Here is a 237,479-nt window from a genome sequence, read left to right as displayed (position 1 = left end):
ATTCACTTGGAATAGTGTAGTGTACTCCTTAGGGATGTTGATAAATGATTTGTAATTCTTAACACACATGTGTGCATCAAATTTTATGTTAGGCCGAAAAACTCCCATTCTCATCAATTTTTGATATATGTTAGAGGCTTCTATGCACAACCGCAAGATGTCATCCGAATCCCTATGATAAAGTCATCCACTAAGCAGTTGAAAAGGACTGCTTTGCTCGATCAAGCATCTGTCATCTAACTTTTCTTGGTCTATCGCCAATTGTCCTATAGACAGAAGTGGAATTATATTTTCACTCCATCTAGGTATCATTTCCAGGTTAAAGAGATACCGATCTGGCAAATCATATTCAACTCCATCATGGTTCTCTCCTTTTAGTAGCCTAGAAAGGTGATCAGTTCATTGATGAGTTGTACCCTTTTTTACCACGACTGTGAAATAAAATATGAGTAAGATGGTAAACTATCTCACTATTTGGTCCGTGTTGCATGGCTTGTTGACTAGATACAACAGTGCTTGGTGATCCACAAAGAAAATGAATTGGTCGTCTTCTAGGAAATAATGCCAAAATTTCTTCACAGCATAAACCATTTCCTTTCATTATTTGTGTGATTTTGTTCGGCACTGTTTGGTTGGTGACTAGCATAGTATATCAAAAAGTCCATAGTTCTTTCACCGAGTTTTGCCAGGACACATCCAATAGCAAAAGCAACGGCATCTACATGAACATGAAAGATTTGGTCCAATTTGGTGCTTTGAGGATTGGTGTTGATACTAATGCTTGCATCAACTTTTGAAATGATTCCTCACAATATTTTGTCCAATCAAAGGTTACAATCAGACTATAGAGAGGCTTAGCAATGATTGCGTACATGTAGATAAATTTTTTATAGTATTCATAATGTCCCATGAATGGTTGAAATTCCTTGATTTTTTCCAAACATGGCATTCCCACAATCACCTAAATTTTGTCCACATCTATGGATATTCCATTCACGGACACAGTACGACCCAAAATCTTGCCATGTCTAACCATGAACACACATTTTTTTGGATTCAGGCAGATCGGATAGGTGCGACATTTTTCTAAATACTTTTTTAAGATGTTTTATATGGTCTTCGCATAACATTGAGTACACACATAAGCCATCCACATAGATTTCTAAACATATACGTAGGTACTCTGTGAAAGTATGAGCTACGAGTCTTTGGAAGGTGACTGGTGCATTTGTTAGCTCAAAGGGCATCACTCAAAATGCTCCATTTAGTCGCAAAGGCTGTTTTATGCTAATCTTCCCATTTAATTGCCAACTGATTATAACTTGAAAATCCGTCTAAAAAGCTGTATGCGCGCTTTCCCACCACTCTTTCCAAGACATGATCAGTAATAGGAAGAACATAATTGTCGTGGATAGTAGTTGCATTCACTTTTTTGATATTGTCACACACTTTCAACTTGCCATTCTTCTTAGGTACCACTACAATTGGGAATACCCAATCCGTGGGCTCAATTCCATAAACAAATGTCTCATTGTAAGTGTAAGGGTGTTGTCTACTTGGCTTAGCATCAGGCTTCAAAGGGATTGTACGCTGACATATGGTAAGGTCAATCCCCTTCAAGTCCTTATAAGACCATGCGAATACGTCCTTATACTCCTTGAGCGTCTGAATCAATAACTCTTCTTTGTTCGATGATAGATCCGTAGCAATGTAAGCTGGTTTAGGCTCTTCATTTGATTGTGCTTGATCAATCTTTTTAGCATCCTCAGGTCCATCATGGGTCCATCATAAGACTTTCTTGTCTCAACCTTCTCCCTCATTGTTTATTCAACGATGATTTTGTGGTCTTGAATAGTGTACTTCTTGTAATGAGAAGGTACACTTATTCCATCCTTTCCTGACTCTTCCCCATTTTCATTGTCACTCTCCATTTTTGTTGTCCAAACGTCTTTCATTGTCCGTTTCAATTCACTGTATTTATTTTTTCGCTCAACCTTTGTCCATTTAGGTTTACTAGCAGCATCCATTGTCTTTGATACGTCTTTTGGGGGTTTAGTTGGCTGTCTTTTTCTTGGTTTCAATTTGTTTGGATGAGAAGGGGTATGTCAATTTTTACTTTGTCTTTTATGCAGTCAAGGGCTTCCACTACTCCCAAGTATGACTGTTTCACTTTTATATATGGCATAGGATTGTTTCTCATTCCCTTTTTCGTGCGTTTGTTCCTTTAATATTCTTATCTTCACGGTTTCTAATCCAGTTTCTAATTTAGAAAATCAAAGAACTTCTCCAATTTTGTATCTAAATCATTATCACGACATTCTGATTTCTCATGATCTACACTAAGTTCTTCATATCCTTGAGTATTAAGGGTGTCATAGTAACATTCATCACTTGATTCCCTATTTTGCTTCAGTATTTGGCTTGAATCAATTTCCATGGTGAGATCTCATACAGAAATCTCATCCCATATAAAGAAACATTGTACTTCAGCCTCCAATTCTCGTACTTCACCAATCTTGATTGTTTCTTGGTTATATGTGTCTAGATTCACTCTATCATGTGGAAGGGAGAACCAAGTCCAGGCCATTTTCACCACAAAACTTGGTAGGCGTGATCTCATTGACACACATCTAAGGTGGCCAAAATCTGAGTCCACTCCAATGGTTCCATTTTTTCTTCAGGAAAAGGCTCAGATATATAGTCAGGATCTTCAAAAATTCTTGCCTGCTTGCCTCCATCCCTGATAGGACTATCACAGTCTGAGGCTCCACACATCCACAAGTGAGCTTTAAAGTTCAACTATGCAGGTACTTGAGACTCTGTTGCAGGTGTTGAGTTGAAATCCTCCACAGGTGTTCTTCGTACATCTTTGTAGCTATGGTCACTTAAGTTTATACATGAGTGGTCTGCATGTGGTGCAAGTAGATATAAGCATAACCCCAATCTTGAACCATCTTTATTTGGTGCATGAACGGCCTTCCTAGAATAACATCATAGCTATTCTTAGTACCAAAATCTACTATAGCAAACATATGTTCATACTCGATTCCGTAAGACGTCATCACCACATGTTCTAAGATACCAATAGGTTTTGCAATATAGCCATCAACTAGCTACAGTTCCATCCAAGTTTTTCTTACGGTAAGTTTTTCCCATTTCTCCCAAATCAATTTTGTAGCAATGGCAACCCCAGATCCATTATCCAAGGATTGCAATGGTTTCTACTCCCTGATGTTCTATGGACAATGTGGTATTCCCTTCTTCTCCTTTGAAATAAGCACCAACCTTGTTTATGGAAATTGGCTTTGCATTCCTTTTGGGTTGGTTCCACTCCTCCATTTCATGGTCTAAAGTTTCAATTGGATTTTTTATTTCCATTTTCTCAAGACATTTTCCAACATCCTTCCACGTATGTAGTCTGATTATTAGCAGCTAGCCACAATTAGCGTGCATCTCATTGGTGTTGACATACGTTCTCGCAACCCTTGAGAATCTATGATTGGTTTGAAAGTCCCCCGTTGTGACGATAGGACCGCAACATCCGATTTTCCCTTAAGGGCCTCAATAGGGAGGCAATTCCTTTAAGGTTTCCTCTAGACTCTCTTTTGATTTATATGTACCTTGATCGCCGTACATAGAGTGTCAAGGTCAACTTTAGCAGGTGGGTGATGTCCTCCCGTCTTTATTCTTCTTTCTTGTCTTTCTAACCATCTTCCACAGTTCTTTTGGTCAACTATCTTTGACCTCTAGCACATTAGGTGATATATGGTAAGCAAAGTTAACCGTAGTGCTCTCTGCCACTTGATTTGTCACGTCCTTCTGACATGTGTCTACCCGTTCCTTTTTTGGGTAGTGTTTTGGCTCCTTTCATCCATCTCATTTGTTGGTTGTTTCCTTTTGGTTTTTATTTACAATTGAAATTTTAGGGTCTCATTCTTGTTCTCTTACTTCTTTCATTTCATTAAGGTCCTTCATGTTTACATATGGTTGGGGAACTATCCTCTTTTGAAGGGGAATAACCGGTGGAGGCTTCATACGAGTTTGAGCAGTGTCAATCAACTTTTTTGCACATCTCCAGCCGGAGCTTTTCCCATTCAGCATAAGGAAAAGTTAGCCACCTATGTTCCATTGTCTGGAGATTGTCCAGGCTTGCTTTGTATGCCTTCAAATTGCTTTAATGGCTTGAGTTTCCTATCAACTGGCATCGAACCTCCAAAACTAACTTGATTTGGTGTGGTTTCAATTAAGTCTAACGTATTTCCCTAGTACAACACTAGAGTTGGGGTTTGTTGGTTGTTGTGATTGCTCTTGAGATTAGGATAGCTCAGCCGTATAATAGGCTTTAACTTCTTATGGTATTGGGATCTCACTCTATCTCATGTGGCTTTTCTAATTGATTTTGCACTAATAGATTTGTGGGAGTCGTTGCCTTCCTTTTTGCTTGTTGTTTTCTATTTTGCCTATGCTCTTGTCACCACTTTCAATGGTATTTTCATCTTTGAGTTTGATCCACTGGAAGATGGTAAAAGCTCCACAATGCTCATCGTCCCCTTTTCACCTTTATCTGGGTTCTACGGACAATCTGGGTATAGGTGTTTAATCCCGCACTATCCACAATATCCTCCATCACTTGCCTTCACTTGAGGAGTATTGACTATAGTATTTTGATAATCCTCAAGGAAGTCTCTAGCCCAATGGTCTCCACCGCACTTGAAACAAGGTCTCTATTGTTTAGTTTGTTGGGCATATGTTCTTTGAGGATATGACTTTGGTCTAGATTCACCCCGGTTAGCTATGAACATCAATGTTTCTTGATTTAGAGTAAACCCTTCACTCTGATTTAAGTTGCCCTTTATCAACTCTGAAGCTCTAGAGGATGAGACAACACCTTCTTGATCATAAGATTCCATGACCCTTGATGGATAAGGATCACTCTGATGACAGTGTTCTTGGTGTTCTTCCTTGTGATACATCTATACTGGTACTAAAGAACTCTCCTGTGGGTAGTCATCTGGATACATATACCTCACTGTTGCATGATCTTCTCCCAGTAGTGGAGGTTGATTACCTAACATAGGTCTCGGCCTCTTCACTCCTGGTTGTGGGTTTACTGGTCCTAAGACATATCTCGATGGTGGAAATGATGGCCTATGTGGTTGATACTGAGGGTTTATTAGCGTGTTTTGCTGCATGATCTTCTCCCGATAGTGATGGTTGATGACCTAACACTGGTCTTGGGCTCTCCTCTCCCGGTTGTGGGTTTACTGAACCTGAGACATATCTCAATGGTGGCAGTGTTGTCCTATGCGGTTGATATTGGCATGTTTTGCTGGTATTGAGGGTTAGAGTGATATTTTCTTTTCCTAACTTGCCCTTGATTGTAGTAGCATACCTTGGTGGCATGATTCGTCCACTTATTCTCTATGGCACCCCACTTTTGCTTAGGATATGGCTGCAACACCATAATGCACTGTGGTGTCGGATGATCTCCTCTATAGATTAAGCATCGCCTCAATGGAGATAATCTATGATTCTGAATCACCAATTTTGTCCCATTCTCCTGATAAGTTTCTTCGCAAGCTCTTTGGTGTTCATGGGTGTTTGTTGTTCTGACAGCGTTTTAGTCGTGCTTGGTCCATTGGTTGTAGATCAAGAATTTGTTGAATTCACATCTGCATCTTGCGACACTTCTCCATAACTTTGGCAATTTTCCACTAAGTAGACGGCTTCCTTCATGACCTCCTCCATCATCATACACTTTTTTAAGTGCAAACTCTTCTTGAGGTGTTCGTTCTTGAGCCCTTTTATGAATGGTACTACTTGACGATCCTCCTGAGGTTTCTCACGTAGTGGACACCTCTCAATGTATTTCTTAAATGGAAAAGTGGCCTCTCGAACTTTCTCACCCCCTTTCTAGAATGAATCTGCGACACAGTATTGTGTTTGATTCCTCTCATGGAAACTCCTCTACAAAATCCTATAGCCATGCTTCTATATTCCCATCGTCTTCCTTTTTTAAAGGCTAGAACCAAGTAAGAGCGGTGCTTTTGAAGGTCAATCCAAAACCTTCAAATTGGATGTGGAAATTCGTGACATATTCAAATCTCAATACTTGTTTGAAAGATGCTGAATGTGCATGGGGATCACTTGATCCATTGTATTTCAAAGCCATGCATTTCACAACTTGGCACGGGACGCATGGGCCTTGGCTCATTGACACATCTCACCATTCCCAAAGCTCCTGCAAAAGCTTCCTCATATGGAGATGTGTCAATCTTGAAGTAGCTCTCGGTCCTTCCCTCATAGGTATATCTAGCCTTTCTCTTTCAGTAAGGTGTGGAATGGATGACCCTATAACGGTCATGTAGCCACCTCTTATACGCCATGGTTCTAACAAGCGACCCCTTCTCATCCACAAATATGAAACTTGTGGGTTGCCTAATCCTATCTAAAGAGTACTTTCTACATGGGGTGGAATCTCAGTGACTCGGTCCATAAAACTTACCTCCTTTTCAATGGGCTTTTTGAAGTCCATTTGGTTTGAGTAGATAATAGAAAACGGTTCTCCCCAACATGAAAGCTTTCCATTACCATATACGCATACATGTACTCGTGTCCCTTACTATCCACCAAAGTAGATCAATTTTTCATTTCAAACTGGTAGACATACATGTGCATTTGTTTGACGTCGGTAAGTTCCATAGGACTCACGTCTTCCCTGATGTAATAGTTTTACCCATCCTTGGTCATTAACTTGTACAATATCACCGTAGGATCATCTACAAGCACTCGTTCCAATTCTTTCATGGATACGAATCTAGATCTTGGGTCATTCTCCAGTGGAGGTCTTTCGATTTCTTTGTAAACTTTATCTTTGGTTCTAGTCATTCCCATAGCGTGAACAAGCTCAGGATTATCAGTACTAAGATAGGCAACCCCTCTCTCATCAATACGTTGATCTTCATAGTCAATAGCCTCAACTTGCTCTCAAAAAGATTTCCAAAGTCCTCTTGAACATAGCACTTATGATGGATGTCTACATAGATTCTGGCTCCCTTACCATTAGTGTAATGGTAGTATAGTTGTTTAGTCGATGGAATTTTTGGTTTTTGTGATGTGCCCTCTTCTTTTCTCTCACTATGGTAGCTCATTTCTAATGCTTTCTCAGACATAAGAACAATGAAGGCTGGCTCATAAGAAGTGTCAGAGACCACTTCTTCTTGCACAATTGCTAAGGGTTCTAGGCTTGCTTAGTTGACACTCTCTCCATAGATCCCCTACTTACTTGGTCTCTCGGCAGTTTAGCACCTGACTGATACCAAGCTCTTGAACTCAAGAACATGATTTAGTGATTTCAAACCTTACTTGTTATCTAGAGTTCTTTAGATCCTTCAAAACTTCTCTCAACTCCAACTCTTCTCATGCACCAATCTCCCTTCCTGTACAAGGCTCAGTAAAAACTTGAACACAGATGGAGTTAAGACAAGCTAGCTACTTTAGACAATTACAAGACTTCATGCACAACTTCAATGATCTTCAGACCTAGCAATGCTCTATAGGTCTCACTTTAGAGGATGGAACCAAAATTGGTTTAAAAATTTGATCTTAACACTTTGACTTAACACTTTGAGGGAAAGAATCGTGATTTTTTCCTGACTAAGTTCATTTGAGGTTTTTTTCCCCTCCAACTGTCTCAGAGACTTACTACCCAATCCAAACAACTTACTCTTGCAAGAATTTCAAAGTCTTGACTCTTTTGATGGTCTCAAGGGTCTTTTGACCTTCCTTTAGTCTGCCTTCCAAATGAACATTGATTTAATCTCATGCATAAGAGTGTAATTTCAGTTTTGACTATATGAATGTGTTCCCTACCTTGAGGACTTTCTTTGGTACAAATATTGGCTCTTCAAACTTGAGATAGCTAAGGTCTGAGGGGAAAATCATGATATTCCCCCTCCTTATGTGAAAAAATGTCAAATTGCACTTTCAACCCTATGAGTGTGATTCACACCTTAAAACAATCTTCTGGTATCAAGCTCAGCTTTTCTATTGGAAGTTGAGGGAAAAATCATGATTTTTCCTTAGACTTCTGCTTTTTATCACTTTTTCAAGCTTTGGGAAATTAAAGAGTGTTCTACCCCTCTTCAAGAGTATATGTGCCCATTTTCACCTCAATTGAGCATGTGAGATGACCACAGGCTCAATTTCAACACTTTTTTTGGACTAAGGGTCAATTTCTGGATCTACACTCACTTGTGATGCCCCAATCCTCTTTTGGACCTTGGAGAATTCTAAGCTCTAGGTCTGAAGTGGGAGGAGAAATCGCATTTAATCCTAGGAGATCTCCCAGAATGCACTTTTATCCCTTTCCCCAAGTAGAAAGTCTTTGAAAACCTCTTTTAGTCCCTTTTATCAGCATGTCTCTTGTTTTGGCCTTGTAGGGAGGTACCAACAAGTAGTTAGCCTTCTTCACAACCTCCTGTTTGGCTCTTTCTCACTTTCTATTGGTCTATTTTCATTAAACTTTCACTCATGTACTTCAACACATTAGTCAATAACACTGATGAAGTATCATGCACAAACTTGTCCTTTTGCTTCACCTGTAGTATACAATCGTGATTTTCTCTCACAGATGCTAATTAAGGGCATTTTAAGAATTTTGGTTAGGGCTGAGCATTCACACACTCTTGTTCGTGCAAATCATACTCAGAATCACCTACTTTTTTGGGTGCACTATCCCTCTTTGAGCTTACACTGCTTTTGCACTAGATCCTTTCAGTGACGTGCAAATCTAATTAGATACTGAGAGCACTTGTCAGACTTATCTACTTACCCTATTCCTAAAGCAAAAGAAATCAAATGAAAATAAGTTTGAGATGCTTGACAAACGACTCCTTAAATAATTTTTTTTCCTATTTTCTTGCATTTTTCTCGCCTGGTGCAAGTTTTACCACTCTATCCGTCAGTGAAGCCTTGCACGAAGCTCCAAAGCTATCTAAAACACTTATCCTAATTTTCAACACTTTTGCAATGAGATTTTCACCACAATCACACAAAACAAAGACCACAAAAACCATGATCTACTCTCCTAAACTATCTAGCCCAAAGGTCTACTTAAGGCAACTCTGTCGGATTCGACTATGTTCACTCTAGATGAGGTACTCGAATCATCGATTCTATACTTCAATCCCCTCACTTAATCGCATGAAAATCCTCAAGAAAATCAACTCCAACTGACCCCATAAAAGGCTGATCTGCTATACTAACCTATCTAACCCGAAGGTCGGATTAAAGCAACTCTGTCAGATTCAACTATGTTCACTCTAGATTAGGTACTCAAATCATTGATTCTATACTTCAATCCCCTCACTTAACCGCATGCAAATACTCAAGAAAATCAGCTCCAACTAACCCCAAACTTAATAGGAGTCTCCTTGAGACTACATAGGACAAAACAAGGTTGTCAGATTTGCAATACGACACAGGGAGAAAACCACAATTTTCTCCTAGCAGCTAGATGCATATCGACTTTTAAGATTTCACATGTGCCTATTGGAATCTAATGTAATTGACAGAATCTCAAAATGACCCTCGGATAGAGAGAAATGTCACTTGGAAGATCGTAAAAGCTGATACTTGATTTTATTGTGATGCTTGCAATGTAGGTATCTGCACATAGGGCTTGAAGCAACAAACACAATGGTGCCCTCGAGATTTCGATACGACAATTGTGCGGTGCAATGCGAGAGATTAAAATTCACAACAGAGAAGAGAAGACACACGGTGTACAAAGAAAGACTTATCCGCTCATTCATAATAATGATTGTGTACAAAAAACCTTACAATGTTGCCTTTTATACCCTAGCTCCGGGTTTTATGGTGCAGAAGATTGATTTCATCAAAAATTACATTTTGGGCTTCAAAATTACATATGGGTGACAGATACGAGTTTTGGAAGAGATGTCACTATAAATCGGAATTATGGCTACAATTACAAGAGAGATGAAATGAATTGTGAAACAAAATGGAATCCTTATTGGAATCTTCCAACAATGGTATGCTATTATTTATGCATGCAAGCCCTCTGTGCTCCCAGATTCATTAGTGGTATCAGAGCTTTGGAGATGCTCTTCTCAACACACACGTGATGGAGAGATGCGTATACAAAGATAAGTGTAAATTGTGATTTGAATTTGCATGATTTTGTTGAAGAAATTGCTTATGTTTTACTTTATTATCATGTATATTCACTATTCAAGCCTTAATTGCATATCTTGCTAGGGAGATTTGGATAATTTTCATCTTCGGTGGGATTGAAACCCACATCTTCCACCCTAGGATGGAGTGGAGCACTGCTAGTTATGCTACAAAGATCCAAGAGCAAGGAGGGATGATAGTCATGAAAAGGCTTGCATACAACGGGAAAATCATGCATCAAACAAGAGGCAAAACACAAAAGCCGATTGCATAACCAAAGAGATTCACAAACAAATCTTGGCAGCAAAGTTTGGCAACAATCACTCCATGAAGTCCGGATGCTATGGAAAAGATGTAGTTACTGATTGGCCGATATGGTGTGGTGCAAGAATGACAATACACGAAGCACAATGATACTAAATCACACAAGAGATAAGTGCTTCACCTTCCTAATCATTGCTTGTCGTATTTTGATTGTCCTTACAAAGCATATTAGGCATAGGATTAGTAGGTCTGATGTCCCTGCTACGAAGTCATAACTCCTCGAATTCGTCTAGAGACCATGCCTATTAATATTAGAGGCACACTTAGTGCTGATAGTGCTATTAGGAACTGGTATTGACGAAGACGGCTAAGAGATGAATGGCCAAGAGAACATAGAGAGCATGAACTTCCAATACAGAAGAGGCTTTTGGTAGCAATGTCATGCATAGTAAGGGAGAGATTAGAGATAGTGCATACATAATCTTGTGTGAGCAAAGAAGTAACAATTGGTTTAACACAAGTTATAGCTTTTCGAAGAAAAAATGTGACACCAACCAATCGCGAACCACCGGCACTGTGGGAAATTCCCACAATAAAACAACAAATAAATAACCAGTAATAATGCTCAAATTTTATTTTTGGTCACGAGCCAGTGTCTGCAAATGCGCATGCTACCTCACGACCGCCCCTAACTCGACCACCCTTAGTTTGAGGGGCCACGCTTTCAATGGGCACCGCCATGCAACCGACCTCCGACTGCAGACCCTATCCTAAGCAACAACCTATTGTTAGCATCAATCTTTTTTAGTCGACTTGCAATGCCAACCATTGTTGGAACATGCATGCCAAGTAGCTCCAGCTCCCTCAAAGCCATCCTTCCACTTGGGTAGATCCACCCACGATGGCGGCTACAACTACCATCAAGGACGCCTCTCAAAAAAATATTTCGACCAATGGCGGCTGCACCTTTTGCTTGTTTACCATGCAACCTTACACGCCCAACCACCAACATACACCCCCACACTTGCTCGCACATGCGGTGACCTCAACTGCCAACTCTCACCCACCTCTTAGCGAAAAACTCTCAACCACCCCTTTTGCGACCAACTATCACCCACCCCTTGAGCTTGCATGGCTAAGACCGAAGCTGCATACCCTACAAATCTTCCTCTCTCTCTCTCTCTCTCTCTCTCTACATCCACTTATTTGCATTTGCACAGTCCACTAAACTCCCAACCACACATGCATAGGAGCAAGCGATACCTCTCTTCCCTCACTCCTCCTCGTCTCCTCTTTAACGGCCTACCCATGCATCCTTTGAGATGGGCTTCAACAATCACACACCTCACACAACAACTCATCGACTTAAACAAGCTCTCTCTCTCTCTCTCTCTCTCTCTCTCTCTCTCTCTCTCTCTCTCTCTCTCTCTCTCTCCCCCCCCCCCCCCACCCCTCTTCGTGCAAAACAATTTTTATCCCTCTATCTCTCTATATAGCCCAGTCACCTAACCGTTCTCCTTTGCTTGCTCCCTACACACCGTCCCTCGCCATCTCTCCTTTGAACTTTTCTAAATTTTCACAACAACGCTGTCAATTGAAAAATTAAAGCACAAGCTTTTTCTTTCTTCCCTATAATTTTCCCCATCCACTATCCTCTCCTCACACACCCATAGGCCCTCATCCACATTCTTAGCGTACAAGCCATTCGCATAATCTCGAGCCTTGGCAAAGAAAGAAATATTGAAGACTTGCCCAAGCATGAAACAAACAGTTGTTCTAAGACGGAGGAGTTGATTCCATCTGGAGGAAAAGCGAGAAGCTTTGTTGGATAGCTGCAAAAGCTACAAAAAAGGTGCCAATATCCCATCTGAAATGTTTCAAAGCCCATTGTCATACCATTAAAGGAGGTCTAATATCGTGTTATGTTACTTGACGTGCTGAGAGCAAAAGCTGACCATCATGCGGCCAATTGTCGACACAAATACTTGCAAAGAATACTGCTAGCCATGCCCTTGTTGCTTACAACATGATCCGTAGGGAGTATGTGTGCTGGTTACGATAATCTCATCTCTCTATGTCTACGTCTCTCTATCCTGGCAACCTCGCTCGAAAAAAACTTTACTCTCATAACTTGTCATGGCACTACAAGATATCCAAACCTCTATTTTACAAGACTATGCTCTTGGTAACGATATTGGGGCGTCCAAGTCTTGCGTAATTTTTTTGATGGCTATAAAACTATTGATTATTTGCACGCTTGGCATGCATACGTGGAAGGACAACCTGAATTTCACAGTGTACCCAATTTTGGTACCCCCTGTCCAGGCAACATCAAACGGGTCAAAGAAAAACTTTGTACCATAGAAATTCGTATTATCAACAAAATCCTTTACATTAACGCCTTCAACTTATTGCGATCACCTACAATAGAAACCACCCGTGCTTGTAAGGTACTTATTTCAAATAAAGAATGGGGCTATTTTCCATTATTATGTTTAGAGTTGGGACAGGATCATTAAAACAATGTCTGTTATTCTTTTCATTCTGTCCCATGCGACTGCTTTTCACAAAGTGTTTGCGAAACTTTTCTGTAACTATCCCCACCAAAAAGTCATAATATATGATAACTGTCATAAACCACATATATCCTTTGACTTTCGAGACATGTGCATTGGGACCGATGGAATTATCAATCCCCATATTTCTCTAAACACCTCATGAAGCCAAAGCAGAAGTACATGAACACGGTCACATATTATCCACCAACCTCACTTTACTCGATCACTGGCACGACGCCCATAAACCCTACTTTTCCCACTTATATACGCCCCTTGGCTTCCTGAAGCACCTCAAGACACTTGCCCTAAAGGGAAGACCATGATCTTGATTGCTACATGCTACACGTGGGAGGCAGATACCATAGTATTCGGTGAAAAAAAACCTATGTAAATATTTTGAACCATTTTTATAGTTTCCTTATTGTTTTTTTTGTTTAATAACAAAGGAATGAATTTTCATTTTTTTGTATATCCTCTCAGTGTTTATCTCTGTGATACTACTCTTAAATCTTTCAACTCTCTCTCACCTCGACATTTTTTGCATCGTCTAGACACCTGCAAAACGTGTATTTATTTCTTTTTCTCTCAATAAGTTGTTTTAAGTTCTCATTGCTATTTGTTTAGTTTCCCTCATTAACCTGTCCATTGTTGTTCATTGTATTGTTTTTAGAGGTGAAATTTAATTGTGGTACTATATCTCTAACAGACTAGCCTCCTTCTTCCATTCTAAAAGTACAAAACACACAGTCAACTTTAATACGTTGCTCCTCAATGGATTATCCACTATCTCTTCTGTGAACATCAAGTATTTTTTTGCTTTTATTACCAACCCAATACCAATCTAACTCCAAATATCTATGGATTAAAAGATTTACTAATTACTCTATGTAGACACATCTAAAAGGTCACTATTGGCCGATTCTTTTATAAAGTCACTTAGCACACTGACGTAATACTATCCTAATAATATTTTATACGATCTTGCTATGAATTTATGGCTTTGCCTCTTACAACATCTCTTTTTATATAAAAATCTCCCAATTTAATAAAAGCTCATCTAATCTATTTTCTTGTTGGTTACTCTCTCTGCATATATACCTAAAAGGCCGTAACCTAAGCAGTTTTGTAATAAAGAAGAATATCGTCAGACATTTTTAAAAGACAAAGCTCTTTTACTTACCTGCATTATCTTATGAGCTATGGAATTAACCATCTCTTACATCGTGACTTGTACTTGCACTGAATGAAATTACTCATGAGATGAATAATTATTAAGCTATAAAGCTATTCACACGACCTCAGGTGATTTGGAATGATCGACAATGTTTTGTACGTACTTCACTATTCCAACATTCACCAAGATGGTGTCACAAATAGGTAGTAAACGTTTTGTTTTTTTTTATGTTCAGTTTAGTCCATTGTTCACGTGCACATAGATTCGTTGATTTAGGTAGTGTGTAAATGCTCATCTTGGTATAAATTCATCGATTTATGGAACACCCAATTAACAGTGCAGATTCGTCAATTTAAGTAGCATCAATTGTGCAGATTTGTCGATTTAGGTAGCACACCGACAAAACAACACATTCACTAGCTTAAACAATACCAATGAAGATTCATCGATTTAGGCAGCACAAAGTGTTGATTTGCCGATTTAAGCAGCACGCCTGATTGGTGACGATTTTGCCAATTTAAACAACACCGACTACAAAATCATGCTGTAATGGCTAACCCCACCATTGCCCCTAGTATGATTTTTTAATGTGTGTGTGTGTGTATATATTTCATGAAAGTGATTTTTATTTGGACTTGTATTTGAATTTGGTATATGATGATTTTCTGTCACCACAGTGTTTATGGAATTGAACTTGAAATTTGTGACGATTGATTATTGAAGGATAATTATGACCAATGATATCCAGATCCATGAGGATATGACATATACTGTTTATTTTTGTGTGGTATGAGACACTAGAATATGCAGTATATGGATGACGGTAGTAGACATAAGCAAATTTGTTTTTTAACTTTATGAGTTTTTATACATGATACTTCTAACACATGATTTTAAGCATTGTTTTGACAAGTGACTTGCAAATTTCTTAACTTAGCAACTAAGGACATTTGCTTTCCTAATGGAGAGTATGTAATTAAAATTGATTATTATTTATTTATTGCAATCGACATGTGGCAAAAGCATAAGTGAACTATGGACCATGCGAAAGGATAGCACATGTATGGATAATTATTATTTAAGTGCTCTTAATGAGTTATGGTCACTTTATGTTCATGTAGATAGTTTGTAATCACTTTGAGCATTCAAGAAATCTATAAATAGATATGTGCAATAGAAAAATGCTCACTCTCACATGTGAAGAGATTGCATCCAGTGCTCTGTGTCATTCTTCTCTTTTGTCACGTCTCTTCTCTCTGTGCCTGTGTAGCACTCCGTTCTAAGAGGTGCACTTTGCATGGGTTATTTTGTGCTTTGCCTCGCTCTCAGTCCCTCTCTTATCGTATTTAGCTTTGATTATGTGCAAGGATGGTTCATCACTTATGCAAATTTGTTGATTTTGTCATTAGTGATTTGTTTTTACTTTATACATGCAAACCTTCTGTGCTCCCGGTTGCTTCATTGGCCCTTAGTGATTGGATTGTCGGACAAAAGTGAGCAATATTACTACACCAACATTCATTTTGTCCGAGTGTCACATTGTGATGTTCTGGTTTGAACACGGTAGTAGCAAACTGCAGCTACTATACTCCCGGGTCCAGTCCCGCTCTTTTTTAAAGTGCAACAGTAAGCTCTCGCTCTCTCTCTCTCTCTCTCTCTCTCACACACACACACACACACACACACACACACACACACACACACACACACACATATATGCACACATTGCCAACCTCTGGAGCTCGCCCAATTTTGTTTTCATCAGTTGGGTAATCTACCACCGATCCATCTATGGGAGTGGAGAACTATCATGTGGTGGAGCTCGTCGGTGAAGGATCCTTTGGGAAAGTATACAAAGGAAGGCGGAAGTACACAGGCCAGGTGCGCATTGAACCCTCGTATATTGTGTAAGGGCATGCTGATGCAAGTCATTTGGGCCCTCTGTATCTTACACAGAATTTATCTTTCTGAGGAATATGCAGACCGTCGCCTTGAAATTTATTCTAAAGCATGGCAAGAGTGACAAGGACATAGAGAACTTGCGCCAAGAGATTGAGGTCGTAAATTTGAGAACTAGTAATTTTCTGGACGTTCCTTATCATGGCAAAAAATACACTGCTTATCTATCCTTTTTATCAGATTCTTCGAAATCTAAAGCATGAGAACATAATTGAAATGCTGGATGCTTTTGAAAGTCCTCAAGAATTCTGTGTTGTAACAGAGTTTGCCCAGGTATGAGAGAGAGAGAGAGAGAGAGAGAGAGAGAGAGAGAGAGAGACCTTTTTATGTCTATTCGAGGCCGAAGGCAGCCTATGAGCCAAATCAAATATACGTGGGTGTGTGCCCTCCATGTATCGAGAAAGGACAAATGTACAAAGTAACAAAACGTGGTTTTGTGGTAGGGGATGATTCATGGGAGGCTAGGATACAAGATGCATGGTATCTGGGGGGGAGGGGGCTCTATCTCTAGGTGGCATGGGTGCACATCTACATGCTTAGGGAAGTTGGGTGGGTGTGGTGTGAGGATTGCGTGCATGATTGTGTTTGGGTATGCTAGCATATGAGTAAATCTCTCTTGGATTGCCTAGTGGTGGCAAGTTCGAATCTCCTGGATTTGTATGCGATAAGAGTCTTGGAGCTCTGCATCATAGAGCTCGGGGGCATCTCCAAGCTTTGACCGTCTCAACTTGTTGTAGGGTGACCTGTCATTGTGTCTCTGTGGCGGATGGTGGTAAGGTGGTGATCCTTTGGAAGATGTTTGTAAGTTGTGCTTGTCTGTCACCCTTTGGTGCCACTATAGGTGCCAACAATGTCCCCCTATGTCTATGTATCTCCTTTTGAAATGGCCAAATTGGCATTGATCTCTAGATTCCATGATCTCATGTTCTTTGGGTATCCAACTGAAACATATCTTGTGGCATAAGTCTAGTGACCTCCCTCGGTATCAAAGAGAGGGTGCATCTAGAGAATACTGAAAGCTTGTCCATAGAGAAACCATGCAGCTTAAACCATGATGCCATGTGTGCATACCAGCATGATGTATCTATGTGTGTTGTCAAGTGCCGTTAGGATTGTAGAGCGAGCCGAGCGTAACGATCTCGTGGGAGCTCCCATAAGCCATAGTTACCCAGAACGGGAAATTGGAACGGGGAACGACAACATGCCTGAAATGCCATTCCCTGTTTTGGATCGTCACGTTTGAAACACGGAACGGGGATTCGGAACGGGAAATTGGGGAACGGCGACCTGAAAATGGCCATTCCCTGTTACTATGCCATAAGCTGTGTATGAATGCCACTGATCTCGTAAGATCCTCCATCACTAGAGGAGGGGCAGCTCTTCTCGGATGATCGCTTGAGAAACCGAGGCCTTAGCCGTGATCGTCCTGGAGATCATGGAGATAATTGGCCTCTCCATGTCTCACCACCCTTCTGTAAGTCCATGCTCACGACTATAATGATCTACTAAGGGTCCCCATATTTGCCCTCCTTATAGCGTAGCTGAGGCAACGAGAATATCATAAAGCCATAACTGGTGTGAGGCTCTTGGAACTGAACCTACAAACACAAACTCTCCAACCCTCCCAAAGCTGTGTATGCTTTAGTCACTCCAGTCTTTATTGCTCTTCTCATGGAGAAAATCGAGCCACTAAGACCCAACTATACATATCCGTATACTCCACTCGGTCCTGTCCATAAGTAAAATTGGTGCTGATCGCGTGACCCATTGTGATGTAGTATTGAATACCATAACCTTGATCTTTCCAAGGTTAATAGACACACCAATATCCTGCACAAATGTGTGTAAAGCATCAAGATGTCGCTACATCCTCTTAGGTGAATCTGAAATAAGCACAATATCATCTGCATACAACAATGGGGGTATCCATGTCCCTGCTGAGTGCTCCTTGTCACCCTCCCTCGCTATGTAGTCTGAAGCCTCATCCACATACATGCCAAAAAGAGTGGGGTATAGTGGGCACCCTTGTTTCACCCCAATGGTAGAGTAAATAATCTCTGACATCCCTTGGGACATATGTAGTCGTCCTGTGACTGTCTTGTACAAGGCAGTGCTTCCTCACACGAGCTCTATAGGCACTCCCAACTCTTGCAGTCTGCACATCAATATGCCTCTCGGAGTTGTATCACAAGCTTTGTGCAAATCCACAAAGCTACAACCAATCCCTCCCATGAAATCTGCCCTCCTCAAGGATGGCTCGTAGTGTGAGAATGTGATCTAGGATAGAGAAGCCCCTCTTGAAACCAGCGTGGCTTGGCGCTTAGATGCTCCCTCTCTTTGCCCATTTTCTCATCTCATGCTCAATGATGGATGCATATAATTTGGCTAGTGTGTTCCCAATCATGATATTGCAGTAATTCCTAGGCAAATAGGGTCCCTAGATTTGAAAATAGGTACAATCGTAGACATGCTTCAAGTATAGGAAACCCTCACATAGCTCTATTATACATCAATGCAAGAAGGTGAGCCAAGAGATCCTTCGCATGTATAAAATACTAAGCTACCGAGCCATCATGATCATATGCTTTCCCAGTCTTCATCCTATCAATAGCCTTCTTTACCATCTCCGTAGTAAAGAAATCGCATCTGGGTGGGTGGATTTGGCAATGACTACTGGTCTGGGGCCATGTAGAGAGAAGTATCATACTCGCCCCATATGCTTGTAGATGTAATAGCTGGTACTAGGGAGTGCTCACAAAACAATTTCCAAGCCCCACCTGAGTCCTGGCTCAAGGATATCTGATATAAATCTCTCTCCAGTTGAGCTAGATAAGCTCTCTTCTTTTGTCGCTCAAGGCGTCGAAAGGCAATCTGTGACTGTCAATGAGTAATGACGCCCTTGAGCACCTCCCTTGTTGGCAAGCTTAGTAGTCTTTGCCTCTTGTAATGTAACTCCTCTCTTGGTGGTAAGAGAGGGTGCTGGAGGAGTTGTATGAAAGAAGTGGGTGAGCTGGGATTGTTTTCCTTCAGTAGAGGTGATAGGTGATTGGATGAGTGCCTCTTTGTGTCTCTGGATCTCAAGTATGAAGCGTCCATGTTGTCCTCTGTCTCTCGAGTCTTGACTCCATCATCTCGTTGTGTGTGGGCTGTCTTGTGAACATAGTGGTGTATCAGCTCTGTATGGTCTCATAAGCTAGGCTTCTACATACATAATGCTATTATACCCCGTTTGTGCTAGAGATGGTAGGTGATTGGAGGAGTACCTCTCTGTGTCTCAAGTATGAAGGTCCAAGTTGTCTTTGGTCTTTCGACACCATCTATCTGAGTGTAGGCTGTCATGTGAACAAGTGGTGCCTTGACTCCATATGCTTTCATAAGCTATGCATCTATAAATATAATGCTCTCACCCTTTGTCACATGCGCACTTCACTTGCACCACGTGGACACGCTTCTGCCATAGTCTAGCATGAGTCTTAGCTTAGGACTGAGCTTGGCACCTTTGTCAGCCTCTAGCAGGACGTGCATGTCCAGGCTAGTCACACTTGCATACCCTCTCTTGCACAAGAACAATCATTTTATCATGCAGGCATTTTACCGCGTGAACCACCTCTTATAAGTCATTTTATTTAAAGTGACTTTTGGAATTCTTTTTGTAAGTTTGTTGGAAAAGTAGGTAGGGCAAATTGCTAAAGATCTATAAAAGAAACCCACTGGGCACTCAAGAGAAGCAGAAGAAGCAGGGACACAAGGAGGCAGGCACCCAGCAGGCAAACAACACCTCAGTAGGAGCCCTAGCGTTTTCTCAAGAAGAAGAAGACCAAGATCAGCCTGGAGCCCTAGCGGCTCTTTAAACTTTTTACTTACGGAAGAGAGGGCCTTCCGCTATTCTTAGAGAGAGAGTGAGTGCAATGACCAAAACAAAGTGAGTGCTACTGTGACTGAAAGTGTTGAGAGAGAGAGAAAGAAAGAGAAGATATGACACCAGATGGGGTCCCAAACCCCCCTCCAAGGGCCCCCCTCTCTATTGCTAGAGAGGTATTTGCTTTAGATTGCACAAATCTGGTACAATGGTCTAGATGCAGTGGACTTGCCGACGATGTCGACGACTATGATGGAGACGACGAGGACGGGCTGAAATGCAAAAATGCTAAGGCTGATCTGGCTGAAAACTGAGGACTGATCTGAGGCTGAATATTGAGACTGTGTTGGTGAGGACGACGGTGACGATGACTCGACGACGATGCTTCTAAAATGCTGATCTGGTGAATTGGAAAACGCTGGCTGAATTCAGCGATATGGTGGGAATCTGTTACAGAAGGATGAGATCTGCGAGGCTAAGGGGTGATCAACAGGTGCAGAGGGCTGAAACCTGAAAATGCTGGCCCGGTTTGCTGGTCTGGAATGCTGAAAACTGAAAACATTAAGGCTGATCTACAAATTGCAAAAACGCCAAGTGCTGGAGGCTGAAAACACTGGTGGTTTTCCTGCCGGTACTGCTGAGTCGAGACACTGCAAGTTCGAGAAATTCTTCCGCTGCCTTTTGTGCTGGTTCATGGCGTCCCCCTTCTCCTTATATAGTTGCCCTAAGTAAAAAGTAATACTTAAAGAAAGCCCACAATTCATTATTCCGCACATAGTCTGGGTCATCAGTATGGAGCAAATCCTGACAGGCTTGAATGGTGGCATCTTTGGAAAGTTGGGAGTAAGTGCGGATGGTCGGCTTCAAAGACGGAAAGGTGGTCATTCCCAATGCATGAACAATCCGCGTAGCGGTAAGGTTTCGGCCCCGCACTTTGGGAAAACGGTTCATAAGTTCGTGAACAGTGGGTAAATTTGCAGCCGCTAATGCAATCAAACCTAGTTGATCCTTGGAAAGAATATCCTTGAGAGAAGGATAGGGTAGCTGTAGGTGAAAATTCAAAGTGAACTCTGCCTGACTCTTGGAGTTAGCAACCTGCTGATTGCATGACGTAACACTTGAGATTCTCCCTTTCTTATGCCTTGGGTTCTACTTCTTGAGTACTGGAAGGCCTTGACTGTGAGCTGGAAGTTGAATCAACCATGTGAGAGGTACTCTGTAACTTTCATCACTGGCATCACTGGAAGTCATCTTGGTAACACCATGTCTGCTTTGATTAGATTCTACCTCCCCTTCAAAACTACTTTGTCTGGCTCTACGAGTAGGCTTTTTTTGCAAAGCTTCCCGCCGCATTTGCCTCCTAATGCCTGCCATATTACCTCAGTAATCAACTCTTTGATGCACGCTAAAAAGTTACACTCAGCAAATTGCTAGCAAACTTTATACTGATCTATAACCCACAGGAGCTTACATACAGGTTCCAATCACCACAATAACATACATACATAATCTTTCAGATCTTGACGAGCATCATATAACACCCTGTTTAGAGAACACCCCCTCTGTCTGTGTGCAGATAACACTAATGTGCAGACTGCAAGTAAGGTAGACCTGTCTGATGTTGAACTGTCTGCAGAAAAGTCGGAAGGCTGGTGGTGCGATAGCTGAGAAGGAGTGGGGAGTGCGACGAGGATGTGTGGGTAGGGGCGTAATTGAAGAGGATAGGGGTGAGGGGGTTACTGGGCAGATAGGGGCAAGTGCATGTAGAGAGGGGCTGTAGGGACGAGGGGAGTTAGAGAGGGGTGAGAGTTAGGTATGTAGGGGTGAGGGTTAGGTAGGGAGGGAAGAGGGGTAGATAGGTAGGGGCAAAAGTAGGTAGAGAGGGGCGAGGGGGTGGAGAGGGATGAGGATTAGGTAGGTAAAGGCGAGGGTTAGGTAGAGAGGGACGAGGGGAGGTAGAGAGGGTCGAGGGAGTGGGTAAGGGCGAGAATAGGTAGAGAGGGGTGAGGGGGTGGGTATGTAGAGCGAGAGCAGGTAGAGAGGTGAGGGAGTGGATGCAAGTAGAGAGGGAAAAAAAACGCAAGTCTGGAGCTCAATGAGATTGAAGATCGAATACCCAGAGAGTTGCTGCAACTATTAAGCGATTAACAGTAGTGTGCGAATTGAGAGAGGATGCCTACTATTAGAGTGACCAAGGACATCGAACACACATTAATAGCGATGGGAAGAAGCATAAGGCAAACCTCAGTGATGGGAAGAAGATTGGAAAGAGAATTTAAGTAGGAAATCCGCCAGGATGAACACGGAAAGGGGTTTTTTTAACACAAAGACCATGGCGAAGGGACACTGCAAAAGTGATACCAATGAGGAATGTGAAGTGGAAGATCCGTGAGAAAGATACCCAATCAGAGAACCAATTGTGTGAACCAATTGACAATACAACAAGGTATGGAAACATTGTTCCAAATACAAGAAGTTGTAGGGCAGAACAGAGCACATTGGGTTACGGTTGGAAAGAAATGAAGTTAAGGGGAGGAATTGTTGGGACAGAGATGGACACATGAGAGGCTGATGGGTTGGCAAGGGAAACATGCTCTGGGTGAGGTTAAATGAATGAAGAGAAGGGGAATGCTGAGAGGATGCGGATACCGAAACTGAAACTGATTAGAACATCTATCGTGACTATGAGGGATAAAAGTATTTGACTCTTGAGCCATTTACAAGCGACAAGGGAACACCGTCCAAAGTGACTAATTGTATTGCTCCTTGTGGTAAAATCTCTTGTACTCTGTACGGCTCTTGCTAGGTTGGGACCAACTTCTTTGCCTTTTTTTGATATCTTGCCTGATATAGCAGCACAAGCGAGCCTAATACTATTTGAGGTTTGCGAAGATGACGAACATGCCATGCTTTGCAAAGAAGTTTCTTTGCTTGCAAAGCTTGGGAAGCGAATCTGCGGCTCTCATCCAACAGGGAGAGATGAGAGACATAGAAGAGCCCATACCCCAATCAGCACGCAGACTGCCAACACGAGGAGATCTTGAGTTGAATTCAAATGGAGCTATGGCTTCCAAGCCGAAGGCTAGTTGAAATGGTGTGTGATTGGTTGTGGCTTTGAAAAAAGTCCGGTATGCTCAGAGGGTGCCGTGGATAGCTTGAGTCCATGACGTCGGATGGAGATGACATGCTTTCTGTAGAAGGGCGATAAGAACCTTGTTCGTGCTTTCGGCCTGCCCATTGGCTCTAGGGTAATTTGCGATGAAAAATCTTGTAATTGGCCAGCAAAGTTGAAATCAGCTCATTAACAAAGTGACTGCCCCGATCACTGGTGTTATCCAGGGGACACCCAAACCTCCACAATATATTTTCATACACAAACTTTGCTACAATATTGCTAGTGCAATCAATTGTGGCCAAAACCTCTGTCACTTGGTTGCATAATTTGTAGCCACAAGCAGATACTTTGGATTTCCTGGTTGAGCCGGGGAAGTAATTGGACCCACAAAGTCTAAACCCCATCTCTCAAAGGGTAACCATGCCATAGAGACTTGCAGAGGATGGTTGGAGTGCTTACTTGGTTTCGGTGCACAACACTGACAAACATCACAAACTTTGACATGAGCAATTGCATTCCGAAATACATAGGGCCACCATAGACCACTCTGTAGAATCTTATGGGCAGTGATGTCACCAGAATAATGGCCTCCATTGGGACCATTGTGGACATTCTCAAGAATATGCTCAACTTCATGGGGTGAGACACACCGTCTTAGAACACCATCTGGCCCCGACTTGTAGAGTTGGCCTCCAATCAGAGTGAATGGTCTAGACTTCAATAGCAATTTTCTCTTCTGCAATGGAGATGCATTCTCTGGGTACAGGCGAGTGGATAGTAAATGCAAAACATCGCCATACGATTCTGAAGTTGTATCCACCTTAAAGAGACTGCTATTTGGAAAGTCGTCCGCAATCCTTGTAGCTTCTTTTTTTTTTCCTGAGAAAAAGATCCTTCTATTAGTTAATGAAACTACCCATAGGGCTACAACCACCTCTACAAGAGAGGGCTACAACAATCATGATGGGGAGACTCTCCCGATGAAAAAACAACATATGTACAATGAGGCTAAATCAAGAGATGGGAGGAGGGAAAAGCCACACAGGTGGGTGGTAGTGCCATCTGAGCACACCTTGGACCGTGGTGAAAAAAGACCCAAAACGCCAGAGTCAAAGGAAAGCCTCTTTGCGCTCCCGCATGCGGTCGGAGCTGCCATGGAGTCTCTAAAATTGTCCTCTGAGAGTATGGATCAGCTCTAGCCAAAGATCCCGAACAGTCTCTGCTGGTGGTATAGGGCGAGCCTCGAAGATGCGGAAGCAGCGGGCTCGCCATATGAACCAGAGTGTTAGGCCGCTGATGAGCTCCCAACACTCCTCTCTCTCCCTGCACCACTCCTGTGGAGCAAGCTCTGTAGTAGCATGCTGGAGTGTAGGTCGACCCCCTTGCATCACTATCATCCTGGTGGTGGAGGATAGCTTAAATTGAAGTGCCGGGCCTGTGAGAGTGGACCAAGCAGCTGCCCCCCAAGTGTACTGCCGAGCTGTAGAAAGAGCTTGCATCAGTCGAAGAACACGAAGCCACACCTGTTGTGCCAAAGGACAGTCCCAAAGATATTGACACTGACTCTCCACAAGGTGGTCACAAGCTGTACATGTAGCCGAGAGAGCCAGCTCCCAACTGCTGTAGCTCGGTGTGCAACCAGCCACTGGAACAAAGTGACTCGCCTTGGCTGTCTGGAGTCCCACAACCTCTCCCAAAAAGCTGCCAAGAACTCAATTGTGAGACCCTCCTCCTGCCAATGAGGTGCAACAGCAAGACGAGCCTCTCTCTGTGTTGCCAATATGTGACGTCTCAGTCGAACAATGTACTGAAAGAAAGGGACACCTGGATGGTCTGCTGAGGAGAAAGGGTCCCTCCAAAGCCACTCTCCAGGATCCCACTGTACTCGTGCCAGTGGACAACTCTCCCAAGCCCATAGTCTCCAGTGGCGAGTTTCAAGAGCTCTTGGGTCAGGATCTATGACACAAGTCCTCCCACAGATGCCCACCACTCGGATCCTCTGAAAACAACACTCCGCTACCTGTGGGGCCTCTACTGCAACTCGGTGTAAGCGTCCCTCACCCTGTAGCTCGAAAAACAGGGAGGGTGTAGTCTTTGAGCAAGCCCGAACTGAGATGAGAACCTCCAGTCGCGTGAAGGCCCCCATCCATCTAGGCACTGCTGACTCCAGCGGTGTGAGCCACTCAGGTGGTGTACTGCCTCTGAGATGTCCTGGCACATGCTCTGCACCCCTCTCATGCCCTGTAGTTGAATGCCCTGAAGTGAAAACTGTAGCCAGTCACCTAAAGTGCGTGTTGGACCCTCTGCCATGGGACCCCAGGAAACATGAGGCCGACTACCAACCATGTGGCCTCTCTGGGTGCCAACCATGGGGTTCCAAACAAGGGGCTGTCTCAGGCGCTCCTCCGTGCAAGTAGGCTGACGTTGCTCCAAGCCTCTCCGCAGCTCCTCCCAGGATCGTAGCAGACTCACAGCGAAGCGGTCCTTCAGTCTCTTGCTCAAGCCAACTCTACGCATCTCTGTGAAAATCCATGTAGTCAAGGGTCGCCAGGGGCCTCCAGTCTGAGGCACCCTAACACTAAGCCATTGAAGCAAGAACACTCCAAGGCTCCTCTCTTGGAAGAAGTCCTCTGACGATAAACTTCCCAAGAAGGGCTTTGCTCTGCTGTGTTGGGTCTATGATCCCCAATCCTCCCTAAGAACAAGGAAGAATGATGACCTGCCATGCCACTTTGGCCCGGGCTATCTGAGTGTCACGCCCTGACCAAAGGAAGTTCTTGATCAGCCTCTCTACCTAGTTGATACAAGAACTTGAAAAGATCTAACAAGAAGTGATGTACCACATAGTAGTCAACAACACCTGGTTGGCCACTACAACTCTGCCTGCCAGAGAAAGTCGTGCGGAACTCCAATGTAACAACTTCCTCCCAATAGACAGGAGGAGGGGAGCAATCTGCTGCTCGGGAGACAAGTTCAAACCAACTTGATAGACAAGTATAATGCTCTCTAGAAGTGGCCGAATCCTCCAACTCAGAGCCTTGGCAAGAATTTTGTAGGCTGAGTTGAGGATGGTGATGGGGCGCCACTCTCGAATCTCATCCAAGGAGCCACCCTCCTTGGGAATGAGGTAAATCAAGCCCTCGCTCATGCTGTCAAGCATCTCTCTTGTGTGCAGGATGAACTGAAAAGCACTGCAGAGATCTGTGCCAAGCAAGTCCTAGTACTCCAAGAAAAAGCTGGGAGTCAAGCCATCCTCACCTGGACAGCTACCATGGGGGAGTGCTCTAAGAGTCGTGTGTAGCTCCTCTAGCTGAAGAGGAAGCTCAAGCCTCTTGCGCATCTCCTCATTCACAAGACAAGGCATCTGTTTCCACACCTGCTCTTTGCATGCATCCTGACGCTCTGACTGAGGCTTTGCAGATTGTAGATCACGATAGAAGTCAGTAGCAATTGCACGCATGTCTTCTGGCTCTAAAGCAACTGAGCCGTCGGGCCTCCTCAACTGGTTGACCTTGGCATGCGTATGGCGGAGTTCCACTGTCTCAAAGAAAGCGCCTGTCACTTTGTCACCCACCTGGGTCCACTGAGATGCCTGTGGATAGAAAGCAAACTCATGGCGCCTCTCCTCTGTGTTGACGATCTCCTGGCGAGCTTGATGTAACTGCTCCTCCAACCAAGGATTGTTCGAATGCTTCTCCTGCATCCGCTGTAAGGAAGCCCCGTTGGAGATGTTGCTCCTCCTCTCTGGCTGCAGCCAGGTGAGCCGAAGACTCCTGAAGGAAGAAACGACTAAGTTGAGTAAGTCCCGAGGCCACTCTGTCAGTAGGAGAATCTTGCATGTCTAAGCTCTCTATCCAAAGAGCCTCCACTCGCTCTCTGAGCACAGAGTCCATCAAGACCCTCACTGGGATGCGTAGCATCGTGCTCCCAGAATGCCAACCGTCCCACTCAAGTCACAGAAGTGGTCACTAGTGTAGAAGCGATCTATCCAAGATAGATTCACGCCTCCCACTCTGCGGTTCGAACGAGAGAAGTCTGGGGGCATCACAAAGCTAGAATGCTGCCACACATCTGAAACCCGCAGAGTCATACAAAATCTCTCCCAAGCTGCCAGCTCAACTCCATGCACAGTAGTATGGCTACCACCAATCGTGTTAGAGGGGTCCTCCAACATGTTGAAGTCACCCCCTATGCACCATTACTCTGCCTGGCAGAGACTCAACAATCTGAGACCAAAACTCTGCACGTGCACTCGCCCCATTGGGCGCATAGATGTTTAGGAAGCCCACGAGACAACCATGAACCTGCATAGTGATCCACTGAGCTCTGCTTGGCACAATAATCCCTCTGTTCACAATGGCCTGCTGCAAAGAATCCGCAAAAGTCATACATACCTTGCCCTGGATGCCTCCAGATCCAACTGCAGTCGACCAAAAGTCTCATATCGTCCATACAAAAGCTGACCACAACGTCTAATGCGGCTCACACAGATGATGCTCCTGTAGCATAAGAGGGTCAATCTTGATTCTTTTCTCCCACAAGGCACCGCTGAAGCTCCTGACGCACTGACGCTGAAACTGGGGCCCACCTAATCCCTGTACATTCCATGAGACGATCCTCATGGGGAGCGAGAGAGAACTGATGCTGCCGCAGCAGCTAACCGTGCTATCTTCAAGGCAGGCTTGGATGGGGAGTAATCCGCATCTCCGAGCGTCCTCGAGATAGGCGTGACTGTAAAGAGTGTCTAGCCCAAGCCAAGTAGACCGAGTCGTGCGTAAAGCAACCTCCTCTGTCCAGGAGTCCTCATGTATGTGTACATAGCATGGCGGGCTCTGCGTGTCAGCAAAAAAGTGAACCACAATGTGTCTACATCCTGCTGCGTTTGGAGGTGTCACAACAAACTTGGCCAATGGCCACAGGGTCTGAAGCAAGTCTGTAACCCCTAGGTATCCCATGTGATGAGAGAACTCTAGGGCCCGTGTCTGCAACCACTCCAACACTGAGTCTATAGTGCACTCAGCTTGGTCCCTGCCGCATAGGGGAAAAGAGAAGCCAACCGCTGAGTCCAAGGCCTCTATCCCCCTAGCTGCAAGGAACAATACCTGAACTCTGAAGCAGGTTGCCTCAAGGTTTGGTGAGGGGTCGTTGAGAAAACGTGTAAAGTCGTAGGCAAAGAAATCCCAATGACGACGAATGTCGAAGCTCGTCAGACCACGAGGAACTGTTGCAAAGGGAGACGTCTGCACCAGAAGAGGGGGTAGCAAGAAAGGTTGTCCCTCTCTCGCCAAGCGACTCGTGGCAAAGGCGCTGCCAAGAGATCTCCTAGCAGTCGAGTAAGGCCTTGCTCCTCCCTAGGACGGCTGCGGGACTGGAGCGGGAGGAGGTGAGAGAGCAGGGGGGGAAGGGGGGGGGCGAGGGGGATCGGCAAAGGTAGGAGGGCGGGATGGAGAGGCAGAGGGAGAAGAAGGAGGTAGGGGGGCGGAAGAGGGGGGGAGCTCGGGGGGAGGAGGGGTTGTCGAGGGTGAGGCTGAGGTGGAGGTTGGAGCAGGGACCTCGTCCTGCTGAAGAGGGTCGAAACGGTTCCCCGTGGGAACCCACTGCCGTTGGGCAGAAGCCTAAGGACCACTTTGAGTGCCAGGCTAGCGCGGTGGACCCTGCCGACGTCGACCACAAACTTGCTGCCAGCTCTCCTCCGCTTGAGCCCTTGGCTCGGAGGGTGGCGTTGCTTGCGTACTCTGTGACTCTGCCTGCTCTGCTGCTGCTGGCCAGCCCTTGAGGGCTGGTACTGGGGGGCTTGTGGTGCAGGTAAAGGTCTCCTCCGTGGACAGGCCTTCGCAAGATGGCATCTATCGACAAATGAAACACTGATTCGGGAGACCTGAATACTCCACGCTCTGGCGGAACCAACCCCCACTCACCCGAGGAAGTAGGATGACCTCTGGGAGAGTGTGGGTGTCCCTAAGCAAAACCCGTATTGAGGGAATGCCAGCCGCCTTGGCAGCTACTGGGGCTGTCGTGCGAGGTGTCTCCAGGACAATTCCAATCTCTGAGCCTATCCTGCACAAAAGTGGTAGGTACTCTCTCCGCAAAACAAGGAAACAGACGGAGATGGAGAGGTCTGCCTCCTCTACGAGAACATCTGAGGCTGGGTCAAAACCATGTCTCCATTGTCGAAAGTGGGCTCGAACTGCTTGGATGGTCAAGGGGCTCATCGCGATGACCTTGGACGCCATCTCGGAAGTCTCAAACTCTATCTGATAGTAGCCGCGTCCGAGGAACTGAACATCCAAGATCTTGCCCATCTCCGCGAGAAGACGGGCCTGGAGAAGATCACGCAGCTCTCCTCTGTTGGGTCTGGTGCCGAGAATCTTGCAGATGACGGAAGTCGCTTGAAGGCATTCCACTATGGCTAGGCTCGCTTGCTCTTTCGGAGTAAGAGCAAGTTGAATGGTGGGCTTAGTGGGGTCGGGCGAGCGGACTTCATCAGAGTCCCTCTGTGGCGGAGCTTGAGCCTCCATCTGTGTCTGCTGTTGTGGCGGAAAAGGAGTGGAAGAAGAAGTTCCGCTGCAAAAAATCCCGACTAGCATTGTCAAGAAACCAGAACTATCAGAGCAAGTTGAAAGAAGCCTTCAGGGAGAGGATGGCAGAGAATCGAAATGAGGAGGGGGGGGGGAAGGCTTGGCGGGCTGGAAACGGCAGAGGGCAGCGGGCAGTGGGGCAAGGCGGGCGCAGTTGGGTGGGCTTGCAGCGCGAGGGCTGGGGAGGGAGCGCAAGCGATGGCGAGAGGGGGGCGATAGAGCAGGCGAGGAGGGACGTGCGGGAGCACTAGCGAGCCTTTCGAAAAGTTCTATCCTTGTAGCTTCTTCTCCTGTTTCAATGCGAGAGAGGCGGCTTATTAAACAAATAGCACAGGGCATGGTGATCAATAATAATTGTGAAGTGGACTCCTAATAAATAGTGATGAAATTTTTGTAGAGCATATACAATAGCCAAACCTTCCCTTTTTGTCATGCTATAGTTGCGCTCTGCTTAGTGAGTAGTCGACTTACATAGTGAACGGGCCTCCTTGCAGGTTGAGTCAGCACATAGACATTTGATGGGTAGCCGTATGCACATGAAAAGTGAGAGACCAATTAGGGGCAACTAGAATAGGTGCTTCATTTAGGCGTTTTTTTGAGGTATGTAAATGCTTCAGCCTCTGGCTTTGACCATTTGAAGGGTACAATAGCACTAGTGAGGCGGGTCAATGGTTGAGCCACTTGTGCATACATACGGATGAACTTGCGATGATAGCTCGTGTTTCCTACCAATCTCTGAACCCCTTTGGGATTGATGGGAGGAGGCAACTTCATGATGGCTACTATCTTCTCTGGGTCAGGCGTTAAACCTTTAGTAGACATCACATGGCCTAAAAGTGTACCTTCAGTGACAAAAATGGCATTTGTTCAGATTGAGCTTCAAACGTGTCTCCTTGTAAGCTGCAGCGGAATGAATGTTGTATTTTCTCAAGATTAGTGATCTATATTGCTCAAGGTTCCTTTTAGTTCTTAGGGAAGGAGAGAGCCTTCCGTCTTATGGAGAGTGCTATGATCACGAATAAAATGAGTGGATATTGTGCGTGCAAGTGAATGAGACTGAGAGAAGGAGAGAAAAGAGATACGACACCCGAGAGGTTGTAAAACCCTCCTCCGAAGGCCCCACACTCGTCGGCGAGAGTGGCCTAACTTTGATTGCACAAAGGTGTACAATGATGATGCATGGACTGATGCAAATGGTGGCTATGTCGATGACGACGACGATGACTTTAGGGCTAAATTTTGTCCTCTTCTTTCTGCTGTCCACAAGGGGGGAATTGCTGATTTTCTGGGTGATCTTGGGGGTGCTTCACATGGCTGAAAATCCTTGGTTTTGGCAAGGGACTTAGGGCTGATAGAAAACGCTGATCAAGCACTGCTTTGGCTGCGTTTTTGTTGCTGTGATCGTATGCTGAAAACGCTGATGAATTGCAAGTTAAGGCTGCGTTTTATGGGTTGAATACCTGCTGGTAAAACGCTGTCAAAGGCTGCGTTTTTGAAGCGCTGAAGGGCTGATGTAAATGCTGGTTTTTGCTAAGGGTTTGCGATCCAAAAAACGTTGGGCTTTGGGCTGCCTGAAGGGGGAAAAACGCCAGGGGTAGGAGCTTGATGGCGATGGCTGTTGTGAGGAAAACGCCAAGGGGAGAGGGAGGCTTGATGGCGATGGGAGGTGGCCTCACCAAGATGGCTTTGGGAGGGTCTTGCTGAGAGAGGGAGGGAACACCTGTTGCTTGGTAGCTTGCTGTGCTCCTTGGTCATCTGCCCTATTGTGCTAACTTGGGTTTGCTTATATATTAACTTACCTAATTTGCCCTACTGAGTATCCAACAAAAGTCACTTAATAAATAAGTGAAAAATGTTAAAAATAGGGAAAAATAGGATAAATTCACTTGAAAAATCCCCAAACTAACTCTGATGGAATCTGATGGAAATGCTTATGCTTATGCAGTGTGCAACCAGAGGATATGCATCTATACTGAGTAACTGGGCATGCACGGTCTACGAATAGACTCACAAAAGTGCTAGATCACTTCTAATCTAAACCGACTGGACTTGACGGAAACCCTGTTATGGTGTAGCTTGTCCACGGACACATAGGGTTGGATGTGTCACGTGACATCCCCTCCTTTTTAAAGTGAGGTACTGGTACCGAGCTGCATGCCTTCCTTGTAGTCTGCCAACAACTCTGGATAATCCTTGAAGAACTCTTCGTCTACCCACACCGCTTCATGGGTTCCTCGATCTTTGAACTTCAGAAAATATTGTCCTACTTGTTTCTTCGAACCATGGCGAAACCGATGCAACAAGACTTGCTCCGGCTCCATGACTTGGTGGTAAGTTAGTCACAAAATCCATAGAGATATCTTGAAAAGCTCCCTCGGGAATAGGCAGCGGAAGCAAGAGGCCTTATTGCTTACCCCGAAGAGCTTTTACTTTTTGACATATGTGTCACTGTGTGACATAACGAAACACATCTTTCCGCATTTTAGGCCAATAAAAAAAACGTTCAATCTTTTCCAATGTGGTGTTCATACCCCTGTGCCCACCTGTGAGAGAATCATGTGTATCATGCAATACGGTTGGCCTAAGAGAGGGCAACACACATAGACGTTGACGAAAAATAACAATCCATCACGAATGAGATAGTTGCTGGACCCTTGGGAAGCAAGAGCCTGCAACCAATACTTACGAAACTCTGAATCTGCATACTGATTCTTCATGCTGTCAAAAGACTCACCCTGTATAGAAAATGTGGTTCTTGACTCAAGAGCCAAAATCTGGTTTTTACGACTCAACACATCTGCAACAGGGTTAGCTTTTCCAGGCACATACTCAATGAAACCACCAAATTGCTCAAAAAATTGTGACCACCGTGCTTAGCGATCACTCCAATGTGCACTAGGTATAGACTGGAGCCACTTGAGGGCTTGATGATCTGTGCGCACTGTAAAGTCTCTACCATACAAAAAATGCTTCCAATGCTTGAGAGAGTGAATGACAGACAAAAGTTCTTTATCATAAACTGAATAATTCTTTTTCTGACTATTGAGCTTCCGGCTAAGGAAAGCTACAGGACGACCATGCTGCTGGAGCACAGCGTCTATGGAGACATTGCTCGCATCCGTCCATACCTCAAAGGGATCATCCCAAGAGGCAAGGATAAGACACGGTGCTTCTGTCACTGCAACCTTGAGTGATGCGAAAGCCTCAATGGCTCCCTCGGGCAAGTCTAGGCGTTGACGGCGAGTCTTGACCCCTTTCAAAACATCAACCATAGGTGCAGCAATGCGTGCAAAATTCTCTCTGTGTGAACTATATGCTTGACATAAACCAAGAAAAGAACGCATATCATATGCAGTTTTGGGCAAATCCCAATTACGAACCTATTCCACCTTCGCGGGGTCTAGCTTGACGCCTTCTGCAGAAATGATATAACCGAGATAAGTAACTTCAGTAAGAAAAAATTCCGACTTCTTAGTTGCAATGTACAACTGATACTCATCCAAACGAGCTAGTACCCTTTCAACATCTCTTTCAAGTTGTTCCCACGATGCAAAAAAAATGAGGATATCATCTAAAAGATGAATACACATACACCTACCATATCGCCGAAACGACCTACCATGAGACGATTGAACGTACCCACGGCTCCTGTCAATACAAAAGGCATAACAATATATTCCCATTGCCCTCGCTCGATGCGAAAAGTGGTCTTGAAAATGTCGCCTTTGAATACCCGTACCTGATGGTATCCACTTTTGAGATCGACCTTGCTGAAAACCTTTGCTCCATTGAGCCTATCGAGGATATACTCAATGCGAGGCATCGGAAACTTGTTCTTGACGGTCATCTTGTTTAATGCCCTGTAATCAACACACAAACGAGACGAACCATCCTTCTTGCGAAGGAACAAAATAGGAGCAGCAAAAGGACTTACACTAGGACGTATGAATCCTCTAGCCACCAACTCCGTGAGTTGTCGCTCTAACTCTTCCTCTTGTGACTTGTTCAAATGGTAGGGAGCCTTACTGACAGACTGTGCTCGCTCCGTAAGCTCGATGCGATGGTCCTCCGGCCGCTCCGGTGGGAGACGAGGTGGAAGATCATCTTGTAAAAAGAGATGTTTAAACTTCGTAAACAACGCCGATACTTACCTGGAGCCTGAATGCTCTGGGAACTGGAGTAGCATAGATGAATGCCGCTTGTGCTCCTCGTCGTAATTCATGCTTTACTTGCACATGCGATATGAGAGGCAAAGAATGCAAGCCCTCCTCAGCACGAATGATGAGGGGGAATCAGTTTTGGCATGTAAAGTGAGAGTGTTAGCCTCCCAATCAATGAGAGGGTTTAGTTCACGAAACCATTTAATGCCTAAAATCATATCACATCTTGAGAGAGGAGACACAAGAAATTTCCTACGAAAAGAAGCTTGCTGAATGGTAATCATCACATCAAGGCGCTCCTTCGTGATGAGAGAGTCCATACCGGGAGCGAAGCCAAAAACCTCGAGAGGAGATTTCTGACTAACCTCTAGGCGGGCTCTCTCAACAAGAGGGGGACTAATCACATCATGCATACTGCCTGGATCAAACAATATGATAAAACGTTGTCCTTTTACATGACCATAACACTTCATGAGAGATTCATCAATGTGTGTGTCAGACTCGTGAGAAGATGTAGGTCGTGTGGTGACAGAGTTTGTGGTAGCTGTGGGTGCCTTTGGTTCTTTAGGTGGGACTGTCTTAGGATAGGCTTTTTTAATGTGACCCTTGACGTGACATTGAAAACATCTACCTTCTTTAGCATAAATCACTTGTTCTTCAGCCATGATGTATCCTCCGATAATTCCTTGGGAAGCTTTTTCATCAGGGGTTAGCTTAGGTTTTGCAGGTCCTTTAGCTTTACCCTTAGATTCATTGTTAGAGTTCTTTTCCAAGGAATTAGAGGAAGAAGGGTTAGAAGAATTACCATTTTTACCGTTCTTACCATTGGTGTTCTGAGAATTCTGACATGTCCCTTGAGAAGACTTGTTCTCCTTAGGCTTTCCCTTGTTGTGCTTCATCTCTTGGGCGAGAACGATTGCTACCGCCTTGTTGAGATCCGCGGGGTCAAAGACTTCAACATCAAACTTGATGTATTCGTCTAACCCAAAGAGAAAAGCCTCTTTGCGCTCATGATCTGATTTGCGTAATTGAGTGCCTAGTTGCAAAACACGGTTAGAAAAGGACATGACTGGCATACCATGTTGTTTGGATTGCGCCAATCATCTTTCAATCGTGCGAGATACTGAGGTGGCATAAACCGCGCCTTCAGCTTCTCTTGGAAATCAGCCCAACTAAAAGAGAGGGGCGTGAAATCGTCGGTTGCCTCTAGGTGCGCGGCTAGCTGTGCCTCTTGCCATGCGTTGTATCAATTGATGGCATCACTGGCAAGGTACATAGCTGCCGTCAAAACTTTGCTATTTCCTGTTTTCTTAGTTGTCGCAAAATAAGCATTAAATTCATGCAACCAAGAATGAATCACCGTAGCATCCATCTTACCATCATACTTACTGAAAGTCAACTTTTCGGTGACTGGGTTGTTGGAATCCGCATCGTGGCTTGCACCACTTGAGGAACTCCCACGATCTTTGGGTGGTTCGGTCTTCGAGGCTAGCACTTGGGAAATAAATTCTTGAGTGCGTATCTCCCTTTGAGCTTCACGCTCGGCCTCCCTTTCCACTTTTCGTTCATTTCGTTCATCGCGCTCGCGTTCGAAAGCAAGGCGATTGGCTTCTTATTGTGCCAACGTAACTCATTTCGCTTCTATGGTAAGGCGAGTCGCTTCTTGTTGTTGTAGTGCGTTTCTTTCATTTCGTTCCATCGTAAGGCGAGTCGTTTCTTGTTGTGCCAACATCATGTCCATCATCGACTTGACCATCATCTCCATAGGAGTTAGAACAACTTGTGGTGTAGATGGCGAAGGGGGAGGGTTGGAAAAATCTCCTGGTGGGGAAAATCCTTGGTCGCCTCTCTCATGCTCATCACCTGTATGTGAAGTATCCATTCCGCTTCGGGTGACGACCATGCACTAGGATCTTTGGTTCTTAAGTTCACGAGGAACTTGGTTCTTGAGGGTCTTGAGGTTCTTGAGGTTTTCTTTTGCTTGTAAATCGCGTTGGAGAAGGATCTTCTCTTCACCCGAGTTCTACTCCTTTCTGCGGGCGCACCCCTTCGCGGCCTTGCGCTCACACCAAGGTTGCTTTTTCCCACCTCACGTTGATTGGCCTGCCGCTAAGTGCACGGTCCGCTCTCAATGAGTGAAAAGAGACACAAGGGGAGGCTGGACAAGCCCTTCTTTCTTGGGATTCCTGTCACTCTTCAACAAAACACGATTAGGAATCGACACGCCCAAGCGAACTTGGGTTCGTGCGACCGCAACAAGCAAAAAAAATTCTTGTGGTTCTTTGTGGTTCCTCCCTTGAGTAGTACAGAACACTTCCAAATCTCTGATACCAATGTAAGGTGCAGTGGAATGAATGTTGTATTTTCTCAAGATTAGTGATCTATATTACTCAAGGTTCCTTTTAGTTCTTAGGGAAGGAGAGAGCCTTCCGTCTTATAGAGAGTGCTATGATCACGAACAAAATGAGTGGATATTGTGTGTGCAGTGAATGAGACTGAGAGAAGGAGAGAAAAGAGATACGACACCCGAGAGGTTGTCAAACCCTCCTCCGAAGGCCCCACTCTCGTCGGCGAGAGTGGCCTAACTTTGATTGCACAAAGGTGTACAATGATGATGCATGGACTGATGCAAATGGGGGCTATGTCGATGACGACGATGATGACTTTAGGGCTGAATTTTGTCCTCTTCTTTCTGCTGTCCACAAGGGGGGAATTGCTGATTTTCTGGGTGATCTTGGGGGTGCTTCACATGGCTGAAAATCCTTGGTTTTGGCAAGGGACTTAGGGCTGATAGAAAACGCTGATCAAGCACTGCTTTGGCTGCGTTTCTGTTGCTGTGATCGTATGCTGAAAACGCTGATGAATTGCAAGTTAAGGCTGCGTTTTATGGGTTGAATACCTGCTGGTAAAACGCTGTCAAAGGCTGCGTTTTTGAAGGGCTGAAGGGCTGATGTAAATGCTGGTTTTTGCTAAGGGTTTGCGATCCAAAAAGGCTGGGCTTTGGGCTGCCTGAAGGGGGAAAAACGCCAGGGGTAGGAGCTTGATGGCGATGGCTGTTGTGAGGAAAACGCCAAGGGGAGAGGGAGGCTTGATGGCGATGGGAGGTGGCCTCACCAAGATGGCTTGAGGAGGGTCTTGCTGAGAGGGAGGGAACACCTGTTGCTTGGTAGCTTGCTGTGCTCCTTGGTCATCTGCCCTATTGTGCTAACTTGGGTTTGCTTATATATTAACTTACCTAATTTGCCCTACTGAGTACCCAACAAAAGTCACTTAATAAATAAGTGAAAAATGTTAAAAATAGGGAAAAATAGGATAAATTCACTTGAAGAATCCCCAAACTAACTCTGATGGAATCTAATGGAAATGCTTATGCTTATGCAGTGTGCAACCAGAGGATATGCATCTATACTGAGTAACTGGGCATGCACGGTCTACGAATAGACTCACCAAAGTGCCAGATCACCTCTAATCTAAACCGATTGGACTTGACGGAAATCTTGTTATGGTGTATCTTGTCCACGGACACATAGGGTTGGATGTGTTACGTGACACTCCTTGCACGTGAGGAAGATGGCAGAGAGCTGAGGAGGTGCTCCTCTAGATTCTGCACTGGGATTGAACATTGAGCACCCGAGGAGGTTGAAAAATTGTCCATGAATATGTGAAGATGATCCGTGAGTAAAGGACAGAAGATGAGATATATTGTGCAATTGAAAGAAGGTGGAGCATTTTTCAGCTCAAAAGACATCTTGGTGTAAATGAAAATACCCAAGGGAGTCACAAAAGCCGTTTGATCTGATCACCCGGATGGATGCCCAATTGATTGTAGTCACTGAACTCATTCATGAAACTGTAAAGTACATTCTTTGCCAGATTTTCGAGCATACACTCAGTGAAGGGTGTGGGGAAACCATCTAGGATGGTTACCTTGTTCAGAGCGCGGTAGTGGACGCACACGCGGATTTTATTGGATTGCTTTTTAGGTGCTATGACCATGGGTAATAGCCACTCAGGGTGCTCCACTGGTACAATGATCCCTGCTTCTTGCATTTCTTGTAGCTCTTTCTTGACAACTTCTGCGTACTTAGTGTTGAGCTTGTAAGCTCGGACTGGCTTAGCCCCTTCAACTAGAGGGATAGTATGGACACCCAATTTTGGTGGGATTCCTTCCAAATCTTTGTAGCATCACGCAAAAACATCTTTAAAGGAGTGCATAAAAGAAACGACCTGATCGAGTAGCGCGAGATGCTCCCATAACCAAGCGGCAAATAGGATGTGTTGAGGGTCGTCAGGGTTGCCTCGGTTGACTTCATTGACCGGGTGAAGAGGTGTAATTGGTGAGGGCGCATCAAAAGATGAAGATTGAGCCGCCTCTTGGAGATTTGAGACATAATGGACTGGTATCTAATCAATGTGACAATCAACATTCTCTTGTTGTAACCATCCTAGTGGAAGCTCCTCGAAGGGTAAGTCCTTAGACTCAGCAGAGAGCTTTTGTGTGGTCGGGGAGTCGGACACAGAGGAGGCTAAGGTTAGAGGTGAGACATTGATGAACTCTTGCAAGGGAGATTTCTTCCCCCTTCTATGATGGGTTATAGGTTCACCAAGTGTAGCGTAGATAGTGTGTCGTGCTCTCTACAGTGGGTGCTCCTCAGTGCAATGTGCGCGACAATCTCACTCAAAACAGACTGAAAACAGGAAACAAAAGACAACTACTGAGCTCGCAGAGACACAACAACAATAGTAGACCACAACAAATGACTCGACTATCTCAAAGAACTGATCAGACTCTGGCGTGGCAGCACACTCAGCTCCAGTCTAGGACTCTCAGGTAGAATGGGGTGTCGAGGCTCAGATGTGCAGCGATGGTGAATAAGTGCTCTGTGTATAGACTCACACTCTCGACGACGATGCTGGGCCATATGTCAAAGAAGATGACGATCCTGACCCAACAGCTACTACTCACATGTACAATCATAAAGAGCCACCAACGGCTCATAAATGTCCAGTCAGCTAAGTCTATCTCCAAACTGAGTGGTGGTGGTCTACAGCAAAGAGATAAGCTTAGTTTGATTCCATCGCATCTTTATCTTCTTTAACCATAGTGATAGGAAAATGACCTGGTCCATGCTTGCAGTTGCAGATGAACCTTGCCACACTTTTTGCAACAACACTCTTCTCAAAGAGAGGGATGACCATAAGCCCGAGTAACACCGCAAATAGGGTTAAGCTCCATCATGATGGCAGAACGAAAAAGCCCTCACAGCAACAACAGGATGGCAACCAAGTGAATGCTTGAGAGCTAGTTGATCATGCGGGGTGGGCGGGGAAAAACTTGCGGGGTGGGGGTGGGGGGGGGGGGGGGGGGGGGGGGGACTTGCTGAGGCTGAGAGGGGTGGGGAGGGCTAGATAGGGGCGAGTGGTGGAAGGGGATGGGTAGGGGCGAGGGGAAGAGAGGGGGTGGGTAGGGGCGAGGGTAAGAGAGGGTAGGGACGAGAGGGGGTGGGTAGGGTCGAGGGCAAGGGAGGGGGTCGGTAGGGGCGAGGGTAAGAGAGGAGGTGGGTAGGGGTGAGTTGGGAGGGGTGGGTAAGGGCGGGGGGTAAGTATGGGGGACGAGGGAGAGAGAACGGGGGCAAGGGGTAAATAGAGGGAGAGGGTGAGTGGGCAGGGGGTAGTGAGGGAAGATGACACTGCAGCAGATACATATGATGGTCAGGGACATCATCAAACTTGAAAACAATATTGTTTTTGTTGTATCCTGTCTTAACGAAGCTTCGTGAAGGGAGTTCGCTAGACACAGAGGAGAGCTTTGTTCTGGTTGGAGAAGCAGATGGTGTTGATGATGAAGAGTTCACCTTTCTGCTTCTATGCTTCTTCAAAGGCTCAAGTGGCTCATTAAGTTTAGTAACTATGGAAACATTTGAAGAGGGTGTACCTTCAGGCAAAGAGTGAATAGAGACTCCATAACAAGGCATAGACTTGGTAGCATCCAACCACTCCAACAGATCCTCGTCTGACTCGTCAGGTGGAGTAGGCTGTTCCAATTCAAGGTTGGTTGCTAGGGACAAAGAACCATGTTGCACGATGGAATCCATGCCTCCTTCTAGGCGAATGGGTTGCATCGGAGAGCCAGGAGTATGTATCCACATGGCGTCGTTTCCCCAATCATGAACTGCTTTAGTGTGTCGCAGCCATGTTCTACCGATGAGCAAGGGAAATCCGCCCTCCACTTATGGAAGACGAATCACAACAAAATCCAAAGTAAAAGTGAAATCTTGTACCTGTAGAGGCACCTTTTCCACTATGCCCACAGGGTATACTGTTCTTTGGTCGGTCAATGTTATTGTGAAGGGAGCAGGTTGAGTAGGTTGCAAGCCTAAAGCCATCATAGTGAACTCAGGCATCATATTGATGCCAAATCCACCATCCACAATTACTTCTGAAAATTGCTGCCCCTAGACGGACACTGTCAGGCGAGGGCTTCTATAATCCGTGAGAGGAGCAGCGGGATTGGATATCATATAGGACTCTGATGGTTGCACTGGGAGGTGCCCGCCACTAGGACTTGCTCCAGGGTAAAGTGATTGAATAACAACAAGGGTGTCACTTCTAAAACTTGCATCTAGCCGTAGCATGTCATAGAGGGACACTTGTTGGAAGGTATTCTTCAAGATTGTCTCTGCTGTAAGCTTTTCTTTTTCTACCTGTTGTTCCTCAGGTACCTTGATCTTCTGTAGATCTGAAACTGCTTCCAAGAAAGCTTCATCAAGATCGGAGAGCAAAGATTTGGATTCCTTCATGGCATTGCGGTATGGCTTGTTAACAACTGAAGGCATGGTATCCACTGGTGTGAGAATGTGTGGGGGAGTTGAACTTGCTGGAATGCTAAGACCGAGAGCGGCTCTTTGGGCCTGGGTGAGGACGCCAAATGGCTCCTCAACCAACTGCGGCGGCTTATTTTGAGGGGTAACCACGTGGGTAGAAGTGGGCGGCTGAGAAACGGTGCTAACTGCTATCAAATTGAGCTTGGGAAAGGCAAACTCATTCTGGCTTTGACTTGGGTTCGAAGCCATGGATGCACGAATTTTAGGGCAATCCTTACTGTAGTGATCCTTCGTTTCGGGGCAGTGACGGCAGGGAGGGGACCCTTTCGGCAGAGGGCATTTGCTTTGGTAATGACCATATTCCCCGCATTTGTAACACAAAATGGGCCAATTCAATGGGCGAGTAGAAGGGCGAGGTGGTCCTTGCTCCTGGTGCATGGAGTTGGAGGTGGAGGCATAGAAGTTTCGAGGTGACGAGGGAGCATGGGTATGATAAAAGCTTTGAGACGGAAAAGTACTTGGCATACCTTGCATAGGAGGGGCTGTCAGCAAAGGTGGCATATGGTGTGGATGGCCACAGGGAGAAACCATGTTGGATGCAGGTGCTGGCCCTTGTTGAAGAGTAGGACCAAGACTTTGCTGTATTTGTTGCAATCCCTTGAGGTAGTAACAATCTTTGTCCTCATGTCCAGATTTTTCAAAGAAGTGGCAGTAAACCCGAAGGGGGCATTCTTGTGGAGGGTGCCCTGGAGAGCGGCATAAGCTACACCAAACCGTAGCCTTAGTCTCTTGCTGACACTTGAGCTCTTCTAGCTTGCGCTTGATCTGTTCCAATGCCTCGTGATGTGGAGGCTTCTCCTGTCTAAGAGAGAAGGACCTCTCCTCTTGAAGAGCTTGCTGCAACTTTAGGGCTTCCAGTTCCCCGCGTAACGAAGTTAATGGATCAGCAGGACTTTTTGAAAACACAGAGGGGGTCTCTATGTGAGGGGAGTTGTTGAACAGCTTCCTAGCCCCCTCTATCCTAGTAGCAGCTGCGATGAACTCCTCCAAAGTGGCGTCGGGTCAGAGACTCTCTCGGAGTTTTTGCTGAGAAGTTTTGGGAAGCGCCTTCTCTACCCACTTCTTAACCATAAATTCACCGGGTTGTTGGGGAAGCTTGGCAACCAGAGACTTGGTTTTCGTCATAAGTTTTGCAAACGTCTCCTCTGGCTGGAGCACCATGTTGACCAACTCATCCAAAACCTTCTCCTGATAGTCACCTGGCCTGAATGCTGCACAGAATTGTTGTCTTAAGGCTGCCCAAGTTGCAAAATGGTTCTTTGCAAACTGGCTATACCATTTGTCTGCTAAGCCATCCAAGGTAGATGGAAAGAGTACCAAATAAGCATCCTCTCTATTAAGACCACGACCTTTACAGAGAGATACAAACCTCCTTGCATGGTCGTCAGCATCTTCTGAAGAGAGTCCTTTGAAGGTGGGGAACTTGATGTTCACCTTGGCCAAAACACTTGCCAAAGCTTCCATGGCCCCTTGCTGAGCCTGTTGCTCAATAGCCTGCTGTAGCAGAATAGGAGAGGGCTTTACTGGAGAAGGTGATCTGGAAGATGTGGAACCGAATGAAGGAATGGGTGATGTATGTTGAGGTATGGGGGATGAGGTTGATGGACTTCTACTAGGTACCAAAAGTCGTCTTCTGTTATAGTACTTCAGAGGGCTCAGTAGTGCGCTTTGATGCTCGACTTGTATGTGTCATGCAGTGACCACCAATACAACCAAGCTTTGGGCAAGAAAACCTTGAATTGGCTGAAGACTGGTCTAGACTCTACTAGACCAGGTTGGACCAGGGACGAGGAGGACTAGACCAGGGGCGAGGACTGGTTGGACCAGGGCGAGAGGAGGACTAGACCAGGGACGAGGACTGGTTGGACCAGGGCGAGAGATGACTAGGGCGAGGGAGGACTAGACCAGTTGGACCAGGCGAGAGGAGAACAATGCAAGGCAAGGTAGGCGAAGCTAGATAGACCCAACTAGCTTCAAGATTTGTTCCTCACAGAGTGAGGTTCCAGTTGAGGTCCCACCGTGATCGCCAAAATGAGAGCACCTGTAGCGCAGATAGTGTGTCGTGCTCTCTACAGTGGGTGCTCCTTAGTGCAATGTGCGTGACAATCTCACTCAAAACAGACTGAAAATAGGAAACAAAAGACAACTACTGAGCTCGCAGAGACACAACAGCAACAATAGACCACAACAAATGACTCGACTATCTCAAAGAACTGATACAGACTCTGGCGTGGCAACACACTCAGCTCCAGCCCAAGACTCTCAGGTACAATGGGGTGTCGAGGCTCAGATGTGCAGGGATGGTGAATAAGTGCTCTGTGTATAGACTCACACTCTCGACGACGATGCTGGACCATATGTCAAAGAAGATGATGATCCTAACCCAACAGCTACTACTCACATGTACAATCATAAAGAGCCACCAACGGCTCATAAATGTCTAGTCAGCTAAGTCTATCTCCAAACTGAGTGGTGGTGGTGACCTGGCCAAGATGTCCACTAGACCACCGTCGGTACTCTGCCACGTGTCACTCCCCAGCCCAGAGGGTCCGTCGAGTGTGAATCAGACCAAGTGTAACCAATTGTCCAACTGTCTGTCCTGTGAAGTGACACTGTAGCCCTGCTACACCAAGGCCGATGGCTTCCATCAAGGGGGCAACAAAAGTATGATCCTTAGCGACTGTCACACTTGCTTCTAAATGATGTGGCTCATTGGTCTGAGTTGGAGGAGCAAGGGAAGAGGGTGTATCCTCAGGCAAGGGTTGAATAGAGACCACATAGCATGGTAACGATGTGGTAGCCGCTAACCATTGCAGTAGATCTTCCTCGGACTCGTGAGGTGGGGTAGGTTTCTCTAGGTCGGGGTTTGACTCCACTAACAAAGAACTATGATGAACTACTGGATGAATGTCTCCTTCGAGTCAAATTGGTTTCATCAGGGAGCTAGGAGTATGTATCCACACGGCGTCATTTTCCCAATCATGAAGTGCTTTAGTGTGGCGCAACCATGGTCTACTGACGGGCAAAGGAAATCCTCCCTCGACTTGGGGGAGACGAACCACAACAAAATCCAAGCTAAAGGTGAAGTCTTGTACTTGCAGAGGCACCTTGTCCACTATGTCCATTGGGTAGATTGTCCTCTAGTAGGCCAATGTAACTGTGAAGGGAGCAGGGCGGGTAGGCTGCAAACCTAAAGTCAACATAGTGAACTCTTGCATCATTGATGCGAGATTCACCATCGACTATGACATCGGAGAATTGGCGCCCAAGAATAGATACAGTGAGACGAGGACTCTTGTAATTGGTGAGGAGAGCGACAGGATAGGAAATCATGTAGGACTTTGAGGGTTGTACGGGACTAGGCCTTGCACCCGGGTACAGAGACTGAATGACTGTAAGGGTGTCACTTCTTAGATTTGCATCAAGCCGGAGCATGTCATAAAGTGACACTTGTTGAAAGGTGTTCTTCAAAATGGCTTCTGCTGTAGGTTTGGCTCCTTTGATTTGTTGCAAGTCAGCCACTGCTTCCAAGAAAGCCCCATCAATATCAGATAGCATGGAGGTTGGTCGGCTCTTAGCACCAATGAATTGCTCGCCAGTTGGGCCAGGTAGACTAGGTTGTGGAAGTAGAGATGGACGAGGTGGACCTTTTGGAAGGCTGAGACCAAAAGTTGCTCTTTGTGCCCGAGTGAGGACGTCAGCAAGCTCCTCCACTTGCTGTGGCTTATCCTTAGGGGTAACCACATGAGTAGCAGGGGACGGCTTGAGGGATGGTGCTTACTGCTATTAGGTTGAGATTCGGAAATATGAAGTCTTGTTGGTTCGAACTTGGGCCTGAAGACATGGATTCCCTTTTCTTATGACAGTTCTTACTGTAGTGGTCCTTAGCCTCAGGGCAATGACGGCAAGGAGGAGACCCTTCAGGTAAAGCACATTTGCTTTGGTAATGCCCCTATTCTCCGCATTTGTAGCATAAAATGGGCCAATTGGATGGACGAAATGGGGGATGAGGTGGTCTCTGCTCCTGCTGCATGGAGGTGGAGGTTGAAGTCTAGAAGCTCTGAGGGGTCGAGGGAGCATTGGCATGATAAAAACTTTGAGATGGAAAAGTGCTTGGCATGTAGTGTGAATGGCCATACAGGGAAACCATTGTGGATGTAGGTGCTAACCCTTGTTGGAGAGTAGGACCGGGACTTTGTTGTATTTGTCGCAATCCCTTTAGGTAGTAGCAATTCTTTTCCTCATGTCTAGACTTTTCACAGAAGTGGCAATAAGCCCGAAGGGGGCATTCCTGTGGAGGGTTCCTTGGAGAGCGGCATGAGCTACACCAGACCATGCCCCAGTCTCCTGCTGAGACCTGAGCTCCTCTAGCTCGCGCTTGATCTAGGCCAAAGCCTCGTGATGTGGAGGCTTCTCCTGTCAAAGAGAGAAGGATCTCTCTTTCTCAAGAGCTCATTGTAACTTCAGTGCTTCTAGTTCCCTGCGTAAAGAAGTCAAGGGGTTAGATGGACTTTCCAAGAGTATAGAGGTAGTCTCTACTTGAGGAGAGTCGTTGAACAGCTTCCTTGCCCCCTCTATCCTTGTAGCAGCAACAACAAACTCCTCCAGAGTGGCTTTAGGTGTGAGACTCTCTTTGAGCTTTTGTTGAGAAGTCTTAGGAAGAGCCTTCTCTACCTACTTCTTGACCATAAATTCACCTACTTGCTGGGGAAGCTTGGTGGCCAAAGACTTTGTTATGGTCATGAGTTCTGCAAAAGTCTCATTGGGCTGGAGCATCATGTTGGCCAACTCATCCAAAACTTTCTCATGGAAGTCCCCTCATCTAAAAGCTTCACAAAACTGCTTTCGTAAGGTGGCCCAAGTCGTAAAGTGGTTCTCTGCAAAACTGACTGTACCATTTATCTGCTAAGCCATCCAAGGTGGATGGGAAGATTACTAGGTAGGCGTCATCTCGGTTGAGGCCACGACCCCTATAGAGGGAAACAAATCTCCGAGCATGGTCGTCGGGATTCTTTGTGGAGAGACCTTTGAAAGTCGGAAACTTGATGTTCACCTTAGCCAAAACGCTTGTGAGCTCCTCCATGGCCGTCTGCACAGGAGCTTGTTGCTCAAGAGCTTGCTGTAACATAGTGGGCGAGAACTTTACTGTGGAAGGTGACCCAGGAGGTGTAGAACTGGTTGAGGGAATGGAGGTAGCCACGTGGGAAGGTAGGGGTAATGGGGTTGGTGGACTTCTTGTGGTAGTACTTCAAAGGACTTAGAAGTGGGATTTGTTGCTCTTTTGATTGCCTTGTATGTGTCATGCAGTAACCAGAAGCCCACCCAAGCTTTGGGCACGACGACCTTTAACTTACTGAACACTGGTCCAGACTCCACTAGACCAGGGCGAGTGACTAGACCACTTGGCTATACCTGGACGAGAGGCGACTAGAGCAAGACGAGAGACTAGACAAGCAGGTCGAGGACTAAGCAAGTCGAGGGGATGCTAGATGAGAGAAGCTGAAGCAGGCCCAGACCAGTCGAAACCAAGAGACTAGTACAGGAGAGCTTAAACCAGGTAGCTCCTCGACTCGACTTTCGACGAAGTGAGACTTCAATTGAGGTCCCACCGGGCGTGCTAAAAATGAGAACACTTGTAGTAGAGATAATGTGTCGTGCTCTCTACAGTGGGTGCTCCTCAATGCAATGTGCGTGAAATCTCACTCCAAGAGAGTGAAAACATTGAAAAACAGGGCAAACACAGAGATTGGTCAATAGAACGTGAACAACATGGGACTCGACTAACTCAAATGAACTAGAACAGACTCCGGCATGGCAGCACACACAATTCCATGCCCAAAACTCACGGTGCAATGGGGGTGTCGAGGCTCAAACGTGTAGGGATGGTGCAGAGTGCTGTGCATGAACTCAAGGTCGCTAGACTCAAGACGCTCAACCATACAAAGTAGATCATGATGATAATGACTATAAACAGCTACGGATATATACAATCATAGAGAGCCACCAACGGCTCACAAAATATCCAATCTAGCTAATTCTATCTCCAAATTGTGGTGGTGGTGATCTTGCCCCATGTCGGCTAGACTACCACTCGTATCCCTGCCATGTGTCACTGCCCAGGCGAAAGTCCGTCCAGTGTGAACTCCAGCCCAAATGTAACTAACTATCTGTCCCGTGCACGTGACACTGTAGCCTTGCTATAACTGTCGTTGCAATTGCCCCTTCCGTTTTTCTCGCTTCTCACCCATCCCCCGCAGCTTGCATTTCCCACACATAGGCCTCTCTTTGCCTTTGTTTGATCACAAAAAAATGGCATCCCCAACAAATTCTCCCTTTCCCAAAATTTTTCACAATCGAACAGACATACTGGTTGGGTTGTTCGATAAACCCTTTGTGGTAGCCTCCTTAATGGTCGTAGCAAACCTTTTGTACTTTGGTCTGAAAGGTGGAGCAGATTGATGTGCTAGGGAACCAATGAGATTGCACATAGCCTTGCGTTCCGGCTTGTGGGCCTCTGTTTCAACCTTCAATTGTTGCTCCTCCTCCTCTGTCTCTCAAGCGTTGTTCCACCTTCGCCGCCTCTGCAACCAATTGCTTGTGTTGAATGCTCCTCACACTCAGTGGCCTCTTGATGCTCTTGTTGGCGCGTCTCCTCTTGCTGCATCATCATGTCCAATGTCCATCATCATCCTTGTTGCATCCATGTGAGTGGGTGGAATGAGAGGTGGAGAAACTAAGAAGAGTGAACGGTAATAGGAGGATCATTTGCTATAGAGATATCACATTCTCGATGTTGGAGATATCCATGTGCCTAGTGGTCACCACCATGCAAGGATTCCTCCATTTGTGAAAGAGTGGTGTAACAGACTTTGCTCCAAGGCACTATCTACCAATGCCCAGTAAAAAGGCTTTGCTTCTTCTATGCCCAAGGTGCACAGTCCTACATGCAATGCCAAGCTTGTTGCTCCAAGAGTGGGAGCATTCTTCCTCGAGATATTTTGGAAGTACACTCTCAAACATGATAATTTTTTTTTGAGGATTAGATTATTAGTGCAAATTAAAAGCTTCGAAATCAAAGTTAGATGCAACGGAATTGAGAGATTAGACAAAAATGAGCAATGGTACAATTAAAATCTTGTTGTTTAATCTTGCATTAGTGACTTAGCGTTATTGGTGGTTTCTTTTTCAACGTTAATACAAAAGTAGACGGAGAGATAGATCTCTCAATGTAGCTATGCAACAAAAATATTTTGTAACCAATCTAGGGATGCCATATGAGCCATGCTCTTAGAATTTAGGTGTCATGATTTATGTATACAGATTGTGTATGTTTTCACTCTTATTAGAGGATGCACATTCTATAGGCAATGAAAATATAACTTCTAGGACAACTCCCCTTTTTCTGGTAGATTTCCATGGGATTGTAGCTATGCCAAGAAGAAACCAAATACATACATAAATTTTTGGTTGGTTGATGGCAATTCCTTTAAGGTCTTTTTCCTTTGATTGCTTTCTTGTGTTGATCTGATGCTACAAATCCTTGTGCTCTTATGTGCCATCAATTTTGCCTTAGTTTTATCTTTTCCTTGGTTTTCAGTTGATGTATTTCTTGCATATCTTATTGTTAAGTGTTTCATAAATATATTTAATGATTAGAGGCCCCGAAAATGTTGAACTTCTGCGTTTTTGTTATCATGAAGCACAACAAATTGTAGAACTACATTTATATGCAGGGTGAGCTTTTTGAGATTCTTGAGGACGACAAACATCTTCCAGAGGCCCAAGTTCAAGCTATTGCCAAGCAACTTGTAAGTAGCAATCAAAAACACTGGGTTCTCATTAGAGTATTAAAGTTCAGCATATGTAAGCTTGTCGTTGTTTGAATTTTGAAGTGAGTGTGTTTAAACCTATCTTAGTGAATAGTCAGAATAAATATGAGTTTTTTTGTTCATTAAATGGTTTTAGAGAATACACATCTAAAATGTTTGAACTTAAGCATGCATTTTATTACTGGCTCAAGTAACTAAAATATGGAGTCCCTTCCGTTAGTTAATTTCGATGATCTTCATTCCTTTTTGTAGACAATGCTTTGTGATGTAATTCTTCCTGTGAAGATTCTTTTCTGTCATGTAAATTTACTGTTCTTTATTGAGTGAATCACTGCCTTTTTCGTGAAAGCTTTGGACAATTGCATCGGATCATGTGCTTTGAAGATCAAAGCTGCCTTGTGCTCTTTTGATTGGAGCTAAGGTGTCATAGAGAGATTCTCTAGAAGGGCAAGAGAGAAGTGTGTCCGGTGATGCTAACACAAAGAGCCATCACAGACTATTTCAGTGCCAATATTGCAGCTCTGTCTGCCTCTACTTCCTCATCCGTTGACCTACACCATCAGGGACACCGTTTGAGAGGAGTAACACTGGATATGGCCATGGCCATCTGTATAGAGAGACGTTCACGACCACAGGACCTCACTTACAGCTTCCTCACCGTTAGCGACTAATGCATGATGACTCAGTGGTCTCTCCTTCTTGAGGCAACCCTAATGGAGCACTACGCTGAGCAAAGATCACTCCTATGACTTGCACCAGTTGTAGCCCACAGCTGTAGAGTTTTTTAAGAGGCTTTTCGTTTCTAACCTAGCTAGGGATTTAGCTAGGATTGTGGTTCATTTGTTGTAACATTTTACAGTGAAAGATACTATGATGGTTGATGGTGATTCGGTTGTACTTCATTCTGGTCTCATGGGCCATTTGGCCTTTAAGAGACGTTTATGTATCTTTAATCTTTCTTCTTTCCTTTCATGTAAATTGACTGGTGTTTAGTTATTCAGAGCTCTTCTTAGAACCTTGGTGTACATCCTATCGATGGCAAGATGAGGAATAGTCAGCCTAAATGGGAGTAAGCACTGTCTCTACAGTTTTGATCTCTTATTTCTACTCTCTTCCATTGATACTTGTATCCTCTCGCAATGGAAAAAGGTGAGACGTTTGGAGTGCGACACTGATGGAGGATAAAACTGAGAGCATGTAGAAAGAATGGCTCAAACTTGATCTCACGATTATATGGTCCTGTCAGAAAGTCAGGAGCAGCTTTGACTGAACCTTGGTAGTTGAGTTGAATGACAGACCATTGCATCCTGCATGACAAACTCCCACCACCTGGGTGCTCAGATTCTGGTGTGATAAATTTCTCTGCCGGGCTTTGGTGGGTTATACATGCAAATCCTTTACAGCAGATGCAAGGAGCCTTGATTCCAGTGAGAAGTTGCTTTGCGCTTGAAGCCTCAAAGAATTGCTGTAATTGGGATTTCTTGCTGTTTTTAACGATGTCTGCTTTCTCCCATTATCCTCTTCTGCCTTAGTTTTTGGATTTCATTGTAACAATCAATGTTGAGAGATTGTTTTTTGTGCCATCTCACTTTCTTTCGCCTCTATTTATTTCAATGTAAACAGCCTCCTCCTTAAAAAGATTAACTGAGCAAGTTCAAGTTTTTGAAGTCTTCAATCATGCAAGGTGTTTGCGTTGTTTGCTGAGACATTTTGTATGCTCAGGTAAGGGCTTTGCATTACTTACACTCTCATCGAATCATACATCGTGACATGAAACCACAAAACATACTTATTGGGGCAGGGGGCATTGTCAAGGTTCGTTTTTTGTCCTAGCCTTGTAAAGCTTTTTCTTTTACCATATTAGGTGAGTTGTAATTCGATGATAACTTTTGGAATCTGCTACAGCTTTGTGATTTTGGATTTGCAAGGGCAATGTCTTGCAACACGATGGTTCTTCGGTCCATCAAAGGCACAACTTACCATTCCATATGCTTTGTAGCAGCTAAAATGCATCAGTTTTTTCAAGCTGCCTCTTATGTTAGTATGGCAATAAGGTAGAGGCTTTTTTATGTGTGATCATGAGCAGGGACTCCTTTGTACATGGCACCTGAGCTGGTTAGGGAACAGCCATACAATCATACAGCTGATCTATGGTCATTAGGTGTGATATTGTAAGTCCAAGCTTGATCAAAGCTTCTGAAGTGCTTGGTTTGTCTCTGTTGAATCAGTTGTGCTAGAGAATATTAATTGTGTGTTCGCCCTGACAGGTATGAGCTCTATGTTGGTCAGCCTCCTTTTTACACCAACTCTGTCTACACCTTAATAAGGCACATTGTGAAGGTATTTAAAGCTTATTGTGGGTCAGTAAAATTATATTAGAGAGTGTGCTTTGGGTGAGGATACTGCAAGAGCAGTGTAAATTGGTTGCTGGACGAAGACATCTCAGTAAACAAAAGTCAAAGTGATTGGCCCACTGTGAGTGAGCTTGTGTGACAGCATACTACTATTTGCAGTCAATTGACATTTATGTCTTGCTTTACAGAGGATGGAGTGCAAGGTGAGTTCCATGAGAGGTGGAAAGGGAGGAGTAAAGTAACATTAGCATCGCTTCATCTTTTGACCTCCACAAGAGCTTTTGGGCTAGGTGCCTACAGATAAGGCCCCTAGGCTCCACGATTTACATACACAGAGATAGAATAAGACTGCTTGGTGCCCCAAGTGGCTGGTGACTCAAAGAGCCGTATCCTTGTACTCCCTCGGTGTGCAATTAAACTAAGACCAAGGGGGCGGGCGGGCGGGCGGGGCGGGATTATTTGGTGCTGGTTCAAGGCCATTGAATCTCTCTAAGCAATAGTGCTCTAACTCCATGTGCTGTATCGCTTGCTTAATCATCTTTGTCAAGCTCAATTTATTGGAAGTTTTTATTGAAGCTTGCAGTTGTTGTAAAGCTAGAGAGGCAAAATTTGTGATGCATGTTCTCACCATTGTTAGACAGATAGAAGGTTTTTATAGTGGCATCAGAGCCATAAATATTTGCTGGAAGTAGAGAGAGAGATAGAGACACTCACACATGAGAGACCTGATGTAGATAATGGCAGCCTCTACCTCTTATACAGTGCACCATACCTGTCAGCAATACCTTAATTCTTCAATGTGGGATTTGTCATAGATGACCACTGCTTGGGCCCCATCTTCTTGTACACACACTATTCACTCATATAAATACCATTAGGCTATGATAGAGAGGGTTTCCACTCCTAGAAGAGCGTAAACTAGCCAACAATTTTCTTGTCCTTAGCAAGTTGATGTACAATCCTAACATGTAATATGACGAAGATTACAAAAAGCTAAAAAAAATTGGTTTTTTGCTCAAGATTTGAGCAAAGGAGGAGAAGAAAATAATTTGGGATTTGGGATACTCAGGCAAAGAAGATGATGATGAATTCGAGACGCAAGCAGATGATGAGAGAATGTAACGGTACGGAGACCAAAATTGACTAGCATTGTCTCATAAAAGGCAAATTACCTTGCAAGCAGTACAGCATTGTACAAATGTGGTGGAAGACAAAGCTGAGCTTCTCATTGATCTCTACTTTGACCAACTAAAATCAGGGCTTCAACAAAAGTAGGATTTTTGCAGTAAATTTGAAGCTTGTGTTGATCAATTCTTTTGGATACAATCTCAACGCTTTTAAACTTGGCATTAATTTAAAAAGAGAAACTACTGTTCACTCTTCCAGAATTGTAGCATTGCTATAAAATAAACCTCTTTGATCTTTGAAGCATCACAATTCTTGGAAATTGGTTTAGGAGTTTTATAAACAATCTTCTGTCATATCGCATTTTTCTGATTTTCTTGTGTGAGTATCCTGTCTATCATATCATATTTTTCATAACTTAACGCACTGTAAGTACCCTGTATCATACCATAATATGAGACCATTAAGAAAGTTATTATGTAATGTCTTGATAGGATTGGCAGGTTGTTATTGATTGGCTTTTTGGTTATCAGGATCCGGTGAAGTATCCTGACAGCATGAGCCAAAACTTTAAAAGCTTTTTAAAAGGTCTTCTAAACAAGGTGCAAATCTCTGGTATTCTGAACCTTGTAAATGAAACTTGGGTACATCCAATTAGACAAAGCTAATGGAATTTGTTGCATTATGACACTTTTTTGAGAATTTGTCCTTCTATACAGGTGTCTCAGAACAGGCTGACATGGCCTCATTTACTAGAACATCCTTTTGTGAGGGAAAATGTAGAAGAGCTTGAAGCCAGGGTAATAAAAAAGAATCAGTACAAAGTGGGAAAACTGTGTTAAGGACTATACTAAGATGGGACCTTTTTTGTGAAACTCGTGTGGTAAGCGCAGGAAGCAAGAGCAAGAACAGATGCAGCTAGGGGTTGTGATGCAGCATGGAGAGGAGAGGTGAACATTACTTTGTCTTCTCCTGCTTCAAATCGGACTGATCCTCAGTTGTCTGGAAGTCCAGCTGGTACATTCCCTTCTGTTTGTACCAGGAGTGAGTCGGTTGTCTTGCTCCTTGTTCATGATACTCTACAATGCAGGGAGGACAAGGTCAAGAGATATTGGTAACAAAGGAGTGGAAAGTCCAGCATCCATTGATCAATGTGCATCCACTCCACGGCCTACAGTTGATAATCTCCAACCTCTAAGCACAAGCAATGCTGGGTGTGAGGAGACATTTGGGCATGCAATAGAAGCACAACCCACGTCTAAGTCTGGTGATTTTCTTTAGATTTTGATTGTTCTTTTGTTATGTAGATCAATTGAGCTTTTGAATTACAATATTTTGACTGTCTCATCTTCTATTCAAGCAGACACTCTCATTCTAGAGAAAATTGAGACCACGTCACGGACATCAAAAGGAGCCCAAGCGATTGGTCAAGACCGAGGGGCAGTAGCACATATTTTACATCCTCTTCGCAATTTTAATGTGAAAGGCACTGCTGCACTTTCCAAGTACAGTCTTTTCAAGTTTGTTGTAGAGCAGGTGAGGCTTTTTAGGTTTTGGGCTTGTTCTCAAACTTTCTTGATTCCTGCAGTGAGCAAGCTGATGTAAGTGGGAGTCAGGCGTTGCGCATATTGTCCAACTTGCTTGCAGCTGGTGCCCTCACTGCAAAGACTGTGGTCGATGATGTTTTACCTTCTGTTTTAGGGCTCATTCGGGCAACCCTAGGAGCAAGTGCAGCCCAGCATGTTAGCCTCCTTATCAAGGTAATGTTTTTGTACCTACAAAGAATGACCACTTCACTTCCATAAGCATTTATAGGAATTCTCTCAGCTTATTCCTCTCAGTGCAATTTTTCAAAGTTTCTGAGAATTTTTCTTGTTCAGGGGTTTGGTGTCTTGAAAAAGCTCATTGAAGTTGGTTCTTCAAAGGTTGAAAGCAACTACTCTCATCACAGTGTGGCCCTGCTTCGGCTATATCCTCAAGTAAATTTGGTTTTTTTCAAAATTTTCCCATCCCTTAGCTTCTTGAAGGGAAGCGAAGGCTCCATTCACACAGGAAAAAGGGGGTAGTTTCCATTGTATAATGCCAGTACAAAAGCTATTTTAATTGTATGTTTGGATTATCAAGATCTAGAACATTCACTGAACAAAAGATGCTATAATTTGAGCTTCTCAATCATCTGGAAGGGAGCGTTGCCAAAACATTAAGTTTACGAACTCTGAAAGAAACATTTTGATCTTACTGAGAAACATTTTGGCCTTAAAATATGTTACGATCTTGGAGCAAGTGGGTAGGTCGCCAAATCACCAAAGGAAAGATGAGGTTGGATAAACTATATTTCCTATTGTTGCAAATGATTTGACATTAGAGGGTTTCATGCCCTCTATCATATGACATACACCATCAAGCTGAAAGTAAACAACATAAAGTGTATCATGTGCAGGTAAGGTCTTTGCCATGTCATGGTATGTCCAAGATGACGTTTACATGGTTCAGGCTCATCAATTCTCATCGAATGCTTCAAGGCACTTTTGGAATTTGAGGTCACCAGCTCTGGCACTGTTCCCCTAATGTCTCTTCGCATAACTGATCACATTTTGTGATAAGGGAAGTCATATAGAGATTAAAATTTCCAATTAGGAGTAGAGCTATTTATCTCACGCATAAGGCATGGGTTAGGCCAAATGAGGTTTTTCTAATGGATACTAGCATCTTTATGTTCATTTACATGAGAGAATTGGCAACCACTTTGTCCAAAAATGATTTTGCTGAGAGTGTCCTGCAGGTGTTCACAACAGGAACACTATGTACTCAACTTATCTCAATGGTATGTAGCAGCCGATGCAATTGCCCAATTTATAGGGATGTGCGACTCTCTCCCAATTTGTGATGAGGATCTCCTGGATCTGGCTCTATTTCCGACAATGATGTCTTGTCTTAATAGTTGTCAGCATGCTGCGCTTGTGGAAGGGAGACAATGGAACAACAAAGAGCTGATCAATACCAATGATGCAGCTATAAAAGTACACCAAGCAACTGGGATGCAAAATGAAGATATGGATGAGGAAAACATATGACGACCTTGATGGTGGATACATGATAGACATGGTCGTGCAGACATATGCCTTGCTTGACAGAATATCTTGGTTGTGCCATCCGAGCTGACTTCTCTTTAGCATGGCATTTGGTGCATTGTGGTTATAAGCGGGGGAAACTGTAAAAGTTTCATCTTTCGTCTTGTGGTGGCTCTGGCATCTTTTAGGAGTAGATTAGGGAGCCATAACATAGTGTGAGCAGAGAGCAACTCGGTCATTTGAATATGAGCAAGAGAAGGATTGTTAGCCAAGTGTATTAATCTGCTACAAGTATCCTTTGCCTGTTTAACCTGTTCCCTTAATTATGACAAGTAATACTTGCCATAATCTTGGATAACACATTGAACACGCATAACAAAACGAAACCAGGCATCTGAGAGGTCAAAGGCGGGATGATATCCACAATCATAGTGTAAAAAAGCTCATGTTTGAGGTAAGCATTATTGACATGCAACAGTCTCTTCTTGGGTAGGGAGTCATTGATAGAAAAGGAGCCAAAATGGAGTTTCAAGCTTGCAAGAAAATAATCCGAGCGACACATAGCAGAATGAATCCTTATCTCACATACAAAGCTATCATACTGTTGCATGTGAAAAAGATACCAGTGATCCAGTCGAGCGCGATACATAGATCCAGCATTATATTGAAAAGTGAATCTTGGATCATCCGCGTGCAAAAGGGCCCACAAATCCAACCCATGACATGTCAACATAAATTGATCCCAAGATTGTCGTTCCATATGAAGCATGTGAAAGTGCCCAGTAGTATTATCCACAAGGTTTGGTGCATTATTAAAATCCCCACAGAGAAATGCATTAGAACACCAACAATATGATGAAACGGTACTCCACAACCGCACCCTATCAATAGAAGCTGTGTATGCATATAATCTGCCAAATTTGAAGACTTTCCCATTAACAATACATTGGATGACCATCATCTCTCAGTTGGGTCATTGAAGGACAAAGTCGGGAAGAGCTTATGTCGAGCAAGAGTAAGCACTCCAGAATAGGCAGTTGATCTTGCATAGGCTATCCAATAGCCCACAAAGTAAGAAGTCTATCCGGCAAATTGATGTTGATTATGTTCTTGAAGAACCACTATGTCCGATTTACATGTATGTACATAGCGCCAGGTAAGCCGTCACTTGTTGTGATTGCATAACCCACGCACATTATAGGAGATGCAATTCAAAGAACTATACATACTACATGGTATATACACTGGGCGAGGAAACAGGAAGAAAGAGGGACTCAAGTACCAGTGCCCATCGACACATCTTCCTCAGTTGCAGGCACATGAGGAGATGCATAGTGGTCTCGTACGGTCCCGTACGTTTTGTACACGTATGATGATGTGCGGTATTAAACGAACAAAAAACAATTAAGATGTACGACGATGTTACGTACATTCAAAATAAAAAAACAAATAATTCTTAAGTCTAAGGTGTAGGTCCTTGGGTTTAAACTGTACACTTAAAGAACTTGACATTTGTACAAATTACAAGTTACAATACTACAATGTAAAGAGTCAAGCTTCAAGAGAATGAGCATTACATAAGCCAAAATGATAAGTAGAGAATTAAGATGATACAAAAAAGTGGGGGGACCAAGGAGTACTAAAAAAGTGGCACACCAAAATGGAGAGACTAAAGACTAAGGTTTAAAGTAACAAGTCTAAGAGTTTCTGTCACAAGTTCTCTAATCATCTTCCTCATCTTCCTCTTGCGATCTATGCTCATCAACATCATCCTCTTCCTCCCAAGAGTCGATTCTCGAAGGATGACGACTCATAATCTCCATCACTAATGAGATTGCTTTCATCATCATACTCTGGCTCTCTAGGCTGCATAATGGTAGACCTAGTATTAGGAACATCCTCCATAGGGATGGCCTCCACACAAGAGCCACTTTCGGAGCCTCGCCGCACATAGGTCCTAGGAGCCTCCATGGGGGTTATTGATGCTCTGCCTCTACCACGTCCACCACCATGGGGAGTGGAAGCCCTTGCACCTCTACCTCTTGTAGCCGATATAACTCCATGGATGATGACCTCTTGCATGATCGTGTGTGAGAAACCCGGCGACCAATCTCCTCGAGCTCCAAGTAGAGCTCACGAAATATCATTTGCTCCCTTGGGTCTTGCTCTTTGTTGACATTATTTAGAGTGTCAATCGTGAGCGTGAGCTTATCCACGTTGATCTATTTGACATTTACAACATTGGACAATGAAAACATAATTAGTATATCCAAACTTTTAAAGACTAGAGTTTAGAAACAGGAGTAGATTATGGAGTTTAGAGTGGTGACTTGTGATTGTACCTATCGAGCCATAGGCATGTCATGCATAGAGTGCAATATGCGTAAATTGGAGCGACAATAGATAAGTCGCTCTAATTGCTTCGTTGAGAGCTTGTTTCGGATTTTGGTGTGGATGAGAGAGTGTGCAGACCAATTCCGCTCACATGCTCCCGATGAGCAATCCTATAACACATCAAGAGAGGCATAAGTTATAAGAGACTAGAGTTGAAGGCATATGCTAGAAGATTAAGCACAAGTTATAAAAGTTTAAGGCTTGCCACTTACTTGACCAAAAACCCTCAAAGCAAGTCTTTTGAGAGTAGGCAATTGATAGCCAAAGCTCTTCCACCAAAATAGAGGCTTCACCAAGGATTCCCGCTTCCAACACAAGTTGGAAGTAAATGCGGTGCTTCGTTGGTCGCCATAGTTGATTACCTCTTGGAGAAATGCTCCAAATGTCCTCTTCTTTTAGCACCTTAGAGAGGTAATTGTTGCGCTCTCAATAAGCTCTTGACCTGTACACACACACACTTCTTTTTAATAGTAATATCCTTTGATTTACTAATGGGAAACCTCAAAACTAGGAAAACCAATGCGGTAAATAAAAAACAGTCAAAGTAGAGCTCATAGTGAAGAGGGAGAGCTCATCCAAATCCCTAGCAAATTTAAGAGATTGGCGAAGGGAAGTTTTGAAGCGGAAAACACAATCCACGTGAACCTGTTGGAACACGAGATAATTACATGCTTTCCAAATTGTCCAAAGCACCCAGAATCTAACCCAATTGAAAAAATATGCATATGGCCAAAGCAATAGCAGAAGCACTCCAAAAATCCAAAATATTGGCCAAACTGTATCGCAGGAAAACGATTGCGAAGACATGTAGAGATGTAATCCAAAACCATTGCTTGTTAGAACAAAACCACAATAAATGCGGAATATTCTCATTACCAGCACCACAACGAATGCATCTCGAGGAGACCATTGCTCTCGAGGGAAGAAATTTACCAGTTGGGAGAACCTCATTAATACATCTCCACATGAACAATCGCTCTTTCGAGGGAAGTACCACAACTTCATAACTTTGTTGTGCCACCATGTAGTACCTTTATCCATATGCCATACCTTATTGCAGTGTTCCTCTAGCCAAAGAGATGATTGCAAATGGCAATATACCTTTTTTGCAGTTAAAGAGAGGATCAAGGATCTTGCATAATGCCAATCACAAAGTCGATCCTCCACGACAAGCGACGGGATGGGAGATCTAGAATCAACTCAACCCAGCTGCCAATCCAAAGAGATGGAGAACATGCATAATTTGTTGTACATCATCATAATGCTTCCGAGGTGTGAACAATGAATCATCCGCATAAGCTTGACCAATAAAATGCTTTCCAGATGGCATTGTTAGGCCATGCAAGTCTCCAGCTGAGGTTAAGGACTCTATATGCATAAACAAAGGATGAGAAGCAATAACACAAAGCAAAGCACTGAGAGGACATCCGTGTCTGACAGAACGACCTAGAGACCAAGGATCAGTAATGTATTCATTAAGCAAACCAGCGGATGTGCTATGAGCATATAAGAAATACACCACCTGCGCAAGTTTAGGCCCAAATCCAAGCTTTTGCATTACCTTAGCGATGTAGTCCCAAAGGACCAAGTCAAAAGCTTTTTCTATGTCAACCTGCACAAAGCAGCACATCCTGCTTGGTGTACTTTGCATATTCCATACCAAGAATGACATTTGCTAGATTATCAGTAATTTGGCTTCGTCAAATAAACCATATTGAGATTGATGAATGCCTGAATACAGGTAGTCTTTGATATGGTTAACAAGCATCTTGGCCATTAACTTATAGACAACAGGCATGAGAGTGATTGGTCGCCAATGGGAGAACTCCTCACATAGAACGTGTTTCGGCAAAAATTTAAGAAGGCCCTCTTTCCAAGAGGATGGCATTTGCTGTTGTTCCCATGCCCTATTCACCATAAATAGCAACGGATCCTTGAGATGATCTTAGAATGAAATGAAAAACTCAACACTTAGTCCATCCCAACCCGGGGATTTCCCACGGCCCAAATGCGTCAGTGAAAGGAACCTCAAGCTCTTGTGCTTGCTGCGGTGAAAGGATCGGATTTACATGCGATAGAAACAAAAAACGTGCATGCCGTGCTTCTTGTGAAAGACGAGTAGGAGCCGCAAAAATAGTCCCATAATGTGTCACCAAAGCTTTAGCAAGCTCCTACATGGAAGAAGTCCACTCCCCATATGGAAGTTATAATGCATAGCTCTTTAAAGTGCATTTCATACAATGTGTGTGTGCATATTTGTCACATGAAACCTTTCGCAATATGATTGTGGATACCATCTCGCCTCTTTTGTTCCAGATGTATGGTCATATTGACACTGCTTGGTACCATTTTGTTTGCGAGTTCAACATGTCATTCAAGAGTACGGAAAAATCTATATGTCACGGTAGTGAAGGCAAGTGCAGCTGGCTAAAAAGTACATGTCAGACATTAATGCAATTGGCCAATCATTCTCAGCTCTCTGAAGCTTAGCTAGCTGAATTATTTTCAGCTCAAAATATATTGCGTCTCGATGATCTCTCTCACACACACTTTTTTTTTTGTAAATCTGCTTTGATTAATTTACAAGTGGGAAACCTCATAGCGAGGAAAACCCACGAAAAAGATCAAACAATGGGAAACCTCAAGGCGAGGAAAACCCATAGAAAGTATTACAAACTATAACTTAGAAACAGTCAAAATAGAGCTGGTAATGGAGCTCGTCCAAGTCATAGGCAACTTGAAGAGACTGTCTAAGAGATATCTTGAAGAAAGAAACATATTCCACTTGAATCTGCTAAAACATGAGGGAATTCCGTGCTCTCCACATTGTCCACAGTACCCAGAACCTAACCCAGCTAAAAAGGTATGCATACGGCTGAAGCAAATGCGGAACCACTCCAAAGATCCAAAAAAATTTACCAAATTGTAAGCCACGAAAACACGAGCAAAGAGCTAAAGAGATGCTATCCACAAACTTGTCGCGTACGAGAACAAGACCACAGTAGATGTGGAATATTCTCAATGCCTGCTCCACAGCGAACGCAGCGCCAAGAGGCCAATCTCCTAGAGCACAATAATTTGCCATTAGGAAGAGCCCCAACAATACATCTCCACATAAACAGTCTCTCCTTGAGAGGTAGCTTGGCATGCCAGATTTTCATAAGTTACTCCGCCATCAAGTAACACTCTTATTCATATTCCATACCTTGTTACAATGTTCTTGGATCCAGGAAGATGACTGCAAGTGACAGTACACTTTCTTTGCAGATATCGAACCAATTGAAGAACCAGCATAGAGCCAATTGCAAATTCTATTGTCTTCAACTAGCGGCGGGATGGGAGATATAGAATCGACCAACTCCTTAATGGTGTCCCACATGCGCCTGTAGTGTGACCCAAGTCTAAAGGTAAGAGCAGCCTGTCTGAACGAGAGCACCCGTCCTTCAGTGTCTATCACATTTGCTATCCTGTCAATACCTTTGTGGGAGAGAAAGTAAGCTTGTCTAGTAGAGCGTTGAACAAGAGTTTGAGCAAAAACTTTGCTCCAATGCAACTTTCCAATCAAAGTGAATTTCCACAGGCGTCATCTCTACCATTCCACAACAATTCCTTCGTTACCAACTTACAATCTTCCACTAGACTGGAAGCAAAGAGACATCCCGGAATTGTAGCCTAAACTTTACCAAAAACCACATCCCGATACGACGGCTGCCAATGGCCGAAGGTCGGCATGGAAACCGCATGAGAGCACAAAAACGCAAGCATCTGCGTCCAAGGCTGTTTTTGCTCAGCTAGCATAAGAACAAAGTAGCCTTTCTTGCTGTAACATGAGAACACAGCTGAAGGATATTCAAACCACCACAACGTTTTGGAGTACAAAGCTTATCCATCGCAAGAAATCACAAGCCTTTTTTGTGAGAGAAAGTGGACTAGAAATGCTCCAGAATCCGAGACATGAAATCTTGACGACGACGGGGTTGCCAATGCAATAAAGGCAAGAAAAATTGCATGTATGCCACCAAAATAGAGTGCACTATTCTGAGTCTTACATGGAGCGGCCATGTAGACAATTTCCAATAATGCAATTTAGACCTCAGTTTATTCTCAACCCATTGCAACAACTTCGCATTGTTAACCGACCAGGCCAACGGATAACCAAGGTGCCTTACAATTTGATCAAGCTTCAGTCTCTCGCCTGGCCATAACATAGCATGCCAATCCATTTGGTGCAAGGGCAACAATTTGGATTTTCGGAAATTCACTGGCAGACCTATCGCTAGCCCATAAATACCTAGTGCTTCCACGACACAACGAACATCCTCAGGTTGATTTCTAGGCCATATACAAACATATCATATTGCGGAGTGCCCAATACATACCAACGATCCAATCGTGCTCTATATCCAGAGTGAGCATTATGAGTAAATGTATAACCCCGCTTTGAAGAGTGCGTGCTGGCCCATAGATCCAAGACATCCGTATCATTGACCATGGCATCCTAAGAAGAACATTCAAAGCTCAACATATGCGAATGACTAGTTGTGTTGTCCGTGTTTGCAGGTGCATTAGTAAAATCCCCGCAGCAATAAGCATGTGAACGCAAGGGGTATTTAACCAACTCTTGCCACAGATGACTTCTTTGTGCCGAGGCAATATAAGCATAAATACCAGCAAATTCGAGAATATTCCCTTGGAAAAGACATTGAACCACCATCCAATGCCCCGCCGGATCATTATGAGCTAAAACCGATTGCAGTTCATGACGCACCATCATCGAAACACTTGAGAAAGCACCACTACCAGCGTAAGCAATCCAGAATCCCGCATAATACAAAGATTGCCCTACAAAATCATGCTGAATATGCTCTTGTAAACCACTATATTTGCTTTATTTGTATGTACATAGTAACTTCCACTTGTCATGGTTGCACAGTCCACGCACATTATACGTAAAGCATCTAAGAGGAGAATGCATCTGTATAGTATTTACAAGGGAAGCATGAAGCACTATTCCCAAGTGGTATTGCCCATGGGCACATTCGCTTCCATACTAACAATCAATAATGTGGACTCCATATGCATTCCTTGGTGGGCATCCTGATGCAGAGGCAACGCCCTAGATGTTGACCCAAGTAGAGCATCTTTATATGAGTGTAGCACTGTGTCCCATGCTTCAACTAGCGACTTGTGATCATGAGATATAGATGTAGAAGGTCCACCACTTCTTGCATCCAAAGTAGGCACATAATTTCTTGAAACAGGCGAAACACGAGGCTTAGCTGGCTTCTTTGGAGTTTGCCAAGCATCAGTAGAATCCGACATTTTGGCTTTACCTTTGGTATCCGCCTGTGCAACAGGTGTAGCAGGGCTACAATGTCCTTCACGGTACAGTGTCTTTCACAGGACAGGTCTAGTCTAGTTCACACTGGACGGACACTGGACGGACCCTCTGGGCTGGGGAGTGACACGTGGCAGGGTACCGACGGTGGTCTAGTGGACCTTGTGGCCAGGTCACCACATGGCTGACATTTATGAGGCGTTGGTGGCTCTTTATGGTGGTACATATGAGTAGTAGCGGTTGCTTATTCGATTATCTTCTTCACCTCTGATCTTGTACGTAGTTGTCTAGAGTGAGTCTATTCACAGAGCACGTCTTCACAATCCCGACACATCTGAGCCTCGACATCCCCATTGTACCTATGAGTCCTGGGCTGGAGCTGAGTGTGCTGCCATGCCAGAGTCTGTATCAGTCTTTGAGATAGTCGAGTCATATGTTCTGGTCTACTGTTGTGTCTTTGTGAGCTCTGTTGATGTCTATTGTTTCCTTTCTGTTCAGTCTGTTTTAGTGAGATTGTCACGCACATTGCATTGAGGACCACCCACTGTAGAGAGCACCACACATTATCCATGCTACAGGTGCTCTCATTTTGGCGATCACGGTGGGACCTCACATGAAGTCTCACTCTCTGTGGAGATACAACTCGTGAAGCTAGTTCGTTGTTACCGAGCTTCGCCCCTTTGCTTGCATTTGGGTTGCTAGTCTATTGGTCTGGTCCTCTCTCGCCCTGGTCCAACCAGTCCTCGTCGTCGTCTCTGGTCCTCGTCTCTCGTCTTGGTCTATTCTCTGGTCTTGGTCTAGTCCCTAGTCTCTGGTCCTCGTCTCTGGCCTTGGTCTATTCCCTAGTCCTGGTCCAGTCCTTCTCGCCTTGGTACAGTTCTCCTCGTCTTGGTCCAGCTAGGTGATCTAGTCATTGGTGGTCCTGGACCAGGTGGTCTGGTCATTATCCTCACTTGTCCTAGTCTAGACCTTTGTTGTTCAGCCCACAATTAAGGGCCCTTTTTTGCCAAAGTTGGTTGGATTGGTGGTCACTGCATGACTCATACAAGGCGGTCAGTCGAGCGTCAAAGCGCACTACTGAGCCCTCTGAAGTACTATCACAGAAGACGACCTTTGACACCTTGTAGAAGTCCATCAACCTCATCACCTATACCTACACGTACGACATCACCCATTCCTTCATCCGGTTCCTCATCTTCTCGATCACCTTCTCTAGTAAAGCTCTCTCCTATTCTGCTACAGCAGGCTATTGTGCAACAGGCTACACAAGGGGCCATGGAGCCATTAGCTAGTGTTTTGGCCAAGGTAAATATCAAGTTCCCTACCTTCAAAGGACTCTCTTCAAAAGATGTTGACGACCATGCAAGAAGGTTTGTCTCTCTTTGTAGGGGTCGTGGTTTGAACAGAGAAGATGCTTATTTGGTACTATTTCCATCCACCTTTGATGGCTTAGCAGATAAATGGTACAGCCAGTTTGCAGAGAACCATTTTGCAACTTGGGCAGCCTTAAGACAGCAGTCCTGTGCAACTTTCAGACCAGGTGACTACCAGGAGAAGGTGCTGGATGAGTTGGCCAACATGGTGCTCAAGCCAGAGGAGACCTTTTGCAGAGCTTATGACTAAAACTAAGTCGCTAGTGGCCAAGCTCCCCCAACAACCCGGTGAATTCATGGTTAAAAAGTGGGTGGAGAAGGTGCTTCCCAAAACTTCTCAGCAAAAACTCCGAGAGAGTCTCCGACCCAACGCCACTCTTGAGGAGTTCATTGCAGCTGCTACTAGGATAGAGGGGCTAGGAAGCTGTTCAGCAACTCCTTTTCCATAGAGACTCCCTCTGTGTTTTCGAAAAGTAGTCCTGCTGATCCATTGACTTCTTTGCGCAGAGAACTTGAAGCCCTAAAGTTACAAAGAGCTCTTCAAGAGGAGAAAGCAATATCCCTCCGACAAGAGAAGCCCCCACATCACGACGCTTTGGATCAAATGAAGAGAGAGCTAGAAGAGCTTAGGTCTCAGCAGGAGACTAAGGCTATGGTATGGTGCAGCTCATGTCACTCTCCAGGACACCCTCCACAGGACTGTCCCCTTCGGGTTTACTGCCACTTCTGCGAAAAGTTAGGGCATGAAGACAAGGATTGCTACTACCTCAAGGGGTTGCGACAAATATAGCAAAGTCTTGGTCCTAGTTTTCAACAAGGGCAAGCACCTACATCCAACATGGTCTCTCCATGTGGCCATCCACACCACATGCCACCTTTATTGTCAGCTCCTCCAATGCAAGGTATGCAGAGCACTTTTCCCTCTCAGAGCTTTTATCACACCCATGCTCCCTTCTCACCTCACAGCTTCTATGCCTCCACCTCCAACTCCATGGAGCAAGGACCACCTCGTCCTTCGACTCGTCCATTGCATCGGCCCATTTTGTGCTACAGATGCGGGGAATATGGTCATTACCAAAGCAAATGCCCTTTGCCCGAAGGGTCCCCTCCCTGCCGTCATTGCCCTGATATGAAGGATCACTACAGTAAGGAGTGCCCTAAAATTCGTGCATCCACGGCTTCGAACCCAAGTCAAAGCCAGACTGAATTTGCCTTTCCCAAGCTCAATTTGATAGTAGTTAGCATTGTTTCTCAGCCGCCTCCTTCTACCCATGTGGTTACCCCTAAAAATAAGCCGCCGCAGTTGGCAAAGGAGCTATCGGGCGTCCTCACCCGGGCCCAGAGAGCCGCTCTCGGTCTTAGCATTCCAACAAGTTCAACTCCCCCACACAGTCTCACACTAGTGGATACCCTGCCTGCAGCTGTTAACAAGCCATCCCCTAGTGCCATGAAAGAATCCACATCTTTGCTCTCCGATATTGATGAAGCTTTCTTGGAAGCAGTTTCCGATCTACAAAAGATCAAGGTACCCGAAAAACAACTGGTAGAACAGGACAAGCTTACAATAGAGTCAGTCTTGAAGAACACCTTCCAACAAGTGTCCCTCTATGACATGTTGCGACTAGATGCAAAGTTTAGTAGTGACACCCTTGCTGTTATTCAATCACTTTATCCTGGAGCAAGTCCTAGTGGCGGGCACCTCCCAGTGCGACCATCAGAGTCCTATATGATATCCAATCTCGTTGCTCCACTCACTGATTATAGAAGCCCTCGCCTGACAGTGTCCGTTTTGGGTCGGCAATTCTCATGAGTGATAGTGGATGGTGGATCTGGCATCAACCTGATGCCCGAGCTCACTATGTTAGCTCTAGGTCTACAGCCTACTCGCCCTGCTCCATTCACAGTTACATTGGCCGACCAACGGACGGTCTACCCAATGGGCATAGTGGACAATGTGCCTCTGCAGGTACAAGACTTTACTTTTAACTTGGATTTTGTTGTGGTTCATCTTTCCCAGATTGAGGGCGGATTTCCTTTGCTCATTGGAAGACCATGGCTGCGACACACTAAAGCTCTTCATGATTGGGGAAACGACGCAATGTGGATACAAACTTCTGGCTCCCCGATGCAACCCATCCTCTTAGAAGGAGGTATGGATCCAGTGGTGCAGCAAGTTTCTTTGTCAATGGAAACCAACCCTGAACAAAAAGAGCCTACTACACCTGATGCGTCTGACGAAGATCTGTTGGAGTGGTTGGAGGCTACCAAATCTATGCCTTGTTATGGAGTCTCTATTCACTCTTTGCATAGAGGTACACCTTCTTCCAATGTTTCCACAGTAACTAAACCCAATGAGCCACCTGAGCCAGCTCAAAGTTTGACTGTCATAGAAGTTACCCTGGATGCGCCCTTGGCCTTGGTGGAAGTCTTTGAATTTGGTGAGCCTATGGAGGATCATAGAAGCGGGCAGAAATCTCCTCCGAGAACAAAGCTCCCTTCACAGAGCTCGTCCTGCCTAATGAATTCCATTCTCATGATAGTTGTCTTGCTCATGGTGGCTGCGCTCTGTAGCATCTCCTCTTTCAACCAGTGGTACATGGAATTCATCTACAGCCCTAGTCCCCCTCACACCTCCTCGCCCTTGCCCTCCCCCTACTCGCCCTCTCCCTACCTCCTTTGCCCTCGCCCCCTCCCTAGGCCTCGCCCTCTCCCTACCTCCCTTGCCCTCGCCCTCGCCCTCCCCATACCTACCCCCTCGCCCTCGCCCTCACCTACCCCTAGCCCTCTCCCTACCTTCCTCGCCCTCGCTCTCCCCCTCCCACCTACCTACCCCCTCGCCCTAGCCCCCCTACCAACCCCTCGCCCTAGCCCCCCTACCTACCCCCTCGCCCTCGCCCTCCCCCTCCCACCTACCTACCCCCTCACCCTAGCCCCCCTACCTACCCCCTCGCCCTCGCCCTCCCCCTCCCACCTACTTACCCCCTCGCCCTAGCCCCCCTACCTACCCCTCGCCCTCCCCCTCCCACCATCCTACCCCCTCGCCCTAGCCCCCTACCTACCCCCTCGCCCTAGCCCTCCTACCTACCCCCTCGCCCTAGCCCTCGCCCTCCCCCTCCCACCTACCTACCCCCTCACCCTCGCCCTCCTACCTACCCCTCGCCCTCTCCCTATCTCCCTCGCCCTCGCCCTCCCCCTACCTACCCCTCGCCCTCCCCCCTACCTACCTACCTACCTACCTCGGATTTCAAGCATTCACTTGGGTACTACCTACCCACCCCTCGGCTTTCAAGCATTCACCTGCGCTCCTTGTGGCTCTTAAGCATCCCGTTGTTGTTAATGCTTTTTGTTCTGCCATTAAGATAGAGCTTAACCTCACCTGCGTTATTACTCGAGCTTCTGATCATCAGTCTTTTCATCAATTTCATCTGCAAGTGAGGACCATGTCATTTTCTTCTCACTATGGTTATGGAGGATAAAGATGCGCTGGATCCAAACCGAGCATATCTCTTTGCTGAGGAGCCAAGCTGTCTGTTTTGCCGATTGGGATTCTTGGACTATGCAATCATATTGGGTTCTTGCCTATTAAAAGGCTTAAGGCGTTGCAAGCAGGGCACTGTTTTACTCCACTTTTGAGGCATGTAAGGTCATGGTTGGGCCTAGCACCTGCTTCAAGAAATGTACGGATGTAGTACCTAGTGGTTTTCTTTCACAGTTTTTTTCAGTATTCCTCTCACCGAGACGGTGAGCGGTCTTGTGGCGGGCAACCTGTAGTAGGGCTACAGTGTCCTTCACGGTACAGTGTCTTTCACTGGACAGGTCTAGGTTGGTTCACATTGGACGGACCCTTTGGGTTGGGGAGTGACACGTGGCAGGGTACCGATAGTGGTCTAGTGGACCTCGTGGCTAGGTCACCACATGGCTGACATTTCTGAGCCGTTGGTGGCTCTTTATGGTGGTACATATGAGTAGTAGCGGTTGGTTATTCGATTATCTTCTTCACCTCTGATTTTGTACGTAGTCGTCTAGAGTGAGTCTATTCACAGAGCACGTCTTCACAATCCCGACACATCTGAGCCTCGACACCCCCATTGTACCCGTGAGTCCTAGGCTGGAGCTGAGTGTGCTGCTACGCCAGAGTTTGTATCAGTCTTTGAGATAGTCGCGTTATATGTTCTGGTAGACTGTTGTGTCTTTGTGAGCTCTGTTGATGTCTATTGTTTCCTTTCTGTTCAGTCTGTTTGAGTGAGATTGTCACGCATATTGCACTGAGGACCACCCACTGTAGAGAGCACGACACATTATCCGCGCTACAGCGGGATGCACATTAGGCATGCTTTTATTTTGATATTTCCTTTGTTTGGCCTGCATGGTTCCATTAGCATTCGCCATCTTTGGTCTCACAAACGAAGAGGAGGGAGAGGCAACATGGTTTCCAGATACAGGAATAGCAAAGGGTGGTAGTTTCAGCAGAGATTCCTGACATTCAGACTGCATATGGCCAAATTTTCCACAACTGAAACATGCACCTGCAAATTTTCCCCATTCGAGTTTAAACGGCCTTTTGCCTACCATTGGATCACCGGAGTCAACTGTTATCTCGGACGGCATCGGCTTATCCGTATCCCACAACACAAAATCTATTGGAATTTGGAAAGGGTATCCAAATTTGGGGGGTATATCACTTTGCCCAACTGAGTAGCCAGCAGAGGCAAGAAATGCTTCCAAGTTCGTGGAAATCCAACTATTTCCACCCAGACTGGACACCTATGTCGAATCAAGCTCTGATAGTCTTTAGTCAGCGCCCATGGCAATACAAGTGTCATTTGCATATTGAAAAACAAAGGCGACATTTTCAATAATTGCGAGCGAGCTTCCATGTCTGCCAGTAACACCTCATAAAAACCACAGGCACCAAAATACACTCCTCGGACGGCTTGTCTTTTCAACAGGAAATCAACCCATTGACCTACGTCTTGTGCCGAGGGCATCTTGCCTGGGAAAAACAAAATAACCGCATTCAATGCATACTGTGCCACCGGATCCATAAGCTGTTGAACCGGAATAACCACTTCAGTAGCTGGTTCCCAAGCATTCCGAGCATCAACAAAATCCTTGGACAAACATTCTTTGATGATATTCGCAACATCCATCGAGGAAAGATCCACCTGCTTCCTACGCTTATATACAGCTTCTTCTTCCATATCCAATCAAGACTGCACTCTCTAGAACACACATCGGACTAGCACCCACTTTATATATTGTTTTTTTTTTTTTTGACTATCTAGGAAAGACTTTGCTGAACACACCGACAAAAGAAACCTCGTACTGAGAGAATATACACAGATACACCAACGGCCGCTCACACCAGAACTTGACAGAATGGCCGCGTGTAGGTGAAAACTGTCTTCAACCACCGGCGCACTCAGAAAGGCCTGCGCAGTGTTGGAGTTACACATGGCAGAGTCGCGCGATAAACAACACACACACACACACACACACACACACACACACACACACACACACACACATCGAATTGACACAGTTGACATAAGGCAGCAGATTGCATAGAGGTTGCACCTCGTGCAGGGTTCTGACAGCAGGTAATGGCAGGTTCCCACAGCTCTCGCCTGCTACAGTCAAGTGCAGTCACTGGCACGTAGGCAGAGGACAGTCAGGGCAGAGCTCCATAGGACTGGGGACGCGCACGCAGGAGAGGAGCGACCACAGATGCTCGCGCGACGAAGAGCTGGCAAAAAGAACGCACGGCAGAGCAGAGCGATGGAAGGACTTCTCTCGCGTCACACACACACCTTGGGTAGAAAACACACACGCACTCACACACACACACACACACACACACACACACACACACACAAAAAGATACAATCAAGAACAACCAAGAAACACACACACTCGCACTCTCTCTCACACACACGTTAAAAGATACACACACTTTTTTTCATAAATCTGATTTGATTAATTTACAAGTGGGAAACCTCAAGGCTTGGAAAAACCACCAAAAAGATCACAAAGAGAAGAACACAACTGTGTTTTGCGATTTAAAATCGCTAAAAGAAAACATAAAAGAGTTGCAAGATTTCCAGGTATAACACACACACACACACACACACACACACACACACACACACACACACACACACACACACACACACACACACACACTTTTTTTGTAAATCTGCTTTGATTAATTACAAGTGGGAAACCTCAAAGCGAGGAAAACCCACGAAAAGAAAGGGATATAAAAAACGAAGCACTATGAGGCTTCGAAGGCTAGAAACAGTCAAAGTAAATCCTGTAGGTATCAAGAGTGATGTCTCCAGCGTCATAGGCAAAATGCAGCGCTTGACCAAGAGATAATTTGAAATAGGAAAGGGATCAACATAAGTGATTTGGAACATTAAGGAGTTCCTATGGTGCCAGATGGCCCACAGTCCAAAATCTGGCCCAGCTAAAGAACACTGCAAACTGAGATTGCGGTGATTGGAGCACCCCAAAAAGCCAAAAGCGTGTGTGAAAAGAGCCGGAAGGAAAACAAAGCCGAAGAGTAGTCAACACTTGTTGAATGAAGGCTCTGGAGTGACGACAACGCCATAGTAAGTGTGGCACAGTCTCCTCAGCCTCAAGGCATCTGAAAGGCGCAATATGCCGAGCATGTAACACACTGCTGACAGGTAGAGCTCCCACCAAGAAGCGCCACAAGAAAACACGTTCCTTGACAGGCAGATGACTCGACCAAATGCGAGACAATGTGTGTTGCCACCACAAGGATGACTCAGAAAGCGACCACAGCTGATTACCCTGATGCACAATCCATACATTAGACTGAAGGATGGCATAGACATTGCTAGCTGAGATGCAGTCCAATCTAGTAGTAGCCAGATTCCAGTCAGAGAAGCGAGAGTCCACATCCAAAGGAGGTATGGGTGAATGAGCAGCAAGCATCCTTTGAATCTCCTGCCAGAGAAGAGAATAGTGAAGACTCAACCCAAAGCGGGACATTGCATCAGCGAACGAAAGAACATAACCCGAGTCATCAGCCACCTAATGCACCCGACAGATTCCTTTTTGGGAAAGAAAATACGCTTGGCGAGGAGACAGTTGAACCAAAGTCGAAGCGAAAGCCTTGGTCCAATACAGACTCTCTAAGCGAAGAGAGTGCAAAGGATTGTCGACCATTCCAAGCCAAATGCAAGTGACAACCTTCCAATCAACAATCAGAGAAGAAGTAAAGGGACATCCAGGAATATGTCCTTCAAGCTTCCCAAAAACAACATCCCAATAAGTCGGTTTCCAATGGCCAAAAGATGGGTGACAATGTGCGCACACAAATGTGTGATCATGAGGGCTCAAGGTTGCTGTTGCTCCACCAAAACTGGCAACAACATACCTTTCCGAGCCAGAAGATGACGTCGCAAGTCCAAAATATTTAACCCTCCAAGCCGCTTGGGAGAACACAGCTTGTCCATAGATAGAAGCCGAAGACCCTTCTTGCTAGAGGAGGTCCGCCAAAAATGCTCGAAAATATTGGACAGGAGGGATTGCAAACGCAACCGAGGCTTGGATAACAAAGGTAAGTAAAACTGCACATAAGCCACAAGGATGCATTGGACAATCGTGAGACGCACATGAAGTGGTCACGTGGACAATTTCCAATAATTCAACTTGGAATGCAGACGTTGGAGCACCTGCACCCAATCCAGTTTTTGCATAGCCGATACATTCCAACCCAGCGGATAACCCAAATGGCGAACTAGAATGTGGAGGAACAATCTCCCCAGGCAACAATATCTTATGCCAGTCACACTCTTTCAGAGGCAGTAGCTTGGATTTGCAAAAGTTAACTTTGAGACCTGCTACCAATCCAAACAGGTGAAGAGTATGCATAATTTGCTGTACATCGTCATAGTTTTTGCGAGCAAAGAGTCATCTGCATAAGCCTGACCAGCAAACTGCTGTCCCGAAGGTACATCAGGCCATGTAGCCTACCAATAGAAGTCAAGGAATCCAAATACATAAACAAGGGATGAGTAGCAATCGCATAAAGCAAAGCACTCAGAGGGCAGCCCCATAGAAACAGGGGACGGGGGGACGCGGCCCATTTATGCGGGGACGGGATGGGGGACGCCTGGACGAAAACGGGGACGTCTTTTTGGGACGTGGGCACGTCCCTCACAGGGGACGGGTGGCGGGACGGGTCCCGGGACCCGGGTCCCCGATGACACCGCCGGATGGGACGCGGGCAGGGGGCTGGTTGCTTGGGCGGGAGCTCTTTCTACTTAAGAGTACCCAAGCCTCAAGGCTCATACCCAAGCCTCAAGGCCACTTCCTTGAAGTTCCCATTGCCCAAGCCTTGCAAGACTCAAGTGCCAAGAGCCAAGTTTGAAGTTGCCCTCCGACTCCCCGAGGCTCTGCCCTTGAGTGGCGAGTCTCTTGATTCTCGAGTCTCTTTCTCCTCTCTCTCTCTCTCTCTCTCTCTCTCTCTCTCTCTCTCTCATCTCCCCTCCTCTCCAAGTCGAAGGCTTGAGCCTTGAATCCTACCCCTTTGTCCTTCTCTTCAAGATTTCTCTAATATCTATGTACATCATTATGTTTTGCCCTTTGGCTAGGATGTTGATGCTTGATCACCACACCAATGGTGTACCGTGTTGCGCACTCCGCACGCTCTTTGTTATATTTTGGTATTATTGTAATATGAGTGCGCACTCCGCACGCCCTTTGTTATATTTTGGTATTATTGTAATATGAGTGCAAAACACACTTTTTCTTTGCAATCTTGTGCTCTTAGTGTTCACTGTTGTCTCAATATTAAATTTGCAAAGAACTAGTGTTTATTAAAGCGCGTCCCCTGTTTTGCCATGTCCCCCGTCCCTTGGACCCGCCACGTCCCCAAGACCCGTCCCCGTCCCCATGTGACTATGGACAGCCCTGCCTTACCGATCGTCCCCAAGGCCAAGATTCTGTGAGAGATCCATCCAGCACGCCTGCAGAAGTGTTGTGTGCATACAAGCAAAGCACGACATGGGATAGCCTAGGCCCAAAGCCCAAGTGTTGCATGGTATCTGCAATATAATCCCAAAGAACTGTATCAAATACCTTTTCAATGTCGACCTTCATGACCAAGACATCCTGTCGAGTGTATTTTGCATATTCCATTCCAATGATGGCATTTGTGAGGTTATCAGTAATTTGACGTCGTGGAATGAAGCCGTATTGAGATTGATGCAAGCCTTTATGCAAAAAGCACTTGAGTCGGTTAGTAAGCATTTTTGCCATTAATTTATATACCGCAGGCATGAGTGTAATAGGCCGACAATGAGAGAATTCTTCACACAATGCATGCTTAGGTATTAGCTTGAGCAAACCTTCTTTCCAAGAGGATGGCAATTCCTCCTGTTCCCAAGCTGTATTCATCATGAACAACAGAGGCAGCTTCAAATAATCCTAGAAAGACAAGAAAAATTCCACAGAGAGACCATCCCAACCAGGAGCTCTCCATTGACCCAAATCAAGTAAGCTGGCACATAATTCCGACTCAATGAAAACAACTTCCAAGTCTTGAGCCTGCCGCATCGAAAGAACGAGAGCAACATGCGATAGAAACATGCGGCGCGCTTGGCGAGCTTCTCTCGTGGGAGAAGAAGGGGCCTCAAAAATCTTGCCATAACGAGTGTAGGGCTAGTGCCAACTCTCAGAAAGTGGAGGTCCACTTCCCTGACGGTAATTTAACTCTCCGTATAGCTTGAGACTGCTTGGAGATGCAAATGCTGGAAGAATTGTTTAGAAGCACATCCTTTATCTGCAAAAGTCTGTTGACGAGCTCGAGTCTACCATTTGGCCAATTTCCTCTCATCATTGTACTGTGACATAGCGTGAGCAAAAAGCAACTCAGTCATTTGAGTGGCAGTAAGAGAAGAATGATTAGCCAAGTACATTAATTTGCTACAAGCATCCCTTGCCTGATTAACCTGTTCCCTTAATTGTGACAAATAATCCCTGCCATAATTCTGGATAACACATTCAACAACAGAACAAAGCGGAACTAGGCTATGTCCATATCAACATACATCTGGGCGATCAAAGGCGGAATGACATCCACAATCATAGCGCGAAAAGGCTCATGCTTGAGATAAGCAGTATTGACATGCAAAAGTCTCTTCTTGGGTAGGCGGTCATCGACATCAAAAGCGCCAAAACTAAGTTTCAAGCATACGGGAAAATGATCCGAGAGACACATAGCATAATCAATCCTCATCTCGCATACAAAGTCATCATACTGTTGCATGTGAAAACGATACCAACGATCCAGCCGAGCGCGATACATAGATTGAGCATTATGCTGAAAAGTGACTCCTGATCAGCCGCATGCAAAAAGGACCACAAATCAAGCCCATTACAGGTCGACATAAATTGGTCCCATGATTGCCGTTCCATATGAAGCACGTGAGAATGGCCTGTAGTATTATCCGCAAGGTTTGGTGCATTATTAAAATCCCCGCAGAGAAAGGCATTGGAACGCCAACAATAAGAGGAGATATCACTTTACAATCGTGCCCTATCTGCAGAAGTTGTGTATGCATATAATCCTCCAACTTCGAAAACTTTCCCATTAACAATACATTGGACGATCATCCATCTCCCAGCCGGGTCATTGAAAACCAAGGTCGGAAAGAGTTCACGTCGAACAAGTATAAGCACTCCAAAATAGCCAGCTAATCGTGCATAAGCTATCCAATAACCCGCAAAGTAAGAAGTATGTCTTGCAAATTGATGTTGGTTATGCTCTTGAAGAACCACAATGTCTGCTTTACATGCATGTACATAGTGCCAGGTAAGCCACTACTTGTCGTGATTGCATAACCCACGCACATTATAGGAAATGCAATTCAAAGAACTATGCATTCTATATGGTATATACGGTGGGCGAGGAAATGGGAAAAAAGGGGGGGAGAAAACTCAAGTACCAGTGCCCATCGACACATCCTCCCCAACTGTAGGTACTTGAGGAGGTGGGTCAAGACCTGGATCCAGATGATTGAAAATAAAGGCACCTTGCGATGAAGAGGCTTCTCCTGTAACAACTTCCTTGTAAGAGCGAACCACCTTGTCCCAAGTTTCAGCCAAAGAAGTGTTGTCATTACAAGGGAGTTTTTTTTGAACAACATTCTTCAAAGGGGGCACATAGTTACGAGAAGATGCCGGAATACGGGCTGTAGCAGCTTTAGCGGGTTTCTTGGGCACCAACCAAGTTTGAGAGGTCGAAACATGTTCTTTTCCCTTGTCTTTAATATTTGGAGAAGCAGAAAGTGCAGACAATTGTAATTGTTTCTCTTTGCCTTTATTCACCCCAGCTGTCGGGGAGGAGGTTGAAGCACCTTTGGTTTGAATCTCAAAAGATTTCGGAGGTGATCGAGGTTGAGGAGTAGGGACAGTCGAAGGAGGTGGTTGCAGATTTGGTTTCGGACATTCGGATTGCATATGGTCAAATTTGCCATAGCGGAAGTAAGAATTTCCAAACCTACCTCATTTAAGCTTGAATGGACGCTTTCCAACCACTGCATCCCCAGAATCGATCGAAATACCTGCTAGTGTGGGGATATCTGTGTCCCACAGAATACAAAAACGGTTAGTGTTTGCGTCCAGCTTAGGAGGGCAAATGACTTTGCCCAGCTGAGCAGCCAACAAAGGAAGAAAGTGACACCAAGTGCCAGGAAAGTCGACGACCTCAACCCAGACGAGACACTTGTGACGAATGAGACTCTGATAGTCCTTGGTGAGAGCCCAAGGCAGTACATGAGTCATCTGGGTATTGAAAAAAAGAGGAGACATTTCAAGCAGAGCATCCCGAGCATCCATGTCGGCCAACAAGACTTCATAGAACCCTTGCGCGCCAAAGTAAACCCCTCGGATTGCTTGCCGTTTGAGTAGGAAATCAACCCATTGGCCTACATCCTGAGCCGTAGGCATTCTACCCTGGAAAAAAAGAATCACTGCATTAAGAGCATATTGAGCAACAGGATCCATAAGCTCCTGTATAGGGATGCGCACTTCCATGACAGGAGCGGATCCTTCCCAGGCTTGACGTGCATCCTCGAAGTCCTCATGCAAACTTTCTTTGATAAGGCTTAAAGCATCCATATCCGAAGATACCATGGCTTCCCGACGCTTGTATATACACTAATCAAGCGTATCCATGTGAAGGTCACACACACACACACACACACGCACTCTTTTTTTTGGGGTTTTTTATATTTGCTGTTGACACACGAGGCTCTGGTTGTACAGAAACACTCACACCTCTCTCGCACACACAAAACGACAGGAGGACTGCGTGGAGGCGAAATCAAACTTCAACCACTGGTGCGCTATGAAGGGCCTGCACAGGGTAGACGTTGTACAGAACAGAGTTGCACGACAGACGAGTGGTTGAAGGATTTACCACACCCAAATCCCCCACGCGTGCACACACAGACACACACACACACACCCACATGACACCCACACACCCACACGCTCGCAAGGAGCTGTCAATAGATGTTGAAACACCAACGTTGCTGACGAGGGCTTGCGCGCGCGCACACACACAGACACACACTCTCTTGTAAATCTATTTGATTAATTTACTAGTGGGAAACCTCAAAGTGAGGAAAACCCACCGAAAGGGTAATGTACAAGGGGAAGAACACAGAACTACTCAGGTGTACAGAGTAGCTAGAAACATTCATAGGAAAGCCGATGTATCTCTGCGGTGATATCACCAACTTCCAAAGCAAACCGTAACGATTGCCTAAGGGAAAGCTTGAAGAGTGGGAACGGGTCTGCATGAATACGATGAAACATGTAAGCATTACGCTGACTCCATAGGGTCCAATAAGCCCAGTATCTAACCCACATAAAGAAGACCACAAAACGCTCTAGTGTCGGTGAGAAAATGCCAAATACCTAGAACCGTTTGTGAAAAACAAGCCTAGGAAAGCAGAGCCGCATATACATGGTGAAGGAAGTCTCTAGTAATGTAGCAATCCCACAGCAAGTGGCAAATGTCCTCTTCTGCAGTGGAGCAACGGACGCAAGAGGAGGGGCGAATATGACGCGCCCTAAGAAAAGTGCCAACAGGAAGCACTCCAAGCAAACAACGCCAAAGAAACAGTCGCTCCTCTCTCTCTCTCTCTCTCTCTCTCTCTCTCTCTCACACACACACACACACACACACACACACACACACACACGCACGCACGCGTCTGCATACATAGGAATATTAGCTTTTCAGTTGGGTGTGATTTCAGAAGTCATCATGACAATATAAATTACAAGGATTGCAGTCTTTAGGGGAATTCGTAGATATGACTGTATGTGACAGTCTGAAGCAATGAAGAGGCACTGCAATCCCTATGGATCCCAGGCTCTGTTTGAAGACTGTGGGTAATTACAGAAACTGCAGCTGGCATAAGGGCAGCAGTGTTAGAACTCATGAATTGGTAGCATTGAAAACTAGAGTAAAATTTACTTGCTGCAGTAAGATGTCATTTCTATGAATATAGCCTGCATTTACATTGTTATTTTGATTGCTTTGACTAGTTTTTGAATAGAGGCAGTGAGAAAATGTCAATGTTTTCAATGTGATAGGTGATATCTTACAAGCATGACTCTTCTGGCCGGGTGCTATACGAGGCAACAGCTTGTGTAACTCTACTACTGACTCGCCTTGCATTAGGTCTAGCAAAGCTCATCTCAACTGGAGCACACAGGAATGATGAAGCTGCTAGCCAAGAAGGAAATATCATGTCTCAAATTGTTGGTCAAGCCAAATCGCTAGACACAATGGAGCAGTTGTGTCTATGCCTTACCATAGCTGGGTCAAATATTGGTTCTGGTGCAGGTTCTTCTGCTCCTGTTGCTGCAGAAGCCTGCAAAGCTATCTGGGGACTAATCAGTGCACTCAATGTAATTTCCACAAGAGGTCAGAAGCAAAATTTCCCTCTGGCACAGATACGAGCAAATAGAGAAGTAAAGCCAGATGGAATGGAAAGTATGGAGTCTAGGACAGAGAGTGCAATCAAGCCACAAATTGAGCAAGTTGCAGAAGCCCTAATGAAGTCAAGAGACATTCAGGTTGCAGTTTGCTACGCCCTTTTGCATGGATCTGAGTCTGGACTCTCATCAGTTATCCAGGTTCAATCTCTTGCCTTATTTTTTTTATAAAGTAAATGTCTACTCCGAAGGTGCATTTCTTGTAATGATTTTGGCAGGCCTTTTGATAATCTTATATGACTATTGTTTCACAGATTTTATTGCGTTGCTGTCAGATGTCTCCTCGTGTTTGTGATGTATTGTCTGGAATCTCTCAATATGATTTTGCCAGCTTTGCTAATGGTGGGGTTGATGGAACAGCTGTAGCAGCTATATTCAGATTAGTGCTACTTTGTTCAAACGCGGCAGCTGCTAAAGAGACAGGTTCTCAAACTGCAACAGATTCTGAAAGCACAGCAAAAAGTTCCTCTTTTGAAAATCTTGCTACTCAGTCCTGCTTGTTGCTCTCAGCAATAGCTCAGGGCCTAAGAATACTTGGCAGACATGGTGCTTCATGCATGCTAACTAGCTTGCAGCCCAAGCAGCATGATCGGCTTGTGGCCATGGCACACCTTGCAGCTCCTGAAAGAGTTGTATCCGAAATAACATCAGTGCAACTTGGTGCAGCAGCTACCCTTGCTTTAGCATCCATCTTGCTTCTTGAACGCACTCCCACAAATGTGCCTGCCGTTTGTTCGATTGCAGAAGCACCCTCAAACTTTATTCCTCAAATCTCTGGGATTCGCAGTCTAATATTGCCATCTGATTCTGAGATCAATGAGTTAAAGCCTGGGTTAAAGACACAGGATGGAATGCTGACTAGCTGGCATGGTTTTCAAGATGGATATGTTGGAGCCTTAAAACTATGGATCAATTGGGGTGGCATATTGTCTATAGAACAAGCATGCTCTTCAAATATTCCCCAGGTTTTAATACTTCTACTAGCTGGAGGGCATGACACTACCAGAAAACATGGACCCCAATTGTCTGCAATAGGACTATCACCTGGAGGGGTACTATGGGCTCTGTCTGTTCTTCATTCTTGTTTGCCGGGTGGGGCTTTCAGAGAGGTCCTGTTTACCAAAGAATCACTTAATGTGGTACTGAGCTTAATGGGTGAACCTCATCTTGCTTGCCTTCGAGTTTGGGAAGGGTTTGGTGGTGGAATGACAGGTGTACGAGAGACCGTTAATCTGATTGTTGACATCTTAGAATTTCCCTTTGCTGCAACACAGCATTCTTCGAATTCACCTTTAACATCATCTTCTCTTATACATAGTGTAGCACCAGGGACCAATTCCATTCTATCAAGGAAGGGCTTTGAAAATGGGGAAATGGTGAAGGCAATTGCAACAGAACTACCGCATTATTTACAAATACTACAAGAGGTAATCGATCACTTTAATCAGAATGTGCACCACGTGACATGCAGAGTTAAAAAAGTCTCAATCTTGCGGGTAGCTAGCTGCACTCGCATTGCACCAATAATCTTGTGAGCACTGTTAATGTTGTGCAAATACATTGGACCTCACTTCATGAAGATGTGCCTGAATTCGTGTTTATATTGTTCTTCTCACCATGGCCATATCATCCAAGGAACTTAGTGAGTCTGGTTTTACAGGTGTACGTTATTGGGCCACTTGTAGATTGTTTGAAGCTGCTTGATATCAAGGACTTTTTCAAACCTGTGTCTCTGATCGTGAGACTAGTTCAGAATTCGAAAAACTTTGCTGATGGATCACTAAAACAAGGATTTTTGTCCTCTGCTCTACTAGCCAAAATGTTAAATAAGGACAGTCCCAAGGAAGTGGTTTTGGATGTGCTAATTATTGTCTCAGATCTGGCCAGACTGTCCAAGGTATTTCATCTGAATCATCTGTGGCATACAATGTTTCATACAAAAAATCCCTGAAGTTTTGAGAGGGGACTTGAATGTTCAATTTGGTGAAAAGTCTCAAAAAGTCAGTTATTTATGGTCTATCATCCATAATTGACTCATGCCTCTTGATGGATTCACACTCAAAGAGATTAATTAGTTTTCTTGTGACAACCGCTATTTGTAATTGTTAATAGGCAACAATGTTGAAAGGAGTTTTACCATAAGCGGATTTTCAGCCTTGTTCTCTGAGGTGGTCAGTATTGATATGGAGGTCCACTCAATGTCTTGAATGCCACCAAACTTCCATTCGGGCCTCAGCTGATGGTGTGCAAGTTGCTGGAAGATGTGGAACTATCTTGTATCAGGTGAAATCGACCACTCGTAACCATTGAAGAATAGAAGTTAGTGTAATGGGGAGGCAACTGAGCCAAAAGCTGAATGGCCATGTCATTCGGACTGATCTTCTTGCCGATACGAACCATCTCCCGCTGGAGCTCTTGCATCTTGTTGATACGGTCCCTCGAGGATGTCTGCGTGGCATCCAAGCTCCACAATTGCCCCTCCAATGCAATGCTGAATCTCCAGTAGATAGAGTCCAATATATCTCTGATCTTGGTGTCTCATAACTTTAGATAGAGGCTCCAAAACCCTCTCTAAAGAGGCAATGAAAGTGGCCATGTATCTCATAGTATGCTGTATAATGGCATATATAGTGGAGCTCTGTCTTTGACTCTCTCTGATATAATTGGAATTTGACACAACCTACCCTTAGCTGAGATAACTCCAAATTGGCCAGTCTCAATCTCCAACTTGTGAGATGATGTCCAAATCTGTCCAATATTGTCCAATAGAACATCGTAAGCGGTCTGACAAGTGAGTGCCCATGTAGGCAAGCCTAGATAAGAACCCATCCTATGTGAGTTGGAGTATATTCTTTCTGTATGTAGTAATCTTCGTGCCCAACTCCTATATAGGCTGTATTCATGTCCTCTGGGTATCCAAGTGAAACAGATCTTGTCATATAAGTCTAGTGACCTCCCTCAGTGTCATAGAGAGAGAAGTTGCATCTAGAGAATATTGAAAGGGGGGGAGCTTGCCCATAGAGAAACCATGTAGCTAGATCATGCTACCATCGATGCATACCAACATGATGTATCTCCCAGTGTTGTCAAGTGCCGTGAGGACTCCAAAGCCAACCGAGCATAAGGATCTCGTGGGAGCTCCCATAAGTTGTGTATGAATGTCACTAATCTCGTAAGTGCGTCCAGAGGAGGGGCAGCCAGATTTTCTCAGATGGTCGTATGCGGAACCGAGGCCTTAGCGTTGATCATCGTGGAGATCATGGAGATAAGTGGCCTCTCCATGTCTTGCCACCCATCTGTACATCCATGCTGACGACTATGATAATCTGCCGAGGGTCCCCATATCTGCACTGCATATAGCATAGCTGAGGCAACGAGAGTATCAAAAAGCCATTGCTTGGTGTAAAGCTCTTGGAACTGAACCTATGAACACATCCTCTTCAAACCACCCAAGGTAATTGTACATATCTGTATACTCCACTTTGTCCTGTCTACAAGTAAAACTTGGTGCTAATCGCTTGACCTATTGTGGTGTAGTACTTCCCAAGGTTAATATACGTACAGTAACATTGAGTTAACCTCTTAGTTAATCTCTCTCTTTAATCATTATAATTCCATAATGAATGCTACATTGCTGAATCCACCCGAACTTTACAGCTAGTATCTACTATCATCAACCTCTCTTTGCCATAATAATCGTCCATGGGCCACTACCCTCATGAAGTGATTAGGATTAATTAAGAGCTCAATTAGTCTCATTAGTTTGTGTGTTCATTTCATTTCTGCATAATAACCGAGGGTTTTAAAACTTTCGCATTTGCTCTTGCATGGTTACAATTGATCCAATCAATATATGTGTGCGCGTAGCGAGCATTTTGGTGTCGATTTTGGCATGCTTTGCAACTCCAATTGATTTGGTTCAAAGCCTCAAATTATTACATTATGTGTGTGTGGAGTAAGTACTCATCAAGAGCCTTCCATAGGGCCTCTAACTTTTGCATTCCAAGATCGGGAGTCCTCTCAACACCATTGCTCACTTTGTACTAATTAAGGGGTGTCTGTGAATTCTTTGTGTGTAAAGCATTGCTAAAGCTGAGAACGTCTTGCCCGTATGGAGACACCTAACTTATGGTGTGTGAATCAAAAGAGGAGTTGACTCCTTGGTGGCATTGTTGGTTTTTTCATGTGTGAAAGCAACCCTTAAATAGAGGTTTAAATAATAAATTCCCTTTTAAAAAAAAAAGACTTGGAGGGGAGGCCTCAAGCCATAGGGAGGCCAATTCAAAGGTGCCCAATCATGTTGGATAGCACCTGAGACTTGCGACTGTCGACTCCGACCACTAGTGTCCTACTGCTCACGTCCTACCCACGATGCCCTATTGCTCTGGTGAAGCGATCGAACAATCTTGCTGCCCTGACCTGCCCTCGGACTTCAAGGGGTCCTCAATCTAGCTCATAGAGTACCAGTTCCGGACGCCTCCACACTTCTTGGATGCCCAAAGAACCCTACGGCAGCAGTCCTGCGGCAATACATACAAAAGGCTTAAAACTAGCACTAATTCTTCTTTGGAGGTTCTTCCCACTTGCAGCTAGAAGTAGAAAAACGCTCTTCCAGAGGGGTTTTCCACATATGTAGCAAAGCAACACCTCCTCGAAGATTCCAAAACAAAGATTTCAAGGGACTTCAAAAGCTTCCATCAAATTAAAGCTCAAGAGTCATCACTAGAGCCAACATTTTGCGCGTGTACCTTAATGAACACCTGTTTATACACCACACCCTACTTTGTGCACCAAAACCAAGTAATGTATGCCAAATTTGGTTTATACTTTGATCACTATGAATGTCAATTGGCATTATGCACATTTAATAAGATTTGTAAAGGGAATAGATATCATCCTTGGACATACCAAGTGATAGGACCTTCCCTCACTCATTTGATGGAGCACCTTGGATTTTTCTCTCATGGTACTTTGTTCAAGGCGAATATTACCTACGTTACACCACATGTGATTAAGTCACCAAACTCGTAGATAACCAACAAGATGAAACACCAACCATGGGCGAACAAACAACAACAATCAATAACAATCAAGCACATGGCGACAACCAACAATGACAAAACTCTACAGATTTGTGTGGAGGTCGTCATGATGTGTTTTTGAGGAATGATGCGAGCCACCTTGAAGACTTTGAGAAGCGTTTTTGGGTTCAATAAAGCATGCTTGTACAAAGTGTACAAAGGTAGTGTGTGCAAGCTGTGTCTATGCATGCGGGCCAGTTGTGCAGGGTACATAACGTTGTAGCTTTTGTACATAAAGGTGTCAAGACTTCAAGGAGTGAGTGACTACACTTAAAGTATGAAGAGAATTGAAGTTTTTCTCAGCTTTCGGTCGTGAGTGAGGTGGGAGTTCACAAGAAGCTCCATGTTGATGTAGCCTGCGATGAAGGGTCGGGGTTTTTCTTTGGCGATGCTCCTTTATTGTACATATGCAAAGGGCAAGGGGGTTTCCTCCAAGTTTTCCATCACTTTTTCTGAGCGTTTTTGTTGAACTTTGTGAGTTCTCAAATTATGCTTGATTTGAATGGGTTTTCGTCAAGCTATGTGTATATATGGGAGCGCCTGTGGAGTCTCTACTAGCACATGGAAGGGCGTTTGAAAAGCAGTGAAGGCCTTGGTTTTATTGGCAAAATTGCAGAAACTTTCATGGGTTTTTCTCACTTTTTTTTCTTTGATTTTATCGATCTCTTAGTGCAACCCAGTATAATGGAAGTTCTAACGGTGTAGAGGGAAGCTAGCCGGCGGCAAAGAAAGCACGTGTGTGGGCATGGCTGTGGCAGATCTGGAAGAGGTGGCTGCCCCGAGATTGTGTAGAGAGATGATGCATATTGATCCCATACGCCCGTAAAAGTGATCACTGGTGGGGGAGACATGGAAGAGTCGCCATGCCTCGCCTGAGTCCTGGCTTAAAAATACCTGGTATAAATCCTGCTCTAGCTGAGCTACAAACGCCCTCTTCATTCGTCGTACCAAATGCCGAAAAGCAATCCGTGATTGCCTATGAGTAATGACTCTTAGAAGTACCTCCCTCTGAAGTCGGGCTCTGGTCTCTCTGCACTCCTCATCATACCAGCTATTTTGGGGTGTGCTCCCAAAATGTCCTCGTTGCCCAGGCTCAGTGTGTGGGTATGCCTCTGTTGCTACATCCTGTAGTGTCTCTGTCAATATATAAGTGAGCTCCCCTAAAGGTCTCCTCGGATCTTCTATGTATAAACGTCTGTAGATACCATCTATGTAGACAGAATCAGTCTTTGAAGTAAAAGTGTATTGGGTATGTGTAGGTGCCTGTCGAGTTGTGCTGAACTGGAATGAGACGGTAAACATTGTTAGCATGCTAACAACCAGGAAACGAGTGCCTCTATAGCCTTGCACGAGCCACACCATTGGAAAGAAGAACTACTGCACTGCCGAAACCACCTGTAAAGATTTATGAAGAACCCTTCTAGCGTGAAGCATACTTGGAATTAGGAGAAACCAAGGACATAAAGACGTAGTTCGTCTCAAGTAGATGTCCGTAGAGTATCCATAGGCTAAAAAATACAAAAAAAAAAAGAGAGATATGGCTATTTGAAGTTGGGGGTGTCCTATCTTATGCTAAAAAATGAGCTCCGTAGAGCATCCATAGGCTAAAAACAAATAAAAGATGAGAGAGATATGGCCATTTGAAGTTGGGGGTGTCCTCTCTTATGCTAAAAAATGAGCTCTCTGGAAAGTTTGGAGGTGTTACAGAGAATTGCAGCTATAAAATGGGGCCTCTTTTTATCTTTTATCCCAAGAGATCTTTTCTCTCTCCTCAACCGACAAGGCTCTCTTGCAAGGCTCCATTTAATTGGTTCATTTTTGGCCTCATTTGGGTAGGAAATGGGGCAGCCAATGAATTTTGAGCCAAGGAAAGGGGTGGGAGTTAGTGTCCAGTGGACCAAAAAATGGGACATGCACCTGGGCAGTTGGTGTGAAGTAAAAAATGCGCCCCCTTCTTCCCCAAGAGTCCACGAGTCCCCATAGCCAAGCTCCTCCCAAGCTCCTCTCAAGTGATACAACCCAAATGGACTCCCAACTTGCCCTATATACCCTTTGCTTTGAGCCCACTTTCCCCTATGTGGGATTATTCCATTGTCAACTGGCACCTTCCCCACACTCTTCAATTTTCTCCTTTCCCGACAGAAAATTCTCAGCCCAATCTCCTTTCAGGACCAACTTCCCAAGAGCATGGTGCATTGCTCTAGCCACTGAATGCGACGCCGTAAAGCACGACTTGGAGCCCATTACTTCGGCTATATCCAGAAATTTGAAATGTTGAGTTGGCCCAGTTGTCGCATGCATCTGCAACCACTTTTAAGTCGGGACCACCCACTTCGGACGCATATATCTCATCATGTACAATTCTGATTCACGAGCTATAAAGCACGGCTGAAAATACTTATTGAAAACTATCTTTTGGGGACTCAACTCACCCAAAACTCTAGTAACCAAGCCCAACAAAACCAAACCTTTGTACATGATTTTTTACATGATCACTCCCAAGACTCGAAGCATTATGTACACATATATACATGGGGCTAGTTAGCAAGCTTTTTGGCACGATCTAATGGTTTTATGCTCATCCAAAAAATGCCAACCCCCTTGCTTGCTTGATCATTCATGACAAGCAGAGGTTTCTAAGGTGAACAACTGTTGTAGCTCATTCCCAGAGACCTCATTTACATCCTTGGATATCTTCGCATTTTCTTCTTCCATTGATAGCATCTCGTCTGTCACAATTGTCATCAAACGTGCCAGATATTTCTTCAACCTGTAACCATTAACACGGTATTTATGCTGTGCACCACCCAAATCTGCCAACTGAAATGTCCCATTGTCAAACTTTTTCACAACAGTAAAAGGACCTTCCCACTTAATTTGAAACTTTGTCTGAAAGGTATTGTCCAACTTACTATTATATCGTAACACAAGATCACCCTTTTCAATTCCCTTATCCTTCACACATTCATTAGTCTTTATTTGAGCTTTCTTTGACACTTCCTCATAATAGCTCAAAGCCAAAACTCTGTCCAACTGCAAACGTTGCAAATCCAATAACCTTTTCTGCCAAGTATCTCTTTGCTCTTCATTTCCCAATGACAACAATTTAAGTGTAGGAATCTCCACTTCAATGGGCAATGATGCTTCCTTGCCATAAACCAAGTGGTAAGGAGAAAATCCTGTGCTCGTTTTGATAGCAGTTCTATAGGCCCATAATGCACAAGGCAACTCTGAATCCCAAGTTTTTCCATATGTTTGGGTCATCTTTGTCAAGATTCTCACCAATTCTCCATTGAACCTTTCATTGAGACCATTGCATTGTGGATAATAAAGAGAAATGTACCTGTGGTGTATATTGAGCTTTTCGCACAGGAAATCAAGCAGCTCTTCTCTAAATCCCGGTCCTCTATCAGAAGTAGTTCTAATGGCACACCAAATTTGCAGCATATACGTTCATATACAAACTTTCCCATTTCCTTACTGGTAATCTGTTTGACAGCTTTAGTTTCTGCCAAACGTGACAAATAATCCACTGTTGTCAAGATGTAAGCATTCCTTTTACTAGTCATGGGTAAGGGTCCAATCAAGACCCCATTTTTCAAACACATGAAAAGCTAGAATTGTCTTTCGTAATTCAGGCTTCAAAATTCTCTTTCCCATTTTCTGACAGGATAAACAAGATTTGCACCAATGGTTAACATCCCGCTGAATACTTGGCCACACATAGCCTTCTTGCAAAATCTTATGTAACATGATCTCCATGGCAAAATGGCCTCCACAAGATCTCTCAAGATTTTCTTCCAAGATCTTATAAATTTCTTCTTTCCAGGGCACATGACGCAATACTAAATCACTTCCCTTCATGTAAAGCACAGCGTCAAGCATACTCCCAATACTTGCTTCACAATCAACAAGGCATCTCCTTTGATTTGTAGGCATCTAATTCCCAAGTGTAAACAGATGTGCAAGCCACCCTCAAGAGTCATGTACTTTGCTTCATTGTTACTTTTTGCATCAAGTTTTAGCCCTTGTTTCCTTACAAGATTTCCTTGTGCATCATAAATCCTCTCGAAGGAGCATCATGACTTCTTCAATAAGAGCCATCAAAATATAACAAGGAAGCATTGGATATGGCAAGAGGTTCCACCTTCTTCCTTTGCACCACATGTTTCTTAATCAAAACAGGAGTCTCTATAAGTAAGTAAATCTGTCAAGGTAGTCCGAGTTCTCTCTTCCACTAAAAAGGTGAACTGAAACTCCTGCAGTTCAATAACCCATTTCATCACTGTCTTTGATATATTTGAGTTATTAAACAGCTGAGGAAACAATGAATAACTGGTGAGAAAAGTGAAGACTTTTTTAACAGGTAATGTCTAAATCGTCTGCAAGCATAAACCATACTGGTCATCACCAATTCAATTTTTGAGTAATCTCTTTCATGAGGAGTCCTCACCTTGCTAGTATAATGAACAGGTTTCATATTTTGCGATTCCCTCTTTGCAACAACATAGCCCCAATGGCATCATCTCCCACTGATGGGTTAACATAAAACTCCTTTTCCCATTCATGAGCTTGCATAATAGATAGTGTACTCAAAACTTCTTTGACTCTGTCAAAAACATCTCACAGTCATGTGTCCATGCCAATGGATCATTCTTAACCGCTTGCTGTAGTGGATATAATAATTGTGATGCCAAAGGTATGAATCGAGACATATATTTAACCTTTTGTATGAAAGTGGCCAACTGTCTTGTATCCTTTGGAGATGACAGTAGTAACAAAGCTTCCACTTTCTTTGGATCTGCTTCAATCCCATTTTCTGAAATCACATGTCCAAGAAGCTTCACTCTTTGGTTGAACCAAATGACACTTCTTAGGGTTCAACTGACCCCCGCATTCATCATATCTTGCAAAAGTCATTTCAAGCTTCTGAACATGTTCTTTCCTTGAACTGTATACACAAAAAATCATCTATGAACCCTTTGAAAAACTTCTCAAGGAACAGGGTAAGGACCCAATCCACTTTTCTTTCAAAAGCTCCAGGTCCATTTGTCAACACAAAAGGTAGGCAACAAAAATAGAAACAACCCCATGGAGTGATAAAAGTAGTTTTTTTTTTCAGTCTTCAGGAGCAAGGATAAGTTGGAAATACCCTGAATAACCATCAAATCCAGCCCCTGCATTCAAAAGTTGATCAATAAAAGGTAAGGGATGAAACCGGCCCGTGGGGCGGCAGGCTTTCGCTTTCATTCGAAATTCTTTACTTTAGACACACACAGAGAGCACTTTAGAAAGGTAACCTGCGACGGGAATTAACACTTATGCACACACACGGCTCGGAAGCTAGAATGCTCTGAGCAGACACCTACAACTTATAGGTCCCAAAATTTGCGTCCCTTTCGGTATTTCTTTATACTTTAAGAGGATAGATTACAAAGAAGAGTCCCGGGAATTCTTTACCTGTATCCAGCTAGATACCACCTGTTTTGGCAAAATTTTTGGCAGCATAACAGTCCCAAAACTTGCCCGAAACCAATTCCCTTGCTAGAACTCATTTCCACTGGCATAAACCCTCTGATTTTTGCCCAAAAATACTAAATTCAGCTCGCTGTATTTATTGGTTTTTGCCCTGTTTTCAGTCCTAAATAGGCCTTGACTTGTCCTCTAAGAGTGGGGCACTGTTCCCAATGCTTCTGGCATCCATATGGCTGCAAAACAGTCCAAAAACAGCGCATAACCAACGCTGAAAATGCACCTATAAGGTGAGGTTATCACCCTCACCGTGCCTGCTTTTGGAGTAGCAATTAGCTACTCTTGTTCCTGGTCAGAGAGGCTCTTGCCTCATCAAAAACGCATATGACCACACAGCTGTACATACGTCAAATGAAAAGCCCTTTTGTGGGGCATCACATTACTACACGTAGAGAGCAGTGTAAGGTGTTCAGGACATAACTTCTTGCACTACACTACACATGAGAGGGAAAGCTTGCACACAATAGCTCTTAACTTGTGACAGGTTCTCAATGAAGCATCTCCCCAGGATAAATCGAGCGTCCCCTCTTCTGCGCTTGATCTGTAATGCATCTGTGAACAAATAGATGCAAAAGGGGAAGAGTTCCATGGCTGTCAAAACCTGCGTATCGTTGAAAACGCAGCAAAACAGCCCTGTAAACACGCATTTGATGCCTTCCAATGTTGAAAATGAGCTCCTTGGTCTTAGGTAAAGTCATGGGAAGCTAAAAAATGCAGAGAAATGGCTGAAAATCAGAGTTAACAGCCTCCAAAACTGCTCCAAAAAGTCAGTTACGAGTTCTGTTCTCCTAGACTTGGTAAATTGGCCAAAAAGTGACACTTGGCATCCATGCATGCATTTTCTCCGCATTGGGCTTCTCGCTTAAAAATTTCTGAACTGGTGCATGAGTTGACTTTGCAGCAGAGTAATAAAATGTTTCCCTTGTCATTTTGAAGCTAATGACGTGAAAACATTTCGTGGCCCAAAATAGCAGTTCCCTAAATTTTAGGAAATGCTTCCATTGGACTCATTGGTCATTTGACTATCTTTCACCACTGGGACCACGTCCAAAAATGCAATGTAGCCTAATTCTCGGGTGATTTTCTCTGGGTGGCCCACCTTGGCACTGTTCCTTGATTGAGTCAATTTCCTAGTATCCACCAACTTATTAAGTGCGGCGAGGGGACCTAAATGACTTTGAAATGAGCTTGGACACTCTTTTACTATTGGAATTCCAGTGCCGACCAACTTCCCATCTGCAAGTGAAACTACTGTTTCACACTGGCCATACAATGTCCGACCATTTGCAACTTCAAAAAGAGGGTCCCAAAAATTAAACAAAAATCATCAGAAAGAAACCAACAACTCAAGTTAGCAATTGTCACGTCCTTGTGACAAGGGATAAGGATCTTTCTTGGTCACTGCATTTAATGGCTTATAATAAATGTAAACTCTCCAACGCCAATCTTTCTTTGGAGTGACCACTACAGGGCTCACCCATTCAGCATTATCAACTGGCACAATGAACCGTGCATCTAAAAGTTTATCCACTTCTTCCTTTAAAGCATTCATTTGATCCTTACCTATCCTTCTTAATTTCTCTCTTATTGGCTTTGCCCCTTCAACTAGTTCAATCTTCACAGGATCTCCAACAATATCCCTTATTTCTTGATATGAAGTGATGAAAAGATTTGGAAACCTGTCCAACATTGTTAAGTACTCCCTTCTTTCTCCTTGTGTCAAATCAGTACTCAACATGTTTTGAATTAACCCCTTCTTCACTGGCAATTCTTGTTTAGGTTGCATCAACTCTTCAAGCTGTTTTGAACGGCTTGAAGCATTTATATCCCCTGACACTTGCAATACTTCACTAATTTCTCTCTTCTCCACGTCCAACAACAAGAATGACACTTCACCCTCATCACTGGAACTAGAAGTAGTGCTACTTTCTGAATCTTCAGAACTCTCTTCAGTGGTAACTTCGGATTCATCATTTTTACTCACATCTTCTAGTACCAAAGGTTGCTTGGTAGTCATATCAATCATCCTTTTTTGACCCTTCTTGCCATACACATAGATTGTGCCCTTACCCCAATCTTGCACAGCACCAACATCTCTCAACTAAGGTCGTTCCAAAATGAGGAAAAGATCCCAGGTCAACTAGCATAATATGAAAGTTTACTATAACCTTCACGTTAAAGACTTCAACTTCAAAATTCTTAATGAGTCCCAAACACTTCACTTTGACATGGTTTACTAGTCGAATCCTGAACCCACAGCTTCCGCATGTAATGAGACCCAGTCTCTCGACACATGACTGTGTGATCACACAAACTTGAGCACCTCCATCAATGTAGGCCTCTCCCATGCCTAAACCTTTGTGCCAAGCGTTCACCACAGGACAAATGTCGGGTAACTCTTCCAAAGCCAGCACCTCGACTTGTCTATGCTTCAGCTCTTTCTTTGGATTCACTAATGACTTCCACTGCCTCTTAAGTTTGGGCACCATATTCATCAAGTGTCTAAAAGTACAATCTACTTTCCTCCCAATCAGGTCTTCCTTTAAACTGTAAGCTGTTTGACCTTCTCTCAAAGGTAAATTTGCTACTTCAAACCGTCTACGAGGTCTTCTCTTTCTCTTAACTTTCACATTGTCACCCTGTTTCTCTTTCCCTTTCTTCTTACTGGGGCCTGGAGCAGCATAGTCTTCTCTCTCTCTTTTGCCTACGGACATCATATCTGCTTTTCTTTCAACCCGCACAATACCCACATGATCACCAGAAGTTGAGGTCCGATTTTCCTGTTCTATACTTTGATCTCCCCGTGTATCCAATGCATAATCATTAGCCTTGTTAGGAATCTGTAGAGGAAGTAGAAACATATCACCTCCCATCCTTATTGGCCTTGGACAATGAGTGCTGATATGACCAAGTTCACCAAAATTATAACAGGTCGGGATGAACCTCCTTTGTGGCTCAAAGACACCTTGTCCATGACCCACATTAGCATTAGGCTGAGCTTCATATGGCTAGGCTATTCCTGTACCACGACCACGACCACCTCCAAGAATACTGAGCCGTAATTCCTGCATCATGGTCATCATGTCTTGCATATTTCGCTGTAACTGTTCAGTGTTCGCAACCTTTTGAGCAGGTTGGGCTTCCGTCTCTGCCTGATTTTTCTCATTTTGGCCACCATTACCTTGCACATGGACCGCTTTCGCTTACTCATTGAGTCTTTGAGCTTTCCATTCTTTCTCCCTACCGATAGTGACTGCTTCCTCGAAGGTAGCGGGCCTTTTCAACTCAACTTTGAACTTCAGACTTCCCTTTAGGTTTGCCACAAAACAGTCCTTTAACATGGCTGGAGGGATTTCATTTTCCAAAGCTCGGGTCCATTTATCGCATAAACGGGTAAATTGCATGACAAAATCATCAACACTTTGATTAGCCTTCTGAGTGTACCCCAAAATTTCATGCCAAACTTCATCAGGTACTTCAATGCTCTTGTATTGTGCCAGAAAAGCCTACTTCACACGATTGGCAAGGACCACCTCGTCCTTCGACTCGCCCATTGAATCGGCTCATTTTGTGCTATAAATGCGGGTAATATGGTCATTACCAAAGCAAATGCCATCTGCCTGAAGGGTCCCCTTCCTGTCATCATTGCCCTGAAACGAAGGATCACTACAGTAAGGATTGCCCTAAACTTCGTGCATCCACGGCTTCGAACCCAAGTCAAAGCCATAATGAGTTTACCTTTCCCAAGTTCAATCCGATAGCAATTAACACTATTCCTTAGCCGCCCCCTTCTACCCACGTGGTTACCCCTCAAAATAAGCTGCAGTTGGTAGAGGAGCCTTCGGGTGTCCTCACTCGGGCCCAGAGCCGCTCTCGGTCTTAGCATTCCAACAAGTTCAACTCCCCTCAGAATTCTCACAACAGTGGATACCCTGCCTTCAGCTGTTGACAAGCCATCCCCCAGTGCCAAGAAAGAATCCAAATCTTTGCTCTCCGATTATGATGAAGCTTTCATGGAGGCAGTTTCCAATCTACAGAAGATCAAGGTACCAGAGAAACCACTGGTAGAAAAAGAAAAGCTTACAGCATAGACAATCTTGAAGAACACCTTCCAACAAGTGTCCCTCTATGACATGCTACGAATAGATGCGAGTTTTAGAAGTGACACCCTTGCTGATATTCAGTCACTTTACCCCGGAGCAAGTCCTAGTGGCGGGCACCTCCCAGTGCGACCATTAGAGTCCTATATGATATACCATCCCGCTGCTCCCCTCACTGATTATAGAAGCCCTCGTCTCACCGTGTTTGTATAGGGGCAGCAATTCTCAGGAGTGATAGTGGATGGTGGATCTGGCATCAACCTGATGCCCGAGTTCACTATGTTAGCTCTAGGTCTACAGCCTACTCGCCTTGCTCCCTTTACAGTTACATTGGCCGACCAGCGGACAGTATCCACTCCCTCCCTACTCGCCCTTACCCACCCCCTACTTGCCCCTACCCACCCCCTCTCTCTCCCTCGTCCCTACCCACCATTTTTTCCCCTCGTCCCTACCTAGTTCCCCCTCGCTCCTACTCACCCACCTTCCCCCCTCTCGCCTCTATCTAGCCCCCCTCGTCCCCTGCCCACCTGGCCTACCCCTCGCCCCCTACCCACTCACACTCGCCCCCCACCTACCCCTACCTACCCCTCGTCCTCCTACCCACCTCTCGCCCCCCTACCCACCCTTCACCCCCTGCCCACTCATCCTCGTCCCCTACCCACCCCTCGCCCTCTCACCCTCGTCCCCCTACCCACCCCTCGCCCCCTGCCCACTCATCCTCGTCCCCTACCCACCCCTCGCCCCCCGCCCTCTCACCCTCGTCCCCCTATCCACCCCTCGCCCCGTGTCCCCCCCCCCCCCCCCCCCCCCCCCCCCCCACCCCTCGCCTCCTGCCCAGTCACCCTCCCTACCCACCCCTCGCCCCCTTATCCACTCCTCATCTCTCTCCCCTCGCCTATTCACTCCCTAGACCCCTCAACCCTTCCCTCAAGCTCTAGTTTTGCAGCTACTACAGGTGCAGTTAACCCTCCAGTGTTAGACGCAACTGCTAGAGTGCATTCTAGTCAAAGTTTGAGCATTGCCTTGAAGAAAACCAAAAATTTTCACTAAGTTTCATTGCAACCAAGATCCACGCTTCGATATAAAAACGGTCATTGCTTTATTGGTACCTTCCTCCTAGGAACTCAAAATCTTCTCCAAACATCACTTCCTTCAATCAGAGTATACTGCGTTTTTTTTGGTGTTTTACTGTTCTCTCTAGTTTCACTATTCTATCTCACCGGGACGGTGAGTGGTCTCGTGGCGGGCAACCTGTAGCAGCGCTACAATATCACTGGCATGGGACAAGCAGTTAGTTGCAGTTGGGCTTGAGTTCACACCAGACGGACTCTCGCCTCTGCAGTGACACATGGCAAGTGTTACGGTGGTGGTCCAGTGGACACCGTGGCCAGATCACCACCACCTCAGTTATGAGATAGGGTTAGCTCGATTGGGATATCTGCCAGCTGTTGGTGACTCTTAGGAGATACATATGAGTGGTTGGTTCGAGTCGTCGAGACGCATCATCATATTCTTCATATATGGTCTAGCGTCGTCGTCTAGAGCTGAGAGTCTATACACACAGCACGTCTACACCATCCCTGCACATCTGAGCCTCGACACCCCCATTGTACCCGTGAGTTCTGGGCTGGAGTTGAGTGTGCAGCCACGCTAGAGTCTGTATTGGTTCTTTGGAGACAGTGGAGTCCATATGTTCTGGTCTGCTCTCGTGTCTTTGTGTTGATTTGTTGTTTCTTGTGTTTTCATGCTGTTTGAGTGAGATGTCACGCACATTGCACAGAAGAGCACCCACTGTAGAGAGCACGCCACACTATCCACGCTACAACGTTAAGTCATCTTTGACTTTAGAAAGTTTCTCTGCTCTCACAAAACCTGGCGATAATGTGCTCTCTCGAATCCTTCGCCTAAATGTCCCTTTTGATTTAGGCCGGGTTTCATAAATATCGTCATCCTCGAGGTAAGCTGATTGGTCCATCCTCAGGCACCTCATGTGAGGCTTCGCATAAAGTACTGAATAGTTCATCGCTATGGAATTGCTTGAAATTGAGAAGATATGCTGTAGGTGCTGAGGTATTGTTGTCTTAGAGAGAGAGAGAGAGAGAGAGAGAGAGAGAGAGAGAGAGAGAGAGAGTGAGAGAGAGAGATGAAATGAAATGAAATGTTATATTAACGTCTTCAAAAGGCCAAAATGACCTATGAGACCAGAAAGTTACAATGCGGTGTATCTGATACAAGGTCAGATTAACAAAATAAATTAAACTAGGATAACAAAATATAAATATAAATACTGCGGGATCCTAAACTAAGCAGTACAATGTGAAGACAATATGGGAGGGGAGTAGAGATCCATCTTCATCTGCACTCTGGACGACGAAAGAGTATGGCTTGAATCTTTTTCCATAGCCTCCTTCGAAATTGTGTAGCTCCTCTCCTCCCTCGGGGTCGTCTAGATCTCCCTAGCTCCAAAGCTCGGTCTATGAGAATGCCAGTAGTGCGGGTAGACCTCTCCACCGTCGCTGGTTGCTCCTCTGTCTGTTCTTCTGGGTGTATAGTATCTAGTGTAAAGAAATATGTGATCTGTCTCTGCGGATGTCTCTCTTCACCTCTCCTCAGTAAAGTTTCTCTATACTTGTGTAACTCAAGTTTTGATCCTCATAACTCATGACCCTAGATAGAGAGAGAGAGAGAGAGAGAGAGAGAGAGAGAGAGAGAGAGAGAGAGAGAGAGAGAGAGAGAGAGAGAGAGAGAGAGAGAGAGAGAGAGAGAGAGAAATGAAATGAAATGAAATGTTATATTAACGTCTTCAAAAGGCCAGAATGACCTATGAGACCAAACTGATACAAAAGTGGTGAATCTGTTACAATGTCTGGGTACCTTAGTACTAAAGTACTAAGTGTGAAAAGTGTGAAAGTAAATGTGAAAAAACTAAATACAAAGTATTAAATAAACTTCTTAGGAGCATTCTGGGTGTCTGGCTCGAATGCTTCTAATCCTTTGTTGTAGTCTCCAGTGAAGTGTGCTTCTGCATCTTGGTCGTGGTCGTCTCGATTTCCTAAGCTCAATCACCTTGTCAATTAGGGTGCCTTTGGTATGAATGTGGGTACTCCTTTGTGTTGGCTGCTGGCCTCTTGCTTCCCTTTCCACTCTTGCTTCTCTCTATCCGAAGAAATCTGTGATCTGCCTCTGAGGCTGTAGTGCTCTTTGTCTTCTCATTAGATTATCCCTGTGCCAATGTAGTTCCAGTAGGTACAAGCCTAAGCATCTTTGATCTTGGTATTGCATGATTCTATCTAGAGGTCCAAAGCCTTCTTTAAAGAGGCAATGAAAACGCCCACGTATCTCATAGTATACTGTGCAGTGGCATATATAGTGTAATTCTGTCTCCGGCTCCATTCCGCATAACTTGCAAATTCTGCTCTCAGGTGGGATTTCCCTAAATCTGCCAAATTCAATTTCCAACTGGTGTGAGGATGTACGAATTTGACCAATAGCACATCTCAAACCATGAGATAGGTGGGTATCCATGTAGCTCGGGCGAACCACAAATCCATCTTCAAATAGCTGTAGGAAGTTTTCTTTGTAGTCGGCCATCTTCGTGCCCAATTCTTGTGTAGGGTCTACCCATGTCCTCTTAGTATCCAACTGTATAAGATCCTGTCGGATGATTTTATTAATCTCCGTTCGTGTAATTGCCAGTGATGGAGCCTCAAGAGAGTATTGGAAGGGGGGTAATCTTTCCATACTGAACCTGTGTCTCTAAAACCACTAGGACAGTTGCGCATACCAGCATGATGTATCACCTTTCATTGCCAATTGTCGAGAGGTAGAAAGCCATCTTTGTGCCAGGCACACGCATAGGTTGTATCCATGTCCTCCTAGTATCTAACTGAATCAAGTCTGTCTGATGAGTTGAGTGATCTCGGTCCGTGTGAGAGATAAGGAGGGTGTGTCCAACGAATATTGGAAAGGGGGTAATCTATCCATGTCAAAACCATGCAGCTTGAACCAAGCTGTCATCTGTGCATACCAACAAGAGGTGTCTCCCTGTGAAGCAAGCTGTCGAGAAGACTCCAAAGCTAGATGGGCATATCTGTCTCTGGGGAGATCCTAGATCTTGTGTAAGAAAAAAACCAAGTGACGTTGCATCCCCTCCGGAGAGTCGGAGATCAACACAATATCATCAGCATAAAACAATAGTGGAATCCATGTCCCTGCCAGCTCTGCACCTCTATCACCACATCTCTCAATATAGTCAGAAACCTCATCCATATACATACCCAATAAAGTAGAAGAGAGGGGGCAGCCTTGCTTCACCCCAATAGTGGAGTGAACCAGTGTAGATAGACCCTATGAGGTGTGTACATGCCCCACTACTGACCTGTATGATGCCATGATCCCCCAAATGAGCTGTGAGGGTACTCCCATCTGCTGTAGTCTGCGCATCAGTCTAGCTCTGGGTATTGTGTCAAATGCTTTGTGGAAGTCCACAAAGCTACAATAGATCCGTCTCCCGTACCATGTCTGGGTACAAAAGAACTAGAACAAAGATACTACTACTAGAATCCATCCTAATTCTCCTTCTGGATGTCGAGAGAGTATGGCTCGAATCCTCTGCTGGAGTCTCCGTCGATGCTGTGTAGTCCCTCTTCTCAATCGTGGCCGTCTGGATCTCCGTAGCTCCAATGCTGGTCGATGAGAGTGCCGGTAGTGGTTGAATGAATGTGGGCCGAGCTTTGCAATGATGGCTACTCCTCTGGCTGTCCCATATCTAGTGAAAAGAAATCTGTAATCTGTCTTTGGGAATGTCTCTCTCTATCTCTCCCCAGTAAAGTGTCTATATCTGTGTAACTCAAGTAGATATAGCCCAAGACATCTCTGATCCTCATAACTCATGACCCTAGAGAAAGGACAGAAACCTTCTTTGAATAAGCAGTGGAAACGGCCCCGTATCTCATAGTACATTGTGCAATGACATATGTAATGTAGCTCTATCTCTGGCTCTAGCTGGCATAAGCGGCATATCCTGTTGTTTGCTGGTATCCCTCTAAATCTACTAGTCTCAATCTCCAGCTGATGTGAGGATGTGCTGATGTGAGGATGTGCGTATCTGACCAATGGCACACCGCAAACCATGAGACATGTGTGTCCATGTAGTTGGGTTGAATCACAAACCCATCTCATGTGAGGTGGAGAAGATGCTCTCTATAGAAAGCCATCTTCGTGCCAACTCCTGTGGCGGCTCTATCCATGTCCTCTTGATATCCAGTTGGATTAGGTCCTGACAAATGAGTCTTGTAATCTCCACCTGAGAGAGAGAGAGAGAGAGAGAGAGAGAGAGAGAGAGAGAGAGAGAGAGAGAGAGAGAGAGAGAGAGAGAGAGAGATGAAATGAAATGTTATATTAACGTCTTCAAAAGGCCAGAATGACCTATGAGACCAAACTGATACAAAAGTGGTGAATCTGTTACAATGTCTGGGTACCTTAGTACTAAAGTACTAAGTGTGAAAAGTGTGAAAGTGTGAAAATAAATGTGAAAAACTAAATACAAAGTATTAAATAAACTTCTTAGGAGCATTCTGGGTGTCTGGCTCGAATGCTTCTAATCCTTTGTTGTAGTCTCCTCCGGTGAAGTGTGCTTCTGTATCTCGGTCGTGGTCGTCTCGATTTCCTAAGCTCAATCACCTTGTCAATTAGGGTGCCTTTGGTATGAATGTGGGTACTCCTTTGTGTTGGCTGCTGGCCTCTTGCTTCTCCTTCCACTCCTGCTTCTCTCGATCCGAAGAAATCTGTGATCTGCCTCTGATGCTGTAGTGTCTTCTCATTAGATTATCCCTGTGCCGATGTAGTTCCAGTAGGTACAAGCCTAAGCATCTTTGATCTTGGTATTGCATGACTCTATCTAGAGGTCCAAAGCCTTCTTTAAATAGGCAATGGAAACGCCCACGTATCTCATAGTATACGGTGCAATGGCATATGTAGTGTAATTCTATCTCCGGCTCCATTCCGGATAACTTGCAAATTCTGCTCTCAGGTGGGATTCCCCTAAATCTGCCAAATTCAATTTCCAACTTGTGTGAGGATGTACGAATTTGACCAATAGCACATCTCAAACCATGAGACAGGTGGGTATCCATGTAGCTCGGGCGAACCACAAATCCATCTTCAAATAGCTGTAGGAAGTTTTCTTTGTAGTCGGCCATCTTCGTGCCCAATTCTTGTGTAGGGTCTACCCATGTCCTCTTAGTATCCAACTGTATAAGATCCTGTCGGATGATTTTATTAATCTCCGTTCGTGTAATTGCCAGTGATGGAGCCTCAACAGAGTATTGGAAGGGGGGTAATCTTTCCATACTGAACCCGTGTCTCTGAAACCACGAGGACAGTTGCGCATACCAGCATGATGTATCCCCTTTCATTGCTAATTGTAGAGAGGATTCGAGGGCCAGTCTAGTATATCGGCAATTATTTGTATCCCACAAACCATGTATAAAGGACACTGATCTGGTAAGAGCTTCAATTTCTATCGGAGGGGCAGCTATTTCCGCTCGGGTAATCGCGTGTGGTACGGAGGCCTTGGCTCTAATCATTCGGGAAATCATAGATACCAAAGGTCTTTCCATTGACTTCCAATTATCCTGATCCACAGATGGTCCCCAAATCTGGACCCCATAAAGCATAGCCGAAGCCACCACAGTATCAAAGAGCCAAAGTTTTGTTCGTGGTTCTTGAAACTGCACTTGTGAACACATCCTCTCTAACCCTCCCAAGGCCGCAGAGGCTCTGGATAATCTAGCATCCGCTGCTTTCTTAAGAGTAAACTTCGGTCCTGCAAATACCATACCAAGGTATGTGTATGCATCTGTGTACTCTACTGTATCCTGGCCATATGCAAATGTAGGTGCCGATCTCCTAACCCACTGCGGTGTGGTGTTAAACACCATAACTTTGGTTTTACCCAAGTTCACCGACAGTCCACTGTCCTCCGCGAATTTATGTAATGCATCTAGCCTCTGCATTCCATCTGGTGATTCTGCTATCAATACAATATTGTCTGCATACACCAACAAAGGTATCCATGACCCTGCAAGTTGAGCACCTCTGTCACCCTGTCTATCAATGTAATCTGATACCTCATCTATGTACATACCAAATAAAGTAGGGGACAGTGGGCATCCCTGCTTTACTCCAACGGTGGAATGAAGAATGTCGAAATCCCCTTCTGGAGTACGTACATAACCAGTTACTGACCCGTATAAGGCCATGATCCCCAAATGATCTCTTTGGGGACCCCTAACTCTTGCATCCTGGGCATCAATCTTGTCCTTGGTACTGTATCAAAAGCTTTCCGAAAATCCACAAAGCAACAATACATCCTTCTCCCGTTTGCTCTTCCTTCCTCAATAATGGCTCTGAGCGTAAGAATATGATCTAAAGTGTAATAAACCCTCTTGAATCCAGCTTGTCCTGTTGCCCTTATGCCCTCATTCTCTGCCCATCTACTCAATTTTTGTTCAAGAATGGATGCGTACAGTCGGGTCAATGTGTGAACTACCATAATGGTACGGTAGTTCCCGGGTATCATAGGATCCCCGGACTTGAAAATAGGTACGAAAGTAGATAATTTCCAAGATTCAGGTAATCCTTCACACATGACCCGATTAAACAGACGAGCAAGGACTTCTGAAAGTAGATCCCTGGGATGGATCAGATGTTCTGCTACTAAACCATCATGATCATATGCTCTTCTCGTCTTCATCTTGTCAATGGCTTTTTTCACCATTTCCGTAGTAAAGAAAGTACTAGTAGCAGGGCATGGCTCTAGCGGATCTGGTAATGGAGGCTATCCAGATACCATATATATAATGATGTTACATATTGACCCCAAATCTGAGGAGAAGTAATCGTCGGAGGCGGTGAGTGCTTGTGAAATAAGCGCCAGGCCTCATGTGAGTCTTGACTCAAGAAGAGCTGATATAAATCCTTCTCCAGTTTGGCTAGAAATGCCCTTTTCTTGCGACGTACTATACGCTGAAGAGCAATCCGAGACTGCTTATATGTGATGATCCCAAGTGTTATCTCTTTCTGGACTTGTGTTCTCGTCTCTCTGCATTCCTCGTCATACCAACTATTTTGAGGCATGTTCCCAGATCCTCTCTTTTGATCAGGTTGAGTATGTGGGTATGCCTCTTGTGCTGCTCCATGTAGTATTTCTGTTAACTGAGAAGTAATCTCCTCTACAGTATATATTGGCTCGGCTGCCCACATCCTATTATAGATCTTTTCCACATAGACTGAATCAGTCTCTGGCGTGAAAGTATATCTTGCTTGTGTCTTCTTCCTTTGTACGTGAGAGGCATTGTGTCTTGTTCCTTCCCAACCGGTCTGGGTCCCACCTTAAAGTCCTCGATACTAGAAATAAAGCTGGGTGAAGTCATGACATAATCCACTGTACTGGCCCCATGCCTGTGCGGGAAGCATTTGAATCCCCGAGATAAAGGGAAATTCTCTAGACCATTAAGTTTGGCCAAACCATGTATAGTTGCCATCTCCATGAGATGTCTCCCATATTCAATGTGTTCTTTATCCTGTGAGTTTCTGGTAAGCCCCCTCTGTGATAAATCCACTTCTCTGAGCATTTCCTCAGAAGTATCATAGAATACTGCTTGAGAGTTGGCCGTTCTGGCATTAAAGTCTCCTAAGCGAACGATGTCTCCATCTCTAGAGAACTCCCATATGTCATTATTCAATATGGAGAAAGGGGACTGTCCTTTAGGTGAGGAGTAGATTGATGTACTTGGAGGGAAGTAGCATATAGCGATATATAGAAATCTACCTGTCTCGGCTCTCATTCTCACCCACATATACCTTGCTTGCTCATCTTTCCTGATAATCTGTAGTAGTGGTTTCAGCTCCTCTTTAAATAAGACTGCTACTCCTCTTGAACCCCGGCTACCCCGTAGAGATCTCTTGTCTGGTCGACCAGCTGTTTCCCATAAATAACCCTTCACATGTGGCATACGTTGTCCCGGTATCTGATGTGTCTCTGAGTAGAAAACTATGTCTCTGTCCCTAAAGCTGTCTTCAAAGGCACCTACATCTAGCCTATATGATCCATTACAATTCCACGTCGCTATCCGGAGCGTCGCCCCATAGGTCTCGCACCGTCATGCTGAGCACTTTTCCAGAACCACTACTTTCCCTCCTCTATAAAAGGCGATTTTCTCCTTTTCTCTTGTTGCCCTGATCTCTGGCATCAACTCTTGCATGTGTGCCACTTGTGCCAATGTAAGATCATCTCCCAGGAAAATACCGGTTTTCTTAAGAGTTGGCCTCTTCTTTAGAAATTCTTTCCTTGTTTCTATATTCGGGAAGCGGAGAATAAGTGCCCTATCCTTTACGTTTCCCTTCTCATCGATTCCTTTCTTGCCCACTCTCCATGCACTTGTGTGAGTAGGCTCTGTGATGCCCATGGGTTGTAGCGGTTCCTTCACTTCTTCATCTACATTCTCTTTGTCTTTGACTCTTGTGACCCGCACATGTAGAGCCCGATTCTTCCTTTTCTGCTCTTCCTCAATGGTCATATTAATAATGGTAGAGAGAGAGAGAGAGAGAGAGAGAGAGAGAGAGAGAGAGAGAGAGAGAGAGAGAGAGAGAGAGAGAGAGAGAGAGAGATGGTGAAATGAAATGTTTTACTAAACGTCTTCAAAAGGCCAAAATGACCTATGAGACCAAATTGAATAGAATACAACGTCTAAACTAATACAATTGGTGGATCTAATACTTTGTTTGGGTACAAAATAAAAATGAAGTAAAGTAAAAACTAAAACGATTGTCCTCAAAGAGTTGGTCTAACGGTAAGGCTTTGGCTTCTCGACCTATGGGTTGTGGGTCCAAATCCCTCGTTGGGTCCCCTCTAGAGGAAAAGCTTGTGCTCACCTGGTGTCCACGTTCCTAGGGCCCTTGCCCTTCAGCATTCGAGTGCATCCTCCACCTAGGGTGGGTCACCCGAGGAGGAGGTTCCTAGCTGTTTGTTACGAGTTCTCTCCACCATTCCCAACACGTGGTGCATCAATTAGGTGGCTATGGTGATATCTACGCATGGCTCTTGCCTGATGGTACGCGGCCCTTGCCTGACCATGTGTCATGGCTAATATTTGGAAGAGAAAAGCACCTCCCCTGTAGGCTCTCTAGGAGTGTTGTTAAAAAAAAGAAAAAACTAAAATGATGATCATGATCAGTGGACAAGGATGCTAGGCATTGGGCATTGTCCCAGAATGTATTGCATCGGTCTTTGAAGAGCATCATTGATGTCCGCCTCTGTAAATAGTCGTACTGGACGTCTCCCATGTCGTGCTAGAATAGTTCTGTGGAGCCTCCGTCAATGTCGTGGTGGCCCTCGTAGATGTGGATGTCTAGCTCTCCCGAGCTTAATGGCTCTGTCCAATAATATACCTCATGTATAGGTGGGCTATGAAGTCTGCTATGAAGCTTGCTCATCTAACTGCCAAGTCTCTTCTCTAAAGAAGTCAGTTATCTCCCTCTGTGAATGTCTCCCATTGCCTGATCTCCTCAAGGGACTCTCCCTGTGTCTGCGCAACTATAGCAAAAACAACCCGAGGCATCTCTGATCCTCCTATCTCATGACTCTAGCCAGTGGTCGAAAGCCTTTTCTGAATAGACAATTTGAAAAGAGAGAGAGAGAGAGAGAGAGAGAGAGAGAGAGAGAGAGAGAGAGAGAGAGAGAGAGAGAGAGAGAGAGAGAGAGAGAGAGAGAGAGCGCACATTGGCAGGGTTGTATGCATCCATCCTCGAGCATCAATTAAGTAGATGGGTAGAGAGAGAGGGTGTACGGGCAACAGGACAGGCATGTTTCAGGAGAGGTTCCTCTACTGTTGATCATATTTTGACACTTAGAATATGATCAAGAGTAGGGGAGGAGACCATTAATGAGGAGGGGAGATCACATGAGAGACGGTTCTATTGTTGCCTTGTGGATTTCCTCCAAGCCTTCGATACAGTGCCCAGAGCTAGATTGATGTGTAGTTTGCAAAAGATGGGGGTACCCAAAGAGTTGATTTGGGGGATCAAAGCTCTATACAAGTCAGTAGTGGGGCATGTACGCACTCCAGAGGGTATTTCTGATTTTGTTCACTCCACTATTGGGGTGGAACTCGGTTGTCCGCTATCTCCTACACTATTTGACATGTATGTGGATCAGGTTGCTGACTACATTGAGAGGGATGGTGATAGAGGAGCACGGTTGGCAGGGATCTAGATCCCACTATTGCTATATGCTGATGATATTGTGTTGATTTCCGACTCCCCGAAGGGGATGCAACGTCATTTAGATGCTTTGTACACATTTGCCCACGATAGTGGATTATCTGTTAATTTGGGGGAAGCCAAGGTCATGGTGTTTAACACCACACCACACTAGGTCAGGAGGTCAGCACCTACTTTTACATATGGCCAGGAGACGGTGGAGTATACAGATACACCTACCTTGGGGTAGTCTTCAATGGACCGGCGTTTTCATTGAGGAGAGCAGTAGAGACTAGATTGCCGAGAGCTTATGCAGCCTTGGGAGGATTGGAGAAGATATATTCGCAGGTTCAGTTTCAGGAACCCGAACAAAGCTGTGGTTTTTTGACACTCTAGTGGCTTCAGCTATGCTTTATCGGGTTCAGATTTGGACACCCTCAGTGGACCACCATGGAAAATGTGGTAGCACTGATGTATGGAGATGTATGGGGAGGCCTGTAATCTCTATGATCTCTCAGCTGATTTGGGCTAAGGTCTCAGTGCCACATGAGATTATTCGAGCCGAGCTAGCTGCCCCCCCTCACGTAGTGGAGGCCCTTACCAGATCAGTTTCCTTCATGCATAATTTATGGGACCTCCCCGGAGACAGATATGCTCAGCTAGACCTTGAGAGAGTCCAATTATACCAAAGTATATTAGTAGATAAAGCAAGTGAGCTCGGGACAGCTAGACGCCCACGTCTTTGAGGGCTACGATGACATCGACGAAGGCTCCATCAGAGGATCACACGATATGGGAGATGCCCATGGGAGACGCCACTACAACTATTTATAGAGGCGGATATTGATGAAGCTCTTCAAAGACCGATGCAATACTTTCTCGGACAACGCCTCGATGCCGGGCATTAATGATGATTTCAGTCTGACAATTTTAGTCTTTCACTTTGCTTCATTTTTATTTTTGTACCTAGACATTGGATTAGATCCACAAGGTTGTAAGAGTTTGGTCTCATAGGTCATTTTGGCATTTTCTAGACGTTTAATATACCATTTCGTTTCATTTCATTTCATCTCTTTGGCATTAGCTCTTGCATGTGTGCTACCTGTGTTAGAGTGAGGTGATCACCCAAAAATATCCCAGTTTGCTTGATTTAGAAGCGCTTCAGCAATGCCGCCATGTCCTCAACCGGTTAGTCAGAGAGAGAGAGAGAGAGAGAGAGAGAGAGAGAGAGAGAGAGAGAGAGAGAGAGAGAGAGAGAGAGAGAGAGAGATAGTCTCTTTATTTTCTAAGGCTTGAGAAGCTATTCCAGCGATCCCAAGGTTCACGAATGAATGGCACGTTGATGGAGAGTGTTGCTAAATGGACTATCTTCTTATTTTCTTATTTTCTCGAGTAATTTCTTTGAAATTAGGATACTTAAATATATGCACTTGGACCGAAAGATTAGGAACTGTGGATCTATTGGAATTATTAAAATCCATCGGGAATGGAAAACATCATATGATGGGTGACATTAAGCATCGCAAAGGGGTTTTTGAAACCAGCCCGTAGGGCGGTGGACTTTGGCTTCCACCCGAAACTTTACTTATAGCTTTAACACACAGAGAAACCTTGCAGAAGGAACCTGTTTAACGGGAATTAACACTTCAAAGCGCACATGGCTCGGAAGCTAGAATGTTCCGAGCAGACGCCGAGAACCTATAGGCCCAAAAATTGGCGCCCCTTTCGGTATTTCTTTATTCCTTTAGAGGGTAAAGTTACAAAACTGGAGTCCTGTGGATCTTCACTTGTATCCAACTAGATTACATCTGTTCTCGCAAAATTTCGGCAGTATAACGGTCCCAAAATTCGCCTTGAACAAATCCCCCTATTGCAACTCGCTTTCAAAGACATAAACCCTCTGTGTTCAGCCCAAAAACAGCAATTACAGCTCGCTGTTTTTACTGGTTTTTACCCTGTTTTCAGCCTTACAGAGTCCCGGAACTGTTCTCTAACAGTGGGACACTGTTTCCAATGCTTCTGCCATCCATACGACTGCAAAACAGTCCAAAAAGAGCACATAACCTGTCACGAGCATATCTAACCCTATGTGTACGTGGACAAGATACTTCATGACAAGGTTTCAATCCAGTTCACTTAGCTTAGCTTAGGAAGTGTTTTGGCACTTTTGTGAGTCTGTTTGTAGACCATGCATTTCCAGGCACTTAGAGTAGATGCATATCCTCTGGTTGTACACAGCATGATCATCAGATACCATCAGAATCCATTAGGAGCATTTTACAGTGCAGAAAACCTATTTTCCCTATTTTAGCCATTTTTCACTTATTATTAATAAGTGACTTTGTTGGGAAACTGGGTAGGGCAATTTGACCAAGAACCTAGCTCTAGCACTTACTGACAGAAGAGGAAGCAGTCCACAGCTGTAGTGCACCTTCTCAGCAAGACGGCAAGAGGACCTAGCGTTTTCAAGCCACTAAGACCAGCCAACGTTTTTCCATCAAGTGCAGATCAGCCCAATGTTTTTCCACTTGCAGATCAGCCTGGCGACAACAGATCCACTAGCGTTTTTGCAGCAGGACCTCAACATAGCCTAGCATTTTTGCATCAGAAATTCAGCCTAGCATTTTGTAGATTCCCAGCGATAAACCTCTTTTCTGCTTCATCATTTTCAGTTTTCAGCGTATAGATTCCGTACCGCAACCCCCAAACCTCGCAAATCTTACCTTTCCGCAGCAGATCCTCGCCGCACGGTCAGATCAGCCAGCTTTTGCAGATTCAGCCCAAAAAACGCAGATTTCAGCATCTGGGTTTTCAGCACGTCGTCGTCGCATCGTCGTCATCGCCGTCGTCACCAACATAGAGTCAGAATTCAGTAGATACAAGATTTGCAGATTTTAGCCCTTAGTATTTTCAGATTTTAGCCCGTCTTGTCGTTGTCCTCATCGTCGTCGATATCGTCGGCAAGTCCATTGCATTGTAGAGATTTGTGCAATCAATAGTAGATTGCTCTCGCCATAGAGAGTGGGGCCTTCGGAGGAGGGTTTGACAACATTTTGGTGTCGTATTCTTCTCTCTCTATCTCTCAGTCTCAGCACCTTCATTCACAGTGTTTACCACTTTGTGTGATCACTTGCACTCTCACTAAAGGAACGGAAGGCTCTCCCTTCCGTAAGTAAAAGGAATCCCTGAGCACAGTTTGGAGCACTCATCTTGAGCAAAGTTCAACATTCACATCCGCTGCACCTTACATAACCATCGCTAAAATGCACCTGTAAGGCGAGGTTATCACTCTCATTGGTGCCTGCTTTTGGAGTAGTAGTTAGCTACTCCCGTTCTTGCTCAAACAAGCTCTTGCCTCTTCACAGAAGCATAAGACCACACAACTGTACATAGGTTAAATAAAGAGCCCTCTTGTGGGACATCACGTTATTGCACATATGAGAGAGAGCAGTGTAGAGTGTGTAGGAAATCACTTCTTGCACTACAATGTACATGAGAGGGAAAGCTTGCAGACGATAGCTCTTAACCTGTGACAGGTTCTCAATGAAGCATCCCCCCAGCATAAATCGAGCGCCCCCTCTTCTGCGCTTGACTTGTAATGCATCTATGAACAAATAGATGCAAAAGAGGAAGAGTTCCATGGTTGCCAAAACCTCTGTATCATTGAAAACGTAGCAAAACAGCCCTGTAAACACGCATCTGATGCCTTCCAATGCTGAAAATGAGCTCCTTCATCTTACGTAAAGTCATAAGAAGCTCAGAAATGCAGAGAAATGGTTGAAAATTAGAGTTATCAGCCTTCAAAACTGCTCCAAAAAGTCAGTTACGAGTTTTGTTCTCCTAGACTTTGTAAATTGGCCAAAAAGTGCCACTTGGCACTCATGCATGCAATTTCTCTGCATTGGGCTTCCTGCTTAAAAATCTTTCAACTGGTGCATCGATTGACTTTGGAGTAGCGTAATAAGATGTTCCCTTGTCATTCTAAAGCTAATGACGCGAATAGATTTTGTTGCCCAATATAGCAGCTCCCTAAATTTTAGGAAATGCTTCCATTGGACTCTCATTGGTCATCTGATCATCTTTCACCACTGGGACCACGTCCAAAAATGCAATGTAGCCCAGTTCTTGGGTGATTTTCTTTGGGTGACCCCACCTTGTCACTCTGTCTCTATGGAGTTAATTTCCTAGTATCCACCAACTTATTTAAGTGCGGTGAGGGGACCTAGATGACTTTGAACTGAGCCTAGACACCCTTTTACTACTGGAATTCCAATGCAGACGAACTTCCCGTCTGCGGGTAGAACTACTGTTTCACACTAGCCATACAATGTCCGACTATTTGCAACTTCAAAAAGAGGGTCCCAAAAATTAAACAAAAATCATCGAAAAGAAACCAATAACTTGAGCTAGCAATTGCCACTTCCTTGTGACATACCGCCCTCTTAAAATCGCAAACGTCCTCAATTGCGTGCCATATATACATGCCATAGATGATTTAGTGTGGTAAGCATCCTTTTATCATCGCATGTATACGCTAGAAAACTGTCAAAACATGTGTACAAATGACTAACTGAGACCTTCATACTTTTGTCAAACAATGTACAGTGCTATTGCACTGAATCCATGAGTACATTTGATGTGCTAGTTCTATCATTACCCCTCCTTTGCAGACGTTGGGTTGGGGCTTACGTAGGCTGTCACCCAAAGGCCTCAAGGTAAAGCTACAATACATTTGGTGACTTTGACAATTCATGCTCTTCCATCCACTTTGCATCCATAGGTGGATAGTTCTTGAACTTCACCACATAGCATCTTGCAACCTCTCCCTTAACTTTTACGTGTGCAAAAGGCTCTTGTCTCTGCAAACAAGCATAATTACGCAACACTGTAGCATACTACCCTCGACCAAGTAAGCTCAAATTTGATGATTTACCAATGCGTCAAAGAATCCAAGCAATTGCCTCAGAGAATCGGCGAGTAGCGTGCCACCTAGCAGACCCACATCACTCCCGCAAGAGATCTAGTGGTGAGTCTACCAGCGTGAGACCTCTCCCTATCTCTCTGTTCATACTTGCAAACCCTAAAAAAGCAGCAAAAAATCAGTCCTAATTTGACCACTTTTTTGTTGGAATTAGGGCTGCAGAGAAACGCACACAGCTTTGAGAAGACGAAGGAAGCTCAAGGCACACGATAGAGAGTGTATTACTTAGTGTGCAATGGAAAGATAGATAGCCCTAGAGTGATGAGCGCATATACAATGCACGGGGGAAAAAACCTCCTAAAGAGGAAAAAAACGCCCCGGTGGTCCTAGTGTGTTCACACACATCACTACCACATGTATATGGTAACAAATCCCCCCTGGAGTGATGCGGTGAACGAGAGCTGGCACATGAGTAAAGGGAAGTGCCATGCCCGGAGGACATGATTAGTCCACAAAGGGGAGTAAGCCCAAAGCTTTGCGGAAAGCTTCGAGCTTCTCACGAGACAATGCCTTTGTGAAAAGATCTGCAAGGTTGTCCTGTGCTGGCACATAAGCCAAGCTGATCTCTCCTGCTTAGAGCCTCTCCCTGACATAGTGGTAATGCATCTCAATGTGCTTCATGAAGAACCGGGTTCCTCACAACTGCCAATGCGCTCTGACTGTCAGTGTAGATAGTGTTGGCAGTGTTTGTCCAACACCCAAATCAGCCATAAGGCGTCTGAGCCATACATACTCAACCGTAGCTGTGAAGACTGCCCTGTGCTCATACTCACAACTCGAAGTGGCCACAATAGGTTGCTTCTTGCTCAACCGTTATATACATGAACTGCCAAGCATGAAACAAAACCACTTGCGGACACTCGCGTGTCAAAACAACCAACCCGATTCGAGTCCGAAAAAGCATGTAAGTCTGGCGGCAATGATCCCCCCTTGGGATAAAACAAGCCAAGATGTAAAGTGCCACTAAGGTAGCGGAAAATCCTCTTGATAGCATGCCAATGCTTAGACCCTGTAGGGGCTATGCATAAATTTGATGACTTGTGAGACTGCAAACTGAATATCTGGCCTCGTGTTGCATACATAAATGAGACATCCAACAACAGTTTGGTAAAGAGTGACATCTACAGGATCACCAGCATCATGAAGACTCAATTTCAAACTTGTTTCCATGGGAGTGGCAATAGGTTTGCAATCCTCAAGTCCAAACTTACATAGCAATGTCTCTATGTAGCTTTTTTGACACAAGGCAATACCATCATCACATTGCTGAAACTGTATACCCAAGTAATGATGCAACAACCCCAAATCTTTCATCTTGGAAGTAGCATTCAAATCAGCCAGCAATATGTCTCTCATTTGGTCCAGTGATCATCAAATCATCTACATAAAGAACCACAATGAGAAGTACATCACCCTCACGCTTTACATACAATGTGCTTTCTGTTGGACTGTTACGAAAGCCTTGTTTGACCAGATGAGTGTCAGCTTTCTCATACCAAGCACGAGGAGATTGCTTCAATCCATACAAAGCCTTCTTACATCTGCACACTTTGTCCTCTTGACACATTTTGTGAATTCTGTGCTTCATCAAAAGAGAGAGGTTCCTCAACATCATGTAAGCTAGACACAGCCAAAGCATAACAATCTGATGCATAAGATGCATGGCGAGAGCCTGAACGAGTACCACTAGACAAAGGTGTATCCAATTTACTGTCACGCAATGTATGCACCAACCATTTTGGCATATCTCTATCCTGCTCATTTTCAGCCCTTTCCTCATCAAGTACATCATGTATATCTGCATCAGTAATAGGCTGATCTGTAACATTTTCGGAAACCCCCATAGACTGTATATTTGCCTCATTGGAATTTACATTGGAACTTCCACCACTGAGAAGAGGCAACAAAGTGTCATAAATGTCCTGTGAGCTTATATTACTGTCTCTAGTACATGACAGCAAGGGTTGAACAGAATCTTCCATAAACACTACATCCCGTGAAACCAAAATACGCTTTGTTTGCGGATGATACAACCTGTAGCCTTTGCTTTCAGCACTATAACCAACAAAAATACATTTGACAGCCTTATCATCCAATTTTTGCGTTGCACTTGTGGCACTAAGCCATAAGCCAAACAACCAAAAATACGGATGTTCTCAATAGATGGCTTTCTATCATGCCATGCTTCTGGAGTCATAGACTGCAACGCTTTCGTAGGACACCTGTTGAGTACATAAGTGGCACACATGACAGCCTCGAGCCAAAACGAATGTGGTAAAGCTTGAATCTTGACCATACATCTTGCCATTTCCGTAAGAGACCTATTTTTCCTCTCAGCAACATCATTTTGCTGAGGCGTATACTGCACTGTACATTGGTGTTTTATCGCACGACTAGCCAGAAATGCATTATTTTCATGATCAGAACGGAGGGTGCCCATAGTACATTTCGATACATTTTCAGCCATAGCCAGAAATTGTTTGAAGCACATAAAATTTTGTCCACACTTGTCATACAAAGTGAGCTTATACAGCTCACGGCACAAAAGCCCAGATGCAACAATTTCATCACTAAAACTAAGATCATGAATTGTACATCTATCATCCATAAATTTGACTACAAGTCCAAGTCTAGTAAGTGCAGATACAGACAAAAGATTCTTCTTGATCCCAGGTACATAAAGTGCATCAACAAGTGTGAAAGAACTGCCATTTGCAGCAGTAAGCACAATCTTTCCAACTCCCTGAATTGGATAAGAGGCATTGTTGGCACAAGTCACTGAATTCCCATGAGGGACAGACTCGAGAGAGGTGAACAATTCACGATGTGAGGTAATGTGCTTTGTAGCACCACTGTCGAAATACCACACATGTGAATCTGTAGCAACTGACATGTATGCATCATGAACAACAGGATTGTAAGTGCACTCGGCACTAAAAGCCCATTCTGCATCAACATTAGCATCACAGTCTCCTTTCACAGAAGACTCAACAATGGCTGCATTTGTAGTGGAACCAGCATATGCAGTGGAACCACCCTCTTTCTTCTTAGCCTCTTTGGCCTTCAACCTAGGACACTGCTTGATCAAGTGATTATTTGCTTTACAGTAATAGCAACGTATCTTCTTTTTGCCCTTATCAACAGAATTTCCAGACGAATTGTTGCCAGCAGAAGCATTAGGAACAGAATTTTTGCCACTCGCGGCAGAACCATAAGAAGTGGCTGCATTGCTGTTACCACCCTTTCTTTGAGAAGCAATAAAAGCCTGTTCAACTGTACACTGCCTAGTCCTGTTTTTTCTGGAAAGTGACTCTTGCAACAACAATGTGCATAATGCATCAAACTTGACAACTTCAGGATTTCCTTTGGTCATAAGTCTCCAAGTACTAGCAAAAGTCTGGTAAGAATCTGGTAAGGCATCAAAAACAGTCTGCACAAGGGAACTGTTTGAAATGACTTTACCTACATAAATAAGTTGCTCATTGATATCCTTGACACTAGCAAGGAAAGTGTCCATATCATCTTCCTCATGCATAATCTTTGATTCCAGCTCTTTACGCAGCAAAGCAATTTTAGCCTAGTCCTGTTTGAAATGACTTCACCTGCCTAGTCCTGTTTTTTTTGGAAAGTGACTCTTGCAACAACAATGTGCATAATGCATCAAACTTGACAACTTCAGGATTTCCTTGGTCATAAGTCTCCAAGTACTAGCAAAAGTCTGGTATGAATCTGGTAAGGTATCAAGAACAGTCTGCACAAGGGAACTGTTTGAAATGACTTCACCTACAGAAATAAGTTGCTCATTGATATCCTTGACACCAGCAAGGAAAGTGTCCATATCATCTTCCTCATGCATAATCTTTGATTCTAGCTCTTTACGCAGCAAAGCAATTTTAGCCTCATTGCGGCTTGCATAAAGACATACTAGAATATCTCAAGCCTGTTTTGCAGATTTTGTTGAACGAATGTGAGTAACAATGGTGCGCTTCACAGACAATGCAATCAATGCATGAGCCTGCACATCCTTTACATCCCAACGAGCTTGTTCTGTCGTAGGCAAAACAACTCTAATAGCAACAAGACTTGCAACATCCTCAACATCGCCTACATCCTCAGAACCAAGATGTACATCAATGCCTTGCACAATGTTCTATACGCCCTTTGACACAAGAATGTGTTGCATCATATAAGCCCACATAGGGTAATTGTCCCTATCCAACTTGTCCTCAGCAGCAAACATCTTGAACACATCTGTGTTGTTGTCAGCCATGGTAAATGCTGCACCTGATGTGAAATTTTCTCGAAAATAGGAGAAACGAAACAGAAACAACACGTGCTATATAGCACAAACCGTAGAAGATTGTAAGGCACCTGTTATGTAGAAAACGACACTGACAGAAATTCTGCACAAAATGACGAAATAGCCTGTGCAGTACTGCCTGTAGTGGAAACGGAGGCCGAAACGAGCCCGAATAAAAAATCTGAGCAGATTGAGCTGTGTGAGCTCACCCAAAATTTTAGTCGACCTGCGCACGCTCGCCAAAGCTCACTGAAATCGGAGAAAGTGAGCGGGCGTGTGCTAGAGATGCTGGCGACTAAGCCAGGGAGGACGCAACCTGCTCTGATACCAATTGTTGAAATTAGGGTTGCAGAGAAACACACACAGCTTGGAGAAGATGAAGAAAGCTCAAGACACACAATAGAGAGTGTATTACTTAGTGTGCAATGGAAAGATAGATAGCCCTAGAGTGATGGGCGTATATACAATGCACGGGGGAAAAAACCTCCTAAAGAGGGGAAAAATGCCCCGGCGGTCCTAGTGTGTTCATACACATCACTACCACATGTATATGGTGACATTTTTGGCAGGGCGAACGCTGAAAAGGTTATTTAGGAACATAGGGAATTTCCTGTCCGTCCTGTGAAGAGGAACCCTCTTTCCTGTTGTTATCCGTCCTGTCAGCCATAGTGTATTCCAAGTTCCTATACTCTGTGTCTTCACCAAACCAACCGAGGCTCACTTCTGGAGGGAAAAGTGATTTTATCCCGACAACAAAACCATGAAACCGGCCCGTACGGCGGTGGACTTTGGCTTTCACCTGAAACTTTACTTATAGCTTTAACACACAGAGAAACCTTGCAGAGACTGTTCCTAATGCTTCTGGCATTCTGCCATTCATACGATTGCAAAACAATCCAAAAACAAAACATCTAGCGCTGAAAATGCATCTGTAAGGTGAGGTTGTCACCCTAACCGGTGCTTGCTTTTGGAGTAGTAGTTAGCTACTCCTGTTCCTGCTCAAAGAGGCTCTTGCCTCAACACAGAAGCATAAGACCACATGATTGTACATATGTCAAATGAAGAGCCCTCTTGTGGGGCATCACGTTACTGCATGTAGGGGAGAGAGCAGTGTAGAGTGTGCAGGACATCACTTCTTGCACTCCATTGTACATGAGAGGGAAAAGCTTGCACACAATAGCTGTTAGACTGTGACAGGTTCTCAATAAAGCATCCCCCCAACATAAATCGAGCGCCTCCTCTTCTGCGCTTGACCTGTAATGCATCTGTGAACAAATAGATACAAAAGAGGAAGAGTTCCATGGGTGCCAAAACCTGCGTATCGTCTAAAATGCAACAAAACAGCCTTGTAAACACGCATCTGATGCCTTCCAATGTTGAAAATGAGCTCCTTCGTCCTAGGTAAAGTCATAAGAAGCTCAGAAATGCAGAGAAATGACTGAAAATCAGAGTGATCAGCCTCCAAAACTGCTCCAAAAACTCAGTTACGAGTTCTGTTCTCCCAGATTTGGTAAATTAGCCAAAAAGTGCCGCTTGGCACTCATGCATGCAATTTTCCCGCATTGGGCTTCCCGCTTAAAAATCTTTCAAGTGGTGCATCAGTTGACCTTGCAGCAGCGTGATTAAATATTCCCCTTGTCATTCTGAAGCTAATGACGCGAATAGATATCGTGGTCCAATATAGCAGTTTCCAAAAGGCTTTGGACAAAATCAAGAAGCCGCAAGGAACGGATGCGGATGGGCATCAGGAAAATCCTGCTAATGGAAGTAACCTGCAGGGGGATGGTGCGGAAAAAGGTGCTGAAACGCACAAGGCATCTCCGGATCAGGACAAACGGTTTTCTAAGAGCAAGGGCCAAGAAAAAGAACTTTCTCTGCCTAACAAAAGCAAGGATGTCTCTATCTCTTCTTCATTATACTCTCCTGACTATACTACTATATCTACTCATACAATATCTAAATCTTCTCCCAAGAAGAAAACTCCCACCTCTCTACATACTATACTAAAGAGAAGCCCGAGTTCAAGAGGGATAACCGCAAACGTCACCGCAAGATGCGGATTTTCAAATCCGGTGACAAGGATGTGAAGTTTGATAACTACACAGGACGGAGAGATATCTCCAAGGCACTGCCTTTCATCAGGCAGTTTGAAGTTGCTTTTGCCAACGGAAACTTCATTGAATAATCCAAGTTGCACCATGTTGGGATGCATCTCAAGGAGACTGCAAGTAACTGGTGGCTAGCCAGAATTTTGGAAGGTACTCAAGCCAGAACTTGGGCTCAATTCAAAGCTGAATTCTATGAACAATTTCTTCCACCTTATTTCGAGAAGGGCATTCGGAACGAATGGGATTGGCTCGCCTAGAAGGAACAAGAGAAAGTCACGGCTTATGTTGACAAGTTTTGGTTGGTTCTTTTGAAAGTTACGCCATTTATGAAGATTTCCGACAAGGAAAAGATGCAAAAGTTTTAAGCAGGTCTTAAACCACCGCTTCGGAAGAGCATGAAGGTGTACTCACACGACACCCTTCAACGGACGATGGAGTTAGCAATCATTGCCGAGGATTTACATTCCACTGCTACCCCTAAACGGATGGAACATAGCACATACCGTGCAAGGCAAAGAGCGGTTTATGATGACCATGGCAACCAAGGCAAAAAGCGTTCCCCAGAGGACCCGGATCAGCCTAAGAAGTGAGAGGGTAGCGGAAAACAGCTTAAGTATCTCACGCCGAATCAAGTACAAATCTTCAAAGAACGAGGAAGGTGCTTCTACTGTGGTGAAAAAGGCATATGAAGCCCGATTGCCCTGTTCGGCAGCAACGATAGGAACAAGCATCTTCGAAGAAGGAACAATCGAAGAAAGAACCTGTTCCATCGAGCTTGAATTCCATTCCTGATCTGGAAGGGAATACAGAAACCGAGAAAGGGAAGCGCGAGCTGCTTAAAGGCTGGGGATTTGTGAATAACTAGCGGGTGTTGATCCTCGACGACCCTGGATCGACGAACAACTTCACCTCACTAGAAACTGTAAATTGCTTGGTCCTTACATCGACTCAGCTTGGAACTCCGGTCACTTGTGGATCGGCATTCGAGGGGTTGACCACCAATGCAACTCCTGTGCAAGGACAATTCAATCTTCGGATTGGTGAATACAAGGACCGCGAATGCTTTTTGATGGCACCTATCGATGGATGTGATATCATCTTGGGTATGCCATGGCATTACCATATGCAACCGGTCCCAGATTATGTACAAAGACTCTCGCTTTTGAGCATGAGGGCAAGAACATTAAAATTTTTGCTGATGCAGGGGACTCGCTATTCCTTATTGTAAGCCATATCACCATTAAGAAGGAAATAAAGAAGTGCGTTTCTTCTTACTTGATTTTCGCACGTGAAAGAGATAAAACTAATGAGGGTTCGCTCTCTAGTTTGGAAATTAAATGTTTTCAATTTCTTGAAAAGTATAAAGATTGTTTCACGGATACTCTACCAAACAAGCTACCTCCGGAACGTCCGAAAGATCATCACATTGATCTCATACCAGGTAGCTCTTCCCCAAACCTACCCCCTTATTGGGTTAGTCTTGCTCATCAAGAGGAAATTTTGAAGCTAGTCAACGAGCTTCTGGAAAAATGTCTAGTACGACCAAGTACTTGGTCTTACAGTTCTCTAGTTCTATTGGTGCTGAAGAAAGACGGCATGTTTTGAATGTGCATAGATTATCGATCTCTAAACAAGATTACTATCAAGAATCGCTTTCCGACACCCCGGATTGATGATATTCTCGATAAGTTGCAGGGAGCAAGCATCTTTAGTCGCATTGACTTAAAAAGCGGGTATCACCAGATACGCATAGCCCCTGAGGCTGTCCATAAGACTGCCTTTCGCACAACTTTGGGACTTTATGAATTTTTGGTAATGCTGTTTGGCTTGACCAATGCTCTTGCCACATTCAATCAAATGATGGATCGAATTTTCAGCCCACACCGAGCTTTCACAGGAGTGTTCTTTGATGACATACTCGTCTTTTGAAAGACCGAGGAGAAACATCGGAAGCACTTGGACATAGTGTTTCAGGAATTGCGAAAGCATAAATTACATGTGAATGCAAAGAAGAGCGAGTTCTTCCTCACTGAGATACACTATCGTGGCCATATAGTCTCACACAACCAAGTGAAAATGGATCCCGCAAAGATCCAAGTAGTGCAAGATTGGCCAACCCCCACTACGGTACATGCTGTACGAAGTTTTTTGGAATTGTGTTCTTATTATCGGAGGTTTATTCAAAGCTTTGCTCAAGTAGCAGGACCACTTCATGACGTAACAAGGAAAAAGATCCCTTTTTAGGTGGGGATCAAGACAACAAGGACCAAGGTACCTTTGATAGGCTAAAGTACCTATTAAGCCATGGACCTATTTTGATAGTGCCAGACTTAAGGAAACCATTTGAGGTTCACTGCGATTTCTCAGGTGATTGCATCAATGCAGTGCTTAACCAAGAAGCTCATGCAGTGGCTTATGAAAGTAGACGACTTAAGAATGCAGAATTGCATGCCTCGATCTACGAGAAGGAACTTATGGCTGTGATCCACGCCTTGTCTACTTGGATGCATTATCTTCTAGGAGCGGGTTTTGTGATCAAAACCGATCACTAGAGTTTGCGGTATTTTCCTACACAACTGAAATTATCTGAGAAGCAAATGAGAAGGGCCAACTTTGTGTCCATGTTTCACTTCCAAATCCTCCATACGGCTGGGAGTAAGAATGTGGTTGTAGACGCATTGTCTAGACGGCCTAGGGTGAATTGAGTTACTTCTGTGTATCACTAAGAACTGGAATCACTTCCAGAGTTGTATCTGAATGATCTAAACTTCTACTCCATTTGGAATAAGTTACAGAACGGAGAGGATGAATATCCCTATTCTATTCGGGATGGTTACCTCTATAACCACCAAGCAATTTGCGTGGCAGAACCATTGAGAAAGAAAATTATAGAAGAAGCACATGCTTCACCTTATGCGGGTCATCGGGGAATTCTCCTTGCGACCTTAGCATTGAAAAGATATTTCTTTTTGCCAAGCCTTAAAGCAGACAATGATCAATATGTCAGGGAATGCTTGGTTTGCCAAAAGGTAAAGTATGATCGGCATAAGACGACTTGGTTACTCCAACCTTTACCTGTGCCTGATCAACCCTGGGAGAGTATTGCCATGAATTTTATTATGGATCTCCCAAAGACTCAAACTAGAAATGATGCGATCTGGACCATCGTGGATAGATTTAGCAAGCAAGCTCACTTTATTCCAGTCAAGAAAATAATCAAAGCAGATCGTATGGCTAGAACTTTTCTAGCACAGATTTTTAAGCATCATGGGTTGCCTAAGTCTATTGTGAGTGATTGAGATGCTCGCATGATAGGCAATTTTTGGCGTGCCTTGTTTGATAACCTTGGCACGAAATTGAATTTTTCTTCTGCATATCATGCTCAAACGGATGGGCAGATTGAGATCGCTAATTCTACAGTATTGGATATGCTGAAATCTTATGTGTCAAAAAGACAGTTTGACTAAGAGAAGTATTTGTCCCTTGTTGAGTACGCATATAAAAATACCGTAGTACACTGTGCAATGACATATGTAATGTAACTCTGTCTCTGGCTCTATCTAGCATAAGCGGCATAACCTACTGTCTGTCGGTATCCCTCTGAATCTACCAGTCTCAATGTCGAGCTGATGTGAGGATGTGCGTATCTGACTAATGGCACAATGCAAACCATGAGACATATGTGTGTCCATGTCGCTGGATCGAATCACAAACCCATCTCTTGTGAGGTGGAGAAGATGCTCTCTGTAGAAAGCCATCTTCGTGCTCAACTCCTGAGGCGGATCTATCCATGTACTCTTGGTGTCCAGCTGGATCAGGTCCTGACGAATGAGTCTAGTAATCTCCACCCGTGTAAGAGACAGTGATGGTGCCTGAAGAGAGTACTGGAAAGGGGGCAGCTTGTCCATGGTGAAGCCATGCATCTGAAACCATGATGTCATCTGTGCGTACCAGCTGAATTTTCCCCCTTGTATTGCTAACTGTCTGGAAGACTCAAGGGCTAGTCTAGCATATCTGTCTCTAGTAATATCCCTTAGGCTGTGCACAAAGGAGAGTGTTCTGGTAAACGCCTCAATCTCCATAGGGGAGGTAGCTAGCTCTGCTCGAATGATAGCGTGATGTGCGGAGGCCTTGGCTCTAATTAGTCGAGAGATCATAGATACCAAGGGCCTCTCCATACGTCTCTAGCCATCCTGGCCTACAGAAGGTCCCATACCTGAACCCCATACATCATAGCTGAGGCAATTAAAGTATCAAAGAGCCACAACTTTGTCCGAGGTTCCTGGAACTGAACCTGCGAACACATCCTCTCCAAGTCTCCCAAGGCCGCATAAGCTCTAGTCAATCTAGTCTCTGGTGCTCTCACCAAAGAAAACCTCGGCCCAATGAAGACTCCCCCAAGGTACGTGTATGCATCTATATACTCCACAGTATCCTGACCATATGTGAAAGTAGGTGTTGATCTCTTGATCCACTGTGGTGTGGTGTTAAACACCATAACCTTGGTTTTACCAAGGTTCACAGACAATCCACTATCCTCTGCAAAACTGTGTAATGCATCCAAATGTCGTTGCATACCTCTGGTGAATCCGATATCAATACATATCATCAGCATATAACAATAATGGGATCCATGTCCCTGCCAGCTGAGCACCTCTATCGCCCTCTCTATCAATGTATTTAGACACCTCATCAACATACATACCAAAAAGAGTAGGAGACAATGGGCAACCTTGTTTCACCACAATAGTGGAGTGAACTAAGTCTGATAGCCCTTGCAGGGTGCATACATGTCCCATCACTGATCCGTATAAAGCCATAATCCCCCAAATCAACACTATGGGTACCCCCATCTCTTGCAGTCTGTGCATCAATCGAGCTCTCGGTACCATGTCAAATGTTTTGTAGAAATCCACAAAGCTACAATAAATCCATCTCCCATGTGACCTACCCTCCTCAATGATGGCTCTGAGTGTCAAAATATGATCAAGAGTGGAGAAACCTCTCCTGAAACCCTCACCCTCTGCCCAATTACTCAACTGCTGCTCAAGAATGGATGCATACAACCGTGCCAATGTGTGTCCAACCATAATAGTGCAATAAATTCCAGGCTCTACAGGATCCCATGCCTTGAAGATAGGCACAATAGTAGACAACCTCCAGGTCTCAGGTAATCCCTCACACATGACCCAATTGAACAACAATGCAAGAACCTCTGCGAGCATGTCCCTAGCATGTATAAAGTGCTTTGCTACTAGACCATCATGATCATATCCCCTCCCGGTCCTCAACCTGTAAATGGTTCTCTTTACCATCTCAGTGATAAAGAAGGTGCTCGTAGGTGGGCATGGCTCTGTAGGATCGGGAAGGGGTAACGATGTCGCATACTGGCTCCACACATCAGGAGAAGTAATCACTATGGGAGGGGAGTGCTCATAAAAGAGTCGCCATGCCTCTCCCGAGTCTCTACTCAAGAACAACTGATACAAGTCTCGCTCCAGCTGGGCCAGGTAAGATCGTTTCTTCTGTCGCACAAGGCGTCGAAAAACAATCCTAGAGTGTCTGTAAGAGATGACTCCTAAAAGAAGATCCCTCCGAAGCTGGGATCTCATCTCTCTGCACTCCTCATCATACCAACTATTCTGAGGCATGCTCCCAGAATGTCACCTCCGATCCGGCTGAGTTTGTGTGTATGGCTCTGATGTTACACTATGCAGTGTATCAGTCAATAAAGTGGTACACTCGTCCACTGAGAGGCATGGGCCAACTGTGCATAGACGATCCCAGATCTCCTCTAGATAAACCAAATCTGTCTCTGGCGTAAATGTATAACGGGTATGTGACCTGCTTCTTGACGTCTGTGCTGTAGTATATTGAAATGAGACGGACAGTGTCAAGAGAGCATGATCCATTGCTACTCCCACTGGTCTAGCTTCCACTGTGAAATCTTGAATACAAGGAATAAAGCTCGGTTGTGTCATAACATAGTCTACTGTACTGGCCTTGTGTTTGTGTGGAAAGCATGTGAAACCTGTTGCTCCGGGAAATCGCCGTAAGCCATTAAGTATGGCTAACCCATGTGTAGTCGTCATCTCCGTGAGGTATCTCCCATACTCTGTTTGCTCTCTGTCATGTGAGCATATGTCAAGCCCTAACTCACCCACATCCAACTCTAAGCATCTCATCTGAAGTGTCATAGAAGACTGTTTGAGAGTTGCCTGTTCGAGCATTGAAGTCTCCTAGAAGGATGATATCACCATCCCTAGAAAACTCCAATATATCATTGTCTAGTATAGAGAAGGGTGTCTGCCCTCTGGATGCAGCATATACTGACGTACTGGGGGGAAGTAACATATGGCAATGCATAGAAATCGACCTGTGTGAGCTGTCAACCTCACCCACATGTATCTAGCATGATCATCTCTCCGTACAATATGTAGTAGTGGCTGTAACTCCTCCCAAATAGCACTGCTACTCCTCTTGAACCTCTTCTCCCATGTTCAGATCTCGTGACTGTCGTGTGGGTTGTCTCCCATCTGTACCCTGCCACATGTGGCATCAGCTGTCCAGGGGCTTGGTGAATCTCCGAGAGGAATACAGTGTCCCTATCTCTGAAACTGTCCTCAAAGGCACCAATGCCCAATCTCAGAGACCCATTACAATTCCAAGTAGCCATCTTCATTGTGGTCCCATAGGTCTCACACCATCATGTAGAGCGCCAATCTACAATCACTAGGTGACCATCTTTTTAAAAGGCTATTTTCCCCTTGTCTCTTGCGGCCCTAATCTCTGGCATGACTTCCTGCATATGGGCAAGCTGTGAAAGGTTAAGGTCGTCGCCAAGAAAGAAACCAGTCTTCTTGAGGGTGGGCCTCCTTTTCAAGAACTCCTCCTTCGCCTCAATAGAGGGGAAGCGCAAAATGAGAGCCCTCTCTTTCGATGTATCCCCCATGCCTCCATTTTTCTTGCCAACTCTCCATGCTCTTGCATGTGTCGCTTCATCTATCCCCATTATTACCATGAGCTCCTTCACTTCTTCGTCGACTTGAAAGTTGATCCCTGTCTTTAAGGCCGGTGACTCTCACATGTAAAGCCCTTGTACGCCTTCGTTGTTCCTCTTCAGGTGTCATGTTGATGATGGTGGGAGTGGAGGTTGATACCTCTTTTTCTTTGCCCTTCTTGGTGACCGCAATCCACTTCTCCGCCTTATCCACTTTCTTCTGGATTTTGGTGATCACCTCTATCCATGAAGATGTTTTAGCTTCTTGCTGCTTCTCTTCTTCCTTGAAGGCTTGCATTTGTTCTTTGATTACCTTAAGTTCTTCCATCACTGAGGGTTGGATTTCTCTCTCTTCAAATCCACCATTGGCTCTTACTTCGGCTAGCTCTTTCTTAAGGGCTTAAGGGGGGGAGGGGGTGGGGGTGAGGCTGGGGGCGCGCGATGGTTGGAGGCTGGCTTGGGTTCATGCGAAGAGGTACGCGAGAGAGAGAGAAATGAAAAGAAATGATATATTAACGTCTACAAAGGGCCAAAATGACCTATGAGACCAAACTGATTACAATGGTGAGTCTAGTACCAAGTCTGGGTACAAACAAAGAAAACTACAAACTAGAAACTGAGATAGGAGTGCTGAGAGAGAGAGAGAGAGAGAGAGAGAGAGAGAGAGAGAGAGAGAGAGAGAGAGAGAGAGAGAGAGAGAGAGAGAGAGAGAGAGAGAGAGAGAGAGAGAGATGAAATGAAATGAAATGTTATATTAACGTCTTCAAAAGGCTAGAGTGACCTATGAGACCAAACTGATACTAAAGTGGTGAGTCTGTTACAATGTCTGAAAAGTGTGAAAATGTGAAAATAAATGCGAAAAACTAAATACAAAGTATTAGATAAACTTCTTAGGAGCATTCTGGGTGTCTGGCTAGAATGCTTCTAATCCTTTGTTGTAGTCTCCTCCGGTGAAGAGAGAGAGAGAGAGAGAGAGAGAGAGAGAGAGAGAGAGAGAGAGATATGAAATGAAATGTTATATTAATGACTTCAAAAGGCCAAAGTCACCTATGAGACCAAAAAGTTACAATGTGGTGGATCTGATACAAAGTCGGAGTAACAAGATGACAAAATGACAGAATGACAAAATAAAATACTATGGAATCCTAAACTGCTAGGTGTAAATTAAGTAGCTAAGCATCTAGCTGGGATAGCTAGACCACAAGAGATCTAGCATCGGTCGTTGGTGGATCTCATCAATCTCCTCCATGGTCAGTAGTCTCACCGGGCGTCGTGCATGTCGAGCCAAAGTGATCCGAATCCTCTGATGCAGCCTCCGTCGATGCTGTGTAGTCCTCTGCAGTTGTGGGCGTCTGGATCTCCCCAGCTCAGTCGCTCGGGTCGATCAGTGTGCCTCTGGTGTGAGGCGACGAGCTCTGTTGTGGTAGTAACTCCTCCGGGTGTCCAGTGGCAGCTCTAAAGAAGTCTGCGATTTGTCTCTGAGACTGGCTAGCCTCTCCTCTCATCAGGCTCTCTCTATGTCTGCGCAGCTCGAGCAAAAACAAACCCGGCATCTCTGATCCTCGTACCGCATGACTCTGGAGAATGGTCCAAAGGCGTCTCTGAACAAGCAATGGAAGCGGCCTCGTATCTCGTAGTAGACGGGGCAGTGGTATGTGTAGTGCAACTCTGTCTCAGGCTCGATGTCACACAGGGGGCAGGTCCTGGCCTCTGCTTGTACTCCGTTGTATCTCCCAGTCTCGATCCGCAGCTAGTGTGAAGATGTGCGTATCTGGCCAATAGCACATCGTATCCCATGAGGCAAGTGGGTGTCCATGTATCTGGGCCTCGTCACAAAACCATCCTCCGTAAGCTGGAGGAGATGCTCTCTGTAGAAAGCCATCTTCGTGCCCAGCTCCTGTGCTGGCTGTATCCATGTCCTCCTAGTGTAAGTCTTGGCGGATGAGCCTGTTGATCTCGGATTGTGTAAGAGTCGGAGAGGGTGCATCTAGTGAGTATGGGAAGGGAGACAATCTGTCTATGCTGAACCCATGCGCTTGAAACCATGATGTCCTCTCCCCATACCAGCATGCTGTATCTCCCTGCATGGCTAACTGTCGAGAGGACTCAAGTGCAAGGCGGGCATATCTGTGTTTGGGAAGTTCCCACATGCGGTGTATGAAGGAGACAGATCTGGTGAGCGCCTCAACCACTAGTGGGGGGGCAGCTAGCTCTGCTCGTACAATAGCACGAGAGAGAGAGAGAAATGAAATGTTATATTAACATCGTCAAAAGGCCAAAATGACCTATGAGACCAAACTGTTACAAAATTGTGAATCTGATACCATGTCTGGGTACAAAAAGACTAGAACAAAAATAATACTACTACTAGAATCCATTCTCATCTGCACTGTGGATGTCGAGAGAGTATGGCTTGAATCCTTTGCTGTAGTCTTCGTTGATGCTGTGTAGCCCCTCTCCTCAATCGTGGACGTCTGGATCTCCGTAGCTCTCGATGAGATTGTTGGTAGTGGTCGAATGAGTGTGGGCCGAGCTCTGCAGTGATGGCTGCTCCTCTGGCTGTCCCATATCTAGTGAAAAGTAATCTATAATCCATCTCTGGGATTGTCTCTCTCTAGCTCTCCCTAGTAAAGTGTCTCTATATCCGTGTAACTCAAGTAGATATAGCCCAAGGCATCTCTGATCCTCATAACTCATGACCCTAGAGAAAGGTCTGAAACCCTCTCTGAATAAGCAGTGGAAACGATCCCGAATCTCATAGTACACTGTGCAATGACATATGTAATGTAGCTCTGTCTCTGGCTCTAGCTGGCATATCTTGTTGTCTGCTGGTATCCCTTTGAATCTATCAGTCTCCAGCTGATGTGAGGATGTGCGTATCTGACCAATGACACACCGCAAACCATGAGACATATGTGTATCCGTGTAGCCGGGTCGAATCAGAAACCCATATGCTGTGAGGTGGAGAAGATGCTCTCTGTAGAAAGCCATCTTCGTGTCCAACTCCTGTGGCGACTCTATCCATGTCCTTTTGGTATCCAGCTGGATTGGGTTCTGACGAATGAGTCTAGTAGTCTCCACCAGTGTAAGAGATATCGAGGGTGTTTGAAGAGAGTACTGGAAAGGGGGCAGCCTGTCCATGGTGAAGCCATGCATCTGAAACCATGTTGTCATCTGTGCATACCAGCTTGAAGTGTCCCCCTGAAGAGCTAACTGTCTAGAAGACTCAAGGGCTCGTCTAGCATATTTGTCTCTAGTAGTATCCCATAAGCTGTAAACAAAGGAGACTGATCTGGTAAGCCTTGGCTTTAATCAGTCGAGATCATAGATACCAAGGGCCTCTCCATATGTCTCCAACCATCTCGGGCTACAAAACTTTTGTCCCCATATCTGCACCGCATACAACATAGTTGAGGCTACTAAAGTATCAAAGAGCCATCACTTTGTTCAAGGTTCCTGGAACTGAACTTGCGAACACATACTCTCCAAGCCTCGCAAGGCCGCATAAGCTCTAGTCAGTCTAGTCTCTGTTGCTCTCCCGAAAGAAAACCTCGGCCCAGTGAAGACAACCCCAAGGTAAGTGTATCCATCTGTATACTCTACAATCTTCTGACCATATGTGAAAGTCGGTGCTGATTTCCTAATCGACTGTGGTGTGGTGTGGTGTTAAACACCATAACCTTGGTTTTACCAAGGTTTACAGACAATCCACTATCCTTTGCAAAACTGTGTAATGCATCCAACTATCGCTGCATACCCTCTGGTGAGTTAGAGATCAACACAATATCATCAGCATATAACAACAATGGGATCCACATCGTTGCCAACTAAGCACCTCTATCACCCTTTCTGTCAATGTAATCAGACATCTCATCAACATACATACCAAATAGAGTAGGAGACAATGGGCAACCCTGTTTCACCCAATGGTGGAGTGAACTAAATCAGATATCCCCTCCAAGGTGCGTACATGTCCCATCACTAATCTGTATAGAGCCATAATCCCCCAAATCAACACTATGGGCACCCCCATCTCTTGCAGTCCGTGCATCAAACGAGCTCTTGGTACCATGTCAAATGCTTTGCAGAAAGCCACAAAGCTACAATAAATCCGTCTCCCATGTGACCTGCCCTCCTCAATGATGGCTCTAAGTGTCAGAATATGATCGAGAGTGGAGAACCCCCCCGAAACTGGCTTGGCCCTTTGCTCGTACACCCTCACCCTCTGCCCAATTACTCAACTGCTGCTCAAGAATGGATGCATACCACCGTGCCAATGTGTGCCCAACCATAATAGTGCGGTAATTCCCAGGCTCTGTAGGATCACCTGCCTTGAAGATAGGCACAATAGTAGACAACCTCTAAGTCTCAGGTAACCCCTCACACATGGCACGATTGAACAACATTGCAAGAACCTCTACTAGCATATCTCTAGCATGTATAAAGTGTTGTGCTACTAGACCATCATGATCATATGCCTTGTTGGTCCTCATCCTGTCAATGGCTCTCTTTACCATCTCAGTGGTAAAGAAGGTGCTGGTAGGTGGGCATGGCTCTGTAGGATCTGGAAGGGGGTCCTATCCAGGAACTGTATATAACAATGTCGCATATTGGCCCCACACATCAGGAGAAGTAATTACTGAGGGGAGGGGAGTGCTCATGAAGGAATCGCCATGCCTCTCCTCAGTCTCTACTCAAGAACAACTGATACAAGTCTCGCTCCATCTGGGCCAAATAAGCTCGCTTTCCGTCGCACAAGGCGCCGGGAAGCAATCCGAGACTGTCTGTAAATGATGACTCCTAAAAGAAGATCTCTCTGGAGCTGGGCTCTCATCTTTGTGCACTCCTCATCATACCAATATTCTGGGGCATGCTTCTAGAATGTCGCCTTTGATACTGCACTATGAAGTGTCTTAGTCAATAAAGTGGTGCACTCCTCCGCTGAGCGGTCAAGACTAGCAATGCATAGATGGCTATAGATCTTCTTTGTATAAACCGAGTCAGTCTCTGGTGTAAATGTATAACGGGTATGTGACCTGCATCCTGATGTTTGGATTGTACTATATTGAAATGAAACAGACAATGTCAAAAGAGCATGATCCACTGCTACATGCACTGGTTTGGCTCCCACTATGAAATCTTGAATACAAGGAATAAAGCTCGGTTGTGCCATAACATAGTCCACTGTACTGGCCCCGTGTTTGTGTGGAAAGCATGTGAAACCGGCTGCTCCAAGAAATCGTTGTAAGCCATTAAGTATGGCTAACCCATGTGTGGTCGTCATCTCCATGAGGTATCTCCCATACTCCGTGTGCTCTCTGTCATGTGAGCATTTGTCAAGCCCCAACTCACCCACATCCAACTCTCTAAGCATCTCATCTGAAGTGTCGTAGAAGACTGTCTGAGAGTTGTCCATTTGGGCATTGAAGTCTCCTAGGAGGATGATGTCACCAACCCTAGAAAACTCCCATATATCATCTAGTATAGATAAAGGCGACTGTCCTCTGGGTGCAACATATACTGACGTACTGGGGGGAAGTAACATATGGCAATGTATAGAAATCGGCTTGTGTCAGCTCTCAGCCTCACCCACATGTATCTAGCATGATCATCTCTCTGTACAATATGTAGTAGTGGTTGTAACTCCTCCCTAAATAGCATTGCTGCTCCTCTTGAACCTCTACTCCCATGCTTAGATCTCGCGACTGTCCTGTGGGCTGTCTCCCATCTGTACCCCACCACATGTGGCATCAACTGTCCAGGGGCCTGATGAGTCTCTGCGAAGAAAACAATGTCTCTCTCTCTCTGAAACTGTCCTCAAAGGCACCAACGTCCAACCTCATAGATCCATTACAATTTCAAGTAGCCATCTTCAGTGTGGTCCCATAGGTCTCACACCGTCATGTAGAGTGCCGCTCTACAATCACCACCCGACCATCTCTGTAAAAGGCCCGTCTTTCCCTTCTCCCTTGCCGTCGTAATCTCTGGCATTACCTCTCTCATATGCGCATCACCGAGGAAAATACCTGTCTTCTTGAGAGTAGGCCTCTTTTTCAGGAATTTCCTCTTCTCTTCCAAGGAGGGGAAGCGTAGTATGAGAGCTCTCTCTTTTGAAGATTCTCTTGGGCCACCACTCTTCTTGCCCACTCTCCATGTCTTTGTGTGTGATGGCTTGTCGATGTGAGGATTGTGACCTCTTTTTCCACATTGTTTATGTCCTTGAGGCCGGTTACCCTCACATGTAGAGCCCGCATCCTCCTCCTTTGTTCCTCTTCGAGGATCATGTTAATAAGAGTGGGTGTACAAGGAGCTTCCTTACGTTTCCCATTCTTGGTGACCTCAATCCTTTTTTTGGGCTCTTCTACTTTCTTTTGTGTTGCGGAGATGACCGCAGCCCATGAATTCTTTTCCTCATCTTCCTTGATAACCCATATTTCTTCTCTCATGGTATTCAATTCTTCCATCATGGATGACTGAATTTCGCCTTTTTCGAGCCGCCCACTTTTTGCTGCAAGAAGTTTACCTTGGAGAGTTCGGATTGTGGTTTCTTTTGTGTTGTGGAGATGACCGCGGCCCATGACTTCTTTGCCTCATCTTCCTTGATAACCCGTATTTCTTCTCTCATGGTATTCAATTCTTCCATCATGGATGGTTGAATTTCGCCTTCTTCGAGCCGCCCACTTTTTGCTGCAAGAAGTTCACCTTGGAGAGTTCGGATTGTGGCTTCTTGTGAAGCCGCTTACTCTTTGACGCGAGAAATCCTTTTGCATAGATTTTTCTTCTCCTCTTTCCATTCCTCCATCTTTTGAAGAAAGGTTGCCTCCATCTCTTTCTTCCACTCCTTCACTTCGACTTTAAGTGTTGATATCCGCTTGTTGGTAATCGAGAACTTCATGTTGAGAGGGAGGCGGGCTATAGCCACTGGAGAGGCCATGTGAAAGGGGGTCAATGGGTAGCCCAATGGAGGGAGACCGTGAGAGAGAGAAAGACTAAAACAATAAAAAAAATACAAGAAACTCTAAAAAATAGCAAGAAACGCTTGTGAAACCCTTAAAAACAGACAAAATCAGCTTCAAAACTTTAAAAACAGCAAAATACATATTTGAAATCCTAAAAAACAGTAAAAAACAGTGGCGAAACCATAAACGGAAAAAAACAGTAAGAAATAGTGAGACGAAACCCTAAAAAACAGCAAAAAACAGTGGCGAAACTCTCCGTGTTGTGAGAGAGAGAGAGAGAGAGAGAGAGAGAGAGAGAGAGAGAGAGCTCTGATAAATTGCAGGAATTCTATGGGCCTATTGCTGAGGCAAATATTCTAGACTTCATGAAATTTTTGCTGAATCATCCAGATGCAAATGTTAGGTCAAAGTCATGCAATGCACTTGGTAACATGTGTCGGCATACTCCTTTCTTTTACAAAGAGATGGTAAGCATTAGGGTTCTTTTTGTAAAGAACTTTTCATTTTCATGAGGAACACCTATCTAAGTTATGAAAACGGCTAGGATACCGTATGAAAGCCTCTGTTTGCTATATACAGTACTTCTGATAGGAGGGAATTCCTTAGCTTTGGCATAAATCTAAGTTTTCTGAAAAGTTGCCCTTGGAATTCAAGGCCGAGAAATGGTTTTTTGCGCTCTTCTCGAATGGTGGGTGGTCCGAGATGTAGTGTACTGATTGACACACTAATGCTGGAAAGTTGCAAACTCATCCAAAGGCTTCAAGTGTTGAATTTGCCTGGACAGCCCCAAATAAAAAAAAGATGTTGCCTTCATGGTGGTTTTGCCACTACACAGTGTGACTGTCCAACAAAGTCCTATGCTCAGTGATGCTAACTTTGTTCAAGATAAATTTGTGATACCTTGGCTTCTATGTGCAGGTCAAACATGATATTGTGAACATGCTTATTGATAGATGTGCAGATCCAGACAGGCGAACGAGAAAGTTTGCATGTTTTGCGGTGAGTCAAGTTTCCAATTTTTCATTTCTTAGCAAACTCCGAGAAAATATGCTGTTAAATCTGTTCACTAGTGATACAGATTAGGTTTAGTTTTGCAAGTACAAGCGTCTGTTTGCAGGTATGCTTGTCTTGTGAGGTCTATCTTACGCTCTGGTTTCCTAGGAGAAACCCTCCCATATTCTTCTTGCCATTAAATTGGACATTTCTGGTAGCTCCTTTCACACCTTCACCCATTCATTGTTCTGTAATGTTTGTGTCAATAGAAGAGTTATCCTACGTCCATACATGCCCTTCTTGCTCCTCAAATTTTTCAACATCTAACTTATATTAGGGTTACAATCACTGTCGTGGAAGTATCAACCGGCGTTATCAATTTGCATGGATCGATTTGCATTATTGATTTGGAGGACAGCTTCTTTGAAGTCTCCAAAGCCTCATCAGGGGATTATCTATAACTAAATTTGCTGGACGTTATGCCATATCCTTTGGGGAAATGGAGAGGAAGAACTGCTCTACTGCAGGCCTTTGTGTTACTCCAATCACCATATCCTTATGCCATATCCTTTCTGAAACTTCTTTACACATCTTTGAAGTTCGCCGTTATGTACGAACACTAGAAACCCTAAACCAATAAGGAAATTTCTGAAATTTGCTGGACGTTATGCCATATCCTTTCTGAAACTTCTTTACACATCTTTGAAGTTCGCCGTTATGTACGGACAGTAGAAACCCTAAACCAATAAGGAAAATTCCTTTGAGACTCCAAAGATGTACTGCCTACTGTGGATTCCTCGATTGTGGGTGGAGTTGTCAGTAATGTTAAGACAACAGAGGATTTACGAGGGAATGGGACTCTGATTCTCAGTTCTGTTTGTTGACCAACACATGGATTCTCTGACTCGTCCGTATTCTCTGCAGGTTGGAAATGCTGCATACCATAGTGATTACTTATATGAGCATTTAAAACGATGCATCCCTCATCTCACAAATCTCTTGTTGGGTGATGAGGAGGAAAAAACCAAGGCAAATGCGGCTGGAGCATTGAGCAATCTTGTCCGTAATTCGAGTAGACTGTGTGAGGACATCATATCCAAAGGGGCAATACAGGTACAAGTTGTATGAGTAACTGCATGTCTCTTGCTCAAACTTGGTTTACATCCCCAAAAATCAGTGGAAGATGAATAAATCTGTTTGATGCTTTTCAGGCACTTCTTCAAGTTATTACCGATTACTCAAATGCGGCATTGGGCTCTACAGCGCGGAGCGAGGCTAGCAATGATTCTCCTCTGAAAATTGCATTGTTCTCTTTGGGCAACATGTGCATTCATGCCCCATGTCGGCAATATCTACGAACACCAGAGCTTTTTCAAACTCTGATGAGGCTTCAGCAAGAATCCCCAGATCCAACCATTATCAAATATATTAGCAGAATCATAAGCAAGTTTCCTGAAGCGTCAATGCAAAGAGGATAGTGGGATTCTTATCATAGGGCGAGTTTGAGGGTGATTGCCTCTTGCACTCAGTCTTAACCATAAATCGTGGTATTTTCGCTGCCCTTCAGCTCTCTCAATGAAGGGCAAGCAGTCTTTGTAAATTCAATGAACTTCAAGGATAGCCTACTCTGTAAGGGAGCAAGATCAAAGCTATTATGGTGCAATGTCATTTGCCCTTGTGTCCACCTCCAGTAGAGCTTCTCACTTTCTGAATGCACTAAGGCTAACATCTCATGCTTCTTGCCTAATGAACTGGTATGAGCTGATCTAGCATGTTTGCCATAAACACAATGTTCAGATAGCTTTAAAAATTAACAAGGGTGGGCAAGAGGGGAATAACCTCAGGCCGATGCCTACCTTTAAAGTACTGTTATGCACTTGGAAGGTAACATCTGTTGAAGTAGAGGATTTATGATGTACACCTTGGGCAACATCAGATGCATATGCAATGAAAATAAAGCTGTGCACATTGAAGAGTTGATGTAAGGTCCAATTAGGATGAAAGGTGATGTAAGGATCCAAGGGGAAAGGATGTGTCCACACGAGTGTTAGGGAAAAAACATTTTGCAAACTTTACATAATTCCCACTTGTCATATCTGCAAAAGAAAGCTTTCAGAATATGAGCTATTTTTTTGTATTTTTAGTTTTCTTGAAATCTAGGTGGGATTTTTTCTTTTACTCTTGCTCTGAATAGGCATTTTTGAATTTCAAAGCGGCACATTTGTAAGTTTCCTTGGCTCTCTTCCACACAGATGAAGCAAGAGGAATGCAGATTTTCATAGGATTCTAGGCTGTACAATAACAAGCTATCTCCATAAGAAAGGTTGAGGGAGAAGGCCTTTCAAAATCCTAGAGGCTTCCTCCAAGAACTCAAATTGTGCAAACCATGATAGTTTGTTGCAGCTCATTGCAATCTGTGGAGAGGATACATGTCCCAGTGGAGGATAAGTCTAAATGATTAGAAATCATTTGCACTAAGGACAAGGATTGGATGCTCATACGCTACTGGCTTTTATTTGTGTCAATGATGGCCCAACAAAGTGTCCACCTTTCCGATTTTTACGCATTTCACTAATCTATAGGTCTCATGCCGGGAATGTTGTGCCATTACTCTTGATGGGTAGACCAGGTCGTTGAAGTCGAGGCAATGATCCTCATGGCTGCCACCTCTTGTCAGTGGAGGAAAACAAGACATCTTGGATAATGTTGAGTGTGCAGACATGAAAGAGAAACAATGGCCTTCACAAATGTATGCATATATTTAAGCATGAAGTGCCAATATTTTGTGAAGGTGGGCAGTTTGCCACAGCATAATTCTACCCTCAAGGGTGGAGAAAACGCATTTAATGCCAACGAATTTAAAATGCCATGGGCCATAAGTCGTGAACCTTCATTGTCACCGAGCCATCCATGAGTCACTAAGGTCTTAGACCTTGCATCTACCTCAAAGGCCACTTGTGTGCTTACATAAGATATCTCCATCTCTCAAACACAAATGCCTCTATGAAGGTCTCTTCGGTGCTTGCTCTTCAACAACTATAGCATTGCATTAAGATGTTAGCACCCTTGCCAAGGGGAGTCGGCCTAGCATTATAGGTGAGGGGCTTTAAGCAGGTTCAACCATTGTGACGTGGGGTGTGGGTGTGGGGGCAATCCTGTGAAACTAGCTAATGTGAAGCATTACATTGAAAAAGATGCTAGCACCATTGTTTGGACATGAAAGTTCATACTTATGGTCATTGATTACATCTATGCCATCTGAACAACACTAAACATCTATGTCATCTACCAAGATCACAACAAAAGAAAGTGCCGACCTTAACAAAACTTTTAAAACGAACGATAAGTAGACACAAGACCCACTTTATTGGTATCATCTGGATCCTACTATACCTTTTGGCTTTACTGCAATTTTTTGCCCTTCAGCAGAAAGGTATGGCTATGCTGAGGAAGTTGCACCCTTCAAATTTTGGAAGGTATGCTTTATTCTTCTTCCATTTAATCTATAGTTCTCTCTCTCTCTCTCTCTCTCTCTCTCTCTCTCTCTCATCGAAGTGAAAGGCAATGCCAACGTTTGTCTCAGGCGCCTTGTTTTGCTATAGAATGAGCACTAAATCTATGAGGCATGAGCAAGATTTGAACTCCCACAGGTTTGCATAAAGCCCTAAACTAAGGTGATTCACTCCAGCATGATTCACTATAGAATATGCTGTTGGAGGCTTGCATATTGTATAAGGACAAGGCTCGAGCTGCCGATATGATGAAATCATGGAAACGTAGGTTCTAAGCTGAGTACAGGTTATCAATTGTTGATAAAAGGTTTGCAGTAGAGACCAGTGGCGAAGCGAGGCAAAAGTAGAGATAATGGGGGTTGTACTTGACTGTGTGACCGAGCTAGGCGCATTGCAGAGGTGCATGAAGGGATATGATTGGTGGCCGAGGGTTGTGCTGACAGCTGTGGTGCAGTAGACACTTTGGCGGGCCAGCAGTAGAAGGGTTTTTTTGGGCTCTGAATAATATTCATTACTTACATTGAGAAACTGCATCGACGATGATGCGCAATTGGCATTACATTTGGCCCAGGCCCGGCCTTGCTGCTAGCCAGAAAGATGACACTCGCCAACCCTGCACCTCCTCCTACACGTGCTAGCTAGCCAGCCTCTAAAGATGACACTCGCCAACCCTGCACCTCCTCCTACACGTGCACCCGATCACCAAAAACCACCAGCTTGCTCTTGCTACCGTCGTCTATGTCGGATCTTCATTAATTCTATGCTGCAAGCATTCATCCTTTCGTGACTTTTTCCATCCATCTTGATTAGGAAGGCTTCTAAACTCAATGAGCGCTTCTTTGAATTAGCGAGCTCACTTCAATACTGGCTCGAAGGACAAAACAACATGAATGGCGTTGGCAAAGGTGAAGAAGATTTAGAAGAAGGGCAAATCAGATGCAATCTGAGAAGATGCAATCTCTCAGATTGCGGGCATGCGAGAAGGGCATAATGGAACTAGAATTGCAAGGAGCCAACAATGTTGCTGCTAGAGGCATTGCCGTTGTGGTTGCCATGTCGCTCCTTGCTGTGGGTCGAAGAGGGTCGAAGAGTTTTGTTCCATTATGCTGCAAGTGAAACCAACCACCTGTGGACGTACAATAAAGTATAGTGTATGTATTCCATATCAGCGCTTCATCATTTTCTTGATAACGTTCCTGCCACAATGAGTGCCCACTAACTCATCCACCTATCAAACAAGTGATAAAATCACAAGCCCTACCTTCAATTAGATATACCAAAAAGAAAAGTGTATTTAATACAAAAAGAAAACAATGTATTCATGATTTTTTTAAAATATTTATCACATTGCTAACGATTGAATGTGTACTATCTAAGATACAATATTGTATTTAAGCGTCTATGTAAATAAGAAGTATTATTATCAAACTAGATAATCACCATGTTCAAACCTATATCCCATGTTTATGAAAGAGCATGTCTCTTTTCGTGATTGTTGATTGAGGACTTAGTAAATCCATTGACTACCTTTTAAGCTTGAGATATTTATATTTCAATATACAATTATAATTTTTAATAATATTTACAAACTATCATCTTATGCTTAATACACCTCTATATACATCAAATTTATGATGTGACCAATAGTAAACTTCCATGCACTAAACTTCCTTAAGCTACATAAGATTTCAACCTCATAAAGGGTTTGATTGCTCAAACTGTATACATTTGCAAGTAAAACAAGTATAATACTCAAACCCCCACATGCACTAAACTTCCTTAAATTGCACAAGATTTCGACCACAAAGGGTTTCATTGCTCAAATTATATACCATTGCAAGTATAACAAGCAAAAAAAACTCTTAAAAAGGAAAAAATCGACATTTATATTTTGCACCCGTAACTAGTGAAAAGAAAAAGACACCCTTCCCAAGCCAATTCATATAAGATTTCTGGTCTTTGTACATTGCACATCATTTTTTATATCCTTCTTCCCTTCATTAAACAATGACCATTGAATTCATTAAAAAATACATCATTGAAAGATCCATCACATAAACATGCAACAAAATCCTCATTGACGAGTTCAAAGAGACACCAAAAAAACGAACATTTAGATGTAAATTTATGTTAGGAAGTTGAGGTTCTCATAGCTTATAGAAAAATCTTAGCAAATTTGAAACCTTATGTGCTACTACTAGCACCAACACAATAAGAACATTGGAGTTCCATCCTAACTTTAGGAGAGACAATGTAGGAGACACATTCTTTATAAATGTTAAATATACATGGATATGCACATTGTGAGTATGTGTTAGGCCAAAACAACGAAGAAAGACATATTGAGCACTATGTTTTCACTCTACAAATTATAAAACCTGCATAATCAAAACAACAAATTTGACACGATTACATAACCTTTGCTTCTAGAAACACCCAAGAAACTAAGTGTGTAGATAAGATTTGAAGCCGAGTCTATAACTGTTTCCTGTCCTTTACAAATAATTTCAATAATTCACCAGGAAATCCTCCAAATTTCCACAACCTTTGCACTACGTGTAGAAAAAACTTGAAGCAGAGTGTGTAGTTATTGTTTCATGTCTTGCATTGTCGCAGGGCGGACGAGAGAAGTAGAATCTCTACTTTACAAAAGCACCAAAGAGAGAGAGAGAGAGAGAGAGAGAGAGAGAGAGAGAGAGAGAGAGAGAGAAGAAGAAGAAGAGAATTTTAACGTTGTAGGAAACTATCCCAAGAGATGAGAGAGAGAGAGAGAGAGAGAAGAGAGAGAAGAAGAAGAAGAAGAAGAATAGAATTTTAATGTTGTAGGAAACTATCCCAAGAGACCTTAGAGAGAGAGAGAGAGAGAGAGAGAGAGAGAGAGAGAGGTCAACACTGGATAGGTGGCAACCTCCTACTATCATGCAGAGTGTAGAATGAAAGCCATCTCCCATCACAACCGCACTGTCCTCTTGGATTGCACCAAGAAAATGTGCATGGAGTTATTCTTGAAGAGCAAAATACAAGCAAACTTTTCAACTATTCCTTGTTATTATCAATGCCATGAATCACTGTGACACAATCAAGTTACTTCAAGATATCTAGCAACACCACAATTCCGTCAGCAATGTTATGGAAATTTGAAGTTATTCTTGGTGAGATTATAAGCTTCAGCAACAGTGCCATTTGGAACTTCAAAGGCATCGACTTTGGGACTTGAGATGCTCCACCATAGGTAGCATAATGCAAGAATCATGAGACGAAAGACACAAAACTTTTGGCTGAGTGTGTAATAGAGCACCTTGCAAACTCACATCTCTTGGACCCAAGAATCCCAGTGCTCACAATGTTGATGCCTTGCTCCATCTAAGCTGAGTGCGTGTCCTTCCATTCATCAAGATGGTCTTTGAAACTTGAAATACTTGTACCTAGCTTTTGTCAATGAACTCCGCTTGAAACCTGTACGAAACATCCAGAAGTAGTGTCAAAGGATATTAAAGGCTTGCAACACGTGAAGACGAGAGAGGCTAGAGCTCACGTTGATTGCAATCTTTAACCAGCATGCATGACCAATGGGTTTATGGGGTGGCTCACGATTATTGCTTGGGCCCTCCTCCTGTCAATAAAGGTGCCCCACTAGCACAAACTTGCCAAACTTGGAGTGATGTAGGGTAAAACCCACAACTTAAGGCCACCTAAGAGAGGGAGCCTAGATCTCCGATCTCCGAGCTCAATTATAACCAGTCAGTAGCTCATTTGATTCGCTTCGTCGAGAGCTTTACGAAAAAATTGATCTCAACTTTTTTGATGATCGGAGCCGAAAGTTATAAATCCATTTATGCATTCCTGTGTAACAAAAATGGGTGTGAAAAAGAAGACACACCAACCCCAAAAGAAAGACATGGGTGCCAACAAAGGTTAAAGTCATCCATTGCCCAATGAAAAGGTTGCATTTCAAAAAAGATGAACGTTGAGCATTCTTTTGAATCTCACAAAGTTGGTTCAGCTTTGTCTTATTATTAGGGTGTCATTGTTTTTTCTTTGGGAGGTGGTGTTTTATTGGCCCCTTTACCCTAGCTGCTGCATAATTATCGTAGCCTCCCCAGGCACCAGGCAAACTTAGCAAAAAGGGGCTCAAAACAACACTACAAGTTACAACCTACCTTCCAGGACTTCTTGACTTCAGTGAGCCAGGTAATGCCTTGGACTTCCAAAAACGAGAATAACACATTTACCACGGTACCACCGCCCGTTGGCTGTAAGGATGAAAAGCTGAGTTTATGTGAACGTCACAGTGCACATCTGTCTGTCTTGCTAACTCGGCTCCCATATCAACTCGAAGGAGTAGGCAGGTAGCAGCATTGCTAGCGAGAGAAACAAGCTGTCTCGGCTCCGTGTAGAGAGAGAGAGAGAGAGAGAGAGAGAGAGTCTAGACCGTCACGCGTTTCCTACAGCTGGACTGTATTTGCCTCCATGAAACATGAGAGAACTGAGATTCTAGGGAAATATTGAGAGAGAGAGAGAGAGAGAGAGAGAGAGAGAGAGAGACATGATGAGATAGAGAGCATCTTGTTTGACTCATACCAAGGCGATCAGACAAACGGCAGTGATGTGCGGTTGCCACGACGATGCACATCTGACTCGCCTGTCTGCTTCTCTTGCCTATGTCGTTCTCCCTCAGCCAACATCCTCGTGTCTCTATCGTTGCCGTGGGAGCTCACACAAGGCAGTCAGCATCCTCCTCACCCATTCTGCTTGCCTGCGCATGCCCCCTCAAATTTTTGACGATGCACGGCAGCCCAACCTTGCCCAGCCCCCAGCTTAGGTGTGCCTTAGCTGATACAAACTCCAGCATGGAAAACAATAGGTTGATGTATGATAACCAGTGGGGGAAACAAGCTGGCACGATGTCTCGCCTGGCACGATTTGTTGCACATGTGATGCCCCCATACAACGATATCTTGCCACCAACTGCCCTGCATATAGAGGGAGCACTCCTGCCCAGCTGATCTCTAGTAACCCGAGGCACAACTCCAATCGTCTTGCATCCAGCGGGAGCACTCCTATCCTGCCCAGTTGCCATCATGCGGAGTTCATTTCCTCGCTCCAGCTCTTGCATTGCCTGTTATATATCATCTCTCTCCCCTTAGCTGCTTGCGAGCCCCTTGCCAAGGGTTCCCACCTGCCTTGCCTCAACGGGGTTGGTTTTCTCTCTTGCGTGAAGCTCCCCTGTTGCTCACTCAATCACGAGGCCACGTTTTGTGATTGCGTGTAAGTATCAAGCCATGAGCCCCAAACATATCTACTCAATAACACATTATGACAGGTGATCTGCAAAGCTACACATGCGTCTCTATCTCTCTCTCTCTCTATCTCTCTCAACAATCGCGGGTCGGCATCTTGTTGACGTTGGCAGCTGGGAGTCACGCAAGCACATGCAAGGGATTCAATGTCCTCGAATCTTTCTCTCTCAGCGTGCCTCCGTCCTCCACCATAGCTTGCGACTGTGTGAACTCTGTTGCCCATAGCATGCAGATGCGCATGCCCTCAGTACAGATTGGCCACCCTAGCACCTCTCTAGCCGTGCTCTAACACCACTCCCGCTCTCGCCCTTGAACTTGCCTTGAAAGTCCGTCATGCCTGTCTTCTATGATTGCAACAGCCTGCCTGGTTGAATTGCTGCAGACAAAGAGAGAGAGAGAGAGAGAGAGAGAGAGAGAGAGAGGCTCCACCGTATCGCTCTATTCCTGCACTAGTCCATCTCTCCTCTTCTCACTCCTGCGAGCTTCCATGCAGCTTCTGAAGCCACTTGCCCGTGCAGCCTCTACTTGCCAGCTACTGCCATGGCGAATTTGCTCCTGCCCGTCGCAACCAGGGGCTGTCACGCCAGCTGCAGGCTAGTGGGGTATCTTTTTTTGGCTAGTGGGATATCTTTTTTGGTACCCTTGTAATGAAATTAGAAGCCCCCCAAAAAATTGTATCCCACATACCTCCACTCTGAATCCCTCCACTGAGTAATCTCTGGCTCGCGTTAAATGTACGTATGCTTATGAGAAAAAGCAGAGTCTCTGATTTCAATAGTTTGTCCGAGTCTTAGAAATGAGTACGAGTCATCTAAATGAGTACCCACTATTTTGCTTCAACCAATCATCATTTGAAAAAAATGCTTGAAAATATAATTCAAATTTTTTTCTATTTTAATCATAAAAAAAGAGAGAGCGTCTCTATAGCCTTTGCCATTTGCCCTTTGGGTCGGCCAAAAATGAAACTCGGCCTTAAGCTACTCTTTGTGTTGGAGGGTTGGTCTTTCCGTGTTGCCAGCTTTTAGTTGCTATCTATATGACAGGCCTCGTGATTTTATCACTTGTTAAATATACTCTCTACCTTGGCCTTGCCTTCAAGATGTCCGGCTGGCTTTCGCATGACCTGGTCTGGCCACCTCACCTTCTCATGCCTTTAGATTTACCTCCTCAACCCTACTTTCCCTCTAAAGCGAAAGGGAATCTCATGAAGGGAATCACACGAGATTCCCCTCAAAAAACATGTACCCACCTACTTAGTCATTTACCGACAACTTTCCTCATTTTTTTTATAAATAGAATCTCGCTAGATTCTATTTTTCTCAAGCCTTCGAGCACTACGTCTGCTAGGAGTTGAACGAGAAGTCGAACCCATGTAACCTAGTGCTTATGGACGCAGAAGCATTGGCATAGGCCATCCCGATAAACTCCGTCACTCGTGGTGATAGCGTCCATCCACACAAAAAAAATCACAGATCTGCAGCCTTCCTTGCTCTAACCGTTGCACCTTTGCTCCCGCTTGCTTCTATGTGCACATTTCGTGGTGTTGCTGTGGCCACCTTCCCCCTTTCCTTTCATTTCCCTCGGGCTTCCCTTCGAATCTCGCTTGATTCTACCTATTTAGACATAATCCAAAATCGTGGTGACCATACAGTATACTTACAAATTGAGAGAGAGAGAGAGAGCGCAAAACGGATAATACAAGATTTAAACCAAGTAGTAGGTGTGGTTGATTTTTGCAAAGGGGTTAACAGCAGGAATCTATCAAGATGTCCCCTTTGGACCGAGTGCAGTAGTAGTAGTAGTAGGTGTGGTTAATTTTTGCAAAAGGGTTAATAGTGGGAATCTGTCAAGATGTCCCCTTTGTGATTAAGTGGGGAAGAGGAAACCAATGCCAGATAGCAACCAGTCCACGCACGGAAGGTAGGTGGCGTGCAATGGTGCCGGGCGACAGAAAGGACCACTCTCTTTCTCTCTCTCTCTTCACTCTCCCTCTAGCGTGGTTTCCACTATATCTCCATTAATAACTGCTTCTCAACCCCACAATTTTGACTCCACCTGCCCTTCACAATGCCTGTTGATGCCTAGTAGGAGTTCTCGTATGCAGCTAGGACGACGATGTTGAATAGATCTGCCTAATAAGGGGTAAGTGTTATGGCATAAGGCCGAGGTACACATTGGTAATTGGGGGTTGTTTAGGAGGAAATGTGAAACGAAAAAGCTGCTTAGAAGTAGCAGGCGATCTGGATGAGACAATTACGTTCAGTGTGCAGAAGCCCATCACGTTCAATGCGCAGAAGCCCAGCATGTGACACAGTTGCGTAGGTGTGCATAGAGGGCACATTTGGCCAACGAGGGCGGAATTGGGGTAGTTGAGGCAGGCATGGAGACTTGCGTAGTTGACAACTGGCATTACAATTGCATGGTGGGTTCTCGATAGGGGTAGTTCCACATGCGCCTGGCCAATCGAAACAAAGGGCATAAGGGGAACAAAGAGGCAAGGGCATGTCTACATGCAGTAGACGCAGGGATAATCAACGGACAACAAAGCGAAATTTACAGCAGTACAAAGGAAATATCTGAGGTGGCTCATCGAGCTTGGGCACCGTTGGTCCTTGGCGTGCGACAACTGCAAGCCAAGGGGGTGCGAGTAGCACCGCGTAACGAGGGAAGCACATGGGACTGACCAGTTTGCATAGCGCTGATGGACAGGCGAGGAGGACTTTGCATGGCCGTAATGGCAACGGGCACATGTCTTTTGCTTTCCAATCAAGGGAATCTCAACAACTAATTAATAATGGGCAATTTGAATTGTGGACCGAGCAAGCAAGTGGGTTCAACGTCTTTTTGGGCTTTATTGGCAATGCCAAGGCACGGTCTATGGAGATCCCCTTCAATTTTAAGCAAAAGTGGCGTCCCAATCGCTAAGTGCAAGGGGCGAGCGTGGTGATGTGAGGTACCAACGAGGTATCTATGCTGAGTAAGGGGCAGGGTTTTGCGAACGAGGAGGAGACGCATGGAAACAATAGGGCAGAAGAACTAGCAACTATCCCACCCGGGACCTAGTACTCATGAAACTTGCGATCGGCGTGCGGATCAATATTGGCTGATCTGCATCTCTTCCTACAAATATTTACGATGGCGACACTCTGGTAATTAGGGTGGCTCGATGGCAACGATATTGGACTTCATCGAGAGCATTGCATGGACGATCGGTGCATGGTCTCGGCATTGCAAGACCAAGGAGCACACCACCTGAACGGGACAGAGGGAAGACATAGATGCGTCATGCTGTTGCAATGCCATTGGAAGGTGCTCCCTTGCCAAGACCAAACGGGGCGACAAAGCACTCCAAGGAGCATTGCAAGGGGCAGGGCGGACGGTGTGGTGGGGGGAATGCACCATAGACGAGCTGGGAAGCGCAGTCATGCCCCCTTCTTTTAGGAGGACAATACCTTCATATGTACGAAGATGGAATATTCTTAGTAATGAATAAGTTACAGAACTTGCCAAAAAATATGATATGAGTGCACGATTTAAGAAGGAATCACTAACGACTTGCACGATTTAAGAAGGAATTACTAACGACTTTGGCATTTTAAAATAAACGAAGAGACCCATCTACAAACCAAAGAATTTCTAGTGCTCCTCAATGGCATGTTTTATCATGCCAAAAAGTCTTTACTTGGTGACTCGTGAGCCTAATATCGTTTTTGCCTATTTGAGCCCACAATCGGCCACATGACATGATCTAAACCACTCATCTCACTAAACCACTCAGCTCATTAAAGATCGTGACGCAAAGAAAAAGCAAGCACCAAACATGCCATGAAAACCGGCCAGCGCAATGAAAAGCTCCCTTTATCCTCTATGAAATGCTCTGCACTCATGAGCCTTCATAGTAGTCACTCTGTAGCTACCATTCACAACGTCAACATCTATGAGCAATATGATGTGCGGAGGATGTTGTTGACATGGCCATGGATATCTTTCCAGTGTCAGTGATTCTCTGATGTGCTTTGCTCTTTTATCACTCCTTACCCCAAACCTTGTAAAGCACGCAGCCCTAGTTTCCTTGCAACTTGAGAACAACCAGAGGATGCTTGACTGATGTGATCCTTCGATTGATATGGTCCTAGCATGTCTCCTGGCATGCCATTCATCATGAGTGAGTGGCTCATCGCATTTCTACGTGCAACATGGACGAGGCGAGGCGAGGCGAGGTAGGGTGGGTGAAGTGAGAATGGCAACATGGTCAAAAGTGATTAACGATGATGAGGTGGCACGTGATGTGGAGGGAAATTAACCTATAATCTCCCATTGTGTGAAATTTTAGTGAATTGCTTAAAAGAGAGGAAATCGGTATCAGAATGTAGGGTCATTGTGGATAGGAAAATCCTTACATCCAGATGTAATAGGCTATCATCAGCATATGCAAAGTGAGGGCATATCTCTAGATGCAATCACCTATATATGCTTTCTTCTTGAAGGCATGTTGCACTGCCTTGGTCGACATGTATGTCCAGAATGTGGTCTCTTGAAATGCATTGATGGCAGGATGTCCCCAACAAGGACAGGGCCATGAAGCTCTAGCTGGTTATTTTTAGGATGCAAAGCTAGGGCACTCCTACACTACGTAGGACTTGAATACGAGCAACAATAATATTTCTAGACAAGAGCTGCGTGCTTGGCACTACCCTGATCGACATGTATATCTTTAAATGCAATCACCTATGCTTGCATCTTGAAGGCATGTGGCAATTTGGAAATGCTGAGATGGGTAAAGCATTTCATGATGACAATGCTAGTCAAGGGCTGTCGAAAAAAAAGGTTATGCTTGGCACTGCCTTGTGTTGGAATTAGGGTTGTAGGGAAACACATACAGCTTAGAGAAGACGAAGGAAGCTCAAGGCACACAACAAAGAGGATATTACTTAGTGTGTATTGGAAAAAACAAGATAGCCCTAGAGCAATGGGCGTATATACAATGCACGCGAAAAAAAAACCTCCTAACAAGGGAGAAAATGCCCCGACGGTCCTAAGTGTGTTCACACACATCACTACCACACATATATGGTAACAAATCCCCCCTGGGAGTGATGTAGTGAACAAGAGCTCGCACATAGAGTATAGGGAAGTTCCATGCGTTGAGGACATGATCAGTCCACAAAGGGGAGTAAGCCCAAAACTATGCAGAAAGCTTCAAACTTCTCACGAGACAATGCCTTTGTGAAAAGGTTTGTGAGGTTGTCCTGTGTTGGTACATAAGCCAAGCCCATCTCTCTTGTTGAAAGTCTCTTCCTGACATAGTGATAATGCACCTCAATGTGCTTTGTGCGAGCATGAAAAACTGGGTTCCTCGCAACTGCCAAGGCGATCTGACTGTCAGTGTAGATGATGTTGGTAGTGTCCTGTCCAACACCCAAATCAGCCATAAGGCGTCTGAGCCATACACGTTCAACCGTAGCTTTCAAGACTGCCCTGTACTTAACCTCACAACTTGAAGTGGTCACAGTAGGTTGCTTCTTGCTCAACGAGTGCGGGTTCAGAGCGAGCTTTGCGAGTGAGCTGTGAAGTGAGATTTTGAGTTTTCTAGTGCCATGTGGCTAGTTCATTTCTAGAAAAGCTCACTCAGAAATTTTTCTCCCAATAAAAGAAGTTCACTCAAAAAATATTGCTTGCAATGCTTCTTTGAAAGATCGCTCCCAAGTACATATGTCATGAAGGGAAGTAGGTGCTCCCTTGATATGATCCTCATGTCTTCCTCTCCTTGAAGTGCATCTTTTGCTATTCCTTTGTTTGACATGTCAAGAGGAAGCTTGTCTGTGTGTATGAATATGTCTCTATTGACTTAGACCTTTATTAATGCGCACACACACACACACACACACACACACACACACACACACACACACACACACACACACACACACACAGAGAGAGAGAGAGAGAGAGAGAGAGAGAGAGAGAGAGAGAGAGAGAGAGAGAGAGCTAAACTACCGTGGCTACCATGGCATAGATGAGACTACCAATAGCTTAAGAATATGACACCTTGGCCGTTTATTCTTTCTTAGCATCAGACTTAGGAGCATCATTCTTGCTAAGTTTTTCATATGCTCTTGTGAATATAGTTTCTTGAGATAACTCTAGTATTCAACATTTTCTATCCCTCTTGATACACATACTGATGGCCGGCTTTCGAAACCATGCCCGTGAGAACCACACCGTAAGGAGGAAGGGGTTTGTTACCAAAAGAAGGAAAGAAGAAAAAAAAAAACAAAAAAGCCCTTTACCATTCACCATACCCCCCCCCCCCCCCCCCCCCCCCCCCCCCCAAGGTTAACCACCGGTAGGGCGCCGCCAGTATCGCCACACCCCTCCATTATCACCAAAGGACGATCCCCCTCTCTCCTACTCTGCCACTGCATCACCCGGCTCGGTAGGTGCCATTGGTATCTCTGTCACACTCGAGCCCCGGCGGGCCGCCACATATATTGTCCTCTCTCTCTTCCAAATATTCTTCCTCTCTCTCTCTCTCTCTCTCTCTCTCTCTCTCTCTCTCTCTCTCTCTCTCTTGTCCACACTCCAGCCCCGGCGGACCGTACCCCCACCCCCTCTCGTCGACACTCCCTTCGGCCTAAGCAACCCCCCCCTACCCTGGCGGACCACTGGCCTAAGCAACCCCCTCCCCCCCTATCTACACCTAGCCTTAGCTCTCTCTCTCTCTCTCTCTCTCTCTCTCTCGGAAGTAGCCACGACGGGCCTTAGGGAAAGCACCACCTCTCCCTCCCTCTATCTCTCGCACCCTCTCTCTAACCCCTATCTTACCCCCCCCCCCCCCCCCCTCACAACCTCTCTCTCCCTCTCTTCCCTCAGTGGGAACCACCCCTTGGCATTAATCTCTCTCTCTCTCCCTCGTTGACCAAGGGCCCCCCCGGTCTCCTTGTCTCTTCTCTGTCGTTACCTCCCCCCCTCCCGGGCCTCGCACTCATCCCCTCCTTGCCGCGCGCTTCGTGCCACACACACCCAACCCTATCCCCCTCTCCCCTCCCTCACCATCTTCCCCCCCACTCTCACTCTCTCTCGCGCTCTGTCTCGCCCGCAGACCACACCCGGCTCCACAGTGCCGCTCACGCTCCCTCTGCACACACAGCCCGTGCTGCGCTGCTTGACACACACAACACACACACACACACACACACACACCCTCGCTGCGCATGCACACTCACCCCCCCATTCACCATCCTCACCCCCCGTCCCTGCGTCGTCCACTACACTGCCGAAAAAAAACCAAAAATTAGAAAAAATATATATATACACACCACACCCCCGTTCCCACGCACGCTCGTGCACACACATTCACTTACATATATACACACACTCACGCGTATGCACACACCTATATTCACACATATATACGCACCCATACATACAGACACACACACACACACACACGCATAAAAGCACACACTACACATACCACATAAAAAATACAAAAAAGAAGGAAAAAACGGTCATCGACATCGACAAAAAGAAGGAGGAACCCAAAGCACGCGCCGCCAACAACAAAAAGAAGAAATGCGTTGAAGGCATGCCCCAGCCGACCCCGAAAAGACGTACGTGCTACACCGACGCACCGACAACACACCATTCGCCGGCATCATGCAACCACGACGTCATTTTCAGTAATTTGTAGGTTATGTTCATCATTTCTTCAGTTTTCACCCAAGCCTTGTAAAATTTCCCAATTTGTAAATTCCCTCTCTCTATGGGATGGTCACAAAGGCCCACCTAGAGATTCTCATTTTAAATAACTCTAAAGACAAAGCAAGGGTCAACCACACCGAGCCCACCGCTTGCTTTGTCTCCCCGATTATCTTACCTTAATCAAATCGGGATTACCCTAATCCAAGAAGCCAACACCTATAAATTGGCACTGAGAGGTCACTATCAGGGGGGGCAGTTCATGAGAGGTCAACACCTGGTAGAGTGTAGTGGGAAGAGTTGACACTATTGGCATCACGGGGAGGGGGTTTGTGTGATGGTTTGCTTTGGGAATTGCACCATGCGAAGGGAGCCACGTCCACCTCTCGACTCCAATGGTCGATGCACACACACACACACGCTCTTGGTAGCAAGCTTCACAATCATTGAGTCGTCTTGGAGAATGCACCAAGTAGTTTTCACCATTCTTTCTCCCTACCTCTCTATCACCATGGTGTGCCGCCTCGCTGGAAGGAAGGTCATTGTAAATACTGCAGAAATATTTCTCCCTCACACCCCCGAGGGTTTTCATTCATTTGTCAATATCTCTCTCTCTCTCCGTGTGTGTGTGTGTGTGTGTGTGTGTGTGTGTGTGTGTGTGTGTGTGTGTGTGTGTGTGTGTGTGTGTGTGTGTGTAAGTTTGCGGTGTTCACATCATCGTGGTCTGCGTCCTAGCCGCTCAAAGCTAGGTGGTGCCCCCCGTTCGCTTTACCGTGTGTCGTCCCCCGACGTTTTAGAGGCCATCGGGGTTCGGGGTTCGCTTTGCTCCCATCATTTGGTGCCCCCCACTGAGGAGGGCTTCTAAGACCCTTCAGTTTACAATGCTGAAAGTGACGGACGCCATCAATCATGGACGAATGGCTGAAGGAATTTTCTAACTGGAGGACGGAAGAAGAGGAGACTAAGGAGGCACTAGCCGCCTTCATTGAAGTACTACTGCCAGGCTGCAGTGTCGTCAATATTCAAGAGGTAAATTCTCCATCTCGTGTTGCTCGTTCTAACCATAAATTGAGAGCATCAGGTGGGAGGTCTGTGAGGTGCCATCACTGTTGTCAACCAAGACACACTGTCAATGAGTGCTAGCAACAAAGGCAGTGAAGGGACTGAAATCATCTACATCGACATTCATCGCGAAGAAGTCATTCACATCAAAGAAGGAAAGAAAATAGTGAGGTCTCTTTTCCCTAAAGAAACTGCAGTCAAAGTTATAACCTTTATTCCAAGATGGCCTAAGGGGGCTGCTTGAGCCAAAGGTAAAGAAAAGATAAGCCAGTCCGAAAACACATGATCCCGAAGGGAGAAGCATCTGGCCAAGCAAGTGCTTCAAGCTCAGAAAGCCAGGTTGTACCCAGCTTGCCAAAGAGGAAGTCATCCGAAGCTAAGAGGCGGTGTTACCATATACATGTGGTAGTGATGTGTGTGAACACACTAGGACCGCCGGGGCATTTTTTCCCTCTTTAGGAGGTTTTTTCCCCCGTGCATTGTATATACGCCCATCACTCTAGGGCTATCTATCTTTCCATTGCACACTAAGGAATACACTCTCTATTGTGTACCTTGAGCTTCCTTCATCTTCTCCAAGCTGTGTGTGTTTCTCTGCAACTCTAATTCCAACAATTGGTATCAGAGCAGGTCACGTCCTCCCGGGCTTAGTCGCCAGCTGCTCCAGCACACGCCTGCTCACTTTCTCCGATTTCAGTGAGCTTTGGCAAGCGTTCGCAGGTCGACAAATATTTTGGGTGAGCTCGAAGAGCTCGGTTTGCTCAGAATTTTGATTTGGGCTCATTTCGGCCTCCGTTTCCACTACGGGCAGTACTGCACAGGTTATTTCGTCATTTTGTGCAGATTTTCTGTCAGTGCCGTTTTCTGCATAACAGGTGCCTTATAGTCTTCTACGGTTTGTGCTATATAGCACAAGTTGTTCCCGCTCCATTTCTCCTATTTTCGGGCAGTTTTCACATCAGGTGCAGCATTTACCATGGCTGACAACAACAACACAGATGTGTTCAAGATGTTTGCTGCTGAGGACAGGTTGGATGGGGACAACTACCCTATGTGGGCTTATATGATGCAACACGTTCTTGTGTCAAAAGGTGTCTGGAACATTGTGCAGGGCATTGATGTACGTCCTGGTTCTGAAGATGTAGGCGATATTGAGGATGTTGCAGGTCTTGCTGCAAGGATTGCAGCTGTTAGAGTTGTTTTTCCTACAGCAGAACAAGCTCGTTGGGATGTTAAGGATGCGCAGGCTCATGCATTGATTGCGTTGTCTGTGAAGCGCACCAGTATTCCTCACATCCGTTCAGCAAAATCTGCAAAACAGGCTTGGGATATTCTAGCAGGTCTTTATGCAAGCCGCAATGAGGCTAAAATTGCTTTGCTGCGTAAAGAGCTAGAGTCGAAGATTATGCATGAGGAAGATGATATGGACACTTTCCTTGCTAGTGTCAAGGATATCAATGAGCAACTCATTTCTGCAGGTGAAGTCATTTCTGACAGTTCCCTTGTGCAGACTGTTCTTGATGCCTTACCAGATTCCTACCAGACTTTTGCTAGTACTTGGAGACTGATGACCCAAGGAAATCCTGAAGTTGTCAAGTTTGATGCATTATGCACATTGCTGTTGCAAGAGTCACTTTCTAGAAAAAACAGGACTAGGCAGCGTGCAGTTGAACATGCTTTTATTGCTTCTCAAAGAAAGGGTGGTAACAGTAATGCAGCCACTTCTTATGGTTCTGCTGCGAGTGGCAAAAATTCTGTTCCTAATGCTTCTGCTGGCAGCACTTCGTCTGGCAATTCTGGTGATAAGGGCAAAAAGAAGATGCGTTGCCATTATTGTAAAGCCAATGATCACTTGATCAAGTCGTGTCCTAAGTTGAAGGCCAAAGAGGCTAAGAAGAAAGAGGGTGGTTCCACTGCAAATGCTGGTTCCACTACAAATGCAGCCATTGTTGAGTCTTCTGTGAAAGGATATTGTGATGCTGATGTTGATGCAGAATGGGCTTTTAGCGCAGAGTGCACTTACAATCCTGCTGTCCATGATGCATGCTTGTCAGTTGCTGCAGATTCACATGTGTGGTATTTCGACAGTGGTGCTACAAAGCACATTACCTCACATCGTGAATTGTTTACCTCTCTCGAGTCTGTCCCTCATGGGAATTCAGTCACTTGTGCCAACAACGCCTCTTATCCAGTTCAGGGAGTTGGAAAGATTGTGCTCACTGCTGCTAATGGCAGTTCCTTCACACTTGTTGATGCACTTTATGTACCTGGGATCAAGAAGAATCTCTTGTCTGTATCCGCACTTGCTAGACTTGGACTTGTAGTCAAATTTGTGGATGACAGATGTACAGTTCATGATCTCAGTTTTGGTGATGAAATTGTTGCATCTGGGCTTTTGTGCCGTGGGTTGTATAAGCTCACTTTGTATGACAAGTGTGGACAAAATTTTGCAAATGTTGTTGTAGATTCAAGGGCTATTTCAGATGCAAAACTTTGGCATGCACGTTTTGGTCATCTGAATTTTGCCAGTTTGCTGCGTTTGCAGAAATCTGATATGGTTGCTTCTTTGCCGCCTCTTGAAGCACCTATCAAACATGTTTGTGAAGGCTGTATTCTGGGTAAAATGCAGCGTTCTAAGTTTCCAAAGGATGGTTCAGTTAGGGCCACATGCAGGTTGCAGCTTGTGCATAGTGACGTTTGTGGGCCCATGCAAACTCCGTCCTTGGGCAATTACCTGTACTTCGTGACTTTCATTGATGATTACTCCAGGCATGCGTGGGTATTTCCGCTTAAAGCGAAGTCCGAAGTTTTTATGTGCTTCAAACAATTTTTGGCTATGGCTGAAAATGTCTCAAAATGTACTATGGGCACCCTCCGTTCCGATCGAGGGGGGGAGTATATGTCTCATGAATTTAATGCATTTCTGGCTAGTCGTGGGATAAAACACCAATGTACAGTGCCTTATACACCTCAGCAAAATGGTGTTGCTGAGAGGAAAAACAGGTCACTAACGGAAATGGCACGATGTATGGTCAAAAGTCAAGCTTTGCCGCATTCTTTTTGGCTTGAGGCCATCATGTGTGCCACTTATGTACTTAACAGGTGTCCTACGAAAGCTTTGCAGTCTATTACTCCATATGAAGCATGGCATGATAGAAAACCTTCTATTGAGCACATGCGTGTTTTTGGCTGTTTGGCATATGCTTTGGTGCCACAAGTGCAGCGCAAAAAATTGGATGATAAGGCTGTCAAATGTATTTTTGTTGGTTATAGTGCTGAAAGCAAAGGTTACAGGTTGTATCATCCGCAAACAAAACGTATTTTGGTTTCACGGGATGTAGTGTTTGTGGAAGATTCTGTTCAACCCTTGCTGTCATGTACTAGAGACAGTAATGTAAGCTCACAGGACATTTATGACACTTTGTTGCCTCTTTTCAGTGGTGGAAATACGAATGTAAGTTCCAATGAGGCAAATGTACAGCCTATGGGGGTTTCTGAAAATGTTTTAGAACAGCCTATTACTGATGCAGATGTACATGATGTACTTGATGAGGAAAGGACTGAAAATGAGCAGGCTAGAGGTATGCCAAAATGGCTGGTGCACACTTTGCGTGACAGTAAATTGGATGCACCTTTATCTAGTCGTACTCGTTCAGGCTCTCGCCATGCATCTTATGCATCAGATTGTTATGCTTTGGCTGTGTCTAGTTTACATGATGTTGAGGAGCCTCTGTCTTTTGATGAAGCACAGAATTCAGAAAATTGGATTGCTGCCATGAAATCAGAATATGATGCACTTATAGAGAATGACACATGGACTTTATGTGATTTGCCTCCTGGCAAAAAGGCCATTGGTACGAAGTGGGTTTACAAGTTGAAACGCAAGCCGGATGGTGAGATCGATCGCCATAAGGCTCGACTTGTTGCAAAGGGTTATGCACAACAAAAAGGCATAGATTATGAAGAGACTTTTGCTCCCACTTGTCGTATGACTACTGTGCGTTTTCTATGTGCATTGGCAGCTCATTTTGGTTGGGATGTACATCAATCAGACATTGTTACTGCTTTCTTGAATGGTGACATATTTGAGGAAGTTTATGTAACGCAGCCTCGCGGTTTTGTCATAAAAGGACAAGAGGACAAAGTGTGCAAATGTAAGAAGGCTTTGTATGGGTTGAAGCAATCTCCTCGTGCTTGGTATGAGAAAGCTGACACTCATTTGGTTAAACGAGGCTTTCGTAACAGTCCAACAGAAAGCACATTGTATGTAAAGCGTGAGGATGATGTATTTCTCATTGTGGTTCTTTATGTTGATGATTTGCTGATCACTGGACCAAATGAGAGACATATTGCTGAATTTAAGGCTGATTTGAATGCTACTTTCAAGATGAAAGATTTGGGGCTGTTGCATCATTACTTGGGTATACAGTTTAAGCAGTGTGATGGTGGTATTGCCTTGTGTCAGAAAAGTTACATAGAGACATTGCTATGTAAGTTTGGACTTGAGGATTGCAAACCTATTGCCACTCCCATGGAAACAGGTTTGAAGTTGAGTCTACATGATGCTGGCGATCCTGCTGATGTCACTCTTTACCAAACTGCTGTTGGCTGCCTCATTTATGCATGCAACACGAGGCCAGATATTCAGTTTGCAGTCTCGCAGGTCAGCAGATTTATGCATAGCCCAGGGTCTAAGCATTGGCAGGCTGTCAAGAGGATTTTCCGCTACCTTAGTGGCACTTTACATCTTGGCTTGTTTTATCCCAAGGGGGGATCATTGCCGCCAGACTTACATGCTTTTTCGGACTCAAATTGGGCTGGTTGTTTTGACACGCGAGTGTCCACAAGTGGTTTTTGTTTCATGCTTGGCAGTTCATGTATATCATGGTTGAGCAAGAAGCAACCTACTGTGGCCACTTCGAGTTGTGAGGCTGAGTACAGGGCAGTCTTCACAGATACGGTTGAGTGTGTATGGCTCAGACGCCTTATGGCTGACTTGGGTGTTGGACAGGACACTGCCAACACTATCTACACTGACAGTCAGAGCGCATTGGCAGTTGCGAGGAACCCAGTTTTTCATGCTCGCACAAAGCACATTGAGGTGCATTACCACTATGTCAGGGAGAGGCTCTCAGCAGGAGAGATCAGCTTGGCTTATGTGCCAACACAGGACAACCTTGCAGATCTTTTCACAAAGGCATTGTCTCGTGAGAAGCTTGAAGCTTTCCGCAAAGCTTTGGGCTTACTCCCCTTTGTGGACTGATCCTGTCCTCAGGGCATGGCACTTCCCTTTACTCATGTGCCAGCTCTCGTTCACCGCATCACTCCAGGGGGGATTTGTTACCATATACATGTGGTAGTGATGTGTGTGAACACACTAGGACCGCCGGGGCATTTTTTCCCTCTTTAGGAGGTTTTTTCCCCCGTGCATTGTATATACGCCCATCACTCTAGGGCTATCTATCTTTCCATTGCACACTAAGGAATACACTCTCTATTGTGTACCTTGAGCTTCCTTCGTCTTCTCCAAGCTGTGTGTGTTTCTCTGCAACCCTAATTCCAACAGGCGGAAGGTCGCCTACCGATTTGCACGACGCATGCGAGTGCTACCAATCCACTTCGATAATCCTGAAGAAGAAGTGGTAAGAAGATTCCCATGTCCTAGGAAAGAGTGGTTCGGCTACTGCTCTGCTGTTTTGGAAGACGGGTAGAGGATCTTCCTCCTCTCCCTTTACAACTTATCCTGAAGAAGCTCTCTACCACATGTGAAACTTAGTGGGCTGGAGACGAGTTGCAGTTGAATGGAGTAGAATTCCTGCAACACACCGACTACGGAAATTACCTGCAATTGCTACTAGCCAAGAGGCTGGGAGTGGTCAGACGCGTCGCCATCACCCCATACGTGCTAAGAGACGAAGGAAAGGTAGAGCCCGTGAAAGGCGACAACCTCCTGTGGATGTGCCAACTCATCAACACTGGCATAGTAAGAGTATAAGTAAGTATTCCACCCTCTGTGCATGATGGAAAACGAGCCGACGACATTCGCGTTTAGATTCCTACAGCATATGCATGTGAATATCTATGTAGATAGGAAAATCTTCTACCAACAGAAGATTGTGTACCTATTTGGTGCGGCAGTACTAGGAGAAATTCTTAATTCCCCAAACCCTATCATTCTCCCCATATGGATTACCATCATTCCTTTAATGTTTCTATCTTTATCCTGTTTTAACCTATCCACCCAATCCTGTAAAAAGCCGCTATGAGCCGCTACCGTTGTTTATATATATATATAAAAAAAGGTTTGTGAATTCCTGAGTCACTACCATGGCAAGTGTTTCTTTCCCCACGTTCAGTGGAAAGAAGGGAGAAGATCTCACCACCGACTTTTTGGATGATTTCGACATTGCTTGTGTCGTCTCCAACAAAGATGACGATGCTTCACAACTTTGAATTTTTCCTCTACTGATGAAAGTAGAGGCCAAGTCTTGGTATAATGCATTGACCTAGGCTACCAAGAATGCATGGGATGTGTTAAGGGCTGCTTTTGTAAAGAGGTTTGGTGGAGGTACAACCTCGGAGAAGCTATGGCAGCTATTGACGAAATTAAAGCAGGGAGGTCTGCTAGAGTATGCCACCTACGAGTCCAAATTTGTGGACTTATGGGAGAGATAGGTTGCCTCACTGGAGGAAGGCAAAGGAGCGCTTAATTTCCTAAAGAAGGACCATTTCATTGCTAGTCTATGGTCGTTGCTTAGAGAGAAGGTGAAGGGAAGGTTTCCTGCAACATATGAGTTGGCAGTACAAGTAGCCCGCCTTAAAGACAAGAAGCTACGCATGCAAGCAAGGAAACAAGCTCGGTCTGACCGACCCCAGTGACTGCACAACAACCAATCATAGAGCCCAATGCAGGCTATGACCCATCTACTAGCCTCTCTCACCATCTTTCTCCAGCCTAAACAAGAAGACAGTAGAGAAGCTCCATCCATCTCTCTCTCTCTCTCTCTCTCTCTCTCTCTCTCTCTCTCTCTCTCTCTCTCATGTGCCGGTGCACATAGCCCTTTTGATCTTAGTTACACAAATTTACAAGAGAGCGTCTTAGTTGCAAATTAATAACATCTAGCACTAATTGGGCTACTAATATTCAAAGAGTAGTGTTCTAAGATCTCAAAGAATCAAAGACTTGCCCAAAGTAATCATTAAAGCTCTAACTAGTCATATGGCATGTAGAGGGAAAAGTAGATGTTCATACTAAGGATCTTATAACATGAGTAGAAAACACTAATCATGCTTAAAGTTTCTAATACAAGTTGTTAAAGCTATGGTGGATAGACACAAGAACCATTCATGGAGGAAAATAATTTTACTCTAGCCTAATTCTCATTGGTCCACCTCTATGGCCATCCAATAGGATTTGAGGGGAAATTTGGGGCAATTGGGCTAGGAGCCTACCATGTTTCCATTCTTCCCTTTGAAGAGAGCTTGTGTGTGTGTGTGTGTGTGTGTGTGTGTGTGTTTCCCTCTCTTCCGCTATTATTAGGACTTGCCCCCTCCTTCCTAAGGATGCAGGAAGACTTTTGAGTCTTCCCATAACCATCCAATTTCCCCCCACTTTGGCCATTGGACAATTGAATTAATTTTAGGAACTTTAGCCTATGGAAGTCTTAATGGAGATGAACCTTAGGTCTTTTAAGCTTCAATGGTGCACATTGCCCTTTGGATCCCTATTTTTCCTCCGTTGTATCGCTGCTGAGACCGGTCTGGCAGCCTCACCAATATGCTAGCTTTTACTCCCTTGGTACCTCCCCATATTAAATGATCAGTTTAACATGAGAAAAGCATTTGGGAGAATTAGATATTAGTTTTTATGACATTACCTCTCTCTTGAAATCATAGTCGTCCTCGACTATGAGGAAGAGAAGATAAAGCCTAGTCATTAGTCCTCTTGCTAGCAGGTAGAGGATCCCTATTTTACCCTACAACACTGTTCCATAATGGATGACTAGTCCATTTGGTGCTTGAGAGCCTTAGGTGCCCAAGCATGTCTACACATTAGTGCGTATCAATCTTCCACAGTAGAGTGACAAGCTCTACTGGTGTTCGAGAGACGTCGTTTCCACAAACATGATCCTAAACATGCATACTTATTGACATTTGTGCACAATAAAGAAAGAGAGTCTTATAAGACAAAAACTTTGTTTATTTATACATATTTACATTTGCTTACTCTAGGGAATCATTGTAAATCATTGACAAGGTTTACGTTATCCTTTAATTGTATGCCTTGCATCCATCTAGCATCTTCAAAAGGATAATTTTTAAACTTGATAAGATATCGTCGGATAGTCTTACCGCCTTGTAATACCTTGTCTTCATGTCAGAAAATGGACTCGAGCTGCAGTGCTTCTTCTTGGTCATCGATCTCCGGTGGGTCTTCAATGGTTGCTTTTTGAGGTGGCTCTCCTTTGTAAGGCTTTAGTAGTCTCACATGGAAAGCATTGTGTATGAGCCAATGGTTGGGCAACTTTAGTTGATAGGTCATCTCATTGATTGGCCTAAGAATGTGAAAGGGAACATAGTATCTTTTTGCAACCTTATCATAGCACTTTTGGTGTCCCATAGGATTCTTGCCCGTCGTGTACCTAAGCGAGCCTTGGGAAACTTAAGCAAGACCCAATCATTTTGTAGACTAGGGCTCTTTTGTGCTTATAACCAACATCCTTTTGCCTTTGGTGAGAGATGGATATAGAATCCTTAATCTTTTAAAAACAGTTCTTGCAGATCTCGGCTATATTCATCTGCAACGAAGATCTTCCCATGTATCTTGAGTAGCAGGGGACTTTTTGATCTTCCCTCCATCACCTCAAAAGGTGCTTTTCCCGTGGAAGTATGTACAGTGTTATTCTAAGCATACTCCACTAAAGGTAAGTACTTCTCCCATTGGGACTTTTCATCTACTTCCGTGACATAAGATTTTAGTAGACCATGAATTGTTAGGTTACCTATTTCACTTTGGCCATCCATTTGGGGGTGATAGGCCGAAGAGAAGTTTAGCCTTGTACCTAAATACTCAAAGAGACCCTTCCGGGAATTATTAGTCATTCTAGGATCTCTATCCGACACTATGGACATTGGAAAGCTGTGGTACTTGAAAATTTGTGATATAAAGAGGGTTGCCATTTGATGGGCCTTGATAGTCTTTTTGATAGTATAAAATGTACTTGTTTGCTATTTACCTGTCCACCACTATCATCCATATTCCTGTATTCCAATGGATAGATTTTGGCAATCCAAAGATAAAATCCACGGATATGCTCTCCCATGGTGAATTAGGGATTGGCAAAGGTTGAAGCAATCTAGGTCGCTTTCCTTTATCAAACTTTGTCTTTTGGCATACCACACATTTTGAAACATACTCTTGTATGTTTGCTTTCATGCAAGGCGAATAGAAGTACGTTTCTATTCCTTTTAGGGTAGACTGAATTCCTTTATTTCCCACATAAGGAGAAGCATGGGATTCATACATTACTCTCTCATGTAATGAGTTAGTAACGCATAATCTGTTGCCATAGAGAAGATAACGATCTTGTAAGGTAAATGGTTCTTCCTTCTTCCCTAGAGCAAGGGCTGAAATCACATCTTTAAAATTGGGATTGATAGCGTACTCATCTATTATAGAATAAGATAGATCACGGTCAGTTGCTATGGATACCGCATTCACTCTCGGTCATCTTGAGAGTGCATCGGCTACTTGATTATGCTTTCGAATAATGTGAGCAATATGAAAATAAAATTGCGAAAGGAAATTTGCCCCCCTCATTTGTTTGTCGGAGAGGTTGGACTGCGTCATGAAGTACTTAAGGTTTTGGTGATCCGTTTGCAAAATAAAAGAAGTCCCCAATAAATAGTGCTTCCACAAGTCTAGAGCATGTAGAACTGCTAAGAGTTCCTTCTCATATATACGTAGAGCTTGCTCAACAACGTCGATGCAGATAGCCCTTTTGATCTTAGTTACCCAAAGTTACGAGAGCACGTTTGCCACCTACTAAAGACTTGCTTCTGCCCCCCCCCCCCCCCCCCCCCCCCCCCCTCGCCCAAAAAAAAAAAAAAACTTCCCTAAATATGGATCTTCAGTGTTGTTGCATAATTGCAATAAGAGGGTGCCCAATGTTTTGCTTGTAAAAATAAAGAAAAAGGTGTCCATAGAGCATGCAAGTGGACAAGATGAGAGAATCATACAGAAGAGGAGGTTACTAGAGGTGGGTTTAATTGATATATACAAAGAGAGCACATATAATATTGTAGAATTGCAAGAAATACAGAGCTTTCTTCTTCTTCTCTCTGTCTCTCTCTCTCTCTCTCTCTCTCTCTCTCTCGCTTAAAGATGTCTCTTATCATGATCTATATCAATATGCTTATGTGCTTGTAGCTTGCACATAGCATCTCTCTCTCTCTCTCTCTCTCTCTCTCTCTCTCTCTCTCTCTCTCTCTCTCTCTCTCTCTCTCTCTCGTGTGATCGTCATTGTGAGCCAGTCCTTCTTTACTTATGTAGGGGAGTTGCTACAAAGGTCTCAATTGACAAGGAAGGAGGCAAACATGCTTAATAAGATGAAGGCCACAAGAATGAGGTGGTCAAAGATTACATCAAAGACATTCCATGGCATCAATCAACATATCAATGAACAATTGGTGATCCGAGGAAACACATTGTTGGCAGCTCTAAAGCAGTGGTTCACGCAGCACTCAAAGCAGCATGAGTGGCCTATTGGCTTGCCTATGAAAGCCCAAGGCTACTAACAGCTAGCGGTTACCAACATCCGAGGGGCCCAGAGGAGCCCAAAGCGTATGCAGGCTATGACCCCTCTACTAGCCTCTCTTACCATATTTCTCTGGCCTATACAAGAAGACAGTAGAGTAGCGCTCTCTCTCTCTCTCTCTCTCTCTCTCTCTCTCTCTCTCTCTCTCTCTCTCTCTCTCTCTCTCTCTCTCTCTCTCTCTCTCTCTCATGCATGTGCCGGTGCACATAGCCCTTTTGATCGTAATTACACAAATTTACAAGAGAGCGTCTTAGTTGCAAATTAATAACATCTAGCACTAATTGGGCTACTAATGTTCAAAGAGTAGTGTTCTAAGATCTCAAAGACTCAAAGGCTTGCCCAAAGTAATCATTAAAGCTCTAACTAGTCAGTCATATGGCATGTAGAGGGAAAAGTAGATGTTCATACTAAGGATCTTATAACATGAGTAGAAAGCACTAATCATGCTTAAAGTCTCTAATACAAGTTGTTAAAGCTATGGTGGATAGACACAAGAACCATTCATGGAGGAAAATATTTTAACTCTAGCCTAATTCTCATTGGTCCACCTCTATGGCCATCCAATAGGATTTGAGGGGAAATTTGGGGAAATTGGGCTAGGAGCCTGCCATGTTTCCATTCTTCCCTTTGAAGAGAGCTTGTGTGTGTGTGTGTTTCCCTCTCTTCCGCTACCATTAGGGCTCGCCCCCTCCTTCCTAGGGATGCGGGAAGACTTTTTAGTCTTCCCATAACCATCCAATTTCCCCCCACTTTGGCCATTGGACAATTGAATTAATTTTAGGAACTTTAGCCTATGGAAATCTTAATGGAGATGAACCTTAGGTCTTTTAAGCTTCAATGGCGCACATTGCTCTTTTGAAGATTGTCCCCCTTTGGATCCCTATTTTTCCTCCTTTGGATCCCTGCTGAGACCAGTCTGGCAGCCTTACCAACATGCTAGCTTTTACTCCCTTGGTACCTCCCCATATTAAATGATCAGTTTAACATGAGAAAAACATTTGGGAGAATTAGATATTAGTTTTTATGACATTACCTCTCTCTTGAAATCATAGTCGTCCTCGACTATGAGGTAGAGAAGATAAAGCCTAGTCATTAGTCCGTTTGCTAGCGGGTAGAGGATCCCTATTTTACCCTACAACACTGTTCCATAATGGATGACTAGTCCATTTGGTGCTTGAGAGCCTTAGGTGCCGCAAGCATGTCTACACATTAGTGCGTATCAATCTTCCACAGTAGAGTGACTGTTGGGGTATAGGCGTCTGTGCCTTGCCCGGCCGCCCAGAGTCTGGGCTCCCACTGACTTGTATACCTTATACATAGCATAAGTGTATAGGGGGCTGCTCACTCTTGGAGTCTCCCCACCCATATCCGTGTGTCGTGTGTCTCCTTCTCTCTCTCTCTCACTCTCCGTCTGTGGTGTGCTCCCCGATCCCCTTCAATTGGTATCAGAGCGTAGGTGCGGAGGGAGCGCGTGTGTGCACAGTCACGACGACAGCGGAGAGCCAGTTTCATTCCCAAAATCGCGTCCACGCGCGCGCACTTTCAAGAGTGCAAACAGGGTTTCGACTTCGGCATCGATAAATTCAGCTTTTCGAGAGCATTTTTGATAGGCGTCCTGGCGTTTTAGCCACCTTTCGAAGCCATTCGAGCCATCAGAAACCTCATTCGAGCTACGGTTGCGGAGCTGCATTTTTCAGCCCTCTTTTGGCAGTTTATGTTGCGTTTTTGGGCTGAAAACAACGTTTTTTGGCATAGCTTTCACACCCGGACTCGGATACATGTGATCCAGGAGTCTACCTTGGGGTTTTGGCACGCTCCGGACGTGCTCATCATATCAGAATTTTAAAATTCTGAACGCTGAATTTTCTGCAGCAGCAGTTGTTTATTGTGTGTCGAGGATTCCACACATGGTTTGCTCTCAAATGTGAGAGTGATATTTGCTGCAAGTTTCCTCACAGGTGGGAGGATACGATGTATGCCTTATGTGGTTTGATGCTCAGGGAGACTAATGTGATTGCATTTTGAGCTCGGCAATGTATGCCTCGAGCATGTTTTTTGGCAGTCACAGGTAGAGCAGATATTTGTGTACTAGATTTGCAGGTGTTTGCAATGATGTATGCAAAGTGTGGAGATTGGTGCATGCATTTGGAGTGCGGTTTGATGCGCTTTGGTTGCTCATGGTTTTGAGCGTGCAGTCAGTTTGGTTACTGGTTTTGTGGCCGTTTTACTGACGAAACTCTGGCGAAATTTTCCCAGGAGTTTTATGCGCATCATTTATGCCATCTAGGTAGAGATTGCGGGTTGCACTTAGCATTTGCATGCGGTGTTCTCTGCAGGTGGGAGATTTGTGCGTGTGTATGCATCGATACCGCACATTGTGGACTTCGTGATTAGCTCACGGGTTTGACAGGCGTACAGTTATCTTGGCATACTCACAGGAGTGAGTATTGTGATGTATGCTTGTGTGGCTACAAGCTAGGTAGCCGGATTCGAGCACTAATGGCTTGAGGTTTTTCAGCAGGTTTCAGCTACAGGTTTACAAGTTTACAGGCAGGTTTGAGGGCTTATTTGGGTGCTGAATTTTTAGCCATTATTTCCTCTTTGCAGGTGTCCATGTATGGCTCAGTTGTAGGCTGAGATCTGGGACACGTTTGTGACTTGTTTATGCAGCTGTTTAAGAGCTGAATTTTGGGACTGTTTTGCAGCCATATTTTACAGCCATATTTGCAGACTTTTGTTGCTGCGATTCGAGCCAGTTTAGGGCTGATTTGGTTGACATTTGCTACTCATTGTTGGTTGCTCTTTTGCGAGCATTATGGATGATTTTTCATTTGACTTCCAGCGTTATGGTCTGACACAGTTTGATGGTGCAGATTTTGTTGCTTGGAAGGAGCATATGCTTGTTGCATTGGCAGATTTGGGGCAGGATAAACCCTTGCGTGGTTTATCGGCGATACCCAAGTCTATGCGTGATGATGATTGACAGGATCTTGATGAGTTAGCCATGTCTACGATTTGTTTGCATCTGGTTCAGTCTGTTCACTCGCAGGTCTCGAGGGAGACTACAACTCATGCTTTATGGAAGAGTTTACATGCTATGTACGCGACATCCATGTCTACAGGGGAGTCTAGTCCCACTTCTATGTCCATGGAAGAGATTGGTCCCACATGCAAGTGTCGACGGCATAGAGACTTGACATGTTGGCATTGTGGACATAGAGGGCACATTAGGCGTTGATGTTTCAGGTGTTTGAGACAATGGAGGCGACAAATGCGTGATGCAGATTTGGGCATGACAGATGCTAGTGAGATCAGTACGGTGGTTACTGAGTATGCTTGTGACGGTGATGTCACATTTACATCTAGCTTGTCTTTAGACGATCTTATGTCTACGGATTGCATATCGGATTGCACATTGTCTTCACATTGGTTACTAGATTCAGATGCTACTTTCCATGTCACGTCGCATCGTGAGTGGTTTAGCACGTTTTCTAGTGGGAGACTTGGTTGTGTGCACATGGCTGATGGTGCTGTGTATGCCATTGAGGGTACAGGAGACGTATGTTTGTCCTTGCCCAGTGGTATGAGATTTACCATGCATAATGTGCGTTATGTGACAGATCTTAGACGGGATTTGATCTCAGTCAGACAGTTATTACAGGATAGTGGATGTCGGGTATCGCTGCTTGAGCGATCTTTTGCGTTGCATTTGGGTTCGCTAGTGATTGCTAGAGGTGCTAGAGTTGGCACATGGTACCCATTACACGTAGTACTGGTGCGAGATGGTCGAGTCTCAATCTTGTTACAGCCATGTAGAGAGCGAGAGACCCAGACAATCTCTTTTGCTCATGGGTTGCAGGGTGCTTTGCATGGAGTGCAGAGTAGTGAGCTCGTTGTGCACACAGTTGGGGCACGACTTGAGCAGTCACATAGAGAGGTGACAGAGTCAGACATGCATGCTTTGCTAGTGACTGAGCAAAGCAGAGAGTCATTTGTGCGAGATACTTCTATGCAAGATAGACAGGTAGAGCGGTCTTGCTCTAGTGAGTCACGACAGGAGGACGTTGTGCAAGAGTCTATGCATACGGAGTTAGAGCATGAGAGCTCTAGTGAGTCACAGCAGATTGAGTGGTCATGTTTGCAGTGGATGATTGCAGAGGAGGCTGAGACGTCAGCGATTATGCAATCATTCCTTTCTATGCTCGAAAGTGAGCATTGGGATATAGTTGTGCAGGATATGTCTTCCAGCAGACACCTAGAGCAGCTGGTTTGCTCTGAGGTTGCACGACAGGTTGATGCGTCTTTTGCGGACAGTCAGGAGATGCATGTGGCTGACACGCCTTGTCAGTCAGAGATGCCTAGTTCCAGGGATATATATGTTGATGCATGCTCCGTACAGCTAGCAGGGCCCGCTAGCAGTGCATCGGCATTCGTTGGTCTCATGTATGAGATGCTGATCTTGAGACCGGATATTGCAGCTGCAGTGGGAGCATTTGCAGTTGGGGTTGTCAGTCGTTTGTTGACTGATGATGGCATAGTGCACGAGGGAGATTTGCAGGTATTGCATACATACTTGCAGTATGTGTGCGGTACGTCTGGTGGTGTATGGACTTACACGGGAGCAGGACAGCCGGATGCACACGATCACAGCCAGCCAGTGGACATCGGTTGAGAGCGGTTTTCTCTCGCCTTTTGTAGTCTTTAGACTAGGTTCTCTTGCTTAAAGGCACAGTCGCCTTTAAGTGGGAGGTTGTTGGGGTATAGGCGTCTGTGCCTTGCCCGGCCGCCCAGAGTCTGGGCGCCCACTGACTTGTATACCTTATACATAGCATAAGTGTATAGGGGGCTGCTCACTCTTGGAGTCTCCCCACCCATATCCATGTGTCGTGTGTCTCCTTCTCTCTCTCTCACTCTCCGTCTGTGGTGTGCTCCCCGATCCCCTTCAATGAAAAGCTCTACTGGTGTTCGAGAGACGTGGTTTCCACAAACATGATCCTAAGCATGCATACTTATTGACATTTGTTCACAATAAAGAAAAAGAGTCTTATAAGACAAAAACTTTGTTTATTTATACATATTTACATTTGCTTACTCTAGGGAATCATTGTAAGCATTGACAAGGTTTACGTTATCCTTTAATTGTATGCCTTGCATCCATCTAGCATCTTCAAAAGGATTCTTGGCCGTCGTGTACCTAAGCGAGCCTTGGGAAACTTAAGCAAGACCCAATCATTTTGTTTAAAGACTACATCTCTTTTGTGCTTATCAACATCATCCTTTTGCCTTTGCTGAGAGATGGATATAGAATCCTTAATCTTTTGAAAAAAGATCTTGCAGGTCTCGGCTATATTCATCTGCAACGAAGATCTTCCCATGTACCTTGAGTAGCAGGGGACTTTTTGATCTTCCCTCCATCACCTCAAAAGGTGCTTTTCCCGTGGAAGTATGTACAGTGTTATTGTAAGCATACTCCACTAAAGGTAAGTACTTCTCCCATTGGGACTTTTCATCTACTTCCGTGACATAAGATTTTAGTAGACCATGAATTGTTAGGTTACCTATTTCACTTTGGCCATCCATTTGGGGGTGATAGGCCGAAGAGAAGTTTAGCCTTGTACCTAAATACTCAAAGAGACCCTTCCGGGAATTATTGGTCATTCTAGGATCTCTATCCGACACTATGGACATTGGAAAGCTGTGGTACTTGAAAATTTGTGATATAAAGAGGGTTGCCATTTGATGGGCCTTGATAGTCTTTTTGATAGTATAAAATGTACTTGTTTGCTATTTACCTGTCCACCACTATCATCCATATTCCTGTATTCCAATGGATAGATTTTGGCAATCCAAAGATAAAATCCACGGATATGCTCTCCCATGGTGAATTAGGGATTGGCAAAGGTTGAAGCAATCTAGGTCGCTTTCCTTTATCAAACTTTGTCTTTTGGCATACCACACATTTTGAAACATACTCTTGTATGTTTGCTTTCATGCCAGGCGAATAGAAGTACGTTTCTATTCCTTTTAGGGTAGACTGAATTCCTTTATTTCCCACATAAGGAGAAGCATGGGATTCATACATTACTCTCTCATGTAATGAGTTAGTAACGCATAATCTGTTGCCATAGAGAAGATAACGATCTTGTAAGGTAAATGGTTCTTCCTTCTTCCCTAGAGCAAGGGCTGAAATCACATCTTTAAAATTGGGATTGATAGCGTACTCATCTATTATAGAATAAGATAGATCACTGTGAGTTGCTATGAATACTGCATTCACTCTCAGTCATCTTGAGAGTGCATCGGCTACTTGATTATGCTTTCCAGTAATGTGAGCAATATGAAAATAAAATTGCGAAAGGAAATTTGCCCCCCTCATTTGTTTGTCGGAGAGGTTGGACTGCGTCATGAAGTACTTAAGGCTTTGGTGATCCGTTTGAAAAATAAAAGAAGTCCCCAATAAATAGTGCTTCCACGAGTCTAGAGCATGTAGAACTGCTAAGAGTTCCTTCTCATATATACCTAGATCTTGCTCAAGAAGGTTGAGCCTTCGATTTTCGTAGGCTATGGCGTGCCCTTCTTGGACCAAAACAGCTCCAGAGGCAATCACCATAGGCGTCACACTGGACCTCAAATGGCTTTGAGAGATTCTACAGTGTAAGCACAGGTTGAGAGATAAGCTTTTCTTTAAGAGTTTTGAAAGCATTGTTCTCCTTGGTGGACCATATATACCTAATGTTTTTCTTTGTTAGCTCATGTAATGGTCTCGCAATTTGTGAGAGCTTTTCTATGAAGCGTCTATAGTATGCACACATACCTATAAAGCTTCTTAGTTCATGTAGATTCCTTGGATTAGGCCATCTTTTTATTGCCTCTAACTTTGATGGATCCATTTGCATGCCATCTTGAGAGATAATGTGACCTAAATACTAAATCTCTTGTAAGAAAAAATCACTTTTCTTTTTATTATTAAAGTTTATTCTCGTAAAACTTGAAATATTACCTGGAGGTGTTGCTTGTGTTCGTCCAATGAATTAGAGTAGATGATTATATCATCAAAGAACAATCCAGTAAAGCTTTGGTGAGGCTTGAATAGCTTCTCCATCAGGTGGTTAAAGGTGGATGGTGCATTGGTCAAGCCAAAAGGCATGACAATGTACTCGTTAAGACCAAGCGTAGTGCAAAGCGGTCTTTACAATTTCTTGATCAACTATCCTTATTTCATGGTAGCCACTTTTTGGGTCAATCCTAATGAAGTATGTCGACCCCTGTAGCTTATCAAATAGGTCTTCTACCCATAGAACGGGAAACCTATTCTTGATAGTGATCATATTTAGTGCTCTATAGTCGACACACATGTGAAATTTGCCATCTTTCCTTTGCACTAATAACACGGGTGAACAAAATGGAGATGAGCTAGGCCTAACCATGCCTTTCTCAATCAACTCATGCACTTGCCACATAGTCTCCTCTTGTTGAGCTTGAGAAACACGATAAGGAAGTCTATTAGGTGGTGAGTTTCCTAAAAGAAGTTCAATTGCATGGTCTTCATCCCTTCGTTTAGGATGTCGTCAATAAAAACATCTTGTAATCCCTTGAGGAAATTGGATAACTCAAATTCCTTTTGATTGCTTATATCTTCTTTTGCTAAAACATTAGGTTCATTTTGAGAATCTTTAACAAAAATCATGTACATGGAAATAGAGCTCTTTATTGATTTATTGAAAGCTTGCTTATGTACAATGGGTATGGTGCTACCCAACTCCTTAGCATCTATGGAAATACCTTTTTCCTTGTACCTAAAGTAGATTTGTCTTTCAGGGAATTTAACATTGGCAACCATGCGACCAAATCATCGTGTCCCTAGGATTACATCCTTATGTTTGAGAGGAGGGATGAAGGAATCCTCCTTGTCCACATAGCTTTGGACATGGAGCCTCAATTTCCCAATTAAGGGAGTGACTGAGGCTTCATGCCCCTTGATAGCACCATCGGCAGGTAGGACATCTCTTATTTCATAGGCTTGGATGCCTAGTGCTTGGTGGCCAACTCTGTGGATATAAAATTGTGAGTAGAACCAGGGTCAAAGAGAATGAAAGAATCATGTTCTCTTGCCTTTCCCCAAGCATGACATAGAGGAGATCCTTTGTGATGAGTATCCTCTTCTTGAATTTCAACCAAGGTAGCTCTAGGAGGCTCATTACGTGTATTCTTGTGGAGGCAATCATGATAGGCATGCCCTTGCTCCCCGCACTTGAAACAACGGTTATCTTTTCGATAACACTCTAGCTCTTCAGGAGAGAGTTTATTTTTGCCTTTATAAACCCCCTTCTGCTTGGCTTTGTTGTTGTTGGTGGTTCCTTTGGGAGACTTTGGAATGTTGTCCTTCCCCCTTAGGCTCATTACGGTCCTTGTTTTCCATGGCCTTAGGATTTCTCTTAGCCCCTTCTTGGAAGTTGATTCTTGAAGCCACCATGGTATGGTGTATGACCGCAGATATGGTGCGATGCCTTTGGGAGTTAACATACTCCGCCACATCCTCAGATAACCCTGCACAAAATTGTTGTTTTTGCTCTTCAAAATCCATTTTTTTGTAGGCAGTGTCTTTGAGATGTAAATCCCAAAACTTGTCTACATATTTATGAATAGATTCATAGGGAGAGAGCTTCAAGCTTCGCCATTCGATGAGTACTTTGTCTTTGGCATCACTAGCCAAAAGCTGCTTCATGAGATGGAAGCTCTTAAGCTTTCCATATTCGTGGAGCTTCACGGTTTGCTCGTAGGCTAGACCACCATTTCCTGGTGGACTTTTGAAAAATCATAGCTACATGACATAGCTTAGAGGACTCTCTGAAGCCCTCATCTCCAAACGCCACATGAAATTGTTGGATAAAGGCCAAGACTTTGTCCGTAGCATCAAAGGTGCCATTGTAGGTAAGGAAAGAGATGTTCTTTACTCCCTCTTTGAACTTTTTGAGCTTGGAAAACCTTTCCCAGGTGACATAGGATATGGCCTCTTCTCTTGGATGGTTCGAGAGTTCAACCATCACTTTCTTCAGAAGAGGAAGAGGATGAGGAGGATGGAGAAGAGGGTAACCTCTTTCTCGCCTTTTTCTTCCCTTGTTCTTCCTTTTCTGCACCATCACTTTCTTCAGAAGAGGAAGAGGATGAGGAAGATGGAGAAGAGGGTGACCTCTTTCTCGCCTTTTTCTTCTCTTGTTTCCTCTCTTCCCTCTTTGAATTATGGTGAAGAGAACTATGTGATGGTCTTCTCCGTTTTTAGGGGGTGTTGGAGAGCGTTTTGCCCGCCGTCTTCGTGGAGCCATCTCCACCAAGGTGGCAGAAAACTTGCTTCTTTCTTGCTCTTTTGGTGGGGGCTCTACCGTTGAAACTTGGGTTCTCCTTTGAGAGGGAAATGCCTCATCGAGTAGTAATTTTTTGAGCCCTTCATACGAGTCCTCCTCTTCTTTCCTTATTGGAGAGAGTCCTCTTTTGGAAGTATCACTAGGAGATTTCGTAACTCTCTCTTCTTGGCGAGGAGTTTGGAGAATACCATGGCTGCCCAATTGCTGTAGCACTTCACCTTGGAGGGATGGATTGCCTAGGGCTTGTTCAAGCCTAGAAACAAGATAGTTTACAAGCATAGGGGCATCATTAGTTGCTCTTTCATTAGCAAAATCAAAGCTATGAACATTCATTTAAATCTCTTTTCCTTTGTCAGTCATACTGGCAAATTTTAGATGTAAATTTCTACTTGTACTTTGGCACTTCAAGCCCTAGTTGCTACTCCTATTTACCTTCAAAGATAAACACTCAAGCATCTATACCCGTGGCTCGAATATTGTTAATTGCAAGGAAATAGAAGAGAGGGTATAATAGAGCAAAGACAGTAGTTCCGGTTCCTGTCAAGCTTCTAATAGCTCAATAATGGTTAAGCCATAGGTAAGCCCCGTAGGACACCATTATTAAGACCAAAGCTCACGACAATATCCCCATTAATTGCATAAAGGAGGTGTGCTTCAAGGATGAAAAATCCCTATTCTAATTACTCTTTTGCAATTAATAACACCAACCATTTGTAGCAAGCTTGAGGACCTCTCGTCTTGAGCAAGAAAAGAGAAACCAATAGCTATGATACCAATGTAATATTTAATGCACTAGTAACTTGTGTGTAGCAGAAAATGATAACATAATGAGCATTTCAATAAGAACAAGGTCCGAATGAGCATAGAGAGAGTACTTAGTTTGAGAAAGCAACATAGTAATTTATACCTAGCTAGTTAGGCATAGACAATACTTGAAAAGAGAGAGAAATATAACAATTGACAACAGTTGAGGACCGGATTTACATGGTTCCGGTCCCCCCTCCAAAAAGGCTTTGTATTATAGCTTCTCCCATCAAAGGAGACTTTTGTATAATACAATCTTTGTGTTCCTTGACAAAACTCATTGGTGCAATGAAGATTGAAACTTCATGCACCAAATTATGCTTGAAAAACACACCTAGTGTCCCTAGCCTCAGTCCCAAGACCTCACACACCTTCAAAAATGGTGAGAGCTAGCACGGAATGAGGAAAGACTGAGAGGAAGAAGGTGTATCTTATGAGAAATAAGTATTCCCCTCACATAATCACTCTAATAGCATAGCTTAGCTTAGTAGTTAGCATGGTAGAGGATATGAGCATGCCATTGAAGCTTGGATCTTGGTTGGATTTGCATTCCATAGCCAAGAGTTGTTGGTGTAGGACTCTACTTATCAAAGCTTGGAGAAGGAGATGGAGTTCTTGCTCAATACATGAGTTGTGTGTGTGTGTGTGTGTGTGTGTGTGTGTGTGTGTAGCAAAGTGAGTTAGATTAAAAAATGCCAACTCTCTCTCTACTTGGTCGACCCCTCTTCTCTTTTTCTCTTGCTGGCTTCCCATTGGTTCCTGCAGGGCTTAACCAATCACAAGTAAGAAGCATAATTGATAGCTTGTGACATGTGTCCCCCTTTCCCCTTTTGTGAGAGCTTTAGGTGATTATATAATTTATTTAAACTCTCATTGGACCTTTTAGTCTTCTAGCCAATAGGAATCAAGCAAGCCATTGGGCTGTTGGATTCTCATTGGACCCCTTGCTAGACTGTCCAATAGTCTTTTAGGGAGATTAATTTCTATTGGTTCTTTTATCAAAGCATTTTTAATTGATTAGACTAATTTTACTCTAGCCTAATTCTCATTGGTCCACCTCTATGGCCATCCAATAGGATTTGAGTGGAAATTGGGGGCAACAGGGATAGAAGCCTTCCATGTGTCCATTCTTCCCTTTGGGGAGAGCTTGGGAGTGTGTGTGTGTGTGTGTGTGTGTGTGTGTGTGTTTGTCTCTCTTCCCCTACCATTAGGGCTTGCCCCCTCCTTCCTAGGGAATGTGAGAAGACTTTTTAGTCTTCCCATAACCATCCAATTTTCCCCCACTTTGGCCATTGGACAATTGAATTAAATTTAGGAACTTTAGCCTATGGAAGTCTTAACACTAGTTTGGTACCAAAACAGGACACTTAAGTGTCCTTTTTTTACAAATTTATATTAAATGCTACTTGCATCAGACGGTGTATTTAAGAAAACCCTCTTGATATGCTTAAATATGTTAGCTAGAGGGTTTTTGAAAAATATAACCTTGCATTCTAAAATCTATCATGATTAAGAAATATACTCATCAAATGGACCCCCATAAGACTACGATTGATGCTTTGAAGAGATCAACTTTATAAGCTCAAGAAAAAATGAAGCGACCTTGCAGAAAATTGTACACAACTTTTATACAATTGTGCTATAGATAATTGTAAGTTTCATGTGCAAAAAAATTTACTTGAGAGTATGTAGAATAATGGCAAGTTCTACATGTTTGATATGGCCATTTCAAGCATAACGGTGTATGCATAGAAAAAATGTGTTTTTGAGTTTTAGAAAGTGATACATTTCTTACCCTCTCCAATGAGGACTCAAGGTGGCAAGTAGAAGTGCTTTGGTGAGAATTTTTTTTTGGATCATTTCAAATATTCAAAATTGCGCATGCAAAAATTTTGATATTTTAATTCTTGAGATATAAGTATTCAAAACCTCAAATAGCTTCAAACTTTTCACACTTATCAACTAAATGTATCAAAGTGCATGGTATGAATACAAATGGGACACCTAAAACCTTAAGTTTCAATGTTATTGTGGAGGACTCAAGATTTTCAAGAGTTTTTGCACAATCGAAATTTCAAGATAGGGTGTAAGCGACAAGATTTAAGTAAGTTAGGGAGTTGAAAAATACGTAATTTCTTGATTTTAACATATAAAGTCATTTGATGTTGTCAAATTGCACTAGAATAGCCCCAATTCCATGAGAGTACCTTTGAAAGGCCAAAAGTATGCTCTTACTCAGTACGTGCTTAGTATGAAATTATGTTTATAGCTTGCAATTAAATTTGAAACTATTCCTTGAAGGTCATTCCATTGTTTTGTAACACTAAGTACTAGCACTTGGCATTTCAAAACATAAAAAAACTCACCTCTACAAAAAGATATAGGAATTTTATGATTTTTTTGGCAAAATAGCTTGAATTCTTACAAAAAATTACGACTTAGAAACTACCACAATTCTCTCCATAGGGCTTGTATTTTGACATGGAGAAAAATTCCATGTTTTCTCTCCCTCATAACCAACCTATGGTAGAAGCAAGGTGTAAAAAACTTCTTTCTAGCTTGACAAATAAATTGCCAAAACTTCGTAGGAAAACAGGACACTAAGTGTCTCAGGACATTTTAGTGCCCAATTACAGAACTAGTGTTAATGGAGCTGAACCTTAGGTCTAAGCTCCATTGGTGAACATTTCTCTTTTGTACATTGTCCCCCTTTGGATCCCTATTTTCCGTCCTATGGATCCCTGTTGAGACCGGTCTGACAGCCTTACCAATATTCTAGCTTTTACTCCCCTAGTACTTCCCCATATTAAATGATCAATTTAACATGAGAAAATCATTTGGGAGAAATAGATATTAGTTTTTATGACAAGAGGATAAGAGGATTAGCTCACGTCTGGATCCAAAGAAAGAGAGAAAGAGATTGCATTGAGTTTTAAGTCCTTAAATAATTTTACAGTGTGTTCACAATGAGTGTCCATCCAAGTTGTGTTGACCCCAACAATCTCTTGCTCTTTTGTTTAATTATAACTGTTAGGATATAGGCGTCTGTGCCTTGCCCGGCCGCCCAGAGTCTGGGCGCCCACTGACTTGTATACCTTATACATAGCATAAGTGTATAGGGGGCTGCTCACTTTTTGAGTCTCCCCACCCATATCTGTGTGTCGTGTGTCTCCTTCTCTCTCTCTCTCACTCTCCGTCTGTGGTGCTCCCCGATCCCCTTCAATTGGTATCAGAGCGTAGGTGCGGAGGGAGCGCGTGTGTGCACAATCACGACGACAGTGGAGAGCCAGTTTCATTCCCAAAATCGCGTCCGCGCGCGCGCACTTTCAAGAGTGCAAACAGGGTTTCGACTTCGGCATCGGCAAATTCAGCTTTCTGAGAGCGTTTCCACCAGGCGTCCTAGGCGTCCTGGTGGTTTACCCCCCTTTTGAAGCCATTTGAGCCATCAAAACCTTCATTCGAGCTACGGTTGAGGAGCTGCATTTTTCAGCCCTCTTTTGGCAGTTTATGCTGCGTTTTTGGGTCGAAACGGAGGTTTTTGGCATAGCTTTCACACCCGGACTCAGATACATGTGATCCAGGAGTCTACCTTGGGGTTTTGGCACGCTCCGGACGCGCTTGTCGGATCAGAATTTTAAAATTCTGAATGCTGAATTTTCTGCAGCAGCAGTTGTTTATTGTGTGTCGAGGATTCCACACATGGTTTGCTCTCAGATGTGAGAGTGATATTTGCTGCAAGTTTCCTCACAGGTGGGAGGATACGATGTATGCCTTATGTGGTTTGATGCTCAGGGAGACTAATGTGATTGCATTTTGAGCTCGGCAATGTATGCCTTGAGCATGTTTTTTGGCAGTCACAAATAGAGCAGATATTTGTGTACTAGATTTGCAGGTGTTTGCAATGATGTATGCAAAGTGTAGAGATTGGTGCATGCATTTGGAGTGCGGTTTGATGTGCTTTGGTTACTCATGATTTTGAGCGTGCAGTCAGTTTGGTTACTGGTTTTGTGGTCGTTTTACTGACGAAACTCTGGCGAAATTTTCCCTGGAGTTTTATGCGCATCATTTATGCGATCTAGGTAGAGATTGCGGGTTGCACTCAGCATTTGCGTGCGGTGTTCTCTGCAGGTGGGAGATTTGTGCGTGTGTATGCATCGATACCGCACAGTGTGGGCTTGGTGATTCGCTCACGGGTTTGACAGGCGTACAATTATCTTGACACACTCACAAGAGTGAATGTTGTGATGTATGCTTGTGTGGCTACGAGCTAGGTAGCCGGATTCGAACCACATAAAACAGGCAGGTTTGAGGTCTTATTTGGGCGCTGAATTTTCAGCCATTGTTTCCTCTTTGCAGGTGTCCATGTATGGCTCAGTTGTAGGCTGATCTGGGACACGTTTGTGACTTGTTTATGCAGCTTTTTAAGAGCTGAATTTTGGGGCTGATTTGCAGCCATATCTTACAGCCATATTTGCAGACTTTTGTTGATGCAATTCGAGCCAGTTTAGGGCTGATTTGGTTGACATTTGCTACTCATTGTTGGTTGCTCTTTTGCGAGCATTATGGATGATTTTTCATTTGACTTCCAGCGTTATGGTCTGACACAGTTTGATGGTGCAGATTTTGTTGCTTGGAAGGAACATATGCTTGTTGCATTGACGGATTTGGGGCAGGATAAACCCTTGCGTGGTTTATCGGCGAAGCCCAATTCTATGCGTGATGATGATTGGCAGGATCTTGATGAGTTAGCCATGTCTACGATTTGTTTGCATCTGGTTGAGTCTGTTTACTGGCAGGTCTCGAGGGAGACTACAACTCATGCTTTATGGCAGAGTTTACATGCTATGTACGCGACATCCATGTCTACATGGAAGTCTAGTCCCACTTCTATGTCCATGGGAGAGATTGGTCCCACACGCAAGTCTCGACGGCATAGAGACTTGACATGTTGGCATTGTGGACATAGAGGGCACATTAGGCGTCGATGTTTCAGGCGTTTGAGACAACGGAGGCGACAGATGCGTGATGCAGATTTGGGCATGACAGATGCTAGTGAGATCAGTACGGTGGTTACTGGGTATGCTTGTGACGGCGATGTCACATTTACATCTAGCTTGTCTTCAGACGATCTTATGTCTACGGATTGCATATCGGATTGCACATTGTCTTCACATTGGTTACTAGATTCAGATGCTACCTTCCATGTCACGTCGCATCGTGAGTGGTTTAGCACGTTTTCTAGTGGGAGACTTGGTTGTGTGCACATGGCTGATGGTGTTGTGTATGACATTGAGGGTGCAGGAGACGCATTTTTGTCTTTGCCCATTGGTATGAGATTTACCCTGCGTCATGTGCGTTATGTGCCAGATCTGAGACGGGATTTGATCTCAGTCAGACAGTTACGGTATACTGGATGTCGGGTATTGCTGCTTGAGCGATCTTTTGTGATGCATTTGGGTTCGCTAATGATTGCGAGAGGTGCCAGGAGTGGTACAGGTTACCCATTGCATGTGGATCACGCGAGAGACGGTGTTGTCTCTGTGATCATGCAGCCAGGTAGAGAGTGAGAGAGCAGGCGAGTCTCTTTTGCTCATGGGTTGCAAGGTGCTTTGCATGGAGTGCAGAGTAGTGAGCTCGTTGTGCACACAGTTGGGGCACGACTTGAGCAGTCACACAGAGAGGTGACAGAGTCAGTCATGCATGCTTTGCTAGTGACTGAGCAAAGCAGAGAGTCAGTTGTGCGAGATACTTCTATGCAGGATAGACAGGTAGAGCGGTCTTGCTCTAGTGAGTCACGACAAGAGGACGTTGTGCAAGAGTCTATGCATACGGAGTTAGAGCATGAGAGCTGTAGTGAGTCACAGCAGATTGAGTGGTCATGTTTGCAGTGGATGATTGCAGAGGAGACTGAGATGCCAGCGATTATGCAGTCATTCCTTTCTATGCTCGACAATGAGCATGGGGATATAGTTGTGCAGGATATGTCTTCCAGCAGACATCTAGAGCAGCTGGTTTGCTCTGAGGTTGCACGACAGGTTGATGCGTCTTTTGTGGACAGTCAGGAGATGCATGTGGTTGACACGCCTTGTCAGTCAGAGATGCCTATTGCCAGGGATATATATGTTGTTGCATGCTCTGTAGAGCTAGCAGGGCCCGCTAGCATTGCATCGGCATTAGGTGGTCTCATGTATGAGATGCTGATCTTGAGACCGGATATCGCAGCTGCAGTGGGAGCATTTGTAGTTGGGGTTGTCAGTCATTTGTTGACTGATGATGGCATAGTGTACGAGGGAGATTTGCAGGTATTGCATACATACTTGCAGTACGTGTGCGGTACGTCTGGTGGTGTATGGACTTACACGGGAGCAGGACAACCGGATGCACACGATCACAACCAGCTAGTGGGCATCGGTTGAGAGCGGTTTTCTCTCGCCTTTTGTAGTCTTTAGCTTAGGTTCCCTTGCTTAAAGGCACAATCGCCTTTAAGTGGGAGGTTGTTGGGGTATATGCGTCAGTGCCTTGCCAGGCCGCCCAGAGTCTGGGCGCCCACTGACTTGTATATCTTATACATAGCATAAGTGTATAGGGGGCTGCTCACTCTTTGAGTCTCCCCACCCATATCTGTGTGTTGTGTGTCTCCTTCTCTCTCTCTCTCACTCTCCATCTGTGGTGCTCCCCGATCCCCTTCAATAACCATTCTTAGTTTTGTTGTGGTTTGTGACTACCTATCTGTGAGATAAATTGGAAGGTTTCAGTGCTAAAATGGTTTTTTTTTAACATCTTAACCATAGGGGAGTGTTCCTAGACCTTAGGGCGACCTATTTGGGCTATTCTATTGCAGTTTTCAGAACCTAGACCATGATGAATTGTGATTTTGGTACCTTGTTGAATGACCTCAAAAATTTGTACATTAGTTCCCTTAGACCTAATACACCTCCCCCTAACTTTTCATTGCATTTCAAGTTCATTTGGTCAACAAATGGTGTGATAACCTAGAGCGGCAAGATAGGACATAGGCAGATTTCCCATATTAGAGAGTGACAGTTTTCTAGTTTTGTTGATGGATTACTTCACTAGGTTCACTTCTTGAGGTTGAAACCCTCAAAGAGTCTCCGGGCCCCATCCAAGTCACTTCCTTGAGTATTGACATTATGTTAGTTCTGGACAGCTATGTTGCATACGTCCAATCGCGACGATGATGACCCGCTAACATATCCATTCATCAATCTTTCTTTTTTTGCATCATCTCATACATCATCTTCTTCATCTAGTGTGTTTGATTACCATGGAAGAAACACGCTCTACAATCATATGTGTGTGAAGAGTGAAGGGTGATTGTATGTGTGTGAGGGAGAAACAAGGAAGAATTGTGTGTGTACCTCTATTTTGGTGCCAAGGTAGCTAGTGGGTGCAAGATTTGCCAATTATGAGAGTGGTGTGCAAGTGGATAGGGTTCTATGTGAAACTTACGCTATAGGGATGCATTGTTTTGTGTCTTGAGTGTGTTTATTCTTTCCCCGTCCATCAATTGGTGCCCCCACTAAGGAGCATCATCTGATTGCTCCTTGATCAAAGTAAAAATAGGTTTTGAATATTGTAGAGATAGCATCACAAATTTATGGGCCAAGTTTCATAGGAGAAGGGAATCAAGATGAATGGATAGTAGATTTTGAGTCTACATGATGTCTTAACACGTGAAAAATGCCAAGAAAAGCAAGATGCAAACTATTCCTTTGGTAATTCAAGGTAAAGCTAAAATGTGCTTTGATGCTTTGAAGGCTGAACCTTGAAAATCATGTCCGAATTGATGAGCACAAATTCTACAAAGAGGTATTTCCCATTGACATGGATGCAAAGCTAAAGGCCCTCAAGAAAGATGGAAGTTAAGATTTCAATACATTTCTTGATAGATTTGAAGAATTTTGGATAGAGATGAAAACATCCATGCAATTAGCCAATGGCAAGTATTTCAAGTTGGACAAGTTTATGGAATGCTTGCATCCCAAAGTTTGACAGAAGAGAGCTCAGAGAATTACAAAAGGAGGTGGAAACTGCTCAAGAAAATATTTGAAAGATAAAGAAGAAGATTTCATAGGGTGCATTAGGCTACCAGGCGGTGGCCTCAACCCAATTGAAAATTCTGCATGACAAAGCCCAAATGCCAAGAATCAAGCTAATAGAGGTATGGCGGTCATTCCACACCAATAGGTGCATAATGTGAAAGATTTAGCTGAAAAATGGTACGAGTTGTGATGGATAAGGCTTATGGATGGAGGACAGCCAAGAGGGGAAAGAGACAAGGCTAGACTTTTGCCTCAATGGTGCTACAACTATAGTGGAGAGGGGCATTATGATCTCAATTTTCTGCATCCACCGAGCAAAAGAGGAGGTATGTATCCCTTGTTTGGATGAGGAAGAGAGCAAGAGTCACTCAATGGTCAAATAGAGTAACTTGTTGAGAATCTAGCACATTCGCCTCCTACAGGTTATGAAGAGGTTCCTTGTGTTAATTTTATTGATGTTTATAAGCCGGAGGTTGATTTGCTGGAGAATAAAAGAGTGCAAGGAAAAAGAGAAATGAGGATAAGTACTTTTCTCTTTTGTTGAAATACTTAGAGGCCCTTAAAACCTTGCCTCATCACAAAAAAAACTAATTCTCTTTTGTTAATATATGTAAGGGCCCTTAAACACTTTTGTTTCTTAAAACCTTGCCTGCATCACCAAAAAAACTAATCCTCTTTTGTTAATATATATAAGGATTATTAAACACTTCCTTGTTCACCTTTTGCTTCTTTTTATTAGTTGACATTGTTGCAATAACATTACTATATTTCTTGCACATGGAAGGTGTTATTGAGTGGACTTGTGAGGGTCACCACTTGTCCAGACCAATACACTTCTATGGAATTCTCTAAGTTAGCTCATAATATCTTCTAAGTTTTTTGCCTCCTAATATCGCGCTCTCTATTATTTCTTGTGTTGAAGGGATGGCCAATGATGGTGTTACACTAGTACCATAGTGGTATGTATATGACAATGCACACTACTTGCTTTACGGTTCCTTGGCAAGGTGCTACGTTCTTCTTCATTCTGGTGTAGATGAGGGGGGCATGGCTTCATGCCAGCCAAAAATATATGTAAATGTTCTAGATAGTGAGGATGAGTCAATGAGCCCAATAGATCCAGTCATGGAAAATGATCAAACATCAATTACAAAGGCAATAATTAACAATGTTGTGACTTTGGATTTTGAAGAGGAGGGTCATCTTGGGGGATGCACTATTCAGAACCCCCTACATAACATGCATTCGGGGGGTAATTAAAAAACCCTTTCTTAACATGTTTGAAAGAATAAAATAAAACCTGATTGAGTATTTTTCCCAAAATGGGATATAAACATCCCTTTTGTTAAAGTATCTCTATTTGCTTAAAATGTTTGCCTTAAAAAAATCCCTCATGCTGAACTCATGTGGTACATTAACATAATTACATATGGTACATTAACATGATTACATAGTGTACCCATCAAGAGGGTTATGTGGAGGGGGCTAACCAATTTCGTATCATTTATATCATTAGTGCAAGCCCAAGGGCTAGGGTTTGAAAATAATTGTCTTTTGCACTCAAGAAGGTACATGAGGTCCCTATAAAGTACAATGGTAATATTGTTTTGGAGTTAGACTCTAACCTTTGGGAAGGTTTAAAAATTGCGTGGTATGGAATAAAAGTCTGTGGTATGGAATAAAAGTCTGATAGACATATGTGGACAAAACCACAAACCACCAATATATCCATCGATTGCATGGTAAGACTAACTTATTGTTTGGGTTCCCTCAAGTGTCACTTCTTAAATACAAAGAAGTATAATGATTGTTTTTTTTATGGTTTTTTGGATAAGAAGGTACCAAAGGGGAATCTTTGTGATGATGGCCACCTCAAAATCAATTGCTACTATTGTAAAAAAGTGGTATATTGGACATGCATAGTAAGGGAATCGTACACTAAGGCCTGCACCCGTGGAACATCATGACGCATTTCACAAAGGAGGGTCTGCCTCATGTTAGTGTCATTGATTGGGGCTTGGCACTATGAGTGGACATTGAGAAGCGAGCAACCAACATCATAGACTAGACAAAGCATGCATTACGTCCATGGAGGGCACCTAAGCTTTGTAATCCAAAATCTGATTGCTCGTAGACTAAAGCCACTGACATATATGCAATGGATTTTTGCAACTATGTGATTGGTGAAAACATTTTTTAAGAGCATTATAATGTTCCTTGGAAAAAGCTAAAGCAAGTAGATATAGGAATGATCGTCAATATAATACACAAAAAGTACTTGAAGCCACCACCCAGGCAAAGAAAGACTTTGTAGAACATGAGTGAGAATTTTGATATGTTAGACTCAACCCCAGAAGTGTGTCTGCAACCACTAAGTGAGATGACGCCTAGATTCTAGTTATTAAAGATGTATACCCTATCAGATTTATACACATAACATATGTTTTGCAATTATCCGACCAGATTTGTAGGCACAAGATTTGTAAATGGATTATTTTGTATAGTGATGAATTCTATTTATATCTCTTTCTCACTCGTACACTCTCTCTCAATAATTATGGACCATGGTGCAAAATGTTTCAATACAACATGTGGTGTGGTGCACATATGATTTAAATCGGTGTGGTGTAGTCATAAATTGATTTCAAGTGTTGTTTTCAAAGTCATAAATGGTCATCACTTGTTAATAGTGTAAATCCGGCATGATGATTTTATTATTAGTGACAAAAAGAAAAATCATGTTGTGCTTAATTACCACGCAATGGTGTTGTGTGTGGTCTACATAAACTTTTTTATTAAAACTTAAATGTGATAAATGTCATTTCATTATGACATTGTAAATGTGTTCTTGTCAGGCATGGACAAAAGTGAAAAATAATGAAAGGCATATCTTGAAGATCTTTTTGATATCTATTTGCTTCACACTCAAGACATTTCTCCATGTTTACATACTTCCTCTAAATAGAATGCAATCATTAGGGCAAGCATGAATGGAATTATAGTCCATTCTTGAATTTTGTAGGACCTTCTTTTTATCATCTCTTGAGATTGGCATCACATTATCAGTTAGTAATATGTATTCTTTACGTAGCCTACATATAGTGACGCGCATCAACAAATCTATAAAAAATAGTCATTACATAATTACAATTAACACAACGTGAATAGTCACCTAAAAAGTTATGTAATACTGGTATTACTCCATCCATGCTTGGATGGTGAGAAGAACCAATAGAGTCTTCAATTTGGAAACTCAAGCTCCTTCATACAGTGGTGTGTCAGCCTTACATTTCATATTATCATAGACAAGTTGTTCTGAGTCCATGACTATTTCAATCAGTTTAACAATTTCAAGCTCGTGCATCTCTTGGTTGGGGTGCTACTTTGTGTCATCACCCTCCAAGCTTCATGAAAATGTCGCAGGGCTACATTGTCACTTGCACACGACATGTAGGTAGTCACACTGGACGGACTCTCACATGGGAAGTGACACACGACAGTGCCGAGTAGAAGTCCACTAGCCCAGCTACACGTACCCTCCTATGCATCTACTGCCACTCCCTCAACCATTTCTTCACCTCCCAAATTACCTTCCACAGTACACTTCTCATCGACTGTGTTACAACAAGCTCTTGAGCAACAGGCTCTTGAGCAAGCAGTCATGGAGTGTTGACAAAGAATTTTGGCTAAGGTGAACATAAAGTTTTCAACTTTTAAAGGACTCTCCACAGAGGATGCATATAACCATGCTAGGATATTTGTCTCCCTCTACAGGGGTGGTGGACTCAATAGAGAAGACATCTACCTTGTGCTCTTCCCATCAACCTTGGATGTTTGAGTAGATAAATGGTAAAATCAGTTCATTGAGAGACACTTTACTACTTGGGAAACACTAAGGCAACAATTCTATGAAGCTTTCAAACCACGTGACTTCCAAGAGAAGGTTCTGGATGAGTTGGCAAACCTAGTGCTCCAGCCAAATGAGACTTTTGTAGAACTCCAATGCCATAGAATACCCTATCCTCCAATGTTCTTATAGTAGTTGGCCATAGTGTACCCCCTAGCCCAGAAGCAGTTCTTGAGGTCATCAAGGTTGATGACTCAGATGTAGTTATTGTACTAGCCTTTGGACTTGGTGAGCCATATTCACATCACTTATTTTTTGTTAAAGTGGGCACAACTTGCTTTTCTCTATGCGTTCCATTCACAGAAAAAACAAATACAAAACGTCAGCTTTTAACCATCTTTCAAAGGTCTAATTTTGTGACAAAAATTAACACCATAGATGTTTTCATTGATCGAGAATGTCATTGTATCATGGTTAAGTGGTTGGTGGTGCGGAGTTTTGGATGTGGCCAGACGAAGACAATTTCTATTACGAGGAGATTTTTATCAGCTAATGAGAGTCCTTTTACTAATGGTGTAGCCACATTTGTATCACAAAATGGTTCTCCCCTTCTTGCCCACTTTCCTATTGATGGTTTGGACAAGCCATATGCGAAACGGTAAGCAACAATGGCAAGAGGGCAAGCCGTTATTGGAGACCGTTTGTGTTTTTTCTCCTAAAAATGCAAACAAACTTTAGAAACGGTTTGTGCACGTATCATTTTTACATGCCACTTCATATATGGACAACCCTCTTGTAGCTTGTTGGATTGGGCAATCCGTAAGAATTCTTGTTAGCACAAACCACAAAAGAGCAAGCCGTTTCTTAAGTTTGGTTGCGTTTTTTCTCTTAAAAACACAAACAGACTTCAGAAATAGCTTGCCCTCTTTCCGTTTGTGCTTGCGACTTTTCACACGGCTTGCTCTTGCCTCTATGTCTGAAACATCAATAGGCACAAGGGCAAGTCGTGTGTAAAGTGGCAAGTAGAAATGGCTAGTGCACAAGCCATTTTTGAAGGTTGTTTGAGTTTGAAAGAAAAACAAAGGCAAACAAACTCCAAGAACGAATTTCCATCTTGTCCTTTGTGCTAACTACTTTGCATACGGTTTGCCCAAACCACCACTAGGCCATATGCACAACATTAAGCACAACTAGAAAGAGGGCACGCCATATGGGAAGTCCATTTATGTTTTTAGAGAAAAATGCAAATGAACATTAGAAACAGCTTGCGCACTTGGCGTTTTTGCTTGTCGCTTTGCATATTGCTTGCCCACTTACCCTAAATGGACTAAAACAACAAAACCACCGTGATTCTAAGTTGATTTAGAGCGCCAAAAACGAGCGTCTTTACACATCCATCCCTATGCGAATTTACACGGCCAACTCCTAGAAACCTAACCAAAAACTATAGACCCTAAGCGAATTGAAACAACCATGTAGCCCTAATCCAATTCACAGTGACCAACCCTAAGCAAGTTTACACAACCAACACTAAGCGACTTTATATGGAAAACTCCTAACGGCCAAAGCATAAGTCCCTAACCCTAAGTGGCTAGCCCTAAGCGCACTAAAACGACCAAAACAACGTGGTCCTAAGCCAATTTAGAGTCGCCAACCTTAAGCACCTTTACATGGCCAACTCTTAAACCCTAAAGCGCCTAGCCCTAAGAAAATCGAAACGGCAAAACAAATGCGGCCCTAAGACAATTTAGAGCAGCTAAACCCTAAGCAAGCTTTACACTGCAACTCTTAGCATCCAAACCATAAGTTGCTAACCCTAAACGAACAAATCAACGTAGCCCTAAGCCGGTTTAGAGTGGCCAACCCTAAACGGATTTACACGGAAAAGTCTAAGCAACTTAACATGACCAAATCCTAGCTGCCAAACCATAATCCGCTAACCCTAAATGCCTAGCCCTAAGCAAACTAAAACGGCGAAATCAATCATAAGCCGGTTTAGAGTAGCCAACCCTAAGCGGCTTTGGACGACCACCTTGTAGCGATCAAACCATAAGCCGCTAACCTTGAGTGACTAGCCCTAAGAAAATTGAAATGGCCAAACCAACGCAACCCTAAGACGGTTTAGAACGGCCAACTCTAAATGAATTTACCCAACCAACCCTAAGTGGCTTTACACAGCTAACTCCTAACGGCTAGATCTAACTGGATTGTTTAGAGCAGGTGGGTCTAAGTGGAGTGTTTAGAGCGGCATTCTTAAGAGGACTAATTAGAACGGTTAGCTCTAAACAACCAAACTATAAACCCTAAACTTTAAGTAACTAACCCTAAGCAGATCAAACTAATTTAAAACATAAATCTAACTCAAATGTTAATCAAAAAATAAACTTGAACATAATTTCATTTAACACAACGTGAAATATAAACTTTAAACTTAAACTTAACACTAAATATAAACCTCAACTTACAATCAACACTAAATATGAACCTAAACTTATAATTTAAATTTCATTTTAAATTATAAATATAAAGTAAATTTTTTATTAAATGAAATTTAAAAACATGAATTAAACATTTAGATTTAAATTCAAAAATATAAACTCTAAATTCAAATTCAATCTTTAAACTTAGCACAATTTGATAACAAAATAAAAATTTACATCTTATATTTTTACCATTAAAAAAAACATGAATTTAGAAATTATAGTTTAAATTTATGTTAAGTTTAGTTTTACATTGATACTAAAAGCAACTACAATTCATTAGAAAGATATTGGAATCTTTCATATTTTGATAACTTTTTCTAATTTAACACTAGGTTGGTAATGGGACACTTTTATGTCCTGGGACACTTTTATGTCCTGTTAAGTGACCATTTTCCTTGAATTATGTCAAGAGTTTCAAAATGGATTTTGAGGTGCTATCTATCTAGAAAGTTGTCTCATGAGCTGAAAAAAACTCGACATTTTTTTGGAACATCAATTCCATCTTTAACATTGTCCTTGCACAACATTTCACAACCTAAACTGTGTGAAAAAACGGGTCCTGTTTTTGGCTTTTTTCAACTTTTTGCAACTATACCACTGTAGAATTCATGTTTGTGAGGTCTATAATGCTAGAGAACTATCTTAGTAGTCCTCAACATGTCCTGATGCTTCTACGGAGAAATAAATATTAAAGTTGTAAGTTATGACCAAATTACAAAAATTGTCAAATTCTGTTTTTTAGCCAATTTTAGCTCTTCTATGATTTTTTTAGTGGATTTCATGATATCCAAATGCATTTTTTATTTTCTATGTTGCATATTGTAACATAAAGCTAACATTCCTTGAGTTTTGGGGCACCTAATACCCTATTTTGCATAGTACACAACGATGGTTGGTTTTTTCAATTATAGAAGAAAACAAAACATTCTAGTATATCAAGTATAGCTTTTTCAATATTGTTAGTTTCTTGTGACAACTACATGCATTTTGTAGGTAATAACCATATATAGTCATAAGGATCAAATTTGGCTAGATATTGAATAGTTTCTATGGGATTCTAAAACTGATAATGTTGAACCCAGTTTTTTTAGGTTTGCTGTATTTAACACTTCATCTTTGTCCCCAAGATTCCCCTTGGTAAGAGATGTATTATTCTTTTGACATGCTCCATAGCTCCTTGTGAACATAAAGGAAAATAGGGAACTAAGAAAACATGCATATATTATGTGTATTGAGCATGGCTATAGAAACTTTGATGATAGGTTTGCAGAATGGTAAAAATTCAACTTTTTTGTACCTATTTATTTTGGCAAAACAAAAAATAGTGAGTGAGAAGCAATCATATGTTCTGATCACCAACCCATTGAAGTTAACTAGGGAATTTATCTCAAGTCCTACAAAAATCCCTAATCTTATTTTTATGCAACAAAACGTAAGAAATGACTGTTTTTATGAAAATTCACTGGTCCATCAACTTTGGAGGCTTGGTGTGACCAAAAGATGAGAAATTTTACAAGTTTTTTATTTTTTCCATGTTTAGTAGGCCTTGAACAATAACCTCATGAAAGGATTTTACAAAATGAGTGGATCTACTATGGTTTTGGAGGTTTTTTTCAAAACCCTGAAAGGACACTTTTATGTCCTGTTAGGTTACCAACCTAGTGTTAAGAATTAATTATTAAAAAATCTCAAAATATTCTTTGAATTTTGTGTGTGTATGTGCTTGTGTTCGACTGTGTGTATGCAGGTCTACATCATGTATATGTACATCTGTGACGTGATGTCTATGTGTGTGTGTGTGTGTGTGTGTGTGTGTGTGTGTGTGTGTGTGTAGCAGTTCTAAATCTATAAATAAACGCAAAACGAACACTAACTGTTCACAAAAACCAACAATTCTAGAAAAGTACAATGGATTTGTACAATAATTTATTTGCAGTTGAAAATAAACTTTGTACAAGGTAATGAAGATACCAAAATATAGCTTGGGAAACCGCAAACCCACGTGACTGTACGCAGGTGATGCTGGGCATCCTAGTTGTTATCCATGTCACCATAAAAAAAACATAGTTCTTAACTTGTATTTTGTTCTTTTAGATAAAAAAGTTTCTTGGCTTTCTACCAATCTGATAAGAAAAATGATAAACCCCATAGAGCAACTAAATTTATGGTATATTTCTTGATTAAAAGAACTTTCTTTAATGATCCTAAGATTTTAGGCGCATAGTAGGGAGATTATCAAAACTAAAAAGAACTTCTTTCCTAAACTGATTGGAGAGAATTTCACACTATAGAGTTATGCACGAGCAATCTCGAGCCAGACCTAAGTTTATTAAGGACCACCACTTCCTTGTATCTTTTATATATATATATATATATATATATATATATATAACTGATCCTATTTGAAGAACCCATTTATAACCAAGCTGAGATATCCCCCCAAAAAAACATAAGTATTTACCAATTTGCAAACCAGAGACTCCCTCTCCTTTTTTTGTTTTAAATATACACTTCCTTTATCAAGAAATAACAATGTTATTATGTCATGTTCAACATACTACTACCCTAAGCCAGCTATAAATTGCATACCAAAATGAACTAGAGAACTCAGTCCATTAGAGCTAGCTTAGACATCGTCCGAGAAAGAAATGACATAAAAGTCTCAAGCTGGGATATAGCAAAAGGAAAAAATTATGATATTATTCCTGGTATCAAGTCCCTTTTAAGCAAACCATTAGAAGTTTTTTGTTGTATATACAACAAAATGGTAGGAAAAAACCAGGTAATATATAATTGAGAACAAGGCGAGCAGACAATGGCAATCAAATTTTATTGAATACCCGAGGTTTCAACAAACTATGGCAAGTAGAAATCAATCCCAATGCAGAATTGGTGAACAACAACCCGAAACTTTCACTAAAATACACCACTTGTGATGCACTTATGGTAAAAAACCAGCGAGTAACTATGAGACCAGTTATCTACCATAACCGGTATATGATGCCACTTAGTTACTACAAAATATCCGAAGGTAGGGCTACACATCTGACACCAGTATTCAGTAAATTCATAATGACCTTTTTTCGATTGAGTAAGAACAACCACATCAGTCCAGGTTTGGTTATCTTACCTAGAACACTATAACCCATCTGTATTACAACTTACCAAGGTAACCGAACCATCCAGGTCACTGTTTTGAGTTATTTTTAATTTTATTTTTCTATGAAATTCCAGCTTATATTCAGAGCCGTGAGGTATCCAGATAATAAGTGCTTACCTTCTATTGAGAAAAAAACAGTATCATAAAAATACCCATTTCCATTTAGACATCATGCCATCCAATAGTCATTAATTAAATCCCACTCGAACCCTGGTAGTTTTTTACACAAAGGGATAGATATTCTCTCAACTAAAAAACCGTTTATAGAGCCCGGACATTCATTGCCACATTATGACATTCCTTATAGTATAAATATCCTTTCATACCAAACCACTAGAAGTTTTTAGTTTATATAAGTAAAGATCAGATCATATAAACTCGAGTGAGAAAAAAAACCAGCTAATGATGGTCAGCAAATTTTATTTGAATATCTGAGGGTCAAACCACTAACGGTCAGTAAAAAAATCTATCACTACTCAGAATCCGTGATAAGCCCCCAAAAACTAATCTCCCAGTAAGTGATGTACTATGGTAAAAGGCTGAGTAAATTTGAAATCAGTAATTTACAACCACAATCAAGTATGTGATGCCACTCGAATACTATTGAATCTCTCAAGATAGGGCTACCTATCTGAAACCAGTATACAACAGTTTTAAAATAACTTTTTGCTGATTCAGTAAAATAGGCATCTGTACTAAAACAAATCAGTTTAAGTTCTGTCAGCTTATCTAGATTACTTCAACTCTCTTGAAATACAACTTACCAAGGTAACCCAAGAATACAGTTCACTGTATTGAGTTTATTTTAAATTTTATGTGAAATTCCGGCTATATTCAGAGCCGTGAAGTATCCAAAAAGTGCTTACCTACTATTGAGAAGCTAGAAAAACCTCGTAGACATACAATTTCCCATTAGACAACACGCAATCCTGTACTCAGTTCAGCCATTCATTTAAAATACACCCGAAACCTGGCAGTTTTATTTCAAATAGGGACATATATTAACTCAACCGAAAGGCCTGTTACATAACCCGGATTCTATTCGACACCCGCTTATTTCACGGGAAAAGCCAGCATGGAGACTAAAAAAAAATCCCGGTGATTCATAGCAATATGAGTTACTTTCCATCCTTCCCATAAACCAGAATGAGATCATATTAAGGAACCTGGTTCTTTTATAAAAGGATAGACTGAATAATGTTTATTTACAAACCATTTCACTAAAAAAACAAGGTACTTTCAGCAAAGCCTCCTATTCCGGCTTATAAAACCTTGCAACAGATTCGAGAACAAAACAGACTGTTGTTAACCTATAGATTAGAAGCCGACGAAGCCTCCACAATCACCTTCTCAGACATTTTTGGCATGTTGAGCTCACAGCAGTCAGCAGATATTCACTCACACAGTTTTGAATAGACACACACAGAGAGGTGATGACAGAGCATGCTGCTAAGTGAGTATGAGAACTCACCTTATGAGTCCTTTATACATGTTGACGCCCTTCTGCAGACGACGCGACACCCAGTTGTACAAGTCACCTAAAATTGAGGTCGCCAATAAGGGCAAATCCTCAGGGATTACCCCCAGCCAAGATCTGGAGTTTACAGGCCATATCGTGCAATATCTACTCCCCTATTCGGATGCAAACCCCCACCCGAGTACAGGCGGTAGAGTGCAGCAGGAGACACGATCCATTAATGTAGAGAATACAAAAACCTCTATAGAGAGTTTTTTTTTAAAAATACAATGTAAAAATGTAAAGATAGTTTTAATGTAAAAAGCAAGGACAGGACATACTGTACACCACATCCCACGGTAACAAATAGAAGTCTATTCCCATAGTCGATGTTTGGTCCAATTTGTTGTATATAGCATTGGATTAACATCTACTGCAGTTTTCCACAAACCCTACAGTAGGCTCATGACATACAACTATCCACTAGGATAAGTTTTTCAAGTGTTGATTTTACAGGTGAGAGTTTAATCAATATTGGGTAGTCTCTAGTATTTTTTCCAACGTGGGTCTATAAAAGATAAGTGTTATTTATCGAGTCCATAGTAACTTTTCCAGAGTAAGAAACACCAACTAATTTTTTGCCCGGGTGTATCAAACATATTATGGCATACAGTCAAGAACATGTTTTTTCCATAGCAACTGCACATCTTTATCAGTCAAGTGACTCTACTCGGAGAGCAACGTTACTCCGTTATGAACTTCATCTATTTCCGCATTTAGGAACAACTGTTTCCCAAGCTAAGTGGTGGACATATCAAGACCGAGTGACGCGTGTAACACTTTGGGGTAGTGAGCATTTCAGAAACAATATCAGATTGCTGATGGTTATTGAGGCACTGGGCCTAGGGCCACAATATTATTATATTGAGCATTCAATAAAGCCAGGTTTTTCAGATCGGTTATACCTGCTAGCTCAGTTTCCACCTCCTCATAAGATTTTCTTGTACCGTAGTTATGGTCATCCACTAAGAGGATATTTTAACAGTACTCCCCGCACTCGGGAGTATGGGGTAGCCTTGGCGACTCGTATCCTACCTTTAGTTGAGCGTCCAAACACCTGCTTTTACTCTGACAGCTATTTGTGTGATCATGTAATGGGTGGCGTAATAGAGATGTAGATGAAGGGCTCCTGAAATAATTATCAGCTAAGCTTTTTTGTCCAGTGAAAGATTTTGTGTGTGTGTGTGTGTGTGTGCCCACCCATTCCCAGGCACCATATCCTATGAGGTAGTAGACCCCATAGAATAGGAGCCTACTACCTCAAGAAGTGTTTATATTAATTTGCAACATGCGATGCTGTAGTTAGATTTTATTCTGATTTAAGTAGACTTATCAGATTTTGTAAGTCAAACTTAAGGTAGGTCCAGTTGTGTTTTTCTAGGGAGTTGCAGATACATGCAACAAGGTCTCTTTTTGTAAACCCATTATTAATGAACTTGGTAATCAGAGTATGGATTTCTTCATATGCTCTAAAAAAGTCGGATGAGGCATACATTATAAGAAAAAGCATTCCTAGACAGGTGTGTAGAGAATTCTTGAAAGGTCTATTGCTTTTCCTCTTTGTAAATTCAGAGGACACAAGCTTAAGCTTTTCTCTTTTCCAAAAAAAGCGAGTATAAAAATTTCCCAAGAAAGGGGGAGTCAAAGTAAACTCAATATTTAGGAACTGCGTCCTAGAAATAATCCATTTATCCTGCCATAGAGCTCTCCAGAGAATATAGGTTCAATATTAAGGCAAGGTGGATATATATCTTTAAGAGTAATCTCAAACATAGGATTGTTGAGGCTACACAGATCATCTATAAATCTGAACGAATGTTCAAAGTGTGTGAGTAACGAAGTACTTGCTGGGTTATTTAATATTTTTAGGAGCCACTGGTATTCGAAGTAACAAAGATAGAGATTACACATAATCGGAGAGCATGCAAATCCCATTTGTTTGTAGTAGGTATCACCTACTTGGATACAATTGTTATTAAGTAGCCAAAAGATATACTTATATAAATCATCCTCTTTAAAGATGAAAGGTGTAGATTTAATCGATTTTTTTCACCCATCCTTTATTCCCTTTTAGTGAGATGCATGTATACCCAAGTTTCTTTCTGTGGGCAAAGGCAATCTTTATAAGACAAGATAAGGTATTAACAAGCCCATACGGTCCATCTAAAGGGATATTTTCATAACATTGAGTTATGTCTGCCGTGAAGATAGAAAAAATGTTTTCTGGGAGGTTGATAGACACCTCGGCTACGTTTTTTATGACCCAAAAAGGGCAATAATTTATATTTCTGAATCTTTTTATATCTCTATGTTTGATGGCATAGATATCTTCAATTTCTAGTAGAACAAAATTTAAGCAGTGGGTGATATCATTCGTAACACAAGAGAACAGGCTTTTGGAAGCGTCAGAAATCCATCTAAATTTATGCTTATGATTCTTATATGTTGGGAAGAGTACAGGAATTTTCAGAGAATCGGGACAATAACCAAGTCCTGATAATTCATTATTTAATGTTGTAGCTACACAAAGCGGGGAGTTCTCAAGTTTAAGAAAGTCCTTACTATTAAATCTTGAATTGGCAGCCTCGAATGCTAATCTTTTACATATAAAGGACGCCATATTTGAGGCTTTATCTACGCCAATAATGAGCCATTTCTTTTTAGAGTCAGAAATAGAAGTCTTAATTTTAGGTGTAAGCCAGGTAGTATCAGTGCTTAGCCATACTTGTGGCATAAGACTGATCTTTTTCCAAAAAATTCCTTTGAGTGTTGAGGTAAGTTGGAAGTGAACTTCCTCCTCCAGTTGGAGTTTTAAGGCCAAGTCGGCCAGGCATTCAAGTAGCGCCAATAAGGCACTTTGAGGATTTAGTGGAAAAGGAGGAATAGGATTCAAGCCTTTACTCAAGAGGCTCCTTACCTGTGGATCTGAAATGATTTCTAAGTTAGATGTACAAACATGTAATCCAAAGTCAGTGAAGCTTTTACAGAATTTTTGAAATAGATGACAAGAGCAGATAGGAATCTCATTATTATGGAGAAATTCATTTGAATAAAAAAGATTCTTAATAGGCGGCGAGTATTTCCATCCAATCATCACATCCTTTAGTACTAAATTCGATCCAAAAATATGTCCAAAACATTATGAGAAAATAGCTTGGGGAGTAAAGAAATCCAAAATCTTTCTAGTAAACAAGCAATGTGAGATAATCTTATTACACGCTTCTTCCTTTGGAGGTAGGTAAAGTCTTCCACCCGCATTCCCTCGTACCTGCATATTACATATCCAAAAGGTTTCTGATTGGTAGGTTTCTTCCCCGTCCTCTCACATAACTTCTACCTCTCCCTCTTCCAAACACAGATTCACTCGAGGAGGGAGTTAAGAAAGAGGTGTAAGACGCCGCTGGAGAGACAAGAGTATTAGGTCATTTGGAAACTTGAGATTCATCATCTTCAATATTCAGTTTGATTTTCCCAACCATACTTTTGATACCTTTAAAGCTGCCATAAGTGGTTAGCAGAGTACCACACCCATCCGATCCAAGCTCTTCAAGTGTGTCACACATTATTGATCTGTACTGAATAACGGCAATTTGAGCTAAGACCAGATCCTTAGCTTGTCCACCAAGCCATGGGCAAAAGAGGGAAAGGTGTAATTCTTCTGCTTTGTCAGGAAAGATACTAGGCAGATTGTTGAGGGCGTACCAAATAGCATGGTCAAACCAAATTATGCTTGACTTGCAAGCAGCTTTGGGGTCTAAGAATCTGCAAGCACACTTAAGGTAAGGCCTGAACACATTCCACACTATCTCAGTGTAGTAATCAACATTACTTTTACTAAGGTCATCACTCCTTTAGTTCTTGCATATAAACCTGTATTCGAACTACATTTCTAATCATCAAGGAAACTCATATTGAATGTAGCTTTAATCAGATCCCCTTTGTCCAAGAGCTAGATCCCTTTAAGAACTTTAAGTTTGCATTCCTCAATAGTAGCAGGGGCCAGGTTGGCAAGGAAGACCTAGGTTCCATACAAATGGGTGCAAGAAATCCTTTATTCGGGAACATCCACAGCCTGTGCTCTACCCCCAAGGATTCTACCTCAATTTGTCATGAAGGTAAAAAAGGAAAGGCCCTAGAGACTTTCGATACCATTTCCAAAAGAGAAGCTTCACTGAGTGAACAAAGGTCCTTTTGAAATTATTTTACCGCTTCTAATGCAGTTGCATCTCTACAAAAGAGGCTATTCGGTGGAGGTACAATAGGCGTAGAGGGAGCCGTAACAAAGAAGGGACTAAGCCTGCAAAATTTTCTAAGAAGATTGGAAAGTTCAGAGCCTTTGGAAGAGAAAGATGCTAAGTCCTGAATATTGGCTTTGGAAAGACCAACCATATTAGAAGTAAATTCCGTCAAAAGGTTGATACCATCAGATTTATTCTTAACAAGGAGAGCTAGTACTTTTACCCATAGGTCAAATGAAATAAGCTGGACAAGAGACAGACTAGACTCCTTTGAAGCATCGTAAATTAAGGCAGAGGCTTCTCTATCTTGTATACATTTTGGTACAAGAAGAGAAGCAAGGGAAAGGGGTTCCACAGGAAGAGAGACCCCTTGGGAAAGGGAAACAATCAGCAAAATTATCAGTTAGTTAGAATTCCATAGAATTGGAGGAGAAGTGTAGACCTGAAGATCTAACACATAGAGTTATATCTTTTTGAATTTTACAGCCCTATGTAGATAAGGCCTAATCCTAAGCGAGTCGTAACTTCTCCGAAATCAGAGCTCTTTTTTCTGGGTCAGAGCAGACTTTAATTCTTGCAGTGAGCTTTCCCAAAACCTGGTAAACAGAAGTAATAGGTAGAGAAATGATAGTATTTAAAGTAAAGTGAGAACGAGAATCATGAATATAGAGTGGAGTGGTAGTGCTAGCAACCTTTCACCAGTCAGGTTAAAAAGAACCACTGAGAGTGTGTGATAGCACCCCAGCCTACTAGAGTATAATAAATTATACTATAATAGGCGATTATTTCTAGAGTCATAGTCTGAGAGAGATCAACAACCAAGTTAATCTCTCTTTTGCGTTTATTGTGTGTGTAGCAGTTCTAAATCTATATATATATATATATATGCAAACGAACACTAACTGTTCACAGAACAACAATTCTAGAAAAGTACAATGGATTTGTACAATAATTTACTTGCAGTTGAAAACAAACTTTGTACAAGATAATGAAGATAACAGAATATAGCTTGGGAAACCGCAAACCCAAAGTCAGGGAACTTTTGCTTCATATTAAGAGATCCTCCATATGTTAAGAACAGAATGTTTTAATCAAGGAAGGTAGCCTTCACCTGCACCCATAGCCACAAGAAAACAATTCGTTAGCACGTGACTGTACGCAGGTGATGCTGGGCATCCCAGTTGTTATCTATGTCACCATAAAAGAAACATAGTTCTTAACTTGTATTTTGTTCTTTTAGATAAAAACGTTTCTTGGCTTTCTGCCAATCTGATAAGAAAAATGATAAACCCCATAGAGCAGCTAAATTTCTGGTATATTTCTTAATTAAAAGAACTTTCTTTAATGATCCTAAGATTTTAGGAGTATATTAGGGAGATTATCAAAACTAAAAAGAACTTCTTTCCTAAACTGATTGGAGAGAATTTCACACTATAGAGTTATGCACGAGCAATCTCGAGCCAGATCTAAGTTTATTAAGGACCACCACTTCCTTGTATCTTATATATATATATAAAACTGATCCTATTTAATTTGAAGAACCAATTTATAAAGAAGCTGAGATATCCCCCCAAAAAAACATAAGTATTTACCAATTTGCAAACCAGAGACTCCCTCCCCTTTTTTTGTTTTAAATATACACTTCCTTTATCAAGAAATAACAATGTTATTATGTCATGTTCAACATACTACTGCCCTAAGCCAGCTATAAATTGCATACCAAAATGAACTAGACGACTCAGTCCATTAGAGCCAGCTCAGACATCGTCCGAGAAAGAAATGACATAAAAGTCTCAAGCTGGGATATAGCAAAAGGAAAAAATTATGATATTCTTCCTGGTATCAAGTCCCTTTTAAACAAACCATTAGAAGTTTTTTGTTGTATATACAACAAAATGGTAGGAAAAGACCAGTTAATATATACTTGAGAAAAAGGCGAGCAGAAAATGGCAATCAAATTTTATTGAATACCCGACGTTCCAACAAACTATGGCAAGTAGAAATCAATCCCAATGCAGAATTGGTGAATAGAAACCGGAAACTTTCACTAAAATACACCACTTGTGATGCACTTATGGTAAAAAACCACCGAGTAACTATGAGACCAATTATCTACCATAACCGGTATATGATGCCACTTAGTTACTACAAAATATCCGAAGGTAGGGCTACACATCTGACACTAGTATTCAATAAATTCAGAATAACCTTTTGTCGATCGAGTAAGAACAACCACATCACTCCAGGTTTTGTTACCTTACCTAGAGCACTATAACCCATCTGTATTACAACTTACCAAGAGGTATCCAGATAATAAGTACTTACCTTCTATTGAGAAAAAAACGATATCATAAAAATACCCATTTCCATTTAGACATCATGCCATCCAACAGTCATTAATTAAATCCCACTCGAACCCTGGTAGTTTTTAACACAAAGGGATAGATATTCTCTCAACTAAAAAACCGTTTACAGAGCTCGGACATTCATCACCACATTATGACATTCCTTATAGTATAAAGATCCTTTCATACCAAACCACTATATGTTTTTAGTTTGTATAAGTAAAGATTAGATCATATAAACTTGAGTGAGAAAAAAAACCAGCTAATGATGGTAAGCAAATGTTATTTGAATATCCAAGGGTCAAACCACTAATGGTCAGTTAAAAAATCTATCACTACTCAGAATCCGTGATAAGCCCCTGGAAACTAATCTCCCAGTAAGTGATGTACTATGGTAAAAGGCTGAGTAAATTTGAAATCAGTAATTTACAACTACAATCAAGTATGTGATGCCACTCGAATACTATTGAATCTCTCAAGATAGGGCTACCTATCTGAAACCAGTATACAATAGTTTTAAAATAACTTTTTGCTGATTCAGTAAAATAGGCATCTGTACTAAAACAAATCAGTTTAAGATCTGTCAGCTTATCTAGATTACTTCAACTCTCTTGAAATACAGCTTACCAAGGTAACCCAAGAATACAGTTCACTGTATTGAGTTTATTTTAAATTTTATGTGAAATTCCGGCTATATTCAGAGCCCTGAAGTATCCAAAAAGTGCTTACCTACAATTGAGAAGCTAAAAAAACCTCCTAGACATACAATTTCCCATCAAACAACACGCAATCCTGTACTCAGTTCAGCCATTCATTTAAAATACACCCGAAACCTGGCAGTTTTATTTCAAATAGGGACATATATTAACTCAACCAAAAGGCAATATGAGTTACTTTCCATCCTTCCCATAAACCAGAATGAGATCATATTAAGGAACCTGGTTTTTTTTATAAAAGGATAGACTGAATAATGTTTATTTACAAACCATTTCACTAAAAAAACACGTTACTTTCAGCAAAGCCTCCTATTTTGGCTTATAAAACCTTGCAACAGATTCGAGAACAAAACAGACTGTTGTTAACCTATAGATTAGGAGCCGACGAAGCCTCCACAATCACCTTCTCAGAGTTTTTCGACATGTTGAGCTCACGGCAGTCAACAAATATTCACTCACACAGTTTTGAACAGACACACACAGAGAGGTGATAACAGAGCACGCTGCTAAGTGAGTATGATAACTCACCTTATGAGTCCTTGATACATGTTGACGCCCTTCTACAGACGACGCGACACCCAATTGTACAAGTCATCTAAAATCGAGGTTGCCAATAAGGGAAAATCCTTAGGGATTACCCCCAGCCCAAGATCCGGAGTTTACAGGCCATATCGCGCAACATCTGCTCCCCTATTCGGATGCAAACCCCCACCCCAATACAGGCGGTAGCGTGCAGCAGGAGGCACGACCCATTAATGTAGAGAATACAAAAACCTCTATAGAGAGTTTTTTTTAAATACAATGTAAAAATGTAAAGATAGTTTTTATGTAAAAAGTAAGGACATGACATACTGTACACCACATCCCATGGTAACAAATAGAAGTCTATTCCCATAGTCGATATTTGGTCCAATTTGTTGTATATAGCATTGGAATAACATCTACTGCAGTTTACTTCCACAAACCCTACAGTAGGCTCATGACATACAACTATCCACTAGGATAAGTTTTTCAAGTGTTGATTTTACAGGTGAGAGTTTAATCAATATTGGGTAGTCTCTACTATTTTTTCCAATATGGGTCTATAAAAAATAAGTGTTATTTTACAAAAACCGAGTCCAGAGTAACTTTTTCGGAGTAAGAAACACCAGCTAATTTTCTCCTTGGGTGTATCCAACATATTATGGCATACAGTCAAGAACAGGTTTTTTCCATAGCAACTGTACATCTTTATCAGTCAAGTGACTCTATTCGGAGAGCAACGTTACTCCGTTATGAACTTCATCTATTTTCGCATTTAGGAACAAATGTTTCCCAAACTAAGTGGTGGACATATCAGGACCGAGTGACGCGTGTGACACTTTGGGGTAGTGAGCTTTTGAGAAACAATATCAGATTGGCGATGGTTACTGAGGCACTGGGCCTAGGGCCACAATATTATTATATGGAGCATTCAATAAAGCCAGGTTTTTCAGATCGGTTATACCTGCTACCTCAGTTTCTACCTCCTCATAAGATTTTCTTGTACCGTAGTTATGGTCATCCACTAAGAGGATATTTTAACAGTACTCCCCGCACTTGGGAGTATGGGGTAGCCTTGGCGACTCGTATCCTACCTTTAGCTGAGCGTCCAAACACCCGCTTTTATTGAAACAACTATTTGTGTGATCATGTAATGGGTGGCGTAATAGAGATGTAGATGAAGGGATCCTGAAATAATTATCCGCTAAGCTTTTTTGTCCAGTGAAAGATTTTGTGTGTGTGTGTGTGTGTGTGTGTGTGTGTGTGTGTGTGTGTGTGTGTGTGTGTCTTGTTTGTGCACACCCGCACAACAAAGAGAGACGGGGGGGGGGGGGGGGGGGGGGGGGGGGGGGGGGAGCCCGCACAACAAAGAGAGACGGGGGGGGGGGGGGGGGGGAGAGAGAGAGAGAGAGAGAGAGAGAGAGAGAGAGAGAGAGAGAGAGAGAGAGAGAGAGAGAGGGAGAGGGAGGTGCGAAGCTTACGTGCAACAAAAGGGGGAAAGGAAGATATACTTCTTGCCATAAATAGATCAAAATGAGCTCAGAGCTTAGTTCGAAAAAAATCACCCTCAAAGAACGTCAATATCATTGGTATGTGCGTCAATATCACAGTCGATATTATGGATGCAGATATTGACGCTTTGAGAAAGTCCAAACATCATCGCTCTTTTTGTGTTGATAGGTTGAAGAGCCACTAGTATCAAATCTTTACGAGCGCTTAGCTCTATAATAAGAACAAAGAGTCCATTGCTAGTCAGGAAACCTCAAGTTGTTGTGCCACAACATTAGAGAATTTGTAGAGATCTCTTGAGCCACCATCTTGATCTCAAGCTCTTTCCTCCATTTAAGATCCACTTCATGCAAGCATATGAAATCCTGCATTGGTACTTGCTACATCGAACATATGGACACAAGCAGAGTAGTATATATTTAATAGATAGTTTATTTGTGATGAACACGTTGGTTAGCTAAAGTTGGTCCAAGCTGGGAAGTGTACAATGCCAAGTTAAGGGTGCTAGCACGTGTAGGGCCGAAGCTAAAGTAGGTGCAAAAGACCTGGGCAGGAAAGTAATAGCAAAGATGTATGGCTAATGTGGTTTTTAAGGCCAAAAGGACTCCAAAGGGGGGCCAAACAGGTTGAAAAGTCAAAGTGTGCAAAGTGCCAGGAAAATGACCTAGAGTGTAGTGCTCAAGGTGCTTTAGAAGTCGGTCTAGACGGCTCGCCAAACGAAGCTCTAGAGTGTAAGTTATGGCCATTGGAAAAAAAATTGGTGGGGTTGAGTGTGTACCTTGTTGACCGCATTGGAAGTGCCATCTGGTGCTTTTGGGCCTTGATAGGGTTCTAGCAAGTAATGTAGTTCATATGGAGTTGACAGGAATTCATGGTTCGTCAATTAAACTCCTGGGCAGCAAGATAGAGCACGTCAAAGTTGAGGGCTAATGCTAAGAAGATGGGTACAGGTGTTCTTTCCCAGTTTTTAGAGGCTTGGATTGAGGCCAAGGTGAAGCTGGATTGCGGCAAAGTCTAAGTGGTTTGGAGCCGGGAAGGAGGGTTTTCAACCGGTCTTTATGTCAAAGCAATCGGACCGGTGAACAGACATTGACAAGGAATTGGAAGTGTGGGGAGAAAATGGGTTTTCAAAGGTTTTTTTGGAGGTTTCAATGAGGTGAGTTTTTCTGGAGCTACCACGTGTTTGAGCATAAACCCATATGCCGTGTGAGGTTTGCAGGGTGAGGGTTATTTATTCAAGATCGTGGCATTGAGGGAGTATGCAAGTGGGAAACAAGGAGCTCTCTCACGTGGCTATGGCGGCCTTAGTGGGACACTGTGAACTCACGTGCAAATGGTGGACGATGGCTCGGTTTTGGCATGCTAGGGTGGCGTAGGGGTTGTAGTGGACGCAGTTCGTTGGCCAACGGTCGCTAGCGGAATTTTTGACGTGGCAGCTCGGATCGGGAGCCTGTTCCCACACCCAAAAGGACCCAAGTTTTTTAAGGACAGAAAGGGAAATCCCCCCCCCCCCCCTTGCTAGTGCTTGGGGTGAGGGGAAAGGTCATGTGCCTGGGAGGAGAGGGCTTGTGAGAGAAATTGGGGTTCTAGATGAGGCAAGAGAGAGAGGGATATTCAAAGTGATCCAAGTGCAGGTCAAGGGGAGCTCCAACACCGGTCAAGGTAGACTAAGGGGTAAATTCCAAGGTGGAAAAGAGAGAGGAAAAATGAATAAATAAATAAAAATTGAAAGTGCCAGGGGCACTAGAGACATCGCTAGTGCACCGCCCTTCAAGTGCAAAGAAGAGACTAGATCAATCAGAGCCAGTTCCTACCTTCCAAAGTTTCCCAAAGAAGGTGCTAGATGGGCCAATCAAAGGCCAGATTCCAAAATTGAGAGAGCGCCTCTATAAAAGTCAATTTTTGTACATTGTTTAATGCTTTTTGGCCAGGGCCTTGAGCCATTGAGCCTGCAGAGAGCCAAGAGAGGGTGAGTGAGTTTTTGCTTAATGACCATGTGGGTGCGTAGTTGAGCTGTATATGTGGTTTTTGAACATGGTAAAGCTTCCATAACATTTCTTGAGTGCCATTTTCCTCTTGTCTCCTTCTCTACTTCTGCTTTTGTGTGTTGTGTGAGAAGGTGTGCTCCCGGGCCCTCGTTGTGTGTGGAATGGAAGTGAGAGAGTGGTTTTGTGTGCAGCAATGGTGTGTGTCTTTTGAAACAAGTTGTGAAATGCATGTGGGTAGTTGTGGTGAGCGCGTTTGTGGATCAGTGTGTGTGCAGGTGCTGCCCTGTTTGGTAGAGGGTGTTTTTTGAATGTGTTTTCTGAGAGGATAGGGGTGTTTTGAATGCCCTGAGCTATAGAGAGGCCTTGTGTGTGTGTGTGTGTTGGGTGTGTTCCCCCATTCCCCCTCTCCATCTTTAGGTGCACCAACTGAGGAGCACACTGATGCTCATGTTTGAAGTCAAAGCGGTGGATTTGGTGATGCCAAATGTGTTCTTTTGAAGAGCGCATCTTAGACCCAAGTGAAAATGGGAAAATTGGACCATGCCATCTCTAGTAGAACCTAAAAACCTGGCTCCAAGATTACGGGTTGGTTTTGTTAGAGAGCAGTGTATCAAGGGAAGAAGGCACGATGCAAGTGTTCCCACTCCTAGTTCATGGAAAAGCAAGGAGATGGTACGACGGTCTATGCGAAGAGGAGAAGCCGAATCGCAAAGCCTTGGAAGCGGCTTTTGGGAGCAAATTTGTTGTGGATACGTAGCTAGATGAGGTGAAGAGAAAGCTGGATGGGCTAAAGCAGAGCTTGGAAGGATATTTTCAAGCGTTCGAGTGGGAATTTGAGGCCCTTTGGGGATGGTTGGTTTTCTTAAATTGAACACCCTCTCATATCGAGCTCAAATAGCTCTCTCTCTCTCTCTCTCTCTCTCTCTCTCTCTCTCTCTCTCTCTCTCTCTCTCTCTCTCTCTCTCTCTCTCTCTCTCTCTCTCTCTCTCTCTCTCTCGCATCCTGACTGTTGCCTGTATGAGGAGGTTCAAGAAAAAGTGGAGATGGATGGGCCGGTGTCATATGAAGAAGCGGTGGCTCTAACAAAAGGGCGGACCAAGAAGGTGTTGAAGAAGCTTCAGGAGAGCTAAGGTTTGCTGAATGTTGCGGTGCCCAAGCAGGTTGATGTGGTGGAAGCAACTCTAAAGACGGTGTAAAGGGATGTCCATGTGCAAGAGGAACCAAGGGTCATATGGTTGCAGAAAGACAGGGTGGTTCATATGTTGAGGATGCCAACTAGAGCAGCTCCAATTGTAGAGGAAGTGTAGGTGGTTTCATATTGGGCAAAGGATGTGATTCCAAGTCAAGTTGTGGCTATTGAAGCTCCATTGAAGTGTGTTAGAGATCAAAAGGTGCATTTGGAGACGAGGTTGAAGCGGTAAAGCTAAAGGAGATTCCAGAGCTCGAGATGGAAGAGCAGATTGAGCCAAGTGATAACAACTCTATGGATGCCGATACGAGTCGGGAAAAGTAATTGTCTCAATCAAGGTATGAAGAGTTTGACCTCTTGCATGTGAGAAAAGATGCGATGACTGTGGGTAAGGAGCCGGGGGGGATCAATGTCAGGTGTTTGACCTAGGTGGAAACTATGTTGTGATACAAGGGGTTGGGCAACCCACATGAGAAAAGGTGGCGAGTAGTAGGAGATAGCTTTTGTACATATGGTAATGGTTTGGTGGTGTACAGAGTGTCTATTTGGGGGTGCATTTTCTTAGTTCAATAAGAAAGTATGTGGTTGAACATAAATGTTCAACAAGGGGGTTGGGCAATGATGGTGCAACCAAAGCTAGTCCAAAGCTGGGAAGTGTGCAATGCCACGTTAAGGGTGCTAGTAGGTGTAGGGCCAAAGATAAAGTGGGTGAAATAGACCTAGGCAAGCAAGTGATAGTGGAGATGTATGGATAATGTGGTTTTTAAGGCCGAAATTAAAAAAAACATGGTTTTCTAAAGATTCCCAACCCCACCGTCACTTCCTTCTTTATCCTTCTCCCCCAACTTCATCTCTCCTCATTGTGTTTCGTCTCAATTCGTCCCCTCCTTCTCCTTCTCCTCCTTGCCTTCTCCTCTCTCCACCACCGAGAGAGCTGCCCAACTAGCGTCACAGGTTGCCTTTGAGGGAGGCTTCTAAGCACATCTCTCTCTCTCTCTCTCTCTCTCTCTCTCTCTCTCTCTCTCTCTCTCTCTCTCTCTCTCTCTTTCACACACACACACACACACACACACACTTGCATGGAGTATAAAGAGAGTTTACACCGGCGCATCATGTGTTCTCACAAATGCTTCGCATTGGGAGAGAAGGAAACATCCTTAAAGGGATAATTAAAAAAGACTTGTGGGTCCTACCTGGCTTTGATTTCTTCCAAATATTCCTTTTTATAGATGATTTCTAAAGTTCTCTAAGTGTAAGACGGAGGGAAGATAAACATGCTCATGACCACCCAACCTGCCTATATACAGGCCCCTGGCTCTCTGGCTCTTAGCTATATATAGCCCCTGTACTGCATGTGTATCCCTAGGCCCTTGGCCAAGGCCGTGCCCTCCCAGTCCTACCCTTGGCATGACATTACTCCCCCCTTGGAGAATCGTTTTTGTCCTCGAAAACAAAAGGTGGTAGTATCTTCATAAGGACGTTAATGTTGTCCACGGTGGCATCCTTCATGGATCTAGCAGTTTGTTTGATCGAAACACGGTTCAGTAGGAGGTCCAATGAAATCAAGAATAACATCTTGATTTTTCACATTGTTGTCCAACCATCTTGTGTTACCGGCTCCTATCCAATCATAGCGTGTAGAATCCATTTAGAACGCACATGAGCATGCTAAATTAGTTATAACAACAAAGAGGTACCCGAAAGAGAACATCTTTTCACTTTCTATGAAAGTAACTTGCTGACATAACTCATCAACCAAGTTTAAGTCCTTAACTTATTCTCAAATTTCATCATTTAACAAACCCACCATAAATAGTGTTCAAGGTTGAGAACCTGACTTATACATGAAGAGACTATACCTAGTCGCAAACATGCTTTAACTTATGGTAAGCAAACTCCAAGTAGAGCATTTAACAGTAGAGCAATGAATGCTTACTAATTGGATTGCTTGTGCTAACATACGCACTTTGCATATCCTTTAGCACAAGATTACACTTTGGAATCTGTCTATCCCCTTGGATAACGGACATTACTGAGGTGTTTTCCCCACGGTTTACAAACAGTCTTCCCAGATGACTGGTAAACGGGGATCACAATATCGTACAACATTTCTGAGGATCAACAATGTCTGAAATAACCATCGTGGTGGACGACATTGCTAAAACACTAGGACTCAGAGAAGATGAGTCGCTCTTAGTGCTTGCTATCTATGTAGGCATGAAGGATCCAAGTGGAAAGGAAGAGATGGTCAAATTTCAAATTGAATTTGAAGAACAAAGTCATCTAGCAAGCCTCTCCTTCCTCCCCAATGAGAATGAAAAAATTTGGTGCAAACAGTGGCAAGTATGTGGAGATGATTGCTCTAGCATCGACCTTACGAGGAAAACTCTTGAAGAAATGGATGAGGAAAGTGAGGTAAATATTTTTAAACCTAAACGATTGTCTATGTTTTCTTACAAAAAGTGTTAAAGTCCTTTAAAATGTTTTGCAGACCGCATACCATGTTGATAAGTTTGCAATGGAAACTGGAGGTTCTCGCAAGGTGCCCATGGGTAGGGATAGCTCCTTGTAATACTACTTGAGCCACTTGGGACCATTGATTCTTTGAGTTGCTCAGACAAAGTTCTCCAGGCATGGTACTATAGATCTGCACAAGTGAAAAGCATTAAATGCCATCCTCGTTGAAGATTCCCTCACCCTTAATGCTAACAATTGTATATTGGTGGATTGGGAGGCGGCCTTGTATGCCTTTACAGGCAAGCCCAAGGTGCTTGCCTTTACAGGAAAGCACCTTGGGTCAATCCTCTCCCATTGTGCCTTAGGCCTAGGTCAAGGGGTGAAAAACCTAGAAGAAATTGTAAAACCCTTGGCGTTAGGTTAGCCATTTGTCTCATACCCACAGATGTAATTTGTATAAAAACTAATTAGCCATGGTGTACTTACCAAGGCAATTATAAAGAATAATTTGTCTTTTCTATTGTATTTTGCCAACATTTTGTAATGCATATTTTGTCGTTTTTCATTTTTGCAACGTGTGCACAAAACAGCCACCACAACAACTCATGCCGGCCAGGGGGACACTATCGATAAAATTTTGTCAAAATAAGGGGACCATACGGAGGTGGCAGGATGCCCACATTGCACAACAACGCTTGGGGGGATCAACCGGTGCAAAAAAAAAACCTTGTGCACCACGGACAATAGGGATCAGTTTTGACCTGGCCGGACGACCCCATCGGGTGCCGTTGTGCAATGTGTGATGTAGGCCCCCCTATTGCTTGATTTTTGAAAAAGTTGATCGACGGTGTTCCCTTGCCCATCGGGAGTGCATGATTGCGTTAGGGAGTTTAAATTTAACAACTTATGAAATACAAATACTGAAAGAACACAATGTACATAATCAATTGATACAATTGCACCGAATGATAGAAATTTGAGTCATTGATATTATATGAAAATATTACAAATCTCATACAGAGAGGTTACGTGAGATAAACTAATCCTTAAGTAGGCACCCTTTTGTCTATCTTCTCGTGATAGATCACTATCTCTTAAATGATGCCTATCCAAAGGAAATGAGCCATATACCAATGCAATATGATTCAAGGTGATCCAAACATCACCAATAGTTAAGGAACGGCTAGCATTATCAAAAGCATTCACAAGCTTCTTTCCATTATGAATGAAATCTTGATCATGAAGCCCATAAACATCTTGATTGATTTGACATATTCCAATCAAACCAATCTATTTTGAAGAAAATACCATGTGTACCTGTGTAGTCCTCAATCAAATATGACTGTCACCATTTGAGGCATGATCAATCATTGGACCTATTTTGTCTATAGGGTAAATTTTCCAAAATCATTCTACTTCTATCCATTGATTCCTTACAAAGATAGCATCAAACTTGTTGCATGTAGAGTGCACAACCAATGCAAGCCATGGAAGTTGTTCATGAAGGGGATTGGCTAAGATAACTCGTCCATAGCGACCAATCTCAATTTTTTGGAAAGCGTTGATAATATTTTAATATCCATCTGCTGCCTCACCAATGATGATGACATAGGAGGAAAGATCTACACTTGTGGCCTATCAATTTTGTAGGCAAATGTAGTCTCTCTTTTTTATACACATTGCATCTGTTGTATATCATCCTTTATTAATTATAGGCTTGCACCTATTACATGTTGGTTATCTTATTCATCAGGTTAGGTGCTCCTACAATTCTAGCGTGCACTCCTTTGCCTTCCGAGATCTTGCTCAACACTAATCACACTTAAAACCTCCACGTCGTATTGCATCAAGGGATTCCTAAGGCTGGAGTGATATCAATGTACTCCATGAAGCAACATCTTCTCTATGAAAGCCAATTAACCATGTCAAATGCCAAAGTTTCAAATATAGTCAATCCGCTTAAGAGCTTCCTATGCATTGGTGCTTATCACCTTTTGGGCCACAAAATCCAACAAGGATATCAGTCTTTGCATTCCATTTGCACAAAGATATCATGTATACATAACTCTAACCCTTTGATTGTAATTACATACAAATTATTCAAAAAATTCCATGTATGTGATCCATACATGATGCAGCGCTTCATAACAAGTCATCTTCAACAATAATGAATGGTACTTGTAGGTAATCCCATGCTATATCTTCTCATTTTCATATATTTTTGCTATATGTTCAAGAATATATTCATGCATGCTAGGCAAGAACTTTAAAACCTTCCTTCCTTTGCGCTTTTAGTGCTCATGGTAGGGCCACCTAGGTTTTGGCCTAGAAATTCATGTAGCCTTGGCCCTCCCCATATTTTTACCATTTCAAACATAACTTTTGATGATTTTTAAATCTCTTTCCTTGTTTTGTTCATACAAGATTTTGAGCAATATCTTGCAAAAAATCCCACAGTGCTGGTTTTCCTCCAAACTTTCCAAGCCTATGTGCCTCAATAACATTATTACAAAAGTGGTGAATATCTTTCCTTTGCAAACTTTCTGTGCTAGCCTCCTTCAATGATCTCAGTCTAACTGACAATGCTGCTATCCTTTTATGTGTCCACCAAAGTTGTCGTAAGCTATCCCTTAGCTCTTTCTTTGTAGATGCATGCTCCTTTTTCACTTCTTGCTTAGTGAGATAGTCTAGGCATATTCTAGCCTTGGTTACTTTGTTTCCTTGTTTTATTGAGGAAGATTATTCTCTAAAATCTCGTAAACAATATTCATTACACTTTGGAATAAACTTGCAAAAATGACACATCAAACCTAGAAATGGGGTTCCATCCTTTAATATTCTTTCACATTTTTCATGTCATTAACCGTAAACTCTTGAGAACCATGAATGATTCTAGTGTGAGTTTGAGTCTCACAACACCATTCTCTACCATTTTGCTGATCATGAATTAAGGAGGAGGATGCTAGCTGCATTCTTCATGCATTAGAAGTGATGAAATCCTTCAACAATAAGGAGAATGGTAATTTGTTTTGTTTATCATATATTGTTATTGAGTGGGCATGTAAAGTTTCCTCTTGATAACATATTTTTCAAATTTATAACATGTTATGTATGTGTATCTTTTGAGCTTGTCGAAGGGGCATTGCTTGTAAGAATACAATGCACTTATGATTGCACTTGGCTACCATTATGTACTCCTTGTTCATATCTACATACTATAATGATGGAGCATGCACTATCAAAGACACATACAATGACCATTAGAAAAGAAGCCGGTCCTATAATTCTTGCTCTTACAGGGCTTCGAGGTCGACCCAAAAAAGCTAGTGGAAAAGATGAAAAGTAGAAATCATTGAGTTCCTTCTTGGTATCAAAATTTATTGATGTAAATGAGGAGAGTTATTTTCCAAGTCATACTTGTAAGTATGCTCAAGCTACATCATCCGTTCCAATTGATCCTTTAACCATATTATGTTGGGGATTTTGGAATGACACAATAACTATGGGGGCTAAGGTGGTGCATGTCAAGTCACTGCTCCTTCTTTACTCGCTACCACGCGTATACCCCTCTTTGAATGATACATTTTATCATGTCTCTTGCTAAATAGATGTGTTCGTAAGAAGTTAGCCAAGCATGTGTAAGCTACAAGCTTCCCATCCGAGGAACCTATACCATAAGCCTCTCCACATTTGTTGCACCATAGTTGTATGATTGCTTTTCCATCGAGCTCCTCAATTTTTAGCTCAAAGTTGTCATCCCTTGCAACTGTCATATTCTTCAGCTTTGAATGTTCCCTTGTACACTCTTTCTCACATTTATCTAGCTCTTCTTTACAGACAAGCAAATTATTTTGCAAGGTAGCACTTTTGAAAGAAACCATCCCGTCATTGAAAGTGCTTCCATGATCACTTCCAAGACTTGATCAAGAATCATTACATGGAATCTTTGATGCTATAATATGTATACTCTCATTGTCGGACTTCCACTTTAGATAAACCAATCCATTCTTCACAAGCCACTTGTCTTCTTCTTTTGCATTGATATTTATAGATCCTTCCAAAACAAAGTGAAGAGGTTCTTCGAATAGCTCGTCCTCTGTGATCTCCTTTTGAATGATGTTGTAGGTTGATTCTCCCTTGACATGAACAACACCAAGTGAATTCTCACAAGATTTTTTTACATTATACACCTTCATGTCTCTAGAAGCTGCCATTGACTACGAATTTGTATTGTGCAATTCTTGACAAGTAGATCTACTGTCAAGACCATAGAGCATATTATATACATACATACATTGTAGAAGATTACACAATTGAGACCGTTGGCAAGGAGTTAGAGGTGGCACAAACCATTGGATGCATGAGATAAAACATGATGCTCAGGATCATCCACTGGGGTATTGCCAGGTTTGTGAGTTAGAAATGCCAAGCATCTTACAAAAAATAATCTAGTTGAAAATTATGTATGTGGAGTTCCTCCCTCCAAAAATTATGGCCCTTCCTCCACCAACCACACTGTGGCACACATCAACACCACACGTCAGTTTCGCTAGGGTATGATGAGAGAGAGAGAGAGAGAGAGAGAGAGAGAGAGAGAGAGGGGGGGGGGGGGGGGGGGGGGGGAGGAGAGACCCACCAAGTTCTAGGAGTGACATGATGAAGTGGTCCTCCAAAGTATGTATATCTCTGCAAATCTTTATGATCTACAACAGAGTATCTTCACCTATACTTATCAAGCATGATCACAGGGGTATCGCTCCCTTCTATGTACGTAAAAATATACAAGCATTTTTGTTATGACAACTCTTCAACATAGGACTTGTTGCATTTATAATAGATCATTTGCTCTCCATTTTTGTACTTGTACAACCCCACATGAGTGTTGCCTATGTTGACTCAAGTCGTCTCATTCAATTGTTTTAACTTCACATTAGGAATGTCCAACTTTGAAGGCTTGTCTTCAGGCTCTATGTCAACTTTGTCCTTGGTGCCTGTCAATCTCCATTTGTCCCCAATGTAGGAATTTTTCACAACTAGATACATTATATCCTTGTCATCAAAGTACCAATCACTATTGTAGTCCACATGCACTATGTCCTTGAACTCACTAGGTCTTTCTTCTAATTTTACACACTATCAATCCATACCATTTTTGTAAATTTTTGCACTGTATTCATTTTCAAATTGATATTTCAAGTGCAATAGTTTCATGGTGGGTGTGGGTTGGGATGGTCCTACTCCCATGTTGGCTCCCTCTTTGAAACAACTCAAACTTTGGAAACCCTCATCCATGTAGGTGTAAGACCTCTCTGAATATGTATTAGGCAAGATTTTCTCAAGAATTGGCTCTAAGGTCAGCAACAATGGTCCCTGATTCACACTCTCTTCTGTGGAAATATGGCTAACGTGGTCTCCTATCATAGGATTTCTACTCTAATATAATTTTCCGAATTGAAAATACATCAAGAAAAACAATATTGCAAAGCCCTGATGTGTTACCTCTTTGGTTGCTCTCAAAACCTTGAATTGGATTCATCTTAAGCCGCACACTCTAGCCCTTCCAAGCCGTACAAAAACACTTGGTGGCTATGAGTTTACAGCTGCTTTGTTAGTCAAAAATCTCGAATTCACAAAATTTTATCGCTCCTTTTGGAAAAAAAAATATTTTTTCTTGCAAAAATCATACCTAAACGTGATATTTGCCCCAAAATTCACCGGAAAGGAGATGTTTTTGAATCATTAATTGAAAGATTCACTTTTCCTCTAGCTTGATATTTCTTCTTTGTCCACTCAATCTGAACCATGCTTAGGGGTGACAATTGTAAGGTGCCCTTATACTTCCTCATTTTTTTCTTTTGCAAAACTCACAATTGTGAGTGATTGTATTAAAATGCCACCAAAAAATTACAAATCAACCTCAAGCTCATGTAGATCCTTGAGGGTCAGATGGTTACATCAGAGAAGTATCTACTAATGTACTATTACCAAAAGCCCAATCCTTCAAACCACAAGGTTTGGTTGCCCTAAGACAATCATCCAAGCTTTGCCTTTTTCCTAACACAAATATGAACTCCTTACTTTCTTGCCCTATCTCTGAGAAGCTAGCCACAAAGAGAACACTATCAAAGACAAGGCAATTCCTGGCTCTCCAAATATTACTAAAGAAACAATATGTGACAATTTGCGTGCATATTAGAAGTGCAAGGCTTCAAAACTGTTACCCACCACATTAGGAAATTTCGGAGGTCATTTGGAGGGCCTTCTAAGAAAATGTATTTTTTGCACTCTCTCTCTAGAAAAAATGGCAAATAAAAGAGCTGGGTCTTTCGTAGTAAAAGTTCAAAAGTGTACTTTAAGTAGATTCCTTACTTATCTGACACAAATGTTACCCAGACACGAGACAAATATCACCTTCACATTGATTTGGACAATGAGTACCAACCATTGATTAAGCGCAGTAAAACAAACACACATATACCTCCCGCTTCCATAGACACGCTCAGAGCTCAGGGAGCTAAACACAGATATCTGGACGAGAGGCTCTCTCTACCCTAAGAATCCAATGACTAATGCGTCTCCACCATTTGTCAATCCTACAAGCTTATTGACCTTTGCTGGTGATGGAGAAAAGGGCCTTCTGGGTTATTGTAAATCTCTTACAAGAGAAGCTGAAACTTACAAGAGCATTCTCCAAGCTCAACAATGTGAGATTGTTCGCCTTTCACATTTACATTCTACAGATCAGGTTACCATTTTGCAACATAAAACAGAGGTACAAGAACTGAAAGGAAAGGTGCGAAGTTGTCAAATGAAGGACACCATCTTGGGTGGTCGTATCCGAAAGAAGAAATTGCGCAATCTTGAAACATTGCAGGTTGCAACAGGAGGTCTCAAGAAAAGAATCCGAGCATTAAGGTGATGCTTCTTGGTTGGCTACATTGTCTTAGTTAAGTAATCTTTTTGTTTTTTCTTGTTATGCATTGTTTTCATGTGCCTAATTAGTGTTAGTGAAGCAAATTTTCTGTTATTTACTTATGCATTGTCTTCATGTAGAGATTCAATCTATCCTGACAAGGAAAACATTGACCCCAAAGCCAATATAGGAAAGAGATTGAAGCCACTTATAAGTAGAATCCTGGCAGCAGATATAGTACATGACAAGAAGTTTAAGGTCCTACAACGAAATGTAGTGGACCGCTTTACTTCAGAGAACTCAGTGCCTGCAAAAGAGATACAAGGCACACTTGATTCACTTGGTGTAAGCAAAAGAGGATATTCGGCTATCCAAAAGTCTGTCTCATCCATCTTTGTTAGGAAGGGTATAAAATCCAAACTTCTACCATCAGCCTCAAGTGTTTGGAAAGAGAGGCTTCAGCTTAACGAGGCACAGGGAGACTATCTTGGACAGCCCTTTCATATTAAAGCAACTTACAGTGGCCATGGAGCAAACATGGCATATGATGAGTTCAACAATATTTTTATGGACCTGCGGATATTACAGAAGAGAATGGTGGAGTTTTACAACATCACATTTGAAGAGTCACGTGGGGTATTACATTTTGTGTTAAAACTGGATGAGTGTGAGCTTGTTAAAGAGAAAAAGCTAGAGCGTGTTACTATTACTTTAATGAATAGAGCCCTCTCAAAGTGTCCCAGTGATGATCCTTTATATTTTAGTGTTCAGTCAGAATCTAACATATGGTGGCTTGGTGCATTTGAGGTAAGCGAGATTCTCAGGTAAGCTCAAATGTTCACATCTACTTAAGTCTCATTTATTTTGTGTTGCAGGTAAAGAAAGAAGATCATGAGATTCTATATTGGGTGTTCCATCGAACTAATATTCCGGAGGTGATTGATCGACAGACTAACCAGGGAGAGGTACTACGTCTAGATGGAAGGGGAGACTTTCAAGTTCAGTGGCATCTTGCAGGTGACCTCAAAACATTAAAGTGCATGTATAATTGTGGAATGGGTGCAATGGCAAAGTCACCGTGTTTGTTCTGCATGGAGCCTGCAAAGGTCATGGACCTAAAGTGGTGGAGAAAAGCTCCAACACGTCACATTGAGGATCCTGCTTTTCGACCAGTTTTGAAAATACCACTTGTGAATGTCCACATTTGTACAATGCATGCCCTTTGTAGAATTGTGGAGAAATTGGTCTACTTATACATCGGGTTTGCTTGGAAGATTAAGAACTCCGCAGAACGACAAGTAGCCCTGCAGTGCTTAGAAATGGTACTGTCGGATATGGGGCTTCATGGTGACAATGTGAAAATCCAGCGGGATGAAAAGAGATCAACTGCTGAGAAGGATGTCCCATGCAAACCATCCATCGGTGGGGTGAAGGCACGGAGGTTTTTATCTAAGCCCCAAGGTACAAGAGATCCAAAGCTAACAAAACATGGAAAAATATATAACACATCTTATGTTAGCAAGGTAGAGTATCAGAGCTGGAAAAAGCTACATATTGCAGTCAAAGACCACGAACCAACTACTCGTAACGCGAAGGCTGAGGTTTGGCGATCAATAGACATCCTATTTTTGATGTGCGACAAAGATGACTGGTCACAAGGTGATATGAACAAGTTCAAGGAAAATCTCAACCTTCTGAAAAAATAATTCAAGACAGCATGGACAGACACCCAGATTACTCACTACATGGTATTATCATGTATTTCTTTCTCTCTTATGTGCAAATATGTGACTGTAAAACATTCTAACTAATCTGTTTTCATATCCAGCACATCATCTTCAATCATTTACCATGTTTTATACAAAAGTATGGGAACCCGGCAATATGGAATACCCAAGGGATGGAAAAGTCTCATTACATGGCGAGAAATGCTTATTTCAGGCACACACGACATGGTGGCTCTCGAATCAAGGCTAACAGTTTGAGAGAACTATTTGAATGGTTCTATCGTAGAATCATTCATCGAATGCAGGCAAAAGAAGTCTTGGCAAATTCAGCAACAGCACAAGCCATCAGACATTTACAACAACAAAAAGTTAAAAGATCAATGGCATACAACAACTCCGGAGCTCGTGAAAGTCAACGAAGGTGGAGAGAGACAATGGTATATGTGAATCACAAGTGGAGAAAGATACTCTGAGTGGATGACATTGTACAAAATTTATGTAATACATGATCTTATACAATTGCTACTTGAAGTGTATCAAGATTTTGAAGGTTCAATTTTGTTTTTTGGCACGTCACCCTTGTAACGAATCATGAGATGTTTGCCATACTCTAAAAGTTCATCTGGGTTTTGTCTACCAAGAGCTAGTGCCATTGCTGTGTAGGTGTAGTAATACGTTGTCCGACCACCTGTATAGCCCGGGCAGTAACCAAAACAATCTCTAGCAAACACTTTGTCCACAAGAATGACTTTATCTGCACTTTTGGGCAGCACCGGTCCACCCAAGAAGCGTGATAGTGTCTTGAATGTGTAAGTTGCTATTGAACCCTCTTGTGACATGGAATTGTGAAAAACTACTATCGGCGACTCGCAAAGCTTCGAAAGGTACTGCGCTAGGGCCGCATCCCTTCCTCGATACTCTCGAGTCCGGCGCCGAAGGAAGTCATCCTTGTCAGCAATCCAAGACTGCACATACCATGTCAGAAGTGACATAGAGAGAGAGAGAGAGAGAGAGAGAGAGAGAGAGAGAGAGAGAGAGAGAGAGAGAGAGAGAGAGAGAGAGAGAGAGAGAGAGAGAGAGAGAGAGAGAGAGAGAGAGAGAGAGAGAGAGTTACCATGAAGCTCTCATCCTGCAGAAAGAGGTTTTCTTGCCACAGGTCTACAGATGTAGTTGACCCCTGACCTGAATGGTTAAACCAATCCTTCACTTCTTTGTTACTTGTTGATGGTCTTAGGCTTTTTCTTATTGCTTGGAAGGTGGCTTCATCAGGTAGTGTCTCCTTGTATTTTTCAGCTTTCTCAAAGCATCTTCGAAGGCATTCCGTTGGATTGCTAGATGTTTCCATTGCCTCATCATCACTACTATCCGCTGAAACAAATCCACTCCTCTCCTCTTGGACTCTGGAAATAATAGCCAGGGAGAAATCCTCCCTTAAATAAAAGACACTTTGCACATCATGTAAGAAGATATAGGTCCTGTCTCCAATCCTGAAGTCAGGCACAGCAGGCAACATCATCTGAGCATGCTTCTCAGTGAAGTTACTGACATCCAATGGAAGTTCGATTTCTGTGGTTTTCACAGAGAGCATCTTACTTCTTTGTACTTCAATTGCCTCAACCTCAAGGTCGACTGTGTCTTCAACCTCCTCGACTTCTTGTTTATGAGTTGTCTCCTTGCATTCTTCATCTGGTGTTGCATCCTGCTCCTCTAACACCTCATCAGGATTCTACATGAGGAATCCAAACAGGCTGTTCAGGTAAATCATAAAGCCAAAGGCTTCCTGAATGAGTTTGCATTCTTTTTGATGCAAAGGGCAGGCTGAATGTCGGCAAGAAGGTGGTAATTCCCTATACTTCTTCAGTCCCTGTCCCTTTCCACCACAGTCATTTAAATGCACAAGAGTCATAGTAGGCAGAACAACCCTCCCTACCTGCACCATCACTTCAAACTTATCTCTGTAGGACTGCAAGAAATTACTGTGCTGAGCTAACAGGTCTTCAATGTCAAACTTTGGATTAAACATAGAATGAACTAGATCAAACTTGTCCCCAGCACCACAAGATGCTGCAAAATCAAACAGCCTCTCATCAGTTGCAGTTGGGTCTTCCAGAGAAGACACATCCTCTTTGTCTTTACATTTAGTTGCACAGGGACTACTTTCTGGCACATCTGCATCATCTGAGAAGTCTATATTCCTCTTTCTTGTATTTTTCTTCAGAAGTATTGTACAGGGCACCACAGCCTTGTAGGGTGAGGGATCCTCTTGCCCTGGTGACCTCTCTGATTGATCTTCACCAATTGACTTTTCTTCAGATATGTCCTGACAAAAGTCAACAGTTCTTTTGGCAGATACATTAAGCGACTGAGCCTGCAAGGGTTGAAATCCTGGCACAAGCTCTGGATCTGGTTTCAGCCTCTTCTGCCTACTGGACCTTAATCCTATTCATCAGGAAAGATGACAAGTCTCTCTCTCTCTCTCTCTCTCTCTCTCTCTCTCTCTCTCTCTCTCTCTCTCTCTCTCCCCAGATAGATATAAATATATATATATATATATATATATATATATATATATATATATATATATATATATATCTATCTCTCACCAAAGCACAAACAAAAACACACATAGTCTCTCTCTCTCTCTCTCTCCAGATAGATATAAATATATATATATATATGTATATGTATATATATATATATATATATATATATATATATATATATATATATATATATATATATATATATATATATATGTATATATATATCTGTCTCTCACCAAAGCACAAACAAAAACACACATAGTCTCGCTCTCTCTCTCTCTCTCTCTCCAGATAGATAGATATATATATGTATATATAAATAAATAAATAACTAAATAAATAAATATATATATATATCTGTCTCTCACCAAAGCACAAACAAAAACACACATAGTCTCTCTCTCTCTCTCTCTCTCTCTCTCTCTCTCTCTCTCTCTCCAAAGAACACTAAAAAAATACACATAGACTCTATCTCTCTCTCTCTCTCTCTCTCTCTCTCTCTCTCTCTCTCTCTCTCTCTCTCTCTCTCTCTCTTTGTATGTGTCTATTTGTACTAAAGGCGCGCAAGGACGAAAGCGTGCCTTTTGCAACTCTCTACGCGCGCCTTAAGTGCAATTGAGGGAAAGACGCGTAAAGATGTAAACGTGCCTTTTGAGAGAGTCATAACTATACTATAGGCGCGCGGAGAGAGCTGGAGCCAGTGTTTGGTTGGCTCTGCGCGCCGTTAGTAACGGGGACAGAAAGGGGAGGGAGAGAGAGAATGTGTATATCTCTGTGTGTGTGTCTGTGTGTATGTGTGTGTGTGTCTCTGTCTATGGAAGTATGTGTTGAGGTGTGTGTGTTGAACAACAGTCTGGGTTTTTCTTTGTTTAGACACACACACACACACACACAATTTGTACCAACTGTTGGAAATACAGAGAGAAAGAGTCAGAGATCACCTTTTGTTGGTGGGGTTTGCAGGAACTCCAAGGGAGGTGTCTCCTCCATTGCTTTTTGTGTATCAAACTGACTCTGTCTCTCTTCCTCCCTCTCTCTCTCTCTCTCTGAGAGTAAGGAGTCCCTCTCTCTATCTCTCTCTCAATCTGTGTCTCTCCCTCTCTCTATCTCTCTCACAATCTGTTCTCTCTTTCTCTCTCTTTGTCTCTCTATCACTCTCTCTCTCTCTCTCTTTATCACTCTCTCTCTTTCTATGGCTCTCTCTCTCTCTCTCTCTCTCTCTCTCTCTCTCTCTCTCTCTCTATTGTTCTCTCTGTTTCTCTCTCTCAAAATCACACTTATAACGGATACACACGGCGGCGCCCCACGTGTCACTATAAATTAGAGTATATTTGCATGTTGTCACACGTGCGGTCATTATTGAGACCGTATACTTTTGTACGTCATATATAGAGGTCAAGAGAGAGAAAAACCACACCTCGTGAAAGAGAGTGAGTGAGAGAGAGAGAGAGAGAGAGAGAGAGAGAGAGAGAGAGAGAGAGAGAGAGAGAGAGAGAGAGAGTGCAAGAGCCGTCGTCTGCGTCTCCGACAGCAAGCCGACCCATCGACATAACGAAGGTCTGCCTCTCCCTCTGTCTTTGCCTCTATCTCTCTATCTCTGTTTCTGTCACAGTACCAAGCTCAGTCTTAACAAACAACCCACACAAACAGTCACAACACAACACACACACACACACACACACACACACTCACAAACACAGACACACATATAAAACATACACACACACACACACACTCACAAACACAGACACACATATAAAACATACACACACACACACACACACACACTCACAAACACAGACACACATATAAAACATACACACACACACACACACACACACTCACAAACACAGACACACTTATAAAACATACACACACACACACACAAATCACAAATCACAAACACACACACACACACACACAAATATAACTTACACACACACACACACACACACATACCCTCTCTCTCTCTCTCTCTCTCTCTCTCTCTCTCTCTCTCTCTCTCTCTCTCTCTCTCTCTCTCTATACCAAAGGCGCGCGTAGAGAGGCATAACCGGTGTGCATGTCTCTATGCGCGTCGTTAGTACTGTGCATTGACTAGTGTATGTCTGAGTGTTATAGAGAGAGAGAGAGAGAGAGAGAGAGAGAGAGAGAGAGAGAGTGTATTTCTTTACCTTATACTAACGGCGCGCGGAGGTGTTTGTTGAGGTAAAAACGTGCTCCACGCGCGCCTTTAGTAATGGGCTCTCTCACTCTCTCTCTCTCTCTCTCTCTATTTAAATATGCTAAGCTATAGAAAGGAGAGAGAGAGAGAGAGAGAGAGAGAGAGAGAGAGAGAGAGAGAGAGAGAGAGAGACTCTTCTTTTTGTGTACAGTGAAATGGATAGAACAAAAGCCACTGCAAGGAAGGCAGACAAGGGACCAGGATTAGCATCTAAAGCAAGTAGCAGATCTGCAACCCCAAAGAAAAGACCTGGAAAACCAAATAAAATTCTGAAAGGGCCAAGGATGAAGAAGTTACAAACCTGCATGGGACTTTTCAGAGAAATCAGAAAGGCACAGAAATGTGTAGATTTATGCATACCAAAGCTGCCCTTCCAGAGGATGGTGAGGTCCAAATGGGATGAAGCTACCTGGGGCACCAAAAGGTGGAAGGTGGTGGCATTAATGGCTCTACAAGAAGCAGCAGAGGACTTCCTACTGGAGTACTTCAGTGACATGACCATTGTTGTAGCCCATGCCCACAGGGTTACTATAATGGACAAAGATAGTGAGACACTGAAAAGAATAAGGTGGAGGTATGACAAACTACTGATCCCCAATGTCTGCAAGGATAAGAAAATGAGGGAAATTTTGTTATACCCCCCGGAGCTAGTGCCACAACTCACAGTTGTAGATGTCACACATGATGTGAATACAAGGGCAAGGGCAGAGACTATTGCTCGCCAAACAGAGGACATGAGGGAAGCAGACCTTAAGGAGAAAGCAAAAGTAGCAGTGGAGTCCCAGAGGCAAACAGAATGCAATGTGACCCTGTCCATAGAGGCAAGCAATCAAGAAACTCTACTTTCAATGAAGGATGGTTTGCTTGCAGAGATACCATTTGTAGATGGAGCCAGAAATCTAGCTCTGGAAAAAGTGGACATTAATTTATTGCAGAATCCAGATGCTCAGATTTCAGACACAATTATCTATGCTTGTCTTAAGTAAGTGTTACTATCTTGCTAGCTTTGAAAACTCAGATAATAGGTTTGCTAACTCAGGTAGAGTCTCTGCAGCCTGATCAAAAGTCAACTCCCACTGCACACCCACACAGAGGTGTTTCTTCTTGATCCACAAATGTCAGTGATTATTAGACAAAAGAACAGTCCATCTGGGACCTTTGAGAGTTGGTTTCTCCACTGTGCTATGCTGGAAGTTACTGTGATCATCTTTCCATATGAGAACAACCATCACTGGAGTCTCATATGCCTTGATGTTGACCAACCAGCAGTGTGGGTGTTCAATTCAATAAAAGGAACCCACCCTGAAATTAAGCTGTAAGTGTTTTGTATCAGAAAGTGTTTCTTATAGATATCCATGTAAATTTGAAGCCTCATGCTAACATCTTGACATTGCTTTGTGCAGTTGTATAAAGAGGTTGTTGCTTGCCTATGGCAAGCTATGTGGAAGGTATGAACTATACAAGGCCCCAATCAAAGATGTACCTGTCCCAAATCAAACCGATGGAAATTCTTGCGGCTGGAGATGTCTTCTCCATGCAGAATATGTCCTGCAAAGCTACTTTGCATTAAAACCTTTCATGACTAAGGTACCCATTCGGCAATGCATTCAGTTAGTTTTGGTTTAGTCTATAAAAGAATTCTCACCATGTGGTCTTTCAATTTTGCAGAGTGCTTTTAAAAACTACACATATGATTATTTGCAAAGATACCGGGTAAGTTTAATACAACACCTGCTTACTATGTCTAGCCCTAGAGAGCTTGAAGATAGCGGCTTGGATGACCGCACTATTGATCTAACAAAACATGACGTGCCACCACGACAAACCCTTGCATTCGATACAGTGGAATCACAACGGGCCGAGGGGGTCATATCAGCAGAAGATGAAAGAGCCGAGGATGAGGAAAGGTCAAATGAGCATATGGAAGGTGCTAGTGTACAACCAGAGGAGACAATGAAAGAGCCACGTCAGCCATTGGAGGAGCCAAAAGAGCCTATGGCTGAAACCCAAGATGAGGAAAGCAGGCCTATAGATGAGCAAAAGGATATGGATGAGGAAAGCAGGCCTAGGGATGAGCAAACTGATAAGGATCAGGCAAGGATGTATGAGGCAAGCCGATCAACCGAGGGAGAGGAAAAGACCTTGGAGGAAACCTTGAATGAGGCAGAAAGATCCATGGGGGAGACCCCTGATGAAGATGTGAATGATGACTATGAAGATAAAGCAGAGGAGAGCAACAACGACATGAACACTACAGAGACCCAGTATGGACCCTTGCTACCTGTAGATACGATTGTTCCGGTAATGTCTATTCAAGTATGGCAAAATATGTTCAGCTTCTAACTACTTATATGTACTTGTCAACTTTTACAGAGGTTGATTATCTTGGACGTCAATGGATTGCTGCTGATGCGGGTGCCTCTCGGTGACAGAGAACCCTTTGAGGATTTGCAAACGTTTCGGATGGGAACTTGTCGAGTCGTGGTTCGTCCAGGAACCAAGGAATTTATTCAGTTTCTTCTTCCGCGCTTCAGAGTTTCCATATGGTCTTCAATGCAAAGGCAAAACTTGTCACCACTAGTTGCAATAGTTTGCAGTGTATGCCACGCTCACACGTCAGATTTTGCCTTTTTGTATGATCAAAGAAAATGCGTTACCGTTGAGGGCCACTACCACCCTAAAAAACCACACTTACCTCTTTTGTACAAACCGTTTAGCCAAATCGGTGTACCCTTTGATGCAACTAATACACTACTGATTGATGATACTCCTGAAAAGGGAGAACTAAATCCGTCGGAAACAACTGTCTCACCACCTTCTTTCGAGGGGCATTCCTTCGATTTTTACCTTGAAGACATTCTGATTCCATACTTACAGAAATTGTATCTCAGTCCATTGTTCACGGATGAGTTTGTACTTTCTAATGAATTAAGATGACTCTTCTATCATGTCTTTGTCTTGTCTAACATTGAGAGAGAGAGAGAGAGAGAGAGAGAGAGAGAGAGAGAGAGAGAGAGAGAGAGAGAGAGAGAGATTTGACATGGTAAAGAAATGTATTTCAAGCACACTTTTTCACAGGGCACAATTGAAAAATGAGCTCAATAAACTTCATGTCTTGAAAGTCATTTGTATACACTTGGGTTCACAAGAATATCTGTTACATTGACACTACTTCAACCCGACCATCCAACTCTTTGCACAAAATATCTTTTTCCCTTCGCCGCATCACCTTACGGCCAGCTAGGAAAAAGGAAAAATATGATAGGTCCTTGTCCATTGACTCTTCAATTATGTCATGCCGCAAATGCTGAAGACTGCATAGCTCCCTTATTGTAACCACCAACAGTAGGCCATGCTCTTTATCAATCACTTCCACATCCACAGCAGGATTATCTTCCAAACCTGCAGAAACCTGGTCCATAGGAATGTACTTACCGTTGAGCATTTGTGATCGCATATACCAAAACGAGAGTAACAGTGATTGGCTTGCAATCATGTACTTGACAACTAGAGTATCAAGCGCGACCTCGCACCGTAAACCAATCTCTTCCTTTGCATACCATCCTTTGTCAAGAAGTTTGTCACAGGATGACTGCTGAAATGACTTGCACATGAACATAGTTTTCGTAACTCGGATGTTGTAGCTATGAAACAGCTCTATGAAGAGTGCAACAGGACAGAAGTTTGCAATTCTAACCAGTTTGGTGGGAATAGAGCTACGTAGAGACCTTTGTATATCCTTGTAGAGCTTACTTCGCATTGCCTCCACCATTGTTTCCTCAGAAACTGGCCAGTCCACAGTGTTCCAATCGGTTGGTAGAGGCACTTTCACCAACATGCCATTCTTATTCCCTGAGCTGAGTTGGTAAAAGTGGTCATAAAAAAAGATTCCCTCATCAGCCAGTCTTTTGCTGCTCCTCCCTGAATACTGTAGAGAACCAATGTGGGCATGAACAACATGGAAGAGGCCTATTATGCACTCCACAGGCTCCCATTGCTCATAAGAAGAGGGATAAACATCTGCAATATATATAAGAAGAGTTAAACTAAGAGTATCAATAAGTACAAATGACAAATCTAATGTAATTGAGCTGTGAAGAATGGAGACATTGCTCATAACAAGCGGGAGAAACATTGCAAAATATATAAGAAAAGTTATAATGAGAGTATCAGTAAGTTCACATGTCAAGAGTACTTACAATTGCAACGTGGTTGATGTATATCTGATACATTTCCACCGTTTGCTATCACCTCTGGATGGGTAAACACATGCTGAACAAGAACTTCCTTTACAGATCTTTTGCCGATTTCAACTTTGAAATCCAACACTCTGGCCTTCCATGCTGAGCGGTAAACGTTGATACCACTAGACCTCTTGGGTCTTCTTGGTTGCATGAGGACCCATGAACCTTTGTTTATCCTTTGTCCAACCCATTGGTTCTCTGCACTTATTGAAGCTGGTATTGTAATTGAGGATATGCTACTACTTGGCCTTCTAGGAAAAGTGCAGTTGTTGGTTGTTGGTGTGAGAGACAGTAAACACCTGGAGCCTCTTGGGCGAGAAGACGTGGATGCCATAGCTCTCAGAGAAAAGCTTTAGTGGAGGGAGATTCACTTTGAAAGCATTCTAATGGAGGGAAAGTGTTTTAGAATTCCAATATCTTGTGCGGGCTTAATGGTCACCCTCCAGTACGTTAATGACCATAAGAGAATATCAGAAGTGGGACCACATGCAAGCACCTAAAAGCTCGGTAAAAGGAAGGAAATTACGATGCTACAATCCTAGATTCGTGAAAGTTTTATGCTATTTTTCTATTTTTTGAGTCTTTCCACGTACTTTCCTACGTAACGTAGCCTTCGTGCTCATTGGACGCGCTCTATTATTCTCTCTCTTCATATGGCCCTCCAAATGACCTCTGAAATTTTCTAATGATACACAAATCCTTCTTAAAAAACCCTACCTTCCATGTTCTTTGTACCCATTTGCACACCTTCCCTGCCATGCCTCTGATTGTCAAGAATTCCATGAAAAGGTGGGTGAGGTCTTCTCTAGATGATCTGCACCCTAAACATATATTGGATCCAATACCATGTGCCTGAATCTTGAGGCCTGTTCGAAAATCCCCTCAAAACACCTTACACATAAATACCTTCATAAAATAAGGCCATTTTGGAGTAATCCAAAGATAAAATCTATGGATATACTCTCCCATAGTGAATTAGGGATTGGAAATGGCTGGAGTAATCCAAGTTGCTTCTCTCTATCATACTTAGTCTTTTGGCATACCACACGTTTTGAAACACACTCTTGTATGTCCACTTTCATGGTAGGCCAATAGAAGTACGTCTCCACTCCTCGAAGAGTAGGTCGAATGCCTCTATGCCCCATGTAGGTAGGAGCATGGGATTCATACATAACTTTCTCACGAAGGGAGTGGGTAACCCATAGCCTATTTCCATGGAGAAAATAACCATCCTAGGTCAACACCAAAGCTTCGGAGCACGCTGAATGCTCTGAAACAGAGGGTGACACTGAAGGAGTGGAGCAACGTGATGGTGCTCCAGAGCGATGAAGATCCTCGTACCACTTCCTCTACTGGGGTGACAAAGAAGAAAGAAACTCATCATCATCCATACCTTCATTAAACACACAAACATCTAATCTAATATTGAATGGGGAAGAAAACATGGACAAGCTATAATCTATACTATAGATAATAGGGAGAGGGATTCCTGTGAGAGAGAGAGAGAGAGAGAGAGAGAGAGAGATAGAGAGAGATAGATAGATAGATAGATTCCATTATCTTCCTTGGAGGTCAAATATGACCTATGGGACCAATAAAACGTGTACCATATAGGCTCCTCTATCTAAGAGGGTACAATGGCTGCAATAACACATGTAGATGTGTGTGTGTGTGTGGGGGGGGGGGGGGGCTAGGAGGGTGATACAACAAAATTGCAACAAATGTTGCTTAAGAGGATAAGGGTGGCTAAGGGGGAGGGAGTGGATGTCGGGTGGTTTTCTGTGTGCGAAACTCCTTGATGATGGCTCTACCACCACGATAGACGGCGTACTTACCTGCGGCCCATGCATCTTGTACCTTCTGTAGTTCTTGCTTCTTTATCTTGAGTTGGGCGGGGGTTAGAGCCTCACTAATCCATATGGTTGTGCCCTAAAGAAGATGTGTTTGCTTCAAGAGTGCCATACAGTCCTCTTTGGTCTTGAAAAGAAGGCTCCCTTGGTTGGTGCGGGGATCTCGATCAATGAATTCAATGGTGGGAATGTCAAACTTGACTCGTTGGATAGAATTGTTGAGCTTGGTTAAGGTAGTAGGAAAATCGTCATTCTCCTCCCACCAAGAGGAGGGTAAGCCACATATGCGTACGGTCAATGCAAGGCCTTCCCTACGACGACATTCTTGTAGGCACTCCTCTACTTTGAAAGGGATGGTAGCAGCATTTGCTTGAATTTGGGTGGCTAATGAAGCCACATTCTGGGTGAATGTGTGCTCTACTTCTTTGGCCTTTGCTAAGATGAGGTCAATGTCTGCTAGCTTCTGAGATTCAAGCAGTTGGAGGCGTGCTTCGAGGATAGCCAGATGTGTTTTGAGTTCATCATTCTGGTTCTTCAACTCCTTGACTTGGGCTTAGAGACGGTCGAGCGGGTCTATCTTGGGGGTAGCCATGAACGAACGGGTCTTTCTCGGTGTTGAGGGTGCACCACCAATGTTCTTGACATAGTTGGTTTTGGCCATCGTTCTTTAAACCCTATAGAGCGTGAAACAGGCCTAGACAGTGAGAATTGCAGGTGGGCTCAGTAGTCGATTGGTTTGGTGCTACCGAGTGAGACTTGCAGGTGTATAAGTCAACAAAGATGGGCTCAAGAGTGGGGTCGTGAGTAGGCGAGAGGGTGTGTTTTCTTGGGTGGGAGCTGTTGTCAAGCGAGGCCTAAAATCTAGCACTATCTCAAGCCTAGAACACAGGGCCTAGACAGTAAGATTTGCAGGCGGGCTCATGAATCGTTTGGCTTGTTGCATCCGAGTAAGACTTGCAGGTGTATGAACCATGGGGTCGAACCTTTGGACGCAGGTTTTAGCCAGCTGCTCATCTCCTTCGCTACAAGCAGCAATGGCGAGCCGACATGGAGTCGAACCTTTGGACGTAGGCTTTAGCCAACTGCTGATCTCCTTCGCTGCAAGCAGCAATGGCAAGCCGACATAGATGTGCTCGGGGCTACAGCTAGGTCGTGAGCAGGCGACATGGTGCATGCCCGACAGAGCCGCTGGATGGAGCTACAGAGTGGGGGGTTTCCTTAGCACGGAGGGCGAGGCTTGTGGAGCAGCCATGGAGGGCTAGGTTCCACCCTCGCACCCAACGGCTGCAGGGGTTGTTTGGTTCTTGTTTAGGGTTCGTTGAGAGAGAGAGAGAGAGAGAGAGAGAGAGAGAGAGAGAGAGAGAGAGAGAGAGAGAGAGAGAGAGAGAGAGAGAGAGAGAGAAAGGGGGGAGGGATTACTTTGTAGAGATATTCTTGTGAAGTTCTTGTGAATTTGTCTCCTGTGTGCATTCTACGTATCTTGTAAAAGCTATGTCTTGGACAACATGCCTTTTATATGTAGCCGTGACAAGACACTCTGGTCATATATATTATAAAACAGAGTAAAATTGTTCAAATACAATGTTTATGGATTTAAGAGGTCTCTCTCTCATCCTCGCATAGCTCAGCATAACTCCCTATGTCTATATAGAGCTCTTCCTTTAGGTAGATGTCCTCCGTTTCAATTTGTAGATCCTCTGCATGCACCCCATAGAGAGTAGCAGCTTCATGCTTGTCTGGCACCACCTCATCGTCTTCTGACTGAGCATCTTCTCCGATCTCCTCCATTGATGCCGCCGTGATTGACACATGGTAGCCCTCATACGTCCGTGCACTACGCGGGGCTACCTCTATGACGTTGTCGTGTTGTGACACGTATATAGTGGGAACGCATGCTACAAGAGTTATCTTGTAACTTTTTAGATGCATAGTTATATTATCTATAATGTACATATGCATATTTAAGTATAATAATATGCCTTCTATCTCATCCTATTATTTTTCTCAAGAGTAACCTATTCTTACTTTACCATCAGAAAATACTATGGGAAAAGCGTCAATAGCTCCGCCTCTTTAACTTGGGGCAAAAAGCATTGATTCTTTATTTCTACTATCACATTATCATCTCACACCCTAGCTAGATCCTATATCTAGGGTAAACTCCAATATATATATATTCTATTTATTTTTCATATTTTTCTTATATTTCTTTTTAAATAGCTACTAGGAAGGAATCAAAGACACTAGGTGGCATGATTTCAAAGATACACTTATTTTAATGCATTATTGCAAGCATGATTATAAAACTTTGTCAAGGAGCAATATCATGCTTTCATATGGCATGAGGTGTCCTTTGGAATCAAATGATGCCGCTGTGATTGACACATGGTAGCCCTCATACGTCCGTGCACTACGACGGACTACCTCTATGACGTTGTCGTGCTGTGACACGTATATAGTGGGAACGCATGCTACAAGAGTTATCTTGTAACTTTTTAGATGCATAGTTATATTTTCTATAATGTACATATACATATTTAAGTATAATAATACGCTTTCTATCTCATCCTATTATTTTTCTCAAGGGTAACCTATTCTTACTTTACCATCAGAAAATACTATGGGAAAAACGTCAATAGCTCCGCCTCTTTAACTTGGGGCAAAAAGCATTGATTCTTTATTTCTACTATCACATTATCATCTCACACCCTAGATAGATCCTATATCTAGGGTAAACTCCAATATATATATATATATATATATATTCTATGTATTTTTTATATTTTTTTAATATATTTTTTATATTTCTTTTTAAATAGCTACTAGGAAGGAATCAAAGACACTAGGTGGCATGATTTCAAAGATACACTTATTTTTAAGCATTATTGCAAGCATGATTACAAAACTTTGTCAAGGAGCAATGTCATGCTTTCATATGGCATGAGGTGTCCTTTGGAATCAAATGAAATTCTAAGCTAAGGGGACCACAAGAAGACTTTTGCTGCCAGAAATGGACCCTATTTTGATGAGTTTTTTACACAAGGTTCCAATCCGAATTGGAAAACGATTTTAAAATGAAAAACGTAGCTAATGAGCTGAATTTTCTGCCCATATTTTTACTTTTTTATTTGGAGCCACGGTTGAGGATATATGATCAAAATACTGGACCCCAATCTGTCCACATCATGCAGGACAGCTCATTTCCAACTTTTCCAGTTTCTGTTCACACTGGCTCTTCTCTTCTTGTGTAAACCCTTGGGGGTTCCCTTCACCTATAAAAGGGGACCTCTTCTTCCTTGAAAAGAACTCAAGCATTCAAGCCATTGATGAGAGGAATTCATGAGGGAGTGAGTAGTAATGCCAAACTGTACTTAGGCATTAACATAAGCCTAAGCCTACACTTTCTCATAGAGGAAGACTAGCCATTCTTGCATGCTATCCTTGGAAGATCAACTCTAATCAAAGAAGGTCTTGAACTTGGTGTATCAATCAAAGTGGAATTCTCCACTCTTCTTCTCTCTCCATCACGTGTGTGTTTGTAAGGAAAAGTGAGCGGCTTCTTTGGCTACATTTCTTCTTTAGCTCTAGAAGCTATGTTATCTACATCTTAGCTCCTTCTCATAACCCTTGAGCTTCCTCACAAACTCTCACAGCAAGAGGCCCGGTGCCTTCCTGGCAAGACCGCCTACTTCTTGACATATTTTTGGTGAACCCGACGTGAGAGTACGTAAAGATGGCTAGCAAAGTGAAGCAGCTATATGCTGAAATGAAAGAGCTTGCCGATAGATGCAAATGGCTTGAAGAAGAAGACCGGATTCAAAAAGCGATTGAAAGAGCTAGGCAATCCGTATATAATGAGCTTAATATATTCGAAGGCTATGATCCAGAAGGATATCTTGAGTGCTATGTGACAGAGATGAGGCTTCAAGCAATTCGAGAAGCTCGGATGATTGTAGCATTTGTTGAACTTGTGAGTGATGATTTCAAGCACCAAGTTCAAGACTCTGCAAGTGTATATGCAAGCAACTGGGGTGAGTTTTCTACAGCTATAACACAGGTATGCTTGGAACATCAAGACCAAGAGATGGAGCAGAGTGGAAGTGGATGTGACCAACTAGAGTTGGTGTCTCCTGTAAGCCATGCAAGTGTCAACACATCCATACAGGCTAATTTAGAAGCTGTAATAGATGCATATATTTTGCAAGATGCAAATTTATTGTATGCAGATGAAGCAGACATAGTGGAAGCTATTTATGCACGTTTGGGTCTTGTAACCTTCGTATCTCAAGATAATGACTCTCATGATGCTATCCAAGCGTCTGAAACGGCTCAAAGCGACTTAGAGGATGATGCAAACTCGTCGGCTATGATAGATGATTTGGACGCTCCTTTTTATTCATTTGAAGATGCACATGAGTGTATATACAAGGATGAGGATGCTATGGTTTTGACAGAGGATGTGAAGGGAAAATAGGTGGAAGACAGCTATATTAGTGATGTGCTACAATCTACTTTTGAGAAGATCCAGGAACTTTTACCAAGTTTAGAAGAGCCGGATGCCTATGCTGAAGACATATACCAGGATGAAGAAGTCATTATCAATTCTTTCCTATGCGAGTTTGATGCATGTGGTACTACCCAAATGGATATGCCTAGCTGCAAAAGTGCTAATTTAGAGGGGGTGACTGAAAATCTCTTCCTTTGTGAGTATAGCTATGCTAGTAGCATTGCAGATTGTGAAGTACCTCAGCTAGATGAGGTGGAAGAAGAGGAGTGCATTGACAGAGTAATATGTATGTCTTGTATATATGGGGTAGCAGATGTGATGCAGATGACTCATGAAATTGTGCCTTATTTAGAGCTAGATGTAGCTTTCACAATTCCATGGTAGAGGAAGGTGTTATGCAAAGTTTGGAGTCTTCAGAAGCAACAACTGATTTTGGATTGCCTATTCATGATGATGACATTTTTGAAGTCGTGTTTGCAGGAATGACATATGCAGATTCTCTGCATGAGGATTGGGGTTCTGCGGATGAAGCTATGAATCTTCAAGATTCACAAATCAAAGATAGAGAAGTGTTTGGGAATGCTATACAGGTTGAAGTGACATCAGAGGATAGAGTAGAAGAGCAAGAAACCTCTTCGGATATGGTCTGTGATTGGGGTGATATTTTTGATCTGTGTGAAGATGCAAATAAGATGCTTGCCATACAGTCCCTACTATACAGGGTTTTAAGAATTTTGGTTGCCTGCAGGTATGCAAACAATATTTGAGGCATAAAAGGGATTTAGGTCTTGTGTCACAGGGTATAAATTGCAAGCAGGTTTGTGAGCATCTATCTGCTATGGATAGGAAGGGTATACATGGTGATGCCTTGAAGCAAGAAGAGGATGCTAGCTCTATGCTGACACCAGAGTCATTGAATGAAGAAGGGTTCTCTCTAGATGAGTGGAGACATGATTCACTTGAAGATAATGTAGGGATGGGTCAAAAAGGAAGAAGGGGTGAAGATATTGTGTCAGAGACTAACTCGAAGGAGGTTTTTGAGCAGTCAGTTACAAGTGACCGGGAGCATACCTACCAGGATGATTTGGAAAGGGAATTAGACACCATATTTGAGAGGTATGCAAAGTTTTATGATGTAAAGCTGGAGAGGTATTTGGTAAAAGGTGAGAGAATTGATGAGAGGTTTACCATGCATATTTTTGAGGTTTCTCTCGATGTTGAGAAAGGCTATCTAGAGGATTCTTTTGAGAATGAAGATGCAGATTCAAACTTCTATACGAAAGAGGTACATATGGATTTAGAGGTTGGTGAGAAGGTTGAAGTGAAGTTTTAAAAATCTTTCGAGTATATTACAGGAAGCCTGGAAGTGTTTTTTGAAGAGGAGGATGAGGAACTTATGTCTCTTCATCATGAAGATTTTGCGCATAATGGAGATTTGTTACAGATGTTTTTGAGACAGATGTATATAAAAATTCCTTCTGATGCGAGAGGAATTAAAAGATGCGGAGAATCTCAATGCTTAGTACAATACAAGTTTTTGAGTTACCCATATGATCCTGGAGGAGGTCATGGGATGACAGGGGATACAATTGCTTTCACTAGTTACCATGAGGCTGGCACATGCCGAAGGATATGTAGGTTTAGAGGGGGTGGATGTCGTGCTGTGACACGTATATAGTGGGAACGCATGCTACAAGAGTTATCTTGTAACTTTTTAGATATATAGTTATATTTTCTATAATGTACATATGCATATTTAAGTATAATAATACACCTTCTATCTCATCCTATTATTTTTCTCAAGGGTAACCTATTCTTACTTTACCATCAGAAAATACTATGGAAAAAGCGTTGTTGGGAAACAAAAAAACTGGAACACCTCTATAGCGATGTCACCCAAGAGCGTTGAAAGAGCACAAAAATAACACCAAAAGCTTTGAGAAACTCCTTTGAAACACCACAAGTACAACAAAAGTAGTCCCCTTGGGAATTTACTAGCCGTCGCCCACCCAAGAGACTATGTCACATAGGAGCAAAACCCTGTCAAAGCACGGATTTACAGCACACGCTGACCAATGCATATGAAGACAAGAGCCTCTCCTTTCACAATCAAACATCACAAACCCACAACTTCAACATCGATTCCACAATTCATAGATACATGCCCTCCGAATCTGTCAGCACACAATTTGCCACTAGGCTGCCATAGCCATAACCCTGCAGAGAACTAGTCGTAACCTGATGAGCACAACTCCAATTGGGGCACTTTAAAGCTTGAGAGAAAGCTTGAAAAATGACTGGCGAGAAATCTGAAGATGACCAAAATTGATTCCATACGCCGCCATGAGCAAAATTGACGCGAACAGAAAGCTGTCCCAACACGACTACACGTAGAGAAGGCTAGTCGGGGCAAAAAACTACATCCAAGAGCACCAAGGAGACACAACGAGCTAAAACCTGTAAATTCTGATCTTTGGCTGAACTTTTTTAAGTTTTTACATGAGTTTTAATTATATACAAGTCTCACTTCAAAAAACTCACTCACGAGCACTTACAGTAGCCCGACAGCTGTCACTAGAGTAGCGACTTGCAGTGCATGAACATGTGCTTGCTTTAGTGCATGAACATGTGCTTGCTAAAGCAAGCTAAAAACCCCACAAAAATAAATCCCACACACACTTTTGACATCAAGATTCATGTCTGTATGTACAAATTTACAAAAAACGGGGTGTCAAAAATGTGCCCAACATAGTTTGCCAACCCCCCAGTCTGCTAGAGCATTCATGCTCAGTAGTAGCATAAGCATATTGTCCACCCGGATCAAAGGGCCATACAACATAAGAAAAAAATGCATGAAGAAACACCCACCATATCAATTGCGTCACTCCCAATATCAAAGCATAAACCATATGTAGAATCCAAATCCTGTTTAGGCATAAAGTACTCTCAACAAATACAACAGAGAAACACCCTTTCATCATTATAGCATGCAAGGAATCCTTTAACATCTCATCCAAAAAGTCAACTTTTATCTCAGCCATTTTTATATCCTCATGCATATCCATTTCATTCTCCCCACTCTTCATTAAGCCTCTATCCAATTCAACCATACCATGCTTGATAGGTAAGCCATCTTCCATATATGCCTTAGGCTCCTTAACAAGAGGATCAAATAAGGTAGCATCAACCATATTCACATGAGGCATAACAAGAGATCCTCCATCATTTTCCATATCTTCTAAAACCTCAATATTCTCTTCATCAATTAAGGCAGGATCATACGCCGCCATGAGCAAAATTGACACGAACAGAAAGCTGTCCCAACACGACTACACGTAGAGAAGGCTAGTCGAGGCAAAAAACTGCATCCAATAGCACCAAGGAGACACAACGAGCTAAAACCTGCAAATTTCTGATCTTTGGCTGAACTTTTTCAAGTTTGTACATGAGTTTTAATTATATACAAGTCTCATTTCAAAACACTCACTCACGGGCACTTACAGTACCACAACAGTTGTCACTAGAGTAGCGACTTGCAGTGCATGAACATGTGCTTGCTAAAGCAAGCTAAAAACCACACAAAAATAAATCCCACACACACTTTTGACATCAAGATTCATGTCTGTATGTACAAATTTATAAAAAACGGGGTGTCAGAAATGCGCCCAACAGCGTCAATAGCTCCGCCTCTTTAACTTGGGGCAAAAAGCATTGATTCTTTATTTCTACTATCACATTATCATCTCACACCCTAGCTAGATCCTATATCTAGGGTAAACTCCAATATATATATATGTATATATTCTATGTATTTTTCATATTTTTCTTATATTTCTTTTTAAATAGCTACTAGGAGGGAATCAAAGACACTAGGTGGCATGATTTCAAAGATACACTTATTTTAATGCATTATTGCAAGCATGATTACAAAACTTTGTCAAGGAGCAATGTCATGCTTTCATATGGCATGAGGTGTCCTTTGGAATCAAATGAAAGTCTAAGCTAAGGGGACCACAGGAAGACTTTTGCTGCCAGAAATGGACCCTATTTTGATGAGTTTTTTACACAAGGTTCCAATCCGAATTGGAAAACGATTTTAAAATGAAAAATGTAGCTAATGAGCTGAATTTTCTGCCCATATTTTTACTTTTTTATTTGGAGCCACGGTTGAGGATATATGATCAAAATACTGGACCCCAATCTGTCCACATCATGCAGGGACAGCTCATTTCCAACTTTTCCAGTTTCTGTTCACACTGGCTCTTCTCTTCTTGTGTAAACCCTTGGGGGTTCCCTTCACCTATAAAAGGGGACCTCTTCTTCCTTGAAAAGAACTCAAGCATTCAAGCCATTGATGAGAGGAATTCATGAGGGAGTGAGTAGTAATGCCATATTGTACTTAGGCATTAACATAAGCCTAAGGCTACACTTTCTCATAGAGGAAGACTAGCCATTCTTGCATGCTATCCTTGGAAGATCAACTCTAATCAAAGAAGGTCTTTCACTTGGTGTATCAATCAAAGTGTAATTCTCCACTCTTCTTCTCTCTCCATCACGTGCGTGCTTGTAAGGAAAAGTGAGCGACTTCTTTGGCTACATTTCTTCTTTAGCTCTAGAAGCTATGTTATCTATATCTTAGCTCCTTCTCATAACTCTTGAGCTTTCTCATAAACTCTCACAGCAAGAGGTCCGGTGCCTTCCTGGCAAGACCGCCTACTTCTTAACATATTTTTGGTGAACCCGACGCGAAGCCAGACAGGGTGAGAATTTGTGGGTAACCATGGGTGATCATGTTGAGCAACAGGGTATGCATTTTGACCCACCAACAATGCAAATGTTTCAAGCATTTGCAATGTTCACGCAAAAACAACATGCCACTGAAAGAAGGGAGATTTCATCACAACGAAGGCCATACAAGCGGTCGTCAACAGAATGGATCAATTCAGTGGCAAAGATGTAACCAAGTACTTACACGAGTATATGAAGGAGATGGAGTTGCATCGCGTGTCAGAAGGTGAGATGATTCAAATCTTTGAGGTAGTTGTTGCTCCAGAAATTAGGGAGCATGTTAGGGCAATTAAAGATGGGCATGGGAGAAATTGGGAAGAACTCAAAGTAGCTTTAAAGGAGGAATATTTCATGGAGGACTCGGAGAGAGTGACCAAAAGGACATTCTTGGAATGGGTAGTCAAGCCAAAGCAAGGACTATCAATAATAGAGCTACTTAGGAAATTTGAGCGGCGCTATGGACAACTCACAAGGACAGAAAGGGCCACACTAGATGCAAACAAAATAGATATTTTCTTACAAGCTGCAGGTAAAGAGTTTCAAGAAAATTTGGAGCTTCTTCTTGAAGATAAAGATGCTGAGCAAGGACTAAAGACCGACTGGAATGAGGTTGAAGGTGCTGTCTCACTGCTTGCCAAACGACAAAGAAGAAGGGACAAGATGGTAGTAAACACTACAAGTCCTTCCACCTCAACTTCTGACAAAATGGTAAAGCCTACTTTTATCGCTCCTAAGTTTGATGAGTCCATGCTAGATGAGCTTGTGAAGGGAATGCGTGACTTGAAGGTGAAGCTTGTAAAGCTTGAAGAAAAAGGCCAACCATCAGGGCCACTTCCTAGGCAAAGACAATATCCCAAAGAAGGGTTTGTTAATAGATGTATTTGGTGTGATAGTACAGACATGTAAGAAGGGATTGTGATGATTTTAGTGATGCTTTGTCAAAAGATGTTGTCTTTTTTAAGGATGGTAAAATCCACTTAAGAGGGACAGGTCTACTCTTGAGAACTAACTTTGGGAAGGGGGGAATGCAAACCTTAGTTGAAGATATGGCAACTAACCGTGCTAGCTCTTCAGTTGAGGCAGCTACTTATGGAGTAAAAATTGAGCACCTTAATGATGAAGAGGCGAGTAACCATCATGGTCAAATTTGGCCAAATGTCATGCAATTAGCTAAAAAGGGAAAGCTTACAAAAGAGATTCTACATGAAGCAGGTGATTGCATACGTCTAACAGGATGGAATGATCTAGTGGACTTATTGTCAGTGCATGTCTACATTACAAAATGCCAACAAAATGAGGTGATTGTAGAAGAGAAGCGCAGACGTGAGAATGCTGATGAAGGACCATCAAAAAGAGCTTCCAGAAGTGGGGGAAGAAGCGACTCAATACCTTCCCAAACACCCTCAACACAAGGAGCGTCTCCACCTGAAGTACTCATGGAGGAGTCTACAACAGGAAAGAAGAAAGAGCCAACAAAAGCTAAGACAAAAGGCTCAACTTATAAACTACAATCTGATATTGAGGTTGCTACAGATTTAAAGAAAGTCTTGGAGGAAAGGATCTTGAATAGCAAGATTGAGTTTACTCTGGGAGAAGTTCTTGGCATTGCAAAGCGTGAATTCCATGAGGAGATCATTGACATCATCAAGAAGAAGAGGCAAACCCTTGCTGAAGTTTCTCGTCCACAGGTTGAAGGGGAAACCTTGAAGACACAAGGGATGCAGCTGCAAAATAAGGAGGAGGATGGAGCTGTGGTAGGATACTACCAATCTAGTGGGAGAGTGAAGCAAGTGCATTTCTCAAATGATGATGAAGAAGTTGAAGATATTCCTAGGAGTTACTATTCACGAAGTCATTGGGCAAGGGCTACTATAGAAACTTTGGTCAAGGTAGGTGATCTTGAAGAGCCATTTGTTGCCTTGATTGACCATGGTTCAAAAATAAACATAATGTCAAAGAGTCTCTACAACAAGTGCAAATGGCCGATGGGTGGACACAGATCAGGGCTGGATGGTAAAAGTGACAAACAATTCATCCGGTGAATTGTATGCAGCATGTCCAGGTGTGAAGGTAACAATAGGTGATGTAAAGATTGACCAAAACTTCTTTGTACATGATACATCTTCATAGCATCTCATCCTTGGACAACCCTACATTGTGGGAGTTCGAATGGAAACAAAGGTAATGGATGATGGTTCAGCATATGCTAGAATACGTAGCAAAGATGGTAAACGAGCTGTCCAATTTCTCACAGTTTGTGTAAACCATGAAAGAAATTGTGACAACCTCAGAGAACATCCTTTACCAAAGGTGAGCAAAGAGTTTCATGATCATAGAGAAATGATAGGTTTTGGCCAAGTACCATTGTAAAGCGAGATTGTAGTGGTACAGAAAGAAAAAGGGTCTCACCTGATCCAAAAATAGGTGAAACTTTTTCAACGGGCTCCTTGGTAACAAGGAATGGATCAGTATGTTTTACAAAACTTGAAGATTTGAAGAGATGTGAGAGGCAATATGTGCATAATGTACAAATAGGCATGAAAAAGAGTGGGTTGCTAGAGCCTATTGAAAATGTTTTGGGTTTGTGTGAACAAGTTTCTTTTGTAGATACTATGGGTGAGCTTGATGATATAATGGGGTCTAATTTGCATCTTGAAAATGAAGTTGTGGAAGTTTGCTCTATGGAAATGTATCAAGTAATAAAAGCCTTTAAAGGAAGCCAAACAGTTGGCCCAGAAGTCCATGTTGAAACTAAATACAAGAGTGTAGCAAAGAAGGTGAAACTGGTAGCTTCACCCTTACCACCCAACAACAGGGAAAAGATTGAGCAGGCTTCTTTACAACCAAGTTTGAGAAATCCTAAAAAGATTGGGCATACCTTCACAAAGGAGTCTTTGCAAGAGTTGCAGATTGGTTGCGAGGAGTTTCTAACACAGGAGGAGACAAAGTGCTTCAAAGAAATGCTTTCAAAGCATGGTAAGGCTTTTGCATTTGAGCCACATGAGATAGGATGTGTTGATCCTTCTATTGTAGCTCCAATGGTAATTTTCACAATACCGCATGTGCCTTGGAATCTACGGCCTATTCCGGTTCCAAAGGCTCATTTGCCAAAGTTAGTAGAGCTACTGAATGAGAAAATCAAAATGGGAATCTTGGAGCCTTCTTGTGCTCCATACTCAAATAGGTGGTTCACAGTTCTAAAGAAGAATGGTTCTCTACGCTTCATCCAAGATATGCAACCAGTGAACAAGGTGACAATTAGAAATGTAGGTACAGGTCCAATTGTGGATGAGTTTGCAGAGGTGTTTGCAGGGAGGGCAATCTACTCAATGGGGGATCTCTACTCAGGATATGATCAATTTCAGCTTGCAATCGAAAGCAGAGACTTGACAACCATGAGGACATCTTTGGGTTTGGTAAGGATGTGTACCTTGCCATAGGGAGCAACCAACTCGGTTGCACATATGATGAATGGGATGAATAAGGTCTTACGTGACTTTATTCCTCAAATCACAATGCCTTTCATTGATGATTTGCCTATCAAAGGATGTGAAGAAAGTGACAAAGATGAAGCTTTGGATCTCAAGGGAGGTTGCAGGTTTGTGGTAAATCACATAAATGATTTTGATAAAATTTTGTCTAGGCTGGAAGAAGGGAATCTTACATTGTCAGGGAAAAAGTCTATGTTTGGTGTCAATGAAGTGCTCATTGTGGGGCACATGTGTGGGCCATATGGTAGGAAACCTTGTCCAACAAGGTAGATTCCATCCAAAGAATGAAAGAAACATGCACTAGCATCACTGAGGTTAGAAGTTTTCTGGGAGCATGTGTCTTCTATGTTATTTGGATTCCATATTATGCACATGTAGCTGATCCTCTTTATCAGTTGCTTAGAAAGAATCAAAAGTTTAAATGGACAGAAGCACATGTAAAATCCATGAAAAAGCTAAAGGAGTTGCTCCAGTCAGTAACGACTTTGAGAAAGGTAGACTATGAGTGTCAAAGGCCAGTAATTGTGACAGTAGACACCAGTCCTACAGGGATTGGATGGGCAATAGGGCAAGATGACAAAGAAGGACACAGGTATGTGGTAAGATTTGGAGCAAAGGTACTAAGTGCTTGCCAAAGAAACTATCCACAGATAAAGAGAGAGTTATGGGGTATGGTTACAGCCTTGAAAAGTGGGAAAGAGTACCTACTTGGTGCATGTGTGGTTGTAGAAACAGATTGTCTACCACTTCTTGGGATGATTACAAGCTGCTCAACGCCAGACATTGCTATGTTGCGGTGGATTGCCTACATTAAGTCCTTAAATCCTGAGTTCAAGCACATTGCAGGTAAAGACAATACAGTGGCAGATATGCTATCAAGGGCAAGGTATGAAGATGAGTCACAGATGATTGATGAGGGAGATGATGTGGGCACAAATTTCTATTCCATCTCTCATGTCAAAGGTAACTATGTCTACATGACTAATACACTTGAATTGTTCTTGAAAGATCTTTATGAAGGTGATTGGCTTCTTATTGGAAGCTATTTGAGTACTCTAACAAAGCAGGATGCTTGGTGTGAACAAGAATTCAGGAGGATATGCAGGAAAGCATATGGGTACTTTTTGAGGGATGGTTACTCGTGGAAGCATCCTAAACAAAAGGGTGCTACACCACAACGGGTTATATGTAAAAAAGAGACTCAAGTAAAGCTCATGCAAGAGTTTCATGACAGTCTATGGGCTGGACACAGGGGTGTGTGGGCAACCTTCTCCAAGTTGAAAGAAAAATACTGGTGGAAGGGTATGTATAAAGATGTATCTCAATTTGTAGAGTCATGTGTAACTTGTCAAATGTATTCAAATGTCCGACATCGTGATGGATTGCACCCTACATATCCACTAGCCATGCACTATAAATGGGTTGTGGATCTAGTCACAATGCCTTTAGGACTCTGGCAGATGAGATACTTGGTTCTTGCACGAGAGGACCTAACTAATCAGGTTGAAGGAAGAGCATTAAGAGCTAAAACCACAGAGGCTGTGTGAAAATTCCTTCTTGATGAGGTGATTTACCGTTGTGGTTGTGTGGGAAAGATCACTGCAGATAGAGGTGAGCTGGATGCTGAGGAAGCAAGGGAGTTCTTTACCAGATTAGGAATCAAGCTTTCTCTTACCACAGCTTACAACCCTGAAGGCAATGGAAAGAGTGAAAGAGGGCATCCTCCTATCATCAAAGTTTTAGCCAAAGCTTGTGAAGGAAGAGTTGGTGAGTGGCCAAAATTCTTACCATATGCTTTATGGGCTGATCGTACAACACATAGCTCAGTAACTGGCTACATGCCTACGGAGCTAATGTATGGTCAAAAGCCAATGATGCCGATTGAAGATACAATTCCCATATGGAATGTACTACCTTGGCAAGAGGGGCTTAGCAGGGAAGATCTCCTTGCACTGCGTATAAGGCAACTAGAGAGAAGACCTAGAGACATTGAAGGTGCAAAAG

The 237,479-nt window shown here is 43.3% G+C and overlaps 2 protein-coding genes and 1 pseudogene across 4 annotated transcripts; 1 reads left to right on the top strand and 2 right to left on the bottom strand.

Annotated features, from left to right (window-relative positions):
• The first annotated feature begins 15,697 nt into the window (after window positions 1-15,697).
• On the top strand, window positions 15,698-132,685 carry FU (kinase family with ARM repeat domain-containing protein). The gene is made up of 23 exons (XM_086500527.1): window positions 15,698-15,819; window positions 15,959-16,074; window positions 16,176-16,250; window positions 16,333-16,425; window positions 48,482-48,556; window positions 50,300-50,392; window positions 50,483-50,546; window positions 50,664-50,748; window positions 50,845-50,917; window positions 52,590-52,658; window positions 52,776-52,856; window positions 52,950-53,073; window positions 53,147-53,323; window positions 53,420-53,561; window positions 53,645-53,816; window positions 53,937-54,035; window positions 77,877-78,422; window positions 78,536-79,708; window positions 79,942-80,178; window positions 129,928-130,071; window positions 130,523-130,603; window positions 131,522-131,710; window positions 131,809-132,685. The coding sequence occupies exons 2-23, from the start codon at window positions 15,985-15,987 to the stop codon at window positions 132,073-132,075; spliced, it is 4,149 nt and encodes a 1,382-aa protein (XP_086356653.1). The 5' UTR covers window positions 15,698-15,819; window positions 15,959-15,984; the 3' UTR covers window positions 132,076-132,685.
• LOC147424326 (uncharacterized) lies at window positions 122,394-123,008 on the bottom strand (annotated as a pseudogene).
• A 4,521-nt stretch (window positions 132,686-137,206) lies between the features above and the next one.
• On the bottom strand, window positions 137,207-140,224 carry LOC147424324 (uncharacterized). 3 transcript variants are annotated; one of them, XM_086499824.1, is made up of 3 exons: window positions 138,691-140,224; window positions 137,645-137,952; window positions 137,207-137,565 (listed from the first exon to the last, which is right to left on the bottom strand). In XM_086499824.1, the coding sequence occupies exon 1, from the start codon at window positions 139,223-139,225 to the stop codon at window positions 138,824-138,826; it is 402 nt and encodes a 133-aa protein (XP_086355950.1). In that variant the 5' UTR covers window positions 139,226-140,224; the 3' UTR covers window positions 137,207-137,565; window positions 137,645-137,952; window positions 138,691-138,823. The 3 variants fall into 3 exon arrangements, with proteins under 3 accessions (XP_086355950.1, XP_086355949.1, XP_086355951.1); XM_086499823.1 differs by having other exon boundaries at window positions 138,270-140,223; XM_086499825.1 differs by lacking the exon at window positions 137,645-137,952.
• Window positions 140,225-237,479: the final 97,255 nt, after the last annotated feature.

Source organism: Adiantum capillus-veneris, chromosome 25 (genome assembly GCF_014529385.1).
Source record: "Adiantum capillus-veneris isolate H3 chromosome 25, ASM1452938v2, whole genome shotgun sequence".
Classification (NCBI taxonomy): Eukaryota; Viridiplantae; Streptophyta; class Polypodiopsida; order Polypodiales; family Pteridaceae; genus Adiantum; species Adiantum capillus-veneris.
Note: the sequence above shows the minus strand (reverse complement) of the source record. Positions and strands in the feature narration are given on the sequence as shown.

Excerpts from the sequence above, each read along its gene's own strand:
- FU (XM_086500527.1), top strand. The coding sequence starts at position 15,985 with ATGGGAGTGGAGAACTATCATGTGGTGGAGCTCGTCGGTGAAGGATCC. Across the intron at positions 80,179-129,927 it reads ATCTGGCCAGACTGTCCAAG|GAATTCTATGGGCCTATTGC; the intron begins GTATTTCATCTG and ends GATAAATTGCAG. Across the intron at positions 130,604-131,521 it reads GAAAGTTTGCATGTTTTGCG|GTTGGAAATGCTGCATACCA; the intron begins GTGAGTCAAGTT and ends TATTCTCTGCAG.
- LOC147424324 (XM_086499824.1), bottom strand. The coding sequence starts at position 139,225 with ATGCAAGAGCTGGAGCGAGGAAATGAACTCCGCATGATGGCAACTGGG.